The sequence below is a fragment of the Ornithorhynchus anatinus genome, chromosome 2 (assembly GCF_004115215.2).
Source record: "Ornithorhynchus anatinus isolate Pmale09 chromosome 2, mOrnAna1.pri.v4, whole genome shotgun sequence".
NCBI classification, from domain to species: domain Eukaryota; kingdom Metazoa; phylum Chordata; class Mammalia; order Monotremata; family Ornithorhynchidae; genus Ornithorhynchus; species Ornithorhynchus anatinus.
Window position 1 is genome coordinate 24,300,845 of NC_041729.1, and position 230,791 is coordinate 24,531,635.

The window sequence follows — 230,791 nt, forward strand, 5'->3', positions numbered from 1 at the left end:
GTCGCTGTCCTCGGGCTCGGAGGAGTCGGAGGCCGTGTCGGAGGCGGGGGCCTCGGCGCACGCCCGCCCCGGTTTGACAATCACGGCACGTCGCTGCTCCTCCTGCTCCTCCTGCCGCCGCTGCTTCTCGTGCTGCGTGCCCTCGATGTGCTGGATCGCCTGGCCGAGGGACACACACACACAGCTCCATCCAAGCCCCCAGCCTAGGAGTCTCCCATTCGCCATGAGGCTAGTCCTCCCCCCAGCCCAGCCTCCACCCAACTTGGACCCACGCAGCCCGATCCGCCGAGGCCCTCTGGCCCGGCCGTGCCAAAGTCGACCACTAATGAATTCGGATCCTGACCTTCACCCACAGGGTCTGGATCCAGGCCTGGCAACAGGGACAGGCGGCCCTGGACCCTTCCACCCTCCCCCTCCCCCGGGCATCGAGGCTGGGACTGTGGACGGTGGACATTACTGGAGCAGACTGACGTTACATAATGGTTAGCTGACTGTTTGGGATGCTGGAAGAGCCCCTCTCTCCCTCCCTCGCCATCAAGCACCTCCCTCCTCTTAGGAGACCAGGATCCCCACCCGTCCGCCTGTTACCTGCACGATGGTGTCCAGGTTCTGCCGGGAAGTGGAGACGGAGTTGATGACAGAGGAGGGACCCATGGTGACGACGTTGACGTGATGGGACGGTGGGGGTGGGGGGGCCGGCACAATCACCGTGGGGTGGTGGGTGGGTGCGGGCCCGTGGGTGGGCAGGAGCTGCGGGCCAGACGGAGTGTAGGGACCCTTAGACCTCCTGCCCACATTTCCCAAGCCCACCCACCGCCAGAAGGAGAAGGGAAAGCATCAAGCCTCACACCCCTCTCTCCCACCCCACTTTTCTCCTCTCTACAGTCAGTGAGGCCCCATGGCCTGGAGTGGGAGCTGGGCCGACTGGGACCCTCTGAGACAGCCAGTGAACCCACCCACCAGCCTCCTCCCCAGGGGCCAAGAGCACTGCCTCCACCTCACACCCAGCTCCTGCCGGGCAGGATAGGGTTGGGGGGACTGAGGTAAGCGGTCAGGCGCTCTCACCTGCGTCCGGAGCTGCTGCTCACGCTCCAGCTTCTCTTGGTGCAGCAATCTCACCTGCTCCTGCTGCTGCTGCAGCTGCACCTGCTGAGCGATCACCTTCAGCTTTTCAGGGTACATGTGGGCCTCCAGAGAGCGCACCTGCAGGCCATGGCGGGGGAGCCCGGCTCAGTGACTACGTAGGGGGCTCTAACCCCCAAAATCCAGTGACTTTCAGTCAACAGTCTTCTCCGCCCTGGACTCCTGCCCTGACAACAACCCTCTGCCCCGGTCCCCTAACCCCCACATCGCTCCAGCAGACCCCATCAATCCCCAGGGTGGCCCTGCAAACCTTACCTGTAGAGTAGGGTTTAAGACTTTGAGCCCCATATGGGACATGGACTGAGTCCAACCGGATTACTCTGTATCTACTCCATGCTTAGATCAGTGCCTGTCACATAGTAAGCACTTAAATACCACTTTTTTTAAAAAGTGCCTCATCACCCCAAAAAATAAATCAATAGTTGCCATTAATAATGATAATAATTCTAACTGTGCTATTTGATAAAGCGCTTATTGTGCATCAAGCACTGTATTCCTTGCTGGGGTAGATATAAGATAATCAGGTCCCCACAAGGGGCTCACAAGCTGAGTAGGAGGGAGAAGAGGCACTGAACCCCCATTTTTTAGATCAGGGTACTGAGGGCCAGTGGAAATTAAGTGACTCGAGCGACAAGGTCAACCAGCAGTTAAGTGGCAGAACGGGGATTAGAATCCAGGTCCTCTAACTCCCAGGCCCGTACTCCTTCCACTAAGCCACCCTGCTTCCTGTCGCTTACCAAGCCATCCTCCCCTCGCCCCCACCTGCCAGGAGGCTTAGGGAGATTAAAAAAAAAAACTACCAATAAGGAAATGATTTCTCACTCTAGGTCAAAGAACGAGCAAACTTTCAAAATTGCACTTAGGTGCTGAGAGACGCCTCTCCCCTCCCCACTGCCTGGAACCAGAGGACGCTCCCCTCAGGCTTCCACCAGAGGGCGCCAGAGGCCTGCAGGCGGCTGCACCGTTTCCCTCTGGCCACCAGAGGGCGCCGATCGGGGCCCGGCCGGCCACCCGCTGGCCTCCCCTCCTGGCCACCTTCCTGGCCACCCTCACCTGCTCCTCCAGCATCATGCGGACCGAGCGCTCCTTATCCAGCTGCTGCCGCAGCTCGATCATCTCCCGCCGCAAGTCCTCCGCCTTCTCGTCCTCCCAGATGTCCGGCGAGCCGATGCCTTCGTCCTTGTCCTCGGCCCGCCGCCGCTTGGGAGATGAGCCACTCAGCTCCTGGGGGCCCGACAGGGTGGAGGGTCAGGGGGTCCTCTAACACTTCCCCGGCTGGGGGGAGGTAAGGCTAGACTGCAGCTTTAGACTGTAAGGTCGTTGTGGGCCGCCAATACGTCTGGCAACTCGGTTATACCGTACTCTCCCAAGCGCTCAGAACGCATGCAGTAAGCGCTCAGTCGGTAAGCTGTGTGCAGAGCATTGCTCTAAGCGTTTGGGACAGTATAATACAACAGAGTTGGTAGACACGTTCCCTTACATGTGATTGATTAAAGCACCCATCCCTCAAGGAGCAGAGGACCGGGGGCTCCACCCCAAAGAGACCACCGATCCATGACTGCTGGGCAAGGGTTAATTGGCCAGAGATGGCACCTAGGTCCCCTGGGGTCTCCCAGCCAGCAGAGCCCCAGCCCATCTCTGCTTCAGGCCAGAGGAGAGCGGGGAGCCACCAGCACTGCAGAACACTGGGGAGGGGGCTGGTCGCTCCCCTTGTCCAAGTGCTTACTGCTAGCCCCTGGGCCTCTGGTGGGCCCTTTCTGCCCCACCACCACAGAGCCGAGGGTGCCTGGCCCCCACAGGGCCCTCCACACTCCCAGGTTGGCACTGGCAGTGAGGGATTCATTCATTAATTCATCCAATCGTATTTATCAAGCACTTACTGTGTGCAGAGCACTGTACTAAGCACTTGGGAGAGTACAATTTAAGAGACACATTCCCTGCCCACATTCTAGAGGGGGGAGACAAACATCAATACCATTACAGATATAATGGGAAGGGAGGGAACGGATACCTGAATGAAGCGCTTGAGCTGTGTGTTCTGCTGCAGTAGCCGAGTCTTTTCCTGCTCCAGAGAGAAGATGTACTCTGCCGTCTGTTGGAGGATGGCCGCCTGCCAGGATGGAGACAGCTTACAGCATAGGCCGGGCACCCCTGTCTGTCCAGCACTCCCCCCGCACCCCCCGCAGGCCCCAATGCACCCCCCAGCTCCCTCAGGGACCTGGCACACAAAAACCAAGTTCCCCGAGCCCCCTCTCCCAGCCCTTAGGGATGCAGTCCTTTCGCTAAAAGGGCTCCAGCTGTTGGCTTCAACATAATTGCTTACTGGCCTGGTTTTCATTTCCTGTTGAGATGCACAGAGGGTCCCCCCAGAGTCTCCTGTGCCAGGCTGGGCCGGCCACTCCCGCTCCAGGACTCCCATCAGCTTCCTCGCCTGCCTCCCCAGCCCCTGCCCACACTTCACTCCGATGCCCAGGTGGTTCTTGAGACATAGCCCTGCCATACGTCTCCCCACTCTGTTTTTCCTAATGGTATTTGTGAAGCACTTTTTAGGTGCCAGGCACTGTACTAAGCACTGGGGTAGATACAAGCTAATTAGGTGGGACACAGGCCCTGCCCCACATGGGGCTCACATCTTACCCCCATTTTGCAAATGAGGTAGCTGAGGCACAGAGAAGAAGTGATTTGTCCAGGGTCATGTAGCAGACAAGAGGCTGAGCCGGGACCAGAACACAGGCCCAGGCTCTTTCCGCTAGACGACGCTGTGACTCCTCACAAAACCTTCCTTGGCTGCCCATTCCTCTCCACATCAAGCCCAAATTCCCTAACCATGGGCTTTAAGGCACTTCATCAGCTATTCTCCCTCTTACTCACCCACTCTTTTCTCTCATTTCATTCTAGCTTGCACTCTCACTCTTCTGTGGTTCATCTTCCTCTTGTACCTCATTCTTGACTTCCCCACCTCCAACCCTTGGCTCACACCCTTCCTCCTGCCTTCGACGCCTCCAGAACAGAACTCTCCTCATTTTCAGAGGAGAGTGGGTCTTCCCTTTGATTTAATTGTTCTGCCCAATTACACCATCCCAACCATCTCCCCGGCACTTCTGCACTCTCTTTGCGAATAGTCTTTCCTGTTCCACTACTTTAAGCCCTTGTTCCTTCTGTCTTTGTCTCCTTCCACAAGATCGTGAGGGCAGGTGTGGTGGTTTGCTTTTTACAAAATGGTATTTGTTAAGCTCTTACTACATGCCAGGCACTGTACTGGGTGCTGGAATAGATACGAGGTAATCAGAATGGTCACAGTCCCTGTCCCATGTGTGGCTCACTGTCCCATTTTATAAAGGAGGTAACTGAGGCACAAAGAAGTGAAGTGATTTCCCTAAGGTTACATAGCTGACAAGTGGCAGAGCCAGGATTAGAATCCAGGTCCTTCTGACTCCCAGACCTGGGTTCTCTCCACCAGACCATTCTCGTCCTCTTCTAACTCTGGCATTTAGCGCCACGCTCTGCCCAGCAGGGGCTCAACAGACTGATAAAGTGGGCACATCTAGTCTTAGCTTCCATCTGGCCTGTTGCAGACCTGCTCTCCGATGCCTCCTGACAGGTTCCCCCCACCCCAGGAGGCGGGTCGGGGGCTCACCTTGCTGAGCTTCTCTCCATCCGTGTGGGGGATGAGGGTTTTCAAGGACTGGAAGCCAGCGTTGATGCTCTGCATGCGCCGCCGCTCGTTGCTGTTGGCAATCTCCCTGCGTATCCGCCGCTCCTGGTCCCGCTGGGTCTCCGGGGTGAGCGGGATGTTGGCCAGGCTGCAGGAGGAGAGGACAGGAGGCCAAGGGGTCAGCCAGTTCCACACAAGGTCGTTTTGTCCAAGCCCCTGTCTCCAGGCAGGCCCACACCAGGGCCCAACTCGGAAAAGGACTTTCTCCTCATCTCTCAGAAGGTGGCAGGTCAGAACCTCCTCACGAGGGCAGTCTTCCCAAGGTCTGACCCGAATCCCCACTGCTGCAACTGAACCCTCCTATCCCAGGCCCTGGAGGCTAGGGTGAGGCACCATCCATCAGGCTACACTAAAATAAGATTCCAGCTCTGAAACAGGGAACATACATTGGCAAGCCGCTGCTCAAAGTAACTATGAAGGGAACATCAACCCTAGATAATGTGACAGGAAGAGGAGCGAAACTCTCCTCTAATCCCCAGCCGCACCTCATTCCCCTCCTGGAACTTCCCTGCATGGTCCATCTGCTCTCCATACATAATAATAGTTGTTAATAGTAATAACAATGATGATGTTAGTATTCATTAAGTTGTGTCAAATGCTGTCTGAAACACTGGGATAGAAACAAATCATCGACTTGGTAACAGTGCATGTCCCACATGAGGCTCACAGTCTGAGGAAGAGGGAGAACAGGAATTGAATCCCCATTTTACAAATGAGGAAACTGAGCCACAGAGAAGTGAAGTGACTTGCCCACAGTCACCCAGGAGGCTAGCGGCAGAGGTGGCAGCAAAACCCAAATCCTCCGACTCCTCACTCCGGGCTCTTTCCCAGGACCTCGCTGCTCCTTGCCCCGAGACTGGGCCCAATATTCCCGGACCTCCAGGAAGTCCGGTCGTGTCCCTCAAGTCCACCTGCCCAGCTCTGGGATTGGCTGCACCTGGAGGGAAAGGGTCTTGCGCTAATAAGGATGTTTCCAGCCCTGAGAAGCCAAAGTCCCAGCATCCCTTACGGTCACTCGGCAATGAAAAGGCCAGGCCCAGGCCCAGGCCCAGGCCGGGGAGGGGAGGGGAGGGAGAGCGGGGAGGGGCTCTCTGGGGCGGAGGGCAGCTGGAAGCGGATGAGCCTGGCAGGCAGCAGGGGTTCCTCCCTCCTCTCGCCTCCTGCAGCCGAGACAACAGTCAGGAGCCAGTGAGTTCCTCTGCCACGGACACAGTGGGGACAGCATGTGTGTGGCCCGGGATGAGGGGGCCGGGCCCCACTCCTCCTCTGTTTGCCTCCCTCTTCGAGCCCCCTCCCACCCACCCCCACCCCCCAACTGATGGCTTCCAGATGCTGGGCTCCCAGCGGAGGCCGCCCCGCCCCACCCAAAGCCACAGCTCCCGCCTGCTTCCGGCCCAGCCCCCTCTCTGGGCTCCATCCTCCAGTGATCTGGCAGCTTGGCCAGGAGATCAGTTTCCAGACCGCATGCCTTGGGGGCCGGGGGAGCATCAGGGGGGAACGGGGGGTCTGAGCTGCCCACGGCCTCCTCTCCCCCTCTCCCCGGGGGCCCGACCCAATCTCTCCCTCTGGCCCTCTAGATATTGGGTACAAGTCCTACCCTTCACAACCACAGAGCTCGGGGGAGAAGAAGGGGTTAGGGTAGCTTCCCAGCAAGGTCACCCTGTGCGGAGTCCCCCCGCCCCCTTCCCGCAGCCAACTGGACCTAGGTCCCCCAAATTCATTTCATTGGAGCCCAATACTCCACACCCAACCTCCACCTCCAAATCCCACTGCACCCACTCAGAGCTCCTTAGACAGAGGCAGAGTTAGTGGACAGAAGCAGCATGGTGTAGTGGACAGAGCCCGGGCCTGGGAATCAGAAGGTCGTAGGTTCTAATCTCGGCTCCCCGACTTGTCTGCTGCATGACCCTGGGCAAGTCACTTCACTTCTCTGTGCTTCAGTTACCTCATCTATAAAATGGGGATTGAGACTGAGCCCTACGTGGGACAGGGACATATCAAACCCAATTTGCTTGTATCCACCTCAGAGCTTAGTACAGTGCCTAGCACAAGGTAAGTGTTTAATACCAGAATTATTATTATATTATTCTCCCACCCTCTTGAGGGCCAGAGAAGGGGCAGACCAGATAGATTGTAAGCTCGTTGAGGGTAGGGAATCTTTAGTGTTATACTGTACACTCCCAAGCACTTAGTACAGTGTTCTGCACACAGTAAGGCTCAATACAACTGACTGACCAATCAACCGAGGAGCGAGTTGGAGGCAGGACGGGACACGTGGGGATCTGGGATTAGAGCTCTCCTGGATGAGCGGGGAATGAGTCTACTAATATTGTGTTCTCCCAAGCGCTTAGTACAGTGCTCTGCACACAAATACGACTGAAAGGATGGGTCAAACAGACTCTAGTCCCAAGGGTGGACCGTCTTAAGCCTGAGTCCCCTGGCTCCCTCATTCCCAGCCCGGATCCTGACCAGAATCCTGTGGGGTGTGCTGATCCGGCATCCACCAAGCCCAAGGGGCAGCTCCTCAACTTCCCTGGACCCCTACTACAGAGGGCTGAAGTCCACTCAGGTGCTCAGTCCTCCCTGGCCAAGGACGCAGCCAGCCATGCACCAGATCTCTATCCCAACACATACCGGCTGCTCGATCAGCCGGCCCAACAACCTTCCCGGGCTCAGCCCTCGGACCCCCGCTGCCGCCAGGAGGAAAATCAATTCCTCTTTCTGGGTAACAGTGAGAGTTTCCACCCGGCATGGTCGCTCAAAGCCCAGTGTCCCCCGATTCCACACCCTCAGAATCAGCCAACGGACCAGTCAACGGCTCCACCCTCAAGGGGCACAAAGGGTTGCTGGGGGTAGAATCCGCCTTTTCGGACCACACACGCTTAGGACCCTGGAAGTGGCATCTTCCACAGGAAGCCCAGAGCCCTGATTCCAGGCAAATCCCCCACGGCTTTCTGGGCTAATTTGTTTAATCGTATTTATTGAGCACTTACTATGTGCAGAGCACTGTACTAAGTGTTGGGGACAGTACAATATAATACTAATAATATATTAATAAGCACCTAGTAAGATTTTGTTAAGTGCTTATTCAGTACCAGGCACTGTTCTAAGTGTTGGGATGGATACAAGCAAATCGGGTTGGACACAGTCCCTGTCCCACGTGGGACTCACAGTCTCAGTAACAGACACATTCCCTGCCCACAACCAGCTCAGAATCTAGAAGGGGAGACAGACCGTAAATAAATTACAGATAGGTACCTAAGTGCTGTGGGGCTGGGATGGGGAGGATGAATAAAGGGTGCAAGTCAGGGCAAAGCGGAAGGAAGTGGGAGAAGAGGAAATGGGGGCTTAGTCGGGGAAGGCCTCTTGGAGGAGAGGTGCCCTCAATAAGGCTTTGAAGGGGGGAAGAGTAAGCCCTCAATAAGGTTTTGTCTATCAGGAGAGAACCTGCACGGCCAGCTCGCCAGGCGGAGAAGTGGGAGATGGATAAGAGACAGGTTCTCTCTCTGCAACTGGGGCCCACATCACTCCTGAACCAGCCTAGGAAAGGGAAAACAAATTACACGGAGAAAAGCCCCAAATCTAATAACTTCTGTTTCTCCATGTTTACCCCAAAACCACCTCCTCACCCCTACAAAGATCCGAGCGCACCAAATGGGATGACGCTAGAGAGGGTGGTGGGTTCACTGGTGTCCCAACTAGACGGCCCACCTCCCCCCTCCTGGCCCACACGGGGCGTTTTCTTAATCTTGTGTCTAAAGACCAGGAAATTCCTGAATTCTGCCACATGTCCCTCACCTCTGAGCCGGGGTGGGGGAGGGGGGAGGGTCTCCTCTCCACTCCTCAAACCAACAGAAGCCGAAGCCCCGAACCAACAATTGGGAAGTGGGGGGTGGAACTATCTGAAAACGCTCTCCCCACCCACGAAGTGGACTCTTTTCCCCATCCTCCCCAACCCAGAGTGGAAGAGCCCCCCACCGGTCCCCCCCAGAGCTCTCCAGCCCCTTTGGCATGACCTCTCTCTGCCCCTGGCCAGTACCTGCCTCGCCCAGGGGAGGGGACTCAGCCAGAGAGGCCCAAAGAGACCTCCCCCAGCCACTGGCCTACAGAGGGCTTCTGTGCAGACTTGTCTCTGTGGGCTGTGGGGTGGAGGGGTGAGCTGAATGATGCCATTAAGCAATGTTTGACCAAAATCCCACCCCCACCTCAACCAAGTGACAGGGTGCCGGTGTGTGGGGGAAGGAAGGAGCTGGGATATTGGTGGCGGGAACAACCGCAGTTTCACCCAGCAGAGCTTGGGCTACAGGTGGCAGAAGCCTCTGCTCCCCAGCACCCCCAATGCCTCCCCCCCAGACTCCCAGCCAGCACATTACCCCCATCAGCACGCTGAGAAACGTGACCAAGTGGAAAGAGCCTGGGCCTGAAAATAAGAAGGACCTGGGTTCTAGTCCCCGTTTCACCCCCCGTCTGTTGTTTGACCTTGGGTAAGTCACCTCACTTCTCTGTGCCTCAGTTACCTCACCTGGAAAATGGGCATTGAGACTGTGAGCTCCTCATGGAAAAAGGACTGTGTCCATCCTGATTAGCTTATATCTACCCCAGCACTTAGAAGAGTGCCTGACATATAGTAAGTGCTTAACGAATGCCACTTAAAAAAACAACAAAGAAAACAGGCTCCCCCTGGCCAACATCCCCCCACCCAGAGACTTCCCCGGCCAGCTCGCTTTCCCAGCCAAGTTTCAGCCGCTCGTGGAAAGAGGCAGAAGGGATGTTGGCTGGAAAGGAAGGTCCAGTGACCTGGGGAGCTGCCCTGCTCCTGCCCTGCCCTGCTAAGGATTCTCCAGCTGCCTTTGTGCCTGGGGAGCCACCTCCCAGGGCTTCTGCTGGAGGCCTCTGGGGAAAAGCTTCACCGGTCATGCTGGCACCGCAACCAAAATGACAAGGCTGAAGGATCACTGCCTCCCCGACACCTCATCCTTCTCACCCCTACAGCACTCAAGGGCCAACTAGTATATACGCTAACACTGTCATTCATTCATTCAATCGTATTTACTGAGTGCTTACTTTGTGCAGAGCACTGTACTACGCACTCGGAATGTACAATTCGGCAACAGATAGAGGCAATCCCTACCCAATAACGGGCTTACAGTCTAAAAGGGGGATGACAGACAGCAAAATAAAACAAGTAGGCATCAATACTATTGTCAAAATAAATAAAAAGAATCACAGATATATATACACATCACTAATAAAGTAGAGTAATAAATAATATATACAAATATACACAAGTGCTGTGGGGAGGGGAAGAGGTAGAGCAGAGGGAGGGAGTAGGGGGATGGGGAGGGGAGGAGGGGCAGAGGGAAAGGGAGGACTCAGTCTGTGTCCTTAGCATTGGGGAAGATGCGATAAAATCAGGTCAGACACTGACCCTATCCTACTAGGGGCTCACTGTCTGAGGAGAATGGGGATTTCATTCTCATTTTATAGACAAGAAAACTGAAGGACAGAGCAGTTAAGCAACTTGCCCAAGGTTGCACAGCAGGTAAGTGGCAGAGCCGGGACTAGAACTCAGGTTGGCTCTCAGCCCCAAGCTCTTCTCACCAGGGCCATGTGGGTTTGGCAATTCCGTCCAAGTCCAGGTCTGCAGGGAAAAAAACAGGCAAGGACTCGCCCCCACAGCCCCGAGGGACCCCAGGCTGGTTCCTTTCCCTTTCCTTTCTAAGAAGGAATCTCTCAGGGGCCTTTCTCCCCGGGGCAAAGCCCAGGGAGGTGGCTCCCCGGGCACAAAGGCAGCTGGAGAACCCTTAGTGGGGCAGGGACAGAGTTCAGGGGCAGGGCAGGGCAGGGGCAGGAGCAGGGCAGCTCCCCAGGGAGGAGCTGACAAAGCTATCATACCCACTTCCTCCTCCCATTCTCCCATTTCAGAAGCCAGAACCGATGTGTAGGCCGGTGAGGGGGAGGGGGACGCCTGCTCCAGCCTTCATTTTTTCTTTTATTGTATTTGTTAAAAGCTTACTACGTGCCAGGCACTGTTCTAAGCGCTGGGATAGATGTTGTTTTGTACTCTCCCAAGTGCTAAGTACATACGATTGAACGAATACAAGGTAATCGGGTTGGATACAGTCCATACCCCACGTGGGGCTCTTAGTCTTAATTCTCGTTTTACAGATGAGGTAACTGAGGCAAAGAGAAGTTAAATGACTTGCGCAAGGTCACACAGCAGACCAGTGGCAGAGCCGGTAATAGAACTCAGGTCCTTCTCACTCCCAGGCTTGTGCTTTATCCACTTGACCACACTGCTTCTCACCATTGGCTGGGAACATGTCTATCAACTCTGCTGTACTGAACTCTGCACACAGTAAGCACTTGGTAATCGAATGATTTTGCCATCCTTCCTTAAGACACAAAGCGGACCCAAGGACTTCCAGCTTAAAGAGCTGAAATGTTTGCTAAGCAGAAGTGGCGAGGCCTATTGGAAAGAGCAGGCGCCTGGGAGTCAGAGAATCTGGGTTCTAATCCCAGGCCCTGCACTTGCCTATGTGACCTTGGGAAAGTCACTTCACTTCTCTGTGCCTCGGTTCCCTCGTCCGGCAAAATGGGGATCCAAAACTTGTTCTCCCTCAGACTGTGAGCTCCAGGTGGGACCTGATTATCTTCAATCTACCCCAGTGCTTGACACATAGTAAGCACTTAAATACCACAATTATTTTCAGGATGTGAGCTCCTGAGGGCAGGGATTGTGCAGAACAATACTGGGGTGGGGTTTGAGCTGGGGTTGGAGAGTCCGAGCTCCACTGCTTGCCTTCTCTGTGTGACCTTGAGCAAATCATTTCACTTTCCTGGGCCTCCTTTTCCTCAACTGAAAAATGAGAAATACCTGCTCTCCCTCCCACTTAGACTAGGAGTCCCACGTGGGACGGGAACTCTGTCCAATCTGATGATCCTGTTATCTGCCCCAGTGTTTAACCCAGTGCTTGGCAGATAGTAAGCACTTAAATACCACAAAATTAATGTACTGCCCCAAGCACTTAGTACAGTGCTCTTTACAGGGCAGTACTCAATAAATGCTATTGATTGACTGCTGGACGTCGAGACTTCCAATCTGGCAGTCACAGACTCACTGAGTAACCAACCCCAGGCTGGGGAAAGTCTTGTGCTCCCGACCTGACCTCAGGACACCCCATCTGAGTCACCCCTGGAGCCAGGGGCTACAGAAAGGCAGAAAACACCACAGGCTCCCTCCCACTCCTCTACCCCTCGGGCCAAGCCACAGGAAGGCGGCATATTGTTCTTCAGTGGCCTTCTCTCCATCAAAGGTATTTGTTAAGTACTTACTATGCGACAGGCACTGTACTAAGCGCTGGGGTAGATATAAATTCATCGGGTTCCCTGCCCCACATGGGGCTCACAGTCTTAATCCCCATTTTACAGACGAGTAACTGAAGCACAGAAGTGAAGTGACTTGGCCTAAGGTCGTACAGCAGACAAGTAGCGGAGCTGTGGTTAGAACCCAGAGACTTCTGACTCCAAGGCCCATGCTCCATCCACTAGGCCAAGCTACTTCTCTAAATCGTTTAACTTTTCAGTGCCTCAGTTACCTCATCTGTAAAATGGGGATTAAAACCATGCGCCCCACGTAGGACAACCGGATTACCTTGTATCTATCCCAGTGCCTAGTACAGTGCTGGCATATGCTTAATACTATTTAAAAAAAAAAAGTGTGATGTTCGAAGTCACATAGCAGATATGTGGCAGAGCTGGGATTAGAACCCAGATCCTTCTGCAGATCACCGTACTAAGTCCTTGGGAGAATACAATAAAAGTAGACAGGATCTTGCCCTCAAGGAGCTTACAATTTATCAGGGGAGACAAACATTAAATTACAGGAAGGGGAAGAGTATCACCAAATTCAGTAAAGGCTTCACCAATCAATGAGATTAACTGAGTGCTTAATACTGTATATGGAGCACTGTACTAAGCACTGGAGAGAATTCAATACAACTGAACTCACAAAGAAGCCTGGTGGGCAGGGTAGGTTCAGACCCTTCCCCACCCAGGAGCAGAGCAAGACTGCAATGCTTAGTACAGTGCCTGGCATACAGTACACCCTTAACAAATACCATTAAAAATAAAAAGTGTGACATTTGAAGTCACATAGTAGATATGTGGCAGAGCTGGGATTAGAACCCAGATCTTTCTGCAAATCACCATACTAAACCCTTGGGAGAATAACAAAATGAGGAGTGACTTCCCCCAGCATAACCCTGCCCTATGGTCAAGGGAGGAAGAGCCTCCCTTCTCTCCCCACTTCAACTACGGTCTCAAGTGGCCCGGCCTGCTCCCTGCCCAAGGACATCTCCCCCACAATTTTTTGTGGCATTTGCACCTACCATGTGCCAAATACTGGGGTAAACACAAGCTAATCGGGTTGGACCCATTCAACATGGGAAGCAGAATGGCATAATGGGGAAGCAGCATGGTATAGTGGATCTACACAGGCCTGGGAGTCAGAAGTTCATGGGTCCTAATCCCGGCTCTGCGGCCTTGGGCAAGTCACTTAACTTCTCTGGGCCTCTGTTACCTCAGCTGTAAAATGGGTAGTGAGACTGTGAGCCCCACGTGGGACAGGGACTGTGTCCAAACCCGATTTGCTTGTAACCACACCAGCGCTTAGTACAGTCTTGGCGCATAGTAAGCACTTAACAAGTACCACAATCTTTATTCTATGCTGTGTCCCACATGGGGCTCACAGTCTTAATCCCCATTTTAGAGTTGAGGTAACTGAGGCACAGAGGTTAAGTGACTTGCCCAAGGTTTTGCAGCAGGCAGCTGGCAGAGCAGGGATTAGAACCCAAATCCTTCTGACTCCCGGGCCTGTGCTCTATCCAGTAGGTCACACTCTACTCCCCCTCAAGACGGTAAGCTCACTGTGGACAGGGAATGCGTCTACCAATCCTGTTACACTGTACTCTCCCACACACTTTCTACAGTGCGCTGCACACAATAAGTGCTCAATAAATATATGATGGAGCGATTGCTTCTCTGTTCTTCCGGCCCTTCCAACTCTTCCCCCTCTTCTTCACCGTTCATCCATTTAGAGAACCATTCTTCTTTGGAAGCTTGGCCTAGTGGATAGAGCATGGGTCTGGGAGTCATAAGGACCTGGGTTCTAATCCCACCTCAAATCACAACTGTCTGCTGTGTGACCTTGGGCCAGTCACTTCACTTATCTGTGCCTCAGTTACTTCATCTGTAAAATGGGGATCAAGACTGTGAGCCCCATGAGGGACATGGATTGTGTCCAACCTGATTGGCTTGTATCTATCCCAGCGCTTATATCACATTGAGCTTGATAAATACCATCATAATTATTAAGTTCATCCTACTGTTTCAGTTCAACAGCTCCTGTACTCAATTGCCACAAAACTATTTCAACTTCCAATCCTGGGCTGGGCGCTCCAGCCCAGTTCAGAAGGGCCTCCATCCTAGGACCGTAACTCACTTCTCCCCAGATTCCCTCAACGGGCTGCACTGCGCACACGGCCAGAATGAGAAAACTCCTGAATCCTACCAGACCAATTCAAACTTGAGGGCGAGAAGAAGGTCGTTCTACCTGTACTGCACTGGCCAACCACCAAAGGAAGCCAAAAATCTCAGAATCCTATTCTGATTGGTCAGCTCTGAGGACAGGAGACTGAGGCAGAGAGATGGGAAGGGGCTGGCAGAGGCTACTCAGCAATTCAGAAGCAGACCTGAAAACAGGACCTAGTGAATCAGTCACCCAGAGGAAAATCATTTAGAATCAGAGAGCTAAAAACTGCTGGGGCTACTAATCTCTTTGCCTTCAGACAGGACACTGCACCAGGCCAACGGTTACATATCCTATTTTTCAAAAGACTTGCACACTGCTTTGTTCTCCAGCCCATTTCAATATTGAGTTACTCTACATCTAACCTAACCCCCGTCTGCTTTCTTAGTGGAGACTCTCTGTGCCCCATCTTATGTGAATCAATCATGCAAAGGTATTTATTGAGAGTTTACTGAATGCAGATCATTCTAATAGGCACTTGGTAGAGTACAATACAACAGAGTTGGTAGACACATTCCCTACTAATAACAATAAATAATTGGGGTATTTGCTAAACACTCTCACTCTAGGTCAAGCACTAAGTGCTGGGGTAGATAGAAGATAATAAGGTTCGCATGGGGCCCCCTGTCTAAGTAGGAGAACAGATTTTTAATCCCCACGAAGCAGATGAGGGAACTGAGGCACCGAGAAATTATGTGACTTGTCCAAGGTCACAAAGCAGGTAAGTGGCAGAGCTGGAATCAGAAGCCTCGTCCTTTGACTCCCAGGCAAGTGCTCTTTCCATTAGGCCACAATGCTTCTCTAAATAACCCTTTCCCCATTTGAAAGTTACAAAAGTTACTTGGGCCCGCGAGACTCATGTGGCACTGGGATTGTGTCCGACCTGATTAACCTGTATCCACTGCAGCTCTTTAGTACTTAACCAATACCATTAAAAAAAATAAGCAGGCAATAGCTCACATTCTGGAACAGAAACACCTTTGTTGGAGCACTGGGTCTGTAGCATCACTTACTATCTATCCCACAATCATGAAGGTCAGGCTAGCTGTAATTAACAGCCAAAGAACAGAGGCAGACCCTGGGAGAAGAGGAAGCGCTAATACCAGGGTGGGAGGTCCCAATCAGCTCAAGAGACGGAGCCCTAGCTTCCAGTCTAGGGAGCCACCAGCCCAGAGGCAGCTTGGAGAAACACCCCTTTAATAATAATAACTGTGGTATCTGTTAAGCATTTACTACTTGCCAGGCACTGTACTAAGCGCTGAGGTGGGTACAAGCTAATCGGATTGGACACAGTCCCTGCCCCAAACTGGGCTCACTGTCTTAATACCAATTTACAGGTGAGGAACTAAGGCCCAGATTGCCCCAGATCACTCAACAGATATGCGGCGGAGTCGGGATTGGAATCCAGGTCTTTCTGACTCCCAGGCCGGTGCTCTATACACTAAGTCATTTACCAATCAATATCCCTCTCCCTAAAAGCCCTCCATCCAGCCCCAGACCAGCTGAATTCTAGGGTGGCCATTCGTACGGCTTTCAGCAAGTCCATACTCTTGTTTTGTTTGGAGAGGTTAGCGCTCACTGTATCTCGTTCTTGACTCTCCCAACCCCAACCCCTGCCCCGTGCCCTCCAAATCCGACCAAAATTCCCCCAATCTTCAAAGGCCTCCTGAAATCACATCTCCTCCAGGAGGCCTTCCTCCACTAAATTTCTACTCTCTTTAGGCTATATCCCCAACTGCCACCTAGACTTTTGGGAACTCATCACCTCCCACAGCACTTTTGCACGTATCCTATTTCTTAACCACTCGCTCTTGTTCATATCCCCTTTCCTACCTGTAAATTAATAGAGCATCTGTTTCTCCTGATAGATTGCAAGCTCCAAGGACAGAGATCATGACTACCAACTCTGAGTTCTAGCGTGGCGTAGCGGATCGAACACGAGCCTCTGAATCAGAGGTCACAGATTCTAATCCCGGATCCGCCACTTATCTGCTGGGTGGCCTTGGGCAAGTTACTTCACTTCTTCCTGCCTCAGTTACCTCATCTGTAAAATGGGTATTAAGACTGTGAGCCCCATGTGGGACAGGGACTGGGTCCAACCTGATTTGCTGGTATCCAACCCAGCACGTGGAACAGTGCCTGGCACATTGCAAGCGCTTAAATACCACAATTATTATTAGTATTATTGTACTTTCCCAAGAAATCAATCAGTGGTATTTTATTGAAACCTTACTGTGTCTGCTTAGTACAGTGCTCAGTACACGCAGAGGAGTTGCTAAATACATGGTATTAGTTGACTAGGATGGAGTCGGGACACTGATGCTCAGTGTTCTTCAGTGCCAACAGTGGGTATGCTAGCAAGCCCCCAGGCAATCTCACCAGTCTCAAGGGTGCACCAGTTCGCAAGGGTGCACCCGGGCCTCCACTTTGGTGAGCTGAACTTGGGGCCAGAGCCACTGCCTGACTTTGAACTTAGGCTGAGCTGAGGAAGGGGCTTGTGGAGTCACTTCAATGTCCCCCATCCCCGAGAGCAGCTCAGGAAGTTTTCCTCCCTTCCTCTTTGGTCTTTTCAACCCCATCCCCACTGTCCTCGGGAGGGGAAGCGTCCAATTTCGGGGATCCAGATGGTATCGGGGTGTGCTGGGGAACAAAATCTCTGCGATGTGCAGGTAGCCCATCAATGGGCAGGGATTATTTCTGTTGCCGAATTGTACATTCCAAGCACTCAGTACAGTCCTCTGCACATAGTAAGCGCTCAATAAATACTATTGAATGAGGGGGGGCAACCCCCTGTCCGTCCCTCTCTCCCCTTCCAGGGCCTCCAGCCTTCCCAGGCCCACTTGTGCCGCAGGGCGGGCAGCCGCAGCCACATGGCTGCATAGGACTCCAAGCCCACAACTCGGGACACCGGAGTCCTGCACCGATCCCACTGGCCGAGAGCCCAATTAATGGTATTTGCTGAACGCTTACTAGGTGCACTGCATTACACTGAGCGTTTGGGAGAGCCCAGGAAGCCAGGGAGGCCCACGAACCTCCCCCCACCTCCCATCCAAATCTCCCACTGAGTTTCGGGGGTGCCTCAGCATTGGTCTCGGAGAGGGGAGGGCATTCCCCCGGGGTCCCCCCATGCCCAACGGTCGGTGGGCAAGGCCTCCCCGAATCGCTCCAAGCAGGGAGTCTGAGCAAGCAAGTCTCCCCGGTCACCCCAAATCCTGGGAGTGAGACCCCGGCCTGCTGAGCAGCGTGGCTCCGTGGCAAGAGGCCGAGCCTGGGAGTCAGAGGTCACGAGTTCTAATCCCGGCTCCCCCGCTTGTCAGCTGGGTGACTTTGGGCAAGTCCCTTCGCTTACTCTGGGCCTCAGTTCCCTCCTCTTTAAAACGGGGACGAAGCCGGGGAGCCCCACGTGGGACGGCCTGATGACCTTGCATCTCCCCCCCGGCGCTTCGAAGAGTGCTCTGCACACCGCAGGCGCTTCGCAAAGACCCTCAGCAGCGGTGCTATCTGCTGGGCGCCTACCACGTGCACTGCTGGAGTACCAGGGAATTCACGGCCAGGTTCCCCGCCCCTCCAGCTTTCGCCGGCTGGCTGGGGTGAGGGGGAACGGGGAGGGGAGGTCTGGCCCGGAGCCTCGAGGCTGGCCAAGGGCCCTGGTGGCCACCCGGCCTCGCCACGCTTTGTGCCCCAAGCGTGGTCCTGGTTGGCCTCCATCTCCCAGCATGCCGCGCGGGCCCGGCGGGAACTACAACTCCCAGGGGTCCGCGCGCGGGAGATCCGCCTACTCGACGAGGGCTGCAGAGTCACGTCCAGGCCTTTGGGGGAAAACACCGCCATCCTCTCCCTTTAACGCCGCCCCAAAGGGCCTGGGGGGCAAGGGAGGGTCGGGTCGGGCCGGTCCGAGGCCTCCCCGCCCGGCCGGGGGCCTTCCCCAGCCCGCCCGGCCGCCGGCGGGGCGACGGGGGCGGCGGCAGCATGGCTGCATTGTAACCTCCCGCGCGCCGACCGACGGCGCACAACCATCCCCCTCTCCCCCCTTTCCCCTCCCCCCACCTCCCTCCCTTTAACGCGCCCGCCGTCTTTCCGGGGACAAGCTCCGGCCCCGGAGGAGGGGAAAGGGAGGAGGAGGAGGAAGGAGGAGGAAGCGGCCGGGGGGGGGGGGGGAGGGGGAAGAAGGCGACCAGCCCCACGCCAAGCATGGCCGGGGCTGCTGCAGAACCACGTGGGTCTGTTTGCAATTTACAAACGTCGCGGCTCCCTCGCTTTGCAACAGACAAAAAAAAAAAAGAAAGTAGCGGGGGGAGGCCCCGGGGGGGGGGGGGGGGCACCCCCGGTTGCGCATTTCGATCCAGCAGCAGCAGCCCCCCGTTCCCAGCGGCGGCGGGAGCACGCGGTGCAAGCAGCCCCCCTCGCCTCCGGCCGCCAAGAAAGGACAGGGGGGCCGCCGGTTGAAGATGCCGTCCCATGCACACACGTACACCCATGCACACCCATGCACACATGCGTATACACCCACCCACCCCCGTACACACATGCCCCCCCCCCCCACGCACATGCTCCCGAGCAGGCTGGTTGGAAGTCGCCATGGGGGTGGGGGGAGAGAGAAAAAGCAAGAAAGAGAAAAACAAAGCCAAAAAAATAAATTCGTACACACCTACAGAGCCCTCCTATCACTTCTTTCTCTGTTTTCCTGAAATGTTGCAAAGAGGGCACCTTCTGAGCGGGCACCATGAAATACTCCATAGCGAGCTGCCCCCCCCCACCAGTCCCCCTCTCCTCCTCCTCTTTAAAAAGCCAAAGTCCGCGGGTCTCCGGGTCGGAACGATGCTTTGGGCGGAATAAAACGAAAAATCAAATCGGAGGCCGGTCCCGGGTGGTGGAGGGAGGTCTCGCTCTCCGGTCTGGCTCCCAGTGCGTGTGTGTATGTGTGTGTGTGTTTGCAGCTGATCAGATGTCTGTTTCAAGGCGGGAAACAGCTGGTGAAAACTCAGCACTCCCCCGGCCTCCTTCCGCGGAGTAAGGAATTGCATGTAAACAAAGGACTATTTGCAGGGCCTGCAAGACGGAGGGGAGTCGAGGGGGTGGGGGAGTGGGATTTGGGGGCGGGGGGGTGGAGGCCGCCCTCCCCCTTTTGGGGGGTCGGGGGCTGGGGGTCAGTTGGAGAGGGAGGGATGTGAATGGAGATGGGCCGGAGGTGGAAGGGGGGAAGCTGCATGCGCCACTATGGGGTGATGAGGTCCATCAGCTGACAGGTTGGCAAGCTTTGCAAAAAAAAAAAAAAAATCCCCAGCAACTGAGAGAAAACCAGCTCGCCACCGAAAAGCCACGGGGCCGAGAGGACCTGCTGAGGTGGGAGAGTGGGGGGGCATTTTAGGGCCTGCATCTTGGCTCAGGAAAGGGGAAGTGGAGTGGGGGTGAACAGCTCCTTTCTCTTTTGCAGGAGCAGCACGAAAAGCATCTTGTCCTATCGCAATAGACCCAGAAGAGTGGGCCCCGGCGAGCTTCCTCGGAGAGGAGGGCCCCTTGGAAACTCGCATCCTAACAGCCGCTTTCCACCCGTAGCGGTGCCTACTACAGAGCCTCCGTATCTTCGGACCTGGTCATCCCGAGGTTGGAATTCCGAAAAGAGAGCTCCAGCCAGCGGAGGGATGCTGAAGAAATCACTCGGGTCGTGCTGGTTTGATATGTGCACGTGTACCGAACACCCGTGGGTCTCCTGGCACCCGGTTGGGGAGGGTGGAGGTTACAGTTTGAGGAGGGAAGAGTGTTTTGGGGGGGAAAGGTTGTCTTTTTTCAAAACAGCTGCAAGTCTGCCGGGGAGGCATTCAAAGGGGAGTCAGCCAGGTTGTGGGGGGAAGAGCCCCGGACGGGGAACGGGGAAGTCCTGGGTCCTATTTCTCATTCTACCGTTAGCTGTGTGACCTTGCAAAAGTCACTTGACCTCCCTTAAGCCTCCGTTATTCGCTTTAAACAATAGGGAGAAGACCAGGCCCTGGTGCCTGGGAGGATGAGAGTAGAAGAGCTGTTTCCTGCCATTATTTCTAGATGAGCCTTGAGGGAGTTGTAAGTGGGAGGAGGTGGAAGAGTTACACACAGTCAGGGAGGGGGCATCTTGGCAGGACTGTCTGCATGGTTCGGGCAGCTGGAGCAGCATGGTTTAGTGGAAAAGGCGTGGGCCTAGGAGTTGGAGGACCTGGGTGCTAATCCTGCCCTACCACTTGTCTGCTCCATGACCTTGGGCAGACTCTTAAGTGCCTCAGTTTCATCTGTAAAATGAGGAGTAAGCGCCTTAGGCAGGTCACTTCTCTGGGCCTCTGTTACCTCACCTGTAAAATGGGGATTAAGACCGAGTCCCATGTGGGACATGGACTGTGTACAATCCATATCTACCCCAGCGCTTAGTATAGTGCATGGCACATAGTAAGCATTTAAAATTATACCTGCTCTCCTTCCTACTTGAACTGTGAGCCCAGTGAGGGACAGGGACTGTGTCCAACTTGATCATCTTATTATCTACACCAGAACCTAGTACAGTGCTTGGTACATAATAACCACTTAACAAATATAATTACCATGATTATTATCTCTAGCACTCAGGGACTCCTGATATCAGTGTGCACCACTTAAATATTATTATTGTCTTTATTAAGCACTTACTATCTGTCGAGCACTGTCCTAAGTGCTGAGATAGGTACAAGTTAGGTTGGACACAGTCCCTGTCCCTCATGGGGCTCGCAATCTAAATAGGAGGGAATAGGATATAGGATTTAATCCCCGTTTTGCAGTTGAAGAACCTGAGCCAAAGAGAAGTTAGGTGACTTGTCCAAGGCCACATAGCAAGCCATAGGGAGAGCCAGGATTAGAACCCAGGTCCTCTGACTCCCCGGCCCTGGTTGCTTCCACTCAGCCACTCTCTTCTCATTAAGCGTCCTTGGGAAGGAGAGATGGTATATCCGTATTCGTTGGCTGGTTTGACGTACTTCCTGGGAGAGGGTGTTTCTCTGCCCCAATCCTGGGTGATGGGGGTTCTGAATTCTATCCCCTCATCATCATCAGTTGCATTTATTGAGCACTCACTATGGGCAGAGCACTATACTAAGTGCTTTGCAGAGTACAGTACAACAGAATCTCTTTGGACCCTGCTCATGGATGAGACCTCAGACACAAGACCCCAGGTAGGAGGGGTTGGGGAAGCTGGTACCAGTACTGCCCATCATAGCCAGCGTGGCTCAGTGGAAAGAGCACGGGCTTTGGAGTCAGAGGTCATGGGTTTGAATCCCGGCTCTGCCACTTGTCACCTCTGTGACTGTGGGCAAGTCACTTCACTTCTCTGTGCCTCAGTTACCTCATCTGTAAAATGGGGATTAAGACTGTGAGCCCCACGTGGGACAACCTGATTCCCCTATGTCTACCCCAGCGCTTAGAACAGTGCTCTGCACATAGTAAGCGCTTAACAAATACCAACATTATTATTATAGCCACTATTTGGGCCATCAGCTGGATATTGTTGTGTTTGTACAGGGTTGGGGGAGATGATTGATATGCCGAGATTTTTTTATTCTTATTTTTTTGCAGTGGGGAGCTGACTGTGGTAGACGGTTCTCAAATTTGACTGTAGCTGCTCTTGTAAAACTAAGACTGACTAAGCACCTTCTGACTAAGCCCCCCTTTCCTCTTCTCCCACTCCCTTCTGCATCGCCCTGACTTGCTCCCTGTATTCATTCCCCCCCACCCGCATCCCAGCCCCACAACACTTACATATATCTGTAATTTACTTATTTATATTGGTGCTTCTCTCCCCCTTCTAGACTGTAAGCTTATTGTGGGCAGGGAGCCTGTCTGGTATATCATTGTCTTTTAGTCTCCCAAGCACTTAGAAGATTGCTCTGCACACAGTAAGCGCTCAAGAAATACAATCGACTGACTGTCTTATAACCTCTGCAACATGCAAGGGATTGCAAATTTTGCTCAGTTTCATTAACATGGTTAAATTGGCTTTTATAACAGCAGTCTCACCTGTTGGCCTCTTCTTCCAATCCGGAGGGGCAGGGTGGAGCTGCCTGGTTGGGTTACTAACTGCAGTTCTGGGGTGCCCAGAAAACATCCTCATTTGGGACCATGCTGCTTTGGAATCTCTATTATCAGTCAAACAATCATATTAATTGAGCGCTTTCTGTACTGAGCATTTGGGAGAGTACGGTATAACAGAGTTGGTAGACATGTTCTCTGCCCACAAGGAGCTTACAGTCTAGAAGGGGAGTCAGACATGAAAATAAATTATGGATATAGACGTAAGTGCTGTGGAGCTGAGGGTGGGATGAATGAAAGGATACAAATCCAAGTGCGAGGGCTCACAGTCTGAAGGAGGAAGAGCAGATATTTAGTCCCCATTTTACCAGGTGAGGAAATGGAAGCACAGAGAAGTTAAGTGACTTGGCCAGAGTCACACAGCAGGCAAGTGCTGGCATTAGAACCCAGGACCCCTGACTCCCAGGCCTGTGCTCTTTCCATGAGACCATGCTGCTTTTCATTCATTCATTGTTGTATTTATTGAGTGCTTACTGTGTGCAGAGCACTGTACTAAGCACTTTGGAGAGTACAGTATAACAATAAACAGACACATTCTCTGCCCACAATGAGCTTACAGTCTTAAGGGGGGATGGGTATTAATATAAATGTATATAAATAAAAATAAAATATAAATAAATTACAGATATGTATATTAGTGCAGTGGGTCTGGGAGAGGGGAAGGACAAAGGGAGCAAGTCAGGGCGAGGCAGAAGAGAATGGGAGAAGAGGAAAGGGGGCATTTAGCCAGGGAAGGCTTTTCTATGTCTACATTCTAGTCATCACCATCCCAAAGGATCCAGCCCAGGCCCCTTTGCTTCCAGAGAGAATCCAGAGATCCATTCCCGGAATCCCCTGTCATAGCCTATTACACAGAAAACCACTGAGGCAATCCCAGGTCCCAATCCAAACTCGATCCCAATCCAAACTTCTGAGGTATCTCATCTGTCTCGCAGCCCCTGACCCGGAGCCCATGTCCAGCCTCTGGCCTGGAATGCCCTCCCTCCTCAAATCCTCCATACAATTACTCCCCCCCCCCCCCCCCCCCCCCCCCCCCCCCCCCCCCCCGTTCAAAGTCTTATTGAAGGCACATCTCCTTCAGGAGCCTTCCCAGACTAAGCCCCCCTTTTCCTCATCTCCCACTCCCTTCTATGTCACCCTGACTTGCTCCCTTTGCTCTTCCCCCCTCCCAGCCCCACAGCACTTATGTACAGATCTGTAATTTTATTTATTTGTTTTGATGTCTGCCCCCTCCCCTTGAGACTCTAAACTGGATGCGGGCAGGGAATGTCACTGTTTATTGTTTCCCTGTACTTTCCCAAGTGCTTAGTATAGTGTTCTGCTCACAGTAAGCACTCAATAAATATGATTGAATGAATGAGTGAATGAATGAACTCAGGTCCTTGGAGGCTCCAAACCTGAGGAGGGCTGGGGCTGAGGTGATCCCCGCAGGTAGAGGGTCGGGGGAGAGAGATGCCCCACTGGTAGAGGCAGGGAACTAGACAAGATGACCTCTTATTCCTTCTACTCCTAGGATTCTGAGATGATAGGGAAGTAGATGGTAGTGCTTTTTTAATGCCAACAAATGTGTTCTTTGGAGAACTTCTTGTAGTGAAATTGGTATTTGCTAACTATTGTCATTGCTAATGTTATTTGCTTTTGTTTTCGTGAAAAATAAGGGGCAGTTTTTCAAGACACCTATACAAATATTCATGGCAATTTATAAAATGAAAATCAGTATGATTAATTTTATGATTACTTAAAAATAAATGTAATAAATAACATGATCAATTTTTCATCCAAAATCCCTCTTGCTTAGCAGCTGAAATCTATAGTACACCCGGTCACAATACTGTGGGTTTTTTTGTGATTTATTTCATCTTCTTCCTAAGCCTGTAAAACTCATCTCTAGACTGTAAACTCGCTGGGGGCAGGGAATGTTCCTTGTTTATCATTGTATTGTACTTTTCCCAAGCGCTTAGTAAACTTCTCTGCACACGGTACTCAATAAATACAATCGAATGAAGGAATGAATAAATACCACGGATAAGCCATTTAAAGGTGATTCTTTTTCTGTGTGTGTGTGGCATTGTGGAGCGCTTACTCTGTGCCAGGCACAGGAGGCACAGAAGTGGATTCAAGCAATTTGGGTTGGACACAGTTCCTGTCCCACCTGGGGCTCACAGTCTCAATTCCCATTTTAGAGATGAGGTAACTGAGGAACAGAAAAGTGAAGTGATTTGCCCAAGATGATATCTAGGACGAGTGGCGGAGTCGGGATTAGAACCCAGATCCTTCTAGGGCCAGGACTCCCTTTGCCATCTTTCATGTAATGGAGTTGGGGATTCCTCGCCCCCCGCCACTAGGGGGCCCCATTCCACACCAGGATTTGGGGTTGAGCCTTGACTCCCCTTGGTCCCCTGGGCATGGTCCCCTCCTCATCATCACGCCGCTCCAAGTTGTCCGAAAATAAAGGGAGGGAAGAAGGGGAAACGACCCAGCTGCGCTGCAGCAAAAGCTCACTGTGGCATGGTAAATTGGGGGAGACAAAGGATCCCAGGAAATAAAGCTTCCAAAAGAAAGGCCACCCTGGGCAGAAGGAAAGAAAAACCCCAGGAGCAGCAAGGCAGCTTGAAAGCTTTCAGGGGCTGGGGGGCGTGGGGGTCGGCGAGCAGATGATTTGGGGTCTGGCTGGAGTCCCTAGCTCCCCTGGGGCCTGAGGTGTGTGGAAACTGGCCTCGGTGGCACGTGAATGAACTGTAACGTGACTAGCAGGATGCAGATGCCTCCTCCACCATCTAGTGAGCAAAGGCTCCTGCTGGTCATGTATTTCAGCATCACTCTTCCCTACTAAAATGTAAGATCTTTGAGAGCAGGGATCACGTCTACCAATTCTATTGCAATAATAATGACTGTGGTATTTGTTAAGCACTTACCCTGAGCTGAGCGCAGTGGTGGATACAGATCAGACATGGGCTGTGTCCCCCATGGAACTCGCAGTCTGAGAGAGAGGGAGAACAGGTATTTAATCTCCATTTTACAGATGAGGAAATTGAGGCACTGAGAAGTTAAATGACTTGCCCACGGGCACAGAGTAGAGAAATGGCAGTGCTGGGATTAGAACCCAGGTCTCCCGATTCCCAGTCCTGCACTTTTTCCACTAGGCCACGCTGTTTCCTATTGCATTCTCCCAAGTGCTTAGTGCAGTGACCTGCATAAAGTAAGTCCTCAAATAAAAGCTATTGATTGATAGATTTGGTGCAGAGTTCTCTAGTAGGCAGTGGGTGATTTACAGAGAAAAAAGAGGGCATAGTCCCAGTTCAAGGAGGTTAAAGTTTCATAGGGAGATAAGCACAACAAAGACATACAAACATACAATTAGATAAGAAGTGTTAATGCCGGGGGAATAAAATTTACCCGTGCAAATAGTAGAAATATGTGCCAAGATTTGCAAAGATGTTCAGATGCTGGTGGCTGAAACCCACGGCAGTGACCAGGGTTATGGGGAAGGTAACCTGAGAAGGCCGTTTAGGGAGGTAGGATTTTTAGTTTGACAGTGGGGAGAACTGGGGAGAATGTCATATGCCCTGGCTTGAAGGAAAGATTTGGGTGAAGGAAAGCAAGCAGGCTTGCTTAGTCAGACAGCTCATACTGGAGAATAAGGCAGCTTGGAGGAATGGGTGGCGTGGGGGCCAGGGGCAGGCAAGTGTGAAGTCCAAGAGCAGCAAAAGGGAAGCCTCTGTAGACTTTTGAATAGAACCAAGACCAAACCAATCAATAATAACTGTAATATTTTTTAAACACTTACTGTGTGCCTGCCTCTGTACTAAGCGCTGGAGTAGATGCAGGCAAATCGGGTTGAACACAGTCCCTGCCCCATGTGGGGCTCACAGTCCTAATCCCCATTTTACAGGTGAGGTAACTGAGGCACAGAGAGCTGAAGTGACTTGCCCAAGGTCACACAACAGACAAGTGGCAGAGCAGGGATTAGAACCCAGGTCTTTCTGACTTCCAGGCCCATGCCCTATCCACCAGGCTCTGCCACTTGCCTGCTGTGTGACCCTAGCAAACCACTTAACTTCTCTGTGCCCCATTTTCCTCATGTGTATAATGGGGATTCATTCTTAGAATGTGATCCCTGGTTGGAGTGGGGCCTGGGTCTGACCTTAATATATTTTCTCTACCCCAGCACTTAGTACGGTGCTTGGCACATGGTAAGCACTTAAGAAACACCCGTTATTGGCTAGTATTCATTACTTTTAGGTATGTGGAGGAGCCGGAAATAGAACCCGGATCCTCTGACTCCCAGACCCGTGCTCTTTCCACTAGGCTATGCTGCTTCCCCGGTATTTAATCTCATTTTTAATAGATGAGGAAATTGAGGCACAGAAATGTTCAAGCGACTTATTTAAAGTCACACAGCAGGCAAGTGGCAGAGCTGAGGTTAGAACCCAGACCTGATTGCTCCTCAAAACACACACAAGTACACACACACACATTCATATATGCCTTACTATACCTCCTATGTCCCTGCCCCCTGCCGAGGTCTTCTAGAATCCCGCCAAACCAATATATAGATATGTACATAAGTGGTGTGGGGCTAGGGGAGGACTGACTTCTAAAGCGCTTAAAGGGGACAGACCTAAGAGCATAGGTGACGCAAAGGAGAGGGTGAATCGAACGGGGAAATGAAGCATTATTCAGGGAAGGCCTCTTGGAGGAGGTATGATTTCAGTAAGGCTTTGAAGGTGGGAAGAGTGGTGGTGGGTTGGATATGAAGGGGTAGGGCCTGGGTCTGACCTTAATATCTTTTCTCTACCCCAGCACTTAGTACGGTGCTTGGCACATGGTAAGCACTTAAGAAACACCAGAAGGAGGATCCAGCGCTGAGAACAGTGCTTAGCACATAGTAAGCGCTTAACAAGTATCATTATTATTATGTGGGCTAGGGGTCAGGACAAGATAGGTGCGACAGGTAAAAAGAGTAGGTTGGCTTTAGAGGAGCAAAACGAGGGCTGGATTACATTGATAGGGTAGGAAAGGGAGAGCTGATTGAGTGCCTTAAAGTCCATGGTAAAGGAATGAGTTTTGTTTGACGTGGAGATGGATGGGCGACCATTTGAGCAGATTTTTAAAAAATATGATCAAGGAAGCCAGAGAAAGTATGGTTTGAAGAGGGGAGAGACAGGAAGCTGGTGCAGTTGTCATGGTGGAATATGATAAACAGTTGGATCAGCAGGATGGCAGTTTGGATGGAGAGATAGTGGTGGGTTCTAGAGATGTCCCAAAGTAAGAACCGATAGGATTAGATGTCAGACTATGTGGGTTAAATTAGTGTCAAGTCAAGGATAATACCAAGGTTAAGGGCTTGTGAAACAGGGAGGGTGGTCATGTTGTCTACAGTGATGGAAAAGCTTGGGGGATGATAGGGTTTGGGTGGGACGATGAAGAGTTCTGTTTTAGACATATTAAGTTCCAGGTGTCAGAGGGACATCTAAATAGAGATGTCCTGAAGTCAGGAGGAAATGCAAACTTGCAGAGAGGGTGAGAAGTCTAGGCAGGAGAGGTAGATTTGGGAACCATCCACATAGAGAGGGTAGTTAAGTGTTGAAATCAATACCTGAGAAAAATTGTTCTTACTGTTGTGTGTAGGATTGCAGTGGAGTGGGGAGAGGCTAGAGGCAAGAAGACCAGCAAGGAGGCTGGTTGATCCTGTAATCTGTAGTAAGGGGTGGGCTGAAGCAGTGCGGGAAAAGGGGTGGTTAGTTTTTAGGATGAATGTAGGTGACCTCTTCACCATATTATGAAATCTCCCTAGACCCCGCATTAGCCAGATTTTCAAGACCCAGTCCACCTGACCCCAATTCAAGCCCCGGCCCAGCCTACCTAACCCATTCATTCATTCATTCATTCATTCATTCAGTCGTATTTAATGAGCGTTTACTTTTTGCAGAGTGCTGTATTAAGCACTTCCAGAGCCCTGGGATACTGGAAGAACAAGAGACTAACCCAGATCCATCTGAATTTTAGAGGTTCCAGCTGATTTAGCTGCAGATTGGTGGGACTTTGAACTTTCAGGCTGTCCCAAAACCATGCCAGGTTTTACCTTATGGTACCTAATTCAGGGCCAATTTCCCAATAGAGCAGGCAATCAAATTATGTTAACTGATTAGTAGAATGATGTTGTCATCTGTCCCTGCCAATCTTTTTTCTTTTGCCATAGAGAGTACGTCTAGTGATTTCATTGAGCCTAAATGCATGGGAAGAGTATACATTGCTGCATTATAAATGTGAATCACGTGCTAACCAGAAGAGCCAAGAGAGTCTGGCATTAACAGTTCTCCTGGGTTTCCTCTCATTTCTACCTCCGGTTCCCTTGGATTTGGGGGTTTGGTGAGAAGCCCTAAGATTTAAACTCTTGGATTTGGTTCTGTTTTCACCTTCCACGAATCCCAAGGATGGGTTTGCAGTCCCAAAATGCGTACCCCAATCAATCAATCAATTGTATCTATTGAGCACTTACTGTGGGCTGTACTGTACTGTATTTACTGTACTAAGCCTCAGTTTCTCCATGAAGACCACATTCACCACCTTTCCCCCCAGGGATGTGTGAGGATAAGTACCCCATGCGAGGAGCCGCTCCTCACTCAAGGTGAGTAATGGCTTGTGCCAGGAAAGGAATAACGAATTACTACCTCTGTATATCCTGAAAGAGGGAGAGCTGGGAAGGAATTTTTGTGAGCTGGTAAATTTTTGGTACTTATTAGCAAGGCTTCAGGGCAGAGCCCATGGAAATCTCGGGAGTCAGGCACTGTAAAAATACCTTGTACTTTATTGATTTATTTGAAGTGCATCTGTTCCCAAAAGGCCTCTAAGCAACCCTACAACATGACAGCCAGTCTTGGCAAGCCATCGAACTGAACTCTGCCGCCTAGTTTCCTGTGGCTTCTTTTCCTTCGTGGATTGGATGCGTTAACTGAATCATACTAAGACCTGCCTCTTGCTCTGCCTTCCTTCTCTCAGATAGGGCTTTCGGCCTCCTCAGAGACACTCCTGCTCCGAAAGGGCTCGTAGGCTGAGACGGTTGATACCTCTGCTGTAACAGTGTCCATTGTCAAATCAGCCTGCTGAAGGGGCTGCCTTTCCTCCTCCTGTGCCTGTTATGATGTCTTTGTGTCCTGACCTAGCAATGGGCTAACATATTATCCAAAACTCAGGTGGGGAACCTCAGGGCACCAAGAGGATTTTATAATACACCTGTACTTACAATACTAGAGCATCTATTCTCTCCAAAGTTCAAAGCAATTTCCCATATAAGCTCATTTATCCTCATCATGATCCCTTTAAAGTAATTAGGTTGGATGGGGATAAATACCCCTATTCTGCAGATGGAAGAACTGAAGCCCAGAGAATTGAAAAGATTTGCCCAAGGTCATCTGAAGAGTTAGGGTTGAAACACAAGTCCCCGAATGTCCTGCCCACTGACTTTAGACCACACTCTCTGGGGGGAGTTCTTTGGCAAATTCTTCAAAGGGCCCAAAACAGATACCTCAAGTAGGGCTCTGCCTTAGCGAGGACACACCAGGGGTAGCCCCAAATACAAACTGGAGCCCGGCCAGACCAAGAAGGGTAAGAGAAGCCAGTCCCCTCCCCAGGGAGAGCCTGCTTCTTCAAGATTCATTCATTCAATCAGATTTATTGAGTGTTACTGTGTGCAGCGCACTGTACTAAGCTTGTAGGAGAGTACAATATAACAATAAACAGACACATTCCCCACCCAAAATGAGCTTACAGTCTAGAGGGGGAGACAGACATTAATATAAATAAATTACAGATATGTACATAAGTGCCATGGCGTTGGGAGGAGGGATGAATAAGATTCATTTGGGGACTACTACTATTTAGGGGAGCGGGCTGATTCCTGACCCTTCCCCCCTCCCATGAGTGGGGCAAATCTGGCTTAAAATGAAATAGAAATCCAAGAAAATAATAATCACTAAATGCCCCTGGTGCCTGAACCAGGACTGATGTAGGAGGAAGAATAAGTCCAGTGGAAACTCACATGGCCCCAAGATCTGGTATTTCTAGGAGGTGGCCATGAAAGAAAGGGTCCAGCCTTTGGTGGGGTCTCCACAGTGTGGGATGAATGTTTGAGCGGCAAAATAATTTAGCCTGCTTCCGGGGGTCTGGAGATGGCAGGACGGGGATACCCCAGGCGCTGCCATCCACTCTACGACTCGACACTCCCCACCCTCTGATTGGGAAGGTATTCTCCTTAATTCTGCATTCATCCCAGCGTGCTCTTGTGGTTGCCTGGTTGACCCTTTGAAAGAAGCACAGTTCCATGACTCTCAAACCTGGCCATTTGATCATATTGCACTCGGTATTTGCATTTCCACTGTATGCAGAGCCCTGAACCAGCATGATGGGTCCTGCCCTCATGGAGTTAATGATTTAATAAGAAGCCAGGGTAGGGCCAAATTCACCAGTATGAAAATGGAGGTGACAGAGGCACACGTAGACATACGAGCAACAGAAACAAATCCAGTAAACCACAGAGCTACAAATAAAATTGCTAAGGGGCAACTGGCGCGATGGCAGTGACAAGAGGGATTAGCTGATTGCCAGAAGTTCTGCACTAAGTTCTAGCTAAGGTTGCTAGATTCAGTGGGGGAGGCAGGGGAGAAACAGAAAGGGATCTAATCCTCTTCTCAGTATTAACCTGGCCATAGAGGGACCAGCTGCAACAAGGGCTGAGTCTGTGAACCACGGGATCAGAGGCAAGAGAAGGGAAAGTAGGTTCTGGAGACAATCCCCCATCTGAACTTTTCTGTTGCTTTTCTTTAAAATTATTATGTTGATGGTGTTTGTTTAGCGCTTATAACATGCTAGATGCTGTATTAAGCACTGGGGTAGATGCAAGCTAATCAGGTTGGACACAGTCCCTGTGCCACATGGGGCTCACAGTCTTAATCCCCATTTTACAGATGAGGTAACTGAGGCACAGAGAAGTGTCCAAAGTCACACAGCAGGCAAGAGGCAGAGCTGGGATCAGACCCCCAGGTCCTTCTGACTCCCAGGTCCTTGCTCTATCCACTAGGCCACGCTGCTTCTCTTCCCTAAAACAGCAAAACAATTGGCCCGAATATATTCTGACTCCCTAGTGATCCCTGGGAAACAAGCGCTGGTTTTCTGGCTAGCCTGGCTGAAGCGCATCCGGTATCCAGGGGGTTAAACACTGGCTGGCGCAGTGGCCCCAGCAGCAGCACGTGGTGGTGCCAGTAACTCAGAAGCTGAAATGTGAGAAGCTGGGGAGAGCTGCAGGGCTGGGAAAGGCTGAGCAAGAGCGAGGATTTCCCTGGCAGGCGCCAGCCACTCTGCCTGCCAGAAGGCTGTACCCCCGCCCCCCCCACTCCGCCTCCTCCCGTCTGCCCCAGGAAGGATGTGGCACCCAGATCAGACAGCCACTGGGCAACATGGCCCAGAGTCATGGCCAGTGGCTTGTCCTGAGCCCCCAGGCAAGGGAATGTCCTTCCAGGGCTACCCTTCCAGGGCTACGGACTCTGGGGACAAAGGGTCACATCCAGCAAACCTTCTGAGACTGCACCCCCTCCCGGGGGCTACTCGGTCAGGAAGATGTGAATCTGGGGTAGGACTGCCTGGGCTGGGGATCACAGAACAGTGGGGTGAGGCTTCCAGTTGGCCCTCCTTTCAGGAGAGAGTATCTGATTTAATCCCTCTGTTCCTGGCTGCAGCTCGCCCCAGACTGTGGAGTCACTCCCCAGTTTTAGGGAATGGCCCAAGAGATGCTGGGTCCCTACCCTTTGCCCACAAGCCCTGGGAAGAAAGGAGAAGGGTGCAGAACTCCTCCTACTCCATTCTGAGGGAGGGGGAGCCGGTCAGGAAGGAGAAACTTCACTCCCTGTTCCCTTGGCCTTCCTATTGCTCAACCCACCCGAAAGGCTGTTGTGCTTTTGAGGTGGGTAAGGCCCCGAACTTTGAATCTGAATCCAATCACTGCATGTTTCACCAACTCATTGATTTTATGTCACATAGTTGGAGTTAAGGTCTCATGGACCCCAGATGCAAGGGATGTGGAAGGGACCCTCCGGAGGACAACAAAGAAAGGATCTGACGGTCTGCCGGTATGGGGCAGGAGTAGGAGCAGCGGCAGAACGGGTGTTGTTCCGGACCGTGGGCAGGACCGGGTCTGTGGTGGAGAGTCTGAAGCTGCACGGCATCTGTCCTCCTTAACTCTGGAAGTAGTCTGGGCACTCCTGCCTGGCAGCAACGTCACATTCCCACCGCATGAGAGAAAGGGGCCATCCTGGCGCCCACGGCTCCCTCACTTAAACTACCGTGGCTCCCACCTCTTGCACTGAAGCTTTGGAGGCCGTTGGGAAGTGGGAGTGGGCGTGGGGGGAGGTGATGCACGGAGACATGTCTGTGCCCGCTGGTCTGGCAGCCGCGGCAGATGGGCCGGGAGCAAGGCTGGGAGCAGTTCACCCTCTGCCTCACTTCTTTCTAGCCTGAAAGAGCCCCGGTTTTAGCCTTCCCCTCGTCCTCCTCATCCCCCCTCCCACGAGATGCCATCTGTCCGGCTCACTTGGGGAACTCCAGCACAGAAGTCTCACCCTATCCCTGCCGACTAGCTGCAGAAGGTGCTAGTGAGCTGCCAGCTCCTCTTACTCCATAGAGCTGGGGCCAAGAGCAGGGAGAACGACGGGGGCATAATGTGGTCTCTGCAAAAAAGAGACACTTCCCAGCATGATCTAGTTAGATCCGGCTCTTCCACACACCAGGGACAGTAGCTGTCCTGACGGCATCTTAATGCAGCCCATCCTTGCGGCCCCACTCCACCTCCTCTTCTGTCTCTGGGGGTGGACTTCTCGCTCGTCCCCAAGCACGGGGTGTCTTTCCTCACCACCCCTGCTCTTTCTCTGCTCGACCTTCAAAATTGGCATCTGCCCGCAGGAATCTGCATCCCTCCTCCAGGAATCCAGCCCTCCAGATGTTGAATTGCAGGCAGCAGCAGCACATGGCTCCTTTTGAGTGAATCAGCCACATTCCAAAGGTGGAGAGGCAGACAGAGCCCCCGCCCTCAGCAGCCCAAAGCTACAGCCCCCACTTCACCCTACCCCCTCTATAGCCTCCCTCTACTTGACCCAGGACTAGGGCTTTCTTTCAGAGGACAGTCTTATGGAAGGGAGACACAAAGCCCCTGCTATTCGGAGACATCTCCTAGTTTCTTTCCTCTCTTGCAAGAGTCAATATTTGTTGACTGGTTGAATAACTGACTGCACCAAGTAAAGGCTCGGGGGCCAGTCTAGACTCTTCTCCGTGCCTCACCCGCCCCCAGACCCTCTGAGGGCTCCTTTAGGGGATGCTATTTGAATGAGCCTTCGGGCCGATCTTGGTCCGGATGTCCCTGCCAGAGCTCTTTGGGACTTGGGCTCCAAAGGACACCGTGGACCACTGGACTCAGCTCCAGGCTGAAAGCCAGCTGGAAGAGACTGTTGGGGTGACTCTGAACCTGGTGCGTTATGCACATGCTCTGCCTTGCCTGCATTTCTCGACTGCGCGCTCCGCCTGTCTCCCTGATATCTCCTTTGTTAGGTTTCCTGAGCATTCAGGCATTCATGGCTCTGCTCTGCAGCTCGCTCAGAGTCAGGCTTTCTCCCTTCCTTCCTGCAACTCCCGCTGCCCCCTCGCCCACCCCAGGGCGAGGTGGGGGGGAGGAGGAGCGATGACTGTTTCCCAGGCAATAGGAGCATTTTCCAGCTTCTCTTTCCTGAGACCCCATACAAGGCTTAGGACGGTGAAGCCCTGGGGTCGGCAGGCTTTATGGATTTGGGGCAGACTTGGGGATGATTTGTTTTTGTTGTTAAACGTCCCCTGAAGGAGCGTCGTCGGAATCTACCGAGATCCGACTGGCAGATTGCTGGTTAGTCATTCCCAAGTTATTCTTCCCCCGGACTCCAAGACGGGCTAGAGACCGTTCTGCAGATGGGGAAACTGAGGCACGGGGACGGGACGAGCCAACGCAGTCGAAAGGTGGCCGAGAGGTCGGGGGAGGCAGCTTTTGTCCCTCTTCTTTCAGGGTCCGGGGCTCGGCCCACACCCAGCTGCCGGCGGCGGGTGAGGGGTGGGTACTTTCCAAGCGCTTAGTACAGTGCTCTGCACACAGTAGGCACTCAATGTATTCATTCAATCGTATTTATTGAGCGCTTACTATGGGCAGAGCACTGCACTGAGCGCTTAGAATGTACAATTCGGCAACAGATAGAGACAATCCCTGCCCAATTCATTCACTCATTCATATTTCTTGAGTGCTTGCTAATAATAATAGTAATGGCATTTGTTAAGCGCTATGTGCAAAGCACTGTTCTAAGCACTGGGGAGGATACAAGGTGATCAGGTTGTCCCACGTGGGCCTCACAGTCTCAATCCCCATTTTACAGATGAAGTAACTGAGGCCCAGAGAATAATAATAATAATATTGGTATTTGTTAAGCACTTACTACGTGCAGAGCACTGTTCTAAGCGCTGGGGGAGATTCAGGGTAATCAGATTGTCCCTCGCGAGGCTCCCAGTCTTCATCCCCATTTTACAGATGAGGCCACTGAGGCCCCGAGAAATGACTTACCCACAGTCACCCAGCTGACAAATGGCAGAGCCGGGAGTTGAACCCATGACCTCCGACTCCCCAGCCTGGGCTCTTTCCACTGAGCCACGCTGTTGCTGCTGCTTCTCAGTGCTCTTGCTGCGTGGCGAGCACTGTGCTAAGCACTAGGGGAGGAATTCATTCATTCAATCGTATTTATTGAGCGCTTACTATGTGCAGAGCACTGTAATGATAATAATAATGTTGGTATTTGTTAAGCGCTTACTATGTGCCAAGCACTGTTCTAAGCACTGGGGTAGACACAGAGGAGTCAGGATGTCCCACGTGGGGCTCACAGTCTTCATCCCCATTTGACAGTTGAGGTCACTGAGGCACAGAGAATAATAATGTTGGCATTTGTTAAGTGCTTACTATGTGCAGAGCACTGTTCTAAGCGCTGGGGTCGACACAGGGGAATCAGGTTGTCCCACGTGGGGCTCCCAGTCTTCATCCCCATTTGACACATGAGGTGACTGAGGCCCAGAGAAGTGAAGTGACTTGCCCACAGTCCCACAGCTGACAAGCGGCAGAGCCGGGATTCGAACTCATGAACTCTGCCTTCCAAGCTCGGGCTCTGCCCACTGAGCCACAGTGCTTCTCTGTACTAAGCGCTTGGAATGGCCAGGTCGGCAACAGAGAGAGAGAGACAGTCCCTGCCCTTGGACGGGGGAGTCGGGCTAAGTAAGGCTAAGTCAGGGCCTGGGCCGGAAGTGAGGCCTCGGCCCCCTCCCTCCTCCTCCCCCCCCCCCTCCTCCTCCCCCCCCTCCTCCTCCTCCCCCCCCCTCCTCCTCCCCCCCCTTCCTCCTCCCCGAGCTCGCGCTCCGCGGCCCCGCCCACGCGGCCCCAGACGAGGGGGCGCGCGCGGCGGGCCCCGAGGGGCCGCCCCCGCCCTTCCGCTCCCGCCCGCGCGCCCCTCGGCCGGCTCGCGGACACCTCATTAATATTCATGAGCCTGCCCGGCCGCAGCCCAACGGCGGGAGGGAGGGAGGGGAGAAGGGGAGGGAGAAGGGGCGGGAGGGAGCGCTCGTTCAGGGGGGGAGGAAAAGGCGGGTAATTAGGGCCGACTCTGAGGGGAGGCGAGGAGCAGCTGCAGTCTGCCCCTCCCCCTCTGTCTCTTTCCCTCATGGCCTCTCCCTCATGGCCTCCTTCCCTCATGGCCTTTCCCTCACGGCCCCTTTTCCTCACGGCCTCTTTCCCTCATGGCCGCCTCCTCCTCCTCCTCCTCCTCCTCCTCCCTCACCAAATCCCCAGGGCGGGGACGGCGCTCCGGGCCGGAGGGGGCGCCCCCGGCTTCCGCCTCCGGGAGGGAGTTTCCACTTGGTCACATCTCAGAAATGTCGGCCTCCTCCTCCTCCTCCCCCGGCCTGGGCCCCGGGATCCTCGGGCCGGCTGGGGCCGCCCCATCGGGAGAGGGAGGAAAGGGGCTTGGGGTCCGAAGGACGGGAGGAAGGTCGAGATTCGGACAGAAAATCGAAGGCGGGGGAAAGGGCCCTTCTTATTTTCCAGGCCGGGGCGCGCACCGGAAGGTGCCCGCAGGACGGCTCGAGGCCTCTCGCCTTTTGAGGGGGATAGGAGTTGGGATTGCCCCGCCACGTTTACCACAAGAAAACGCTCTCAGTGCCACGAAAAATCCCCAAGTTTATACAGGGGGAACAGGTGTGAAGCGGCCTCCTCACGCCGCCCTGGGGTCGGTGACCTCGGGACCCCTGGAGAATAATAATAATGTTGGTATTTGTTAAGCGCTTACTATGTGCAGGACACTGTTCTAAGCGCTGGGGTATACAGGGTCATCAGGTTGTCCCACATGAGGCTCACAGTCGTCATCCCCATTTTACAGATGAGGGAACTGAGGCACAGAGAAATGAAGTGACTCGCCCACAGTCACACAGCTGACACGTGGCCGAGCCGGGAGTCGAACCCAGAACCTCTGACTCCAAAGCCCAGGCTCTTTCCACTGAGCCACACTGCTTCCCAATAATAATGTTGGTATTTGTTAAGCACTTACTGTGGGCAGGACACTGTTCTAAGCGCTGGGGTGTACAGGGTCATCAGGTTGTCCCACATGAGGCTCACAGTCGTAATCCCCATTTTACAGATGAGGGAACTGAGGCACAGAGAAGTTAAGTGACTTGCCCACAGTCACACAGCTGACAGTGGCAGAGGCGGGATGAGAAGATGGCGCAAGAAGCCACTGCTCTTGACGGCCCGTAGTTCAGACTCGGGGGCCCCTCTCCTGAACAGAGGAGAAGAGCAGCGGCCTCCTCTCTGTCCTTCCCCCTTCCTTCCGTCTATCCCGATCCCCCCTTCCCACCCTGACGGGGTACCTCAACTCCTCCTGAAGGAGAACCTGAGCCCCTCTGCTCTAAAACTAAACTGATCAGGTGTCCTCCAAAGTAGGGCAGGGATCCAGTGGGTTTTATAGGCTGGCACTCCTGGCAGAGCCGGTGCCCTCTGGCACACCCGTGCCTTGGCCAGTTCTCTTGGCAGGTGGAGAGGTCATAAATGCCAGCTGCAGCCCCAGAGGAGTCCTCAGTCCTTACAGACTGCCCTGACCTGAAGTCCTCACTGGTACAGTGTGCGGATTGCACCGGTTCCCAGAATAAACACCACACCCACTTTGTGCCTCCCTGCAGTTGATACACAAAGGCTTGTCCAGAAAAAGGTTTCAAGGACCACAAAAAAGTGGCTAGGCAGCACAAGGTTAACAGGTTACCCTGTTCTCAGTTTATCCCGATTAGACTTTCCATATGCACACACTCAGGGTGCAGCTCTGCTGACCACCGACCCGATCCTCAGAGCAATAGTACAGTTTACAAGCTCCTTCGAGGCCTTTTGTAGATATTCTTTCTTCCTCGTCTACTCCAGTCATCCTAAGTCAATCACATTCAAATTTCCCTTTTTAGCTGGTCAGAGAAATCCTCGCAGAATGACCTCCTAAAGGGGGCCTAATCATAAATTCGAACCCTATTGAGCAACTGATACCTCTTCAGTCCCCTCCTCCCCCCACCCCTACTGATGCTTCGTCGATTGGGTAAGGGAAAAGGAAATAATTTGGGCTTCTGATCCAGGAGCTTCCTCCTTAAGTAGTCGATAATCCTGCGATACCTCAGTACTTTATCAAGTACTCCATTTATTGAGTGTCAGAGATTACCAACTAGGAATATTAGAGGTAGGGAAACTGAGTCAGATGGTAACTTCCTGTTCCACAACCTTGAACTCTGCACCACGCCTAGTCCCAACAGGACAAATTTTCTGCCCATTCAACTAGAAACATTTAGAATTGTCTGTCTGAGGTGAGGGAAACAGTCAATCCTAAAAGCACGGTACTCATAATCTTGAAAAAATATGATCTGATCTAAAAGGTATATACACAAACGAGAAGTAGCCATTGTCAATATTTGGTTCTCTGACCACCCGCAGATTTTTGAGCTTCCTTTGAGCAAGCTTTCCATCCTAGTGCTGCCACACTTGGGTTTTTTCCTTTTTTATTCTATCATGCTTGCAACTGCCAGAGGCAGTATCCTCGGGCACTTCAATCCTGCAGGACTTCCTGTTGGAAGACAAATAAAATGGCCCAATGCAGCCAACACACATCAGTCCCGTTATGGAAGCAGTGATTTGGTTATGGAGATGAGGATTTATACTCTTAGGATTCATTTAGGAGCAAATATGTCTCATGCCTGTTGTTTATAGTGCTTGTTAAATGCCCACAGCGTGCTGAAAGTGAACTCCCAACACATCCTCTTTCTTTTGGAAACTGAAATTTGAAGGCTATCTAGCACCCATTCCACATACTGTCATAGGTCACACGTGCATCCCTACTACCATGGATCCATCACTTTTAATGATTAATTTTCTGTTTTTCTATTTATGTTTTTCCATCTTTCTTGTTTGGTAAATGACGTGTGTTCTGAATGGCAATACGGTGATTCCTTAAGTTATCAAAAACACTCACTGTGCTGGATTAAGGCAAGCCCCACACATAAAAGTCATTACTCCCCTATCCAAGGTTGAGGCAAATGACATTTTTGTTCTTCCTCCATCTATCAATCAATCAATCATTCATTCTTGTTGACTGCTTACTGTGGCAGAGTGCTACGCTAGGTGGTACTAGGTCCTTGAGAGAGAAAAACAAAGTAATAAAGCACATGTAAAATTAAATATGATATAATAGAAGAAAAGATTGTAACTCCTTGGGGGCAAGGGTTCTGAAAGAGTTTACAATCTGCTGGATTGTTCGCCAACTTTTCTAATCATGATCCTTGCCACTCCTTATGTGCTAAAAACATTTGTCAACCTAGTGGATTAAAACATTGTTTCTGGGAGTTAGCACTCCTGGAGTCTATTTTTATCAACCAGCCAATCAAAATCAGTGGTATTTATTAAGTGCTTACAGCATGAAGGGCATTGTACTAAATGTTTGGGAGACTCTAATACAACAGAGTTGGTAGACACGTTCCCTTTGTCTTACTGGGAACTTACAGTCTCGAGGGGGACACCGTCATTAATATAAGTAAATCTCTACATTGCTTGTCCCTTCTGTGTGTATTATCTTTCTCCTTGGATTGACAACTCTTTGAGGGCAGGGGACGTAGCTTCTAACGTGTGTAAATCCCCCAGTGCCTCGTAAGAGGCTCTCCACACACTGGGTGTTTAGTAGATTCTTATTTGATTCTAGTTCTACATATAATCGAAACATTTTCCTCAAGGGATTCAACTGCTCTGTGCTCGTTTCCTCATCTGCTGGAATGGAAGGGTAGCAAATGCCACGGGATGCCAAAATGCTTTGGATCTCCCGCGAAGAGACCAGGAAGGTTGCCAGGCCATTCTGTGGGAGGCCTTGAGCTAAAGAGGGTGGAGTCCTAGGCAAGCCCCCAGAGAGAGGTACAGCCAAGATACTGCCTTTTCCATTCACGCCCCTGGCTCCAAGTCCCCTGGGTCTCTATGTCCATTCCTGCTGCGAGCCATGTCTTTGGGGTTTACTTCTTATGTAGCACTCTGTGCCGCCTCGGGTCCGTGAAGGAACTGGCCGAGCCTGATCTCCTGCCTACTTGCCACTCCCTGGGAGTGAAGGTATTGAGGATAGATGACACATCGACCCTCTCAGGCCTCTAGATCATTCGGGGCCCTGCAACAGTAATGCACTAAATCAATTAATCAATAATATTTATTGAGCACTTACTGTGTGCAGAGCACTACACTGAGCACTTGGGAGAGCATAAATCAGTAGAATTGGCAGACATGATCCCAGCCCTCAAAGAGCTTCCTGGGGAGAGGCAGACATGAAAGTATCTTACAGATAGGGGAAGCAGCAGAGTATATTTCCCCAGTGGTTTTTCTTTCCCCTCTGCTGTTTAGACTTTCTCTCAATCAGTCACTCATTCAGTCAGTGGTATTTATCCCAGAGGACCTGGGTTCTAATGCCAGCTCCGCTGCTTGTCTGTGTGATCTTGGGCCACTTAACTTCACTAATGTGCCTCAGTTTCCTCATCTGTAAATGGCAATTAAATCCTACTCTCTCCTACTTAGACTGGGAGCCCCATGGGGGACAGGAACTGTGTCTAATCCGATTATTTTGTAATGCCCCACCCCAGCTCTTAGTAGGGTGCTTGACACATACTAAGGTGCTTAATTACCAAATATTGTTACTGTGTGCGGACACTGTATTAAGCCTTTGGGAAAATAAGAGTACAACAGAATTGGTAGATAAGATCCTTCCCACAAGGAGTTTATAGGAGGAATTTACAGACTACAGTCTCTTCTGTGTCTGTGAAAGTCACCACCATTTAGTGTTCTGCAGAGTTTGGGAATGAACTGAATGGTCCTCTAGTCTTCCCTAGAGCGACTGGGCTTCCTAAATTAATTACTCCAGGAAGTGACTAGGGATCTGGGGAGATTAGAGCCCCAGCAAAGAATTCTCATTCAGATGCGAATGGCAGTGTTAGAACTGGTAGCACCCCCAGATTTCAAACTCCTTGGCACACTAACCTCCTAATCCCCACACTGTGGAGTCTCCATTCTCCTGGCATCAAGGACACGAAGGGTTTTTTTGGGGGGGAGGTGGGAGGGGACAATGACTAATTTTATAATATGTTCCATGCCTAGCACTTGTGTCACAAATAACACTATATTGTTTATTATAAGTAGAACTGGGAATGACAACATCAATAACGATCATTCTTGTGGTGGAGCGCAAGCCCCTGTTGGGTTCACTGAGGACGAAGGGTGTGGTGGTTCCTGCCACCCCAATCTGAGGAGAACCAGGTGGGCAGGGGTGTTGCCCGGGCCGGACTGAGGGGCAAACAGAGGAGCCTGGCAGCTCCCCCGGGGGAGGAGCAGCCGGAGGATGGTGGAGGAGGAACCTGTGTTTTTCCTGGAGAGATTCAGGCCCCCTCCCCAGGCTTTAGGCAATGTGCCCCTGCCCCATGGCCATTCAGGCCCATCTGTTGCGCTTTATGGGGTGTGTGTGTGTGGAGGGGGGGATTGAGGAGGGCAGGGGGGGAAGAAGGACGCAGGCAAGGTGGGAGGGGTAGTTTATAAGGCCTTTTGACTTTCCCAAACAGGAAGAAAGCCCAGAGGTTTCCCAAGGAACAAATGGGAAATTAGGCGAAGACATTTAATCTCATCCCATTCTGGGGCTTGACACCTCCTGCCCTGCCTCACGCTGGGTCGGTGCGGGGGGGGAACCGAGGCCCCGCCCTCGTGTCGTCGGGTCACCAGTGGGGTCGTCGATGGGGGCCGGGGCCTTTCGGATGCTTTTCCTCGTTGCGGAGTCCGACGAGGCCCCTCCTCCTTCGTGGGGTCCCGCGGGCACCGCCAAGGAAGGCGGCTCCCCGCAGGGCCCCGACCGGCTCACCCGTCCCCCCGGGTTCGCCCCCGGGGCCGGGAGGCGGGACCCCGAAAGGGGGGCGGGGGGGTCACACCGCCGGGTGGGCGTGGCTTCGGTCTGGGGGCGGGGCCTGGCTCAGCCTGGCGGCTGGGGATGGGGCAGAAACTGATCGGAGCCGGTCCTTTTTAGACAGCTCCGCAGGCCGGCCATAAATCAGGCGGGCGCAACGCCCCCTCCTCCTCCTCCTCCTCCTTCCCGCACACCCCCTCCCCCCGCCGGGTCCCCCTCCCCACCCCGAGCAGGCGGGAGCCTCCGGGTCCCTCTCCTCTTCCCGCACGCCCTCCCAAGCCCGGGGAGAGAAAAGACCCCCTCCCAAACCCGCGCCCCCCGACCCCGGGCAGGGCAGCGAGAGGGGTTTGGCAGGGAGGACAGCCCTGCTCCTCCTCCCTCTGGCCCTCCTCCTCCTCTCCCTTCCCTCCTCCCCTCCCCAAGACATCCCCGTGCGGGCCTCGCGCGCTGCCACCCCTCCCCAGCCGGAGCTGCAGATGTGGCGGAGCGGCGGGCGCGGGCGGCCGTGCCAGGGGAGCCAGCGCCTTCTGAGCCCCGCCGCCGCCCCCTCCCACCCCCCGGGACCCGCCAACCCGGAGCCCAGGCCGAGCCCTCCCGGCCCGAGGTAGACGCTTCGCCGGACCGGTGCGGGAACCCTGCCGGGGAGGGCTCTTTCCGATCGTCTCCCCCCACCCCCACCCCGGCCTAATTGTGCGCCTCCCCTCCCTGAGCTCAAACTTCAGCGGGGAGTTAGCGCTCCCCCTCGTGGGAGGGGGCTTCATTTGGGGATGGGGAAAAAGGGAGGGGGCAGCCTCTCCCGGACCAGGAATGGGAAGGGGAGAGGTCCCCTGCCTACGAAGCGATCCCCCCGTGCCCGTCGGCTAATTGGGCATCGACCCCGGGGCTCAGGGACAAGGGGCACTACCCGAGGGCAACGGCGCTGCCCCGACCTCGGTCCCGGACTCCGAGCTGAAGAGGCGCTCAGTAAACTCCCCCCCGATCGACTGAGGCGCTGGGTGTCACTTGGGGAAGCAGTAGCCCGAGGAGGGTAAGAGGGAAAAAATAGTCCTCGGGCCCTTGTGGGAAGGAACTGGGGGTGGTGGGTTTGGTGGGGAGGGGCAGGGAGCCCCTGGGGCTCAGTGAGAGCGTTCTTTTGTTGGGTCCCCGGAGGTGGGGTGCGGGTGGACCCCGAAGGAGACGACTCCCTTGCTCCCCACTTCTCCAGGGGGCGGCACCTGCAGCCCTGGCCCGCGTGCCAGCTCGAACTAGGCTGGGGTGTCCCCTGTGCCCGATTTCAGGGTCAGAGCACCGGGAGGGCGGCGTCCTCCAAGGGAAGCGGCGGAGAATGGCATTAGATAGCCAGATGACTAGATGGATTTATCTAGTCCATTCTCTGGGTGACGTTTGGAGGGAGAAGATGCCGCCCGAGGCCGAGCTGGACCGACTCGGACCCCTCACCGACCCTATCCCCTTCCCATCAACCAGCCCCTTCCGTGGGGCTGAACTCGGAGTGGTAGGAAGCAGGCCTGGGGGACCGTACCTGCCCTGAGACAGGGCTGGAGTCTGACAGCTAGGCATCAGCTCTGATTTAGGGAGGTGCCAGGCGGGATCCCACCCTCACCCGGATGCCCAGCGGGTTTGCTCTGCTGTCTGTGGTGAGGGGACTTTCTCCCCCTTCCCCTGCCAGCCCCAACACATCAAGCAGGCGAGCTTGGGGGGGGACCACCTAGATGCCTCTTTCGCCAGAGCAGAGAGAAAGCCTGGGACTTCATTGTCTGGGTTGCCAGTTCGCCTCACCTCCCGCCGCCCCACCCCCCAAGCCAGGCTCCCCTCTTCCGCCCCCGCAGCTTCCATCACAACACGGATGCCTCCGGCTTCCTGTCCTAGTTGCTGTGCAGCTGTTAAGCCTGGGTCTCAGCAGGACCTGGGAACCTGCAACACCCTTCCCCCAGTGACCTCTTTGCTGATTGCTCCCCCACCTCCCATCTGGGCCCCTCTATCTTGACCTGCACCTCCTGACGCTGTGAGGCTGGTGCTCGCTGCTCCCAGCTCCCTCCCTCCCCTCGCTGGGGAGGGGCGGCACCTGGGGAGCAGGGGTTATCTCTGAGCTGGCCGCCCCTCTCCTCTCTGTCCCCAACCCACTGGGGTTTCTCCGGTCGCGGCCCTCCACCCTTCCTAAAGCAGACTCAGGCAGACAAGGCTTCCCTCTGCCCCGTCTGCCAGCTTCTTACAGTTCGCACTACCTCCTCTCCTCCTCATTCTCCTCCTCTTCTTATTTCTCTTCTTCCTCCTCTCCACTAAGCTGTCTCCGTTCCCCTTGGGGTCCAGGTGGGGAGCTGCAGACTGCCAGCCGGGAGGAGGCTGAGGGCCTCCAGAAGGACTTCCCTGCGGAGCTGTGCCCAGCTCCAAGCCCTCACCAAGAGTCAGCTTCTCGTCCAGCATCCCAGGCCCCCAACGGAGGGGAATAGGCCGCCCGCCCCTGCAGAAAGACCCCCGACCCTGATGAATGAGAGCAACAGTTATTCTCCCCCAGTTTCAGGGACCTTTTCTCACACAGTTCCTTCCCGTGCTCCAGGGGTTTCTCTCTCAAGCTGCCGTTAGTAGTGACCCTGTGACCTCCATGCCAGCCTCCCACCACACAGTCATTCGCACACATGCACACAAGCACACACACTCATGTCTATGACCTTTGACCTTCAGCTGTAAATCGATCCAGCTCAGGCTTCTTGCCCCGAGTATGAACCTGTCCCAATCTTCCCATTGGAGCATCTCCCAGGTTCCTCCCTGCCTGCTCTGTCTCTCTGGGAGAAAAAAGCTGCTGCTGCCCCCTTCCCTTTGTAAGCAGGGCCCAGAGGAAGGGGGAGGAAGGGGGCGACAGCCAGGCTGTGAGTCACCGTAACTTCCAGGCATCAGGGCAGTTGAAGTCCAAGCCCTGAATCTTGGTGAACCACGGGATCCGAGATTTCGGGGCGGGGAAGAGGAGATGGTTGCGGTTATCGATCGGGAAGGGGTTCGAGTCTCCGGATCGAGACTGATCATCCGTTGATTATCCACTGATTATCGATGGGTCCCAGGGAGGAAAATGTATAGGATCGTTTAAATCCCCTTTTAACAGACGGTTTCAACATCCACTCCCACCAAACCTTTATCCCAGAAGTAGGAACTGGAAACAAAATTGATTGGTTTGAGTTCTCTCCTTTTCCTTCCTCAGCACCCCCTCTAGTGGAGGTGCTTCCCAAGCAGTGAAATGGCTAGAAGATGGGCAGTGTGGGGGCTGGGGGGGGAGGGAGGGCAGTGGGGATCTGGGGAGAGAGAGGAAGGCAGAGGAGAACAAAGGATCCAAATATGCCACACATACCGGATAATCAGGCCCTGAATGATGGAAAGTTGTCTCTGTTCCTCCCACCAAATCACTCAGGACCCTCTAATTCTTTCAGTCTTTTCCCGAGATCCACCCTCCACTCCCCCCATTGTGATCCTTGCCTGGGGTCAGGGTCATGTGTCCGCCCCACTCAGTCTTCAGTGTTTTGAGCATCATGGGGTGAAAAACTTTTTGTCTTTCTAACTTTCCTGTATGAATTTTCGTCAACCACAAGTCTAATGTAATCAGTGAGTGTGTGGATTTCCAGAATGGAGTGGGAGAGTAGCCTGAGGCAGTCACAAAATAAGCCACAACTCCATGGGGCCCCTGCCCAGATTGGGGGGTGGGGTGGGGTGTGTGTGTGTGTGTGTGTGTATGTGAGAGAGTGAGTGAGTGCGCACGGGTGTAGGGGGGGAGAAAGAGAATAGCTGAGGCTGAGTAGCCCTCCCCACCTCCCCCTCCCCAGGGGAAAAAAAAGGCTGCAACATGGGAGTGTCCTCAGGGGCAGAGGCAGGATCTTTGTGCAATCTTTGCAGGAGTGACCCCTGAAGGTTTAGGGGGGAGCGGGGGCCAGAAACCAAAAGGTGGCCTCAAAGTTAGGAGGAACAGACCCCGTGGCCCCTGCCTCTTTGACTTGGCATCTTTCCCAGGGTGGGAGCAGGTGTCTGGGGATGTTATGTTCACTGCTAAACTACAGAGCCTTCCTGAGGAAGAAGGAAGTCAGGCCTGCATCTCCTGCCCGTCTGGCCCACCCTTCTTCCAATCCTCCTTCCTCTGAGTGGGCGGCTGCTTGTCCGGCTGAGGGAATAAGCTCCTGGGTGTGGAGGGGTTGGAACAGGGCCTGGGCCGGCACCAAGGAAGTTGGAAGGTAGTGGGGGAGTGGAAAGGCAGCGTGGCTGAAAGTAAAGAGCCCAGAATTGGGGGGTTAGGAAAGCTGGCTTCTAGTCTCGGTTCCACTACTTGCCTACTACAAGTCCTGGGGAAAGTCACTTAACTTCTCTTTGCCTCAGTTTCCTCATCTGTAAAATGGAGATGAAATACTTCCTAGCTGTTCCTCTTGGACTGTGGGTCCCCTGTGGGATGAGACCAGTCTGATGGTCTTGGATTCATCACAGTGCTTGGTCCATAGTAAACATCATCATTGTTATCATTATTAGTGGTCTCCTTTCTTCAGGCCTTCCATTCCTCACCCCGAGAGGGCTGGAGTCCTGTGAGGGGACAGTCAGGAGCCTGGGGCACAGAAATCTGGCTGTCCCTGAGATCAAGATGCCAAGTTGATCCAATTACCTCTAGTCTCAGTAGAACTCCCTCACCCTGCCTCCCTCCAATCTGGCTTCCTTCCTGCCAGACTATGGAGCCGGGAGACTAAAGCCTGGAGAGAAATACAGGCTGATCGAGAGGGAGCTATGGTTAATGCCTGAAGGGAAGAGGGCAGAAGGCAGGGTCTTTTTCTAGGAGGTCTCATTGTATCTGGGGAAGGCGTCCGGGAACCCGTAGCCCGTCTCGGGGGAGGAGGTATTCCCCTTTATGCAACTTCCAAATTGGGAGATAGCCTTTGATTCCTGAGTTGAGTTTCTCACGAGAGGGTCATGACTGAGTTTTGGAATCCCCAAGTCCTGTCCCACTCATCATTAGACTGGCCCTGATCACCATGGTTGCAGACTGAGATGGCCAAGATTTGGCTTAGAGGGCCCAGGGCCCTCTGAGATCACTGGCCGTTGGTCCAATCCCCTGGAGAGTCTTAGAGATCCACTACCCCAGACACTGATATGGGCTCTCAGCTCTTCTCCTCATGCACTCTCTACCCTTTAATCTCCTCTAGCTAAATTACCGCCCTTACACCTGCCTGCTGCCGCCTTTACCTCTGTTCCTGGATGCAGGACTTGCAGCAGGCCCTCCGGGCCCTTTCCTGTTGCATCTGTGCTGGTGGTATTTATCTACCCTGTCGCTTAGCACAGTGCTTGGCACAGAATAAATGCCTAGGTAATACTACTACTAATAATAATGTTGGTATTTGTTAAGCGCTTACTATGTGCCGAGCACTGTTCTAAGCGCTGGGGTAGACATAGGGGAATCAGGTTGTCCCACGTGGGGCTCACAGTCTTAATCCCCATTTTACAGATGAGGGAACTGAGGCACAGAGAAGTTAAGTGACTTGCCCACAGTCACACAGCCGACAAGTGGCCGAGCTGGGATTCGAACTCATGAGCCCTGACTCCAAAGCCCGTGCTCTTTCCACTGAGCCACGCTGCTTCTACAGTTATTATTAGGATGGAGAGAGAGAGAGAAAGGCACCCCAAAACTGCTAGGGGGCCAGAGATTTAGGAACCTGAATTCCATTCCTTCTGCTGTCACTCACCTGCCCCTGGTGGTCATCCCTTCCGTGAGTCGCTCCAGACCTCCGTTTCTCCATCTGATCCCTGTCTCCCAAGAGTTGGAATGAAATGTTCCCAGGAAATGCTGGGAGCTGCCGAGATTGGGTGGTGCTGAGGATGTTGACTCAGGAGTCGGTCAAAGGAATGGAATCTGTCTGCCCTGGGCAGGTGACAGGGACCGGTGAGAGGGTGGCCCGGCAGGAGAGCATCGTGGCAGAGTCCGGAAGAGGCAGGGAATCGGTCAGCCCCCAACACAGTGCCCACTGTATGCCCAGCAGGTACCTGGCAGCAGTGGCCTGTCACCTTCCTTCTGCTCCGGGATTCCCACTGCCCCTGCGATCCCAGCTGCAACCACAGCCTCAGCCACAGCCAGAACTGAGAAATCGCTGGGGCCCCTGGAAAATCTGCTTCCGTCCCAGACTCCCTGTTACTGCTGCGAGTGGGGGAGTGTAGTATCCCGCTCGCCAAAGCATATTGTGCCTGTATTTTAGGATTTCTTAGTGGAAGCCTGTTCAGACAGACACCCTGCTAAACCTGGGGTCTGGAGGCTGTTCCCACCGTGATCTCCAAAGAAGCCAGCACAGCCACGCCTCCCAGCTCCTGGTCCCTCAAGGCAACCCCTTGGGATCTAAAGGCAGGAAGAAAGCAATTCCAAGGAATGTCTTCCTTGCCTTCATAAAATGGAAAATCTGGGGTCATGCGGCTAATTTCCAATCCTGCTTGGACATCCCGCTGGCTAGGACCAGCCGGAGACCTCCTGCAGGGCTTCTGCAGGGGAACTTAGGAGCTGATTCTAAATGCAGAAGCCTGTGATTACCAGGTTTTTGTATCTGCAGAAGGCAGAACCAGAGGAAATAGCTTTACACTGCAATGAGAATGAGTTAGGTTAGACAGGCAGTTCAGGGAAATGGTAGGATCGCCTCAGCTGGCCGAGGTACTCTGCCTGGAGGAAAGGGGTCACCTCTGTTGCCTGGCCTCTGGTGTCTGGCCTCCAGCATATGGGACTCGGGATCTAGACCTCTGGCCACTGAGCTTCTGTCATCTGGGGCTCTGGTATCTGGATCTCCAGTGACTGGTCCTCTAGCTACAGGGCCTCTGGCATCTAGACGTCTGATTACTGAACCTCTGGCGTCTGCACCTCCATTGATTGGACCTCTGGACTTCAGGGATCTGGGCCTGTGACTGCACTTTCGGGCTAGAACTCCAGTGGCTGGCCTTCCGGCATCTGCTGTCCTGGGATCCCTTTCCATGTAGGAACCTTCCTGGGCTCAGGACGCCAAAATGCTGAGTCCAGGCAGGCTGCAATGTAGGGGTTGTCGTAGTATTTATTGAGATCCTACTTACTGTTTGCAAAACGCTGTGCTAAAGTGCTGGGAAAATGTACATGGATGAGAATTAGGCCGGGGCCCTGACCCTCAAGGGACCCCTATCTCAAAATAAGGAGGGGAGGTTGGCAGCAGACATGTAAGGAAAGGTAAAGTGACGGAAAACAGGAAAAAGATAAAAAGAGAAGGGCAAGAAGAACCACAGGTGCTACGGAACACTGTGACAAAAGGAGCAGGCAGGGCTGGTCAGAGTTCAGAGGTCACCCCATCTACTGCCCCAGCTGCCCCAGCTGTAGAGTCCTAAAAGTTCTGAAGGCCTCTGGCTGCCTCCCCACCCTCGTCTGTCTGCTTTGGAGGGGCCAGAACAGGCCCTGATGTCCAGTGGAATGGGGGCTGCAGATGTTTTCTGGGTGGTGGGGCTTGCACTGTGGGTTTGGGGGGCGGTGGCCGGGTTTGCACAAGGTGGGCCAGGCTCCAACTGGGTTCCAGCTGGGTACCTGCTGAGCTTGGGTTGGGCTGTCCAGAGTGGGATTGTGCTGGATTCGGGTTGGGATCTGGCTGGCCTCTGGGTAGTCTCTCACTGTGCTTGGGCTGGGCTCCGGGTTGGTTCTGGCTTGGTTGGGCTCAGGCTGGGCTCAGGCTGGGCTTGGGCTGGGCTCGGGCTGGGCTTGGACTGGGCTCAGACTGGGCTCTGGGTTTGTTCTGGCTGGCTCTGGGTAACTTTAGGTAGCCTGTGTCATTTCCTTCCAGCCCCACAGGCTAGACCCTCGCAGGGCACTGTGATTTTGCAGAATTTGGTCCTGTGGTACCTGGGACTCCAAAGGTGTGGAGGGAAATTGTGCTTGGTCAGAGAAACATCTCACACTCAGTCCCTTGTGGTCTGACTCTCCTGAGGTTTTGGGCTGGATTGGAGTCCCCAAGTTCTGGTGCTCTGCTCAGTCTGGGTTGGCCTGGGCAGAGCAAGGCTGAGCTGGACAAGGCTGGGCTGAACTGGGCTGATATTGGCCAAAACTCTTTAGGTCGGTCTTCCACAGATGTCCCTGCTTCTGGGACCTTCTCTTTCCACAGGGAGAAAAGATGAACTGTTGGATCATAGCCGTTGTCATTGATTACTATTTAATGAGCACCCGCTGTGTGTCTGACACTCTGCTAGGCAGGTGCTCAGGGAAGGATGAGTCGGAAGAAATCAGAAGAAAGGCCTTATCATTGCTTTCCAGGAGTTCATCCCCGTCTCTGTCAGAGACCTGCTGAGAACAGACAGCACCAAGTTTAACCGCGGGAGCTAGGTCTACTTACAGCGGGTCTTGCCCATTCTGTAGGGGGAAAACCTTGCAAAGAGCCTCACAGCAAAGGCTAGTGGAGGGAATATTCATGTTACAGAATTCATTTTGCTGCCCGGATGCCTCCTGGGGAGAGAAGAGGAGGGTGAGCTGGGGAATGTGTCTTGAGTTGTTGGTGAGGCTTTTTCCTAACATAGTGGGGTTCATGGTATATAACGAATGTATTCATTGATAAAAATATAATTTGGCCTTTGATTTACTGAAAATCTTTGCTGGTTTGCACTCACTGCAGTGAGTCAGGTCGGGGGGGCTGAGATGGGAAGAGAGAGAGAGAGAGAGAGAGAGAGAGTGCACAGCTCAGATGGAAGTAATGAGGTGAGGCTTGGGAGGACCCGGGAGGTTGGAGGTTGGGGGTAGAGTGAGTCACTGTAGAGCGCAGAGTCCGGAGTTCACCATGCCTGCCTGCCATCCCCTGCTGGGTCCCAGCCTCGCTCTGCTGCCCCCCACGGCCCCGATCTCCTGCTGGAGTCATGGAGGGCTGACAGGGGCCCCCGCTAGGCACAGCTGAACCCAGGCTCTGCTGTCACAATGCTCCCTGGCCTTCTGCTCCCACCAGCTGGGACGCCACTGCTCCTCTGCCCTGGACTGTGGTGGGGATGAGGGTGGGGATGAGGGAAGAGAGGGTGGCAGCTGCTCAGCAGACATGGGTCACCTACTCCCCCGCAGAGAGCCCTGCAATAATAATGATGGTATTTATTATCAATCAATTGTATTTATTGAGTGCCTACTATGTGGCAGAGCACTGTACTAAGGGCCTGGGAGCGTACAGTATAACAGAGTTGGTGGACATGTTCCCTGCCCACAAGGAGCTTACAGTCTAGAAGGATTGTTAAGCACTTCCCAGATGCCAAACACTGTACTAAGTGCTGGGGTAGATACTGTATATGCAGATTGGACACACTTCCCTGCCCTCTCACAGACCTCACAGTTTAAATAGGAGGGAGAACAACTATTTAATCCCCATCTTATAGATGAAGAAACAGAGGCACAGAGAAGTGAAGTGATTTGCCAAGGTCACACAGGCAATAATTGGTGGAGCTGGGATTTGAACCCAGGTCCTCTGATTCCCATACCCATGCTCTTTCCACTAGACCACGCTCCTTTTCCTCCTCCCCATCCAGTCTCTAATTCATCTCAAGGCCATGTGAAAGTCTCTTTCCCTCTTTGTGGATCAGTTTCCTCATCTGTGAAATGGGTCTCCTCCGTGTTCCTCCTTCCAGCAAGGAGAGGAGAAATGAGATTAGGTTGAGAAAGAGATGGTGCAGAAGAGAAGACATTAAAATGATGGAGACAGTGGAGCTCCTCCCCATTCCAAGAGAGAAAGCTCCTAGCACCCCAGCACTGTGCCAAGAGGAAACACATACAATCCTCTAGATTGTAAACTCCTTGAGGGCAGGGAATGAATCTACCAACTCTGTTATAGTGTACTCTCCCCAGCGCATAGCACAGTGCTCTGCATACAGTAAGCAGTCAATAAATACCATTGATTGATTGAATGATTGATGGATTTACTTGTTCTCCAGTGAGCCGCCTGCCCATCTGAGATACTGGCGCTGGCCTTCTGTCCACCCAAGGGAGGCTGCCACGGGTCTTTGGCTCCCTGTTTCATGGGCACCTGGGGAAGTGGTTGTTGCTACTGTGACTGAGCTGGCAGGGAAGACATCCCTGGACAGAAAGCAGGTTGGATGCCCGGGCTCCCGACTCCCCAAGGCCCGCATGAAAACTCTGCTGGGAAGCCTGTTCCATTCCCCCTGGTTGACTTCACATCCATCCATTCCCCATTCACTGCTTCCCCAGAACTCCTCCAGGGCCTGTTTCTAGGGGTTTTACAGACCTGGGACCTGCTGCAACCTAGCTAAATATGGGGGATGGGCAAAGGGAGTTATGGACCTGTAGGAGAAGTGCTCAGGAGCAGCAAGGGAGGGAAGGAATCGTCTTAGGAAGAAGATTGTCTTAGGGCCAGCTACGCTTTCTGAGGTGGGCGACAGGACTCCCACTGTCAATGACCTCACAGAAACAGGCAGAACTGGGTTAAGGCTGGGGGCGTTTCCTGGGTTGGTTGGGTATAGTAGGGACCCCATTGAGAAGCAGTGTAGGCTAGTGGATAAAGCCCAGGCCTAGGAGTCAGAAGGACCTGGGTTCTAATCCCGGCTCTGCCACTAGTCTTCTCTGTGACCTTGGGAAAGTCACTTCATTTTCTCTATGCCTTGGTACCCACATCTGTAAAATGGGCATTAAAACTGTGAGCCCCATGCAGGTCAGGGAATGTGTCCAATCTAATTAGCTTGTATCTACGGCAGTAGGTAGTACAGTGGCTGGCACATAGTAAGCACTTAACAAATACCATAAGAAAAAACCCCCTCTCCTACCAGGGCAAGTTCATCATCTTCTGCCCCGTGGGGGGTGTGTGTGTGTGTGTGTGTGTGTGTGTGAACATATCTGGATATCCCTACCCCCCTCAATCAATCATCATTGGTATTTAGTAAGTGCTTACTATGTGCAGAGCAGTGTACTAAGCTCTTGGGAGTATACAGTACAATAAAAATAGCAGACACGTTCCCCAGCTATATGGAGCTTACAGTCTCCTAGCGGAAATAAGAGTGGGGGCTGTGGTTGAGGTCGCCCTGAGGGGTCGTGAGTTCCAGGCTGCCACTTGGTCAACTTGGATGCTTGTCTCTGCCGTAGTGGCTGGACCGGTTCTCTCTGCTGGGAGTGGGAGCCAGGTGGCTTCTTTCCCCGGCCAGGGGGTGCCAGGGGCCCAGGGGTCCCCCCTCGAGGGAGGAGGGGACGCAGACTGGGTTTGCCATTCTGCTGCTCCTCTCCGAAGCCTTCTGGGCATTCGCTGCTGGAGACTCTGGAGGGGAGCGGCAGTGGGGCAGGGAGGGCACTGAGGCAGCTCGGAGATGCCAGCCTCAGGGGCAGACCTGGCAAGGGGGCGGCAAACTCTGGTGCTGGTGGGCTCTCCCCCGGGCCAAGCAGCTGCTGCTGGGTTCTGTAGGTCTTACTCAAGTTGTGGGCATTGTTTTGGCTATTGGTGGTGTTTGCTTTCTTTGGCTACCCACGAAGAACTCTTCCCTCTCTGCCTTCTCTTCCTCCTCCCCGCAGCTGCTCATTTTGCCTCGCTGCTCCCTGTCAGAATCCCTTTGGAAGGAGGGGCAGGGTGAAAGACTGCCAAGAGCAGACCTTGAGGGCCGTGGTGGGGAGACCCAGCCATTGAGCAGAGCCCCCTTCTGGGGCCAGGTCACCCCCACTGCTGGGCCCCTGGGGGCTTCTCCCTCTGGGGCCGTCACCTGGTGGAGGTGTGGGCGGCAGCAGCTGCAGCTAGAGACCCACTGGGCCTTTTACCTTCCAGGCCTCACCTGGCTTCCGATTGCCCCCAGCCCTGCTCCCTGCACTCCAGCTTCCCTCAGCTCGGCTCCCCCCAGTCCAGCTCCCCCGATCCTGATTCCACAGTTTGGCTCCCCACAATCTTTCTCCCCTTAGTCCAGTTCTCCCCAGCCTTTCTCTCCCTAGTCCAGTTTCCCTAAACCCGGGTTCCCATGGCCCAGCTCCCCACAACCTTTCTCTCCCTAGTCCAGCTTCCCTCAGCCTGGCTCCCCCCAGCCCAGCTTGAGGCTAAGCTAGCATTAAAGGGACATTGTCTGCAGAAAGATGAGAGCCTTTTCCAGACCAGCTCTTGTCCGGAGTTGTGGCCGCGAGAGAGCGTGAGGGGACCTTCCCCCTCAAAACTGCCAGCTTTCTCTGTGCTGGGCGGTGGGGGGACTCAGCACCCTGGCTGCTCTCTTTGGGGCCAGCTGGCCGGCTGTGGGTGGCCATCTCCTCCTAGAAATTCAGAGGCCTTTCTAGTTCTCTCCTTCCGGCCCCGTTGCCCCGATGTAGGGAGGAGGGCCAGGGCTGCGGCCAGCTGGAGCTCCGGGTTGGGGCGGGAAGGACAGGAGGGCACTGTTCCCGCCACGCACCGATGGCCACAGCATTCTCGCCCCCACCACGTGCTGGGGAGCCTGGGGGTGCGGCTTGGAGGAGCTGGGGTAGATCACCAGAGCCTTTTGCGGAGCCCGGGGTGAAGCAAGAACCTCCGGGTGTCCTGTCCAGGCTTCCTGGGTGGCCCAGCCTGAGGGATGAGGCCCCCAGCCCAGGGCCCCAGTGGATTTCCTTGTTGAGAAGAGGGAACATGTGTGGAGGTGATGTCTCAGCAGGGGGAGTGGGCGGTGGGGTGCCCTCTGTCCAACCCCTACCCCTTTTTCCCCACCACTCTCCTAGGGTCTCCCTTTCCCTGGGAGGGTGGCCCCTCTACTTACCAAGACCTGTGCCTTTAATACTGCAGGTGAGAGGCAGGGGAGGGGACAGGGGACTGCCCCAGACCCTCGGGCACTGAGTTCACAAGCAGCTGATGAGCCCCCCTGAGGGATCTTGGTTAGCTTGGGATTGCGGCTCCTGAATCCTAGGATCTGGGCCGGGGGTGGTGGGGAGACAGGGATAGGTGCTCTGCATGGCTGCTTCTCCTGAGCTCCACTCTCCCCACCCTGCCCCCCAGGTTGGCTGTCAGGAGGCCACCTGTCCCTTGCCGTGCAGTCTAATCTGCCCTGCAGGAACAGGGGACTCCAACTGGGCTCTGCCCACAGGACTCTACGACCCTGGCCTCACAACCAGAAAGCTCCTCCGATTCTCCCTCTTGCCCAGAACTCCCTCCCACTTCATATCACTCTTACAAAGACTGTGAACCCCATGTGGGACAGGGACTGTGTCCAACCTAATTAACTTGTATCTATTCCAGTGCTTGGAACAGTGTTTGACATATAGCAAGCACTTAAATACCATAACAAAAGCCCCTCAATCTCCCCAACTTCAAAGCCCTGCTAAAATCACATCTCAAAGCCCTGCTAAAATCTCCTGGGGAAGCCTTTCCTAAATTCTCATCTTCCAACCCTATTTGCCCTTTCTTCTGTGTGTCACCTATCCACTTGGGTCTGTATCCTTTAAGCACTTCAATACTCACAATGCATATGTCTATATCCTTATACTCTGCTGCTTCCTCTACTTGTGATTTATTTTAATGATTGTGTCCCCTACTAATTGTAAGCTCCTTGTGGGTAGTGTCTACCTACTCTTGCGAACTCTCCCGAATGCTTAGTACAGTGCTCTGCATGCAGTAAATGCTCAGCAAGTATCATTGATTGATTAATTGAGCCTCCCTGAGCTCCTGCTCCCCAAGACTCAGTTAGTCGGACCCTCAGTGGAGATGGTTTTTCGCCTGTTCCTGCCCTTCTGTTCAGTGGCCGGGTCTGTTTTTCTCCCCGGGTCAATCCGTGTGGCCCTTCGCTGATGTGTGTGTCTCTCTGTCCGTCTCTGGGTATTTGTCTTTCTCGGTATGTGTCTCTCCATCTGGGAGTGGGTCTGTCTGGTCATTCCCTCGCAGCGCCTCCCTTGCCCCTCCCCATGGTCTCTGGGCAACAGGCCCCTCACTGTCGGGCCGCCCGCCGGCCAGGGATGGTCCCTGGGCCTCTCAGCTCTTCCCTCGCTCCCCCTCCTCTGGGCTCCTGCTATTTCTGGCCAGGCTCCCCTCGCAGCTGCAGAGGCACAGACAGCCCGGGGCCTGGCGGGCTCCCCTCTGGCAGGAGCCCAGGTGAAACACTTGGAGCTAGGCAGGCTCCCTCCCTTCTCTCTTCCTCCTCCCTCCCTCCCTAGGCCCTTCTCTCCCTCTTCCCTCCCTCCCTGGGCCCTTCTCTCCCACTCTCCCTCCCTTTCTCCCTCCCAATCTCCTTCCCTCCTTCCTTTCCTCCTCCCCTCCCCGCCCTCTCAGAAATCAGAGAGGAAAATTCCAGACATAGTTGTGCAAAGGTGGGGGGGCGGGACACGAGTGAGGCTGGGGGTTGGAGCGGGGGAGGCGGGTGAGAAAGCTCCTGCAGACTCTCGACAGGAGGTGCCAGGCAGAGGCCCAGACAGGAGGACCACCCCCTCTTCCCAGGGACGCCCCTCCTCCCCCCTAGAACCAGACCATCCTTGGCCTGGACAGATAGTTTTGACCTTGAGCTGGGGCTTCCAGTGCCCTAAGGCAGTCTATGGTGCCTGGGCCTTCCCAGGGGTGTGACTGGCAGATTATCTTCCTCCTCCTCTGTGCTGCTACCCTCTCTGCTCATGGACCAGAGGGAGGTTGGCATAGGGAACTCCCTCCCCGGAGGAGGGGGCATCCTTGCCCCCAGGTCTGTCTGTCCCTTCCTGCCACTGCAGGGCAGGCTCTCTGGGAGGGCTGGGGTTTTTTTGGCTGTTGTTCCTTCTAGCCCTGAGATCCACAAAGCCTGTACCTGCCCTGCCCTCACGCCCACTGCCCAGCTCCTGGAGGCGTTGGATTCTGAGCATCAGGATTCCCCCCCGGGGGCTGTGGCTGAGCCTGCTCTAGGATGGGAGCTGTGCAATCTTCAGTCAGTCTGTCAGTCAGTCATATTTACTGAGCATTTACTGTGTGCAGAGCGTTATACTAAGTGCTTGGGAGAGTAAAATATAACAACAACTAGGTTCCAGTGTCCAGGCCCTGTGAGAAGACCAGGCAGGACCTCACTGTCTGTCTGGGAAGGTCACTTAGTCATTCAGCTGTATTTATTGAGCGCTTACTGTGTGCAGAGAACTGTACTGGGCACTGCGGAGAGTACAGTATAAAAATATAATAGCACATTCCCTTTCCAATCATTCATTCAATCGTATTTATTGAATGCTTATTGTATGCAGATCACTGAACTAAGTGCTTGGGAGAGTACAATACAACAATAAACAGACGTGTTCCCTGCCCACCATGAGTCCACAACAAGCTTACAGTCTAGAGGGGGAGATGGACATTAATATAAATAAATAAAATTACAGATATGGACACAAGAGCCGTGGGGCTTGGAGGAAGGTGTTTGGGGGAGTCTCCAGGGGCAAGGCCCGGGCAGTCTGTCAGTTTGGGAGAGTAGCCCAACATGGAGCATAGCGGCCGACAATGCCCAGCCTGAATGGTGGCACTGGGGCCACCCAGGTAAAGGTTAGGGCTTGGGGTCTCCAGGCCCTACAAGCCTGTGGAGGCTGCTGCCTCTGACCACTTTCCTGTTGCTTGTGCCCCCAGAGGGGACTTGAAGCCAGGAGGCCGGGGCTGCAGGGGAGGGAGGCGGTTCCCCTCTGACAGAGCAGAGCTTGGAGGTCTGAGCCTGAGCTGGAGGGTCCACAGAGAGGCCTCGGGAGAGGAAACTGGAGCCTCACCCTGGCTCTCCCCCACCTCCGGGCTTGGGGAGGGGCTTTCAGAGGTCCGTTCAGATTCCCCCTCCCCTGCCTCTTGGCCACCCTGACCGCCAGACCACCCTACCTCATCCCTGCCATCCTCATTGTTACTGTCCCTAACCCAAAATAGGAAGAACCACATAATGAGAAAAGAAGGGGCCAGAGGGGTACAGTACTCCAGGGTCTCTTGGGGCTGCACAATGATTCTCTTGGGCCCGGAGCCCACTGGGCATTTTCGTTGTTTTCCTCCACATTCCACTTTCATTTAATTGAATTTATTAAACACCTACTGTGTGCACTGTACTAAGCACCTGGGAAAGGACAGTACAGCAATAAAGAGGGACCATGTCTGCCCACAAGGAGCTCAGAGTCTAGAGTTTTTTACAACAATTGGGTGAGGAGAATGCTGGGGGCCACCAGTCTCTTCTGTAAAGGTGGCCATCTTCCTACTACTGAAAACATCACCAGGAAAGAAGAAATCTGTGTTCCCTTAGGAGCATTCACCTATTTCAGTATTTGATAACCTTCCTTGTCAGGAAGTTCTTCATTTATATGAGTCCTGATGCCCTCTTGCTGCAGTTTCAACTCACTTTCTCCTGTTTTGTGCTAGGCTAGGGGTGGAGGGAGCAGCAGTTCCCAACCTCTGTTTGATCATCTTCGATGCAATAATTGAGGACCATTCCTAGATTCCTCCTTCAGCCTTCTCTTCTCCGGTGAAATAATCCCAGTTCCTCATCCTAGTTCTCTAGTTGTTTAACCATTTCTTGATCCCCTGTCTTTGAACACTCTCTCTCTCTCACTCTCTCAAGCACTGGACCCCAGAACTACAAATAGAAGGTACTGCCCACTCCTCCAACCACCTCCATCTTGAGTTGAAGGAGAAATTTCCTGATGCTCAATCCCCTGGCCCTGCCTGTGTGTGGGGAAAGGGGAAGAGACTGGTCCCGGAGGAGTGAAGAGATGTAGGGGGGAGAGAGGTCCCGGAGGGGTGGGGAGATGGGTGGAGAAAGAAGTCTTTCCAACCAGTCTCTGTCATCCCCCTGACTTTTCTGTCACTGTAGACAACACCACCAGCCTCCCTGTCTCACAAACCCATAACCTCAGTGTTATCCTCAACTTATCCCTCTCATTCAATGCATATATTCAGTCTGTCAACGGATTCTATCAGTTCTACCTACATAACATTGCTGAAATCCACCCTCTGCTCCCCATCCAAACTGCTACACGTAAATCCAAGCACTTATCCTGTACCGCCCTGACTACTGCACAGCCTCCTCGCTGACCTCCCTGACTACTGTATCTTCCCACTCTAGTCCATATTTCACTCTGCTGCTCAGATCATTTTTCTACAAAAACATTCAGTCCGTGTTCCCCACTCCTCAACAGCCTCTGGTGTCTGCCCATCCACCTCCGCATTAAACACAAACTTCTTACCATCAGCCTTAAAGCACTCAGTCACCTTGCCCCTTCCTATCTTACTTCCCTGATTTCCTATTACAGCCCAGCCCGCACATTTTGTTCCTCTTATTCCAACCTACTCACTGTACCTCATTCTCATCTATCTCACTGCTGACCTCTCACCCACGTCCTGCCTCTGGCCTGGAATGCCCTTCCTCTTCATATTAGACAGGTGCTTAGTGTAGTGCTCTGCACAGGAAGCGCTCACTAAATACAGTTGATTGACAGACTATCACTTTTCCCATCTTCAAAGCCGTATTGAAGGCACATCTCCGAGAAGCCTTCCCCATCTAGGCTCTCATTTCCTCATCTCTCACTCCCCTCTATGTTGGCCTTGTACTTGGATTTACACCATTTATTCACCCCTCCCTCATCCCCACGGCTTGTATGTTCATATCCATAATTTATTTATATTAATGCCTATCTCCCCCTCTAGACTGTAGTCTTGTTGGGGAAAGGAAATGTGTCTCCCAACTCTGTTGTATTATACTCTCCTAGGAGCTTAGTACAGTGCTCTGCAGAGACAGCACTCAGTAAATGTGATTGATTGGAGGGGTGGGAAGATGGGTGGGGAGAGAGAGAGGTCTGGGAGGAATGGGGAGATGGGTGGGGAGAGATCCTTGAGGGGTGCAGAGGTGGGGAGGAAGAGAGAGTTTCAGAGAATTGGGGAGATTGGTAGGAAGACAGAGGTTGCAGATGAAGGGGTGGGGAGAGGTCCTGGGTGGGGAAATGGGTGGTGAGAGAGAGATCCCAGGGAAGAGGAAGATGGGAAGGGAGAGAGAGGTCCCAGGTGGGTGGGGAGAGATCCTGGGGGTGGGGGAAATGGGCGGCTCGGATGTAGAAGCAGCCTACCCCACATTCCCCAGGGATCCAAGAGGCTGGGGGAACCAGGCCATTCTGTCCCTCTCCTCAGAGCCTCGTTTCCTCCTAGCACCTGCCCTGGCTGGAGGCGGTGGGAAGGACCTGAGTCAGGCGGAGGCATCTGGACCTAGAGGCGGTTGGGGGAGGGGAGGAGGAAGGGGAAATGAAGGAAGCTTCTAGCCCCTGGGCTTGAGGCTGGCTGAGAGTCAACTAGAAACCCTAGTTCCCAAGGCCGGCCTACCCCGGCTGCCCCAAACGTGGCATAACTTCCCCTCTCTGCAGTCGGGGTGGAACCAGCCTCTCCTGCTCCCAGACTGTGCCCATGTTGTTGCCAAACGGAGAAGAAGGGTGGTGTGCTTTTGTGCAGACTTCCCCCCTCCCCTCAAAGGATCTTTAGCCTGGGTCAGGGAGAATAATAATAGTAATAACTAAGTAATAATAATAATAATTATGGTATTTGTTAAGCACTTACTATGTGCCAAGGACTGGGGTAGATACACTTCACTAGAGAAGCAGCATAGCTTAGTGGATAGAGCACAGGCCTAGGAGTCAGAAGAACCTGGGTTCTAATCCCGGCTCTGCCACATGTCTGCCTTGTGACCTTGGGCAAGTCACCTAACTTCTCTGGCCTCAGTTACCTCATCTGTAAAATGGGGATTAAGAGTGAGCCCCCATGTGGGACTCCCATGGTAGCTGTAAGCTCCTTGTGGGAAGGGAATGTGTCTGTTTATTGTTATATTGTACTCTCCCAAGCGCTCAGCACAGTGCTCTGCACACAGTAAGTGCCCAGTAAATGTGATTGAATGAGTGAGGAACTGTGTCTAACCTGATTAACTTGTATCTATTCCAGTACTTAGAACAGTGCTTGGCACATAGTAAGCGCCATTATACAAGTGCCTTATTATTATTTTATATTATTATTATTATTACAATCAGATCAGACACAGTCTGTGTCCCACACGAGGCCTCACAGTCTACCGGGGCAGTGGAGAACAGATATCTTTATTTTTACCAATGAGAAACCTGAGGCACCGAGAAGTGACTTGTCCAAGGTCACACAGTCGTCTGGTAGCAGAGCGGAATTAAAGCTCACAGTCCTGTGCTCTTTCCAGCAGCGTGGTTCAGTGGAAAGATCCTGGGCTTCGGAGTCAGAGGTCATGAGTTTGACTCCCGGCTCTGCCACTTGTCAGCTGGGTGACCGTGGGCAAGTCACTTAACTTCTCTGTGCCTCAGTTACCTCATCTGTAAAATGGGGATTAACTGTGAGCCTCACGTGGGACAACCTGATTACCCTGTATCTACCCCAGTGCTTAGAACAGTGCTCTGCACATAGTAAGCGCTTAACAAATCCCAACATTATTATTCTGGACTAGGGAGAGGAGAGGGTGGGGCCTTCAGGACTGATTCCAGCAACTCTTCATGCCACTGTACACACATGCGCACAAACACAAACACCCCTTCTGCCCCAGAGCTGCCCAGGTAGGAGTTCCACTGATGCCTGCAGAGTTGTTTGGAGAGAAGACAGCTCTGTGCGGACAGATCAGAGACCTCCGGATGGGTCAGGACAGAAGAAGGGTAGTTTCAAGAAGGAGGACGCTTGGCCTCTTTTCTCCAGCAGCCAGTGTGGGAGGAGCCCAGAGCACTGGACAGGCCATCAGACTGACAGGCAGACAGACAGCTCCCCTCTGAGGCAGGAAATAGTCTCTCTTTGCTGGAGAAGGGCCGACTGGGTTTGGCCCAACCTGGGTCAACCCTTGGGTGGCAGCAGGCTGAAGTGGACCAGGATGCCCTGGCCCTAACGTATGTGGCCTGCCCGGGGGCACAGCGGGGAGCAGCGGCTGAACGGGGTCGGATCCCGGGCCTGGGAAGGAGCAAAGTGTGTTGGGGAGAAGGAGAAGTCATTCCACCCCTTCCCACCCTTTACCCTCTGGCTGCGCCTGCCCCGCCACCCCACCGCCCGCTCTGCCCCACATCTGTCCCCAGCAGGCTCTGCCCCCTGTGGTCTGTCTTGGGGCCGGGCAGGGTGGAGCTCTTGGCTGCGCTGCTGCCCGGGGCTGGAGGAAAGTCTGTTCCCAGGAATGCGGGGCTGTGGGGCCCGTTTGGTTTGGCAGCCGCTCTGGCCTCTGGCAGCTCTTGCTTGGGAGCTGCTGCCTCTCTCCAGCAGCGCAAGGCCTCCTCTGCTAGCCCCTCCGTGGCCCCACCCACTCCGGCTCCCAGTCACTTCTCAGGATCCCCCGCCCCCCTTCGCTCCCCTTCCCCACCGCTTCTTGGGTGATGGGCTGGGAGGAAGGTATGAGAGGCAGAACCCTCCCTCCCACTCCCTGTGCCCCTATTCTCCACCCACACAGGAAGTGGAGGCTGTAGAAAGGACCTCCCATCCTGTCTCCCCACGCGCCCTCCTCTCCCACCTTCCTGTGGCAGATACATTAACACACCCCTCTTGGTCTCTGCCACCCCAGCCTGGGGCTTCTGACTCAGAGCTCTCTGGCTGCAAGGTTCTCCGTCCCTTGCCAGACCTTAGACCCTGCCAGGTCAGTAGGGGCCACCTCCTCCCTGTCCTCTTCTGCCAACCACACCAGGGCTTTCTGTGCAGCTATTACTTCTGATAGTCTGGGCTGCCTCATCAGTCTGCTCTCCCAGAAGTGCTAAGTGCTTAGTACTCTGCGCACAGTATGCGCTCAATAAATGCGCTGATTGATTGATAGGCTACTCCACTGTACCCCACATGGGCACCAGACTCTCCAGAAAGACTTTTGAGGGCCTTGGCTAGTAAGAGAAATCCAGGTTGGGGTGGTCTTCACAAATTTGTTGCTGACTTGTAGCCCCTGGCCCTAACAGATCCCCTCCAATGTGTACACCCGCACATTTGGACACATACCACGCCCCCCCCCCACCACAAAGACATAAACAAAGACACACACACATGCGCAAACCCTCCTGAGTGGCAGAAATTGGTGTTTTGTGCCCGGTGAAGCTCAGTGTTGCCTTAGCAGGGAGGGAGAGAGTAGGCTGGGGTAGACTGTTGGATTTGGTCACGGCTGGAACATTGGCCAAAGCCCTATGCCCCAGTGAGGGCCGAGGCACATTCCCCCACATCTTTCTGGGGTTCCAAGGGGTATGTCACCTTCTCCTCCTGCCCTTGTGTCCTCCTGTTCTCATTGCATTTCCTCAATCTTCTTTCCTCCTCCTGACAGTTCCACCCACCCCCATCCTCGGAGAGACCTCTTTTTTCCCAGCCTCTCCATAGGCCTCCCCACCCTTCAGTACCATGGTAAGAGGCTTTGACCCTGTGCGTTGGACCGGAACTCCTCAGACCAACCCCGGCAGACAGGCGGCGGGCCTGAGATGGGGCTGGCCCCCTGATTCCTGACCCCTGACCTCTGACCTCCTAAACCCCTGCCCCAAGGGAGCCCCGACCCTTAGTCTGGGTTCCAAGTTCTCTCCCGGCATGGCCGCCGCCGTGAGAAAAGGAGGTGGCAGGAGGCAGAAGCCAGTTGGGGGGAGAGGAAGGGGGAGGGGATGGAAGCAAAGCGCCAGAATCGAGGGGGACTCTGCTTTGCAGTTTGCCAGTGAATCCGGTCCGTGAGAAAGAGTAGGCACATTAGCCTCTCGCAGTGGAGAGCTGGCAGCGCCAGGGTTCCGGTAGCAGGGCTGCAGGCCTCGGGCCGGCGCCGGGTTCCGCCGGGCTGGAGATGGTGTGCCATCCTCGCCATCCTCTCCAGCCTCGCCGGCCTCTCCCACCCCCTCCCGCCCCTCCTACCTGGGCCAGCTGGGCGGCCTCATTTTCAGAGCCAGGCAGAGCAGCGTGGGCTGGGAGGTGGTGCTGAAGCTCCAGGGTGTATAAATGTCTCTGCCGAAGGCAGACAATGGGCTCCATTGTGCCCGCCTTGGGAGTCAGGCTGCCTCTGGGGAGGGGACAGAGGGGCCGGGGCCCCCAGCGCCCATCGTCCTGTTTCCCCGGGTGGGGAGGTCCCGCCCCCTCCCACCTTCCCCGGCTCCCTCAACGTGACCTCGACTTGACCCCTCAGAGCCACCCGGGTGCCCTGGCTCTGTCCTGTGGGCCTACGGCAAGACAGATGGGGAGGGGGCTGCTCCTTTCCCGTCCCAGCCATTCCACTGCCTCCACCCCACACCACCGTTCTCCCGGCTTGTGGGGGCAGTAGTCTGTGGAGAGGAGTTTTTCCGGGGGGAGTGGGGGCAGTGAGTCCTCAGCTATTCTGTGCACCTCTCCCCCTTGCCCCCATCATGATCCCATTAGCTGCCCAAAGTTCATTCTTTCTCTCTTCCTCTGTTCCTTCCCTTTCTCTCCTCTGCTTGGATCGGCCTGGTTTGGCCCCAAGGCTGCTTGCTGTCTGTCGTTTCCTCCTCCGACTCCTTCCCCTCCCCCACTTTCTCTCCCTTCTCCTCCTCCTCCTCATCGCCTGTGCTCGCCCCCTACCCCTCCTGCCTACCTCCTCCATGTTCTTCCTTCCTCTCCCTGCCATCCCCCCCGCCCCACCTCCCATTTCCGTGCTGCCATTGTAAAGCCCCACTTCCTCTCGCTCCCCATCTCTCTAATTAGTTCCTTTTGCAGCTGGAGAGACGGCTGTGGTAGCTCGCGACCACCTTGTATGCCTCAGAGCTGACACAGTTCCCTGGTGCTGCTGGCCCAGGGGCCGGGGTTGGGGGGGTGCGGGCGGGAGGCGGGGGTGTGGGGGTTGCGATGAAAGCCCCTCTGTCTGGAAGTGACTGTTCCCATCCAGCTTGGCTGGGAAATACCTCCTGATGGGCTCTATGTTTCCTGCTCTTCTCTTAGTCAGGGGCAGGATGTCTCCGGTGTGCCCCTTCTCTCCCATAGACCCTTGAGCCTGGCCTGGGCCCCCTGGGGGTGGGCAGGGACACCTGTTCAGGTTTGTAGGCTTGGGGTGGTTTTGGGGGCATTGGGGGGAATCACTTAGGGGAGAGTGGGCAACAACTCTCTCTGACAAGAGTTAGGGGAGGTCAGAGTTCACGACCCTCTGCCTGCTGGCTTCTGGTCCCCTGCCCTGGGGGTTGGTGGGGAGGGGATAAGGGAAAGGGCTGCCTCTTTCCAGCCCCCAGGGAGGTGCTGTTTCTCTGCAGCAGACAGTCCTGCCTTGGAGGGGATGAGAAGGGACTTTGCACCTATATGAGGAGATGTATGGTTGGGAAGGAGGGGTATTATAGGCCCAGACTTCTGTGCTGAGGCTATCAGGCTACAGACCCATCCGGGGTTGGGGCCCGCGGATGGGGGTTAGCCAGGACATTCCGTAGGTGTGTCTCCAGACCCGGGTGGGGTCCCTCGGATGGGGGAGGTCAACCTGGGCCTTCTGTAGGTTTGCCTGTAGGCCGTTGAAAGCCAACAGCCTCTTCTCCCTTTTGAGTTCCTTGGCTCTGCCATCACCTCCCTGTATGTGCAGGGAGGCACAAGGTTATTCTTCACCTCTGGCACCCAAAGCAGTGGGGCAGAGGGCTGTGCTGTGCTGGCTGCAAGTTGCAGAAGAGACTAGGGATTCCCCACAGCAGCACGTTTTTTGGTGTTGGGATGTCTGCAGCGCCTCTCTTCCCATTGCACACGGAGCCAGTAGCTCTCACTCGCTTCAGAACAAGTCCAGAGTGGGTGCAAGGCCTCTCCACTCTGAAAAGTTTGGAAGTTTGGGGTATTTTTTTTATGGTATTTATTAGCGCTTACTATGCTCCAGGCACTGTACTAAGCGCTGTGGTATGTTCAAGCTAATCAGGTTAGGCACAGTCCATGTCCCACTTGGGGCTCACAGTCTTAATCCCCCATTTTATAGATTGAGGTAACTGAGGCACAGAGAAGTGAAGTGACTTGCCCAAAGTCACACAGCACAAGTGCGTGGAGTCAGAAGTAGGACCCAGGTCCTTCAGAATCCCAGGCCCGAGCTCTATCCACTAGTCCATGCTGCCTCCCCTTCTAGGGTAGAGTTCCTTCTAGCACCTAGGTCTGGCCCTGAACTCCTACCCCCACTCTCCAGGCCCACTCTCCCAATTCTCACAAACCATCTTTAATCGTTCTCATTCATCTCTTACTCCCTTCTACGTCAGCCTGACTTGCTGCTTTTACTCTCCCCCCGCCTCAGCCCCACAGCACTTATGCATATATCTGTAATGTTATTTATTTGTATGGATGTCCGTAGACAGTCTCCTCTAGACTGTGAGTCCGTTGTGGGCAGGAAACGTCACTGCTTATTGGTGTATAGTACTTTCCCAGTGCTTAGTACAGTGCTCTGTCGCGCAGTGAGCGCTTAATAAATGCGATTGAATGATGAATGAATGAATGAATGAATGAATGGCTTCTTCAAGCACACCTTGTCTCCCCATCCTAAAAAATCCTTCTCTCAATCCCACTGCACCATCCAGCTGTCACCCTAATTCTTCCGCCCGTTTCCTCTAACAGAGATCCTGTCCACCCATTCCCTCCACCTCTGTCTCCAACTCACACCTGTCTACTGTCCATTTTCTACCCCTTCAACACTATTGAGGCCACTCTAAGATGACCAGTGACCGCCTTCCTGCCAGATCCAACGGACAATCGTCCATGCGTACTCCTCCTCGACCTCTTGGCTGCCTCTGACTCTGCTGACCGCTCCCTTCTCCCAGAAGCACTCTGGAGCCGTGGCTTAACTGACACGGATCTCTGTTCCGGTTCTCCCCTTACCTCTCCCACCGGTCCCTTCTCAGCCTCTCCCCTGCCTCCCGCTGCCTCACGAGGCTCGAGCCTGGGTCCTCTTTTTCTCCCGGCATCACAATCATTCCCTCATGGAGCTCATCTGCTCCCATAGCTTCGGTGATCACCTCTCTGGGATCAACTTCCAAATCTTCATCACCAGCCTGACCTCTCTCCTCGGCAATCTTGAATTTGCTGCAAGCCTCTGAGACAGTTCTAAGTGGATGAGAAGCAGTGTAGCTTAGTGGCTTGAGCACGGGCCTGGGAGTCGGAAGGACCTGGGTTCCAATTCTGGTTTCACCACTTCTTTGCTGTGTGGACCATGGGAAAGTCACTTCATTTCTCTGTAACTCTGTAAAATGGGGGTTAAGATTGTAAGTCAGGGACTGTGTCCAACCAGAATTGCTTGTACCCATCCCAGTGCTTAGTATAGTGCCTGTCCCATAGTAAGCATTAACAATTATTATTATTCTCACTATTTTGTCCTGCCGGCACCTCAATCCCAACCTGTGCTGAACTGAACTTCTCCTCTTCCCTCCCAAGTCCCCTTTTCCATCCAACTTTCCCATCTCAGTTGACAGTTGTCATTGGCAACATCATCATCCGCCTCATCCTCAAATCATTCAATCAGTGGCATTTATTAAGCGGTTGCGGTTGCTGTGTTGCAGAGCATTGTCTTGACACTTGGGATAGTACAACTAGTACAACAGCTGGTAGACATGTTCCCCTGCCCACAAGGAGTTTAACAATCTAGAGGGAAACCCAATAACCTTGGCATTATCCTTGGCTTCCCCCTCTTTTAGCCTCATAGTCAATCTCTCCTGTTCTCCATCCTACTTAGAATCCGAGCCCCATGTGGGACCTGATTAGCTCGTGTATACCCCAGTGCTTAGTACAGTGCTTGGGATGTAGTAAGCCCTTAACTAATACCTAAAATCTCAATTACTATCATTATTATTATCATCATTATTCTCACCAAATCCATCAGATCTTCCTCCATAGCAATTTCTAAGATCTGACCCTCCTATAACAATAATAATGATATTGTTAAGCATTTACTATATATCAAGAGTTGTTCTAAGTGCTGGGATACATACAAGTCAGGTCGGACACAGTTCCCGTCCCTGACCTCCCTAACTCCAGGCATTCCCCTCTCCAGGCCAGCCTTACCCTGCGGCTTGGATCATTTTTCCAGAACGACACTCTGCAAGCGCCTCTCTTCACTCCTCCCAAACCTCTCACGGTGGACCATTCTTCTCCACATCAAGCTGAAACTCTTGATTATTGGTTTTAAGATATGGAATCAGCTCTCTCTCCCTTCTACTTATCCACTCTCTTCTCCCCCCTCACCCCAGCTTGCCCTCTTGGTTTGACTCAAGCCAACCGTCTCACTGTTCCTTGTTTCCACCCCTGCGCAGAATTCCCTCTCCTCCATGTCTGACAGACCACAGGTATTTTATTTTAATGGCATTTATTGAACACTTACTATGTGCCAGGCATTGTATTAAGGGATGGGCTAGATAAAAACTAATCAAGTTGGACACAATCCATATCTCATATGGGACTCTCAGTCTTAATCCCCATTTTTCAGATGTGGTAACTGAGGCACAGAGAAGCAAAATGACTTACTCAAGGTCACACAGCAGACAAGTGGCGGAGCTGGGGTTAGAACCCAGGTCCTTCTGCCTTCCAGGCCCGTGCTCTATCCAGTGGGCCAGGCTGCTTCTCCACAGCTCTCCCATCTTCAGAGCCTTCTGAAATTCCTACTAAATTTCTAATCTCCTTGTGTGTGTCTCTAATGTTGCTGTGTGTGACTGTCTCAAAATGTATGAGCACTGTAGTGGGGGTGATGGGAAGCGGTGTGGCCTAATGGATAGAGCAAGGGCCTGGGAGTCAGAGGACCTAGGTTCTAATCCTGGTTCTGCCACTTACCTGCTGTGTGACCTTGGGCAAGTCACTCAACTTCTCTGTGCCTCAGTTACCTCATCTGTAAAGTGATGATTGAGACTGCGAGCCCCATGTGGGACAAGGACTGTGTCCATACTGATTAGCTTTTATCTACCCCAGTGCTTAGAACAGTGCTCAGCGCATAGTAAGCACTTAACAACTACCGCAGTCATTATGTTGCCCCAAATTCCTGCGTCTATGCATAGTTTTTCTGTGTGTGACCCTGTGTCTCAGAACTGAGGGCCAGCGTGGCTCAGTGGAAAGAGCACGGGCTTGGGAGTCAGAGGTCGTGGTTTCTAATTCTGACTCCATCACTTGTCAGCCGTGTGACACTGGGCAAGTCACTTCACTTCTCTGTGCTTCAGTTACCTCATCTGTAAAATGGGGATTAAGGCTGTGAGCCCCATGTGGGACAACCTAATTACCTTGTATCTCCCCCAGTGCTTAGAACAGTGCTTGGCACATAGTAAGAGCTTAACAAATACCGTTCTTTTCTTATTATTATTGGTGTGGGTGTGACTGTCTTGGCATGCCCAGCATTGCGTATGTATGTGTAGGTGTGTGTTTGGTGCTGCTGTGTGTGATTGTGTGTGTCTCAGAGTGCAGCATTGGTGTGGGCGTGATTGTTGACTTGCACAGCGTTGCTGTGTGTGACTTTGTATCTCGGAGCGCAGAGCATGTGTGTACGTGTTGTGTGTGTCCCCGTGTCCTGGCCGGTTAAGGGAGCGGAGGCTGTGGGCAGGGCCGGGGATTGGGGAAGGGTCGTGGTCCCCGGGGTGGGCAGCCCGGAACCGGGGAGTGCGGGGCAGCCCGAGGTCACGGCGGCCGGCCGGGCCTGGGCAACACTGGCCGCCTCATCGGGAGGGGCCCAGTCCCAGCCCCAGCCCCAGCCCCAGCCCCCAGCCCCCAACCCCCCAGCCTCGGCTTTACTGAGCGGAAGAAAGCGCCTGGCTGTGGGGTCACAGGGGTCAGGGGTCTGGCTGGGGTCGCTGTGCCAGTTGGAAGGGTCAGCCACCCCCTCCCCCACCCCCCGCGGGCCGACTTTGCCCCGGGCTCAGTATCTGCTGAGGCCCAGGAGTGGGGTTGGGGGGAAGGGGGTGGCCAGTCAGAACACTCCCCAACTAGCTGAGCGCCCCCCACCCTATTGGCCCCCCTCCACCTTGGTCCGCCAGCCCTAGGGGGACGCTGGCATAGGAAGCCCCAGGCCCGGAGGCCGAGGGAGGCCTTGGCCTTTGTGGGCAGGTGGGCACTGGGGCAGACGGGGGGCAGGGGACCACTGCCCACCCACCTCATGCCTCCAGACCCCAGGTGGAGCAGTTCCAGAGGCTCCTGGAAAACACCCCAGTTGGCTGTGTGATTTTGGACGGTCCCCCACCCCAGCACACACAGACATTACAGGCACACACCCACCCACCCTGAGGGACCTGAGCAGCGAGCATCTTCCTGGCCGAAGACCAGGATGGGGCAAGGGCGGAGGATCGCTCACTCCTCCCCTGCCTCTGTTTCCCCACCGCCTCCATCTGCAGAGCCTGGGAGAGGATCTCTGACTCTGGGCCCCCGAGGGGCGGGGACCAGACCTTCCCAGGCCTGGTGGCTCCTGAATTCTTAATAAGCATAAATATTTACTTCCTTCCTCCTCCTTCCCGTCTCCCTGTCGTCGGCTCCACTGCTGCAGGGAGCCATCGCCCAGTCAGAGCTACTGGCTAAAAATAAGCAGGTGGCATAGAGAAGAGGGTGGTGGTGGGTGGGGGGGAGGCAGGGCTGCCCAGCTTTGGCTTCCCCCTACTCCTCTCCTTCCCTCTTGGGAGCTCCGACCCATCTGCCCCAGAGTGACCGGTATAGGGGGAAAAGGGGACTGACTCCTGTGGATCCAACAGATGCTCCAGCCAGATGGACTCTTCCAGCTTGCCTTTAATCTGCCTGAGGAGGAGCGCTGGTGGCAGGGGCTGGACCCAGGCACTCTATCCAGGTGTCTAGTTGGAGAGGCGAGCTGCGTTGCCACCCTGTGCCTCAGTTTCCTGGACCGTCAGGCAGAACGAGTGTGGGGCCACAGGAAGTGGCTGATGAAGGAAGGAGGAATTTGCAGTACTCATAATAATTGTGGCATTTGCTAAGTGCTCACTACGTGTCAAGCACTGTTCTGAGTGCTGGGGAAGGTACAAGATACAGTTCCTGACCCCCCACAGGGCTCACAGTCTAAGTAGGAGGGAGAAGCCCCACTGAATCTCCATTGTAATAATAATAATAATGGTATTTGTTAAGCGCTTACTATGTGCTGGGCACTGTGCTGAGCACTGGGGTGGATACAAGCAAATCAGGGTGGACACAGCCCTGTTCCACATGGGGCTCACCGTCTCAAATCACCATTTTACAGATGAAGTAACTGAGGCCCAGAGAAGTGAAGTGACTTGCCCAAGATCATACAACAGACAAGTGGCAGAGCCAGAATAAGAACCCATGACCTTCTGTGTCCCAGGCCTGTGCTCTATCTACTATGCCATGGTAACTGGGGCCCAGAGAAATAAAGTGACTTGTCCAAGGTCACACAGAAGGCACGTGGTGGAGGGGGGGTTAGAGGCCAGGTCCTTTGACTCCTGAGCTCTTTCTGTTACGCCATGCTGCTCCTCTACAGGCTATGCTGTTCCTCTGAAAAGAGGAAAGGCCCCCAAACCCTGACAGAGAGCCTGGGTTGGAGGAACTCGGCAGTGAAAATGACCCAAAGATGCACATTCTTTGTGCCCTGCCCTCCCCCACCCTACCAGCATGGTCTAGTGGATAGAGCATGGACCTGGGAGGCAGAAGGTCATGGGTTCTAATCCCAGCTGTACCACTTGTCTGCTGTGTGACCTTGGGCGAGACACTTCACTTCTGTGCCTCAGTTACCTCATCGGTAAAATGGGGATCAAGACTGTGAGCCCCATGTGGGACAGGGACTGTGTCTTACCCGATTACCATAGTGCTTAGAACACTGCTTGACACATAGTAAGCACTTAACAAATACCTTATTATTATTATTATTTCTGCCACTTCCCCTTGTTCCTGCCTTTCTGCCCACCCTGATCTGGATGCAGTGACCTTCGCAGCTGACTGACAGGTTGAAGGTAGGACCAGTCTGGTCCAGGGCTTCCCCTCGGGTTCCATCTGCTCCCACTGTCAGTGGGGGTGGTCCCTCAGGCCCCCCCAGGGTTGGAGACTCCCCTCGGGGGTTCAGATCCAGGGGGCTGAATGGTGGCCCTCTACTGCAAGCAGTCCGTGCCTCAGGAGGGCCCAGGACTGACCCAGACCCGCAATGGACTGACCAGTCTCCCCCCACCCGACCCCAGCCTCCTACCCGCAGGAATGTGTTGTTGTGCCGCCGGTTTCTCGCTCTGCCTGAGGAGGTGACGGGGCCGGGATCCGGGCAGGATCCGCTAGCGTCCGTGTGGGTGGCTTCGGGGACTACAGGGAAGTTCCTGACCTCCCTTGGGGGAGAGGCTGGCCTGGCAGGGAGAGCCGGTGCTGGGCCTTCAGATACAAGCGGCCCCTGGAGTATGGGGGGGACCCCTCAGGCCAGGAGGAAGAGGGAGAGGGGAAGCCAACAGCAGGGCCGTGTGGATGGTCTCTCTTGAGGTGTAACCCTAAATTCCCACACTGGTATTGTGGGAGCAGGGCCGTGGCAAGGAAGGGGAGGGGTGGCGAGGGTTTTGCAGTCAGTCGGTGAATCGCTTACTGAGCGCTTACTGTGTGCGAAGGACTGTACTAAGCACTTGGGAGATTACAGTGTAGCAATATAACAGACACATTCTCTGCCCACAACGAGTTTACAGGCTGGGGAGGCCCGGGCACAAGCCTGGGCAACAGGACCTGGCTCGAACCCTCAGAACACCCCTTGCCCTTGGGGACAGCCTCCCTCCCCTTACTCCTCCTCTTTGCCCTCCAGGACCTCCACCCCCAGAGCAGTGAGCAGATCATAATAATAATGGTATTTGTTAAGCGCTATGTACCAAGCGCTGTTCTGAGCGCTGGGGGGATACAAGGTTCGAATCCCAGCTCTGCTACTTGTCAGCTGTGTGACTGTGGGCAAGTCACTTAACTTCTCTGAGCCTCAGTTACCTCATCTGTAAAATGGGGATTAACTGTGAGCCTCATGTGGGACAACCTGATTACCCTGTATCTACCCCAGCGCTTAGGACAGTGCTCTGCACATAGTAAGCGCTTAACAAATACCAATATTATTAAGGTGACCAAGTTGTCCCACGTGGGGCTCCCGGTCTTAATGCCCATTTTCCCGATGAGGTCATTGAGGCCCAGAGAAGTTAAGTGGCTTGCCCCAGGTCACACAGCGGACAAGGGGCGGGGGCGGGATTAGAACCCAGGTCTTCTGCCTCCCGAGCCCGGGCTCTTGCCACTGAAGCAGTGCCGCGAGCCTCGGGCGCCCCCTGGTGGTAAAGTGGAAGGAGCCCGTGACCTCCCCACCTCCCTGCCTTGCCCCCTGCCAGGAAAAAGGATTCCTCCTGGGTGGGCAGGGGCAGAAAGGACAGAAAGAGAGAGATCCTTTTTCCTGGTGGTCAGCGTGGGACAGGGGCAAGGGGTGGGGGGACGGGGCACCTTGCTGTCCCTCCCAGCCAGTGCCCTGCCACGCTGGATGCACGTGGCCGATTCCCGCTGAGAGCGTGATTCCGCTTCTTTTCTTTTTTTCATGGTATCTGTTAAGCCCTTACTAAGTGTCAAACACTGTTCCAAGCGCTGGGGTAGGTACAAGCTAATTAGGCCGGACAGAGTCCCTGTCCCGCATGGGGCTCACAATCCAAGTAGGAGGGAGAGCGGTTTTCCCCCTTTTACGGTTGAGGAAACTGAGGCACAGAGAAGTGAAGTGACTTCACCGAGGTCACACAGCAGGCAGAGTCGGGCTTGAGAAGCAGCGTGGCTCAGTGGAAAGAGCACGGGCTTTGGAGTCAGAGGTCATGAGTTCGAATCCCAGCTCTGCCACTTGTCTGCTGTGTGACCTTGGGCAAGTCACTTCACTTCCTCTGTGCCTCAGTTACCTCATCTGTAAAATGGGGATGAAGACTGTGAGCCCCACATGGGACAACCTGATTCCCCTGTGACTACCCCAGCGCTTAGAACAGTGCTCTGCACATAGTAAGCGCTTAACAAATACCAACATTATTATTATTGAAACCCAGGTCCGTCTGACTCCCAAGCCCGTGCTCTCTCCACTAGGCTACTTTGCCCTGTCCTTTCCCCACACCGGCACTGGCCCTGCCCTCTCCCTCTGCAGGGACCAATCCGCTCCTCAGTGTCCAGAAGGCCCGGCAGGACTCTGGGCGCCTTGCGGAGCGTGGCTGGAGCTTTGCTCCCGGAACTGAGCTCCGGCCCAGAAGTGGCTGCACCGAGCAGATGGGGACAGGAAGTTGTCATGGCTCCCGGGATTGGAACGCTCAGGTTGGCCCCTCTTTGTGGAGAGGCAATTTCTCCTAGGCTAATTTCCCCGTTCCGACCTCTCTGACCGCCATCGATGTTTAGAACAGTGCTAAGTGCTTAGAACAGTGCTTGGCACATAGTAAGCGCTTAACAAATACTCTTGTTATTATTATTATTTGATTGGGAGGAGGGCACTGGCTGGAATGCGCTGGAAACATGCAGTGGAAAGAAAAGCTACAGTCTCTATAATTTACACTTTGGCAACTCACTTTAGGGAGAGCCCTCCACCTTATAGCGTCTGTCCAGCTCATAGTACAATGCTGTAAACTGTCAGCTCGCTGTGAGCCGGGAAAGTGATTACCCACTCTGTTATATTGTACTCTCCCTAGAGCTAAATACAGTGCTCTGTCCATAGAAAATGCTCAATAAATACCACTGATTGATTGATTGATTGATTGCTCTGTATAGAGGAAGTGCTCAGTAAATACGATTGATTGATTGGAGCCTTGGGGCAGCTTCAGCTCCAGGTGAAGCAGCGTGGCTCAGTGGAAAGAACGCAGGCCTGGGAATTAAAGGACCTGGGTTCTAATTCTGACTCTGCCAATTGTCTTCTGTGTGATCTTGGGCAAGTCAGTTAACTTCTCTGTGCCTCCGTTTCCTCATCCATAAAAGGGGGTGAAATACCTGTTTCCCCCTCCTACTTAGACGGTGAGCCCCAAGTAGGCAGGGACTCTGTCCAACCAGATTAACTTGTATCTATCCCAGCACTTGGAATGGTGCTTGGCACATACCAAGCACTTAACAAATGCCAAATGAAAAATAATGATGACGATAATAATAATAATAATGATAACCCCAGGCTGGTGCACTGAGGAGCCCATAAATTTCAGTGCATGGAGCAGGTGGTTTCCAATGGGTATTTAGATGAGTGTCCACCCAGTAATAATTGTGGTATGTGTTAAGTGAATATTTTGTGCCAAGCACTGTACTGAATGTTGGGAAAGATAGAAAATAACCAGGTAAGACCCACCCCCAGTCTCACAAGGGTCTCACAGCCTAAGGGGGAGGAAGAACAGATGTCCTCCTCATTTTTACACATGGGAAACTGAGACCCCCGACAAGTTAAGTGGCTTGCCCATGGTACACAGCAGACAAGCAGTGGATGAGTGATTAGAACCCAGGTCTCGTGCCTCCCAGGTCCGTGCTCTTTCCGTTAGGCCACGCTGCCTCTCTGCATAGATGTAAAGACAAATGGGGGTGTGTGTGGTATTTGTGTGTACGAACACACATACTGGAGGATCTGTGCAGATGGCTGCTGGATGAGGCAGGAGGCAGGTGTCCTGGGGCTGGTGCACAGAGCTAAGATGGCTTTTCCAACTCCCGTCACTCACCTGGCATCGGCTGCGGCTCCGTTCGGCCCCTTGGGCCTGTTGCTAAGCAACTGTGCCCAGGCCATTGCTGCGGGAGTGGATTGCTTCTCCGGGCAGGGAGACGTCACTGCTTTCCCAGCAGAGGTGGCTCCTCCCCTGCAGCAGTGGCAACAGCGGCAGCGATGGTGGGGGGCGATGCGCTGGGCAACCCCACCCAGGCCTCCTCGGGCGCTGTGGGCACCAACCCTCAGCTGAGCCAGGCAGGGCCCCGTGTTCGATGCACTCCACCTGCCCCGCAGTCTGGGCCCAGCTTTTCTTTTCCTTGCCCTTGGTAGAACTGCCAGGTGGGATCTGCCCCAATCAATCAATTAATGGTATTTATTGAGTGCTTACTATGTGCAAAACACTGTACTAAGGGTTTAGGAGAGTACCATCCAACAGAATTAGCAGACACATTTCCTGCCCATAACGAGTTTAGAGGGGAGTGGTCAGGGCAGGCAGGGAGCTAGGCCTCACCTTGTTGCCCGCTGCTCAGTTAGGTGGCCCTTCCCTCTCCCCTGGCCTCTGACCACACTGGGAGAGTATCTAAGCAGGGCCAAGGTCCGGCGGGGATGGGTTTTGGAATGAATATATAGTGGAGCACGAGAGTCCTCTAGACTGTAAACTCACTGTGGGCGGGGAACGTGTTCATTTTTCATTCATTCAATCGTATTTATTGAGCACTTACCGTACGCAAACCACTGTACTAAGCACTTGGGAGAGTAGGGGACAACAAAAGACAGACACATTCGCTGCCCACAACGAGCTTACAATCTAGAGGGAAAGAGAGACATTAATGTACATACATAAATAAATAAATTGCAGCCATATACGTATGTGCTGTGGGGCTGGGAGGGAGGATGAATGAAGGGAGCAAATCAGGGTGATGCAGAAGGGATGGGGAGAAGAGGGGACGAGGGCTTAGTCAGGGGAGGCTTCTTGGAGGAGATGTGCCTTCTGGACAGGCATTGTCACTGTTGCCATCTTTCCCAAGTGTTTAGTACAGTGCTCTGCACACAGGAAGCAGCGTGGCTCAGTGGAAAAGAGCCTGGGCTTCGGAGTCAGAGGTCATGAGTTCGACTCCCGGCTCTGCCACTTGTCAGCTGTGTGACTGTGGGCAAGTCACTTAACTTCTCTGTGCCTCAGTTACCTCATCTGTAAAATGGGGATTAACTGTGAGCCCCACGTGGGACAACCTGATTACCCTGTATCTACCCCAGCGCTTAGAACAGTGCTCTGCACATAGTAAGCACCTAACAAATACCAACATTATAATAGATACAATTGAATGAATGAATGAATGAATGAATGAATGAATAAGGCTTTGAAGTGGGGGAGAACAATTATCTACCTATAATCAGCCAATTTTCTACCTATCTAGCGATTATAACAGTGCCTACCAACTTTGTTATATTATATTGTCCTCTCCCAAGTGCTTAGTACAGTGCTTAGTACAGCAGTGGCAGGAAGCTCAAGACAGGCCCGGGGAGCCCTTCCCCACTGCCTCTGGAGGCTAGCCTGGCACTGGGGCAGCTCTGGGCAACCGCGATAAGCCCGCTTGGCGCTGGGTGGGGCAGCTGGCAGCCGGAGAGGCATTCATCTTCAGTGGCCGCATGGCTGCTTGGAGTCCCAAGGGGGGACTGGATCTCCCTTAAAAGTCTTTGGGAGAGCAGTGGTCGGGCTCCGGGCTCTGCTGGGGACCATCCTGGGCTCTGCCTGGTCCAGCCTGTTCCCTGACTGGCTCCCCCTCTAGACTGAAAGCTTGTTATGGGCAGAGAACGTGTCTGTTATATGGTTACATTGTACTCCCCAGCACTTAATACAGTGCTCCACACCCAATAAGTGCTCCATAAATACAATTGACTGCCCGGTTCTAGCTGGTTCTGCCCAGTCATGCCTGGTTGTGCCCGGTCCTGGCTGGCTATGCCCGGTCCTACCCGGTTTAGCCTGTCCCACCCTGATCCTTCCTGGTCCTGCCTGGCCCTTCTCAGTTCTGCCTAGACCAGCCTGGTCCTGACTCCGTGGGGTGGCGGGGCCAGGTGGTCCTGGGCAAAGCCGGGGTGGCAAAGAGCGGGTCTGCCCAGCCCATCGGGCCCGCGACCCAAAGTTTCGGGGGGGGACTGGATGGAATCAAAGCACCTTTTCCCGGGGTGAAGGTGGGGTGGGGGCTGGGGCTGGGAGCCGGGCGGGGCCCGTAGCCACAGAACTGAAGGATCAGTTCTGACAGGCGCCCAAGGGTCTTAGGCCCAAAGGCCTGGGAGCCAAGAAGGAGGGGCCCCTTTCCATCCCGTCACTCACCGGGCAGGGATCAGCTGCAGCTCCTGCCCAGAGGCTGGGGCTCGGGGACGAACTGGCCACCTTCTGGGCAGTAGCAACAGTGAGGCTTTCGAGACTCAACCAGTGGCGGGACGGGGGGTGTCCATTGTCCGGCTAATGCCAGGCCCCGAGGATGGAGAGTTCAGCTCTGCCAGGGCAGGATTGGGAATCTGCTTTGGCTCCACACTCTTGGGGCTTTGCAGGGCCTCCCCCCAGGCTGGGCTGACCAGAGCTGCAGCTCTCTGAGAGAGAGAGAGCTCTGAGAGAGAGAGAGAGAGAGAGCTGCATCCCCTGCCGTGGCTTGCCCGCCTTGGCTGCAGTGAGGCCCTCCGGGAGGGGCGCGGAGGGGTTTGCTGGCCAGGAGCCGGGGGGAGGAGCTGGACGGTGTGGTGTGGCCTCCGGACAGCGATTCTCTCTCAGCAACCCCTCCTCTGGCCACCCAGGCCTAGTGGTTAGAGCACGGGCCTAGGAGTCAGAAGGTCCAGGGTTCTAATTCTGGCTTCACCATTTGCCTGCTGTGTGACCTTGGGCAAATCACTTCACTTCTCTGTGCCTCAGTTCCTTCACCTGTAAAATGGGGATCAAGACTGTCCCATATGGGATAAGGACTGCATCCAACCTGTTTACCTCGTATCTACCCCAGTGCTTACTAGAATGTCTGGCACACAGTAAGTGCTTAACAAATACCATTTAAGAAAAAAAGAAAAAGAAGGTGGCCAAGGGCCCAGGATACCAGTGGGCCCCCGAGGGGTCTCAGAGTCGTCTGCCCCTGCCCTCCCCCTGTGAGGCCGAGGAGGCCGGGGACTTCAGGGCTAGGTTCTGGACAGGTTGGTCCCGGGCCTCGGTCCCCTGGGACCCCTGGAGGAACTGGGGGAACTGGACTCTCAGGGGTGGAGCGATTGAGGCCGATCACGAGCGGACGGGTGCCTGGACCAGGGAGAGGACGAGAAAAGGCATTTTGGCTCATCCTGATGCAGCGCGTCACCCACAAATACACGCAGACGGGCAATGGAAAAAGCAGCCCGGGCCAACAGCATGGGAGTTCTTGACCTAGGACTGCCTGTGCCCCTCCTCTCCGATTGGGAGCCAAGCCACAACGCCGCCCCTCTCCTGCCCGCAGGTCCTGCCCGGGAGCTCCCCTGCCTGCCCCTCCCCGGCCCCTCAACCACCGGCACCATGCACTCCCTGGACGAGCCGCTGGACCTGAAGCTGAGCATCACCAAGCTGCGGGCAGCTCGGGAGAAGCGTGAGCGGGTCCTGGGGGTCACCCGGCATCGGGCCCTGCACCGCGACCTCAGCCTAATCAACAACGGTCCATCTCGGGCCTCGCCCAGTCCCCCGCCGGCAGGTGCGTCTGGCCCGCCAGGTGGCCGAGGGGAATGAGGGGCCCGGGGTGGGGCAGTCACTGGGTGGGTGAGGACAGGAGGGGCTGGTGGAGCTGTGGGGAGGCCTAGGGGTCTGCCTTTGGAGCCCGGGTGGAGGACAGGCAGGTGGGTGGCTCTTAGCACGGAAGGAGAAGGTGGTGGGCTGTATGGTCTAGTGGTTAGAGCATGGGCCCGAGAGTCAGGAGGACCTGGGCTCTACCCGGCTCTGCCACTTGTCTGCTGTGTGACCATGGGCAAGTCACTTAACCTATCTGAGCCTTCATTACCTCATCTGTAAAATGGGGATTAAGACTTTTGAGCGCCATGTGGGACGGGGATTTTGTCCAACCTGATCAGCTTGTACCTACCCCAGCGCTTAAAACAGTGTTTGACACATAGTAGGTGCTTAACGAATACCATAGTTATTACTGTTATCCCCTGCTCACTGCGGACCTGGTGCCCTTCCCTCCCTCCCTTCCTTCCCTCTCCCCAGGCTTCCTGCTGAACCCAAAGTTTCCTGACAAGGGGGATGGGCGATTCTCGGCCGCCCCGCTGGTGGATCTGAGCCTGTCGCCCCCATCAGGGCTGGACTCGCCTGGGGGTAGCACCTCCCTGTCCCCCGAGCGCCAGGGCAATGGGGACCTGCCGCTGTCCGCTGCCCACGTGAGCCTGGGCCCCGGGCTGGGGAGGGGCATGGTTGGGCAGGCGGTGGAAGAACCAGAACGGCGGCGGGGGGTTAGAGGCAGGAGGGTCTCTGGGGGTAAAGGACCCCAGCACCCAGGGACTTGGTGGGGCTTGGGAGCTTGGGCTGGGCCCAGTCAAGAGCAGGGGGAGAGGACCGGACGCAGAGCAGGTGGAGCGGGTGGCTGTGCCCGGCTTCGGGCTGACTGGGCGAGGGCCAGAGGTGCCGACCCCGCTCTCCCTCTGCCACCAGGATTTCCAGTCTCTGCGCTACATCGACGGAGTCCCCAGCTCCTTCCAGTTCTTCTTGCCTCTCAACCCAGGGGGTGCCCTGCACCTGCCCTCTTCTTCCTTCCTCACCCCACCCAAGGAGAAGCGCCTCTCCCCGGAACTGTCTCTGCAGAAGCAGCTGGTCTGCCGCTGGGCCAAGGTGAGGCGGGCGCCCGGGAGTGAAGGATGCCGGGGGCGGCGGGCCGGGCCGGGCCGGCGGGGGACCCGCTGGACTGAGTGGGCTCCGCTGTCCCGCAGTGTAACCAGCTCTTTGACTTGCTGCAAGACCTGGTGGATCACGTGAACGACTTCCACGTCAAGCCCGAGAAGGACGCTGGCTACTGCTGCCACTGGGAGGGCTGCGCCCGCCACGGACGAGGCTTCAACGCCAGGTGGGGCGGGCCTCTGGGCCTCCCCGGGTCCGGGCAGGTCAGGAGGCTGAGGAGATGCCCGGTGGCACGCCCTCATCCCTCCGACCCAGATGGCCCAGGAGGAGGAGCGGGAGGTGGCGGTGCGGGGGAGGGAAAGCGAGGCCGCCTGGACGCTGAGACGTGGCCCTCTGCTCTCGCCTGGGGCGCAGGTACAAGATGCTGATCCACATCCGCACGCACACCAACGAGAAGCCGCACCGCTGCCCCACATGCAACAAGAGCTTCTCTCGGCTCGAGAACCTCAAAATCCACAACCGCTCTCACACAGGTCGGCATCCACCCCGGGGCGGGGAAGTGGCCGGAGGTGGGGAGGGTATTTCCAGTCAAGCCTGGGCCTTAAAGCCTTCCCAGTCTCCCGTCGCAGGGGAACACAGTATGTGTGTTGTGGGCACGTGCGTGCGTGCGTGTGTGGTTTGATGGCTGGGGAGAGGGGATCCGGGGGTGCCCAGCCCAGGCCGCTTCTCCCATCCCCCAAATTCCGGGAGCATCCCCCCAGATCTTGGCAGCCGCCCGGCGCCCCAACCCTGAGCCCGCCCGTCCTCCCCGGTTCCCGCAGGTGAGAAGCCGTACATCTGCCCCTACGAGGGCTGCAACAAACGCTACTCCAACTCCAGTGACCGCTTCAAGCACACACGCACCCATTACGTGGACAAACCCTACTACTGCAAGATGCCCGGCTGCCACAAGCGCTACACGGACCCCAGCTCCCTGCGCAAGCACATCAAGGCCCATGGCCACTTCGTGTCCCACGAGCAGCAGGAGCTGCTGAAACTGCGCCCTCCCCCCAAGCCCCCCCTGCCCCCCGGCGACACGCCCTACGTCAGTGGAGCCCAGCTCATCATCCCCAACCCGGCCGCCCTCTTCGGGGGGCCCGGACTCCCCGGGCTGGGCGGCCCCCTGCCCCTGCCCCTGGCCCCCGCCCCCCTCGACCTCAGCGCCCTGGCCTGTGGCGGGGTGGGCTCCGGGGCCGCGGCGGCGGCGGCGGCCGCGGCGCTGACCGGCCTGCCCAGCCCTGTGCTGTCCCTGAACAGGGGGCCCCTGAACCTCGCCAAGAATCCCCTGCTGCCCTCTCCCTTCGGGGCCGGTGGGCTGGGCCTCCCCGTGGTGTCTCTCGTCGCCGGCCGGCCCGAGGCCGAGAGGGGCCGTGGGGGCCGCAAGACTCCGGGGCCGGAGGGCCGCAGGGACTCGGCCGAGAGGACCGAGGGGGGAGGTCGGCCCCGGCCTGGCCCCGACGGGCTCCCCCTGCTCCCCGGGACCGTCCTGGACCTCTCCACGGGGGTGGGCTCTGGGTCCAGCCCCGAGGCGCTGCCCCCGGGCTGGGTGGTCATCCCGCCGGGCTCCGTGCTGCTCAAACCGGCCGTGGTGAGCTGAGGCCCCGGGCCCTGGCCTCCCCCAGGCCCCAGGACAGCCCTGACGGCCGTTCCTCACGGCCCCCGCCTCGTCCCCCCCAACCTGACGAACGGAAACTCTCTGAGAAATAGCAATAATGTCCCCCCGGGTCCTGCTACCATCCCCTAAGTCCTCTTAGAGCCGGAGTTTCCTGGGCCCCAAGCGGGGCCCGCCCATCTGGCCGGGGCCCGGTGCCTGTAGAAACGGCTCCCACTCTGCACCCTGAGCAGAGGGGCCAGGCAACTCTGGGCCTCCCGGAAACCAACTGGAGCCTCTCGAGCCTCAGGCCGGGGTTGGCTGGGCAGAGTTGCTGAGCTGCGTGGCTGGCCGGAGGTAGAACAGCTGGGCAGAGCGGTTAGGCTGAATAGCCGAGCGGGCCTCCTAACCCTTGCTGGCCGGCGGCCCACCCAGGGCCCGGCCTGGCACTGGGATGGGGCGGAAGCCCGTTCAGGCCCGGCTGGGGGCCTCCGGCCTCAGCCCTGGCGCTGCCGGGCAGCCCTTCCAACCCCAGCTAGGCCAGGCTCCTACTCCCTTGCCTCCCTGCCTCTCCCAGGGCCCTCGGTGCCAGCGGGCTTCCGTCCACCTCCCCTCTGCAGAGCGGCCTCCTTTCCTGACCCTGGCTGAGCCGACGCTCAGCCAGCAGTAAAGACTTGCGCCCAGGCCAGGCCTGCCCCGCTGCCTCCCAGTGCCAACCGACCCAGAGGAGGCAACAGCCGGTCATGTTGCTCATCGGTCCCGCTTCTTCCTCCCCCGCCTCTTAGAAGCCTGGCACGGACAGACCGTGCGGAAGCCTCCCTGTCCTGGAACCCCCAGGGGTGGGGTGGGGGGTGTCAGGCAGAGGGCATGGAGGGCAGCTGGTCTCGGCCAGCACCGTCTCCCGAGCCTCAGACCTGCTGCCGCCACCTCCCGCCCCATCCTCCGACCCGCTGCTTTAACTGGGTGGCTGCCACGTGGTCCAGAGCCCTGAGAGCAGTGCCCCCTGCTCCCTCCCAGAGCCTGGCACCAGTGCCATCTCCGAGCCAGGGAGGAGACTTCCCGGGGCAGAGGAGTGACGGGAAGTGGCCGGGGTCACGGGCTCTCGGGACTCTGGGGTGCGGGGACCACCCGGACCCCTCTCCCTCGAATCCGTCTTCCTGGGCAGAGAGGGAGAGCCAGACAGACGTCCCCCTGGCAGTGCCATGGAGAGAATCAGACCTTCCTTTTCCCCCTCTTGCTTGCAGTGACAAGGCTCCTCCCCCTGCCCTGGGGAGGGCTGCTCCCTCTTGCCCCCTCCCCCCACTCTGTTAATCACTCGCTGAGAAGGGAGAGAGAAATGTCGTTTGCAACTTAGCCATACAGTAACCTGGAGGGTCCACGTGTCCAAGTCGAGCGGTCCTGTGCCCAGAACAGCAGCAGGCTCCCTCTTTTTCCTGGCTGAACGGAAACCTGGAACGGCGGAGGGGTGAGGCTGAGGACGGGGGCAGAGCTGCGGAGGGGAGTCCCGGTGGCCCGGGCCTGGCCGGCTCCCTCAGGCCCCTCGGCCCCGACAGCGGCAGTAGGAGCGGGAGCCGAGGGGGCAGGGCTGAGTGACCACCACGCAGGCCATTGAAGGCAGAAGTCTCCAAATCCAGTTCTTCTTCCAGTGCTCATCCCCCTTTAGCTGAACCAGGGAGGTCAGGGGGAGCAGTGCTCCCAGGCCCTTCCGGCTGGCCCAACCCCCACATCCCCACCCTGAGGCCCAAGCAAAGGGGCAAATATCTACCCCGATCCACCCACCCCGGTCTAGGTCGCCCTTAGAGACAGACCCTGTACTGCATCCACCCTCCCCTAGGCAGAGTCCGGAAACGGGGCACCTTCTTTCCAGCCTCAGCAACCCTGCAGCCTCCATTTTCTTCCCAATGGGATCAAATGAAAGAGGGCCAAATCCCAACTTTGCCCCAGAGCTGAGGAAAACCCAGCCTGGCCAGCCGCCTGGCTGCCCCCACAAAGGGCCAGGTTTGAGCAGATGGTGCCGGGGCAGCTGAGGCACGCCAGCCAGTGGTGCTGCCAGGTGAACAGCCCGAAAATCACCCCACTAAAAGCCAGAGCTCTACATGACACCATTTGAGTTCTATTATAGCACCCTATTCATATCCTGAAAAATTCAGGGAAAGTCAAGATAGTGCAGGAATTCAGGCTGAAACCAGCCAAAAGTTGAGGATGGGGTCTCAGGCTCCCATGAGAACCTCACTGTGAGGGGTGGACCAGTTCCAGCCACGACCGATGATTGCAGGGCCCCGGAGCCGGGCCAACGGTGGCCATCCGTGGCTGGTGTGGGCACTCTCGCTCTCCTCAACCGGGGTGGAGGGCTGCCCCTCTCACTTGTGGCCATCAGTCCCGGGGCCGGGGTGAACACTATCCTGTGCTGGGGCAGAAAAAGCGTCCCATTAGCTGCTCTGTGGTCCACTGTGCTGTTTTGTGCAGGTCCCCAAGTGGAAGGAAAAGAGTTGGGAAGAAAAGTTTGGAAATTGGGTGGAAGGAGGGACAGGATGGAGGCAGAAACCTAGAACAGACCGCAAGCCTTCCCGGGGTGGAGGATAAGGGGTCCCTTCTCAGGGTAGGGTGGGACCCGTGGTCGCCGCTGCCTTGAGGGTTATAGTGGGTCAGGAACGAGCTTCCATGGGCAGTTGAGGGATGATGTTGGGTAGACTCTGTCCTGGCCTTCCCCAGGAACTCCACCTTGAGTACACTCTACTCACCTAAGCCTTTCCCTCTCCCCTGTCCCAGACACCACAGTTCTTCTACTTTAGAGCCTTCAGCCAGAGAAAAAAGGGATACTGTATGTTCGTCATTGTCGTTTTCTCCACATATGCAGGAAAGTCAGGGATCCGGCCTATTGTAGAGCCACCTTTTGGGAGCGGGGGCCCAGTGACCTGAAGGGTCCAGTGTGTTCTCCGAGCTAAGGGCAGGCCCGGACTGCAGGTGTGGAAAAGCTAAGTGTATGACTGGCGGCAGGCTGGCAGGGCACTCCCGGCCCCATGGTGGGAGGGGAGACCCTTTTAGCCCTCCCGCTTTGCTGTAGGCGCTGCTTTCCCTTCTGTCCCCTGCCAGGAGAGACAGCTGGACAGCTTCCCTCCTTTGGAGGGAACATTCGTGGACCGCCCTTCTCCCATTGAAAGGGCCCTTACCTCTCAACTGCTCCCCTTGTTGGGGGAGCACCGGCTTCCCCCTTCCCACAGGAGGAGGGGGTCCTTTCCACCTTCGGACCGCCCTTCCATCGTGGAGGGGTCACTCAGTCTTGCCCCCAGCCCCAACCGGGCCTCCATAGGGCTTCGGCACCCACCCCCTGCCCCAGGGTCCTCGTTTTTCCTTCCATCCCGGTGGCTGCGGGGTCTCCTCCTCTGTAAGGGGGGGATTGAAGCCAGAGGGAGCTGGTCTCCCTTCCTACCTCCCTCCCAGCCCCGGGAGACACCCTGGATGGAGGAGCCCAGCCCCCAGCCGAAAGGCCAGCGCGGTGCTAGCCTGCCTACAGTGCCGGGCCTTGGGGTCCCTCCTCTGTGCCCGGTAGGAGTGGCCCGCCTTGGTCAGTCGGGGAGGGAGGGAGGCGATGAGGGAGTGGACTTTAAGACCCAAGCCCCCGGAAAAGGGCACCCCAGGTCTCAAATGGTTAACATTAGCGCAGCATGTGATTTGGTGATAGACTAGGCTTTTAAGGGCCGGTGTACTTTTTTTTTTTTGTCGTCGTCGGTTTGTTGTTGCACATTCCAGGATATCAGTATTTTAACAGTTTCTAAGTGCCTTTCTATTGTAGCTTATGTTTTTCCTCCTCTTGGCTCCATTGCTGTTAGCATAGAGTTAAAAACAAAAAAAGAGATAAGCTAATGACTATAACAATATATTCCTCCATGTGAGAGGAAGTTTATAAAGAAACAATAAAAGTGAGTTGCAAAGACCCCCTGCCTATGTGTGTTGGAGTGCTCTAGGCTGGACCTCCCGCCTGCCTCCGAATGACCTGAGGTGTGGGGGACCCTGACCCCGCAGAACAGTGATTTGGTCATGGTGGTGAGTGGTCCCCAGAATCCCCAGAGGCGCAGGGACTCTCCCCCGGAAGGTATATCCGCTGGGAAAACCAGTCCCACCAACCTGCTCTGCTTTGGAGCTAGGGCTGGAACCCTCCCACGCCCTGCCCAGGGAAACGGGGCCACACTGAAAACAAGCTTTGGGAAAAGTTGCTCAGTGGCCGTGCTTCCTCAGCCCAGCCTCCGAGGGGGCGGGAGGAAGTGCGGAGGGGAGGGCTGTGGTCCCAAAGGGAAGTCGCCAGGCCTGTGGGCAGCTTTGGGCCCGAGTTAAATGGGGCAGGGCTGGCTGAGCAAATGCTCAGGTTTCCAGTGAGTCTCTCCCTCATCACTGGACAGAGCTGGGCCTCAGTTCCCTGCTGCATGTTAACCTCTCAGGGCCAGCACAATAACAAGACTAATTTCAGTAGTTGTTAGGTGCTCACTACCTACCGAGCACTCTTCTGACCACTGGGGTAAATATGAGGTAATTAAGTTGGACGTAGTCCCTGTCCCACGTGAGGCTCACAGCCTTGATCCCAATTTTATAGATGAAGCGAAGTGACTTGCCCAAGGTCACACAGCAGACAAGTGGCAGAGCCGGATTAGAACCCAGGTCCTCTGACTCCCAAGCCCGTACTCTTGCCACTAGGCCAGGCTGCTTCTCATTACGACCTCAGTGCTTCTCCAGCCCAGCTGGCCAAACCTAGGCAAACAGCGGAGATGGGTAGAAGGGATATTTATTAGAGGGCTATAAATTACACAGGCAGAGACGAGGACCAAGGACACAGCTAGAGTTACGTTTTTGGCTTTTGCGCTTGCTCCGTTTCTTCTTGGGTCTGGATTTTGAGCTCCTCTTCCAGACGCTCTTTGGCTCGCACCACCTAAAGGGCACAGGGCTATAAATGATTCACAAGAGCGGTGCGGCCCACTCCCCCCGCGTCCCTGCCCGTGCCTAGGGCGCTGCTTTGGCCTTGCTCTGATGATTGCCAGAGGCCCCCAGGGCCACCTGGTACTATTCACCCCTACCGGGCCCAAACCCAGGTTGTGCCCGAGCCCAGAGCCCTGGAAGCTCAACCGGAAGAAAGGCCCAATAGGCTCGGATCAGCTGATAAGGGCCAGATTCCGGGGGAAGTCACCGATCGGGCCCAGGCGAATCCCAGCTGCTAAAGTCTCGTTTTCACAGCCAGGGCCAGCACTGACCCACACAAGAAGCCGGCCACCCCAAGGGCAGGGGTGGGGAGGTGAGTTTTGTCTTCCTGGGACACCAGGAGAAGAGAAGTCCACCCGGGGAGGCATTAGCCCAGGAGCAACTCAGAAAGACCCAATTTCCAGGACTCAAAGTTCTTCCCACCCTTGAAGGCCGGGGGACGGTCGGGCCAAGGGGCGAGCCCCTGAACCATCAGCTCCTTGGCCCCCTCCCCGCCAAAGTCACGACTGCTCACCTTCGACTGCAGATAAAAGGAGCCTCCCACAGACTTGTCATTCACCTTGAACAGGTGCTCATAATTCTGCCAAGGAAAGGGCAAGGAAGGAGGATCACTTGCAGGCTCTCTGCCCCCAGCCTGGACTCTGCGGCAGAAAAGAGGGGACCGGACCCACCCTCACTGTAGCCCCCAATTCCCCATAAAGAAGAGCTCAGGGTGGGCAGGGCTGGACCACCAAGCTTACACACCCTCCTCCCCGTCCCGGATGGAAGCCGCTTTGGATCACCGACTCCACCGTTAAGGCCAAGCTGCAAGATGAGCAATGGAAAGCAAACGTGCCCAAAGAGGCGACATGCTAAATGCCACCCCCACGGGAGCCTGGTTCTGCCCCCTGCCCATGGCTGGCCAAGGAGGGACCCCTCCCGCTTTACCTTTTGGATCTCCTCGGGACTCAGTTTGGAAACATTGAGGATCTGCTGGGCCTCTTGGAGGCTAAGTCCTGAGAGGTTGGAGGCAGCTGCGGACTGGTGCCCAGTTCGCCCACGGGCATCTGCTGCTGCTCGGCTTGCTGCTCAGAGACATGAAGCTGGTCAGCTCTCAGCACCCCCGCCTCCCGGCTCCCTTTACATTCTGAGTATGGTGTGAGTTGGGGGAGGCCTTTTAGGAGGAGCAACTAGCTCTGGCAGGTCCCCATCAGTGAGCCTTTGGGCTCCCCAGAAGAGCGGCCTGCCTCCCTGCCACACCCCTGTTAGGGAGGGGACAAAATTTTGGATCCTCGCCTGACCACTGGCTTGTTTGTATGCACCTCAATGAGAATGCTGCCCACCAGAGTCCCTGGACCACCATCCAGGTGCCCCTACCAGCTGGGCCTGTAAGCGGGCCTTCCCTGGCCCCACTACTCCGGGTTTATGGGGCAGCCGCTCCTGGGATTGAGGACCGTGGTTAGCTCCCAGGCACCAGAGGCAGAGCGTTTCAGCGGACAGCGGGGAGTTGCTGACCTCTGGCTTGGCCCCAGAGGGCGGGGAAGGAGAGGAGGAATCAGGAGCCGGGGCACCGAGCTTACCTGCAAACTCCTGGCGGAGCGCTCGGGCAAAGGCCCGCCCCACCACCTGCACCCCCATCACGATGATCTGAGCCAGGTACTTGGCCTGTGGGCAAAGCAAAGCACGGATGCTCACCCTCTCACGCCAGGTATTGTTCCGGTGCCTCGGCTAGGTCAGGGCTCATCGGGGGACAGGACCGCTTCTATTTCTCAGCCCTGGGCCATCCCTCCCACTGTACTCTGCCACACACAGGGGAGGCCCCGCCTAATCACAGTGCACAGCTTGGGCGGCAGCCCCAGATTAAAGTCGAGTCCCTCGCTGAGGTGACTCTATGCCAGTGTCAAGAGAGGAGATCAGTCAAACCAAGTCTCTCTACTGATGGCAAAAGGCAGGTCATTCAGGTTTAAAACTCCAGTTTTCCCTTAGTTGAGATTTTTAAAAACTTGAACTAGTGGGACAATCCAGCTTTGCCTGGGCAATCTGTCTGTTGGTCAAACATCGCAGAGAAAAATCCTCACTGTGGCCACAAAGTAGTATTTGGACAATTCCTTAAAAGCACTGTCCCGCTCCTCCCTCCCATGTCCCGTCAGTCCTGAGGGACTTGGGGGCACGGTGGGGTCCGGGACCCACAACATTTGAGCCTGAGAAGCCTCTGGCTTTGAAAGAAGACACTGCAGTTGCCTTCCGGACGATCATCTCGGCCACAAGCCGCCGGCGCCGCCGACAGCCACAATAAAGCAGTAGAGGCGGAAAAGGCCTGTGGCAGAAGCTTTTCACACAAGAGGCCGGGGACGTAAGAGGGGGTGGTTGGGGAAGCCCCCTCCCCACCATGGGAAGGGCTTCAGCACAAGTCTCTGAGGGCCTCAGGAGGCTGGTTCCCACCTTGCTCTTCCTCTGGCCTGAAAAGCCGTCCCCCTGCATATGTGACAAACAATAACTGTCCCCTCTTTCAAAGCCTTATTGAAGGCACATCTCCTCCAAGAGGCCTTCCCTAAGCCCTCCTTTCCTCTTCTCCCGCTCCCTTCTGTGTCACCCTGACTTGCCCTCTTAATTCATCCTCCCTCTTAGCTCCACAGCACCTATGTACATATCTATAAATTATTTATATTAATGTGTTTGCCCCCAGACTGTGGGCTCACTGCAAACTGAAAACATGTTTGTTACATTGGACTCTCCTAAGTGCTTAGCACAGTGCTCCGCACACAATAAGTGCTCAATAAATACCAACTGACTGACTCCAGAAGCTTCTGAGCTGAGCCCGTGGCCCCTCAGTAGCTGGAGGAAAAAGATCCATCTGCTTTACTGGAAGCACAACTTAACTACCGGTCACCATAGGTGTCAAGGAAATGGAGGGAGGGGGGATTTCTCCACCAAAGAGAAGGATGGCCCTTCAAGTGACTGATGCTAATTAGTTTAGTGTGGCAATCGGCAAACCGGGGCCATGTGAGGGTCCGTGGTCACTCTTAATAATAATGTTGGTATTTGTTAAGCGCTATGTGCAGAACACTGTTCTAAGCACTGGGGTAGATACAGGGTCATCAAGTTGTCCCACGTGAGGCTCACAGTTAATCCCCATTTTACAGATGAGGCAGCTGTGGCACCGAGAAGTGAAGTGACTTGCCCACAGTCACACAGCTAAGTGGCAGAGCTGGGAGTCGAACCCATGACCTCCGACTCCGAAGCCCAGACTCTTTCCACTGAGCCACGCTGCTTAAAACCCGGGCTACTTGCTGCTACTCCGGTCCACTTGGGCCCCTGGCCACCCCGGGCATTGGGGCTTCCTGCTCCGGCCTCAGTGTGGTTCCATTGATATCCTGGGCTGCCCTCTGACCCGGGCCTACCAGCCGACCGCCACAACCACCACCGACAATTAGCGTAAACCCTGCTGCCCTGCTCTGGGGAGGCCCTGGCCGGGGGTTGAGGTGGGAGGTGCCCACACAGGTGTGTGGAGACCGGTCAGGACTGGGTCAGGACAAGGCAGGGCTTCTCTGGAAAGAGCACGGGCCTGGGAGTCAGAGGTCCTAGGTTCTGATCCCGGCTCTGCCACTTTGCTGTGTGACCTCGGACAAGTCACTTCACTGTGTCTCAGTTACCTCATCTGTAAAATGAGGATTAAGACTGAGCCCCAAGTGCGATATGGACTGTGTCCAACCTGATCAGCTTGAATCTACCCCAGAGTTTAGTACGGTGCCTGGAACACAGTAAGAGCTGCACAAATGATATATATCAGCCAATCATATTTATTGAGCTCTTACTGTGTTCAGAGCACTGTATTAAGCGCTTGGGAAGGTACAATATAACAATATTGAGAAACAGCGTGGCTTAGTGGATAAACACGTCTGGGAGTCAGAAGGACCTTCGTCTGCTCTGTGACCTTGACCAAACCACTTCACTCTGTGCCACAGTTCCCTCATCTGTTAAATGGGAACTAAGACTGTAAGCCCCATGTGGGACAGGGACTGTGTCCCACCTGAATAACTTCCATCTACCCCAGCATTTAGAATAACGTTTGGCACATAGTAAGCGCTTAACAAATATCATCATTATGATTAAGTCACTTCACTCTGTGCCTCAGTTCCCTCCATCGATAAAATAGGGATTAAGACTGTGAGCCCTATGTGGGCAGGGACTGTGTCCAACCTGATTACCCTCTTGTATCTATCCCTGCACTTGGAATAGTGCTTTGCACATAGTAAGCGCTAAAGAAATATGATTATTATTATTAAGTCACTTTACTCTGTGCCTCATTTCCCTCATCGATAAAATGGGGGATTAAGACTGCGAACCCCATGTGGGTCAGGGCCTGTATCCAACTTGATTATCACCTTGTAGGCACTCCAGTGCTTAGACTAGTGCTCTGCACATAGTAAGCGCTCAAGAAATACGATTGAATGAATTAAGTCACTTCACTCTGCGCCTCGGTTCCCTCATCGATAAACTGGGGGATTAAGACTGCGAGCCCCATGTGTGACAGAGCCTGTATCCAACCTGATTACCACCTTGTATGCACTCCAGCACTTAAACTAGTGCTCTGCACATAGTAAGCGCTCAAGAAATACGATTGAATGAGTTAAATCACTTCACTCTGCACCTCAGTTCCCTCATTGATAAATTGGGGGATTAAGACTGCGAGTCCCATGTGGGACAGGGGCCTGCGTCCAACCTGACTAGCTTGGATCTACCCCAGCGCCTAGAAGAGTGCTTGGCACAAAGTAAGCGCTTAAGAAATACGATTATTAAGTCACTTCACTCTGCGCCTCAGTTCCCTCATTGATAAAATGGGGGGATTAAGGCTGCGAAACTCATGTGGGGCAGGGGCCTGCGCCCAACCTGACTGGCTTGGATCTACCCCATCGCCTAGAAGAGTGCTTGGCACAAAGTAAGCGCTTAAGAAATTCGATTATTATTATAAAATCACTTCACTCTGCCCCTCAGTTCCCTCATCAAGTGGGGGGATTAAGGCTGCGAGTCCCATGTGGGACAGGGACCGTGTCCAACCTGATTACCACCTGGTACCTACCCCAGCACTTAGCATAGTGCTCTGCACATAGTAAGCACTCAATAAATATGATTGAATGAATGAAGTCACTTCACTCTGTGCCTCAGTTCCCTCACTGATAAAATGGGGGATTAAGGCTGCGAGCCTCATGTGGGACAGGAGCCTGCGGTCAACCTGATTAGTTTGGATCTACCCAGTGCGTGGCTCAGTGGAAAGAGCCTGGGCTTGGGAGTCAGAGGTCGTGGGTTCGAATCCCGGCTCTGCCACTAGTTTGCTGTGTGACCTTGGGCAAGTAACTTCTCTAAGCCCCAGCGCTTAGAACAGTGCTCTGCACATAGTAAGCGCTTAACAAATATCAACATTATTATTCTCTGTGCCTCGGTGACCTCTCTGTAAAAATGGGGATTAAAAAATGTGAACCCCACGTGGGACAACCCGATGACCCTGTAGATCCCCCAGCGCTTAGAACAGTGACCAGCACATAGTAAGCATTTAACAAATACCAACATTATTATTCTCTATGCCTTGGTGACCTCTCTGTAAAAATGGGGATTAAAAAAATGTGAACCCCACATGGGACAACCCGATGACCCCGTGTCTCCCCCAGCGCTTAGAACAGTGACCAGCACATAGTAAGCGCTTAACAAACACCACCGTTATTATTCTCTGTGCCTTGGTGACCTCTCTGTAAAAATGGGGATTAAAAAATGTGAACCCCACGTAGGACAACCCTATGACCCTGTGTCACCCCCAGCGCTTAGAACAGTGATCAGCACATCCCAGCTCCACCACTTGTCAGCTGTGTGACTGTGGGCAAGTCACTTAACTTCTCTGTGCCTCAGTTACCTCATCTGTAAAACGGGGATTAACTGTGAGCCTCACGTGGGACAACCTGATGACCCTTTATCTACCCCAGCGCTTAGAACAGTGCTCTGCACATAGTAAGCGCTTAACAAATACCAACATCATTATCACACAGTAAGCGCTTAACAAATACCATCATTATAATAATTATTAGTAGTAGTAAGTGCTCAACAAATACTATTGAATGAAATACTATTGAATGAATGAATATTAAGGGTGGTCGGCGCACAATATGCACTTGGCAAGTGCCATCGTCCTTAATGATATTAGTATATTGATATTAGTATATGTTAAAGAAGCAGCGTGGCTCAGTGGAAAGAGCCCGGGCTTTGGAGTCAGAGGTCATGAGTTCGAATCCCAGCTCTGCCACTTGTCAGCTGTGTGACTGTGGGCAAGTCCCTTCACTTCTCTGGGCCTCAGTGACCTCATCTGTAAAATGGGGATGAAGACTGGGAGCCCCACGTGGGACAACCTGATTCCCGTGTCACCCCCAGCGCTTAGAACAGTGTTCGGCACATAGTAAGCGCTTAATACCAACATTATTATTATTATTATTAAAATGGGGATGAAGACTGTGAGCCCCATGTGGGGCAACCTGATTCCCCCGTCTCCCCCAGCGCTTAGAACAGTGCTCGGCACACAGTAAGCGCTTAATACCAACATTATTATTATTAAAATGGGGATGAAGACTGTGAGCCCCATGTGGGGCAACCTGATTCCCCCGTGTCTCCCCCAGCGCTTAGAACAGTGCTCGGCACATAGTAAGCGCTTAATACCAACATTATTATTATTATTATTAAAATGGGGATGAAGACTGTGAGCCCCATGTGGGGCAACCTGATTCCCCCGTGTCTCCCCCAGCGCTTAGAACAGTGCTCGGCACACAGTAAGCGCTTAATACCAACATTATGATTATTATTAAAATGGGGATGAAGACTGTGAGCCCCACGTGGGACAGCCTGATTCCCTTGTGTCTTCCCCAGCGCTTAGAACAGTGCTCGGCACAGAGTAAGCGCTTAACAAATACCAACATTATTATTATATAAATGTGGGAAAAGGGTCAGGGGGCGGGGGGAGGTGATGACGGCGACCCTCGACCCTGCTGAGCCCCGCCGGTTCCCGCTCCCCGAGGCAGTCGGTCCTGCGGCCATTGGGCAGACCCCTTCCCTTCCCTCCTTTCCCTTCCTTCCCTCCTTTCTTTTCCTTCCCTCCTTTCCCTTCCCGACGCGGCCTCACCATGGCGGGGCTTTGGGGCTTAGGCCTGGGCCTCCTCCGGGGCCGCGGGGTCAAAGGGCGCCGAAGGGCGCGCGTGCTCGCGCGCGCGCGCGCGCCGGACCACAGGCGCGAGCGCCAAGGCGCCCGGCCCACCAACGAGAGGGAGGGGACGGGCCGGAGGGGCGCTTCCGCCGCGCCGCCTCGGACAGGGCGCCCCCTGCCGGGAGGAGGGCGCAGCGTCCTCCCCTTGACTTGAGCGCCCCCTGCCGGGCAGTGGGAGGGCAACGCCGAGCCCGGGAAGTCGTCGTCGTCCCCCTCATTGAACCCTCTCTCTCCTATTCATTCATTTTTATTATTTCCACCCTGGATTGGATGATTGATTGATTGATTGATTTGTATTTATTGAGCGCTTACTGCGCCCCCTGCCGGGAAGTAGGAGAGCAGCGCCGGGCCCGGGAAGTCCCCCCGACCCGACTGAGCCCTCTCTCCTATTTATTCATTCATTTTTATTATTTCCACCCTGGATTGGATGATTGATTGATTGATTCATTTGTATTTATTGAGCGCTTACTGCGCCCCCTACCGGGCAGTAGGAGAGCAGCGCCGAAGCCGGGAAGTTCCCCCCGGCCCAATTGAGCCTTCTCTCTCTCCTATTCATTCATTTTTATTATTTCCACCATGGATTGGATGATTGATTGATTCATTCATTTGTATTTATTGAGCGCTTAATAATGATGTTGGTATTTGTTAAGCGCTTACTATGTGCAGAGCACTGTTCTAAGCGCTGGGGGAGATACAGGGTCATCAGGTTGTCCCACGTGAGGCTCACAGTTAATCTCCATTTTACAGATGAGGGAACTGAGGCCCAGAGAAGTGGAGTGACTCGCCCACAGTCACACAGCTGACAAGTGGCAGAGCCGGGATTCGAACCCATGAACTCTGACTCCCAAGCCCGGGCTCTTTCCACTGAGCCACGCTGTACTGCGCCCAGTCGGGAAGTAGGAGAGCAGTGCCGGGCCCGGCAAGTCTCCCCCCACCCCCGCGATTCATTCATTTATTATTACTTTTATTATTTCCACCATGGATTAAATGATTGACTTATTCATTCATTCATTCAACTGTATTTATTGCTGCATGGCCCGAGCGCATCTCTTCATTCATTCAATGGTAATTATTATTATTTAATATAATAATAATAACAATAATAATGTTGGTATTTGTTAAGCACTTACTATGTGCCGAGCACTGTTCTAAGCGCTGGGGTAGACACAGGGGAATCAGGTTGTCCCACGTGGGGCTCACAGTCTTTATCCTCATTTTACAGATGAGGGAACTGAGGCCCAGAGAAGTGAAGGGACTTGCCCACAGTCACACAGCTGACAAGTGGCCGAGCTGGGATTAGAACCCATGACCTCTGACTCCAAAGCCCGTGCTCTTTCCACTGAGCCACAGGTGAATGAATGAATTTATTGAGCGCTTACTATGTGCAGAGTACTGTAGTAAGTCTTCGGAATGTAGAGTTTGGCAACAGATAGAGACAGCCCCTCTCCCTTCCCCTCAGCACTGTGCTCATTTGTATATATTTTTATTACCCTATTTATTTTATTAATGAGGTGTACATCCCCTTGATTCTATTTATCGTCATTATGTTGTCTTGTTTTTGTCCGTTTCCCCCGATTAGACTGTGAGCCCGTCATTGGGCTGGGATGGTCTCTATCTGTTGCCTAATTGTCCATTCCAAGCGCTTAGTACAGTGCTCTGCACAGAGTAAGCGCTCAATAAATACTATTGAATGAATTTATTGAGCTCTTACTGCGCCCCTGCCGGGCAGTAGGAGCTCAGCGCCGGGCCCTGGAAGTCCCCCCGGATTGAGCCCTCCCTCTCCTATTCATTCATTATTATTATTTTTATTATTTCCACCATGGATTAAATGATTGATTCATTTATTCATTCAATCGTATTTACTGAGCGCTTACTGTGTGCAGAGCACCGGACTAAGCACTTGGAATGTACGATTCGGCAACGGATGGTGACCGTCCCTGCCCAACAACGGGCTCACAGCCTAAAAGGGGGACAGACAGCAAAACGAAACAAGTAGTCAGGCAACAAAGCAAGTAGACACGCACTCTACACCTTACCGTGGCAGGAGAGTTTACGAGCACCGTTGAAGCTTGGGGCGATGCTACTGAGAGAAAGCCTGTCGTCGGGGTTATCCGTGATGGAAAGGGCTAAGCCGAAGCGTCAAAGTTGCCTCACCTGAGCTGGGCAGCAGTGGTATGGGAGGGTCAGAGGTGGATTATCAAAACGTTAACCAAAGACTGAAGTTTTTACTGCATGGAAGAAGACAATGGTAAACCATTTCCTTATTTTTTACCAAGAAAACACGATTCACACGCCAGAATGACGTGGAACACCTACTCCAGGAGGCCTTCCCAAACTAAGCCCCCCTTTTCCTCTGCTCCCCCGTCCCTCCCCACAGCACTTATGTATATATGCACATATTTCTAATTCTATGTATTTTTATTAATGTGTATATATCTATAATTCTGTTTATTCGCAATGATGCTACTGATGCCTGTTTACTTGTTTTGATGTCTGTCTCCCCCCTTCTAGACTGTGAGCCCGCTGTGAGCAGGGATTGTCTATACGTGTTGCTGAATTGTACTTCTCAAGCACTTAGTACAGTGCTCTGCACACAGTGAGCGCTCAGTAAATACGATTGAAAGAATGAATGAATGAATGAATGAATGAATGAATGAATGAATGAATGAATGAATGGGGCAGACCAGCAGCTAGATGGATGGAGATCACGACGATGGCCGAGGAGCCACTGGAAGGGCTGCAGATTTTGGTAGAGAAGGCTTTCCGGAGGACACGTATCCATTGTCGGACGTGACTCATTCATTCGTTCAATAGTATTTATTGAGTGCTATGTGCAGAGCACTGTATTAAGCGCTTGACTCGATGGTATTCAAGAAAGATCGGGCCCTCCCCACCCTCCGGTCCCCTAGCTGGAGGTCTACAGTCGTGGAGATGACCACTTCCCACGACATCCAAGGGAGGGAAGGCACACTTTAGAAGCGCCCAGCATTTGGGGGCCTTGAGCGGGATGGGATCAGTATCCAATCACCCTGGGCTAGGAGAGCTGTCCCTCCTCCTCAGTTTCCTGCTCAAGCCACAGGCTAAAGGAGCACAGGAGGCAGGGGTCTGCTTACAAAAGTTTAATGGCCGAGGTTTTGGGTGTGTACAAAAGCCTGTCGCCGGTGAGGCTCTTCTCCTCTTGACTCGGTTGGTCCCGCTGGCCCCCGCTCAGCCCCGGCCCTAGCCCAGACCCACCACCCCAACCAAGGGTGCTGGCTGGTCACGAGGCTGGGGAAACTGGTGATGGAAGTGGGGATCTGGGCTCTCCCCAACCTGGACAGTGGGAAAGGAGGTCTGAGGGGTAGTGGGGAAGTCTGAGCGGGAAGACCGGCCTGGAGCAAGCGGAAGGAGCTCTCGGCAAGGGAGAGGCAGCCAGGGGTCCCCAGAGGCTCCTTCAGTTCCAGCGAGCTTGCGACCTTCCGCCAGGCCCCGCCACGCAGAAGCCCAGAGAGGTTTAGCAGGGTAGCTCGGGCTTGCAAAGGTCATGGCTCAGGCGAGAGCAGGGCAGGAAACCAGCCGGTTTGGGGGGAGGGGGATTCCCAAGACACCAGACCCAAGGCATTTGGAGCAGTGGGGCTGGGGTCTTAGGAAGCCAGATAAGGGATGCAGGAATCGGGTCCCCTGGCAGCGTGAGGGTGCCAGCACCAACCCGCTGGGAGATGGGAAGGACCGGAGGGTGTCTGGGAAGCATCAGGTTGAGCCCCACTCCAAGGCAGGGCTGGGGGCCCGCCGGGAGTCAGAGGGGAATCTTCCAGTTCAACGATGAGGCTCAGAGCGGGCGGCAGCCGGACACTTGGGCAAGGAGGTAGCTGTGGGTTCAGGCGGGGCAGGCGGCAGGAAGGACTAGTCCTGGAAAGACAGACCCACGTGTCGGGGATGGGCGAAAGAGCAGGAAGCTGGGAGTCTGGTTCTCGGCTTGCGGCCTAGGCCCAAGGCCCGGGGGGGATGACCGCCGTGCCCCTCCCGCCTAGGGGCCCGGCTCCTTACCCATTCGTCTTCGTCCACTCCCTCAAAGGAGTCCTGTGGGAGCGGATCCTCCCGGTTTCCCAGCTTGGCCACCATGGCACTCAGCAGCTGGAGAAGACAGGGGTCAGAATGGGTGGTCACTGGTAGGACCCCCTCACCCTCCTGCTATTGGCAGGAGGCCGCACTACGTGCCCTGGAAAAGGGGAAGGAGGGGCGAGGCAGCAAGAGGGTACGGAAGGCCCAGGATCCCAGTGGACTCAGTGGGAAATCAGACCAAGGAGTCCTGCCCCCCGCTCACCCCCAACCTGGGGTCCTGGGGACGGGGATTTGGTGGGGGCAGGTGGAGAAGGCCCTGCTCAACAGAGCCCGGTTGCCACTACTCTGTTACCAGCCCCCTTCCGTGGTCCCATCTTAACCACCCCCGCCCCATTTGCCCGCCTGCCCAGGCCCCACCTCCTCCTTCTTCTGCTGGTCCGACTTCTCTTCCAGGTACACGGCCGACGGGGTGGCCCGCCGGGCCGGAGCCTCTCGGGGCGCCTGGCTTACTGTGGGTGGAGCCGGGGGGAGAGGGGATAGGGGTCAGGCGGCCCCCTGGCCAAGATGGCAAGGAGAAGCGTGGCGCCTTCCGGCGCCTGTCTGGTTCTGCGTCGAGGGGAGGAGGGACGGAGGGTGGGGGAAGCCGAGGGATGTCCGGGATGACCCAGGGCCCCCGGCGACGAAAGGGATGGCAGGTGAGCTGCCTCCCTGTTCCTTCAGTGCCACTTGTTAAATGCTTACGTGCCAGGCACTCTATCAAGCATTAGTCTAGATACAAGATAATCAGGTCGGACAGTCCCTGTCCCACATGGAGCTCGTAGTCCAAGTAGGAGGGAGAACAGGGATTGAATCCCCATTTTACAGATGAGGAAACTGAGGCCCAGAGACTTGCCCGAAGTCGCAAAGCAGGCAAGCGTCAGAGCCGGGATTAAAACCAGGTCCTCTGACTCGCGGGCCCGTGCTCTGTCCACTAGCCCGCACTGCCTCCTCCTTCAGGAGGTGCCCTGTAATGCCCAAGGGGAGCATGGGCGGCGGCAGCATGCCTGGAATGGGTGGGTGGGTGAGTGCATCTGCAAAGGATAGGGCCATCTTTCCCCTTTAACTAAGCAGTGGGTGCCCAGAGCCCAGAGATCAGGGGTCACCATCACAGGCTCCGGGATGCGCCCTCCTCGGCTCCTGGCCCACTCCTCCATGCTGAGACCCCTCCCAGCTACCTCTTCCAGCTGAGGATGTCAGTCGCCCCTTCCCCGGCCCCGGCCCCCAGCCGAGCCCCGGCTACCGGCCCGCCCCGGGCGCATCCGCCCATCTGTCCGTCACCTGGGGTCATGTCGGCGGGGCGGAGGCTGAGGCGGCGGTGCTGGCCGTTGGCGCCCCCCAGCCAGGCAGCCGCCGTGAGCACAGGCTCCCAGCTCACGGCCGTCTCGGGGAATACGTCGTCCTGGAAGAACTCTTTCTGCGGAGGGGAATGGGCCAGGGGTGGGCCGGGGCCGCGGCTGCCCCGGCGTGGGCTGCAAGTCTGGGGGCCCCACAACCCAGGAACCTCACCACCCAGGGTCACCACGGCCCAGGGACCCCACGGCCCAAGAACCCAACACCCAAGGGCTCCACGGCCCAGAAGCTCCACAAGGACCCCATAGCCCAGGGGCCCCAAACAGGACACGTGAGCCAAGCTGGGCCGTGAGGAGTCCAGCGGCATCTGGAGCTTTCGTCTTTCCACGGTGGCTGGAGAGGTCCGAGTCCCTTCCCCTCAGGCCCGGGGGCAGGTGGAGACGGGCGCTCAGGGCTCAGGCTGGGTGGGGGGCCAGAGAAGACCCTGCCTCCACTGGGACCCCCAAGCCTCTCAGAGCAGAAGAGGCTTGGCTCATCAGCTCTCTGTGGGGGATGGGGTGTGGGAGGAGTGGGGGGAAGGAAGGGTCATCCAGCTCACCCTGACCCTGGGGAGACGAAAGGCGATGGGCTCTATGGAGGTTTGACGCAGACGCAGGCCCCGGGCAAACTCCACCTCTCGCACCTCGCACTCTGTCTTGGGCAGGAAGACAAGGCCCTGTCCGTGAGCAAGAGGAGACAAGGTTAGAGTCACAGGCACCTCCTCAGACACCCCCATAGGCACCGTTGTGGGCACTGCCATGGGTACTGCCATGTGCATCCCCCCACGCATCACTGTAGGCACTTCCACGGGCATCACCAGAGACACTCCCTCAGACCCTACCATAGGCACCAGCACAGACACCACCCACAGGCCCCACTGTGGGCACTTCCACAGTCATGGCCACGGGCAATAGTAATAATAACTGTGGTGCTTCTAAGTGCTTATTATGTGCCGAGCACCGTACTGAGCGCTGGAGTGGATACCAGCAAATCGGGTTGGACGCAGTCCCTGTCTCACAAGGGGTTCACGGACACAAATGCCATCTAACAGATGAGCTAACTGAGGCACAGAGAATGAAGTGACTTGCCCAAGGTCACACAGCAGACAAGTGGGGGAGCAGGGTTTAGAACCTGTGACTTTCTAACTCCCAGGCCCACGCACTAATAATAATAATAATGTTGGTATTTGTTAAGCACTTACTATGTGCAGAGCACTGTTCTAAGCGCTGGGGTAGGTACAGGGTAATCAACTTGTCCCCCGTGAGGCTCACAGTCTTAATCCCCATTTTTACAGATGAGGTAACTGAGGCACAGAGAAGTTAAGGGACTTGCCCTCAGTCACACAGCTGACAAGTGGCAAAGCTGGGATTCGAACCCATGACCTCTGACTCCCAAGGCCGGGCTCTTTTCCACTGAGCCCCGCTGTTTCCTATGCCATGCTGTTTCACCACTGTGGGCACCAGGCAGGGTAACCGAGGCTGCCCAGTGGTCTCCGGGAGGGGCACTAGCACGCCCCCAACTCAGTCACCAGGTGTTTCTTGGGACCTCCAGGGCCGGTCCTGCCTCCACCTCCCTGGTCTCCTTTTCAGCAGGGCATTCCCCTGACTCCGAGTTCCCCTACCCGTTCCAGTGCCTCCACCCACGGCCAGTAGGGGACAGAGTCACCCAGTGTTTGTGCACCGCGGGCCCAGACCCAAAAGGCCGCAGGGCCGGAGGGCCATGCCAGCTGGCCACTGCACGGTCCGTGACGCCAGCCCTGACGGTGCAGAGATTCTGGACAGGCCTCCCGGGGATGCCAACAAGCAAGAGGGCACCTTAAGGGCCAGGCTGGCAGAGGAGGGCTTGGAGCCGGGGTTGGCGAGGACCACAGAACCAGGGTAGATGAGGGGCATGGGGTCAGGGAGGAGAATGAAGGGTAAGGGGCCAGGGAAGAGGATGAGGGGCATGAGTCCGGGAGGATGAGGGGCATGGGGCCAGGGAAGGTGAGGGTCATGGGGACAGGGCAGATGGGGGGATGGAGGAGGGGCATATGGCCAGGGCAGAGAATGAGGAGCACAGGACCAGGGTAGATGAGGGGCATGGGGCTAGGGTGGACGAAGGTCACAGGGACAGGGTGGATAAGGGGCATGGGGCTAGGGCAGATAGGTGCAAGGAGCCAGGGTGAGCGAGGGGCCCCAAGTTAGAGGCAGGTAAGGGGCATCATGGTGGGTGAGGGGCATGGGGCTAGAGTAGAAAGGGGCATGGGGCCGGGGTGGATGAGGGACACAAGGCTAAGGTGAGCGAGGGGCACGGGGTCAGAGGCAGGCAAGGGGCAGCAGGATGGATGATGATGATGATGATGGTATTTGTTTCGCGCTTACTACGTGCCAGGCACTGTTCTAAGCCCCGGGGTAGATACAAACAAACCAGGTCGGACACAGTCCCCGTCCGACATGGGGCTCACAGTCTTTATCCCCATTTTACAGATGAGGGAACCAAGGCACAGACAAGTTAAGTGACTGGCCCGAGGTCACACAGCAAACAAGTGGCGGAGCCGGGATTAGAACCCATGTCCTCTGACTCCCAAGCCCCTGCTTTTTCCACTAAGCCGCACTGCGTCTCATGAACACGTGAGGGGCACAGCGCTGGGGCAGATGAAGGGCACTGGCCAGGGGACACGGTGCTAAGGTGAGTGAGGGGCCTGGGGTAGGAGGCAGGCGAGGGGCATCGAAGTGGGTGAGGGGCCTAGGGCTGGGGCGGGAGCGGGGCACTTGCCTTGTGGGGGTCAGGAGAGGTGAAGCTGTTGCACTCCAGGAAGAAGGGTGCCTCGGGAAGCAGCTCGTACATAAAGACCCGTGTGTCGCCCTGCGTGGACAGGACAGTCAAGGCAGAACGGCTTCCGGGTCGGCGGTCCCCAGCCTAGTCCAGCCCAGCCCCAACCTAAATCCACATCCTAGTGTCATCCAAATCCCCTTTGGTCCCACCCCACCCCCTCTGGCCTTCGGCACCGGGCTTCTCCTGCTCCTCGTTCCCAGGGCCCCAGCCCTGGCCCCCAGCTGACCTTGCCGGTGAGAAGGACGAGGCCCGTGTCCGGGTCATAGCTGGGCAGCAGAGTTGAAGGTGCCACGTCGAGGCCCAGGACGGCCGAGGGACCCCCGGCCAGGGCCTCTGTCGTGTACAGGAGCAGCTGGCGGCCACTCCGACTGCAGCGGGGCGAGGGGCGGAGGACTGAGAAGGGGGTTGGGGCGGGCGGGGCGGGGCAGACTGGCAGTTGTTGCGGAGAGCTCAGAGTGGGTGAGGTTCTGACAAAACGGGTCGGGGCCAGGGTTCTGAGGGCTGGGGGGAGGCTTGGGTGAGGAGTGTCGGGAAGGAAGGGTCGAGGGGAAGCCGGGGAGAGAGGCTCCCAGGAAGCCCTTACCTGTCGAAGCCGGACACCAGCAGGCAACGGCCACTGCACACCCAGACCACACGGGCGCCGCGGCCACCCTCCGGACCTGGGCCCTCCTGCCAGAGAGGACGGTCCAGGAGCCTCAATCCAAGGGGGAGGCCCAGCCCGGCCCCAGGGCGGGGCCCGGGGGAGCAGAGTGCTCCTTTCCCCTCTCCCCCGCCGCAGCCCCCCGGCCTTATCCGCCCTCACCTGCAGCGGTTCGGGGCCGTTCCGGGGATCGTAGACCCGAACCTTCCCGTCCTTGCACACCGTGGCCAGCTGCCGCCCATCCGGACTCCAGGCTAGGCTGAAGATCTGAGGAGGCCGCACGTGGGCCCGGAGCCTGGATCCCAGTTGGCCCCGGCTTCGGCCACCTCCACCGCGGGCCGTTCCCGGACCCCCAGGGTCCCCTGGGTCCCGCCCTCACCCCGTCCCCTACCTGGTCGCGATGACCTTGCAGCCTCAGCTTCTCGGTCCCGGCCCGCAGGTCCCACAGCCGCACGCTCAGGTCGTAGGAGGAGGAGGCCAGTACGTCGGCCGCCAGAGGGTGGAAACGCAGGGAATAGATCTTCTCCGTGTGCCCTGGGCCAGGTGGAGGCAGGAAAGGAGCAGGTGGAGGGATCCCCGGGCCCTCCTGCCCCTATCTCGTCCTTGCCCCCACCCCGGCTCACACACCGGAACTCCATGCTTCCTCTGCCCGCCCCGCCCCCGAAACGCTGGCTTACCCAGAAGCAACGCCTCAGGCTTGGTCAGCACCTCCTGAAGACCTCCGGAGGGCACGCGCCACAGCCGGATCTTGGCATCCTCCCCGGCTGCGGAGAGGTGGGGGTGTCAACCTGAGTCTGACTGGTGCACCCCAAAATTCCCACTTTTTCCTCATTGCCAGCCCCCGTTCCCCACCCCGGAGCCCGGGAGTTGCCTGAGAGCGAGAAGGGGGCATTAAGCATTAACCAGGGACAATGTATTAGATTGCATACTCCTCCTTGCTAAACTCTATGCACACTGAGGGCAGGGATCGTGTCTATCAACCAATTCGACTGTACTCGTAGCCCATAAACCTCGTGAGGGACAGGATCTGGGCCCAATTCCCACCAGCGTATTCTTTCCCAGCGCTTAGTACAGTGCTTTGCACACAAAAATCGTTTCACAAATACTATTACTCCCCCTTCTACTACTATTAATAATTAATTATGGTATCTGTTAAGTGTGTATTTTGCATCAAGCACTGTTCTAAGCACTGGGGTCGATACTTGTGCTACATGGGACTCAGTCTAAGGAGAAGGGAGGATGGGTATTGAATCCCCATCTTTTACAGCTGAGGAAACCGAGGCACAGACAAGTTAAGTGACTTGCCCAAGGTCACACAGCAGATAAGTGGCGGAGCCGGGATTAGAACCCAGGTCAGCTGACACCCAGGTCCGTGCTCTTCCAACTATGCTCTGCTGCTTCCCACAAAGTCCCCTTTTAGTGCTATGATAGACACAAGATAAACAGGTCACACATAGTCTCTGCTCAACATGGGGCTCACAGTTTGCCAAGCGCTCAGTACAGTGCTCTGCACACAGAAAGTGCTCGATAAATACCACAGATTGACTGGGCCAGACCCATTTGGACGGCACTCTCCAAGGTGGTTAGCACAGCACCCGGCACCGAGTAAGAGTTCAAAGTACCACGGCCTAAATACACGGCTACCCAGGGAACTGGGCCGGGCCGAGGAAGAAAATCGACGGGCGGCTCTGGGAGAGGGCCAGGAGAAAGCTGACTCTGCTCAGAGGGCAGGAAGGGCCCATCTCCCCCTTTTTAAAAATTATATTTGATAAGTGCTTACTATGTGTCAAGCACTGCATTAGGCGCTGGGGTAGATACAAGCTAATCAGTTTGGACACAGTCCCTGTCCCACGTGGGCCCTTACAATCTTAATCCCCATTTTACAGATGAGGTAATTGGGGCTCAGAAAAGCTAAGTGACTTATTCAAGGTCACACTGAGTCAAGTGGCGGACCAGGCATTAGAACCTAGGTCCTTCTGACTCCGAGGCCCGTGCTCTAGCCACTAGGCCACGCCGCTTCTCCCTTACCGACAGCCAGGCGGTGCAGGTCGAAGGGGTCCCAGGCGAGGTCGGTGACCGGCACCCCATTCTCCAGGGTGGGTAGTGCGGTGTCGGGGAGTCGTCCCGGTTTCTGCAGCTGAAACCAATGTCAGGTACTTTACGCCCGACCCTTCCAGGCAGTGGGCACCCCGACTGCTTTCTCACCCAGCCCCGGGTAAGTTTGTGCCCAGGGCTCTGGGAGCTCCAGGGTTGAGGCGGGTGAGTGGGAGAGATTCCACCTGTCCTCCTAGCAAGGGTGGCTGCTTACCCAGCCCTGCCTCACCCACTCCCCTACCCCAGCCTGGGGACCACGGCCTAGCTCACCGTGGCCATCTCATCAGTCACACAACTGATACCAGCTGGGCACCTGGACCCATCCACCTCTGGAGGAAAGGGGCTAGAGGTGAACTCCTCGAAGGCAGGAATCCGGGACCACCCTGTTCCCCCCACCCCACATTCTTCTCCCGAGGTTCCGGAGGTGCCGCCCACCCGGCCGCTCACCCGCCTGTCCCCGGCCCACCTCTAGGACCGCGATCTGCCCTCCTGTGCCCAGCAGAGGCACGGCTACCCGCTGGCGGTTGGCACAGAAACCATCGCTCTCCCCTGGTGTGGTGAGGTTGAGCCCCTTGAGGTTGGTGATGTGGCTGTCTCGGTGTAGCACGATGCCCTGGGCGTGGCGGAACTTGGAGGTAGGACCTGGGGGTGGAGGCACAGAGCATTCTGCTGGCTTGGTTCTGAGGTGCCAGGCTTCCCTGCCCGCCCTGCCGTGCCCCGGCCTACCCATCCCCCACCCCATCTGTCTGGCCTTTCTTGGGAGCTGGCCCTTTCTCTGAACGCCCATCGCTGCCCATCCCATGTGACCAAGTCCACCATTACCAGGAGCGGAGGGATGGGGACTAGTGCCCAGAAAAGAGAGCAGGTAACCAGGCATGAGCCAGCTCAGAGCCTCTGGCCCAGTGCTGGCTGGGGGCCATCTCCTCCTTACCCCTCTCGGCGGTTTCGATCAAGAGCGTCCCCAGGGCCCTGAATCTGTCCCCGGGCCTTCCGGAGCAGAGCTGGGGTCAGGGACGTTCTGCCGGACCCTTCCCGGAGAGGTTCACTTACCCAGCAGACTCTGCAGTGACCTCTGGCTGGAGCTGGTGCCGAGGCCACTGGTGCTAGACAGCGAGGGGCCCGGGCTGGAGGGTGTGGACGGTGAGGTGAGCGAGCTGGGTGGGGAGGAGAGGCTGCTGCCCTGGGGAGGAGAGGAAGAAGCTCCCAGTGAGTCAGTGAGTGGGGGGATGAGAGGAGGCAATGTGGCCTCCTGCCTTAATCTAATTGTGCTATCTGTTAAGCACCTACTAGGTGCCAGCTGCTCTACTAAATGCTGGGGTGGATACAAGCAAATCAGGCTGGACACTGACCCGGTCCCACATGGGCTTACAGTCCTAATCTCCATTTTGCAGATGAGGTAACTGAGGCAAAGGGAAGTGAAGTGACTTGCCCAAGGTAAGTAGCGGAACCAGGATTAAAATCCAGGTCCTTTGACTTCCAGGGCCGTGCTCTTTCCACTACACCTTGCTGTTTCTCATTGTATCGATGAGGTAACCGAGACACAGAGAAGTTAAGTGACTGGCGCAATCTCACAGCATACAAGTGGCGGAGCCAGAATTAGAATTCGGGCCCTCCGACTCTCAGGCCCATGCTCTTTCCCACTAAGCCATGCTGCTAGTGCCAGGTTGGTAAGAAAGCAGGGTGCGGCAGTAGTGGGGAAGGGGATTGCGGGGGCTTGGCTTTGGGTGCCGAAATGTTATTTCTTTATATTCTTGTCTGTCTTCCCCTCTGGACAGCAAACCCACTGAGGGTGAGGAACGTGTCTACCAACTGTTGTATTTGACTCTCTCAAGTGCTTAGTACAGTGCTCACAGTAAGCGCTCCATAAATACCACTGGTTGATTGATGCGAGGAGCAGGGGGTCAGAGCAGGAGACGAGTTCACAAGGAGAGGCCCGTGGCTCCCCACTTGTTTGCCTAGATACAGAGTTCATTCCTGGGGATTGTCCCTAAGGGATGGGTTTCCTGGGAAAATCTGCGGGAAAAATCCCTGAGACTTAACTTGGGCCCCCCCCATTTGCCGCCACCTGGAGACATGACAACAGGTGTCCGTCCAGGATTACTCCATAAAGTCTGCCTGGCTCCAGATCTGTCTACGATGCTTTTGGACCCACATAAAAGTAACCTCACATCGCGCTCGTCCCTCTCTGGACAGCTGGGAGATGCCCTGTGAGCCTGGTTGGACCCAAACAGGCAGAGAGGGGACTCGCCCTCTCCCCGACCCCCTGGCCCCAGCGCACCTCGCATCATCCCCCCCTCCCGTCCCCGGCCTCCAGGCTGGATTCTCTCTCCCCCTGACATCTGGGAACCAGGACTGTCCCACCCCCTGCCCTCTCCCTGCTGGGACCAGGGCTCTCCCTCCCCTCCCCTTCTCTCTGCTACTGAGACCCAGGACTCTTCCCTCCCGCATTCTCCCTGCTGGGATCCAGGATTTGTTCTACCCTTGTCCTCCTCACCCCATAGGCACCAGGACTTTCTCTCCCCCTGCCCTCTCCCTTCTGCTGGGACCAGGACTCTTCCCAACGGCTCTCTCCCTGCTGGGATCCAGGACTCTCTCCCTCTTGGCACCAGGAGTCTTCCTCTCCTCACCCTCTCGCTGCTGCTGGGATCAGGACTCTCCCCTCCCGCTCTCTCCCTGCTGGGATCCAGGACTCTCCCTCCCCTCACCCTCTCCCTGCTGCTGGGACCAGGATTCTCCCTCCCCTCTTCCTGCTGCTGGGATCAGGCCTCTCCCCTCCTGCTCTCTCCCTGTTGGGATCCAGGACTCTCCCTCCCGCTCTCTCCCTGCTGGGATCCAGGACTCTCCTTCCTTTCACCTCTCCCTGCTACTGGGACCAGGACTCTCTTCGCTGCTCTTTCTCTTGCGAGAGTGACTTACATTGGCTTCTGGATCTCCGGTGGGCACGTCTTGAGGCCGGGTCCCCGGAGTGGGAGCCCCCTGGCTTACGCAGGACGTGAAGCTGGCGTGGGCACGTCGGGAGGGGTTCAGGCTCACCCTCTGTACCTGTGAGGAGCCCCCCGAGGCTTGGGGTCATGAGGAGAACTGCCGCTGCCATACAGACAGAACCCAAACGACCCGGGGGCCCGGGTGAGCAGAGATGAGGGCTGATGGCGGCTGGGGGTGAGGGCGGTTGAAAGGGATGGAACAATGGAGGGACGGAGGGCTAGAGGGGCAAAGGGAATCGGGGGTGGAGGGGCAGAGCCAAGGTGGATGAGGGGGCAGAGGAGGGGCGGAGCAAAGCTGGCTCTCCCTCCCCAAGCCCAGTGATAATAATAATAACACTGATTAATTGTGGTATTCGTTAAGCACTTACTATGTGCCAGGCACTGTACTAAAATCTGGGATGGATACAAGCAAATCAGGTTGGACACAGTCTCTGTCCCACGTGGGGCTCACACTCTCAATCCCTATTTTATAGATGAGGTAACTGAGGCACAGAGAAGTGAAGTGACTTGCCCAAGGCCAAAGAGCAGACAAGTGGTGGACCCAGGATTAGAGCCTTTGACCTTCTGACTCCCAGGCCCAAGCTCCATCCATCCCTGGTCCCAGGGAGAGAGAAGAGCCGGGCAGTGCGGACGTGAGCCCCACCGGTTTCCGGTGCTCGGGCCTGCTTCTGCCGCTCACCTGCTGGTTGTCTCCAGCCCACCAGCCCTGCCCGATGGTGGCTGGCACGCAGCCCGCGGCATCAGGGAAAAGATCCTCGTGGAACTCAACCGTCTGGCGGGACAGAGAGGCAGACAGGGCTCACCGACTCCTACACCGTTCTTCAACCCCAAAGATTCTCCCTCCCCTCACCCTCTCCCTGCTGCTAGGAGCAGGACTCTCCCTTCCCCTGCCCTCGCCCGCCAGACCTACCTTGCGGGGCACGCAGTAGCTGATGGGCACGATGGCACCCTCGCTGAGCTGGAGCAGACGCAGCACCTCACAGGCCAGGACGGCCAGGGCCCTGCGGGGCACCAGGGCCGCCCCCCGTGTTCTGGTCTCCAGGACACACTGATTCACTGGCAAACAGGCAGGAGCACCAGGTGGGGCCCAGTGGCGGTGAGAAGGAGTTGGGGAGGGCAAGGGCAAGAGACCCAGGGCCAGTAGGGAAGGTCGGGGGGCAGAAAGACTTGGACCCAAAGAGGAACTTACCCTGGCTGAGGCTGGGCTGCGTCAGAGACACTTCGTAGCAGTACAGGAGATTCTCTCCCTGCAAGAGACCCACCGGTCAGCCCCGACTCTGGGCTCAGGGCATCCTTCCTAGGCTGAAGGGTCATAGGTCCGGAAATGTTCCTTCCCCATGGCTGAAGGGGCTGGGAGACGGCGATGGTCAGTCAGTCAATCGTATTTATTGAGCACTTACTATGTGCAGAGCTCCGTACTGCGTGATTGGGAGAGTACAATATAACAATACAACAGACACATTCCCAGCCCACAACGAACTTAGAATCTAGAGAGGGAGAGCTGAGATCCAGCAGGAAGGGAGACTCTGGGAGGTCCCTTCACCCCTTGCTATACATGGTTCTGGCTGAACCAAGCAGGCTCAGGATGGAGCCCGGAAGGGAAGGGGCGATTGGAGATCGGCAATGTCGACGAGTTTCACACACCGCCTGGGCTGGGAACAGCTTGCCCCCTCTCCCGCCCTCCCACCTGCCCCACCCCCCATCCCCCACTCACCTTTCCAGCTAGAACCAGGAGCCCTGAGTCCGGGTCCTGCAGTGGGATCAGCGACCTGGGAACAAAGGAAGCCTGGTCAGCTGATGGCCATTACCCAGTCTGTGCCCTAAGTCCTCTGGCTGCCCTTGCCCCTGCCAGCTCAGAGCCAATTCTAGACCCTAGGGGCCACCCCTCCAGAAGGGAGGAGAGGGCCTGAATTGGCTATGGGAGTGGCCCGGCCCAACTCCTGCTCCCCAGTGCCCCCCAGTGCTCTCAGGACCGGCCAGAAGGTAGTCATCATCATCAAAGGTTATTTACTGAGCGCTTACTGTGTACAAAGCACTGTATGAAGCGCTTGGGAGAGTATGTTACAACAGGGTTAGTAGATACATTCCCTGCCCACAACGAGCTTACACTCTAGCAGGGGAGAAGTAACTTAGGTTGGGGTCTGGAAGATAGTAATAATGTTGGTATTTGTTAAGCGCTTCCTATGTGCAGAGCACTGTTCTAAGCGCTGGGGTAGATACAGGGTAATCAGGTTGTCCCACATGAGGCTCACAGCCTTAATCTCCATTTTACAGATGAGGTAACTGAGGCACAGAGAAGTTAAGTGACTTGCCCAAGGTCACACAGCTGACAAGTGGGGGAGCCGGGATTCGAACCCACGACCCGACTCCCAAGCCCGTCCTCTTTAGTCCCCCAGAGAAGTAGCTTCTTAGGCTGGGGGATAGAGGGTACTGCTGAGACTTGGGAAAGAGAACATGCTGATCAGTGCTGCCTCTGAGAGAGGTGACTTTGCTCCATTGCAGATGGCTCCATTCAATCAATCAATCAAATGATCAGCCAGTCATACAGTCTGCACAGTATGGCTACTAAGCACTTGAAAGAGTATAATACAGGTATTTTATACCCCATTTTTCTGATAATAATAATAATTATTATGGTATTTGTTAAGCGCTTACTATGTGCCAAACACTGTTCTAAGAGCTGGGGAAGCTACAAGGTAATCAGTTTGTCCCACATGGGTCTCACAATCTTAATCACCATTTTACAGATGAAGTAACTGAGGCAACTGAAACACAGGAAAATTAAGTGACTTCCCCAAGGTCATGCAGCAGGCATGGGGCAGAGCCGGTTTTAGAACCACCGGTGAATCAGAGAACGAACTAGTGAAAAGGACAGAGAAGGAGCTACCTGACAAGTAGGAGGAGAACCAGAAGAGAACTGGGTCAGTAAAACCAAGGTTAGATAGTATTTTCAGGAGAAGAGAGTGATCTTTAGTGTCAGAGGCAGCCAGGAGGTCAAGGAGGAATTGGATGGAGTCCTATCCTTTAGATTTGGCAAGTAGGTCACCGGTGATCTTGAAGAGAGCAATTTCAGTGGAATGAAGGGGCAGAAGCCAGACTGTAGAAGGCCAAGAAGTGAGTTGGAGGAGAGGAAGTGGAGGCAGCAGGTTTATGGGATCTTCTGGAGGCGTTTGGCCAGAGATACGGGCAGGGAGCCAGAGGGATGGCTGGAGGAGTTATGAGGTCCAGAGAAAGCTTTCTAGGATCGGGGAGAGTGGAGCAAGGTTGAAGGCCAAGGAGAAGCCACAATGAGAGAGAGAAAGTGGTTGAAGATGGTGAGCAGGGTGGGAAGCGGGGTGGGAGGCAGGGAGATAGACAGATGCCCTCACTGTGCCAGGAGAACCTGGAAAAACTCAGCAGGCTGAGCGGGCCAGAGATCCCATGGCACCCTGGGTCCTCTGGCCTGGGCTTGGCTCTACATGCCCCCAAAGTGTCCCTGGGGAGCCCTGCCCACGTGTTCTCCCCAGGACACGGGTACACATCCATGTTAATAATAATTAATAATAATGGTACTTGTTAGCGCTTACTATGTGTCAAGCATTGTTCTAAGTGCTGGGGTAGATACAAGCTAATTAAGTTGGACACATTCCCTGTCCCACATATGGCTCACGCTTTTAATCCCCATTTTACAGATGAGGGAACTGAGGCCCAGAGAAGTAGAGTGACTTCCCCAAGATCACACAGCAGACAGGTGGCAGAGCCGGGATTAGAACCCAGGTCAGTCTGCCTCCCAGGTCAGTGCTCAAAGTCCACAAAGTCACGCTGCTTCTCCTCAGAGTCCTGTTGTTCTGCCAAGGGGATGAGTGGAAAATCCCTGAAAAAGTCCCTCCGGGGGGCGGAAGGTGCTCAGGATCTTCCCGCTTTCCTCCCTCCCCCCCGACCCCACCCCAACCTCCCACTGGCATTCCTGGCACAGGGCGCTCCGACCCTGGGCCCACCCCTACCCTGGCTCTGAGCGTGGCAGCTGGGACACACTGATAGGTCCTGATTTACAACTTCCCCCGGACCCCCCCAGTCTCTCCCACAGCCCTCTGACCCTGGGAAAGCCATTGCCCCGGGTCTGGATTGGCGGTTCTCCCCAGGGACACTCCCTGTGAAGGCACCCCTGGGCCCTACCTGCCGTGGGAAGCGCTCCCCTGCCGGCCTCCCAGAGCCGCTCTTGTAGGAGGCTCCGGGGGTGCTGGGTGGACGGCCCTGCCCCCCACCCCCGAGCACTACCAGCTTTCCTGCCTCCTGGCTTCACCTGCTCTCCCAGAGAGCCCCTACAGGTGATTTCAGTGCAGAGAAGCTGCCCTAAGCAGCACCCCCTGCCCTTGGGTAGGGATGGTAGTGGTGGCAAGGAGGCCAAGGATGTGTGATAGTTGCACCTTCCCTTTCTGGCCTGATGAGAGGCCAGGGGAGGGCAGAAGAGGGCAAAGGATGGCAGGGGAGGGCAAGGGAGAGCAGAGGAGGGCAGAGGAGAGCAGGGGAGGGCAGGGGAGGGAGGGGGAGCACAGCGAAGGGCAGGGGAGGGCACGGAAGAGTGAGGGAGAGCTGGGGAGATCAGGGAGGGGACAGGAAGGAAGGGGAAGGCAGAGGAGAGCGGGGGAAGGTGGGAGAGAGCAGGGGAAGGTGGGGGAGACCAGGAAAAGATGGTAGAGGTCAGGTGAAGACTCGGGAGGGCAGAGGAAGGCCGGGGAGGGCTGGGGAGGGAAGAGCCCGGACATTTGGGTTCTGCTGCCCCCACCTCACCCCAACAGCCGGTCCTTGGACTCGGCCCCAGACCCCTCCCTGAATCTGCATTTCTCGGCCCGGGTCACAGGGGCTTCGTCACTGGCCCCTCTTGTCCGCCAGCCGGCCGACCGCACTGGCCGGGCACGAGAGGTGGGGCTGCGGCACTGTGTGCACGGCACTGTAGTAAGCGCTTGGGAGATTACAATATAACAATAAACAGGCACGTTCCCTACCCACAACGAGCTTACAGTCTAGAGGGAGTGGTTCCCAGTAGGCCATGCCATGCTGCCCGGCCCAAGAAGTGACCTACCCAGTTCTGCCAAAGGACTGGCCAGCAGCCCCAAAGCCCGCCGCAGCCTCTGCTGCTCCTAAGATTTTGGCCTAAAGTTCCAGACCCTGTGGCCTCACCCACAGAAACAACCCCCCCAATCTCTCTCTCCTCCTTTTTGCATTTCATTCATTCATTCAATCATATTTATTGAGTTATTACTGTGTGCAGAACACTGTACTAAGTGCTTGGAAAGTACAATGCAGCAATAAAGAGAGGCAATAAAGAAAGATATGGGCTGTAGATTCTGGGTTCGTTGACTCATTCCTTCAATTGTATTTATTGAGTGCTTACTGTATGCAGAGCACTATACAAAGCACTTGGGAGAGTACAGTACAACAATAAACAGACACATTCCCTGCCCGTAATGAGCTTACAGTCTCGAGGTGGGGAGGCAGAGATCAATACAAAATAAATAAATTAGAGCTATGAATATAAATGCTGTGGGGTCGGGAGGGGGGAAGACCAAAGGGAGCAAGTCAGGGCGACGCAAAAGGGACTGGGAGAAGAGGAAAGGAGGAGCTTAGTCAGGGAAGGCCTCTTGGAGGAAGTGCGCCCTCAATAAAGCTTTGAACGGGAGTAGGGTAATTGTCTGGCGGATTTGAGGAGGAAGGGCGTTCCAGTACCGAAGCGGGACAAGGGTGAGGGGTCGGCAGCAAGGTAGGTGAGATGGAGGCACAGTGAGAAGGTTAGCATTAGAGGAGCGAAGTGTGTGGGCTCTCACCCTGCCTTGGAAGGTCAAGTGAATGGAAACATGGGGCTTACACAGGTGGGGCAGGGCGGGCAGGGGGAGGTAGGGAGAGAAGCAGCAGAGAATTCCTCCCTTTGCTGTCTGGCCAAACCAGCTCGGCTGATTCTCCAGAAGTTCTGGTTGGGCCTGAGAGACAACTGGCCTGCACCCCTGAACCCCAGGAGAACCTGAGCATCTCCGGGGCTATTGACGATGGAGGTCTCGGGGAGGAGTGGCACTGGGGGACTCACATCAATACCCCACTCCTCAGGAACCTCCAATGGCCTAGTGGATAGAGCACGGGCCTGGGAGTCAGAAGGACCTGGGTTCTGATCCCAGCTCCTTCACTTGTCTGCTTTGTGACCTTGGGCAAGCAGCTTCACTTCTCTCTGCCTCAGTTCCCTCATCTGCAAAATGGGGATTAAGACTGTGAGTCCCACGTGGGACAGGGACTGTGCCCATCCTGATTCGCTCGTATCTACCCCAGCGCTTAGAACAGTGCTTGACACTTAGTATGTGCTTAACAGATACCTGTCATTATTATTATTACTATTATTCGTGGAACCCTGAGGGGACGGTGGGGGCGGGGGGTGACTCCTGCAGCACCCCAGACCCCAGGCCAACCCAGACAAGACAAAGAGCCCAGCTGACTGCTCCTGTGTGACTTGTATCAACCTCAGTGCTTAGAACAGTGCTTGGCACATTGGAAGCATTTAACAAGCACCATTATTTTGATTATTATTTATGATTATGATTATTACTATTATCACAGGAGTCCTGGGAACAACCCCCCAGCCCGGCCAGCTCCCCTCCTCCAAGCCGGAGGCAGTAATGTAAGGCGGACAGGGTGACGGGCACTGCCCCACCCCAATGCCCATAGGGCTGACCAGTCCTTCCGGCCATTAGCTCCAGCTCCCCATTCTGCTCCCGCCTCACCCGTGGCAGGTCTGCCCAGGGCGATTGAGCCAGATGGCCAGACTTGGGCACTGGGAGAGGAGGGAAGGCGGGGGAGTGAGCATGAGAGGGGAGGAGGCGGGCATCGGGGCCGGGTGTGGCCCGGCCACAGTCTCTGGGTTTCGACGAGTTCATCCAGTGCATTAACTGTGAGTAACCCGGGCCCATAATTATCCCCGACTCTGTCAGTGTTTGCATTGGAACGGGCTGCTCCCTGCTTCCTGTCCTAAATTACCGCCTGCTACGGCTGGAAGAGTTAACTGGCAGCTGAGGGTAAGTCCACCCAGTCAACAGCAGCATTTCTGATATGGGTACCCGATCAAACACCTACACAAATACAACTTGCGGACGCACAGACACACGCACCCGGGCTAGGCCCTCGGCCCCACCTCACCCCTTCCCTTCTCCTCCCTCCCTCTCGCTCCAGACCGGAACCATTTCTGCTGGGCGACCTCTACATAGCACCTTGAGAAATGTGAGTTCATTTCATTCATTCAATCGTATTTATTGAGCGCTTACTATGTGCAGAGCACTGTACTAAGTGCTTGGAATGTACAATAGCGAAAGGAACATTTCCAATCAAACTTTCAGGTATCCCATCAAAGTAGATGGCTGAGGGATTTCTTCCCAAACTCTCACCATATCTGTAATTTATTCAAATATGTAATATATTTATATTAATGTCTGTCTTCCCCTCTAACTGTAAACTCACTGTGGGCAGGGAATATGTCTGTGTCATTTGTATTCTCCCAAGTGCTTAGTACAGTGCTCTGCACACAGTAAACGGTCAATAAATATGATTGAATGAAGCCCATGGCCCTAGTTTCATTTGAAAGTAGACCAAACCCCTCTTTTGGGCCCCTCCAATAGGTGGTGAAGTGGATGGTGAATCTTGGTCAAAATACTTCACCATAGTTCAGGGGGGGCCTGGGGTGGGAATGGCAATTCTGGGAGCTCCAGACATTCATTTCATGTCCTAGTTGTTTTCATGGTTAACTGGAAACCTCTCAGTTGAAGACCAACCTCTCTGCCCTGAGACCAGTTGGTACCCTTCTTGAGGGAGGGGAAGGGCTGGACTTCTCTCCCTCAGGTCTTTGCACAAAGATTCCAGTAATAATAAAAATAGTAGGATTTTGTTAAGTGCTTAATATATGCCAGGCACTGTACAAGCAAATTGGTGGTACAAGCAAATTGGGTTGGACACAGTCCCTGTCTCACATGGGACTCACAGTCTCAATCCCCATTTTACAGATGAGGTAACTGAGGCCCAGAGAAATGAAGCGACTTGCCCAAGGTCACAGAGCAGACAAGTGGTGGAGTCAGGATTAGAACCTAGGTCCTTCTGACTCCCAGGCCTGTTCTGTATCCACGGGGCCACGCTGCTTCTCCAGTGCTCTGAATGAAGCTGAAAAGTGCCAGGGACGGGGCTGGCAGCCAGCGGATGGAAAGAGCTGTGACTCCCCAGGCCCAGATCTGGACCTTGGCTCCAAGGGAGCCCTGGTAAGATCCCCACACATTATGCTAGCCAACCCAGACCGGAGTTGGTGGGCCGGGCAGGGAGCCTTCTCTAGTTTGGAGTAGTAATCTCCCTTTCAGCCTTCAAATCAGGCTCAGAGCCTCTACCCATGACCCTTTTTTTTTTTACGCCTAACTATGTGCCCAGCACAGTACTAAATGCTGGTGTAGATACAAGATAGCAGGTTGCAGAGTCCATGTTCCACATGGGGCTCATAGCTTTAATTTCCGTTTTCAAGATGAGGTAACTGAGGCACAAAAAAGTGAGAGCGCACAAGCAGTTCCTCCTTCCTTTAGACTCCAAGGCTGGACACCACATCTTATAGCAGGACGGCTAGAGCAGAGGGTGCTCACTGATCCGGAAAGTACCTGCCTGCAGGGGAAAAAGGGGCACAGATCCCACCGGTCGTAGAAATAGTAGGCGTGGAAGTAATGATAATCGTATTTGTTAAGCGCTTACTATGTAAGCGCTGAAATAATGATAATAAGGGTATTTAATAATAATAGCAGTAGTAACAATAGCAACATTTATTGAGCAGCTACTTGGCATGGCACCAGTTACTTTGGAAGTGCCAATCCGAAGGGTTAGGTGCTTCCTGAGTGCCGAGCATGCCTCTGCCCAGTGGAACAGCGAACACCAAAAACAGGATGGGGTTCGGGACTGGGACCCCGTCACAGATGGGGAGGGCTGGGCTGGCCCCGAGGTCTCTGGATATTTGATGCCTGTGTGGACTGGCGCCCACTTCATCCACCCAGAACTGCTGCTGGGCTACTGAGGAGCCTGCAGGCAACCACTCCAGCGGCTAGCGGAGGGCAGAGGATGGGAACAAAGGGAAGAGGCCTTTTCTAGGCCTCAGGAAGGGAGCAAGGCGGACGGTGGGGATAGGTTGGTGGGAAATGGCTGGGGTTGGGACCGGTAGAGGGCTGGCAGAGAGACATGGCCCTGGGTTTATTAATAATAATAATAATAATAGCGATGATGATTCATTCATTCATTCAATCGTATTTACTGAGTGCTTACTGTGTGCAGAGCACTGTACTACGTGCTTGGCACTCTACTGATGATGATGGTATTTGTTAAGCACTTACTATCTGTCAGGCACTGTACTAAGCGCTGGGGTAGATACAAGCCAATCAGGTTGGACACGGTCCCTGTCCTACGTGGGGCTCACAGTCTTCACTCCCAATTTACAGATGTTCATTCATTCAATAGTATTTATTGAGTGCTTACTATGTGCAGAGCACTGTACTAAGCGCTTGGGATGAACAAGTCGGCAACAGATAGAGACAGTCCCTGCCGTTTGACGGGCTTACAGTCTAATCGGGGGAGATGGACAGACAAGAACAATGGCAATAAATAGAGTCGAGGGGAAGAACATCTCGTAAAAACAATGGCAACTAAATAGAATCGAGGCGATGTACAATTCATTAACAAAATAAATAGGGTAATGAAAATATATACAGTTGAAAATATATACAGATGTGGAAACTGAGACATGAGAAGCGAAGCTACTTGTCCAACAGACAAGTGGCGGAGCTAGGATTGGAACCCAGGTCCTCTGACTCCCACACCCATGCTCTATCCACTAGGCCATGCTGTTTCCTTCTCTGAACTCCAGAGAGTTGACCGGCCCGGCGGGGTGGGCTCCCAGACCAGGAGACCAGCACCCGGAGCACCCTGACTGTTGCAGGGGAGCAGCCTGGCTCCCCCGCGGCCCCTCCAAAGGTGCTGCCCCCCAGTCAGCCCACCGGCCAGCCTGGCGCCTCTTCTGGTAGGCTGACTCAGGGGCCGGTGGGTGTGGGGGCAGGAAGCCACGGCAGGCACACGTCTCCTCAGACAGGTCGGGCCAGTCGGTTCCCCGCACAGGTGGGAGTGCCCGGGGAGTTCTGCCAGGAGGCGGCATGTCCACCCGAGCCCTGGCAAGCATCCCGGCCACGGAATGGAAACGGGGTCAGGGCACCTGCTCCGAGGTCGGAGCAAACAGCTCCGGGCATCGGCCGGCCCCTGCTCCTCTGGACCAGGCAGAGAGAACTCGGAGGCCGGGTCAGCTCTGGTCACCTGACGGGCCAGGCCTGCACAGAGGGAAAGGGGACTGGCCCAGGAATTCTTAAAGCCGGGAAACTGCTCCGTCCTTACAACTCTCCCACAGGGAAAGCTGCTCTACATATGACATCATTCGTGCAGTGTGGCCTTAAAGAGCCCGGGCCTGGGACTCAGAGGACCTGGGTTCTAATCCCGGCTCTACCACCTGTCTGCTATGTGACCTTGGGCATGTCTCTTCTCTGCTCTAGGCCTTATTTACCTCATCTGTAAACCGGGGAATTCAATACCCAATCTCCCTACTTAGACTGGGATCCCTGTGTGGGATAGGGACTGGGTCCGACCTGATGAACTTGTACCTACCCAATGTACATTAGAATAATGTTTGACTCATAGTAAATGCTTAACAAACACCATGTTACTACTACTACTAATTATTATTATTCTTCTCGTCCACTGGAGCTCAGACAATCACAGGGGAGGGGCAGGTTAGCCAGGAAGTGGGGGAAAGCCACTCCAGGGATCCAGAAGGCAACCCATTTTAGCCATCTGGAGGAAAAGAATGGGGGCGGGGAAGGAGAGTCCTTGCCTTGCTCCCAGTGGAGAAGGAAGCTGAAAGCTAGGGGCTGCCAGGGAGGTTACAGGCTGGGAAGGTGGTCTACCTAGGTAGGATATGGGCAGAGGGGGCCCACAGAAGAGCAATTATGTGAAGAAGAACAAGGAATTTGAGGATGATGCTGAGTTAGGAATAAGAATCGGATCAGGACTAGCTAGGCATTCCTGGATTGAGGCTACGGCTTGCTAGCCAACCGCTGTTGCTTTTGAAACCCCATAGGAAAAACCGGCTATCTGCTTATGAACAGAGACCTTGCCTGTGTGATCTGGGGGATCTGTGTCGGGCAGTGAGCACAGGGCATTCCTCCCATCCTCAGAAGCCACTCCTGGGGTATGGGATTGGGTAGCGGAATATTTCCAGGCTTTTCTTGGGATGTGAGCGGGTCCCACCTCTAAGAGTCCAACAGGGATGATGGTAAACTACTGGGACAATCTTGGGATGCTCTTGGCTGGAATTGTGACTACCAACTCTGTTGTACTGTACTTTCCCAAGCACTTAGTATAGTGTTCACACAGGAAGTGCTCAGTAAATAAAAAATAAAATAAATGGTGGTATTTGTTAAGCGCTTACTATGTGCAAAGCACTGTTCTAAGCGCTGGGGGATACAAGGTGATCAGATTGTCCCACGTGAGGCTCACAGTTTTAATCCCCATTTTACAGATGAGGTAACTGAGGCACAGAGAAGTTAAGTGACTTGCCCAAAGTGACAGAGCTGGCCAGCGGCAGAGTCGGGATTAGAACCCACGACCTCTGACTCCCAAGCCCGCGCTTTTTCCACTGAGCCACCCTGTGCCCTAATCGATGGATGCTCTAGCGGGGATCACCAGGAAAATCGGGACACTTGGACTCTGCCCAGGCTCCAACCTTAAAGGAGATGGGAAAAGGTAGAACAGGGGGAACCCCAGGGATTGTCTCTATCTGTTGCCAAATTGTACATTCCAAGCACTTAGTACAGTGCTCTGCACATAGTAAGCGCTCAATAAATATTTTTGAATAAATGAATGAATGAACCCCAACAGTCAGAGTGGTGAGCTGTCAGACTGGGCATCCCCTCTCCTAGGCCCGCCAGGCAGAGATCTCTTTCATTCATTCAATCGTATTTATCAAGCATTCACTGTATGCAGAGCACTGTACTAAACGCTTGAGAGAGTACAGTATAACAATTAAAAGACATATTCTCTGCCCACTACAAGCTTACAGTTCAGAGGGGGAGACAGATATCAATTCACAGAAATAAACTACAGGTAGGTACCTAAGTGCTGTGGGGCTGAGAAGGGGGATGAATAAAGGGAGCAATTCAGGGTGACGCAGAAGGGAGTGGGAGAAGAGGAAAGGGGGGCTAAATCAGGGAAGGCCTCTTGGAGGAGATAATCTATCTCACAAAGGGCTGGGGAAGGGTTCCTAAGAGTGTGGCATGACCACAGCATTTGGGTAGGAGATCCAGGGGCAACCCCTCCATAATTCTGGACTCTGAATACTGACAGCAGGTCGAGAGCCCTGAGGGAGTGACCCTGAGAGGAAGGGGAAGTAGGCAGGAAGACTGTGTGGAGGAAGATTGGCAGCCCAGAGTCAGGAGAAGGGCTACAGTGGAAAGGGAACTTCAGGCCCAAAAAGGAGGGAGAACTGGCAAGTGCTGACTTATCAGGACAGGGGCTTTCACCATGCCTGGGGTTTCCTATGAGAACCAGGCTGGGTCCAAGCACAGACCTCCCTGAGATACTTGCAGAGAAAGCACCATGCTGTGAGGGGAAAGGGTGGAGGGCGTGGAGCTGGGATGGTTGGAGGGAGGTGAGTGTGTTAGCTGGAAAATGCCTGGGGAGTTGTCGGGGGGATGGCTGAGGTGGGGGTTAGGAAATGGGCTGCAGGAGAGGATCCAGGGAGGAGGAGATCAGGAATGCAAAAGTGGGAATATCAGAAAGCAGGTAGCAGGAGTGGAGAGGGACATCGAGATACAAAAAGGGAGGAATCAAAAGGACAGACAGAAGGATATCCAAGATGGCAAAACCAAGATTCATCCTTCTCCTCCCGATATACACAGGGGTCTCAAAAGGAGGCCCCCTCAAGGGTCACAGAAGGAGACACCCAGGGGAACCCACCAGTAGCTAATCCAGGGCCAGAGAAGTAGACGCCTGGCCTAGTGGGAAGAATCCAGGCCTGGGAGTCAGAAGGACCCAGGTTCTAATCCCAGTCCCACTACTTGTCTGCTGTGTAACCTCGGGCCAGTCACTTCACTTCTCTGGGCCTCAGTTGCCTCATCTGTAAAATGGAGATTAAGACTGCGAGCCCCATGTGGGACAGGGGCTGTGTCCAACTTGATTAGCTTGACTCTATCCCTGTGCTTAGTGCAGTGCCAAGCACATAGCGAACACTTAACAATTCCATAAAAAAGGGGTCCTCCCTCAGGAATCATGATCAAAGCTCTATCCCGACATCAACTGACGGGGCCCCTCCCCAATCCCCTGACTCCTGATTCAATAAATATGATTGAATGAATGAATAAATGACTCCTCAACCACCAAGAGGAAGATCATGGAGGCAATTTCTGTGACTGAGGGGAGGCAAGACTGTTCTAGCTACAGGCTCCCTGAAAGATTTGAAGGTTCTGGTCCATTCCCTAGTCCCTTGCACTCTTCTGATCATGGAGATACAGTGCCAGTAATCTATGGGGACCAGACAAACCAATTGAGACAGGACAGTCCTGAAATTTGGGGGTCTAGCCCCCCACCTGCTCTAGGTTCTTCGGGACATATTCATGTGCTGAAAAACCTAGTGGAAAAGAGGTCAGATGGGCCACTCCCATGTCCCTGCAGATGGAAGGGGGCCACCGACAGCGGGGGATGTTTGCCACAGGAGGAAGCGTCTCCCTCTCTTGCTAAGAAGGGGAGGAGAGGGTGGCTGGGGCCATTCTGAGAGTTCTAGACCCAGGGGTCTGGCAGTGACACAGCCAAGGACAGGCCAGCTGATCTGGGACTAGAATTGGTGGTGCCGGAACCAAGAGAATTGCCTTGGCCTGGGCTGTGGGCCCACTGAGGCTGCCGGCTGCGAGGGGAGGAGGTTGGCAACCATGGGAGGGGGTGGCAGCGAGGGGAGGGGGAAGCAGCAAAGGGGTGGCCATGGCAGGAGGGGAGGTGGCAACAGATGGGGTGGTGGCAGAGGGAGGCAGTGGAGGTAGGTGGCAATGGCAGGACGGGGGCTGGTAACAGAAATAAAACCCAGGTCTTCTGACTTTCAGGCCTGGGTTCTTTCCACCAAGTCACATTGCTTCTCCTTGGGATCCCACCCAAGGCCCCAAGTTTGGGTGAACGGAGGCTCCCCCTTCGGCTGTCCCAGCAATGTCGTGGGGGGAAACTGGCGCCAAGGAAAGGCTCCCCCATCCCCTGCCCCAGAGCCCAACCTAGAGCAGAGCCCGGGCTCTGTGAGGGGCCAGGCCGGGCCAAGGTTCATCTTGGGGTAGCTCCTGCCTGGTGCGGGTTGGCATTGCCGAGCTACGGGCGCAGGATGGCCCGGGCATGGGGGCAGAGGGGTGGGTGGCGGCTGTCAGTCAGCCAATCGAGGGGACAAGAGATCTGCTCCACTCATACTAGGGCTGCGAGAAAGCCTCCTGTCCGGTGGAACGGACGGCGGAGAGCCCTTCCCCTTGTCGCCCATCCCCACGCCCCCCATACACCCACATGTGTGCATACACACACACACACATGTACACACACACACATGCTCTGCGGCGGCCCTGGCCACCAATCCCCAGCTCGGCCTGCCCCCGCCTGCCAGGCTCCTCCCTCCTTCTCGGTCTTAAGGCAACAATCAGCCACCGCCTCCTCCTCCTCCTCCTCCTGCTCCTCCAGCCTGACTCTCCAGAGCCCAGCCGGGCGGGCGGGCAGGCGGGCCGACAGGATCCGGGTGGAGGAGGACGGGACGGGGACAGTGAGTGGCACAGGACCCCAGTCGGGGCCCCGGAGAACTCAGCTCCCAGCCCCACGGCGGGGATGGACTGAGACGCCAGCACCCCCGGGCCCCCAAGCCTGAGACGCCGGCACTCCCGGGCCCCCAAGCCTGAGAGGCCAGCACTCCCGGGCCCCCAAGCCTCCACAGCTCTGCCTTCCTGCCTTTGGCTACCAACCCCTGGTGAGTGCCAGTCTCCCTGCCTGCTGGGGAGTAGGGGGTGCCCAGACCCGGGGCACCCCATACAGGGGCCTGGGCTGGTTGTGGGGGGGAAGAGGGGGAGGAGGGACAGGACCCCCAGCTCTGGGGCTTTCAGATTCCAGGGAGCAGGGAGTGGGGTGCATGTGTGGGGAGGGGGAAGCAGAGTTCTGTACACTTACTGTCCACCTACGATTGGGAAAGGGGGGGACTCCAAGAAACTTGAGAACGCCCCCCCCCCCCCGCCACCCTCCCCCCCACATGAGATGAATCACCCCCACTCCACCATTAAACAGATACTCCACATACACCAATAAAAACATCTCTATATTCTCTATAAATGCACATTCACACCCAGACAACACTTATTGTATATGTGCACATGCACACAAAGAATCACATTTAATTCTCATTTGCTTATCCAGCACATAACCTACGTGCTTCAGACTACTCAATCCATTGCCTCCAGTTCCAGACTTCCTCTAGAGGCTCCTGCCTTTCTAAAAAGTAGAGCTTCCCCCACCAGGTCATTAACCCACACTCGGCTGACGGCGGTGTTCCTGCCCCGGGGACTGTGTGTGTGTGTGCTCACATCGCACACATGAAAAAAGGCATATGTGACAAACATTCTCTATGATGGTGTCTTTGGGTCACTTTTGGTTCTGGGAACCAAGGTCCGTTCTGATGTTACAGGAGGAGACTCTGTCAACTTGCTTCCTTGGTCGATCTCTCTCCCTAGGGTCAGGCCAGATAATGGCTCTGAGGGTCTCTGAGAAGAGGGCACCCAGTGGGCTCCCAGTGGGCCTAAATTCACCCCTGTCACCCTCCCTGGAGTCTGTGCTTGCACCCGACTTCTGAGCAAGTCCCCATCCTGACATTGCAGAGTAGGAGTCCCCGAGGAGGACGGGGGAGAGGGTGCCGTCAGCATGGCCAGGAAGAGTGGTGGAAGGATGGGCCGGGGCAATTAGCTCTTCTGTCCAGTGCCCCTGCTCGGGACGGCTGGATGCAGCTCTCTCTGGGTCAGAACAGCTCAGTCTGCCGCCTGCTCGATAAATACCATTCAATGACTGCTCCGAGAGGGACTCGACTTTCCTCCTCTATCTCCTGGCTTGGCCCTTCCTCGGAGAGAGAGCAGAGTGCCCCTCCCACACACCCCTAGCCCCTACTTGTGGCTTCAGGTCTTCTCCCAGAGCTGGAAGCAGTTCCAGGAGCTGAAGGCCCCACGAGCTCTCCTGCCTCTGGGCCATGTGGCTCCCCCTGCCTGCTAAGAGTAAATCTGAAACAGAAACCTGTAGCAGAGGGGGCAGAGGGCAGGGGTACTCAGGGCTAAGCCTCCCCCCACCCCCTGGCACCTGGGCAAGGCAAAGTCCCGGCCTCTGGGAAAGGAACTGGTTCCAGGTTACAAATTTAATGACCCTGAGCAAAGCCTTATCACCTGTCCCCATCACAACCACATGGCGGGAGCCCCACAGCCCGAAACCCCGATAAGATCACACTGCTATCACTGCCACCAGAGTAACCCGGCCGCGGAGCCCCCGCCATGCCCGCTCCTGCAGGGCATACCCTCCTCCCCCTCCTCCAATCATTAACCAGAGCAACTGCAGCCCTGCCTCCTAGCCTGAACCTACCCGGCCGACTGACCAACCCTCTCTGCTCTGCTCTCCGCCCCCAGCCCCCATTCTCTTGGGTCTGAAGACCCAACGGGGTGAGACAGCGGCCTCTCCGCTGCCGGCCCGGCGTCCGGCTCTCCCCAGGCACCGGGGATCCTCGGGACGGCCCCCAGCCGCCATTTGCAGGGCACGGGACTGGACCCCGGGCAGACCAGGGCCCGAGTCACTTGGTGCCGTACTTGTTCTGTGCCCTTCCCCAACCCTTGCCAACCCCGAGGAGAGGCACGTTTTTAGTGGGGCAATGGGTACGGGGGGTTGGGAGGAATAGACCAAAGCACCACAGCAGGTGGGACTTGCACCCGTCTGGATGGGAGGGAGGGGTGGGCACCTACAGCCCCTTTGCAGGGCCCAGAAGGGGGCGCTGATTCTTGACTAGCTGGAACCCAGGGGGGTCAGGGGACGGGCCGGGAGCAGCCTCAGTCCTCCTGATGATGTTTATTTTCTTCTCCCTTTGGTGCGCTGGACCCTGGAGAGTCTGTAAACAGAGTGTCAGAGGCAGGAAGAGGGCCCTGTTAATAAGCAGCCCGGCTGGATTCTCTCCAGGGAGCAATCCATCTCAGAGGGGCTGGGAGAGAGGGGGATAAAGGCACACACGTGTATGTGTGTGCGCGTGTGGGAGTGCGCGACTTGGGAACGCGAGGGCTCGGAAGCCCGGTCACCGTCCGCCTCGGGAGCGCCTCCCAACCTCTCCCGGTCCAGGCTGGCTCCCCTGGTGCCGCTCTTCCTCGGGGCCCCCACGGACCCAGGGCAGCGGTTGGGCTGGGCTCCCAAGGCGAAGAGTGGAACTGGAAGCTACCAAAGCTCAAGGGACAGCCTAGCTCTTGGATCCCGGTCCCTGACTTGGGGTATGGAGATCAGCACCCTGGCCACCAGGTGTTTGCAGCTGCCCCGGTCATGAAGGATGGAGTGGACCTCCCGGGCATGGCCACGGTCTACCAAGAGGCCCCCCACTCAGTTTGATCCCAGGTGCCCACCCTGACACTCGGGCAAGGGCCCAGGGAGGGACTTAGTTTTAGCCACCTGGACTCGTGAGCTCTGCCTCCTGCCCGAGCCCCTAGAGCGGTCTGGCCATACTTTCTCCCAGGAAGTAGGAGAGGAGCCTCGGTCCAGCCCCATCCTGCCTGCCACGAGGCCAGCCATGACGATCCAGGGATGGCGGGGTCCAGAGCTCCCAGGCCTGGGGGGACCGGAGAGGATGTCTGGGGGGAACTACAGACAATGGCCGAGCAGAAACAACCAACTAAGAGCATCTGAGATCTCGCCTCCTGTTCCTGGAAAGGAGTGGGATGGTAAGCTCACTGTAGGCAGGGAACGGGTCTAGCGACTCTGTTATCTTGTTACAGGGTTATATTGTTACAGCTCTCCCAGTCAATCATATTGAGCGCTTACTGTGTGCAGAGCACTGTACTAAGCCAATGGGAGAGTGCAAGATAACAGACACATTCTTTGCCCACGAGTTTACAGTCTAAAGGGGGAGAAAGACATCAATATAAATAAATAAATTACAGATATGTACTTAAATACTGTTGGGCTGGGATAGGAATGAACAAAGGGAGCAAGTCAGGGCAACACAGAAGGGAGCTGAAGAAAAGGAAACGAGTGTTTAGTCAGGGAAGGCCTCTTGGAGGAGATGTGCCCTCAATAAGACTTTGATTGGGGTGGGGGGAAGAGAGTAATTGTCATATATGAGGAGGGAGGCTGTTTCAGGCCAGAGGCAGGACGTGGATGATAGTTCGGTGGCAAGACAGATGAGCGCTTAGTACTGTGAACTGCACATAGTGAGCGCTCAATAAATATGACTGATTGCTTGATAAGGAACGAGCAGGCTGAGAACCCCGAGACCTTGGTTCCATGCTGGCACACCTGCCCTCCCCTACCTAGTGAGTGGCCCCACGCTGAGCTGAGGAGAGTAACCTCATGCCAGGTCCTCTTCAAAGCCTGCCAGCTGAAACCACTGGGGTTCCTAGCAAGCACACACGCGCACACACACACACACACACACTCACACACACAGAGAGTCTGTGTGTTGAAGCTGCCCTCCCCTCAGCCCCAAGCATGGCTCCTGGTTCTCAAATCACCTCCACAAGCCAGGGAGGCAGTGGGGCAGCCATGCCAAGAAAAGCAGCTCCCCTCATCACATCGGAATTTGTACGAGTTCCTGGTGAAAGAGGACGACTCTGCCTGTTCAGAGTGTGTCAGCCTGTGATGTGGGGGCGGGTGTGGAGTTGAGGGTGGTGTGAGGTGGGGTGTGTGCGTGTGTGTGATGGGGAGCACATGTTTGGGAAGAGCTGCTGGGGGAGAGGTGAGAGGGGGCAGGGGCCCGGGGCCGGGCTCTCCTTTCTTTTATCGGCTTCCACATTCCTGGGACGGCCAAATTGCTCTCCCCCTAAGCTGGGCCAGGCCGTTCGCCCCCTGTTTTCCTCATTCCAGGCACCTGGGGAAGTGGGGGAAGCGCTGAGCAGTTCCCTCCAGATGCAGAGCTAAGAGGCCGGGAGGGGGAACAGCGTGTGGGGGAGGGAGCAGTCCAACGGAGGGGGTGAGGGGCGGCCTGCTGGCAGACAGTCCCGGGGGGGAATGCAATAAGCCCAAGACATTCCTTCGAGGCTGCCCCAGAGATTTAATTAAGTAGAAAAGAAGGCGCTGGCGCAGGAAGGCAGAAAGGGCTGTGGGCCGAGGAGCGGCGGAGATGGGGGGATGGTCCTGAAATGTCCCCCCCTTCTTTCCAGCAGGCAATTCCACTCCAGCCTCAAACTGACCCTCAGTGGGTCAGGAAGTATTGGGGTGGGAAGTAGGGCACCTGGGCAGGGGAGAGCTGGAAACCCATAGGGGGAAAAGGTCTGGGTAAGGGTGCAGGGCCAGTTTTAGGGCAGAAAGTTGGTGCCCAGCTTTCTGAACCACTCACTGGAGGGAGCCCTGAAGAGCCGGGAACGGGAGCCGGCGGGGAGAAAATTTCTGGGGGCAGCTTCCATCCCCTGAGAATGCTTGGGCGGGGCGCGGGGGAGGTCGCTTTGCGGCCTCTCAGGCCCAGGAGACACAGACTGAATGTGTGGTCTTCCAGAGAGGGGTGACCAGCTGCGCCTCGGCCCCTCTTTGGGTCAGGTAAGACCCCTGGCACGGCGGGGTCTGGAGGGAGTCCCTCGCCCAGCCCAGGTCTTTCTCCCGACTTTGGAAAGATCATCACCTCGTGACTCCACGTACAGGGCGGCGGCAAGACCAGGGCTAATTGTGGGGCTCGCGCCCTAAGCCTCAGCAGGGCAAGAGTGGGGGTGGGGCCCAGGTCCTCCCTTCCCCTCCACCTCTAATGAAGCCTTAACTATAGGGTGGAGGCCAGGCAGGGTTGTCGCCTCACTGCCTCCAAAGCGGGCTCTGCCCGCCTGCCTCTCTGGGGGCCGGGGGCTGGGCAGGTTCAGCTGGAGGCAGGAAGAGCCCCAGGGTGGCTGCGACAGCCCCTCCCGGCCCCGGCCTCCGAGCTGGTCAGAATAGTCAGCCACTAGTCAGGAGTCCGAATCCCCACGGAGGCTGCTCGGGGCCGGCTCGGGGCCGGCCGTCAGAGTTAGTCACCCTCCGCCCTCCCTGGCCCGACGGGTTTGGCAGCTGAGGAGTCACCGTGGCATGCCGGGGCCACCCTCCGGCAGCGCCGCCGGCCGAGCCACGTGGCACCCAGGGAGAGGGCGCAGGAGGGAGGGGATGCGAGGTGGTACTGCCCCCCGGCAAACCCGCTCCTGTACCTCAGATAAAGATAAAGATGGATGCTCTGAGTTCTGAGGGCAGAGCCCCTCTGAATGGGAGAGCAGCCCCAATCTTCCATCATTTTTCCAGAGCCCCCCGGGGCAGGAGAAATGAGAGAAGAGGGTAGAGAAACCCAGAAAGAGAGCTGAAGGGAACCCCCTGGAGAACAGTGGAAGGCCTGAAGCAGAGGCAGGAGACCGGGGGTTGGTGAAGGTGGGCATTTGGGGAAAGGGTTGGCATGGAGGTCAAAATGAGGCAGGATCGAGGAGCCCAGGTGCTGCTCCCACTGTGTCACTGTGCTCAGAGGCTTGGACATTGGGCTGTTCAGCCCAGGAGGCGGTGAGAACCGGTGAGGCCGGGAGCACGTCTGCCTCCTTCTTGGGCCGGGAAGTTGTCTGTCTGGCATCAGGTCAGACTTGACAGGTGCTGTCTCTGGCACCCCGCCCCACCTGCTTCCACACACGCTCAAGGATGGGGCCTGCCAAAAAGATTGCTTGCTCGTTGCTCAGGCTGAGGCTTTGGCCCTGCCTCTGCGGAACCCCGTCCCCTGTAGGGTGGGAGTTGGGACCAGGTCCCGGGCTGTCGAGGGAGACTGACGGCTCTTAAGGGGGCAGGACTTCTCCTAGTGCCTGGTCCTCCCCCCGCTGGAACCAGGTCCAGCAGCTTGGGGGCTGAGCCCTTCCCGCCCGGTGTCGGGCATCATCCCTGGGGGTCTAGGGCCCTCTACTGCTTCTAGGGAATGAGAAGGGCAGAACTTGGCACAGTGAGCTTCGATCAATCAATCAATCAATCGTCATTTACTGAGTGCTTACTGTGTGCGGAGTACAGACCCAAGTGCTTGGGAATGTACACTTGTCAGCTGTGTGACTGTGGGCAAGTCACTTAACTTCTCTGGGCCTCAGTTACCTCATCTGTAAAATGGGGATTAAGACTGTGAGTCTCATGTGGGACACCCTGATTACCCTATATCTACCCCAGAGTTTAGAACAGTGCTCTGCACATAGTAAGTGCTTAACAAATACCAACATTATTATTATTATTATTACAATTAACACCTGCCTCTGTACCCCACCCAGCCCTCAGGCCCCCAGCATGTGTTGGGCAAGGAAGGTACCCTGTCCTGGGCCAACAGGAGGTGGGGCCCAGGCAGGGCCAGGCCAGCGAGGAACCTGGCAGGCAGACCCAAGCCTAGGCATTGGGGCTGCCTGCCTGCAAGAGGCTGGCAGGTGGTCACTAGTCCACAGGGCTCTAGTGGTGCCAGTGGCAAGCCAATGTCCAGGCCTCAGGCAGCTCCCCATGATGAGGGGGTGCGGAGGCCCAGGAAAGGCTCAGTCAGCACAACCCCTCAGCACTTCCCTTCTGAGCTCTCCTAGCCAGAAAATTGAGCTCTCTTAGGCCAGAAGGTTGAAGGGGAAGAGGGGAAAGAGGAGTCGGGAGGTCAGCAGAGCAGCCCATCCCCTTTCCAAACAGGGCTCCTCTCCAGACAGACGCAGTCTCTTCCCCAGGCCCCCTGTGCAGGGGTGTGTGTGGCTGGCAGGGGTGAGACACTCAGTTACTCATCCCCGCCCCCTCCCACCCACCCCAGGCCCATCTGGACCCTGAGGTCAGCGGGCTGGAGTGGCCGGCTAGAGGGCAGCTCACACACGCCCAGCCCCACTGGTTCAGCTGGGTGTCACTATGCGTCACTGACGACTCCCCTCCCTTCTGGCCATCTGGAGTCCACCCCCTGGACAGGACCCTCCACCCCCTCCCCAGGATGGGGGCACACCCAGGACAATTCCGAGCCAAACGAATCCACGTCCTAAGTTCCCTTCCCCAGACCAAGCATTAGTTTCTGCATACACACTCCCACTGGGCACTAGCTAGGAAGGGAAAACCGACTAGGTTTTCCTTAATAGCCCTGGGGTTTGGGCAAGGCCCTGGGCCACCCCTTGGTATTTTCTGGATCTGGGGCACCAGTGGTTCTCTGGGTGTCTGGCCCCCACTGCAGGGGGCAGGGTTTCTTTTTGAAAAGGACCGTCTTAAATGAAAATAACTTTTTGAACCTAAATCCAGCAAGGGCCAAGGGGGATGCCACTTTCTGAAGTCACATACTACCAGGCCAGCCTGCAGCCTGCCATCACAGGCCCATTCATAGCTACGTGTCTAATTGGTGCCAAGCGCTGTGCTGAGCACTGGGGTAGATACTAGATATTCAGATCCCAATCTAAAAATCATTCTAACAACAAGGAACTTTTCAGGCTCTTCTGCCCCTGGCCCTGGCTCTGCCCAGGCGCCAGTCACCCCCAGGGCAGCCCTAGAGCCCTGACAGACTGTTGGGGTTCTGGATCAGCTCAGAATTGCCAGCCCGCTCTGGTCCCGTCTGGAGCGGTCACTGTTACTGATACTCTGCACTCCCCCACCCCCCACCAAGTTACCCCTAATGGGGGAATCTTACAGGAAAACACCGGCTGTCTGACTTCAACCTGATGCTCTCCTCCTATCAGTTTAGTCAATGAGGCAGATCTCATTAGGGCCCATTAATCATAATAATGGTATTTAAGCATTTACTTAATGCCAAGCACTATGTTAAGCATGGGGTAAAGACAATACAATCAATCAGAGAGACCCTGTTAAACGCACGGATTCTACAGAATGTTTTCAAAGACATTAGGTTTATGGGGTGGCTGAGTGTGTGTAGGGGGTCTGTATTTTTTCTCTTACTATTGGTCTGAGTCCCAAGGAATCCCTCCCCCAAGTCTTCCACTCCCCACTGGGCTTCAGAAGTAGGGAGGAGGATAAGATCAGGCTTAAGATTCTCTGGGTCATGACCGCCCCCGCCAACCCTGTCTCCAATCTCTGGCACATCTCACCCTACTGCTCCCAAACATATCTGTCCACCCTCACAATCTATCATATTTACTGTGTACTTACTAGGTGCAGAGTACTGTACTAAGCGATTTGGAGAGTACAACATAAAAGAGATGGTAGACACATTCTCTACCCACAAGGAGGATGGGCCTGGGAGTCAGGGGATCTGGGTTCTACAACCAGCTCCGGCACTTGTCTCCTGGTGACCTTGGGCAAGTCACTTAACTTTTCTGCATCTCAGTTACCTCATCTGTAAAATGGGGATTAAGATTGTGAGCCCAGTGTGGGACAAGGACTGTGTCCAACATGATTAACTTGTATCTACTCCAGTGCTTAGTACAGTGCCTGACACATAGTACATGCTTAACAAATACCATTAAAAAAAAGGAGCTTAAGGTCTAGAGGGGAAGATAGACATTGACACAGATAAATAAATTATGGATATGTACATAAGTTCTGTGTGGCTGTGGGAGGGGTGAATAAAGGTTGCAACTCTCGCAAGCCTCACCACGGTTGATTCCCACCAGATGCAAAGCCAGAGTCTGGGGGCTGTGGTTCTCCCAAGATTGTGGTTGGGGGGGAGTGGGTGGTGGCAAGAGGAAATGAAGAGCTATGCTATGTCCACGGCTGAGTCCGTTCCACAAAAGCAGTCATACCACAAGACTTCCTTCGCCTTCCCCCACTGAGGAGGAGAAAAGGGACGGGGGTGGGGGAAGGGGGTTTACTATACTCCAGCCCCCACTCTGAACCCAGATGACCTCAGGTTAGAGTATCAGATATCAAGAGCTCCAGGGCTTTGCCTGACTCACTGTAAACACAGCACTCTCCCAAGTGCGCAAGCGCATACACATACACACTCCCCAGAGCATCTACCCTGTGCGTGTGCACACATTTCATGCTCATGTGCACACACACATGCACACAATCCCTAGCTACCACCCTGCATGTGCACTGTAATTCCACCCCTTTGACCAGAAAAGCTGGAGAGCCCATTCTGGAGGAAAAGAGGATATTCGGGAGGCCCAAGAAGAGCAGGACAGGCTTTCCCAAATGTCCTCTGGGCCAAGGAGCTCGGCACCTAGGAAGGACCTGGAAGGGGGCCCCCCTCACTAGCTCAGGGTTGTAGAGGGGTGGGCCCTGCCTATCCCTGCCTAGGAGCCTGAGGGTGAACAGCACAGGCTGTGGGGGAGAGGAAGAGTCACCCATAGCCTCTCTGCTTTCTTTCCGTGACAGGCTGGAGGGGAAAAAGTGAGCTGACTCCACCCAACGCCCCCAAACCCAGCAGCCAGCCCTTCCCCCAGCCTGTCAGCACCTCCACCCCCCAGATGGCTCTCATTACCTCAGTGCACTGGGTTATCTATCACCGAGGCAGCAGGGTTCAGAGAGACGGGTGGGCGGCAGGGGCTGCAGGGTGGGTGAGGGGCAGTTTAGCCTCGTCCCTGTTCCCGCTCCATCCAACTTGCCTCCCCCTCCACCTCTGGATGGCGGGGACCCCCAGGAAGCAGCGTGGAGGAGTGTGAGTCACGGCCAAAGTCAGGCCTGCTGATCTGTGGACGTTAGCCACTGGTCTACCTCTAGCCCATTCAATGAGAGAAGCCCCGAACTCCCGAGCCGTGCCAGTCCAGGGTTGCCCAACCTCTGTTGGGTAGGAGCTTGGATTGGGGGGGGCAGGGAAGTATAGCCTTGGCTCAAGAGGGGGGGAGAGCAGGGGCCCCCCTGCCTGGCCCTCACCTCAGCAGGTCTCTTTGCCCACTTCCCTTGCTACCCTTCTCCTCTCTCTGCCACCTTACCCCTCGAGCTCTTGCCCTCCCCCAACTGCACATTCCTAAGCTTATTACCTGTCTCTCATGTACAGATCCTCAGGTAGTCCCCCCAACTGGGGACGCTTAATTACTTTTCCAATTAAAAAGGCTGAAAGACCAATGAGCTGTTAATCCACAGCTCCTTCCCCAGGCCAGGAAGCCCGCGTTTCCAGAGAGCTCTCTGGGAGCCGGACAGAACAGGCCTCGGTTCTCCTTTGGCTTTTCATTCAGTCATATTCATTCATTCAATAGTATTTATTGAGCGCTTACTATGTGCAGAGCACTATACTAAGCGCTTAGAATGTACAATTCGACAACAGATAGAGACAATCCCTGCCCAATGACGGGCTCACAGTCTAATCGGGGGAGACAGACGGACAAAAACAAGAGCATAATCACGACAAAAAGAATGAAGGGGATGGACACCTCATTAACAAAATAAATAGGGTAATGAAAATATATACAAATGAGCACAGTGCTGAGGGGAGGGGAAGGGAGAGGGGGAGATGCAGAGGGAAAGGGGGCTTAGCTGAGGGGAGGTGAAGGGGGGGAAGGGGAAGGGAGCAGAGGGAGGAGGTGGGGCAGAGAGGGAGCAGAGGGAAAGGGGTAGCTCAGTCTGGGAAGGCCTCTTGGAGGAGGTGAAAGCACTCGTTCCTCTGAATTCCAGCTCATTGAGCTCTTACTGTGAGCAGAGCACTGTACTAAGCGCTTGGGCGAGTACAATATAACTATAAACATATTCCCTGCCCTCAAGGAGTTTACAGACTCCAGCTGGACAGGCCAGAGAAGGGGAGGGCACTAGGTTGTCATCCCTGTGAGAGCAGGGCTGGGGTCTAACAACTCTATTTTATGGTTCTCTCCCAAGCGCTGGAATATAGTAAGCACTCGATGAATGCTATTGATTGATCGGCACAGTAGAGAAGCAGCATGGGGTAGTGGATAGAGTATGGGCCTGGAAGTGAGAAGGTCATGGGTTCTAATCTCCGCTTCAATACTTGTCTCCTGTGTGATCGTGGGCAAATCAGTTCACTTTTCAGTGCCTCAGTTACCTCATCTGTAAACTGGGGACAGAGACCGTGAGCCCCTCGTAGGACAGGGACGGTGTCCAACCCGATTTGCTTGAGGTACCGTGCCTGGCATATAATAGACTGTGAGCTCGTTGTGGGTAGGGAATGTGTCTGATTTTATATTGTACTCTCCCAGGTGCTTAGTACAGTGTTTTGCATAGAGTAAGTGCTCAATAATTATGATTAATAAATATGCACTTAACAAATACCGCAATTATTATAATCATGGACCAGGGGCAGAAAGTTGGAGCCCTAGGCTCCCTTTTCTGCCCAATCTACTGAATCCCTTCAAGATTGGCCTGCCACCCTCAGCCCATGAGTCCCTTCTGGAGCTTGAACTTTCAGCCCTGGACTCTCCCGCTCACCACTTCTGGGGCTCCAGTGCTCTGCCCAGATGGTGCTCCAGAAGTGGCGAACAGCACAGCTCCTGGGATCTAGGCTGGCCCTCAGTGGGAAAGGCGACCCCGCCCCGCCCCCATCTCACCAACTCCCACCTCCCATTGATTGGAGTCTGAGACCCCTAGGCTGGCAATGGGCAGAGCCACCAGGGCGGAGAGATGGTAGAGAAAGTCTAAGTCAAGCGGTGAATTCCTGCAACCCTTCCGAATCTTCTGGTGTGGTGTGGTGGAGGAATGGAAGGAGGTACTGGGGCCAGGACTAATGCCACCGCAGCCCGAGTAAGGCTGAGATGATGGAGGGGTCGGGTCATTCTGCCCAAGAACTCACTGTACTTTGGGGGAGAGATGTGTAGATTTGGGGGTTGGCAGAGTCCAGGGGCATAGGTTTGCTAATTCCCAGTGAATTTTTTCAAAAGTGACAAATAGGGGAGAAGCTGGAGGAAATAGGTCCAGAATCCCAAACAACTCCAATCCCTCCCCAAAGGCAAGGAAACGGGTGCGGGCTGGTGCATGGGAACTGTGGAACAGAGAGCGACCTCAGCACCGCCTGGTCCTTTTTCCAAGAACCCGACTCTGACTAGATGTCATGAGGGGAAAGGGACATCTTATCCTATGCTCTCCCCTATCCCACTAACACAGAATCTCTAAACTGCAGCCCAACTGACCATCCTCAAAGCAGGAGGTATCAGGGGCTGCCCCTTGCACCGACCCAGAGCTGAAAAAATCTGAGGCCCAGTTGGGTCCCTCGTCAGCCACAGACCCAAGTAAGCCAGGGTGTATCTCCTAGCTCGCCTATAGACTGTAAACTCACTGTGGGCAGGGAATGTGTCTGCTATATTGCTATACTGTAATAACCCAAGTGCTTAGTGCAGTGCTCTGCACACAATAAGCACTCAGTAAATTCATTCTTTCACTCAGTCATTTATTGAGTGCTTACTGTGTGCAGAGCAGCGTACTAAGCACTTGGGAAAGTACAGCACAACAATAAACTGTGACATTCCCTCCCCACAACGAGCTTATAGTCTAGAGGGAGGGAGGGAGACATCACTACAAATAAATAAAATTACAGATATGTACATAAGTGTTGCGGTGCTGGGAGGGGGAAAGAGCAAAGGGAGCAAGTCAGGGTGACACAAAAGGGAGAGGGAGATGAGGAAGAGTGGAGCTTAGTCGGGGATTGACTGATTGACTGACTAGGCTGGACAGATGCCAGGTCTTCCCCGGCTGGAAGCGTCTCCCTGGGGTCCCGCCACCAGCCCATTCCTGCCGGGACGTGGGGGAGAACTGGAGTTTCCTAACCTCCATCTTTTTCTCCCCTGAGAACCTGGTCCAGGCCAACACAGGCACCAAATCCCAGAGTTGTGGTTGGTACAGGGTTAAGCCTGGAGGTCGTGGAAAGGAAGGAATTTGGTTTGGCCCGGGCCTTGTCTGAGGGAGCCCACTTTCCAGGCCAGCAGCATTAGCAGTCTGCGCTGTCAGCCCTGAACCCAGCAGCGGGGCAGGTTCCAGGACTCGTCCCGACCCCAGAGTGGTCAAAGGGCTACGCCTCTCCTGGCTAGGGGACGGAAGGACGTGGCTGAAGTCATTTCTCTTTCCTGGAAAAGGGGTGTGTGACTCCCCAGAGTGAAGTCACGTGAAGGGCTTGAACTTAAGATAGGGGGCCCTGGCCTTTGAGATGAAAAGAAATGGAGCATTGAGACCCAGCCAAAAGGCCAAGGAGGCAAGGACCCCTCTCTTATAACCTCTTGGCCAAGTCACCTCTGAGGTCCCTGGCCAATCCCTCACCAGCCCACAGGCAGCTGGGCCCTTTCTCTCCATCCCTGGAGCCAGGGATGACCATTTGGCCTTCACCAATGACCCCTCGAAGGGCATGCTGTTCTGACAGCACCGAGACTCAGAGAGGCAAAGGGATGGAGCCGAAAGCAGAGGGATGGATACAGTCAGGCTGACAACTACACCCCATGATGGGGAAAAAATCTCCCTCTCTTCTCTCTCTCTGACAGACAGCCCCTATGGGGCTGCCCCAGACTAACTCATCCACCTGGCCAATTTCTCAGCTAGGGGCAGCCTGTTGTCCAGGAGCTACAGTGTGGAGTTGGCAAAGCAGAGAATCACCCCCGAGCTACGACTCTGCTACAGAACAAGAGCCCGGAGGAGCTTCTGTCTGAGATCTAGTTTTGCTCTTTCAGCTCAGCGGAGTCAGAGGAAGAGGGGAAACTTGTTCCCCCACCCACACCTCCTCCTCCTCCTCTTCTCCTCCCCCCGCTCCTCCCTGGCTGCCCCCTTCCTGCACCCCCTTCAGCAGGGGACAAGACCGGGGAGGGAGCTGGAAGAGGGGAAGCCAGCTCCTTCTTGAGTTCCCCCTGCCTACTGGAAAGCATTAGCCTGAGGTGGCTGGTTTGGCAACCGCATCCCGGGAGGTTCAGCAGCTCCCTTCTTGGGCAGGTTGCTGACTTAACAAGTGGAAAAACCCCAATCCCCATAGTTTCCGCGTGAAGTCTTCCAGCCCTCGCCTTTCCCTGGTCAGGAAGGAGAATCAGCCGTGCCGGGCTGTTGGGGCCCAGGGCTGCTTGTTCACCTGGCTTCTTGCAGATGCACACAGCGGGCAGCCGGGAGAGGCAGGAGCCGCCCCTCTCTGGGAAGAAGAAGACCACCAAGCCAGAACCCCTTCCCTGCTTCGAGTGAACCCCCGACCCATAGAGGTCCCCTCTGGGGAATGAAGAAAACAAGGGTGGGAGTCTCTCCTTGCCCAGTTCTGTTCCTTCTGGGAGCAGACCCAGGAATGCTGTGGGGGGAGAGGGGATGGTAGAAATGAGGAGATGGGGTAGAATGTAGCTTTAATAATAATAATAATAATAATGGTATTTGTTAAGTACTTACTGTGTGCCAGGTGCTGTACTAAGTGGTGGGGTGGTATAAGCAAATTGGGTTGGACACAGTCCCTACCCCACATGTGGCTCACAGTCTCAATCCCCATTTTACAGATGAGGTAACTGAGGCACAGGGAAGTGAACTGACTTTCCTAAGGCCACACAGCAGACAAGTGGCAGAACCGGGATCAGGACAAGGAGCCTTAGTTCCTGGGATGCTGTACTGCACTCCTCTGCTCAATAAATACGATCGATCGATCGACTGGGACCTAGCTCGGTCTTGAGCATCTCCTAGCCGAGCTGGGGACTGCGATTAGAGAGGGTGCAGGGAGGAAAGGTAGTGAGCTTTGAAGCGAGAGTCTGGGTCCCAAGAGTTGTGTTCTACTGTTGTACTGTACTCTCTCAAGTGCTTAGTACAGTGCTCTGTACATAGTAAGTGCTCAGTAAATACCACTTATCGGTTGATTGCTATCTAAGCACGGCTGCCCAAGGGCCAAGCCTCCTTGGCAGAATGAGGCGATCCCGGCCTGACCCAAAGCTCGTGCATCCGTCTCTATCTCTCTCTGTTCTGTTGCAATCAAGCGGAGAGTCCCCAGGTAGGGCGAAGAAAAGGCCTGCACTCACAGATACATTCTACCCAAGGATTCTCTGGTCCCAGGGCTCAATGACAGCTGCCTCTCATTCCGAGCATGTCAGATTTGAGGAGAGAGGGCATTCCAGTCCAGAGACAGGACATAGGCAAAAGGTTCGGCGGCGAGATAGGTGAGATCGAGGCACAGTGAGAAGATCAGCATTAGAGGAGTGAACCGTGCGGTCTGGGCTGAAGGAGGAGAGTAGCGAGGTGAGGCAGGAGGGGGCAAGGTGATGGAATACTTTAAAGCCAATGGTGAGGAGTTTTTGTTTGATGCGGAGGTGGAAGAGCAACCACTGGAGTCTTAGGATAAGTAGCGTAGCTCAGTGGAAAGAGCCTGGGAGTCAGAGGTCATGGGTTCGAATCCCGGCTCTGCCACTTGTCAGCTGTGTGACTATGGGCAAGTGTCTTAACTGCTCCGGGCCTCAGTTACCTCATCCGCAAAATGGGGATGAAAACTGTGAGCCTCCCGTGGGACAACCTCATTACCCTGTATCTACCCCAGCGCTTAGAACAGTGCTGTGCAAATAGTAAGCGCTTAACAAATACCAACATTATTATTATTTTGAGGAGTGGGATGACATGGCCTGAACTTTTTTTTAGAAAAATGATTCGGGCAGCAGAATGGACTGGAGTGGGGAGAGGCAGGAGGTTGGGCGGTCAGCAAGGAGACTGATGCAGTAATCTAGGTCGGATAGGACGGGTGATTGTATTAACAATTCTCCCTTCTGCTCTCTCCCAGGGTCCAGCCCGAGCCCCCGCCCCACCGGACCATGGGGCCACCTGCGCCATCCCCTCCGCCACGGCTCCCGCCGCCCCTGTTGCTGCTGCTGCTCCTCCTCCTCTCCCCGGGACCCCGGGCGCAGGCCTGCCCAGCCGGCTGCCAATGCAACCAGCCTCAGACCGTCTTCTGCATCGCCCGCAAGGGCGCCACGGTGCCGGATGACGTGCCCCCGGACACGGCCGGCCTGTACGTCTTCGAGAACGGCATCACGGCCCTGGCGCCGGGCAGCTTCGCCGGCCTCTCGGCCCTGCAGCTCCTAGACCTGTCCCAGAACAAGATCGCCGAGCTCGAGGACGGGGTCTTTCAGCCGCTGGCCAACCTCAGCAACCTGGACCTGTCTGCCAACCGGCTGCAGGAGATCACCAACGGGACCTTCCGGGGGCTCAGGCTGCTGGAGCGGCTCTACCTGGACCGCAACCGCCTCCGCCACATCCACCCGCAGGCCTTCGACACGCTCGAGAGCCTCCTGGAGCTCAAGCTGCAGGACAACCAGCTGCGGACCCTCCCCGCCCTGCGCCTGCCCCGCCTCCTGCTGCTGGACCTCAGCCACAACCGCATCGCGGCCCTGGAGCCGGCGGCCACCTTCGGGCTGGGCAACGTCGAGTCGCTGAAGCTGGCGGGGCTGGGGCTGAGCCGGCTGGACGAGGAGCTCTTCCGGGGCCTGCGCAACCTGCACGAGCTCAACGTCTCTGATAACCGGCTGGAGCGGGTGCCCCCGGTCCTGCGTGAGCTGCGGGGACTCACCCGCCTCAGCCTGGCGGGCAACACGCGCATCACCCAGCTGCTGCCCGGGGACCTGGACGGTCTGGTCAACCTGCAGGAGCTGGACCTCAGCAACCTGAGCCTGCAGGGCTTCCCCCGGGACTTCTTCGGCCTCTTCCCCCGCCTCCGGGTGGTCTCGGCCGCCCGCAACCCTTTTAACTGCGTGTGCCAGCTGAGTTGGTTCGGCCAATGGGCGCACGAGGGCCGGGTCCAGCTGCGCCACCCGGAAGAGACGCGCTGCCACTTCCCCCCGAAGAACGCGGGCAAGCTCCTGCAGCAGCTGGACTACGCCGACTTCGGCTGCCCGGCCACCACCGCCGCCCCCGCCACGGCCCCGCCGCCCCGGCCCGCCACCCTCCGGCCGGCCCGGCCCCCCACCAGTCCGCCCCCGGTGGATCCCGGCACCTGGGCCCCCACCCTGCCGCCCCGGGGGCCCAGCCCCAGCCTGACCCCGACCACCGCCCCGGCGGGTGACCCTGGCCCCCAGCTGCCGCCGTGCCCGCCACACACCTGCCTCAACGGGGGCACCTGCCAGGTGAATGCCCAGCACCACCTGGAGTGCCTGTGCCCCGAGGGCTTCTCGGGCCTGTACTGTGAGGGCGGGCGACCCACCCTACCCGGGCCCACCCAGGCTCTGGCCCGTCCGCCCCGGCTCAGCATCCAGGGGGTGAGCCCCACCTCCCTGCGGGTGGGGCTGCAGAGCTACATCCGGACCAAAGCCCAGCTCAAGGGCATCCGGCTGACCTACCGCAACCTGTCGGGCCCGGACAAGCGGCCCGTGACCCTCAGCCTGCCTGCCTCGCTCGCCGAGTACACCGTGACGCAGCTGCGCCCCAACGCCACCTACTCCATCTGCGTCGGGCCACTCGGCGGTCGCTCCCCTGAGGAGGCCTGCGGGGAGGCCCGCACCCCGCCGCCTTCTCAGTCCAACCACGCGCCCGTCACGCAGACCAAGGAGGGGGACCTGCCGCTCATGATCGTGCCCGCCCTGGCCGCCCTGCTCCTGGGCGCGCTGGCCGCGGCGGGCACTGCCTACTGCCTGCGGCGGCGGGGCCGGGACAAGGGGTGCGGCGGGTCCGGTCCGGGACTGGAGGCCGGGCCGCTTGAACTGGAGGGGGTCAAGGCCCGGTTAGAGGACGCCGACTCACCCGGCGGCGGGGGCGGCGCCCCGCTGCCCGAGGGGGGCGGGACCCTGCCGGGGGGCTCCGAGTGCGAGGTCCCACTCATGCGCTACGCCAGCAACAACAACGGCCCCCCCGTCGCCAAGCCCTCCTACTTCTGAACGCCTAGTCCCGGCGGGGGACCCGGGGCCTGGCGGTGCCCTCGGTGAGAACCCGGCCCCCACCCCCAGCCCCTCGCCACGCAATGTGCAATCTCTCAAGGGGCCGAGTCCCGGGGCAAGGTCCCTCCCCGCCTCCCACCCCGACGCCCCCAGCTGTGTCTGTCGACAGACCGAGTTCGCCGACCCCGGAGGGACAGAGAGAACCCTTGGTGCCCTTGGGAAGTCTCTGGGTGCTGGCATCTCAGGGACCTTGTCCCGAGGGGCCGCTCCCTCCAGGCTGGTTCCTGGGGGAGGAGTCAAGGCAGCGCCCAGAAGGGGTGATCCCCAGAGGGGGCTGAACCCCCATCTTGGGGACCCCGGAAGTGAAGGAACAAAAGAAACTGGAAAGAAAAAGCTTTAAGGACTTTTTTTTTTTTGAGGAAAATATTTATATGAGAATCTTTCCCAATTCTTCTGGGAAAGAGCTGCTCGTCCCCAGAGGCGAGGACTTGGGTTTTGTAAGACCGATGATGACATGAAGGCCTTTTGTAAAAAAATAAAATAAAGACAACAGTCCGTGAAACTGGCCCCACTGCGTCTGTTGGCAAGGGGGGGAGAAGGGGGACGGGGGGGCGGCCCGGAGGGTGGGGGAGCTGCAGGAAGGGTCAGCAGGTTGAGCTGGTCCCTTCTGCTGCTGGCCCGTTTCCGGTCTCTTCCCGGTAGGAAGGGGCGATCAGAAGGCAGTGAAGGCACAGGGAGGGACACACTAGCTACCCCTGCCCTAAGGCCAAATGGAAACCATTCAGAAGACCGGACAGGAGGGAGTGAGGACACAGGGTTAGTGGTCAGAGGGGGAATTCCTGTTTGGATCGCTTGCTCTTGGACGGAGCTGGAGGAGAGCCTCTTCTCTGCACCGCACAGCAGCCTAGTTTCCTGGCTAGTTCCCTGGCCTAAGCCACCCTGTCCACCACCGAGGCCCGGTGCCCCCTCTGCTTCCTGCAGCAGTCTGGTTTCCTGGTCCACAGCAGTCTGTCCACCCCCGAGGCCCGGTGACCCCTCGCTCTACCTCGGCTCTGCTCGCCTCTTGCTCCGGAGGCTGAGCATCCAAGCTAGCCTCAAGCCGGGCTCAATTTCCTCCGTCTCCCAAAGGAGTGGCCGAGGGTGAGGGGTTTGGACAGGGTCTCGGTGGTCCTCGGGGAAAGAATCAAGAGCTCAGGAAGGTGCCAGCAGCGGAAGATGTCCCAAGCAGAGTGGTGTTCCTGCTTGGAGCCACAGGATGGGACCAGGCCTCAGCTTCCTTGTGGACACCGCTGGGAGGAAGATTCTCTCCAAGACTCAGCTACCCAGGGGAAAGGGTCTGGGGCCAATCCTTTGCTCTTCCCAAACACCCTGGGTCCGGGGTCCCCTAAGGTAAGGTCATGGGGTTAATAGGTCAACCTGAAGGCCCTCGGACAAAAGCACTCTCTCCCTAGCACCTCGAAGGGCATCCCTGGGCCAGGCACCTCTTATAATCCAATGCCCAGGGGCCCCAGGGGGGAGGTGGCCCCTGAGCTTCAATTTTCTAGTTGGGAGTTTGAAGCCATGGGGACAGGCCAGACCTCAAATAGTTCTTTGCACAATGGCAAGGGCGGAAAGGGAACTGGGCTACTTTCTCTCCCCTTTCACTTAGCTTTAGGCGCGCCCCCGTTCTATTTGCCCAGCTGCTGTCCTCCAGCGGCCCTGGGGCCCCGTGCCTCCTTAACCTTGAGACCAGCGGGCCTCCGACAGCGCAGGCCTGGCCCCTGGCTTCGTTAATGGGACTTTTTGAAACGCAAATTTCAGGGAAGCCAGCTGAGGCCCCTCCAGCTGATGCTCAGGTCCTTTCAAAAGGCCACAGAGCAGACTTGGATCTGGACAGGAGGTAGCCAAAGGGAGCATCCTGCCCCAAACCACTGCACCCCAAGGCAGTGCCCAAGGGCCCCCGCCCAACCCCAAATGGAACTCTCAGTGGGGCTACACAATACTAGACCCCAGGGAGAGGGCAGAGAACGTGGGCCGACAGCCCCCGTCCCTTACTTACCACCAGCCCTGACTGCATGCACTGCCACGAACAAGGAATGACGTATCAAGTCCTAGGATCTATCCTGTCATCCGCCCCCCCCCCCCCCCGGCTACCCCCAATTCACCTCCCCAGAGACCTGGCCAGCACCATTCCTGGAGCAGAGGGCGGGAAACCCTGGGTCATCCCAGAGGCAGTGGTTAGAATCTCCAAAGTTCTCCAGAGGTGGGGGAATAGAGGCAGGCCCCCCTCCACCCTCCCCGTGCTTTTATGGGAGAGGTGCTAGTGACTGGGGCTGCCCCTGACAATCACCGCCTCGCAGCAAGCAAATGGAGCCTCAGCCAGGGGTGAACTTGGGAAGGACCCCTCACCAGAAATCAGGTCCCCCAAGGTTCCTGGGGAACCTGTCCAGCTGTGCCAATCTGTAAGACAAGGGGTCCAGGCAGTTTTTTGGGAGGGAAGGAGGGAGAAGACCTATCTACCCTTCCCTGGGCAGCTTGAACACGGGAGCTCCCCACCCCGCAGCCCTGAGCCACCAGCACTGGACCTCAGTGATACAGATGGACAGTGATGGCTGGGGTCCAGGAGGTCAGAGATTCGGCACACGCCTCGTGGTGTGGGGGTGGGCCACACCCCCACAGAGCTCAGATTCCCAAAAGCCACCCCAGCTCATCGGCCCTTCTCCCCAGTGGACCCCAGGCCCTTATCGGGGAGGGTCCAGGTTGCCCCCACGCCCCCGGTAAGGGGACGAGGAGCTGGGAGATGGAGGACAAGGGCAGTCCGGCCTTGGGGGAGGGCCCCAGGCAGGCGAGCGGGCAGGCTCGGCAACACACAGGGCTGATGTCAGCGGCGAGCCCCACCGCCGGGGGCTCTGGATGCAATTAGCCGCTCCCGAGGTCTCTGGCACGAGAGGCAGATCATCCATCAGGGCTGGGTGCGGGGAGGCGGGGGAGGCGGAGGGGGAGGGCCCGGAGCGGCGGCTGCCTCCCCAGACCCTACCCAGGTGGACTTCCTGCAGGGCTGGATCCTATTAGAGGAGGGGGAAAGAAAATGCGCCCCTCTCGCTCTCCCCTAGCCCCGCTGCAGGCAGGAGCCAGGTTGGGCTGTCAAAGGGTCCATTGTCATCGTGCAGCCAGCTTTTTTAAATCACCGTCCCAGATTCCTCTGCAAATTGCTGCTGAGTAAATATTTTCACTGCGAGGCTGAGTCTATTCCAGGCCCCCAGTGGGAAGAGCTTCTGGCCCCGAAGCAGGCCACGGAGGGTGAGCCGGGGGCGCCAGGCAGTGGCCACCGTAAGGGGGCTGGGCTCTAGGCCGTCCGGGATGGGTCGGGCTCTCCGCGCATTGGCGGGGAAAAGAACAGCTTGCTCCCCGCTCACTCAATGCCGTGATTGCCCCTTTTGGGACCAGGCAGAGAACGGTCCTGCTAATGAATGATCCTGGCGGGGATCCAGAGGAGAGGTGGAGAGGCGGAGGCCTGGGGGTAACTAGACTACATCCAGAGACCCCGGGGCACAACCACTAAATCGCACGTGCACACAAACACACACACAACACGTATTCACGAGCACAGAGCTTTAGGGAGTGCACTATGGCAGCTCCACTGGGTAAAGGAAAGAGGCGCTTCCCAGAAGGCTTGCCCCCTCTGTCTCCGGCCCTCAGGTTTCTGGCTTGGGAGGGTCGTTCCCCGATCAGACCACAGGGCCATCTGGGAGGGGACCCTCTAGCCTCGGCTCAGAGAAGCCACAGTCGGCGAGGTGACGGCGAGGTCTCCGCTCACCGAGGTCCAAGCAAGGATTCCAGGGGCCGGCCTCCACCTCCCTCGGCTGGGCCTGGGGGCCGTGAAGGAGCAGTGTGGGAGGGCCCAAGGCAGCTGGGGGCAGCTGTGCTCCCCAGGCAAGGGGCCAAGGGAGGGATGACATGAAGGTGGGAGCATGGATGGGTGAGGGAGTGGGAAGAAAGGACTATCTCCTCTTCCCAAAGGGAGGAAGGGGGAGCGAGGGCCCCAGTGCCCAGCAGAGGCCTCAGCCCTTCCTAGCCACGCCCAGCGGCCCTCTCATCGGCACATGATGTTCTACACAAACAGAGCCGAAAAGGCTGCGGAACAAGGAAGGGAAGGAAACCGGAGAAAGGGAGGGAGGCGATCCAAACTGCCCAGCCCCGGTGCCCTCTGCCAGAGGTTCGCAAACCCTTCCATTACAGCCCAGAAATCCTGAAAGGGGGTGGCGGGGATGGGGAGCCAACGAGGCCCCAACTTTGGATGCCTCCAGGCTGAGTCAGTAGAGGCTGGGACAGAGGCCGGGGAAGGGCACGTGCCCGCTGAGGTGCCAACCCAGACCTCTCCTCGTTAGGGACTTCCAGAGAGCTGAAAGCCTTTGTCCAGTTAGCCTTGCTTGAGGGGGAGGGGAGTGGGGAAGGGAGGAGGGAGGAGGGGAAGGAAAGAAGATTGTCCCTGGCCGCCCATCTGGGAGTGATTTGAACAGATTCTAGGTTGGCTGCTGTTGCCCCCCTGGCCCCAGGTAGGAAGCCCACTGGGCTGTTCTTAAACCTAGCGATCACCAGGTCAGTGCCCTCCAGCAGCACAATGGGGCCCGGACCCATTTATCCTTTTTGGGTCTGGAGCAGTACCCGAAGGGGGTGGGGAGCTGACACACTCAGGGTGTATTCTGGGATTTGGGGGCTGTGATGGGTGAAAGACTCCCTCCCCTCCCTCTGCTACCAGCCCCTGCCCTTGGCCCCTCATGACTATGTTAATACTAATAATTGTGGTATTTGTTAAGTGCTTAGTATGTACCAAGCTCTGTAGTAAGCGCCAGGGTGTACACAAGGAAATGGGGTGGGACACAATCCCTGTCCCATGTGGAGTTCACAATCTCAATTCCCTTTCACAGATGAGGTAACTGAGGCACAGAGAAGTGAAGTGACTTGCCCAAGGTGACAAAGCAGATAAGTGGCAGAGCCAGGATTAGACTCCATGACCTTCTGACTCACAGCCCATGCTCTATCCACTACGCTATTCATTCATTCATTCATTCAATAGTATTTATTGAGCGCTTACTATGTGCACAGCACTGTACTAAGCGCTTGCAGATAGGGACAGTCCCTGTGCTGCTGCTGCTTCTCACCTCAGAATCTTGTGGTTCCCTTCCTCCACCTGAGCCTACAGCAAGGGTTGCTACAAACTCTACCGCCTAGTAGGACTCCCCCTTGCTCTCTCGCTATGGCCGGGGGGGTGAGGAGGTGGACGGGGCACTTCCAGAGCTTGGAGACCCACAGCGTCCCATGGACGAAAGCTCCCGGCCTTCCCGGGATCCCAGGGAATACTGGGTGGTGCCCTGCTCCATGGGGGCAGGAGCTGGGATTTCCCCAGGCCGTGGGGATCAGCTCCAATGCTAAGCCTCCCCACTTCCCCACCAACCTTAGCTCCAGAGGGACTGTGAGGCCGTTGTTGGGCAGAGATTGTCTCTGTTGCCGAATTGTCCATTCTAATTGCTTAGTACACTGCTCTGCACAGAGTAAGTGCTCAATAAATACAATTGAATGAATGAATGAATGAGAAGATGGGGCTGGGACTGCCTGGTGGATCCTCCCCGAAAACAGAGGGCTGGCTCCCACACGTGATTCCTCTCTGGACAGGACTGAGCTGTCTGGGCTTCGGGCTTCCAGCCGGTGGTTTGTTGTTAGAGAAGGGCAAGGAGGGAGGCTGAAATCCAGTCAGGATTCTGCCTTAGCTTTCCCGGAGCATCTCCTTGGGGCCTGGGCAGGTGTAAGAGGTGACTTAGTACAGTGTTTTGCACGGGGTAAATGTTCAATAAAGACCATTCACTGATTGATTGAGTGATTGGTGGACGAAGAAGCGGAGGCCAGAAGGGAGCAAACCGTGCCTTCGTGTTCAGGAAGATCAACATCCGGTCTTCGAGCGGAGAGCAGCGACTCCCATTGCTAGACTCCTTGCAAAATCTGGATGCCGGCTACCCCTGCCTCCAGCTAATCTCCGCCCCTGTGGCCAATATGGCAGGGAGTCACAACTGCAGGTCAGCCCGAGTGCCCTCTTAACAAATGGGACAAGGCAATGAGCCAGGAATCGGTCTGGTGTGTGACCTTGGGAAGCAACGTGGACTAGTGGAAAGAGCACTGGTCTGGGAGTCTGAGGACTGGATTTCTAATCCTGGCTCTGTCAACTGCTGACTGTGTGACCTGGGGCAAGTCACTTAATTTATCTGTGCCTCAGTTTCCTCAACTCTAAAATGGGGATTCAATACTTGTTCTCCCTTCCACTTAAGAATGCGAATCCCATGAGAGACAGGGACTGTGTCCAACCTGACTTGCACCTACCCCGGCACTTCAACAGTGCTTGACACATAGTAAGTGCTTAACAAGTACCATAAAACAAACAACCAAACAAGCCAACACTGGAGGTGGGAGCTCTGCCTCCTTGATCCCCAGGGACCTAGGTCCACAAAAGGCTTCTACACCACAGTCCCTTGCTCCCCCAGTATGCTGGGCAACTGATGGCCCCCAGACATTAGAGGAGGCCGTATCGGGATGAGGGGAGGAAAGGGGAGAGGAGGGGCAGGCGTGGTTCACAGGCACCAGTCTGGGGCTGGGTGCTGAGGGGAAATAGCCTAGACTTCTCAGTACCGCAAAGAGACTGCCAGCACATTCCTGCTGAGCTGTCATTCCTGGGCCGGGGGGAAGGGAACGGCGGAAAGGAACCAAATCTGGAGAGTGTGCAACTTCACAGCCTGAGCCCAGCACCTCTGAACCAAAGCTCTGTCTTCGGTGCCCCGGCGAGGCCACCTCGGCCCCTCGTCCTCGCCCCATAAAGCCTTTCATAAAGAAGTATTGCTTCTCTTGCTTTTCAGAATAAAGAACAGAAGAAAACTAACAAACTGCACTAACATAACAGTGGTCTGTACCGGAAAAATTTTAAACCAAGAGGTTTAGATCAAGAGGCACTGTATGGAAAATAAATTACCCTATGAATATAGACACCAGATAATTTGGAGAAAGAAGAGTGCTGCTTTCTGCACTTCCATTTTTATCACAGTCCCCCGCTCACCATCTGCTCTCATCCTCGATCGCTCTGCTAACACTGTGACCTTGTGGCGGCTGGGCCCCCATCCTCCCGTTCTTCCACCCCCGGAAGATAGGGTCCCTTGGGATCTGCCAGGCAGATTCCTGGAAAGGCAATGAACATGGCAGATCCACTATGACGGGGTGGGGGCATATGAGACACCCTGAACCCACCTCACTTGGGCTCTGGGTGTGAAAGTGTCTGTCTCTCTCCCCTTAGCGAAGCGGATGTGTTTCTCCACAATGATGTGTATGGGTGTGTACATGTGTATGTCTGTCTCTCTCCCCACTTTGAAGCGTGTGTTTCTCCACAGTGAGGTGTGAGAGTGTTTATATATGTGTGTCTGCCTCTTCCTCCCCACAGTGAAGTATGTGTTTCTCCACAGTGATGTGTAAAGGTGTGTATATATGTGGGTGTCTCTCTGTCTTTCTCCACATTATGATGTGTTTGTGTGTGGGGGGGTATATATATGCGTGTGTGTGTTTCTGCCCACAGTGAAGTGTGGGTGTGAGGGTGATTTTGTGTGTCTGTCTGTCTCCCGTAGCAGTGTGTAGTGCTGTCCCACTCTCACCACTCCACTGGTTCTCCAGACTCCCACATTCCAGATTCCCAGATTCCACAACCCCCATCTGAACCAGGACCACCCCCAGCTCCCCGCACCTTGTGCTACCTCACCTACTGAACCCTGAGCTAGACAGATGGAGCCAAGAGGAGATGGACACTTTTATTACACCAGCTCTGCAGTGGGGAGATGGGAGAAGGGGAGGTGGGGAGAAAGGGGAAGGGGAACAAGAAGAGAGAAAGGGGTCCAATTGGGCCCCAGATCTAAACACCAAACTGCGAGCCAGGGTTCCTGGGCCCTATCCCAATTCCACTACTGAACCCTCAAGGACAATTTCCTAGTTCTTGGGCAACCCACACGGGAAGGTCTGGAACCCTGCCTGGATTTGGGCTGGGGGGACCAGAACTGCTTCCCCTCACCTGCCACCTCTGGAGCCGCAGCTGCCTTCTTTGGGCCCAAACCTGACATTTCTCCAGCTGCCCCTGTCCAGCTAAGCTTCTCAGACTGGCTGCTAGCAGCAGCCCTGGGCCTGACAGATCAAGCCACTGCAGTCCCTGCTCTCCACCATGGCCCCTGCGCCAAAAAGGCCGGAGGGTCTGATGGAGTGGAAAGGCTGGAGGCTGAGCAGAGAATGATCAAGTACCCATTTCCTTCAGGGCTCAGAGTTGAGAGGACACACACAGGGAGAGCGCCCCAACCTACTCATTGTACCTCGATCTCATCTATCCGACCTCTGCCTCTGGCCCGGAACATCCTTCTCTTCATATCCGCCAGACAATTACTCTCCCCCACTTCAAAGCCCTAATGAAGGCACGTCTCCTCCAAGAGGGCTTCCCTAAGCCCTCTTCCACGCCTTTCTGTGTCACCCTGACTTGCCCTTTTTATTCAAACCCCCATCCCAGCCACACAGCACTTAAGTACATATCTGTAATTTATTTATTTATATTAATATCTGCCTCCTGCTCTAGACACATTGTGGGCAGGGAATGTGTCTGTTATATTGCACTCTCCCAAGCGCTTAGTACAGTGATCTGTACACAATAAGCACTCAAAAAATATGACTGATGGATTGACAACCCTTAGACGCAGTGCCACGGGCAACCTCTTTAGTCTCCCTCTCTTCCCCCAGCTTGTGGTGCTCTTCCTGACCACCCCACCCGTTGCCACCCCTTTAACCCAGTCTCCCCTGCCACAGAAGGAGGGAAAGCCCCATCCTGCCCTACTCCAAGGGCTCGCAAATCCTACCCTGGTGAAGTATCGAGGACGAAAGAGGCCAGAGAGTTGGAGAAGCGCCTTGTATCCCACAGTTTGACTTCATGCTCTCTCATCTGCAATAGGAGAGCAAGGAGGTCAGGGAGCATCAACCCCCAATCCACCACACCCCCTCCCAAACCCTGAGCCACTTCCCTTATGATCGAGCCCCAAGGCCACCTCCTTCCTTTCCATTGCCACCCTTCCCCCTCCTCCCCAGATCTGGAATCCACACATGTCAGTGGGAAAGACTGGGGGAGACTGGCCCTTCCTCCAGGAGCCCACAGTCAACCTTCCCACCAAAGGGACGCAACTCGGAGGTGAGGGGAGCTCTGGTCAGGAACTGGGCAATTTGTTGATTTCCCTGGGCCAGTGAACCCTTGGCAAGAGTGCTGGTACAAAGGAATTGGACGGTTTCATGATTGCTTGTGGGGAGGAGGCCCTGGTTATCCCGGAAATACAGGACTCCGGTAACTTCAAGGGATTCCCAGTCAGGGTGTTTCCAGGGTCCCTCTGCCATTCCAAGGGGCTTGGAGGCAGGGGGATGGAGAGGAAGGAGGAGAGATCCCAATCAGTTTACCCCCAACACGGCCCCCTCCCCTCAAGTTCATGGGAATCCCATATGAGCTCTGGAGCCAGTCAGTCCTTACTGGGGAAGGGGGAGATGCGGAGGGTCTCTCTCTCTCTCTCCCCCCCCTGCCCCTCCCCAAAGGAGGAATAAGGTCCAGTTTAGTCTAGATCCCCACAGGCCTCCTTGGGCCAAAGCAATCCTCCCCAGGACCCCAGAGCAGTTTTGGGGTATCCCCAAGCCACTAAGCAGACAGGTGAGGTTGCTTGACAGTCTGAGCCAATTTCCGAAGAGGAGGTTGACTAAATAATAATCACAGTATTTGTTAAGTGCTATGTGCTAAGCACTCTTCAAAGCACTGGGGTAGATATGAGGTAATCAGGTTGTCCCACATGGGGCTCACAATCTTAATCCCCATTTTACAGATGAGGTAACTGAGGCACAGAGAAGTTAAGTGGCTTGCCCAAGGTCACACAGTTGACAAGTGGTGGAGCTGGGATTAGAACCCACGTCCTCTGACTCCCAAGACTGTGCTCTTTCCACTAAACCGCACTGCTTCCCCGAATGCCAAGTTGACACTTCACCAGAATGACTGATTGAGGGAAGGGTGGATGGATAATCTGGACAGCGCCGCCTGTAAGGGAGTTGACCCTGAGGCAGTGAGCACTCCTCACCTACCCTGCTGCCCCGCCGGCCGCCATCCTCCCCTCGCCACCAACCCAGGCTCATCTCCGGCCGGGGCCGGCTGTACTTCTCGGGGTCGGGGTTAGCTATTCCAAATGGAATTTGTTGATTTCGGCAGCTCGGTCCCCTAGGACTGGGACCCAGCCGTCTAACTGCCATATATAGGCAAGACTGGGGCAAGCCGCACCCAGCCAAGCGTACGCCTGCTCTTTGGCCAGGCGGCACCCGGGGGAATCGGTGGGTAGGCAGTGTTCCGAACTCACACCAGTCCTGGCCACTTCCCATTCCTCCTCCGGGATCCCGGGGAAGGAATCCCGGCAGAGGACCGGCCCCTCCGCGCCTCCTCATCCCCAGACGCTGATGCTGCTGTAGCGGCAGAGGAGGCCAATAGTCATTGCCCAACGGGACTCCGACAGGGAGGCTGCCCGTCATCTCACCCGGGTCCCGAGCTAGACTGGGATACGATGTCAGCATGTACACACCCGGGCCTGGTCAGAGATTTCCCAGAGAGCTCCGCGTTCAACGACGGCAACCCCGAGAACTGTCCCCGCCAGAGTGGAGGGAGGAGAGGGGGCCTTTCGGAGCGCCCGTACCTGACTGAATCCAGTCGAGAGGACGTGCTCGTTGGAGTGAGTCCAGACTAGTCGGGAGTCCTTGTTGTTCAGGTGGCCTTCGGTGCTCTAAAAGAAATGGCAGAGAGGAGAGAGAATGAAAATCTTATAGGCCTGCCGGGAACAGCTCTAAAACAGGACTCAGGAGAAGTGGGGCATCCTGCCCCCACAGCTGGATTCAGATGGACATCAAGGTAATAATAATAATGATAGTATTTGTTACACGCATACTCTGTGTCAAGCACTGTTCTAAGTGCTGGGATAGATACAAGCGAATCAGGTTGGACAGTCTCTGTCCCACATGGGGCTCACAGTCATTCCTTCATTCATTCATTCATATTTACTGAGTGTTTACTGTGTGCAGAGCATTCTATTAAGCGCCCGGAAAGCGTGGCTCAGTGGAAAGAGCCTGGGCTTGGGAGTCAGAGGTCACGGGTTCGAATCCCAGCTCTGCTACTTGTCAGGTCTGTGACTGTGGGCAAGTCACTTCACTTCTCGGTGCCTCAGTTCCCTCATCTGTAAAATGGGGATTAACTGTGAGCCTCACGTGGGACAACCTGATTGCCCTGTATCTACCCCAGCACTCAGAACAGTGCTCTGCACATAGTAAGCGCTTAACAAATACCAAGATTATTAACAAATAGAGACAATCCCTGCCCAAAATGGGCTCACAGTCTAGAAGGGGGGGTCCTAATCCCTATTTTACAGATTTTACAGAGGGAGAGAGAAGTTAAGTGACTTGTCCAAGGCCAGATAGCAGACAATTGGTGGAGCTGGGATTAGAACCTACGTCCTCCTGATTCTCAGGCCCATGCTCTATCCCCTAGGCCACACTGCTTCTCAACTGCTCAGGCCAACGCATGGCAGGGGTGGTGGCTTGCCTTCTGACCCTCTCAAGATGACCACCACCTGGGCCATGCCAAGATGGAGCCAGTACCAGACCATCTCAAGATGGCTATCACGCATGTACACCATCAAAGCGGGGTTGGCACTGGAGCTGGCGGGCAGATCTGCCATTCCCTCCGAAACGGCACTGGAGTCACCTTCCATTTCTCTGCTCTTCCCTCCCTCCCCTAACATCTCCCTGAAGAAAAACATCTTTACAAAGTTTTATTGATTTATGTGCTGTGGGATCGATCACCCATCATCACCCCTTTAACCTTCCCTACCCACCATAATAATAATGTTGGTATTTGTTAAGCGCTTACTATGTGCAGAGCACTGTTCTAAGCGCTGGGGTAGACACAGGGGAATCAGGTTGTCCCACGTGGGGCTCACAGTCTTAATCCCCATTTTACAGATGAGGGAACTGAGGCACAGAGAAGTTAAGTGACTTGCCCACAGTCACACAGCTGACACCATAGACAGGGAGGGTAATGTCTCTAGTCTGGGATGTTATCGAGGCTGGGAGCCAGAGGGTGCTTGGGTCCCTGAGGTGTGGGTGAGAGGAAGAGAGGGAGACTGCAGCTGTTGCAAGGCAGCTGGATGCCGGGCTGAAATGGAGGAGGAGCGGGAAAAACCCAGGGGAGGTTTGGGCGTGGATGAATAGGGTTTTCCGGAGGATTGGAGCAGGACTCCAGGCCGAGGTGTGGACCCTGTCAGTTTTGAGGTTTGTTTTTTTCCAGCATGGCCTTGGGGATAGAGAATTGGCCTGGGAGTCAGAAGGACCTGGGTTCTCATACCAATTCCACCACTTGTCCGCTGTGTGAACTTGGGCAACTCACTTCACTTCTCTGGGCCTAGGTTACCTCTTCTGTAAAATGGGGATTAAAACTATGAGCCCCATGTAGGACTGGGACTGAGACCAACCTGATTAGCTTGTATCTGCCCCAGTACTGTGCTTGGCATATAGGAAGCACTTACCAAATACCACAGTTATTATTATTATTTTCTAACTGCCCCTCTTCCCTCCCCTGGCTAGTGTGGGAGAGAATGGACTCTGGACAGTGACCTTATCTAATTAAGTTGACCAGGTCTTTGTCAGAGCCCAATCCTGGTATGAGATTACACTGTGTACACATCTTTAAGTTACATATTACACGTTATTCATATCAATGTCTTTCTCCCCTGTGGACTGCAAACTCGTTACAGGCAAGGATCGTATCTGCTAATTCTGTTGTATTGTACTTTCCTAACTGCTTAGTACAGTGCTTGGCACACAGTAAGCACACAATAAATACCATTGATTGGTGACTCTGAACTGGTGTAGGGGTAGCCGTTTCTGGGCCTTGCAGCCGCCAGGGCAGCTCTGACTGACAACAGTCGGACCAAGACTGATGGATTCTGCTGCCTCTGGAGGGACGCGGCCTCTGACAGCTTTGAATCCGTGTAGGGGTTGCTCCTCTGCAAATCACGTGGAAGACAGCTTGTTGCCCTCTCTCATGGCATGATGTGATTACGTCGAAGGTCACGGTCGGGGAGGGGAAGGGAGGCAATCTGGGCTTTGGGCAGCCGAAACGCTGAAGTCGGCCCTGCCTCAACGGGCGAGAAGACCTCGCCAGCCGCATGGAGGCCGTGGGCAAAGACAGCTCTACAGTTAGGGGTGGGCTCAGTGTCCATGTAGAGGGACCCCACCCAGGGACCTTGCCCCCTCTTACCTCACCTCTTTACTCTCTTACTACAACCCAGCCTGCATACTTCGCTCCTCTAATGCCAACCTTCTCTTGCACTTCGATCTCATCTATCTCGCCACCGACCTCTAGTCCATGTCCTGCCTCTGGCCTGGAACGCCTTCCCTCTCGTATCTGACAGACAATTACTCTCCCCCCATTCAAAGCCTTACTGAAGGCACATCTCCAAGAGGCCTTCCCTGACTAAGCCCTCCTTTCCTCTTCTCCCACTCTCGTCTATGTTTCCTGACGTGCTCCCTTTATTCATTCAATAGTATTTATTGAGCACTATGTGCAGAGCACTGTACTAAGTGCTTGGAATGTACAATTCAGCAACAGATAGAGACAATCCCTGCCCAGTGACGGACTCACAGTCTAAACAGGGGAGACAGCAGAGCAAAACAGAACAAAACAAACAAAACAACATCATCAAGATAAATAGAATCAAGGAGATATACACCTCATTAACAAAATAAATAGGGTAATAATATATACAAATATGCATAGTGCTGAGGGGAAGGGGGAAGAGCAGAGGGTGGGAGGTGGGGGGGAGGGGAGCCGAGGAGGAGCAGAGGGAAAGGGGGGCTCAGTCTGGGAAGGCCTCCTGGAGGAGGTGAGCTCTCAATAGGGCTTTGAAGAGGGGAAGAGAGTTAGTTTGGCGGACATGAAGAGGGAGGGCATTCCAGCAGAGTAAGAGGACGTGGACCAGGAGTCGACGGCAGGACAGGGGACCGTGAGGAGGTGAGTGGCAGAGGAATGGAGTGTATGGGGTGGGCAGTAGAAAGAGAGAAGGGAGGTGAGGTAGGAGGGGGCAAGGCGATGGAGAGCTTTGAAGCCAGGAGTGAGGAGTTTTTGTTTCGTGCGAAGGTTGATAGGCAACCCCTGGAGATTTTTGAGGAGGCGAGTGACATGCCCAGAGCGTTTCTGTAGGAAGATGGTCCGGGCAGCGGAATGAAGAAAAGACTGGAGTGGGGAAAGACAGGAGGAAGGGAGATCAGAGAGGAGGATGACACAATAATCCAATCGGGATATTATGAGAGCTTGTACCAGCACGGTAGCAGTTTGGGTGGAGGAAAGGGCGGATCTTGGCGATACTGTGAAGGTGAGACCGGCAGGCGTTGGTGACAGATTGGATGTGTGGTGTGAATGAGAGCAGAGTCAAGGATGACACCAAGGTTGCGGCCCCGTGAGATGGGAAGGATGGTCATGCCATCCACAGTGACAGGGAAGTCAGGGAGAGGACAGGGTTTGGGAGGGAAGATAAGGAATTAATTCTCCATCCCAGCCCCACAGCCCTTATGTACAAATCTATAATTTATTTATATTAATGTCTCCCCCTCTAGACTGTAAGTTCATTATGAGCAGAGAATGTTCTGTTTATTGTTATATTGTACTCTCCCAAGTGTTCAGTACAGTGCACTGCACAGAGTACATGCTCAGTAAATACAATTGACTGACTGACAACCCAAGACCAGGTGGCCGAATTCTTGGGGCTCCAGACTCTCAGTTGTCAGCAGCAGCACCAACTCAGAGCCTTCCTCCCCTTTGACATCCGATTGCCTTCTGCTCCCACACCTATCAATCGCATCCTGCCTCAACTACTGCATCGGCCTCCTCCCCAGCTTCCCTGCCTCCAGCCTGACTCCCCCTGCCCAACCTCCAGTCCATACTTCACTCTGCTGCCCGAATCATATTTAAAAAAAAAACAAACCAAAAAAAGTTTGAGGCACGTCTCTCGCCATTCCTTAAGTACCTCCGATGGATGTCCATCCACCTCCACATCCAACGGAAATTCCTCAATGGAGTCAAGGCAATCAGTTCTCTCCATTTTACTTATTCTCGCTCCTCCCTGCTACCACCCAGCTCACCACACACAATTCATCCCTCCAGACTGTAAGCTCGTTATGGGCAGGGAATGTGTAAGTTTATGATTATATTGCACTCTCCCAAGTGCTTAGTATAGTGCTTTGCACACAGTAAGTGCTCAATAAATACCATTGAAGGAATGAATTCCTCCAATATCAACCTATTCGCTCTCGACTCACTAGCTAGTGACCCCTTGCTCACATCTTCCCTCCTTTCTGGAACTTCCTCCTCCTACATATCCATCAGATCAGCACCTCCCCATTGTCAAAGTCCTACTAAAATCATATCTCCTCCAGGAAGACTTCTGGGACTGGACTACGCGTGGCCCACTGGAAAGAGCACAGGCCTGGGAGTCAGAGGACCTGAGTTCTAATCCCAGCTCCACAACTTGTCTGCTGTGTGACCTTGGGCAAGTCACTTCACTTCTCTATGCCTCAGTTCCCTCATCTGTAAAATGGGGATTAAGACTGTGAGCCTCATGTGGGGCAGGGACTGCGTCCAACCCCATTTGCTTGTTTCTACCCCAGTGCTTAGTACAGCGTTTGGGACATAGTAAACACTTTACAAATACCACAGTTACTATTATTATTGTTGTTATTATTATTATCCCACCCACCTAACTTTCCCTCCCTATTGCCTCACCCACACATTTTGACCCACTCTCCCACACTTAGGTACATATTCTTCCATTCAGCCCATGGAGCCAGGCCATTCCCTCTTATCACCAGCCTGGCTTTTCCTTCCCACTCTCCCAAACACTTAGTACGGTTAAGTGCTCAACAAATACAACTGAATGAATGAATCTCTCTCCCTATTGCCATAGACCCTCCATCTTGGTAGATGCCATCCATTCCTGGCCCAGGACAGGGAAGGGCAGGAAGGAGAGGAGGTCTGAGTAGGGCAGTGCCTAGGCATCCTGGCATCTGAGAGGTAAGGACTCTTAATAAAAGGGTAAAAAAAGCAAAAAAAATGCCCATTTCATCACCCCCACCCCCCCGACAACTCTCTAGGGTAGGGTTTGCCAAGATTTATTTTCCTTTCCAACTGTGCACACAATTTTTACCCCTCTGCTGCTCTTTCTACTCTCCTATCCTATCTTTTCCAGTAGCTTTTAATAATAATAACAGTAATGATAAATATGGTACTTAAGTGCTTACTATGTGCCAAGCACTGTTCTAAGCATTGGGGTAGATACAAGTGAATTAGATTGGACACAGTCCCTGTCCCACATGGGGCTCAAAGTCTTAATCTCCATTTTACAGATGAGGTAACTGAGGCCCAGAGAAGTGAAGTGACTTGCTCAAGGTCACACAGCTGATGTGGCAGACTCAGGATTAGAACCCAGGTCCTTTTGACTCCCAGGGACTTCCGGTGCTGGCCATGACCTTGAAAGTTCATCTTAACCAGCCCCCTGGTCCTAATCACGTGGCTGATTAAATCAAGTGGGACAGGAGGCAGGCTATTCTTTTTGAAAAGGGTTTTTAGGAGGAAGCTCCATCACCTTTGTCTCTGAAGACTATTCTAATGTTTCATGGCCCCAACAGTAACCAAATTCTTCCTTGTTTCTGTGTGAACTTTCTCCCATTTCTTCTTTCTCGTTTCTCTGTGGGAGGGAGAACCAGTCAGCATCCTCCTTGTAAAATTCCTTCCAACCCTTCAAGTCAATTAATTCTGCTCCCTGTTAGAACTTTGCTTGGGTAAAGAACACCAACCTCCCTTAACTTTTTCTCAAGGGACCCATTTTCCATCCCTCAGATTCCTGTGGCCTTCCTCTAGACTCATGCCTTGGTATTTACATTTCTTTCTCTTTGCCCTGTTGATGAACACCTCCCCACCAGTCTGGTCATTTTCTTTTTTTTTTAATGGTTTTTGTTTAAACACTTACTACGTGCCAGGCAGCATACTAAGTGCTGGGGTAGATACAAGCTAATAATAATAATAATTATTATGTTTTTGGTTAAGCACTTACTATGTGCCAAGCAATGTTCTAAGCACTGGGGTAGATACAAGGTAATCAGGTTATTCCATGTGGGGCTCACAGTCTTATTCCCCTTTTACAGATGAGGTAACTGAGGCACAGAGAAGTGATGTGACTTGCCTAAGGTCTCACACAGCAGACCAGGGTGGAGTCGGGATTAGAACCCAGGTCCCTCGTACCTCCCAGGCCCATGCTCTATCCATTAGGCCATGCTGCTTCTTTCATTCAGTCGTATTTACCAAGCGCTTACTGTGTGCAGACTGCTTGGAAAGTACAATTTGGTAACAGGTAGAGACAATCCCTATCACAGTCTATAATAATAATGTTGGCATTTGTTAAGTGCTTACCTATGTGCCGAGGACTGTTCTAAGCACTGGGGTAGATTCAGGGTAATCAGATTGACCCATGTGAAGCTCACAGTCTTAATCCTCATTTTACAAATGAGATAACTGAGGCACCGAGAAGTTAAATGACTTGCCCAAAGTCACACAGCTGACAGGTGGCAGGGCCGAGGGGGCTTGTGGTGCTTCTGGTGTTTGTATTCAGCGGTTTTCATTTGACTCCAGAAATCACTCACCCCGGTGCTTGCACGTAACATTAACATGCTATTCACCCATTTATTTACTGATTCAATGGTGATCCTGTGCTTTATAGGTCCTTGCCGTGTCTGCCTTCGTCAATGTCATCTTTGCCAGCTCCTAGAGGGCAGGGACAAGGTCTTGCAAATGAGCACTGAAGAGCACCTAGCCGAAACAGATCCTCGATTGATTATTTTTGTGACAGTGAACACCCACCACCACCACCAAAAATTCATTTAGTAAGGCAGGAAATAGGCCTTAGCTCTTGTGATGTTTAGTCCAGGGCTCTGGGCCCAAGTCTAGTGCTTACCAAAGTGGGATCCAGAGACTTCTAATCAAAATTAAAAAAAAAGACAACCAAAGCATTTTTTAAGCCCTTATTATATGCCGAACACTGTAATAATAATACTTTTGGTATTTGTTAAGCGCTTACTATGTGCAGAGCACTGTTCTAAGCGCTGGGGGGGATACAGGGTGATCAGGTTGTCCCACATGGGGCTCACAGTCTGAATCCCCATTTTACAGACGAGGTAACTGAGGCACAGAGAAGTTAAGTGACTTGCCCACAGTCACCCAGCTGACAAGTGGCAGAGCCAGGATTCAAACCCATTACCTCTGACTCCCAAGCCCAGGCTCTTTCCACTGAGACACGCTACTTCTCTGTACTAAGTGCTGGGGTACCAAATGAGCGGGCTTGCAGACTACGTAGGAGGGAGAATAGGTACTTAATTCCCATTCTGCAGATGAGGGAACTGAGGTACAGAGAAGTTAAGTGACTTGTCCAAGATCATGCAGCAGGTAAATGGTGGCGCTGGGATTAGAACCCAGGGCCTCTGGCTCCCAGGACCATGTTCTTTCCTTTAGGCCAAGTGGCTAAGATGTGGCTGGTGGAGAAGCCATAGGCCCCTCTAGGACACAAGCTCAACAGTATTTACTGAGTGGATGCTGTGTGCAGAGCACTGTACTAAGCACTTGGGAGAGTACATTACAAAAAAGTTCTTAAACACGAACGTTCCCGGCCCACAGGGAGACTACAGGCTAGAGTCTAAAGCCATTGGCATAAATAAATAAATTGGCAATATGTTCATAAATGCTGTGGGGCTGAGGGTGGGTTGAATATCAGGTGCTCCAAGGGCACTGATTTCCACGAGTAAATATGATCCCTGCTGGCACTGAGCTTTCAATCTAGAAAAGGAGTTGGACACTAAAATCACATCACCTACTGGAAAGATCCCAGGACTGGAATTCAGAAGACAATCCTGTGTGACCTTGGGCAAGTCACTTAACTCTTCTGTGCTTCTTCTGTAAAATGGGGATTAAATGCCTTCCCTTTAGACTTTGAGCTCTAGGTGGGAAAGAAACCTGGTCTGATCCGATTGTTTTGTATAACCCAGCGCTTTGCATAGTGCTTGGCATATAGTAAGCAAGTTATACCCTTTTTAAAAATTATTATTATTAATGTTCATAAGAGGAAGAAGGAAAAGGGGATATGCATATTAATTGCAGCTTAAATAACAGTATGGCTTCTTAAGGGCAGGCATCATTTCTACTAACTCTTTGCACTCGCCTAAGAGCTAAATACAGTACTCTGACAGGAGAAAGTGCTCCATAAATACTACTGATTGATACGTACATAAGTGGTGGGCACCTGACTATACTAATGCTGAGGTGTCACAGAAATGTTGAAGTGGTAGTTGGAAGGTAGAGCCTAAAGAGAATTAGAGACTAATTGGAGAAGGCTTCTTGTGACTTCAGAATTGATTTGAAGATGGGGAGAGCTGTGATCTGTCAGATTTGAATGGGTGAGGAATTCCAGGCTAGGGCACAGATGTTAGCAAAAGGCTGACGGGGAGAGAGGAGAGTAGGATGCAGTGAGTAAGTTAACTTGAGTGGAACAAAGCATGTAGCATGGCCTAGTGGAAAAAGCAAGGGCCTGGAAGTCAAAGGACGTGGGTTCTAATCGCAGCTCTGCCACTTGTCTGCTGTGTGACCTGGGGCGAGTCCCTTAACTTTTCGGTGCCTCAGGTACCTCATCTGTAAAATGGGGATAATTATAATAATAATGTTGGTATTTGATAAGCGCTTACTATGTGCCGAGCACTGTTCTAAGCGCTGGGGTAGACATAGGGGAATCGGGTTGTCCCACGTGGGGCTCACAGTCTTAATCCCCATTTTACAGATGAGGGAACTGAGGCCCAGAGAAGTTAAGTGACTTGCCCACAGTCACACAGCCGACAAGTGGCAGAGCTGGGATTCGAACTCATGAGCCCTGACTCCAAAGCCCATGCTCTTTCCACTGAGCCACGCTGCTTCTCCACAGGATTAAGACTGTGAGCCCCATGTGGGACAAGGACTGTGTCTGACATGATTACTTTGTACCTACCCCAGTGTTTAGAGCAGAACTTGGCACATAGTAAGCACTTAACAAATAGTACGATTATTATTAGGAGAAGCAGGTTGGCGCAGTGGATAGAGCACAAGCTTGGGAGTCAGAAGGTCACGGGTTCTAATCCCGGCTCCGCTGCTCATCTGCTGTGTGACCCTGGGCAAGTCACTTCACTGATTGATTCAATCGTATTTATTGAGTGCTTACTGTGAACCAAACACTGAACTAAGAGCTTGGGAGAGTACACTACAACAATAAACAGCGACATTCCCTGCCCACAATGAGCTCACAATCAAGAATGGGGGAGACAGAAAATGCAAATAGATAAAATTACAGATAAGTACATAAGTGCTTTGGGGCTGGGAGGGGGGAAGGGCAAAGGGAGCAAGTCAGAGCAACGGAGAAGGGAGTGGGAGAAGAGGAAAAGCAGGGCTTAGTCTGGGAAGGCCTCTTGGAGGAGATGTGCCTTCAATAAGGCTTGGAAGCAGGGAAGCGTGGTGGTCTGTTGGATTAGAGGATGGAGGGCATTCCAGGCCAGAGGCAGGACATGGGCTAGGCGTAGGCGGCAAGACAGGTGAGATCCAGGCACACTAAGAAGGTTAACACTAGAGGAGCGAAGCATGCGGGCTGGGCTGTAGAAGGAATGAAGCAAGATGAGGTAGGAGGTAGCAAGGTTTGATGGAGTGCTTAGTTCTTTCATCTATAAAATGGGGATTAAGACTGTGAGCCCCATGTGGGGCAGGGACTGTCCAACCTGATTTGCTTGTATCCACCCCAGCGCTTAGTACAGTGCCTGGCACATAGTAAGCGCTTAACAAATACCACAATTATTATTATTATTTTATAAGCTGAAGGGTAGTGGGAGAAGAGTGGACAAGAGGGGAGGGAGAAAGGGGGGAGAGAACGGAGATGTGAGCAACCAGACTGAATAACTTAAATCCAGTGGTCAGGAGTTTCTGCTGATGTGGAGGATGGGCTAGCCATTGGAGGTCTTTGAGAAGTGTGAAGATGTGGGCAGAATGACGTTTTACAGATGAAGAGCCCCAACAAAGCATTGAAGGAAACCCACAGTTAGGGGCTGGAAGGTAGAGGAGGAGCCGGCAGAAGAGAAGGCATGATCAGAGAGGTAACAGAACTAGGAGAGAAGACTGTGTCAGTCAAATCGAGGCTAGATAGCATTTCTAGGAGAAGGGATGGGTCTACAGTGTCAAAAGCAGCTTGAAAGGTCAAGGAAGATCGGGATGAAGTAAGGTTAACACAATCTGGCACAGAAGAGGTCTTTGGTGACCTTGGAGAGAGCTGTCTCAAGAGGGAACAGGGTGGGTACTGGATTGTAGATGACCAATAAGGGAGTTGGAGGTGGGGAAGAGGAGGCAGCGGGTTTTTAGAACCCGGTTGAGGAGTATGGGCTGGAATGGGAGATGGGAGAAGGGGTGAGAGCTAGAGGGTGCGGTGGGATTCAGAGGAGGATTTTTCAGGGGAGGGAACCATGAGAGTCCACTGAGGAGAAAGGGCAAAGAACAGAGGAGAAGACAGAAGAAGAGAGTCGGAGAAAAGAAGTGATGGTACTTATTGAGCGCCTGTGTGCAGAAGACTACTAAGCACTTGGGAGAGCATTATACAATAAAGTTGGTAGACACACTCCCTGACCACAGTGAGCTTACAATCTAGAGGGAGAAGAAGAAGAAAGGGAGAAAAAGAAGAGGGGGAGGGCACATTTTGACTGGTGGAGGGAGAAAAACAAAAGGGAAAGTGAGAAAAATGTGAGTGCAATAAGAGTGCTGGGGTAGGTTTTGTCAGGGAGGAACACCTAGGGATAAAACAGTCAAAGAGGATGTTTTGTTCTCAGACCTTGGAGAGATTGCTGAAGGGTCTCACTTTCCTGAGGGGCAAGAATACCAGGGGAAACTAGCACCAGCCCAAGGCCCAAACTCATGGGGCTGGGCCGGGTTGGCACAAGGGTAACCTGATTGGGCATTTTCGCGCCATTCTGGTGGGGGAAAGGCATGCTTGCTGTGGTACCACAACACACGAGTGACTTCTCTCACTGAGTGCTTGTTCCACTGGTGGCTGGAATTAAATGTCCCAGCAGCCCACTGGGATGACCGGTACTCTCATAATATCCCGACTGGATTATGGTGTCAGCCTCCTCTCGGATCCCCCTTCCTCCTGTCTCTTCCCACTCCAGTCTATTCTTCATTCCGCTGCCCAGATCATCTTCCTACAGAAACGCTCTGGGCCTGTCACTCCTCTCCTCAAAAACCTCCAGTGGTTGCCTATCACCCTTTGCATGAAACAAAAACTCCTCACTCTTGGCTTCAAAGGACTCCATCACTTTGCCCCATCCTACCTCACCTCCCTTCTTTCTACTGCCCACCCCGCACCCTCTGCCGCTCACCTCCTCACCATCCCCCATTCGTGCCTGTCCCACCGTCGACCCCTGGCCCACATCCTACCATTGTCCTGGAATGCCCTCCCTCCTCTCATCCGCCAAACTAACTCTCTTCCCCTTTTCAAAGCTCTACTGAGAGCTCACCTCATCCAGGAGGCTTTCCCAGACTAAGCCCCCCTTCCCGTTGTTTCCCTTCCCCTCCTCCCCTCTGCTCTTCCCCCTTCCCTCAGCACTGTGCATATTTGTATATATTATTACCCTATTTATTTTGTTAATGAGGTGTATATCCCTTTGATTCTATTTATCTGGATGATATTGTCTTGTTTTTGTTTCGTTCTCTTTTGCTTTGCTGTCTGTCTCCCCTGTTTAGACTGTGGGCCCATCACTGGGCAGGGATTGTCTCTATCTGTTGCTAAACTGTACATTCCAAACGCTTAGTATAGTGTTCTGCACATAGTAAGTGCTCAATAAATACTATTGAATGAATAAATGAATGAATGACCGCACGTGCCCAGTAGCGGTGTTTGGAGGTGAGGATGGGGCTCATCTCTAGTCCCGCTCAGGCCAGTTCTAATTTGGAGCAGAAGCAGGACACAGGTGCTAGGGTTTCCAGCTCGACAGGCAGGATCCCGTGGAACCATGATCCCAAATGGGTTGGGCAACTAAACTGAGAGCCTTAGCGGTTCTTTGCCAGAGAAGAAGTCCAGTCCTGATTGCCCTCTCCAGCCTTTTAACACCCAGCTGGACCCCCGCTGCCAGCCACTCATTCCCAAGACACCTCCTACTTTCTGTTTCCCAGTTAGCAGACAGAGCACAGGGCTCGATGTCAGGAGACCAGAGTTCTAATCCTGGTTCTGCCACTTGCTTGCTCTGTGACCTTAGGCAAGTCATTTCATTTTTCTGGGCCGCAATTTCTCCCCTCTCCCTCAGGCTATGAGCCCCGTGTGGGATGGGATGGTTTCCAATCTGATTATCCTGTATCTCCCCCTCAGTCTTGGCACAGGCCTCGGCACACTGTAAGCCCTTAACAGATACAACCATTATTATCATTTTTATTATTAGTAATGAACAAGGATCCTCGCCTCCCTGGGGAGGAGAGAGATGGCTACAAAAATTTGTTCGTTTGTTTCAAATGGCAGTGAGGGCATATCCCTGGGCACCGCCGAGAGCTTTCAAACACATTGCTGCCAGGCTAAAGTGGGCAACCCAATCCTCATCATTCGGTACCCATTAGGAGAGGCTTGTCCCCTACCACCTATCCCTCTCATTCCTGCCCCACCGAACTGGGGTGTGGGGTGGCAGGGTTCTCTGAGTGAGTGGTGGGTTGGGGGGGTGGGGTGAGTGGAGGAAATGCAAACAGATCCCTCCCAGTCACCCCGCGCCCCAGAGCCTGAGAGCACGGAGCACACGTTACTAAAAATAGGCAGCTCCAAACCGCAGCCAACTTCCTTAGAGCTTCCCACGATCTCCTTGGGAATGAGGGACACGGGCGGCCATGCCCTGAGCACGGAGGCCAGGACGCTCTGCAGCAAATCCCCCCTAAGTCCGACCCCAGCGTGGGAGACCCCTCCCTTCCCGCCAAAGAGATAAAATTTAAAACAGCTCCATGTCATTAAAGGGTTCATTCTCACCGCCCTCCCCCGCAACTCGACGCAGCACAGGAAGTCAAGGCAGCAGCCTGAGAACCAGGCCAGAGCCCCACGCTTTCCACTCTCAGAAGGGGTAGGAGGGGGTTGCTAGCTGGAACACCCCCGCCCCCAACTCACACTCCACCCCAAGAGGGGAATGCAGGGCTGGAATGGGCCTGAGCATCCCCGGCCACAAGGACCTAGGCTCCACTTTACCGGGTTCAGTTTAAAAGGTACGACTCTCCCACCGCACTTTCCTTCCCTAGGCTGCCTGCTGCCGGAGGGCAAGCCAACAAACCTTGTCTTCATCTGCCCCTACAGCTCAGTGAACAGTACTAAACTGTGTGAGGAGGGGGAGCCCTTCAGGGCCCCAGACACCACTCCCCAGCCTGGGGCCCAGCTCCCTCAAAGAAAATTAATTCAGGGCTGTGGCCCAGAAAGGAAACAGAAAACCGTGCCCGGGGGGTGGGGGGGGTGGGAGGGGGTCTGAAACCCAGTTCCCCCCAGGAAGCTTGAGTCCCAACCCTGAACTCTGGGGTAGCCCCGGGAGGGGCAGGGGGGCTCTCAAAGCTAACTCAGAGTTCAGGCCAAATGGTCCAGCAGCTGGAACTCACCAGAATTCAACTGGAGGCTTCCGGCAGCCTGGGAAGCAGCACGTGGCCAAGTCCCCCGAGGGACAGCCTTGGCTCGGGCTCAGAAAAGGGGCTGGGGCAACTGGGATATCACAGGATCTGGCGGGGCTGGGGGAAGTGTGTGAAGAGCAAAAGCCGGGGCGTGGGGTAGTCGGGTGGCAGAAAGCATCTTGGGGTCCAGACAGAGACTCAAGGGAGACCTGGGCCAGCCTCATTTGGGTGCTGCCTGACCTCTCTCTCGCCAACCTGCAAGCATGGCCACCAAGCCCAGTGTGTTCAAGAGGCCACGGACCAATTCACAAGCAAAGCAGGGAGTGGGGCACAGTGATGGCAATGAAGAAAAAGGTTGAGAGAGGCCCTTGGTCGGGGACCAGGGAGGGGAACCCACAGGAAGCTTGGGCACCCGCCAGAGGGCTTAAGACTTTATTTGTAAGGAGCCAGCACACACACGCACACACAACCTCCCCGCCCCCAAATGATCTGAGTGACAAGTCCACCCCTTACAGAATAATAAATCAAATTTTAAGAGGAAAAGGAGAAGAGGAAGAACAACTTTGCTGCCAGGGGCCCAAGGGAGTCTACCACTTCCTGGGGACAGAACCAGTCTATCCTGAAATCTCCACACTCAACCAGCTGCTAAGGGCATAAGTTGGGAGAAATAAGGAAGGGAGGGAGACAGAAAGAGAAAGGACAGGGATAGGGAGGAAGGGAGGGGGGATAGAATGGGAATAAGGAGGAAACGAGCCATTAATTTTTTCCTAGGAAGGCCCACAGCATCTTCTGTTTCCAAGACGGTGGGTGCGGACAGGGTCTGGAGCTCAGAGCTCAGGACCCAAGGTTGGCAGCCAGGCTTGTGGGAATCAGCTCTGCCAGTTTGCTGGATACCCACCCCGCAGTCTTAGGCCAATGCTGCTTCCCCACCTTGAGGGAAGGTCTACCACAACACAGGAGACCAGTTTCCTGCCCCTGGGGAAAGAGGTCTCTGCCTTCTGGACCTTGGCAAGACCCATCCCGGGATCAATTTCATCATGTCAAGTGACTCCTACCCCCTGCTAAGATTAAAGGCCAAAAGGACAACATTTACTCCCACTCTCACTACCACCGACCTCCACAGAGCATGCCCAGAGGCCCCACAGCAGCCCCCCTCCGCCAGTCCTCTGGGGGGCTGGAGTAAGAGCCCCAGCGGCTGCGGTGCATACCAGGCATTCCGGCTGCAGCCCAGCAAAATCCCCCGCCCTGTCTCCATAGCTACATTTCCTGTGTGCGGCAGCAGCCCTGGCTCCAGAGGGGCAGGCATTCCTGAGGGCACTAGTCCCTCACTTCTCCAGGAAGAGGGGCACGGGGGCAGGGAAGCGGGGACGGAAAGGAGCTCAGAGGTTAGGCTAAGCCAAGGCCAGGGAGCACCAGGAGCTGGGGAGGTACCAGGGATCCTAGATGGAAACCTCTGGGGCAGATGAAGAAGGGGCCCGATCTTCACAGGGGCCTTTGGACTGAGAAATCCAAATGCCTCATGGATATGAAGGCCTGAGGAGACCCTGAAGATCCACTCTGGACCAGGCCTGGACTCTCAGACCTGGGTGAGAGCCAATCCCTTCATGCGGCTGGAGCCTTTCCTGCCTCTTCTGGAGGGGGCACAGGAGGCTGGAGGTTTAGATTTAGGCCGAAGACCCCTGCTGCGTTTAGGAAGTCAACGTACCTTTCTGCTCCTCCTAAAGTCCTTTCCTCACCGCCAACCCCAAAAGCTGTCACTCCCACTAGGGAGGAAGTGCGGCCTAGTGGGAACAGCAGGGGCCTGGAAGTCAGGATTTGTGTTCTAATCCCACTCCTTACCTATCGTGTGATCTTGAGCAAAGCACAACTTCTCTGGGCCTCAGTTTTCCCCATCAGTAAAATGGGGAATAAGTGCTCGTTCTCTCTCCTACTTAAATTTTGAGCCCCACATGGGACAGGGCCTATGTTCGACCTAAATGTCATAATAACAACAACACAATAATGGAATTTGTTAAGTGCTTACTAAGTGCCAGGCACTATACTAAGCGCTGGGATAAATACAAGATAATTGGGTTGGACACAGTTCCTGTCCCACATAGAGCTCACAGTCTTAATCCCCATTTTACAGATGAGGTAACTGAGGCCCAGAGAAGTGAAGCGAATTGCCCAAGGTCACAGAGCAGACAAATGACAGAGCCGGGGTTAAAATCTGGGTCCTTCTGACTCCCAGGCCTGTGTTCTATCCACTAGGCCATGCTGCTTCTGCTTCATCTCTATCCCAGCACGTAGCACAGTGCTTGGCACATAATAAGCACTTCACACCCCCATGAAAATCAGATGGATTCTACCTAGCTGCCGCTTACATTTAGGACCTGGAGAGCAGCCATACCTTGGAGGGCAGAATTCCACCCCCTCCTGAAGGCCCATTCCAGGTTTGGCATGGCCTTCCTACGTTGCAGAAAGCAGAGTGACCCACACAGGGAAAAAGCAGGGGTGGGTAGAGGACAGTGTTCTGCAGTAGCAAACTCTGCTTTTGTTTTCTGGCCCTTTCCTGACAAAGCCCAGTGTTTGGATGGCTTCTTGGGCTACCTCCACTCAGGAAACCAGTAATTAAAAAGAAGTGTTAACTGGCTCTCTTTCCTGAATCACTAATGGTGGCCCCAGACAGAGCCCATCATCAAATAGTTTTAATTTGGATGTAGGTGCATTTTCTCGCACTTGCTCACCTTAAAAGCCAGCTGCCTTTTTCTGCCCACTCACTTGGCTTTATGAGTTCTTCCTGCAGGTTCTTATTAACGATAACAAAAATAATAATAATACTTGTGGGATTTGTTCAGTCCTTACTATGTGCCAAGCACTGGACTAAGTGCTGGGATTAGATACATGATAATTAGGGTGGACACAGTCCCTGTCCCACATGGGTCTGTGGGAGGAGGAGGAGGAGGAGGAGGAGGAGGTAGACAGGTACTGATTCCCCCATTTACAGATGGGAACTGAGGCCCAGAGAAGTGAAGTGACTTATCCATCACACAACAGACAAGTAGCAGAGTGGGGATTAGAACCCAGGTCGTCTGACTTTCAGGACCGGGTTCTTTCCACTAGGCCACGCCTTCTTCCCACCTTCATGGCGTTTCACACCCAGAAGAGTTCAGCGACATCTGCACACTTGGGGTTTCACTGAGCATCCCTATTCATGTTCTAACCAGTACACTAGGCTGCTTCTCTGGTAGATACAACTTGGTCAGATCAGACACAGCCCCAGCCTTACATTATCTCCCAATCTGAAAAGTAGACCAGGGCCGGTATCTTATCCCCACTTTTCAGATCAGGAAAGGCAACTTGCCCACAGTCCAACCAGAGTCCTGAGGCAGAGCTGGGACTAGAATCTGGGCCTCCTGACTCCTAGGTTTGAGCTCTTTTCTTCAGGCCAGGCTACCACCCTATCCTGTAATTACAATTGTCTTTTAAAAGTCTTTTGTATGGAACCTCTTTGGAAATCCAAATTATTTAACTTCTGCCCTCTGAGTTCTCTCTAGCCACTTGCCTACTAGCCTCTCTAAAGAGCTCCAGCAGATTAGTGATGCATGAGTGAGGCATGGTGCCTTTCTTAACAGGTGGCGTGATCCTAAACTTAATTAAAGATTCTACTCATTTGTCAGGTATAGGAGCGAGATGCCCTGGTCTCTAATTTCCAGGATCACCTTTAGTACACTTTTTATATAGGTGGAAATTACTAGGACAATCTGCTAATCCTGAGGGACAGAGGCCATTTGTAATGATATGTTACACAATCTCGCCAGGGGAACTGCAACGTCACCTCTGAGTTCCTCTGGAATGCTCGGAAAGATAGTATTTAACCCTGGTGCTTTGTTTATTAACCAGTTTATCATTTTGGTCTAGGTATCTGATGGGGAATAATAATAATTACAGTACTCATCAAGTGCTTACTATGTGCCAAGCACTGTTCTAAGCGCTGGGGCAGATACAGGGTAATCAGGTTGTCCCACGTGGGGCTCACACTTTTAATCCCCATTTTACAGATGAGGGAACTGAGGCACAGAGAAGTGAAGTGACTTGCCCAAGGTCACACAGCAGACAAATGGCAGAGCCAGGCTTAGAACCTACGTTCTCTGACTCCCAAATCACAATTTGACCCATTTCTTTTTTCATTTATTTTTATAGTATTTGTATAGCACTCACTATGTGCCAGGTACTGTACTAAACAGCAAAGCTCTATGACCTAGAGAGGCAGCATGGCCTATTGGATAGCGCAGGCTTGGGAGTCAGAAGGACCTGGGTTCTCATCTTGGGTCTGACACTTGTCTACTGTGTGATCTTGGGCAAGTCACTTCACTTCTCTGGGCCTCAGTTTCCTCATCTGTAAAATGAGGATTAAGACTGCAAGCCCTATGTGGGACAGGGACTGTGTCCAACCTGATTAACTTGCATCTACTCCAGCACTTAATAGAGTGCCTGGCACATAGTAAGTGCTTAAATACCATATAAATTTTTTTTTAAAAAAAGGCCTAGCCAGAAGTGGGATAGTTTGGCCTCAAACAGAGAATGACAGATCTCTGGGGACCCAGTGTCCAGGCTGCCTTTCACCCTGCTTCCACCCAGCCATTAAGATTGGTTACTCCGTGGGGCCTTTAAGCTTCATCTCTTGGGAGTCAAGGTGAGGACTGAAGTAGATAATGCATTAAGCCTCTGGACTATCTCCTCCTGCTCATCCTTGACTCTCACCTGTTGCCAGATCCAGCTCTTAACAATTCTGGCACCCCTCGTAAAATGCTCTGCAAACTCTTTTTAGGCCTTTTTATACTGCCTTTTTGGCCTCCTCCCAGCACCTGACAGGCCACACTTTACAGGCTTTCCTGTTCCACTCACCCAGGGGAGTGCTCCATTTCTTTTAGGATGACTTTTATCTCCCGGTGACCTCTTTTCATGTAGGGCACTGCCTTTTTTGGCCTCCCCAGACCACAGGCTGAGCAAAGCCAAGGAGGCCAGAGCAGTGGTGCCACCCAGGCCCTGAGTCTTGCCCAGTGCCCGCCATTTCAGCCTTGACCTCTAGCCAAGATGCCTCCCAACCTACCGCCCTCCACTGCAGCGGTGAAGTGTGGTCCCAATCAAGCAACCAACTGTACTTATTGAGGGCTTACTGATAATAATAATAATTGTGGTATTTGTTAAGCATTTATTTGTTAAGGCACTGTATAGGCGGTGGGGTGGATACAAGGAAACTGGGTTGGACACAGTCTCTGTCCTGCATGGGGCTCACAGTCTTAATCCCCATTTTACAGATGAGGTAACTGAGGCACAGAGAAGTGAAGTGACTTGACCAAGGCCACATAGACAAATGGCAGTGGGTGCAGGACACCGAACTAAGTGCTTGGGAGAATACGTTACAACAGCTGGCAGACACGTTCCCTGCCCGGCAGGAGTGCAAGGCGGGCAGAGGCCACACTAAGTAAGTGACAACTGTTGCTCGGCTGGTGGCAGTTTCTCACAGGGACAGCTTGCCCCAAAAGTGAGGAGTGAGCACTCAATAAATACGAATGAACGAATGTGGGACCGGAACCCTTCCTCGTTGTGCTTAACCAGAATATTTCGTAGTGATGAATTTGTTCTGGTTTCATTGTTGTTGCGCTTATTTAATGGTATTTATTAAGCACTTACTATGATAATAATAATAACTGCGGTATTTCTTAAGTGCTTACTATGTGCTAAGCGCTGGGGTAGAGTTGAGGTAATCGGGTTGGACACAGTCCTTGTCACACAGTGGCCTCCCAGTCTTAAACCCCATTTTACAGATGAGGTAACAGAGCCACAGAAAAGTGAAGGGACTTGCCTAAGATCATACAGCAGAGACGTGGAGCTGGGATTAGAACCCAGGTCCTTCTGACTCCCAGGCCTGGGCTCTATCCACTAGGCCACGCTACAGGCCTGGGGTAGATACTAGGTTATAGGGATGAACATAGTCCTTTTCCCACATAGGACTCGCAGTCTTAATCTTGTTGATGGGATTGCATTCTTCTGGCTTTATGGATCTAGCTACCCACCCCGCGTTAAACTCTCAACTCTTGAGGGGCAAGGACTGTGTCTTAACTGATTTTAGGGTAATTACCCAAGCACTTAGCGCAGAACCCCGCACATGGTAAGCCCTTAATACCCGTTAGCGATAACAACGATGACGATACCCAGGCAGTTTTTATGAGCGGCCAAGACGGACAGCCCAGGGTGTCCCCGTCCTCCCCTCTTGGCCACTCACCGATAAGAGAAGGAAACATCCTTCATCCCCCTCCCTCTGGTGCAGTTGCTCGGCAATTTCGAATCATCACTCCCCCCAACCCCAAAGTGAGGGGGCAGGTTTCTCTCGAGAATACCCTCCCCGCCGGGCTCGGTTCTTTGTGCCCAGCCCCCGCACGGCTGTGGGGCCGCCCAGCGGCTCCCAGCCTCCTAATGGAAGCCAGGTGCCGGCCAGATGCCATCACTTTCCAGTAACCGGAAGTGGGAGGCAGGGCTGGGCGGGAGGGCGGGGGTGAGGGCGGCATTCCAGGCTCCCGCTGCAGCCCGGCCCAGCGGCTGCAGCAGTGGAGCTCTGAACGGCAGACGCCCGTCCCCAGCCAGTCCCAGACCATCATGCAGGGCAGTCACTCAAGAGAAGCAATGTGGTCTAATGGGTACAGCTTGAGCTTGGACGTCAGACGGACCTAATAATAATGATAACTGTGGTATTTGTTAAGCCTTACTATGTGCCAGGCACATGGGGCTCACCGATTTAATCCTCATTTTACAGATGAGGTAACCGAGGCCCAGAGAAGTGAAGTGACTTGCCCAAGGCCACAGAGCAGACAAGTGGCGGAGCCGGGATTAGAACCCATGACCTTCTCGATCCACTATGCCGTGCTACTTCCCTTGGGTTCTGGGAGCTGGATTCTAATCCTGTCTCTGCCACTTATCTGCTGTGTGACCTTGGGCAAGTCATTTCGCTTCTCTGGGCCTCAATTCCCTCATTTGTAAAATGGGGATTAAGACTATGAGCCCTATGTGGAACAGGGACTGTGACCAACCTGATTAGCTTGTATCTTCCCCAGTGCCTCGTATAGTGCCTGGAACATAGTAAGCACTTAACAAATACCATAAAAATAAAAACTCAAGAAACTACCACAGCAACTGGACCCCGTTCCTGCAAGGAGGGGCAGGCCAAGAATGCAGGAAGAGGGGGCTCTTCTCTCCCCGTCCCCCCTTTTTCCCTTTGCTCAGAAGATTCTTCAGAGCCAGCGCCTTCTCAGAGGAAACCTCCTTTCCACCAATTTCAGATGGGAGACTTCCCCTTACCCCAACAAGCTGCTCTATTTCCTTAGTAGCTCTCAAATAACTTATTTGTAATAATAATAGTAATCTTAATTGTGGTATTTGTTAAACACAGTGGCCGGCACTGTTCTAAGCACTGGGGTAGATACAAGCCAATCAGGTTGGACAGAGTCCCTGTCCCAAGTGGGGCTCACACCCTTAATTTCTATTTAAAGGCAGGAGTGGTCTCAGGAGACCCCAAGGGATATGGGGCCGGGCCTCACTCCCGAAGACTGGAGGGAGAAGGAGCAATCCCTCCCAACCTTCCTCTGCCATCACTAACGTCCGGGTCTTCCGGGGGCCTCAGAGCCAACGTCATTCAGAGGACGTGGGGGCACAGAGCCACTGGAAAACTTGCCCTCAATCACCCGCTCGGCTACTGCTCGCTCGAGTACTTTGGACCAAGGAATCCCAGCTCCCAGTTGTTCTGGATCCTCTCTCAGGGCCAAAAAGGGGCCTATCCAGCATCACCAGACAGGCAGGGAGAAACTGAGTCAGCCTCGACGGTCCGGGAGAGAAGCAGCACAGTGTAGAGAAGCAGCATGGTGTAGTGGATAGAGCACAGGCCTGGGAGTCAGAAGGTCATGTGTTCTAATCCCGAGTCTGCCACTTGTTAGCTGTGTGACCTTGGGTAAGTCACTTCACTTCTCTGGGCCTCAGTCACTTCATCTGCAAACTGTTTATTGAGACTGTGAGCCCCATGTGGGACAGGGACTGTGTCCAACTTGATAAATTTGTACCTACCCCTGCGATTAGTACACTGCCTGGCACAATAATAAGTGCTTTAGTACAGGATGTTCCAGGCAAAAGCTCTTTCAATTCCTGCCTGGCCTTGTAGCTGGCTGCTTGACGCAAGTGCTGCTGAGTAAACGACTGCACCCCACTCCTCCTGCCTCCGTGGCCCCAAACTGGGCTCAGGGCTGGTCCAGTGGGCCTCTAGAAGTCCTACCTCCCCCGAAGTGTGGAGCACATCCGACTTCTCACCAGAGCTTCTGCTGGAACAGACCAGACACTCCGACACCCGAGATGAAGGACACAAGCTACTGACTGCATGACTGAAGCGCTGGGGTAGATGCAAGATAATCAGGTCAGACTCAATCCCTGTCCCACCCAGGGCTTCCAGTCTACATCTCCGTTTTTACAGACGAGGTAACTGAGGCACAGAGAAGTGACGTGACTGGCCCAAGGTCAGCAGACACAAGGTGGAGTGGGATCAGAACCCATGTCCTCTGACTTCCAGGTGCAAGCTCTTTCCACCAAGCCACAAAGCTGTACTCAAGCAGACCTCATCAGCCAGTCTCCTCCTTTGAAGCGGCCTTGAGCACCGGCTGGAGAGCGTGTGCCGGGGTCTGGGCCCAGCTTCTCGGTGACCTCAGGGAGTCTATTTAATAATGGCAACTGAAACCCACCCTCTCACCCCCTCACACCCTAACTCACTTCCTCCCCTTCCCCTTCCACAGGCGTTATGCACATCCTATCCCACCTTGACTACTGCATCAGCCTCCTTACTGACCTCTTTACCTCCTGTCTCTCCCCACTCCAGTCCATACTTCATTTGTCTTGATTTGTGTCTACCACAGCACCTGGTACAATGCCTGGCATTGTATTTATTTATTTATATGAAAGTCTGCCTCCTCCCATCTAGTATTGTAAGGTCGTTGTGGGCAGGGAAATGTGTCTGTTTACTGTTGTATCGTACTCTCCCAAGCGCTTAGTACAGTGGTCTCTACACAGTAAGTGCTCAATAAATGCGACTGAATGAACGAATGAATGAAAGATCATCTTTCTAAAAAAAACGCCCAGGCCTCGTCTCCCCATTCCTCAAGAAACATGAGTGGTTGCCCATCCACCCCACATCAAACAAACTTTTACCATCGCTCTTACAGCACTCAAAAAGCTCTCCTCTTATCTTACCTCGCTGATTTCCTACAACAACTCAGCCCACACACTTTGCTCCTGTACCGTCAACCTTCTCACTGCACCTTGATCTCATCTATCTTGCAGCTGATCCCTTAGCCACGTCCTCTCTCTGGCCTGGAGCTCTCTCCCCTTTCATATAAGAATAATTGTAGTTTTTGTTAAGCGCTTACTATGTCCAGCCACTGTTCTAAGTGCTGGTTGGGTTGGCCACAGTCCCTGCTTCACTTGGGGCTTACAATCTCAATCCCCATTTTACAGATGAGGTAACTGCGGCACAGAGAATTTAAGTGGCTTGCCCAAGGTCAGACAGCAGACAAGTGGCAGAACCGGGAATAAATCCCACGTCATCTGACTCCCAAGCCCATGCTCTTTCCACTAAACCACGCTGCTTCTCAATATCTATCAATCAATCATTCAATCAATGGTATTTATTGAGCGCTTACTATGTGCAGAGAACTGCACTGAGCATCTGGGAGAGTACAATACAGAATTAGCAGACACATCCCCTGCCCATCGTGAACTACTTATACGACAGGTCACCACTCCCCCGACCTTCAAAGCCTTATTAAGGTCACATCTCCTCTGGGAGGCCTTCCCTGACTAAGCCTTCATTTCCCCTGCTCCCTTTCCCTTCTATCTCATCCATGTACTTGGATCTGTACCCTTAAGCACTTGACATTCACCCCACCCTCGGCCCCACAGCACTTATATATATATCCTTAATTTATTTTCATGCCCCGCCGCCTCTAGAGTGTCGACTCCTTGTGGGCAGGGAATGTGTCTACCAACTCTGTTGTATTCCACTCTCCCAAGTGCTGAGTACAGTGTCCTGCACACTGAAGGTGCTCAATAAATACCACTGATTGATAGTGTATTGCTACCCCCTACCCTTTAGAAGTAATAGGTTCTACTCACTGGCATATGCAAAGGCTTCTCTTAGCACGGGAGATCATTTCTGAACTGCCCATTGTGAAGGAAATCCGGCTGCCTTGGCTGCTATCTTGCTAAGTCCTGGCATAGTTTGTAGGGCACATGATGAAAATAACAATAGTATTTGCTAAGTGCTTACTATGAGCCAAGCGCTATACTGAGCACTGGTGTAGATATAAGATGAATCAAGGTGGACATAGCTCCTGGCTCCATGGAGCTTACAAAGCAGGAGGGAGAAGAGGTATTTACATCCCCACTTTCCAGACGAGGAACTGAGCCTTAGAAAAGTTAATAATAATAATGTTGGTATTTGTTGAGCGCTTACTATGTGCAGAGCACTGTTCTAAGCGCGGGGGTAGATACAGGGTCATCAGGTTGTCCCTCGTGAGGCTCACAGTCTTCATCCCCATTTTACAGATGAGGTCGCTGAGGCACAGAGAAGTTCAGTGACTTGCCCACAGTCACAGAGCTGACAAGTTAAGCGACTAGTCCATGGTCACACAGCAGGTAAGTGGCACAGCCAGATTAGAACCCATGTCCTTTGAGTCCCAGGCCCATGTTCTTTCTACTAAGCCATGTTGTTTCTCCTTGGGAGAATTCCACAGCTCAGGCCCCGGAGCTCTGCATACTGCCAGCTCAGATCCCGCCATCCTGGAAGCCAGGAAGACTTTAAGAGGAAAAATCAAAATTGAATAAAAATAGAGATTATTTAAGTTCTTCCTGAAAAGTGGCCACTCTCTCGGCATTAGCCGCCCTTGGCAGGGGCCTCTGGGAGCTCTGGGGCCTGAGGCCGCAATTGTCTTCCCCAGCCCCTAGAAGCCACTTCTAGCCTTGGGCCTGAGGCAGCACTGTGAGGTTGGCTGAGAAGGGAGAGAGGACCGAGGAGTCGGCGGGGTCCAACCACCGTGGGTGGAGGGGAGCGCAGGGCACTGCCAGCACCAATGGGGTGTCGTGGGAGCCGGGTCCCGGCATGGGGCCATGACTTGAAGAGCAAACCCTCATTGCTGCGGCAGACTGAGTGCCCAGAACTTCAGGAGGATCCACTGGTACTTAAGCAGCAACCCAGACATCTGAGCACTGCCAACTTCAGAGAGGGAACGTGGTCCCAGCCCAAAAGACTTCTCTTGGGGCTGGGAGTGCCAAATCAGGAGATTTGAAATTTGCCAAGCACTGTCCCCAGCCAGCACGTTATCCCCAAGTAGTGGCGGCAATGGAATCGGGATCGGGACCAGTCGTGTAAGAGCCACAGAGGAAGCTGGGGGCAGGCGAGACTGCGGAAGGAGAGAGACCCGTGTGCGGAAACTCTACAAGAAAGTGCCACTTGACCCTTCCCAGACCACACCGACCTGGGAAGCCAGCATTCCCCCCAGTCTTCTACCACCCCTCTTCCCGAGGACGCCTTCCTGGCACCGCTTTGTCCCCTGGTTTCTGCAATCGGGGCCTCCTCCAAGGGTCCACCCCAGACAATTCTTGAAACCACAGGTTCTGCAAACAAGTTCTGCTGCCTCAACCACAAGACAGGATTCTGGGGGTGCTCCTAAATACCCCCCACCCAATGCAAACTTCCCGAGAGGACTGATGGCACCAGAAGGCTCTCCTCTGGTCAAAATGTGGCTTCTCTCTGGGCCTCCATCTTACAGAGGCTGAGTCAGAGACAACTCTAGAGCTGCACTCAGAAGGGGTAGGTTTCTCTTGGCAGATCTGTTGAGGGATTTGTGCTGGAAAACCAAAACCACACAAAGTTCAGACACACACACATCCCCCCCCCGGCCCCCAGCAGCCCACACCCCCCAACAGGATTTGCAGCATCCCGGCCCATGGGGTCTCTCCCTAGGGGCATTCCACAACTCGGGGTCCAGATCCCACCATCTTGGAAGCCGGGGAGATTTTATGAGGAAAGAATAAAGATGGAGACGAGAGAGGAGAAAGCTGTTTGTCTGAAGGAAGAACACAACTTTGCTTGTGGGGAGAGTTCAGGCCCGCTTTGAAATGTAGACCTCATAATTCTCTTTTCTTTACTTGGGCCTTGAACTGGCTTCCAAGAGCCCTAATTATTGAGGGGCTGACCGATTTCACCTTCAGAGAGTCCACAAGGCCCTTGAACTGGCCCCCAAGAGCCCTAAATAGGGAGGTGCTGACCACACTCTCCTTCAAGAGTCCACAGGTTTCCAAGACCCTCGGTCCCGTTTTCGAGAGAAGAGAATTTCACAACCTCTTCGATAACGGGGACACTAGTCATCTATCTCGCTCAGATTTCATAGCACGGGGAGGACTCTGGGTTGGCTCTCACCCATCTCCAGCCTGGCGTTAGGCAAGTGGAGGCCTTAGGCAGGTCTGGTGTGGATTTGGGCTGGGGCTGCTTCCAACCAGGGAGAGCAATGCTGCTCTTTCAATTACCCTGGTCATGGATTCTGCACGGCCACGGTCCTGGGCAACTGCCATTCTCCCCCACCTCCGTCCCTCCAGCTGGACATGCGGGTCCAAGGGACGGAGCTATGTTGAGGTGAAAGATGATGCCGGTAGATGTTAAAATGAGGAGGTCAGGGGTACAGCCCCTCTGCAGTTGTTTTTACTGGTCTGTTTTCTTCCCAGCTTCCTCAAACATCAGCAGTTATGGCCTTTCCCCTCCCTTCCCAACACCAATCGCCACCCTGCCAGAAGTAGGAAGGGAAGAGGATAAAGCATAATGTTAGGTTGAAATGAATTCCCAGAAGCCACAGGAAACCTCTAATGATGCCAGCTGGGCACCCAGACTAACGGCTCAGTCCCGCCCAGTGGCGGAAACCCTGGGTGGTTACAGAACCCACAGCTCCAACCCGTCACAGCAAACTTCCCAGAAACGGCTCAGGGCACCAGTAAACCACCAGGTGACCGTCTCTCCTCACCAATTCCACGGGAGCGTGCCCCTCTCCAGCACATGGGAGGCTCGGCACAGAAATCCTGTCACAGCTCCCGCCCACGCTGCCCTCTTGCCCCACCGTCGGGTCCCCCCCACAGAGAGGCAGTGGCCCCGCTGAAGCAGGATGGCTGAGGTACATAGTCCAGCTAGGCTTTGGGCTTCCAGTGAGACTCCAAATCCTAGCGCTAGCCAAGTCTAACTGAATCAGCTTAGTATACAGTGCCAAGCGTTTAGTACGGTGCTCTGCACACAGTAAACACTTAATAAATAAAATTGAATGAATGAATGAACTAGCAGAAACAAAGCCCTTTCTTCTCTCCTCCTGGAAGTCAGTTGGAGCCTGACCCAATACAGGCGAAAGAAAAAACCAGGAAATGCCTACCGACTCTGTTGTAATATACTTTCCAAGTATTTAGGACAGTGCTCTGCACATGGTAAATACTCCATAAATACCCTTGATCGATTAATTGACTGGCGAGGTTGGCCCTGCTCCTCTCAAACTCAATTTCGGGTCATGCAGGACACTGGCCGTAGGCTCCGCTCCTCTGCCGCCCACCTCCTCACTGTCCCCCGTTCTCGCCTATCCCGCCGTCGACCCCTGGCCCACGTCCTCCTGCGGGCCTGGAATGCCCTCCCTCCTCATCTCTGCCAAACTAACTCTCTTCCCCTCTTCAAAACCTTACTGAGAGCTCACCTCCTCCAAGAGGCCTTCCCAGACTGAGCTTCCCCTTTTCCCTCTGCTCCCTCTCTGCCCCCCCTTCACCTCCCCTCAGCTAAGCCCCCTTTCCCCCCCTTTCCCTCTGCTCCTCTCCTTCTCCCTTCCCCTCCCCCAGCACTGTGCTCGTCCACTCATTTGTATATATTTTTACTACACTATTTATTTTGTTAATGAGATGTACATCCCCTTGATTCTATTTATTGCTACTGCTTTTGTCTGTCTCCCCTGATCAGACTGTAAGCCCATCAATGGGCAGGGATTGTCTCTATCTGTTGCCGAAGTGTACATTCCAAGCGCTTAGTACAATGCTCTGCACATAGTAAGCGCTCAATAAATACTATTGAATGAATGAATTGTCTCATCACCCACTCTTCATGGCAGTCACCCAACAGTGCTTCTGGGAAACCCCATCCTTCTAGATGGAAAGGCGGCCCTCCTTCCCTACGCACCCCCAGGACCCCACTCCTGGGGGCAGGAAATGTCACTGCATCCCAAATGCTTAGTGTGGTGCTCTGCACACAGTAAGTGCTCAATAAATAGGAGTGAATGCATGAATGAATGAGACCCACCTGGGAGGCTGCAGGCTTGGCTCTGGGGTCAAAGATCCGCAGCTGCTTGTCCTGGAAGGGAGGGAGAAGAGGACAGGTTAGTGCTACCACCCAAAGTTCAAGGAAAGAGAGCTGCTGAAGCAGCAGCGTGGCCTATGAGAAGCAGTATGGCCTAGTGGATAGAGCATGGGCCTGGGAGTCAGAAGGACCTGGGTCCTAATCTCGGCTCCACCACTTATCTGCTCTGTGACCTTGGGTGATTCACTTCTCTGGGCCTCAGTTACCTCATCTGTAAAAGGGGGATTAAGACTATGAGACTCACATGGGACAGGGACTGTGTTCGACTTGATTAGCTTGTATCTACCCCAGCGTTTAGAACAGAGCTTGACACACAAGAAGCACTTAACAAACACCATCATCAACATTATTATTATCTAGTCCCTGGCCATCAACCTCCCACCCTGCTTCCATTCCAGAGCACCTTGGGCAATAGGAAGCACAGATGCCTCTCCCGCTCCTCCAACGACCCGGCCGGTATCGCTTTTAACGCTGCTTGGAAAAAAAGAAATATTACCAAGCATCTCACAGCCCAGGCCACTGGAGACACTTCTTTCATTCATTCAATCGCATTTATTGATGCTTACTGTGGGCAAAGCACTGTATTAAGCGCTTGGGAGAGTACAATACTCCTTATCCTACAAAACCCATCTTCACACTCACATTCATTACCTTATTAAAAGCACATCTCCTCCAAGAGGCCTTCCCCAATTAATCTCTCATCTCCTCTTCTCCCACTCTGTTCTGTGTCACCCTTGAATTGGATTTACACCCTTTATTCACCCCTCCCCCAGCCCCACAGAACTTAAGTACACAGCCGTCATTTATTTATGTATTTATATTAACGCCTGCCTTCCCCTCCACACTGTAAGCTCGTTATGGGCCAGGAATGTATCTACACACTCGGCTATACTGTACTCTCCCAAGCGCTTATTACAGTGCTCTGCACACAGTAAGTGCTCAACAAATTCCACTGACTGATTGATACCTCTTTCTCCAGAAACCAAGGAAGAAATCGGCCAGTTTCTGCCAATCGACTGAGCCCCAGTTGAGTACAAATCACGGTGCTAAGCCCTTGAAAGTGTCAAACAGTAGCAAGCCACATATTCCCTGTCTTCTGCATGGCCTAGTGGACACAGAACAGGCCTGAGAGTCAGAAAGAGCTGGGTTTTAATCCCAGCTCTGTCACTTGTCTGTCTTGTGACCTTGGGCAAGTCACTTCACTTCTCTGTGCCTCAATTACCTCATCTGTAAAACGGGGGCTGAAAAGATGAGTCTCACGTAGGACAGGGACTGTGAACAACCCGATTTGCTTAAAGCCACCCCAGCGCTTAGTACAATGCCTGGTGTATAGTAAGTGCTTAACAAATACCACAATTATTATTATTAGAGGGAAATCAGGCAAAAATTAATGCCAGACAATAGGAGGAGGAGAAACAGCAAGAGTATAACAGCAAGTAGAATGAATATTTCATGATGAAAGTCGATTGTGAGGAGCCATTGCTTGATGGGGAGGGAGTCGGTAGCCTTCAGATTTTTTTGAGAAGTGGGGATGCGTGTCACACAACGTTTCAAGATGATGACCCAGGCAGCAGAGTGCACAAAGCCTGAAAGGGGTGTCATTATGGGCGTGGAACACGTATACTAATTCTGTTGTATTGCACTTTACCAAGTGCTTAGCATGGCTTAGTGGATAGAGCACGGGCCTGGGAGTCAGAAGGACCTGGGTTCTGATTCCAGCTGTGTGACCTTGGGCAAGTCACTTAACTTCTCCAGGCCTCAGTTACCTCATCTATAAAAAGAGGATTAAGACTGTGAGCCCCATACGGGACAGGGATTGTGTCCAACTTGTATGTACCTCAGCACTTAGAAGAGTGCCTGGCACGGAGTAAGCGCTTAATAAGTACCATAATTATTATTATTTCAATGTTCTGTACAAAATAAATGCTCAATAAAGACCATTGAGTGATTGATGGTGAGGCTGATAGAATAGTCTTACCCCGAGATGAAGAGTGGTTGGGGCAGTGTGGCAAAATCTGAGTGGAGGGAATGCGGGAAATGTTATGGAGGAAGAACTGGATAGAGACTCTCTCCCTCTATAACCCTGAGTCCAGAACAGGAATTATGGGCAGGGAAGGTGTCTGCTAATTCTACTGTATTGAACTCTCCCGAGTGCTTAGTACAGTGCTCTGCACATAGTGAGAGCTCAATAAATACTGCTGATTGATTGATTGATCTGCATCCAACAGAGGAGGTCACAGCTTATAGGTGGGACAGGCCTGGGGATCAACAGACAAACTGCCTAGTGGTTCATCCCTCCATAAAGAGCAGGAGACAGTGTGACCTTAGACAAAAAAAAAATAAATGATGGCATTTGTTAAGCACTTACTATGTGCAAAGCACTGTTCTAAGAGCTGGAGAGGATACAAGGTGAGCAGGTTGTCCCACATGGGGCTCACAGTCTTAATCCCCATTTTACGGATGAGGTAACTGACTTGCCCAAAGTCACATAGCTGACAAGCGGCTGAGCCAGGATTTGAACTCATGACCTCTGACTCGCAAGCCCTTTCCACTGAGCCATGCTGCTTCTCTGCTTCTCTGTGACAAGTCACAGCTTTTATGTGCCTCAATTCCCTCAGATGCAAAAGGAGGATTAAGACTTTGAGTCCCATGTAGGACATGGACTATGTCCAACCCAGTTATCTTCTAACTACCCCAACACTTAGTACAGTGCCTGGCACATAGTAAGAGCTTCACAAATACCATGGAGAAAATGACAACATCTGCCCCAGCAGAAGCAGCATGACGCAGTGGATACTGCATGGATCTGGGAGTCAGAAGGACCTGGGTTCTAATTCCAGCTCCACCACTTGTCTGCTGTGTGGCCTTGGGCAAGTCAGGTCACTTCTCAGGGCCTCAGTTACCTCATCTGTAAAATGGGAATTAAGGCTGTGATCCCCTTGTGGAACAGAGACTGTGTCCCACCCAATTTCCTTGTACCTACCCCAGTGCTTAGTACAGGGCCTGGCACATAGTAAGCACTTAACAAAAATCACTATTATTCTTTTCTTCAACATATAGTAAGTGCTTTACTACCAATAAAATAACCCCCTCATTGACAAAAGCCAAGACACTCCTGAGAACGTAGATGAGGTCATGCTGCCTCAATTCCCATGGAAAGAGTCTTGATCCTGGCAATAAGTCAGGCAGAGATCCAGCTGGGAACAAGAGGAAGTTTATTTGACTTTTAGCAGGAACAAACATGAAATCTGACTTGACCATTTTTCTGAAATATTGTTCTGCAAATGTTATCCATTCTAGATCTTAATTTATAAGCGAGATCAAGGAGGAGAGTGAAATCCCCACTCTTCAAAAGCCTCCACTGATTCTCCAGCTGGTGGGTCGTGGGTTCTCATCTCGCCTCCGCCACTCATCCGCTGTGTGACTTGGACAAGTCACTTTACTCCTCTGGGCCTCAGTTACCTCATCTGTAAAATGGGGATGAAGACTGTGAGCTCCATTTGGGACAACCTGATTGCCTTGTATCTACCCCAGTGCTTAGAACGGTGTTTGGCACAATAATAAGTGCTTAACAAATACCATCATGATTATTATTACTATTACTGAGTGCTTCGGAAAGTGCAGCAGAGTTGGTAGACGTTTCCTGCCCACAGGAGCATCCCTCCCAGTAATAATAATAATTAAGGTGTTTATTAAGTGCTTACTATGTGCCAGGTACTGTACTAAGCACTGGGGTGGATACAAGCAAATTGGTTTAGACACAGTCCCTATCCTATATGGGGCTCACAGTCTCATTCCCCATTTTGCAAATAAGGTAACAGGCACAGAGAAGTTAGGTGACTTGTCTACCATGTGACCTTGGACAAGTGATAGAACTGGGATCACGTTGGTTTTTGTTAAGCACTTACTACGTGCTGAGCACTGTTTTAAGCGCTGGGGTAGATACAGGAGAATCAAGCTGTCCCACGTGAGGCTCACAGTCTTAATCCCCATTTTCCAGATGAGGTAACTGAGGCACCGAGAAGTTAAGTGACTTGCCCAAAGTCACCCAGCTGACAGGTGGCGGAGCCAGAATTAGAACCCATGACCTTCTGACTTCCAGGCCCTTGGCTGTATCCACTACACCATGCTAGCAAACAGAAGCTCTTGACCACTGGCTTAAAGGCACTCATTCAAATAGTATTTATTGAGCGCTTACTGCAGGCAGAGCACTGTACTAAATGCTTGCCTTCCTTCTCCACTCGCATTTTCCACTACATGCCAGTTCACCCTCTTCAATCCTCTCAAACTAACATACTCACTGTGCCTTGTTCTAGCTTCTCCTGCGACTGACCTCTTGCTCACACCCTCCATCACGGCTGGAACGCCCTCCATCTGCAAAGCTTTTCCGAAATCTCATCTCCTCCAAGAGGCCTTCCCCAATTAATCTCTAATCTCCCCACTCGATAATCCCCCAGCTACCTCTTAAGAACCTCCCACAACATTTAAGCACTTTAGTGATAGGGGATTGTCCTTTAAACTCTTATCTGCACCTTATTTAAGTGTCTGCCTCCTCTCCTAGATAGTAAACTCCTGGGGGACGGGAATCATGTATTCTAATTTCCAGTGAACTCTTTCAAGTGTTTAGTACAGTGCTTTATACACCAAAGACACTCAATAAATCCCTTTTGTACATAGGCCAGAAGCTAGGTTCTCAGGACTCTACCCTCGAAGAAGTCTTTCATTTATTTATCGTACTTATTGAGTGCTTACTGTGCGCAGAGCACTGTATTAAGCGCTTGGAAAGTACAATTTGGCAAAAGACAGAGACGATCCCTACCCAACAACGGGCTTCCAGTCTTTCCCAACTAAACCTTGGTTCCCCTACTCTCCCTTCTGCATCATCAATCTGCATCGAGAAGCAGCGTGGCTTAGTGGAAAGAGCACGGACTTGGGAGTCAGAGGTTGTGGGTTCTAATCCTGGTCCACCACTTGTCTGCTGTGTGACTTCGGGCAAGTCACTTAACTTCTCTGGGCCTCAGTTACCTCAACTGTAAAATGGGGATTAAGACTGTGAGCCCCTTGTGGGACAACCTGATTACCTTGTATCTCCCACAGCGCTTAGAACAGTGCTTGGCACATAGGAAGCACTTAAATACCATCATCATCATCAATGCACTTGGATATGAAGCCTTTAAGCCCTTGATATTCAGCCGACCCTCAGCCTCTCAGCACTTATGTAGACATCCATAATTAAGTGTCTGTCTCCCCCTCTAGACTGTAAACTCCTAATGGGCAGGAAAAGTGCCTACCAACTCTATTTCTTGTTTGCTCTATTATATTTAAGTGTTCACTATATGCCAGGCATTGTAGTAAAGTGCTGGGGAAGACACAAGCTAATCAGGTTGAACACAGCCCCCATCTCACATGGGGCTCACACAGTCTTAATCCCCATTTTACAGATGAGGGAACTGAGGCCCAGAAAAGTTAGGTGACTTGCCTAAGGTCACACAAGTGGCAGAGCAGGGATTAGAACCCAGGTCCTTCTGACTCCCAGGTCCATGCTCCGTCCACTAGGCCACACTGCTTCTCTGTTGTGTCGTACTCTCCAATGTGCTTAGCACAGTGCTTTGCACACAGTAAGAGCTCAATCAATAGCACTGATTGATTGACTGATCTGTCATCCTTCAGTCTGGAACAGATTCTAGATACACTGTGACCGCACTCAGAACGGGACTTGGTAGGAGCAGAGCGGTAGTCCACACTTCTTTATCTCCAAGAACAGCAAGAGAAGAGTTCTCCTTTGCTTTGGAGATGACACGGTGAGTGTCCTTGAGACCGAATCTACCGCACTCTTTGTCCCTGAAAATACAGACGCGTAGCAGCGTGGCCCAGAGGAAATAATCTAGCTATTTCTCTTTTGATCTCCGGGCCCCGACCTAGTGGAAAGTGTACGGGCCTGGGAGTCAGAGGATGTTGATTCTAAACCCAGCTCTGCCACTTGCCTGCGGTATGACTTCAAGCAAATCAGTTAAGGTCTCTGTGCCTCAGTTTTCTCATCTGCAAAACGGGAATTCAATAGTTGTTCTCCTTCCTATTTAGACTATCAACCCCATGTGGAAAAGGGACTGCATCCAATCTTACTATCTTGTATCTTGTATCTATCTTGTATCTACCCAGCACAGTGCTAGGCAAATAGTAAATACTTAGCAATAATAATAATAATAATTGTAATGATAATTGTGGTATTTAAGTGCTTACTCTGTGCCAAGCACTGTATTAAGCGCTGGGGTAGAGAACAATAATAATAATAATGTTGGTATTTGTTAAGCGCTTACTATGTGCCGAGCACTGTTCTAAGCGCTGGAGTAGACACAGGGGAATCAGGTTGTCCCACGTGGGGCTCACAGTCTTAATCCCCATTTTACAGATGAGGTAAGTGAGGCCCAGAGAAGTTAAGTGACTTGCCCAAAGTCACACAGCAAACAAGTGGCCAAGCTGGGATTTGAACCCATGACCTCTGACTCCAAAGCCCGTGCTCTTTCCAGAGAAGCGGCGTGGCTCAGTGGAAAGAGCATGGGCTTTGGAGTCAGAGGTCATGAGTTTGAATCCCAGCTCTGCCACTTGTCAGCTGTGTGACTATGGGCAAGTCACTTAACTTCTCTGTGCCTCAGTTACCTCATCTGTAAAATGGGGATGAAGACTGTGAGCCCCACGTGGGACATCCTGATTCCCCTGTGTCTACCCCAGTGCTTAGAACAGTGCTCGGCACATAGTAAGCGCTTAACAAATACCAACATTATTTCCACTGAGTAATAATAATAATGTTGGTATTTGCACTTACTATGTGCAGATCACTGTTCTAAGCGCTGGAGTAGATACAGGGTAATCGGGTTGTCCCACGTGAGGCTCACAGTTAATCCCCATTTAAAGATGGGGTAACTGAGGCACAGAGAAGTTAAGTGACTTGCCCAGTCACACAACTGACAAGTAAGCCCATCACTGGGCAGGGATTGTCTCTATCTGCTGTCAAATTGTACATTCCAAGTGCTTAGTACAGTGCTCTGCACATAGTAAGCGCTCAATAAATACTATTGAATGAAGAGTGGCAGATTCAGAATTCGAACCCATGACCTCTGACTCCCAAGCCTGGGCTCTTTCCACTGAGCCACTCTGCTTCTCGATAATAATGAATAATAATGTTGGTATTTATTAAGCGCTATGTGCCAAGCACTGTTCTGAGCGCTGGGGTGGATACAGGGTAATCAGGTCATCCCACATGGGGCTCACAGTCTTCATCCCCATTTTACAGATGAGGGAACTGAGGCACAGACAAGTGAAGTGACTTGCCCAAGATCACACACCTGACAAGTGGCAGAACAGGGATTAGAACCTGCGACCTCTGACTCCCAAGCCCGGGCTTTTTCCACTAAGCCGTCTAAGAGGGAGAACAGGTATTGACCCTCGATTTTGCAGATGAGGGAATTAAGGCCCAGAGAAATGAAGTGACTTGCACAAGGTCACACAGCGGACGAGTGGTGGTCCTGAGATTAGAAGCCAGGACCTCTGACTCCCAGGACTGTGCTCTTCCCACTAGGCCAGGCTGTTCTCCTAAAACTTAAAAATGCTATAATTCCTATTATTATTATTATTATTAGTAATGCTGCTCCTACTTCTAATACCACAACAACAACCCTATTTCTTGACCCTCTGTCATTCCGGTGAGAATTCCTCAGACACCAGTGGTAAAGAGGGACCCGGTCTGTCTGTCCTTCCACCTGCAGGACACAGGCTTGAGTTGCTTCTGGTGGCCATAGTGGCATTCGCTGAACCATCCCCACTCTCTCACCCAAATCCCCCGTGCCCAGCAGTTTGCACTGAGACAGTGGGCAGGGGGAACGGGCACAGCCTGTGGTCCCGGAACAGGCTCTCGCTGAGGTGGCTCATGGCAGGGGACATTTCCGTGACCTCATTTATTTGCTAAGCCCTCGCTGAGTAGAATTTGCAGATTGGACCACTTACAGACAACACTGGAATCCAGGGAAGCAGATGACCTCATCCAGGGGGTCAGGGAGAGGAGCAAGATCACGACCCTGAGCGGGGCTGTGCCAAAAGAATGGCAATAATAATAATAATAATAACAATGGTATTTGTTAAGCACTTACTATGTGCCAGGCACGGTACTAAGCGCTGGGGAGGATACAAGCAGATTGGGTTGGACACAGTCCCTGGCCCATATGGGGCTCACAGTCTCAGTCCCCATTTTTCAGATGCGGCAACTGAGGCCCAGAGAAGTGAAGTAACTCACCCAAGGTCACACAGCTGTGGCGATGCTGGGATTAGAATCCATGACCTTCTGACGCCCAGGCCCGTACTCTAGCCACTAGGGACGGGGTCACCTGGCTGGTGGTCTGGAAGGGCTATTGTTGGTGGAGGTCGCCGAGGACCTTCTCGGGTTCGTTGTGCACTTTCTGTCCTTAAAGATGGCACACCTCCTCCAAGTGGCCTTCCTTGACTAAACCCTCCTTTCCTCTTCTCCACTCCCTTCCGCACCGCCCTGACTTACTCCATTCATTCCCCCATCCCAGCCCCACAGCACTTATGTACACATCTGTAATTTATTTTATATTAACATCTGTCTCCTCCTCTGGACTGTAAGCTCAGTGTGAGCAAGGAATGTGATTGTTATATTGTTATATTGTGCTCTACCAAATGCTTAGTACTGTGCTCTGCACACAGTAAGCACTCAATTAATACGAATGACAGACTGACCTCAACACCTATCAGCAAGAGCAGCCCACATACCCCCACCCCACATACACACCCCCCTCCGCAAAGCCTCCTCGAGCTGACTCAAAGGGGGGACAAACCAATCCCCCTCTATCAGTACACAAGCAGTGTGGTCTACTGGATAGAACACAGCCCTGGGAGTCGGGAGGACCTGGTTCTAATCCCGGCTCCGCCACTTGTGGGCTGTGTGGCCTTGGCAAGTCACTTCACTTCTCTGAACTTCAGTTACCTCATCTGCAAAATGGAGATTAAGGCGGTAAATCCCATGCGGGTGTGGCTTAGTGGAAAGAGCACAGGCTTGGGAGTCAGAGGACTAGGTTCTAATCCCGGCTCTGCCACTTGTCACTGTGTGACCTTGGGCAAGCCGCCTAACTTCTCTGTGCCTCTGTTACTTCATCTGTAAAATCAGGATTAAGACCGTGAGTTTCATGTTGGAAGACCTGATTACCTTGTATCTACCCCTGCGCTTAGAATGGTGCTTGGCACATAGTAAGTGCTTAAATACCACAATTATTATTATTACGACGCTTAACTTATTAGCTTGCATCGACCCCGGTGTTTAATACAGTACCTGGCACATGGCAATAAAAATTATTATTATTAGGATACTTGTTAAACGCTAGGTGTCCAGCACCATTCTGAGCACCAGGGTAGATACAAGTTCATCAGGTTGAACATAGTTCCTGTCCCAAATGGGGCTCACAGTCTAAGTAGGAGGAAGTAGGATTTAGTCATTTTACAGTTGGGGAAAGTGAGGCACAAAGAAGTTAAATGACTTGCCCAAGGTTACATGCCATTTAAGTGCTAGAGCTGGGAGTAGAACCCAGGTCTTCTGACTCCCAGATCTGTGTTCTTTCGACTAGGCCACGCTGCTTCTACTCCCATGCCCTCTCTCATCTCCCTCCTCTATGGCCCCCCTACCAGGCAGCCCCACCCTTCATCCCATCAACGAGACCTGAATCAAAAAAGGAGAACAGAAGACCTCATGCCACAAACTCTAGATTGTTTTCCATGATGCTAAGCCCCCGTAGGCCCTTCCCAGAAGGCTGAGAATTGGGGAGGGGGTAAAAAACCTAGTCCTTCCTGCTGAGGTCAACCTTACAGCTGCATATCAAATTGAGGGATTTTAACCGATTTCTCAGACTTGGGGTGGAGCCACGTCCCCAGCTGGGTCGTTCCACGAGACGTCCCTGAAAAGAGCCGCATGTCATCCAGCGGCAATGGGCATGACAAACCGGGCAGGCCACATGCTGGGCCCGTGGGGTTAGCTGGAAACAGATGCATCGGGGGCCCAGGAGCTAAACCATTCCCAGGCCTGCTGGCCACCTAGCAGCCCCAGGTGCCAGGGCTGAGTCAGGGCCAACCCTGAGAGGGAGTCCAAACACTCAGCGAGCTCTCTTTCTTTGAGGAAGTTCCTCCAGTCTCCAAAGCCCAGCTCTCCACCCTCAGGCCCAAGCAGGGTACAGGAGAAGTCGCACAGTGAGACTGCCACCTCTCTCAGAGAACAGAAGACGGACACATTCTGGAATTCCAATTCAGTCAGCCGGTCGTATTTACTGAGCACTTGGGAGAGTGCACTATAAAACTAAAACAGACACATTCCCTGCCCACAACGAGCAATTCAAGATGACAAACCTCTGGGAGGCAGTGAGCTCTGAGCCCTCCTGGGACATGCACTTCTCTCCCCGACCCCAGGATCGACCATACTTTCATCTGTAAAATGGGGATTGAGACTGTGAGCCTTTTACCTACTTCAGGACTTATTACAGTGCCTGGCACATAGTAAGCGCTTAGCAAATACCACAGTTATTATTATTGAGTGCTTACTGTGTGCAGAGCACTAAACTAAGTGCTTGGGAGAGTACAACATAACAGAGTTGGCAGACATAATGAACTCACAGTTGAGAGGGGGAGATCGAGAAGGGGAGGCAGACATTAATAGTAATAAATAAATCACGGATATGGACATAAGTGCTGTGGAGCTGAGGAAGGGGTGAGTAAAGGGTACAAAACCAAGTGTGAGGGTGGTGTAGAAGGGAGTAGGAGAAGAGGAAATGAGGGTTTAGTCAGGGAAGGCCTCGGAGGAGATGTGCCTTCAGTAAGAGGCACCTTTCCTCTCTCTGGAACCAAAACAGGCGAAATGGGAGAATGCCCGGGTTGCAGACAGTTGCTAAGGACAACCTAGATGTGGGGTGGCTCCCAACCCAACACCCCAAGTGTTTCTAGAATGGCTAGTCCCAGAAATGGTTAGGGTAGCCCTCATCCAATCCTTCCCCTCTCTGATGAAGGGCTAAAGTGTCCTGCTCCCTACCTCCACGTCACTGGGAAAACAAAAGACATTGAAATCTGCATTTTCTTCCTGGGGAGACTGCTACAGGGACCACCAAGGAACCCACTATAGTCCTTGCACCACTTAAAGGGGCCACACCTCCCTGACAGAGAAAGTTTTAAAAAGTTCAGAGTTTGGGAGGGAGTCGGGCTGGACTTTTAAAATCTGGCCTCTTCAGAGCTCAATTATGTATGAACTCCATTCACTGGAGGAGAAATGAAGACTCAGGGAAAGAGATCTGCTTAGAGTCACAGAGGATGGGAGGTGGAAGGAGAGTTGAAAATGGACTCCAGGAGTTGCTAATTCCAGAACTACTCAGGGGGCTTAAACTCAAGGAGAGACTCCTCCCTACAGCTGAAAACAGTCAGAACTGCTTTCTGGGCATTTAAGGGACGCAGAGCACTGAACTAGGTGGATGCAGAGCAGTATCATATAAACCGACACCCAAATCTGTGGGGCAAATGGGCAATGGGCAAATCTGGCTGACCTCCACCCTGCTGCTCCAAGCTGCCTCTGCCCAACTTCATTTGGTCACACCACAGGGAGCCAAATGCCTCTCAGCTCTCTGGAAGCCTGAAGCTGAACTAACACCACCCAATCTTGGTGGTGGTGGTGGATGGAGACCGGCCTGACCCAGTTTGTCCCTGGAGAATGTCCATATGTAGGTAGTGGCCCTCCTTAGGCTTCGGCCTGGCCCCTCGCTGAATTGTGGATCAGGCCGAAAAGGGATTGGTTGAGTGTGGAAATCTGCATCACTTCAGTGTCAGATCTCTCCTTGAGCCCTCCGCAAAGGGTCTTCTGGATACTTTCCTTAGAGAAGCAGCATGGCCCAGTGGACGGAGCTTGGGCCTGGGAGTCAGAGGTCCCAGACTCTAATCCAGGCTCTGCCACTTGTCTGCTGTGTGACCTTGGGCAAGTCTCATCACTTCTCTGTATCTCAGTTACCTCATTTGAAAAATGGGGATTAAGACTGTGAGCCCTATGTGGGACAAAGACTGAGTCCTACCTTATTAGCTTGTATCTTCCCTGCACTTAGTACAATGCCTAGCACATAGTAAGTTTAAATGCCATAAAAAATGTGGTCAGCAGGGTAACCTCCTGTGGGTGTTGCTGGGAAATAGAGCCCACACATTGAATAGGTTGGGGAACCTGCCTTAGCTTACATTTCCAGCCATTTGCAAATGAAATATCCAGAAGCACCTTGCTGGGCCCTCAGATTTTAGACTACAGACAACTCTAGCAGGCTGCAAGACAGCTCCTGACTGTTCACAGATCACAAGAATCTTGGGAAAATGGAGTTAATTACAAGCTCTTCTGGGGGGTATGGCTCAGGGAACTTTGGTTCAGTCCGGACCCTTAGGCTCAGGGTTCAAGAAACTCCAATTCCAAAGGGGCTCTGGCTCAGCCCGCGTCACCTTTGAGGAGTTCCTGGGGCTGGTGGCTCTCATGGAATCAGCCCAGGCCTCCCTACCAGTATCCCAGACCAACCTGGTAATGCTAGGAGCCAAGTGGCCTTTAGTTCCTATCTAGTCAGGGGTAGTTCGGCTCTGTCAGGCAGTTCAGGTGCTTGGCTGTGAGGGAACAGTCACTCCTTACCAGAAAGGTAATGCTGCCTGGCTTAGGCTACCCACTGGCCAGCCACTAAAGTCAAGCAAGCCCGCCTGCCTGGACAGTCTCCACTGCCAAACCTCTTCTCCCGAGATTTCACCGTTCCCCATCCAACCCACTGAGGACCTGCGCCTGGCCAGTCTCGAGCCGCTGCCGGCAGGTATGAGTTCTCCCTGAGCAGCAGCACGCTGCTTGAAGCCTGAGGAACAGCTGAGGTAATGGCTGAGAAAAATAATATTAACACTCTAGCTCAGGAACCGAGTTAGCACACTCAGTGGAGCTTAATTCTCATCTCCTCAAGTACAGGGTCCAAGGAACGAGGGATCTTTGTAGCAGGATCTCAGGAGAGGCCAAGATGGGCTAGGGAAACATTTCCGTGGAAGGCTCAAGTCATCAGAGCGCAGTAACCAAAATGTCCCCAAACTGTGTTCCTGCCTCCCCTTCAACCTCACAATTCAGGGAATTCCTTAGAGGGCTTTGTGGTTCTGATTTTAAGGTTCTGAGCAGAAGAGCTTAAATATCTGGTGATGGTGACTGGACCATCAGGATAGGACTTGTGTCTGGACCCAATCAGGGAATCAAAGGTTTTCATCGTCCAACTCCTGGCAAAGTTTTCTAATTTCTAGGCCAAAGAGATTTAAGTTTCCTCATGGTGCCCGGGCGCCGTAGCATTGCCGTCTCAGGGAGCTGTGTGGGGAGAGCCCCATCTAGTGTCTGCAACAGCTTGAGTGAAGGCAGTGGCGACCGAAGATCCTTCCTCGGGAGGTGCGAGCTGACTTTTCACTTAGAATGCTGGGGGTACGGGAGGTCGAGGCATTTCCAGGCACAGGGACAGACAGACACATTCAGCGGGGCAAAAAAACAACTACACACACATATCTATAGAGCAACACAGAAAGCAGTCAAGGCTTGGTGGGAAAAACAGGGCCTCAAAACCCCATCCCTATTGTAGTCTCTAGACTGTAACCTCTCTGTGGGCAGGGAATTGGTCTTTTGTTCTCATATTGTACTCTCCTAAGCATTTAGGACAGGGCTCTACACACAGTAAGTGCTCAATAAATACGACTGAATGAATGAATCCAGGAACAGAAGAGAGCCCAGGCCAGGAGCCCACTTGTGGCTCCAACTTCCGACCGGCCTCCTGAAAGAGGCAGGATGAGGAGACAAAGATCTGATTGGGAAGTAGAGTGGCTTAGTGGAAAGAGCCCGGGCCTGGGAGCCAGAGGACCTGGGTTCCAATCCCAGCTCCAGCACCTGTCTGCTGTGCAACTTTTGACAAGTCATTTCACTTCTCTACGCCTCAGTTCCCTCAACTGTAAAATGGGGATTCAATACCTGTTCTCCCTCCTTCTTGGTCTGTGAATCCCATGTAGGACAGGGACTGTGTCCAACCTGAGTATCTGGAATCTATCCCAGCACTTAATACAGTGCTTGCCCCATAATAAGCACTTAACAAATATGACAATTATCATTACCTATGGGACGGAGCTTTTGGCATCACTCCCACAGCCCCAGTCAATGTCCCTAGAATTGAAGGTCTTGTCCTGAACAGACCGAGTATCTCTCAATGTGACCGGGTTATGAAACAACCCTCTCCCCATCCAGGCCACGGTGGTAGCTGCCCACACAGCGAATTCCCTGAGCTGAATCCCGATAACTGAAAGCTGCCCAAACACAAGCTTGCCAAAGGTTTGTCAAGGCCGGCATTCACCGCCCTGGCCACCCCTTGGATGGATGTGTGGGCATATAGTTCTTCATTGTCCAAGATCCAAAGTGAACCTACAACTGCACATTTGGCTGAAAAGGCCAATGCGGGGTTAACAGTTTTGACCACACCAAGCACCCAAACACAGATCATCCCTTGTAGAGATGAGGAGTTTGCAGTGCCTGGCTCTGTTTCCGGTTTGGCCTCCATGCTATCATCCTCATGAAGAGCCAACTCAAACAGAGCTGCTCCTTTCTGGAATGCAGTATCCCCAATTGGTCTGTCCACTGCAGTTGTCTCCTAATGTTTAGTTATGATGCCACATCGCCAGTAGCTGCACTTTACAGCAAGCATCCTTTAAGTGTTCTGGTGGTCCACCCTGCTTTTGGTGTTCCTATTTCCGATCACCGTTCAGCAGTTGATAGGTATCATCCAGCTGTCTGGGTAACTTGGGAGCATAAATGAGGGTTGGGAGGAGGTCATGCATTAGAGGGCAAGAATACTGGACCCAAGATGGTAAAGGGTACGGGAGGTGCATGTATAGGGAAATACAGCCCGATTTCAGCAGCAACAACCCCACTCCCTCCAGACACCATCACTCAGGGTGGGAAACTGTGGTTTTGGAGATAAGGTACAGAGAAGCAGGTTCACTGGAAGACAAGGACATGTAGTACAATGAGTGAAGATGGAAAAGATGTTAATTAGTTTCTTCCAAGAGCAGCCCTTACCTAGCTCTGCCTCTACCACACAGCGGGGCAGAAGGGCAAAACAAAAAAAAAGGAGGCAGGAAGAGAAGAGGCAGAACTAGGCCACACACATTAGTCAGAATGACTATACTGGTTAGACCAATGGTCTATCTAGCTCAATATTCTCTCTCCCCAAGAGAAGCAAGAAAGCATCCCTAACTTTTTTCCAATATCCTAAAAAACTGTCTTCCTTATCTAAACAGTTTCTGAACTCTCTAAATCCTCCAACTTTTCCCCTTGGTAACCTATTATGGAGTTCTTATCTATCCCTCTTTGAACTTCTCCCTTCACACATTTCTGTGAATTCCAAATGCTTGCTGCGTATGTCCTCCCTGAGATGTAAACAAATCACTGTATGTTTTATGGAATTAATTATTATAGGACTAAACAATTCACAAATGAACCTGTCTCTACGTTCTTGCTAATGTACTGGTTCAAACTTCTTAGGTCACTCCCCTTCATAAAGATAAACCGCCCCCACACATAACACCAGCTGAGTTGGAAAGTATTTCCTTTTGCTTTGGACCTAATAATAATAATAATAATGTTGGTATTTGTTAAGCGCTTACTATGTGCAGAGCACTGTTCTAAGCGCTGGGGTAAACACAGGGGAATCAGGTTCTCCCACGTGGGGCTCACAGTCTTAATCCCCATTTTACAGATGAGGGAACTGAGGCCCAGAGAAGTTAAGTGACTTGCCCATAGTCACACAGCTGATAAGTGGCAAGGCTGGGATTCGAACTCATGAGCCCTGACTCCAAAGCCCGTGCTCTTTCCACTGCGCCACGCTGCTTCTCATAAGGTCTCATGACCTCATAGGTCTCATGACCTATCACTCATGCTCCAGTAACAATAGGTGCCCTGCTTCTGAATGGGTGGAATTCATAGAAGAGCAATTCCATCTTTAATCTGTTCAAAAGCTTCAAGAGTCTGTGGACCTGAGACGTATTTCCTCTCCACCCTCCTTTTTTCAGACTGAAGAGGCCAAATCATTTTAAGCATAATCCATTTGAAAGTTACTCCAATTTCATATATTATTCTGGTTGCCTTTCTTCTGGCCCTTTTCTGTTATGGCCCCCTCAGAATTCACAGCCAAAGACGTGTACGACGGATTCCAAAGGTAGACCTACCATGATATGATGGCAAAACGAGGCTTTGGTTTTTCAAGTCCTCCCTGACGATGCCCAGAACTTCACTGACCTTTCTGGTTGCTGCCACAATCTAAGCCATAGATGTGAAAGAAGAGTTTGACATTGACTCCGAGATCCATTTACTGAGTAATGAATGAAGGTTCGCAGCCCATCGTTGCGTAGTTGGAGTTTGGATTATTTATCCCTGGATGCAATACCTAGCACTGGCTCACAGTAAAGCTCTTCTGCCCACTCAGCTTGATGAACTCTTCTTGTGGTGGATCTCCATCATCAACGGTATTTGTTGAGTGCTTACTATGTGCAGAGCAGTGTACTAAGTGGTTGGGAGAGTACAATATAAGCCAGTTGGCAGCCATGTTCCCTGCCCACAACGAGCTTACAGTCTATCCACCTAACATTCAGCACCCAGAAGGATGGAGTGTTGATTTCTCCATGCCCTCCGTCTTTCAAATCTTTTTAAAAAATGGTAAGCAAGACTGGTCCCCACACTGATTCCCGGGGAAATCTCATTATTTACCCTTCCCCTTTCTGAACAATGGCTGCTTATCCTTAGCTTTCGTTTACCATTTAGCCAGTTTTCTATCCATGTGACACAGAAACATTTCTCTAGTCCCACGATTGTTATTCTATTGTACTCTCCCAGGCACTTAGAACACTGCCTAGCACAGAGTCAGAACTCAAATACTATTCATTGATATTCAGGGTTTTTTTCTTTTTCTAAAGCTACTGAAGTGGAATTTCATCTTTTGGAAAGATAAATATTCTTCCCACTGGTTTTCTTTTCCCTACATGTTTATTAACCCTTTCGAAGTGCTGCAGTGGAGTGGCATAATGACCCTTGGGGAAACCATGTGCTCATTTTTATTTTAATTTTTTAAATGGTATTTAAGTGCTTATAGTGTTCTAAGAGCTGGAGAGATACAAGTTAACCAGGTCAGATACAGTACCAGTCCCACATGGGGGTTACCGTCTAAGAAGGAGGGAGATTTTCTGAGTGCTTACTCATCCTAATCTACAGTTGGCCATTGGTTGGAGTGCAGCTTACGGGTCTACAAATTCCCAGGGTCCCCTAAGGAAGGTGGACATTACATTGATATCCCACCAGGACACAGGTCCAGTGGGTGTTACATGTTCTTGTCCAGATTTCTGTCACCACCTCTCCAGGTTCCCTCAGACGGCTGCCTCCCCACCAAGTGAGTTATTCACATCTAGTTGATCAGTTTTGTTTAGAACAACTCGCGTGCTGATCGCGATTTGATTCAGCACGCCATTACCCAAGAGAAAACAACTCGTGCCCACACTCAGGGGTGTCTTAGAGGTCTCGGCCTCTCCTTCTCCCTTTCACTGGCCTCTTCCCTGTAGGTGGGACCCCAGGGGCAGAGCTCCAACACTGGGATGAGTCTAAGGGGTTATACAGCCCCTAAAAAACACAGCTGCTGAGTAGGGGAGTGGGGGAGAGCAGGAACAAAGTTGGTCAGAGACAGAAGGAATGGAAATGTTCTTTCAAGCCCAGCTGTTCGGATGCTGATAGGATTGAGGCTCGCTGCCTACCTGCTGTTCGACCTGAAAGTGCCAAGAACAAAGTCACCGGGAACCCAACCGGCGCACACGCCTTTCCCGCCTCCCGGCCCAGAGCTCTCTGAGTTGTGTTGCATCCCACACATTTGCTATCACGTTCGCGGTTTGGTACTCGGGGCCTCCGATGGGGGCTGCGTTAGTTACCGTGGAAACAGTTGGAATCCCTCTCCAATACAGAAATGCAACTCTAATGTGGCATGAGCCCGTGAGGAGATTTTTTTTGCTTCCTTTTTTTTGGTTTTGCTTTTAAACTACACCCACTAAGGGATGTTGGGGGAAGGGCATGAAGCAAATAAGAAGGCTGAATAAAACCCAGAGCAAAGCTTTCTGGATCTTTGAGATAATAATGATAAAATGTGGCATTCATTAAGTGCTTACTATGTTCCTAGTACTGTACTAAGCACTGGGATAGATACAAGATAATCAAGTCCCACATAATAATAATTTTGATATTTGTTAAATGCTAGGTGCCAGGTACTGTACTAAGCTCTGGGACAGATACAAGATATTCAGGTTGAACACAGTCCCCGTCCCACATGGGGCTCACAGTCTTGATCCCCATTTTGCAGATGAGGTAACTGAGGCACAGTGAAGTGACTTATCCAAGGTCACACGGCAGGCAAGTAGCTGAGCAGGGATTAGAACCCAGGTCCTCTGATTCCCATACCCGTGCTCTTTCTAGTAGGCCACGCTGCTTTGGAGAGAAAACCAGGTCTTCTCTCTCCATACAGCAGGGATTGAAAAGGAGAATCCTGGGAAAGCTGAGTTAGCCCCAGCCACAGCGGAGTGGTGAGGCGTTTACTCTGCACCGTCAGCAGCCCTCCCTTGGCCTCAAAGGATACTCCTCCTCCCCTAGACCAGGTCACTTACTTTACAAGCCGTGCCTAGGAGGGCGCCGTCTGGGCTCCAGGCCACGCTCTGGACTTGGTCCTTGTGGGCTTCCAGCTCTGGGAAGAAGAAGCGGGAGTCAGAAAGGAGCTGACAGCTCAGGGAGGGACTTTGCCCAGAGGTCCTAAGGTCAGCTGAGGAGGGGGAGGTGGCTTGGGCTTTCTCCACCCCCCATCTAAGTCATTCATTCATTCATTCATTCATTCAATCATATTTACTGAGCGTTTACTGTGTGCAGAGCACTATACTAAGCGGTTGGAAAGCGCAATTCAGCAACAAAGAGAGACAATACCTGCCCACAACGGGCTCACAGTCTAGTAGGGGGGAGACAGACATCAAAACAAGTAAATAGGCTTCAGTAGCATCAATATAAAGAGAATTAGAGATATTCATATACACATCAGAATAAGTAAAACAGGCATTGATATAAATAGAATTAGAGATATGTACATATATACACGAGTGCTGTGGGGAGGGGCGGGAGGGATTAGAGCAAAGGGAGCGAGTCGGGGCGAGGTGGGGGAGGAGGGGAAGCTGAGGAAAAGGGGGGCTTAGTTCGGGAAAGCGTCCTGGAGGAGATGAGCTTTCAGTAGGGCTTTGAAGGGAGGGAGTGTGCTAGTTTGGCGGATGTGAGGAGGGAGGGCATTCCAGGCCAGAGGCAGGACGTGGGCCGGGGTCGCCGGTGGGGCAGGCGAGAACGAGGCACAGTGAGGAGGTTAGTTGCAGAGGAGCGGAGTGTGCGGGTTGGGACAAAGAAGGAGAGAGGGAGGTGAGGCTGGAGGGGATGAGGTGATGGAGAGCTCTGAATCCAACAGTGAGGAGTCAAGGACAACGGCGACAACTCCAGCACAGTCGCTGCCCCAGGATTGCCAGTGGGGAAACCAAGGGGAAATGGGTGGAGGGGAAGGGTGGGTTCTTTAGGGCCAGTTCTCTGGAGCAGGGGGCACTAGCTGGGGCAGGGGGCAGGGAGGGGGCAGGGTGGTTCCTCTTAGGAATCTTTTTCCTCAGAAGGCGGTGCTGCTCCATCTACAACCCAGCCCGCACATTTCACTCTGCTAATGCCAAATTCTCACTGTTTCTCGATCTCGTCTCTCTCGCCGCCGGCCTCTCACCCACACCCTGCATCTGGCCCGGATGCCCCCGTCCTCATATCTGACAATTACTCTCCACCCCCTTAAAGCCTTACTGAAGGCACATCTCCTCCAAGAGGCCTTCCCTGACTAAGCCCTCCTTTCCTCTTCTCCACTCCCTTCTGTGACATCCTGACTTGATCCCTTGATTCGTCCTCCCTCCTAGCCCCACAACACTTATGCACATATCTGTAATTTATTTATTTATTCATATTAGTGTCCGTCTCCTCCTCTAGCTTATTGTGGGCATGGAATGTGTCTATCATGATATTGTACTCTCCCAAGCATTTAGTACAGTGCTTTGCACACAGTAAGCGCTCAATAAATACGACGGAATGAATGAACAAAAGTGTCAGCGCTAGACTCCAGAATTAGCCTCCCCGGCTTGTGGGCAGAAATCAGGCCTAAATGCGGTGCTGTCTCTGGGATGGCAGGAGAGGCTGCTCTCCTTGCCTCCTCAATCGCTTCGCCAGGGGAAGGGCCATCTGCTTCCACATGGGGGGAAGTGAATTTGGCTTCTGAAAAGGGAGAAGCCTGACTTGGAGAGGAAGCCCGCTCACAGGCCTGAAGGCATCTGGCATTCTGAGGAATGGGCCAGGCAGGGAAAGAGAACAGCTTTAGGAGAGAGGGCACAGGAGGAAAAGGTTAGAGAATGAACAGGGAGGAAGAATGACCCAAGGTTAAGGAAAAGCCAAACTCATCCCAGACACGTATTCAGGCCGGGCCATTCATAAAAATTAAAATATTAAGAATAATTGTGGTATTTGCTAAGTGCTTCCTATGTGCCAGGCACCGTTTTAAGCGCTGGAGTGGAAAGAAGCAAATCGGGTTGTGCCCACCCAGGGCTTACAGTCTCAATCCCCGTTTTCCAGATGAAGTAACTGAGGCACAGAGAAGTAAAGTGACTTGCCCAGACCCAAGGTACCCACCAGTGAGAGACTGCTGCTGGGCTGAATCCCAGACCTTCACGGTCTTGCCGGCGGCGCTTCCCAGCACCCCATCTGCAGTAGGGTGGAACTGCAGCACCTCCACCTGACAGTCTTCGGGGCCCAGAGTCACCACGGGGACGGAGGGTAGGTCTTTGCCCGCCTCGGGCAGTTGCCAAACCTTCAGCTGCAAAGAAAAGAAATTCCATGAGTCCCCTGGAAAAGGGGGAGCTACTTCCTGCCCAGCCCAGTTCCCGTTTGGCCCAACCAATACCACGGAGACCCAAGGTTCCATCTAACCCCGGGTTTCAAGCAGAGATGGAGGAGGGAGAAAACCTTTCGTTTTGTCAGGCCTGGGAATTGTGACCTCAGAGCCCTCCTCTGACTTTAGCGTTTTGACCTTGGGTGTTTTCCCCTCGGCAGGAATAGAGGTCTCCTAACTGTGGGTTGGGGTGTGCGTCTCTTCAGGAAGCCCCCTTCCACTGGGGAGGTGGGGAGGGTGCTGGAAAAGGTGCTGCTGAGCCCCAGGATCTCCAAGCACATGTGGGGAGTTGAGGACCACTCTCTGCCAGCCTGTCTCAGGGCAGCCAGTGGAGTAGGAAGTCCCGGGATCTCACTTTTCCCAGGGCCCCCGGCCTGGGAAGCCCAAGCTGGAGCCTAGCAGGCCATTTGACAGACGGAGGGGGCCATCAGCTCCACGGACTCCGGGCTCTCCCTGCCCCACCCTCACTGGCCACTTACTGTTCTGTCCGCCGAGCACGTGGCCAGTAAGAGGTCGTCAAATGGAGAGAAATCGAAGTCGGTCACCACATCTGAAAGAGAGGCACAGCTGATGAGAGCTGCACCTCTGAGGCCCCAATTTCCAAATCCCAGTGCCAATTTTCTTGTTAGAATCCAAAATGTAGCTTCATCTATGAGGTCAGGCCTCACCAAGGTAGCCCCGTGGCCACCCTCCCCCCCTACTTCTAGTCTCGTCTTGGGCCAGAGATGCCAAGAATCAAGGAGGAGCTTGATTCCCACAAATCCATCCAGGGTTTCACCAAGAGGGAACTCTGCCTGGGATCATTTTACACAGATTCTCTTTTCCTTGAAAACCTCGGCCTAGAAGGAAAAGCAGGGACATCTGCAAGGAACATGGGGACAAAAAGGAGTTCACGCTCAAATAAGCCTGGAAAGCTTACTGGTTAATGTGACACAGAGATAAAAGCTTGAAAACAACTTAAGAGACCAGAGGATTCTACTGAGGGAAAGGATTCATATTTGGGAGGTGGCATGGCCTAGTGGAAAGAGCCAGGTTTGGTGAGTCAAGAGACTTGGGTTCTAGTTGTAGCTGGCCTGCTGTGTGACCTAGGGCAAACTGCTTAACCTCTCTAGGCCTTAGTTCCCTCATCTGTAAAGTGGGGATAAAATCCCTGGTCTCCCTGCCCACAGCCTCCAGATGCAAATCAGGGCAGTAACAGCAGCTCCCCGGAAGTGCAGCCGGTGAATGCCGTCGGTCCACCGAGGACTCCTTTTAGAATTCTCCTGACAGAGACTTAAGAGAATTTGGTTCCAGGGACCAAATGGCCTAACTTCCTCATTCTCTACATCTCTCCTCTCAGGTCCTCCTAGACCTGCTTCCCCACTCGAGGTCCCCAGCAGGGACCACCACTAGAGAAAAGGCAGAAGCTAGCCAAAGGTCCACCCTATACTCCCACCACCAGGGTTTCCACAGAAGGGTGGGTGGCCACCCCACAGGAGGCAGCAGATCCTCTCCAAGCGTTGGTTTCTCTCCATAGGTTCATTCAATAGTATTTATTGAGCGCTTACTATGTGCAGAGCACTGTACTAAGTGCTTGGGATGAACAAGTCGGCAACAGATAGAGACAGTCCCTGCTGTTTGACGGGCTTACAGTCTAATCGGGGGAGACGGACAGACAAGAACAATGGCACTAAACAGCGTCAAGGGGAAGAACATCTCGTAAAAACAATGGCAACTAAATAGAATCAATCACCCCACACATCCTATCCGTTACCAAGACCTGCTGGTTTCACCTCTACAATATCGCCAAGATCCGCCCTTTCCTCTCCACCCAAATGGCTACCTTACTATTACGGGCTCTCGTTATATCCCGGCTAGACTACTGTGTCAGCCTTCTCTCTGACCTCCCTTCCTCCTCTCTCGCCCCGCTCCGGTCTATTCTTCACTCCGCTGCCCGGCTCATCTTCCTGCAGAAACGATCTGGGCATGTCACTCCCCTTCTTAAACAACTCCAGTGGTTGCCTATCGACCTCCGCTCCAAACAAAAACTCCTCACTCTAGGCTTCGAGGCTCTCCATCACCTTGCCCCTTCCTACCTCTCCTCCCTTCTCTCTTTCTACCGCCCACCCCGCACGCTCCGCTCCTCTGCCGCCCACCTCCTCGCCGTCCCTCGGTCTCGCCTATCCCGCCGTCGACCCCTGGGTCACGTCCTCCCGCGGTCCTGGAACGCCCTCCCTCCTCACCTCCGCCAAACTGATTCTCTTTCCCTCTTCAAAACCTTACTTAAAAATCACCTCCTCCAAGAGGCGTTCCCAGACTGAGCTCCTCTTCCCCCTCTACTCCCTCTGCCATCCCCCCTTTACCTCTCCGCAGCTAAAGCCTCATTTTCCCCTTTTCCCTCTGCTCCTCCACCTCTCCCTTCCCATCCCCACAGCACTGTACTCGTCCGCTCAACTGTATATATTTTCGTTACCCTATTTATTTTGTTAATGAATTGTACATCGCCTTGATTCTTCTGACTCAAGGCAGGGACACCAGTTGTAGGGGCCTGGGAATGAGCGGGGGAACTGGGAATTGATAACCCAAGCTCTCCCCGTGACTGAAGATGAGGTGCACTAAACCTATTAATCCCTTCCAAAGTGATTATCTAGCAGTTGGTGGAATGTCCAATAATAATGATAGTGGTGTTTGTTAAACCCTGACTAGGTGCCAGGTTCTGTGCTAACCTCTGGGGTAGACACAAGGTAACTGGGTTGGACACAGTCTCTGTCTCATGGTCCTAATCCCCATTTTATAGATGTGGTAACTGAGGCACAGAGAAATGAAGTGACTTGCCCAACGTCACGAAGTAGAAAAGTGGAGGAGCTGGGATCCAGGTCCATGGTCTAATGACCATGAGAGGCAGCGTGGCTCAGTGGAAAGAGCATGGGCTTGGGAGTCAGAGGTCATGGGTTCGAAGGCCGGCTCTGCCACTTGTCAGCTGTGTGACTGTGGGCAAGTCATTTAACTTCTCTGTGCCTCAGTTCCCTCATCTGTAAAAGGAGGATTAAGACTGTGAGCCTCATGTGGGACAATGTGATTACCCTGTATCTACCCCAGCGCTTAGAACAGTGCTCTGCACATAGTAAGCGCTTAACAAATACCATTATTATTATTATTACTATTATTATTATTAATGACTAGGCCACACTCTTTCTGGTGGCAAGAGGTCAACTGCGTGCACATCCGCCCCACTTGGAAGGTAAGAGGAAATAAGGATCAGCAGCCTCTGATTGATCAATCCAGGCAGTACTATCAATGATATTTACTGAGCGCTTATTATGTGCAGAGCACTGTACTAAGTGATGATGACGATGGCTTTTGTTAAGCGCTCACTATGTGTCAAGCACTGTTCTAAACCCTGGGGTAGATTCAAGGTAATCAGGTGGGACACAGTCCATGTCCCACATGACGCTCACTTTCCTAATCCCCATTTTACAGATGAGGTAACTGAGGCACAGAGAATTTAAGTGACTTGCCCAAGGTCACACAGCAGACCAGTGGCAGAGCCAGGGTGAAAATCCAGGTCCTTCTGAATCCAAGGCCCGTGTCCTATCCATGAGGCCATGCTGCTTCTGCGCCATTGCGGCTGTCAAAGTCTCCTTTGTGACTTCCCAGGCTTGCGGCTGAGCCCGGATCCTTCTTGAAGCCATTTGCCAGGACCAGTGGGCGGATGATCAGCTGAACCGTTTCCAGCCTCTGGGATCTACCAGGCTCCCGGAAGAAATTAGGTCAGCCAAGAGTTTTCCATGGATAGGTGACAGCAAACCAAGGTAATGCAGCAGGCTGATCCTTCTCTATGGAGATTCCAGGGGAAGAAGAAGTGGCTGGGAACCTCATCTCCAGAAAAGGGCAGAAGGAGGTCCCTGCCACTCCTCCAGCTGGCACCTACCACTCATTCCTTTCTGGGAAGTTGGCTGGGCCACCTCCCTACTTCTTCCCGGACTGGCAGGAATAATAATAATAATGTTGATATTTGTTAGTGCTTACTATGTGCCAAGCACTGTTCTAAGCGCTGGGGTAGATACAAGGTTGTCCCACGTGGGGCTCACCTCCTCCAAGAGGCCTCCCCAGACTGAGGTCCCCCCTTTTCCCTCTGCTTCCCCCACCCTCTGCTCCTCCTCCTTCCCCTCCCCTCAGCTGAGCTCCCTTTCCCTCTGCTCCCCCTCCCCCTCCCTCCCCACCCTACTCTTTGCTCCTCCCCCTCCCCCATTCCTCTCAGCACTGTGCTCATTTGTATATATTATTTATTACTCTATTTATTTTGTTAATGAGGTGTACATCCCCTTGATTCTATTTATCCTGACAATGTTTTCTTGTTTTTGTTTCATTCTGTTTTGCTCTGCCGTCTGTCTCCCCCGATTACACCGTGACTCCGTCATTGGGCAGGGATTGTCGCTATCTGTTGCCGAATTGTACATTCCAAGCGCTTAGTACAGTGCTCTGCACAAGTAAGTGCTCAATAAATACTATTGAATGAATGAATGGTCTCCATTTGACAGATGAGATCACTGAGGCACAGAGAAATTGACTTGCCCAAGGTCACACAGCTGATAAGTGGCAGAGCCGGGATTAGAACCCATTCATTCAATAGTATTTATTGAGCGCTTACTATGTGCAGAGCACTGTACTAAGCGCTTGGAATGAACAAGTCGGCAACAGATAGAGACAGTCTCTGCCGTTTGAGGGGCTTACAGTCTAACCCATGACCTCTGACTCCCAAGCCTGGGCTCTTTCCACTAAGCCATGCTGCTTCTCAGTGCAGGAGTGACCAACATGATCATCACCATCTCCTAGAAACCATTAGGCATCTCCCTCCTATTCCCCCAATTTTCCTCACAGGCGACTCTCACTCCCAAAGGCCCCTCCCATCATGGGGTGGTAAATACACTGGTTCCAAAAGAGGAGTGGGAACCCCAGAACTCACACCTGAGCATCTGGGAAGCAGTCCCGAACCAAAGAATCCAAACCCCTTCATCCATTACCAAGGGCAGACTGTGAGCAGCTCCTGGTACTACCTGGGGCAGAAAACAGAGAGGAGCCGCAGCATCCCATAGCTCTTGCCGGGGACTCCATCGGGCCCCTACATCAATCCATCAATCAACAGGATTTTTAAAAATGGTGTTTGTTAAGCACTGACTTACGTGCCAGGCACTGTTCTAAGCACTGAGGTAGATTCGTTCACTCAGTCGTATTTATTAAGCACTTACTGTGTGCAGAGCACTGTACTTGTTCTTGGGAAAGTACAGTACAACAATAAAGAGTGACAATTCCCGCCCACAACGAGCTCACAAGCTAATAATAATTCTGGTTTTTGTTAAGCTCTTATTACGTGCCAAGCACCGTTCTAAGCGCTGAAGTAGGTACAAGGTAATCAGGTTGGACACAGTCCACGTCCCACATGGAGCTCACAGTCTTAACCCCCACTTTACAGATGAGGTAACTGAGGCACAGTGAAGTGACTTGCTCAAGGTCACACAGCTGACAGGTAGCAGAGCTTGGATTAGAACCCATGTCCTGTGACTCCCAGGCCCATGCTCTTTCCACTAAGCCACGCTGCTTTCAGGTTGGACACAGTCCCTGTCCCACATGGGGCTCACGGTCTTAATCCCCATTTTATAGATGAGGTAACTGAGGCACAGAGAAATCAACTAACTTGCCCAAGGTCACACAGCGGACAAGTGGCGGATCTGGGATTAGAACCCAGGTCCTTCTGACTCCCAGGCCTGTGGTCTAGCCCCTAGGCCATTTGGCTTCTCAGTATTCTTTGAGCGCTTACTGTTCCTTGCAGAGGAACAGAAGCAGGAGAGGAGGCAGGGAGCTTCTGGCTTTTCTTGCTGTTAGCCAAGCACATCACTTACCCGAATGGCAACCCAGGTGAGCCACAGACCTCTTGTCCCCATCCTGGCTTTCCAGGGGCACAATGCCCAGGACACCTAAGAGAAAAACATAGGTTAGAAAACCCAAAACAGGTTGCTGTAACCCCGGCCCGAGAAACTAGAAGCCGTCCAACGGTACTGCAGGGAGTGCTCGAAGGGAAATGTCTTCTTAGGGAGAGCGATAGCCTGCTCTGGCCCTCACCCTAGAAGTAGGATTCCAAAACTAAGAGAGGAGCAGAGGAGGGTGGATCCTGCGTGTTGGGACTCTAGACCTGGATGATCACCCAGTGGGGACCTGGCAATGCATCCTCTCTTGGAGATCCACTGGGACAATCCTCTGGGTTCTCCTAGCAGGCATTTCGTGTCCTGTAGCTTTCCTGCTCCCACCCAACAAAAGCCTGAGCCTATAGCCTTTCACTTCCCATACAAGGGAAACTGAGAAGGGATGGATGGAAGAAATTGAGGACCTTTGGCCTTTCCCTTTAGGTGACAAATTTCTAAGTAAAGAGAGGCGTGGATTTTAGGGGAGGAGGATGGAGATGGGGGCGGGCAGGCCAGAAATCCACTATTCCGGGTCTTTTCATCCCCGATCGGAAACTCTCGGATCTTGCCAGAGCCCTGGGAGGCTAGTTAAGCCGTGGGGATGACTGCTTTCATCGCCCCCACCCTGTGGACTGGGCTCCCTCGGACTTCCTCCAGAGATCCCCGTCCCCTCTCCGCCCTCAGCCCCCTTCGCAACTCCAGGTCCGGGCCCCCTTACCCGCCCGGTCCGAACTGAACGCGATCAGGTGACAGCTGGACTTGATGTGGTTGCCGTAGGACGTGGCCGTTCCAGCTCGGATGTCACTGATCCAGGCCTAAAAGCAGGAGGGCAGGGCTGAAACCAGGTGACCCACAGAAGCAGCAGAGTCAAATCCACAACCACCGCCCCGGGATAACTGGGAAAGAACTCCAATCCCAGCAGTCTTGCACATACTCCCAAAGACATTTCATCTCTTAGGGGTGTCCGGTGGCTCGGCTCGTCAAGTCTGGACTGGGAGGACCCTCAGCCCCTTTAGGTCCAGGGCTTGAGATCAGCTTCAGGGCTTCCGAACCTCTTCAGAGGCCAGCCCCCACCACCCCCACCAGCTTTGGAGACGCCGGTGAAAGGACATGCCTCCCCCACAGTGAGCATCTATCCTGAGCTGAAACACCTGGTCCTTCTAGGCTGAGCGGGGACAAGGCAGATGGAAAGAAGGAAGGGAGGGAGGGAGGTGAGCCCCAACCCCCAGACATCCCCTCATCCACAACACGGCCAGCTCAGCCGGTGGATTCTCAGGGACTCTTCTCCTGCCCCGAACTCCCAACTGCAAACACACACCACATTCAGTGACTAATTTCATCAGTCTCCTCGCTGACCGCTCTATTTCCTGTCTCTCCCCGCCTCCGGTCCTTACTTCACTCTGCTGCCTGGATCATTTTTCTGAAAAATCATTCAGTACATATCTTCCCACTCCTCCAAAACTTCCTCTGCATCAAACAGAAACTCTTTATCACTTACTTTAGGACACCCATCGGCTCTCTCCCTCCTACTGTAACTCACTGATCCTTACACTTAACTTCTCTAATACCAACCTGCTCTCTGTACCTTGAGCTCGTCTATCCCATCGCTAGCCGCTTGCCCATATCCTTCCTTTGGTCTGGAATCCCCTCCCCCTTCATATCCAACAGCCCATCACTCTCCCCACCTTCAAAACCCTCCTCAATAACATCTCCTCCTAGAGGCCTTCCCTGATTGAGCTCTCATTTCCCCTCCTCGCCCTCCCTCTGTCATCTAGGTCCTTAGCTGTTTACCCCTTGAGCACTTTGATCCTCTAGACTTTAAACTCGATGTGGGCAGGGAATATATCTGTTATCTCGTTATATTGGACTCTCCTGAGCACTTAATACAGTGCTCTGCATACAGTAAGCGCTCAATAAATACAACTGACTCAATGACTGGTGCTCACCCCACCCACAGCACTTTGAGTACATATCCTTAAACTCCACTATCTCCCCTAATGGTAATTTATCTTAATGTCTGCCTCCCTCTCTAGCTTGTAAGTTCTTTGTGGGTGAGGATCCTGTCTGTCGACTCTGTTGTATTTTCCCAAGTGCTTCCGACAGTGCTCTACACAAGCAAAGTGCTCAATAAATACCGACTGATCGATGAAGCCAAGGGAGCCCTGGACTTACTACAATCCTGCTTCCAGACCTCCTCCTCGGCCACTCTCATTTCCCTTGGACTACTAGCCTAAAGGATCCTCTCCCCAAGTGTGTTTTTCACAGGTGTGAAATTTGATACCGAGACAGAGTCAAATCCTGGGCTTCCGTGACTCCAAAGTCTTTCACCTTATTTTTTTCTGATGGGGCGGGAGGAATAAAGCCCCATGAGCAGTATGGCTTGGTGGAAAGAGCCCGGGTTTGGGAGTCAGAGGACGTGGGTTCTAATCCTAACTCTGCCACTCATCTGCTGTGTGTTAACTTCTCTGTGGCTCAGTTAACTCATCTGTAAAGTGGGGATTAAGACTGTGAGCCCCATGTAGGACAACCTGATTACCTTATCTACCCCAGTGCTTAGAACAGTGTTTGGCATATAGTAAGTGCTTAACATACCATAATTATTATTATTATTAATAATAAAAAAGATCTTTGAAAGCATCTATTGACTACCCACTCTGGAGACCCTAACTGGTGAGTGAATGGGTCGCAGAAGCAGGTTCCCCTCCCTCCTCCTGTGGAGAAAGAGGGAGCCAGGAGTGCAGCTGCCCAGGCTGGGCCGGCTTTGTGGTCACACATCCAGTTTGGAATTAGCACCTGCTGCCCAGCTGTCATCTCCTGGGCACCATCACAGCAACTGATCATCTCATCAGCCCAAACGGTAGCCACAGCAGTAGCAACTTTTAAAATGCTAAAGATTCTGCTTTTCCTAGCCCAGTCTCTGGTGGCAACCACTAGATCTCCCCTCCCATATACCTACCGATCGATCGATCAGCAATATTTCTTGAGCGCTCACTGTGTAAGTCAGTCAAACATATTTATTGAGTGCTTACTGTGTGCAGAGCACTGTACTAAGCACCTGGAAGAGTACAATATAATAATAAACAGACACATTCCCTGCCCACGACGAGCTTGTGTGTGCGGATCACAGTTACTAGGCACTTGGGGGACGACAATACAACAGAATTGGTAGACACTTTCCCTGTCTTCGGCGCTGCCTTCCTCTTTAGGATCTTCCCTGGAATCACCCCAGAGGAAAATCTGACCTAAATCAAGTAGGCTTTCCCAGAACATGATGTTTTTAGAATGGGTGAAGTGAGAACACTGAGGTACATAATGGAGTGTCCTAGGCTGGCAAGAAAAGAATGTCCTATGCTAGTAGGAAAAAAATGAGAAATGCATGATCTCTTAACCCATTCCTTCCACCCATAGTGCTAGTGAAACTGAGACCAAAGCGCTCCTAGATCAAGACACCCAGTGGACACTGGTAATCCTCAGTGTGCCCGAGGCTGGTGACTCAATGGGGCTCACTGACTTAGCTGCAAAGGGAGAATCTCACCCTCCAAGTCCCAGTCGTCCCCTTTTAGATTACTTGCTGCCACCCTGCGAGACTCCAAAGTATGCTGATAAAGTAGCTGACGGTATCCTATTGTCGCTCCCTCTGAATTCATCCAAGGACAGCTTGATGCAGCAGCCTGCCCAAATAGCCCAGATGGAGGCAAAACCCTTCATTCAATCAGATTTATTGAGCGCTTACTTGATGCCAAGTACACTTAGCAGCGAGGCTCAGTGGAAAGAGCACGGGCTTGGGAGTCAGAGGTCATGAGTTCAAATCCCCGCTCTGCCACTTGTCAGCTGTGTGACTGCGGGCAAGTCACTTAACTTCTCTGTGCCTCAGTTACCTCATCTGTAAAATGGGGATTAACTGTGAGCCTTACGTGGGACAACCTGATTACCCTGTATCTACCCCAGCACTTAGAGCAGTGCTCGGCACATAGTAAGCACTTAACAAATACCAACATTATTATCGATGCCCTCCCTAAAGAAGGGAAGCAGCATGGCCTTAATGGAAAGAGCACGAGCCAGGGAGTCAGAGGACCTGGGTTCTAATCCCAGCTCCGACACTCAAAATCCACCCCTTCCACCAGCGCATCCGACCCCATTCCTTTGCATCTTATCAAAACACTTGGCTCCTCCCTTCTCCCTCCCTAACAGCCATCTTCAACTGTTTGCTCTCCAAAGGCTTCTTCCCTACCGCTTTCAAACAGGCCCATGTCTCCCCTATCGTAAAAAATCCCTCCCTTGACCCCATGGCTCCCTCCAGCTATTGCCCAGTCGCCCTCCTACCACTCTTCTCTAAAACACCTTGAGTGAGTTCCCCACATCCGCTGTCTCGAGTTCAAGTCCCTCTCTTCTAATTCTTTCCTTGATCCCCTCCAATATGACTTCCATCCTTTTCATTCCACAGAAACCACCCTCTCAAAGGTCACCAATGATTTCCTTCTTGCTAAATCCAAGGCCCCTACTCTATTCTATTCCTCCTTGACCTCTCAACTGCCTTCGGCACTGTCGACCACCACCTTCTGGAAACATTGCCCAACTTCAGCTTCACTGACATTGTGTTCTCCTGGTTCTCTTCCTATCTCTCTGGCTGCTCATTCTCGGTCTCTTTCGCGGGCATCTCCTCTGCTTCCCATCCCCTAACTGTGGGGGTCCCTCAAGATTCAGTTCTGGGTCCCCTTCTATTCTCCATCTACACCTACTCCCTTAGAGTCACTACCATGACTTTGACTACCACTTATATGTGAATGATTCCCAAATCTCTATCTCCAGCCCTGCTCTCTCTCCCTCTCTGCAGTCTTGCATTTCCTCCCGCCTTGAGGACATCTCTACTTGGATGTCCTGCCGTCACCTCAAACTTAACACGTCAAAAGCAGGGCTCCTTGTCTTTCCACCCAAACCCTGTCCTCCCCCTCACTTTCACATCACTGTAGATGGCCCCGCCATCCTTCCTATCTCACAAGCCCATAACCTTGGAGTTTTCTGTGACTCCCCTCTCTCTTTCAACCCACATATTCAATCTAAACGCTAAATCCTGTTGCTTCAACCAACACGACACTGCTGAAATCCATCCTTCCCTCTCCATCCAAACTGCTACCATGTTAATTCAAGCACTTATCCGATCCCGCCTCGATTACTGTCTCAGCTCCCTTGCTGACCTCCCTGTCCCCTGTCTCTCCTCACTCCAGTCCATACTTCACTCTGCTGCCCAGTCATTTTTCTGCAGAAAAGATCAGTCCACGTTTCCCCACACCTCAAGGACTTACAGTGGTTGCCCATCCACTACAGTATCAAACAGAAACTCTCTCCCATCAGCTTTAAAGCACTCAATCACCTTGCCCCTTCCTACCTTACTTAGCTACACTGCTACAACCCAGCCCACACACTTTGCTCCTCTAATACCAACTTACTCATTGTACCGCCATCTCATCTATCTCACCGCCGACCTCTGGGCCACGTCCCGTCTCTGGCCTGGAACGCCCTCCCTCTTCATTTCCGATAATGACTCTCCCCCGACCTTCAAAGCCCTTTTGAAGGTACATCTCCTCCAAGAGGCCTTCCCGACTAAGCCCTCTTTTCTTTTTCTTCCACTCCCTTCCAAGTGGCCCTGTCATGCTCCCTTTATTCATCCCCTCACCCAGTTCCACAGCACTTATGTACCTATCCGCAATTTATTTATATTAATGTCTGTCTCCCCTTTAGACCGTAAACTCATTGTGGGCAAGGAATGTGTCTGTTATATTGTACTCTCCCAATCTCCTCGAAGAGGCCTTCCCGACTAAGCCCTCTTTTCTTTTTCTTCCACTCCCTTCCAAGTAACCCTGTCTTGCTCCCTTTATTCATCCCCTTGCCTAGTTCTACAGCACTTATGTACCTCTCCACAATTTATTTATATTAATGTCTGTCTCTCCTTTAGGCTGTAAGCTCACTGTGGGCAAGGAATGTGTCTGTTACATTGGGGAAGCAGCGTGGCTAAGTGGAAAGAGCCCGGGCTTGGGAGCCAGAGGTCATGGGTTCGAATCCCGGCTCTGCCACTCCTCAGCTGTGTGACCGTGGGCAAGTCACTTAACTTCTCTGTGCCTCAGTTAACTCATCTGTAAAATGGGCATTAACTGTGAACCTCAAGTGGGACAACCTGATTACCCTGTATCTCCCCCAGCGCTTAGAACAGTGCTCTGCACATAGTAAGCGCTTAACAAATACCAACATTATTATTACATTGTACTCTCCCGAGCACTTACTAGGGGTTCTGCACACAAAAGGTGCTTAATAAATGATCGATTAACTTGACTGTTGAAAGTGAGGCCACTGAAAATGAGTTTTGCAATTCTGGCTGCAGAAAAGCAGCACGGCCTAGTAGATGAAGCACAGGCATGGGAATCAAAAGGACCTGGGTCCATTCATTCATTTATTGAGCGCTTACTATGTGCAGAGCACTGAACTAAGCGCTTGGAAAGGACAATTCAGCAACGGATAGAGACAATCCCTACCCAACGACGTGCTCACAGTCTAGAAGGGGGGGGGGTTCTACTCTTGATTCCGCCACTTATCTTCTGCGTTACCCTGGGCAAGTCACTTCACTTCTTCATGCCTCAGTTACCTCATTTTGAAAAAGGGGATTAAGACTGTGAGCCCCATGTGGAACAGGGACTGTGTTCAACCTGATTAGCTTGGATTAGCAGTGCCTGGACACATAGTAAACGCTTAACAGTCACCATAAAAATAAAAAAAGGCGAACTGCAAAGCAGGAACGGCCTCCTGTGTGTCATCCTGCACAGAACTAACCCAAAGGGAGAAAAAAGAAAAGGGAAAAAACAGATACTCTGAAATACCTGTAACCTTAAGGGCTGAATCCTGCACCTCTCAGGGTGAAAGACTGCGGGCAACAGGGAGAGTCCTAGCTGGGTCTCTGGTTTGCGCACAGATATGCAGCCTCAGCTAAAGGAGCACAAAGAGGCTTGCTGGGTTCTTTCCAGAGAAGGTTCGCCTGCAAGCTGCTATCAAGAGAAACCTAAAGGCCAGGAAAGAGGTTACACAAACACGAAGAGGAAGAGAGGGCGGAAACACTAGGGGCATCTCGTGACTGGGGACTTCATTTTTTACACTTTCAGTCGATTCTCAAAATCATTCAGGTCAAGAAATCAAGCATAAAACCAAAAAAGCGCAGTATAATCGCTGCTGAGCTTAATGACCTAAGACAAAGTAGCATTTGGTCCTGTAACATTTGGTCTCAGAGGGGAATTGAGCAAAATGTGCAGTAAAACCTTCTGGGTGAGAACCAAAACAGGAAGACTAGTGTCACGGAGGGTGCGGCAGAATGCAGAAGCTGCAGCACGGCCCATTGGAAAGAGCCCGGTCTTGGGGGTCAGAGGACGTGGGTTCGAATCCCAGCTCCGCCTCTCGTCTGCTGTGTGACTTTGGGCCAGTCACTTCACTTCTCCGTGCCTCGGTTACCTCATCTGTAAAATGGGGATTAAGACTGTAAGCCCCACGGGGGACAACCTGATGACCCCGGATCTACCCCAGAGCTTAGTACAGTGCTCGACGTAGCGTAAGCGCTTGAACATATTATAATTATTATTATTAATGGAGACTCTGCCCTGGGGTGAGTTCAGCGGGGAGCAGATTTCACAGTCAGCCGTTTTCAAGGTGTGGTTCGGTGTGGTTTGCTTTTGATTGGGACCTCTCAGGGATTAAAATGCTGTCAAGTAACTCCTCGGTTACAAGTTAAAAGGGAGGTGAAAGACATCACTGAGGGGAGGGAGGGGAGAGGAGGGATCCGCGGGGATGGGAAGGGAAGAGGAGGAGAAGGAGGAGGGGGAGAGGAGGGATTGTTCCTTCCAGGAGCATCAGGGTCTGCGGAGAGCACCTGCTGCTGCCCAACTCTGCCGCTAACCACCTCGGTGCTTACAACAGTGCCTGGCACCTAATAAGTATTTAACAAATACCGTCCAAAATCCCAGGCCGCGGAGAAAAACTGGGCGGGTCCCTGGCCGACAACAAAGAAAAGTGAATTTTTCAAACGCCAGAAATGCAGCGTGAGAAGCAGCGTGGCTTAGTGGAAAGAGCCCGGGCCTGGGAGTCGGGTTGTGGGTTCTAATTCTGCCTCCGCCACTTGTCCGCTGGGTGACTTTGGGCAAGTCACTTCATTTCTCTTTGCCTCAGTTCCCTCACCTGTCAAATGAAGATTAAGACTCTGAGCCCCAGGTGGGACAACCTGATGACCTGGTATTTACCCCAGCACTTAGACCAGTGCTTGGCACATAGCACTTAACAGATGCCATCGTTATCATTCTATGTGATTCAGTTTCCTCATCGGGAAAATCGAAAGAGGGGATTAAGACTCTGAGCCCCAAGTGGGACAACCTGATTACTTAGTATCTACTCCAGCACTTAGAACAGTGCTTGGCACATAGTAAGCGTTTAGCAAATGCCATCATCATCATTATTCTCTGGGCCTCAGTAGTGGAAAGAGCCCAGGCTTGGGCGTCAGAGGACGTGGGTTCTAATCCCATCTCCACCACTTGTCTGCTGTGTGACCTTAGGCAAGTCACTTAACTCCTCTGTGCCTCAGTGACCTCATCTGTAAAATGGGGATGAAGACTGTGAGCCCTGCGTGGGACAACCTCATCACCATGTATCCCCCCAGAGCTTAGAACAGTGCTTGGCACATAGTAAGCGCTTAACAAATGCCATAAATATTATTAAAACGGGGACGAAAACTGTGAGCCCCACATGGGCCCATTTGGTTACCCTGTATCTCCCCTGGTGCTCAGAACAGTGCTTGTCACATAATAAGTGCTTAACAGATGCCATCATCATCATCATTCTCTGGGCCTCAGTCCCCTCATCTGTCAAATGGGAGTTAAGACTGTGAGCCCCACGTGGGACAAACTGATGACCTGGTATCTACCGCAGCGCTTAGAACAGCGCTTGGCACATAGGAAGCGTTTAACAAATACCATCATCATCAATCACTGGGCCTCAGTCCCCTCATCTGTAAAACGGGGATGAAGACTGTGAGCCCCACGTGGGACAACCTGATGACCTGGTAGCTACCCCCAGTGCTTAGAACAGTGCTTGGCACCTAGTAACAGATGCCATCACCATTATGAGAAGCAGCGTGGCTGAGTGGAAAGAGCCCGGGCTGGGGAGTCAGAGGTCATGGGTTCTAATCCCGACTCTGCCATTTGTCAGCTGGGTGACTGAAGGCAAGTCACTTCACTTCTCGGTGCCTCAGTGACCTCATCTGGAAAATGGCGATAAAGACTGAGCCTCACATGGGACACCCTGATTACCCTGTATCTCTCCCAGCGCTTAGAACAGTGCTCTGCACATAGTAAGCGCTTAACAAATACCAACATTATTATTATTATCATCACTCTCTGGGCCTCAGTCCCCTCATCTGGAAAACGGGGACATAAACGGTGAGCCCCACGTGGGCCCACTTGGTTACCCTGTATCTCCCGTCATTGGGCAGGGATGGTCTTTATCTGTCGCCCAGTTGTCCATTCCAAGTGCTTAGTCCAGTGCTCTGCCCATAGTAAGCGCTCAATAAATACGAATGAATGAATGAATAACTCCCCCAGTACTCAGAACAGTGTCTAGCACCTAGTCAGCGCTCAATAAATACTATTGAATAAATGAATATCTCTCCAGCGCTCAGAGGTTTTTAGCACCTAGTCAGCGCTCAAATACGAATGAATATCTCCCCCAGCACTCAGAACAGTGTCTAGCACCTAGTCAGCGCTCAATAAATACGATTGAATGAATATCTCCCCCAGTGCTCAGAACAGTGTCTAGCACCTAGTCAGCGCTCAATAAGTACTATTGAATGATTTCCCCCAGGGCTCAGACAGTGTCTAGCACCTAGTCAGCGCTCAATAAATATCATTGAATGAATGAATATCTCCCCCAGCGCTCAGAACAGTGTCTAGCACCTAGTCAGCGCTCAATAAGTACGATTGAATGAATGAATGATCTCCACCAGAGCTCAGAACAGTGTCTAGCACCTAGCCAGCGCTCAATAAATACGATTGAATGAATGACTATCTCCCCCAGCGCTCAGAACAGTGTCTAGCACCTAGTCAAGCCCTCAAGAAATACGAGTGAATGAACGACTGTCTCCCCCAGCGCTCAGAACAGTGTCCAGCACCTAGTCAGTGCTCAATAAATACTAATGAATGAATGAATATCTACCCCACTGCTCAGAACCGTGTCTAGCACCTAATCAGCCCTCAAAAAATACTACTGAATGAATGAATGATCTCTCCCAGCGCTCAGGACAGTGTCTAGCACCCAATCAGCGCTCAATAAATACTACTGAATGAATGACTATCTCCCCCAGCGCTCAGAACAGTGTCTAGCACCTAGTCAGCCCTCAAGAAATACCAGTGAATGAATGATTGATCTCTCCCAGTGCTCAGAACAGTGTCTAGCACCCAGTCAGCGCTCAATAAATACTAGTGAATGAATGAATGATCTCTCCCAGCGCTCAGGACAGTGTCTAGCACCTAGTCGGCGCTCAATAAATACAAGTGAATGAATGATTGATCTCTCCCAGCGCTCAGGACAGTGTCTAGCACCTAGTCGGCGCTCAATAAATACTAGTGAATGAATGAATGATCTCTCCCAGCGCTCAGGACAGTGTCTAGCACCCAGTCGGCGCTCAATAAATACAAGTGAATGAATGATTGATCTCTCCCAGCGCTCAGGACAGTGTCTAGCACCTAGTCGGCGCTCAATAAATACTAGTGAATGAATGAATGATCTCTCCCAGCGCTCAGGACAGTGTCTAGCACCTAGTCGGCGCTCAATAAAGACTAGTGAATGAATGACTATCTCCCCCAGCGCTCAGAACAGTGTCTATCCCCTCGCCAGCGCTCAGTAAATAGTAGGAGGCCGATGACTCCGTCGGAGTGCGAGGCTGGCGGCGAGCAGGGCAGTCCTTCCCCCTCCCGCGGCCGCGGCCCCGGGACACTGACCTGGCGGCGAGGCAGCCGCGCCTCCGTGTGCCGGAGCTTCGACGCCTTGAAGCGGTTCATAGTGCGGGGCGGCAGCGCACCCGGCCGCCCCTTCCTTGCTTCCAGGTGCACCGCCCGGCTGCGCCCGAGCCTCCCCGCCTTTCTGCCAATCCCCGCCCCGGGACCCGCCCAATCTCCCGCCTCTCCGCCAATCCCCGCCCTCTCCCCGCCCCGGACCCCGCCCAATCCCCGCCTCTCCGCCAATCCCCGCCCCGGACCCCGCCCAATCCCGCCTCTCCGCCAATCCCCGCCCTCTCCCCGCCCCGGATCCCGCCCAATCCCCGCCTCTCCGCCAATCCCCAACTAGGACCCCGCCCAATCCCCGCCTCCCCACCCGCTCCCCCCGCCTCTCAGCCAATCCCCGCCCCGGACCCCGCCCAATCCCCGCCTCTCCGCCAATCCCCGACCCGATCCCGCCCGATCCCCGCCTCTCCGCCAATCCCCGCCCCGGACCCCCACCAATCCCCGCCTCTCCGCCCGCTCCCCCCGCCTCTCCGCCAATCCCCGCCCCGGACCCCGCCCAATCCCCGCCTCTCCGCCAATCCCCGCCCGATCCCCGCCTCTCCGCCAATCCCCGCCCCGGACCCCCACCAATCCCCGCCTCTCCGCCAATCCCCGCCCTCTCCCCGCCCCGGATCCCGCCCAATCCCCGCCTCTCCGCCAATCCCCAACTAGGACCCCGCCCAATCCCCGCCTCCCCACCCGCTCCCCCCGCCTCTCAGCCAATCCCCGCCCCGGACCCCGCCCAATCCCCGCCTCTCCGCCAATCCCCGACCCGATCCCGCCCGATCCCCGCCTCTCCGCCAATCCCCGCCCCGGACCCCCACCAATCCCCGCCTCCCCGCCCGCTCCCCCCCGCCTCTCCGCCAATCCCCGCCCCGGACCCCGCCCAATCCCCGCCTCTCCGCCAATCCCCGCCCGATCCCCGCCTCTCCGCCAATCCCCGCCCCGGACCCCCACCAATCCCCGCCTCTCCGCCAATCCCCGCCCCGGACCCCGCCCAATCCCCGCCTCTCCGCCAATCCCCGCCCGCTCCCCCGCCCGCCTCCCCGCCAATCCCCGCCCTCCTCCCGACCAATGGCCGCCGCCCCTGGCCCCACGCCTTCCCGCGCGGGCGTCCGGCAGGTGCCGCGCGCCGCCGCTCCTGATTGGCTGGGGACGCCGGTCCCGCCCACTGGGGACGTGCAGCCACTGGGCGGTGCCCCCCCGAAGCCGGACGCTGATTGGGCCTCGGTCCTGCTTGTCACCTTCCTCCGTCCCGCCCCCTCGGCCATCCTTCTGCGCCTGCGCACAGCGGGACAGGCCGGCTCGGCCTACTCGGGGCACGTGGGTGCAGGTGGGTCATTCATTCATTCACTCACTCATTCATTCATTCATATTTATAATAATAATGTTGGTATTTGTTATTGAGAGCTTACTATGTGCAGAGCACTGGAATAAGCGCTTGGAATGGACAATTCAGCAACATTTATTCATTCAATAGTATTTATTGAGCACTTACTATGTGCAGAGCACTGGACTAAGCGCTTGGAATGGACAAATGGACAAATGGGTAACACATAGAGACAGTCCCTGCCCTTTGATGGGCTTACAGTCTAATCGGGGGAGACAGAGGGACAAAAACAAGACGACATAATACGATAAATAGAATGAAGGGGATGGATACCTCATTAACAAAATAAATAGGGGAATAAAAAATCTATGCAAATGAGTCCAATGCTGAGGGGAAGGGAGAGGGGGAGGAGCAGAGGGAAAAGGGGGAGCTCAGTCCGGGAAGGCCTCTTGGAGGAGGTGAGCTCTCAGTAGGGTTTTGAAGAGGGGAAGAGAATTAGGCGGAGGTGAGGAGGGAGGGCATTCCGGGACCGCGGGAGGACGTGGGCCTGGGGTCGACGGCGGGATAGGCGTGAACAAGGCCCAGTGAGGAGGTGAGCGGCAGAGGAGCGGAGCGTGAGCGGAGTAGAAAGAGAGTAGGGAGGAGAGGTAGGAGGGGGCGAGGCGATGGAGAGCCTTGAAGCCAAGAGTGAGAAGTTTTTGTTTTGAAAGCAGTGAAGTATGGGATCCTTTTCTTTCCGGAGCAAGTGTCCCAGGCTGTGCTGTGCTCTGTTCCATGTATGGAAGAGGTGGTCCTCGTGGGCCGGGATGGCCGGGGTGACTGACTTCCAGCCCCTCTGACGGGCCTCATTCCGGTCAAACTTGGGGGTGAAGGGTGGTGTGGGAACCCCAAGCACTCGGCCACTTCATTCATGCCTCCACCTGCCCCACCTCATAACCATAGGTGAAGGGGACAGCTCAATCAGTCGATCATATTTATTGAGCGCTTACTGTGTGCAGAGCACTGTACTAAGCCCTTGGGAGAGTGCACTAGAACAATAGACACATTCCCTGCCCACAAGGAGCTTGCAGTCTAGAGCGGGAGATGGACATTAACATAAATCAATAGATTAAAGATATGTATGTAAGTGCTGTGGGGCTGGGAGGGGGAATGAATAAAAGGAACAGGTCAGGGCGTGCGGAAGGGAGTGGGAGAAGAGGAAAGGAGGGCTTAGTCTTGGAAGGCATCCTGGAGGAGATGTGCCTTCAGAAAGGCTTCGAAGGGGGGGAGAGTCATTATCTGTTGGATCTGAGGCTCCCAAGTGCTTAGTGTAGTATTCTTCACACAGTAAGCGCTTAATTTCATTCATTCAGTAGTATTTATTGAGCGCTTACTATGTGCAGAGCACCGTACTAAGCGCTTGGAATGTACAAATCGGTAACAGAGACAGTCCCTGCCCTTTGACGGGCTTACAGTCTAATGAATACCATTGATTGATTGACAACTCGATCCTCATGTTATACAAGTCAGAATAAGCAGCTGCTCTGAGGATTCCCTCTGGTGACCTGACAATAACATTAGCCACTTCAGGCAGGCAGAGAAGACTTAAAGGAGCTCTATTTTCACTTCCAGAGCAGGTATAGACATGCTGGCAACCCTGCCTGGGGCACATGGGATTGATTCCTATACACAAAAAAATATTTGGTAAACCTAGGAATCCATTGTGAGGCTCCTTCGGTCTATCAGTGAATAATATTTCGGTGCAGAGCACTGTACTAAGTAGGTTTTGGTAGAGTACAGTGGGTAAAAGACAAGATCCTTGCCCTTAGGATTTTACAGTTGAAGGGGAGAGGCAGGGGTAGAATGAGGTACCGATAGGAGGAAAAAGAATGGAAAGACAGAGCGGTGACTCCAAAAGTGCTTAAAGATGAGAGTACAAGGATCGATGCGTTCAGACGCGCTTTGGGTGGCTGCAGGGCTAAGTGTTAAAGTGCTAGTTGGGAAGACATGATCTGGGAAGAAGAAAATGAATCAGAGTCTCCTGGAGAAGGTGGCTCGAAAGCGGAGAAATATATGGTTTAACTAAGGTGAAGACCCCTCTCAGGGTCGCACCTGGAGAGTTTCCAGTACTTTACCAGTCTCGGCTATGGGAGAGTGAAGCAGAGGCCTGTCCGTTCCATTCCTAGCTTGGGCAGTGGCTAGTGAGCGGTAGGCAATCGGCCACCAGTCAAAACTCACCCGTGCTGGGTAGCAGCAGCAGGGGAGAGAGTCGAGGGTGGATACTCAAGTTGACTACGCGGAAGGAGGCAATGGGAAAACACTTCCGTATTTTTACCAAGAAAATTCCATGGATCCGCTACCAGAACGATTGCAGATGGAGTGCCGGGCGTTCTGGGAGAGATGTGTCCATGGTGTCGCTATGGGTCGGAAACGACTCGACTTCATAAGATAAGAGAGGAAGAACAGGCGAGGGGAAAGAAGGAAAAGCCCTAAGGCGAACACACCCTGGTTTATATTTGAACCCCAAAGATAAAGCCCCTCCAGTTACCTGCTCAAACGGCAACAGGGAATGGGCTCGCCTGTCACAAAGAAGCAGTGTGGCCTAATGGAAAGATCACAGGCCTGGGAGCCAGAGAACCTGGATACTAATAATCCTGGCTCCACCTGCCGTGATCACCTGCTGTATGACCTTGGGCCAGTCACTTTGCTTCTCTGTGCCTCAGTTCTCTCATCTGCAAAACGGAGATTCAATAACTGTTCTTCCTACTTAGACTGGGAGCCCGGTGGGATCTGATGATCTTCTATCTATCCCAGCGCTTAGAACAGTGGTAAATTCTCAACAAGTCCCACAGTAATGATGACGATGATCTCCAGTGCTGGCAGCACAACCTTAGGATCTAATCATCTGTTGTTATTAATGGCATTTGTTAAACGCTTACTATGTGCCAAGCATTGTACTATGGGCTGGGGTAAGTACAAGCTGATAAGGTTGGACACAGTCTGTGTCCCACATGGGGCTCACAGTTTTAATCCCCATTTGCTTTGCACATAGTGAGCGCTTAACAAATACCACCATCATCATCATTATTATTATTATTATTTTATGGATGAGGGTTCAGTTATGAAGCCCAGAGAAATAAAGTGACTTGCCCAAGGTCATTATATCTGTAATTTATTTATATTAATGTCTGTCCCTCCCAGTCATTCGTATAAAGAGGAGGGAATGTGCCTGTTATATTGTTATATTGTACTCTCCCAAGCGCTTAGTACAGTGCTCTGCACACAGTGCTCAATAAATATTGACTGACTGAAGGTCACACATCAGACAAGTGTCAGAGCAGTCCTTCTGACTCCCAAGCCCATGCTCTATCCACTAGACCGTGCTGCTTCCTAAAGCGGGCCATCTATTTAAACTCATGACTCAATACCCAGGACATGGACATTTAATCGTAGGAGGAAAAAAAAAATTCTTATCTAATTTGGCAAATCTAAAGAGGCCAGTTTTAGAGATGCAGGTACTGTGTTCCCTAGTATCCCCCCAATTTTTTTTTTTAAAGAACCTCTCTCCCAAGAAGTTCCAAGAAATTATTTGTTTATTTTCCTAATCTTTCTGTGAGGTAGAGAGGGACAGGTGTTTCATTTGGGGAAACTGGGGAACAAAATAGTTACGATAAATGTCTGTCAGCAGGTCAACTAGAGCTGGGTTAAGGAGTACACATTTTCAGTCCTTTGATTTTGATTTATCAGGTCAGTATTCTCAACATGTCCATCCCTGTAATTTTGGCATTTACTAAGAATTTACAGTGGGGCTAAGAGGTAAGATAATCAGCTCGGCCTCAATCTGTCCCACAAAGGGCTCCCAGTCTAAGAGGGAAAGTGACCAGATATCTTATCCCCATTTTACAGATGACCAAACTGAGGCCCAGAAAAGTTAAGCAGCTTTCCAGTGTTACGTGGCAGGGTGGAAACTACCAATACTTGGGTTCCCTGACTCCCAAGTCCATGCTTTTCCCAAGACTCCATGATGCCTTTGTAGACCTTCTGAAGGTTCTTTCTGCTTCTATGATCGTCCATGCTGAACTACCTAACTGTAAGACACCCAGAGAGATAAACACATCCGTACTCATCCATGCACACACCTCAACCTCCCATGGCTTAGGGTTCTTATCTTTTTTAATGTCTTCTTCCCCTAGGCCAGTGGTTTCTGAATAGCATTTAGGCAGTGGCAACTGTTGGGATCAACTCCCCTTTCTGTAGCCCTACTTTCTTAGGGGTAGTCGAATAAGGATTTTATGATACAAATATTTTTACGAGTTAATTTCGAGGAGTCGAAAGTCTAAGCCAACGCAAGTTCGGTACAGTTTATGAAAATTCTCTTTTCAAGGGAAACATTTACTGGTTCGATCACATTACTAACCCCAAGTAAATATAGTAGAAGTAATAATAATGGTACTTGTTAAGCTCTTACTATGTGCCAAGCACTGTACTAAGCCCTGGGGTAGATTCAAGGTAAACAACTGGACACAGTCCCTATCCCACTTGAGGCTCACCATCTCAACCCCTATTTTACAGATGAGGAAACTGAGGCACAGAGAAGTGAAGTGCCCAGTGTCCACCGAGCAGGCGAGTTGCAGAGCCGGGATTAGAACTCCGATCCTCCGACTCCCAGGCCCCTGCTCTTTCATTCATTTATCCATTCACTCGTATTTATTGAGCGCTTTCCACTAGGCTTTGCTGCTAGCCTACTAGTAGGAGAGTCGAGGTAATGGTATCTATGGAGTGATGAACAAAACACTTGGGAAAGCACACCAGAAACAAAACCCATTTTCTCTGCTTAAGGGACTTCTGCTTACTGTCTCATGGAGAGGACAGATATGCGCATCGTTTACTAAGAGTGGACCAGTGAAAGGAATATGGATCAGGTTGGAAAAGGAGTGCATGTGCCGGGAAGAACTATTTAAATAAATCATTGAATATACATGCATTCATACGTGCTGAGGAAGGTTGCAAAAAGTGCCTCCTCAGGGAGGATCCGAGATGTACCTAAATGATCCTTGCAGCAGCTCCTTTAAAGTGAAATGGAGGACACTTGGAAGAATGTCGTGGATATTTTGAGCTAAAGGAATGATAAGAATTCAGTGGGCCCGGGGAGGTCACCAAACAGAAAGAAGAAAGCCAAGAAAGCCCATTTGTACTCATCAATCCTTCTTTGTTCCCCTGAGAGTGAAATATTAATTCATTCAATAGTATTTATTGAGCGCTATGTGCAGAGCACTGTACTAAGCACTTGGAATGTACAATTCGGCAACAGATAGAGACAATCCCTGCCCACTGATGGGCTCCCAGGCTAATCGGGGGAGACAGATGGACAAAAACAATAGCAATAAATAGAATCAAGGGGATGTACATCTCATTAAAACAATAGCAATAAATAGAATCAAGGGGATGTACATCTCATTTACAAAATAAATAGGGTAATAACTTAGGGTGCTTTAAATCATATGTATGATGTCACAGCTACAACTATCTGCAGACAATTAATAAAAGTGGCGGAGCTATTATCGGGAATCTAGACAGAGGCCTTGGATGAGCCTTCTAAGAAGTAGTTCCCGTGCTTTTTTCCGCTGTCGCAGTGGAAAATCTTCCTGCCCCACCTTGGGAGAGGGCAGTGGGAGACCAGTAGATGGTAGGCTGATGAGGGCATGGTGCCTGGCAATTGGAATGCCATCTGGGGCTGGGAGCCTTTGACTCTAGTATTGCATTGCAATCCCAAGTTCGGAGAAGCAGCGAGGAAAGAGGACGGGTATTTGAGGAAAAGCAGCGAGGAAAGAGCACGGGTATTTGAGGAAAAGCAGCGAGGAAAGAGCACGGGTTTTTGAGGAGAAGCAGCGTGGCCTGGTGGAAAGAGCATGGGCCTGGGAGTAGCAAGTCAGGGTTTCAATCCTGGCTCTGCCACTTTTTTTTTTTAAGTGGTGTTTGTTAAGCACTTACTATCTACCAGGCACTGTAGTAAGCGCTGGGGTAGATACAAGCTAATCAGATTGGACACAGTCCCTGTCCCATGCGGGGCTCAGTCTTAATCCCCATTTTACAGAAGAGGTAACTGAGGGATGGAGAAGTTAAGTGACTTGCCCAAGGTCACACAGCAGACCAGTGGCAGAATGGAACTAGAACCCAGGTCCCTCTGACTCCCAGGCCTGTGCTCTTTCCACTAGGCCACGCTGCTTCTCATTTACCACTTACTTGCCCTGTGACCTTCGGCAAGTCTCATCAAGCACCAGTTTCTTACCTATAATGGGATTAAGTACCAGTTCTCCTTCCTGCTTAGACTGAGTCCCATGTGTCTCAGGGGTGGTATTGATTCAATAGTATTTATTGAGCGCTTATTATGTGCAGAGCACTGTACTAAGAGCTTGGAATGTGCAAATGGGCAACAGATAGAGACAGTCCCTGCCCACTGACAGGCTTACAGTCTAATCATCTGATCTGATTATTTTGTATCTACCTATCACTTAGTAAAGTGTTAGGTAAGATAGAGAGATAGGTAAGATAGATAAGCAGCCTGGCTCGGTGGAAAGAGTTGGGCTTGGGAGTCAGAGGTCATGGGTTCGAATGCCGGCTCTGCCACCGGTCAGCTGTGTGACTGTGGGCAAGTCACTTCACTTCTCTGTGCCTCAGTGACCTCATCTGTAAAAAGGGGATTAAGACTGTGAGCCTCACAAAGGACAACCTGATTACCCTGTATCTACCCCAGCGCTTAGAACAGTGCTCTGCACATAGTAAGTGCTTAACAAATGCCAACATTAGTATTACAGTGCTTGGCATATAGGAAGCGCTGAACAAATGCCACAGTTATTATGAGTATTTCAAAGAGCTGAAAGTAAGAGAGTCCTCTGGGGCTTGAAGCTGAAGGGCTGAGGCATTAAATGATGCCAAGAACTTTGATGTTCATTCCTTCCCCAGGCCCACAGTATTTATGTACCTAAGCAGCCTGGCTTAGTGGTTAGAGCACAGGCCCGGGAGTCATGGGTTCTAATTCCGGTTCTGCCACTGGTCTGCTTTGTGGCCTTGGTTACCTCATCTGTAAAATGGGGATTGAGATGGTGAGCCCCATGTGGGACAGGGACTATGTCCAACCCGATTTACTTGTGTCTACCCAGTGCTTAATACAGTGCCTGGTACACAGTAACTGCTTAACAAATACTGTAATTATTACTATTATTATCCAACTGTAATTTACTTTAATGTCTGCCTCCCCCTTCAATCTTTACACTCCTTGTGAGCAGGAATTGTCTGTGCCTACTCTTTTGTATTATATTCTCCCAAGCACTTAGTCAGTGCTCTATACACAGTAAGTGCTCAGTGATTGATTGAAGAGAGAGTAAGCTTGGTCCTGTCCCAAAGCCTCCCAACCTGGGGATTATCTTTGACTCCTTACTCTTTTTTCTTTTATTTTAAAAAATGGCATTTGTTAAGTGCTTACTATGTGCCAGGCACTTACTAGGAGCTGGGGTAGATACAAGCTAATCAGATTAGACATAGTCTATGATCCACATGGATTTCACAGTCTTAGTCCCCATTTTACAGAGAGGGAACTGAGGCACAGAGAAGTGGAGTGACCTGTCCAAGGTTACACAGCGGATGAGTGGCAGGGCTGGAATTAGAATCTGGGTCTCTCTGACTCCCAGGCCCGTGTTCTCCTCCCTCCACTTACTCCCCCTCGACTCCCACATCTCAGCCTATCGTTAAATCCTGCAGTACTTTCCTCCACAATATTTCCAGGATCTGCCCTCCGCCATCCATTTGAACGGCCACCTGAACGGGTTCACAATTGATTGTACAGAGAGTCATTTAGAAGGAGTGTGGGATAATGGATAGGGCACAGGCCTGGAAGTCAGAAGGTCATGGGTTCCAATCCAGGCTCTCTGCCACTTGTCTGCTGTGTGACTTTGGGCAAGTCACTTCACTTCTCTGTGCCTCACTTACCTCATCGGTAAAATGGAGATTGAGATTGAGCCCCACGTGGGACAGGGACTGTGTCCAACCCAATTTGCTTGTACCCACCCTAGTGCTTAGTACAGTGCCTGGCACGTAGTAAACACTTAACAAATGCCATTATTATTATTAGTGGAAAGACCCCTGGCCTGGGAGTCAGAGGACCTGGGTCCTAATCCCAGACGTGCTAAATGCTAAGGGTGACTGTTAGGTTGACACGATGTACGTGTAATGAATTAATCATGGAGGGCTTCCCTGAGGTGGGATTTTAGGAGGGCAATGAAGATGGGGAGACCTGTGGTTTGGGAGATTTAGTGGAGAATTAACATCTGTCTTCCCTTCTAGACTGTAAGCTTGTTGTGGGCAGAGAATGTGTCTGTGTATTGTTATACTGTACTCTCCCAAGCGTTTAGTACAATTCTCTACAAACAGTAAGCACTCAATAAGTGCACCTGACTGCCTGAGGAAAGGCTTTGAGGCCAGGAGAATCGCATGAACAAGGGGTGATAGAAGTGGGAGCGTCCACAGTGAGGTACAGTTGGAGGTTGAGCTTGGAAGGAGTGTGAGTTGGGAAGTTGCAGGTGAGAAGTATCAAAATATTAGATGGGGAGAATTGGTGGAGAGCCTTGAAGATGTACTGTGCTAAGCATTTGGGAAAGTATGGCCAAAACAACATTCCCATCCCATTCGGGCCTACATTTTAATGACGTAGACAGACATACAAAATATTTACAAATAGTATTCATTCAATAGTATTTATTGAGCGCTTACTATGTGCAGAGCACTGGACTAAGCGCTTAGGAACAGTAGGAAGAATAAGGATCGGATAGAGAGTCAATATGGGCCTCTGGATATTTCCCCGGATGAAATAACAGAATATATAATTGAATTCCCCGCCACTTGTATGCTGTGTGACACTGGGCAAGCCTCATCACTTCTCTGAGCACTTCGCTGAGAAGCAGCGTGGCTCAGTGGAAAGAGCCCGGGCTTGGGAGTCAGAGGTCATGGGTTCGAATCCCGGCTCCACCGCTTGCCAGCTGGGTGACTTTGGACAAGTCACTTAACTTCTCTGTGCCTCAGTTCCCTCATCTGTAAAATGGGGATGAACACTGTGAGCCCCACGTGGGACAACCTGATCACCTTGTATCTCCCCAGCGCTTAGAACAGTGCTTTGCACATAGTAAGCACTTAACAAATACCACTATTATTATTCTCTGTGCCTCAGTTATCTCATCTGTAAAACGGGGATTAAGATTGTGAGCCCCTTGTGGGGCGTGGACTCTGTCCAAGCTTGTATCTACCCTAGCGCTTAGTACAGTGTCTGGCACATAGTAAGTGCTTTACAAATACTATATAAAAATATCCATATGTACATAAGTCCTAGGGGGTGACTGTCAGGGAGAGAGTTGTATCAAGGCATTGAAGGAGGTGGTATTTGTCTATGAAGAAGGCTGAAGGTTAATGGTTTAGGAGGAGAGTCGTTCCTAGCCAGGAAAATAGAAGGAGCAAGGGGTCAGAGTTAGGTTGACCCCTGATCTGTGAACAACAAACAGGTCACTCCCTCCCGCTGGGGCCGGGATGTGGGAAAGCTCTTGTCGCTGTAAGCCGGTTTGGAATGTTGGAAGATTTTTTTTCCAACTGATGGAAGGATGTTTTGGCTTCTCCTCCCCTTAGATTGTGAACACCTCAACAGAGCATGGCTTAATGGAAAGAGCCCGGGCTTGGGAGTCAGAGCACGTGGGTTCTTCTAACCCCAGCTCTGCCACTTGTCTGCTGTGTGACCTCGGACAAGTCACTTAACTTCTCTGTGCCTCAGTTCCCTCATCTGTAAAATGGGGATTAAAAGTGTGAGCCCCACATGGGACAACCTCATTACCCTGAATCTACCCCATCGCTTAGAACAGTGGGTCTGTTTACTGTTGTACTCTCCCAAGCACTTAGTGCATCAACCCGGATCTGCCACTTGTCAGCTGTGTGACTGTGGGCAAATCACTTCACTTCTCGGTGCCTCAGTTACCTCATCTGTAAAATGGGGATGAAGACTGGGAGCCTCACGTGGGACAACCTGATGACCCTGTATCTCCCCCAGCACTTAGAACAGTGTTCTGCACATAGTAAGCGCTTAACAAATACCAACATTATTATTAAGTGCTCAATAAATACGACTGAGTGAATGAATGCCTGAAACATAGTAAGCGCTTAACACCATAATTAGTATTTAGGACTGTGTCTCTTCGCCTGCTTTGTAATCTCCCCAACTCTTTAAACAGTGCTTAATAATTACTATTATTATTATCATTATAACAGAAACCCAAGCCTGGACAGGAATCAGCCCACCTTTGATAAGCAAGAAAAGGAGGGAGGATCCCACTGTTTTCTGCTGGGGTCTTTCATTCATTCATTCAATAGTATTTATTGAGCGCTTACTATGTGCAGAGCACTGTACTAAGTGCTTGGAATGAACAAGTCGGCAACAGATAGAGACAGTCCCTGCCGTTTGACGGGCTTACGGTCTAATCGGGGGAGACGGACAGACGAGAACAATGGCAATAAATAGAGTCGAGGGGAAGAACATCTCGTAAAAACAATGGCGACTAAATAGAATCAAGGCGATGTACAATTCATTAACAAAATAAATAGGGTAATGGAAATATATACAGTTGAGCGGACGAGTACAGTGCTGTGGGGATGGGAAGGGAGAGGTGGAGGAGCAGAGGGAAAGGGGGAAAAGAGGGTTTAGCTGTGGAGAGGTAAAGGGGGGGTGATAGAGGGAGTAGAGGGAGAAGAGGAACTCAGTCTGGGAAGGCCTCTTGGAGGAGGTGAGTTTTAAGTCTTGCAACCCTCCGACCCATTATGCCCTCAATATGGGGGACCCTTCCCCGTTTTGGGGGTGTTGTTGCGGCCCAGTGCGGGCTGGGATTTGACGTTCATTCCTTCATTCAATAGTATTTATTGAGCGCTTACTACGTGCAGAGCACTTTCCCCCTGGCCGAACTCTAGGCTGCCGTTTGTCATCCCCACAAATGGGTTTGTATCTTTTTTTCTTTTAATGGTATCTGTTCATTCATCTTTATTGAGCTCTTTCTGTGTGCAAAACACGGTATTAAGCCCTTGGGAGGGTACACTTTAACAACAAGCGCTACGTGCCAGGCACTGGACTGAGCTCTGGGGTAGATTCAAG

At 53.5% G+C, this 230,791-nt stretch overlaps 5 protein-coding genes across 8 annotated transcripts in view; 2 read left to right on the forward strand and 3 right to left on the reverse strand.

Moving 5' to 3' along the window:
- Positions 1-19,458, reverse strand: part of TFAP4 (transcription factor AP-4) — a 19,565-nt gene extending 107 nt beyond the window's left edge. The window contains exons 1-7 of one of the 4 annotated variants that reach the window (XM_029082478.2): positions 19,096-19,458; positions 4,781-4,946; positions 3,155-3,253; positions 2,197-2,367; positions 1,066-1,146; positions 589-750; positions 1-159 (exon numbers count right to left, since the gene is read on the reverse strand). The exon at positions 1-159 is cut by the window's left edge and continues 107 nt beyond it. In XM_029082478.2, coding sequence (XP_028938311.1) covers positions 1-159; positions 589-750; positions 1,066-1,146; positions 2,197-2,367; positions 3,155-3,253; positions 4,781-4,946; positions 19,096-19,184 — 927 coding nt within the window. In that variant the 5' untranslated portion in view covers positions 19,185-19,458. Of the gene's footprint in view, positions 160-588; positions 751-1,065; positions 1,204-2,196; positions 2,368-3,154; positions 3,254-4,780; positions 4,947-7,492; positions 7,623-19,095 lie in introns of those variants that run through there. The other 3 variants (XM_029082471.2, XM_029082464.2, XM_029082483.2) reach the window with 3 other exon arrangements.
- Positions 19,459-54,551: 35,093 nt separating this feature from the next.
- Positions 54,552-85,826, forward strand: GLIS2 (GLIS family zinc finger 2). The gene is made up of 7 exons (XM_029058368.2): positions 54,552-54,631; positions 78,901-79,128; positions 79,638-79,807; positions 80,079-80,255; positions 80,354-80,487; positions 80,676-80,794; positions 81,083-85,826. Exons 1-7 carry the CDS (start codon positions 54,622-54,624, stop codon positions 81,895-81,897), a joined length of 1,653 nt encoding a protein of 550 aa, XP_028914201.1. The 5' UTR covers positions 54,552-54,621; the 3' UTR covers positions 81,898-85,826.
- An 825-nt stretch (positions 85,827-86,651) lies between these two features.
- PAM16 (presequence translocase associated motor 16) lies at positions 86,652-94,128 on the reverse strand. Its single transcript, XM_001514780.5, has 5 exons — positions 93,998-94,128; positions 88,419-88,503; positions 87,787-87,923; positions 87,374-87,439; positions 86,652-86,812 (listed from the first exon to the last, which is right to left on the reverse strand). The coding sequence occupies exons 1-5, from the start codon at positions 93,998-94,000 to the stop codon at positions 86,726-86,728; spliced, it is 378 nt and encodes a 125-aa protein (XP_001514830.2). The 5' UTR covers positions 94,001-94,128; the 3' UTR covers positions 86,652-86,725.
- A 3,054-nt stretch (positions 94,129-97,182) lies between these two features.
- Positions 97,183-218,409, reverse strand: LOC100091485 (coronin-7-like). The gene is made up of 28 exons (XM_029054024.2): positions 218,265-218,409; positions 207,962-208,058; positions 207,184-207,258; positions 201,784-201,854; positions 201,046-201,229; positions 198,969-199,045; positions 180,156-180,206; positions 151,689-151,775; positions 149,838-149,920; positions 109,734-109,788; positions 109,209-109,266; positions 108,930-109,075; positions 108,699-108,791; positions 107,952-108,077; positions 106,086-106,215; positions 105,502-105,677; positions 104,970-105,078; positions 103,619-103,705; positions 103,333-103,475; positions 103,104-103,208; positions 102,885-102,970; positions 102,528-102,669; positions 102,242-102,331; positions 100,047-100,163; positions 99,437-99,572; positions 98,537-98,628; positions 98,105-98,191; positions 97,183-97,966 (listed from the first exon to the last, which is right to left on the reverse strand). The coding sequence occupies exons 1-28, from the start codon at positions 218,322-218,324 to the stop codon at positions 97,961-97,963; spliced, it is 2,769 nt and encodes a 922-aa protein (XP_028909857.1). The 5' UTR covers positions 218,325-218,409; the 3' UTR covers positions 97,183-97,960.
- Positions 122,771-141,503, forward strand: VASN (vasorin). Its single transcript, XM_029054033.2, has 2 exons — positions 122,771-123,077; positions 138,852-141,503. The coding sequence occupies exon 2, from the start codon at positions 138,883-138,885 to the stop codon at positions 140,935-140,937; it is 2,055 nt and encodes a 684-aa protein (XP_028909866.1). The 5' UTR covers positions 122,771-123,077; positions 138,852-138,882; the 3' UTR covers positions 140,938-141,503.
- Positions 218,410-230,791: the final 12,382 nt, after the last annotated feature.

Bases quoted from the DNA above. Each gene is read 5' to 3' on its own strand.
- GLIS2 (XM_029058368.2), top strand. The intron at 80,488-80,675 runs GTGGGGCGGGCC...CCTGGGGCGCAG, and splicing joins GGACGAGGCTTCAACGCCAG to GTACAAGATGCTGATCCACA. The intron at 80,795-81,082 runs GTCGGCATCCAC...CGGTTCCCGCAG, and splicing joins CCACAACCGCTCTCACACAG to GTGAGAAGCCGTACATCTGC.
- PAM16 (XM_001514780.5), bottom strand. The intron at 87,924-88,418 runs GTAAGCTCGGTG...GTCTCTGAGCAG, and splicing joins GCTCCGCCAGGAGTTTGCAG to CAAGCCGAGCAGCAGCAGAT. The intron at 87,440-87,786 runs GTAAAGCGGGAG...TTTCCTTGGCAG, and splicing joins GTCCCGAGGAGATCCAAAAG to AATTATGAGCACCTGTTCAA.
- VASN (XM_029054033.2), top strand. From the start codon at position 138,883: ATGGGGCCACCTGCGCCATCCCCTCCGCCACGGCTCCCGCCGCCCCTG.
- LOC100091485 (XM_029054024.2), bottom strand. From the start codon at position 218,324: ATGAACCGCTTCAAGGCGTCGAAGCTCCGGCACACGGAGGCGCGGCTG. The intron at 108,792-108,929 runs GTAGGTCTGGCG...CTGTCCCGCCAG, and splicing joins GCTACTGCGTGCCCCGCAAG to ACGGTTGAGTTCCACGAGGA. The intron at 105,678-106,085 runs GTAAGTGAACCT...CTCCACCCCCAG, and splicing joins GTCACTGCAGAGTCTGCTGG to GTCCTACCTCCAAGTTCCGC.